This window comes from Amphiura filiformis, chromosome 9 (genome assembly GCF_039555335.1).
Source record: "Amphiura filiformis chromosome 9, Afil_fr2py, whole genome shotgun sequence".
Classification (NCBI taxonomy): domain Eukaryota; kingdom Metazoa; phylum Echinodermata; class Ophiuroidea; order Amphilepidida; family Amphiuridae; genus Amphiura; species Amphiura filiformis.
The window spans coordinates 12,548,649-12,774,245 of NC_092636.1; the positions used below are offsets into that span (position 1 = coordinate 12,548,649).

The window sequence follows — 225,597 nt, forward strand, 5'->3', positions numbered from 1 at the left end:
GTTCATTATAGCTTTAATATGGAGATGGGGCTACTTTTGGAATGAAATAGATTGTCATTGGCTGATAATGATTGTTCTACAGGGAAGAATTGTAATCGGGTAATGGGTACATATGATTAGCTTTCATGTATCAGTCCATTGGCTTTTACCCATCCCCAGCCAAATAATGATTTTGAGGGAAACCAGTGAATACTTTAGCATAAAATAGGCAGGTGGTGGCCGCATTGCATTCTCTAAATTCAGTAAATTTTCATCGTCAACCGTGTAATTGAATGGGATTATTTTGAAATTTTAAAACGCTTGAAATATCACAAACAAATAGGCCTATGTTGATAAATAATATAAATACAAGCTAAAACCGTTGGGGTTGGATAATGAACCCCACAAAACTAACCGACTATATTGGAAAATGCCGGGCGGTTTCACAAGTTGCCGGCTCGATCATGTCATCCGCCGCCTGAAAATAGGGAAGACTAAGAGCTACCAAGTTGGTTCTGTAATTGGGCAACCCAGACAGGGAAGAATTACTGAACAATTAGTGACTATGGCCATACTATGGGTAATACACACAAAGATCAAGGGAGCTGGTTTCTCAGTGATCTTCATATTTTATACAAAATCCATTTTCTTTTTAGTTTGAACATGAGGAAGCATTTGGTATTCTAATGGAAGACATAAACCACCATAAACTTAACAGAAAAATTACCAGGTCTGACAAATACCTACATGTACATTATTCAGTGAGCAAAGGGAGAGAATAAGAAACAATAAGGGAAAGGACATGTACATGTAGATAGCAACCAGCATACAATTTTCCCTTTTGGGTCCATTTCTGTGGGATTCAGGTAGGGAAGAATCTGGGAAAGAATGTGGGCACAGAACAGAAGCTTCTGAATGAATAGACACCCTAAAATAAACTGTTGATATAGTCAAATCATGTTAAATTTGCTATTATTCAGCAGCCTGTATGTCAGTAAGATATTTCAAAAATCTTCCACGGAGGAGTGTGGATTTAAAATGGAATAGGCTATTGTAAACTCCACATAAAATGTAACTAAATGGCAAAATGTTTTATTATCTGTTCAAGTTATATGCATATATTGCCCTGGGTATAACAAGCTTACCAGAGGGCATAGGTTTTAAAGAGAATAAAGGTATTGTCAGGCGGCGGATGACATGATCGAGCCGGCAACTTGTGAAACCGCCCGGCCATATGGCATTTTCCATATACTCGGTTAGTTTTGTGGGGTTCATTATCGAACCCCAACGGTTTTAGCTTGTATTTTTATTATTTATCAACATAGGCCTATTTGTTTGTGATATTTCAAGCGTTTGAAAATTTCAAAATAATCCCATTCAATTACACGGTTGATGATGAAAATTTACTGAATTTAGAGAATGCAATGCGGCCACCACCTGGGTATTGTTTTTAGCCACTATCGTGCATCTATATCGTCTCACTCTCATATAACATGGGCGACATCATTATTTTAAGTATTTACGCCAAATAAAAATATCATAAGTATGCCAAATTTTAATCAAATTAAATCCTACTTACAAGGAATTAACTGGGGTTTCAAATTGATCAGTCCAGGCGGCATAGGACACACAACATGTGACGTTCGAGGCTGGCGAAAATACAAGGCTGACAGCCCCATTCAAATTATACGGTTAGCAGTTATAAATTGAAAAACAACATATTTACAGTGTGGTACATTGTCGTGCTTCCAACGGTTTTAGAGTAAGATAATTTTGCTTTGACACCACATAACAAATTTAGAATTGTTTGTGAAGATTTCATGATTATGTGTTAATCCAATGGCGGCGTCAAAAATGATGATATCGCTTCCACCACCGTCTGGATCAGTCCCGTTGTTGCTATGCGCCTCCTATTGTATAGTATCAATGAACACACTGTGTTATATCGTGTCATATCACACAGGTAAGAACCAGCAAGACCCGGGAGCAAGACTTAATAAATTATGTGCTCAAATTTCTCACCCACAAAATACAACAAATAATTCTTGTTTCACTGGTTTCATATTTATTTCACCTCTACTTTCACATAATTACATCAACTTAAAAGGATTCATACCATATTTTCCTCTTTCACATAATACTCATTTAGGATACATTTTTCAATAAATTAATAATAACAATACATAACAATTATACAACTTATAACAATACTAAATACTAACACATAATTTAATGTCGCACCTGTTCACTCATTTGGCAATTTTAATTGCCAAATATTGAAAATATAAATAGGCCAGTCCTTTCTGTTTAGGAAATGGAAGAATGCATGATAACAGTTTGTTTCACCTTTATAAATTAAAGAAATAAAATGAGAAAACAAGGCATCTTTTTCTTTAAATTAAAAAAACAATTCAGGACAAGTATTTCGCATTTTGAAAAATTATCCTCTTTTTTCATTGACAAAATTGGGAGACTTTTGATTATTTGAACTGCGATTCTGGCTTAAATTTTTTGGCAACCCTCTTGAAAGAATGGATTTGCACTTGAAAAAAAAAATTGGGATGCTTGTTTGTTTGTTTTTAAGCAGGATAGAAAGAATGGTTAAATTAAGAAATCAGTAGTAAAACCTGTTAACATTCACATTTCAATTTTAGGGTGAGAATAACAGCATTTTTCCAATTTCTACTTCAAAGCCTTCAAAACATGTCTGCATGAAAGACAAGTCAGGATTTCAAAGGCTACAAACAATCACAAAATGTGACTGCAATAAATAACATAACAAACACAACAACAACAGTATTAAAATAAATACTAAAAATATTGACTTTGTCAAGTTAATTACAGTATACTGGAGGGATTGTAACACAAAGTAAAATAAATTTGTTATCTAGTTTTGCCAATCTTCATCTGGTATCAATGTTGCTTCTTTCTCCAATATTAATTTCTTTCATCTATGGCAGTGACATGCAGCAATTTGGCATTCAGAATTGGTCAGGCTCGTAACGGGGGGACTGGGGGCAGCCAAAGGCCCCAAAATCCCCTTTTTTGACCAAAAATGTCCCATTTGCGAGCATAGCGAGTGAAAAAATAGGGGTTTTCATGCCTTTTTGGTCAAAAAAGGTCCTAAATTTTGAAAATAAGTCCACTTTATCAAAATCCACCCCAGTTCAAAAGGTCCAAATTTTGAAAAAAGGTTCACATTTTCAAAATCAGCCCCCCAATAAATCCTGGTTACGGGCCTGGATTTGGTCAATAATTTGGCAAAACAAAGATACTAATTAGTTGGTTTAGACATGTGGATAAACAATAGTGACTTGAACAGAAACCAAGGCTGCCATAAACATTCTGGAACTTCTTCTTACTATGCCAGACTCATGTGACATCATGGTCTGATGGTATCTGGCTAGTAACAAGCATCTATAATTAAAGACAGAGATAAAAAGAATTTATCGCGTCTGATGTCACTGTCAATTACGATCCTTGATTGGTTCACACAGGTTAATCAGCGCGTAAAAGGAAGACCGATCTATCTGGTGCTGATCGGAGAAAAGGAATAGCAGCAAATGGCAAAAAAATTACGTACTTTTACAAGGCAAAAAGCAGCTCTAGGCATTGTGGACATGGTGCCTTCGGTTATGAAAGTTTAATATATAAATTTTGACGTTAAAAGGTGAGCTGTTGTAAACTGCTTATCCACAAAAATAGCCTGTTTAAGTAAAATTTCAAAGTTTAGGGGCCTGAGCTTTCGATCCTAGCAGGATCTTTATCAAAGGCAAAGTGACAAGCAAAATTTTGAGATGGTTTGTATGTCGAAAGGTGCAAAATTAACAATAAGGCGCCCGGTTATAAATCCGTGTTCAGCAAGTTATCATCACGACACTTGTAAACAAACCGTGCTCGAGTTTGATTGACAGATGACGTCAGACGCGATAAATTCTCTTTATCTTTGTCTTTCATTATACCACCAGTCCATCAACTGAGTGAACAAGGAATAGTGCTACTTTCTGAAAGCTCTTGGGTGTGTAAAATTCACGTTTTGAGTAACAGTTTAATCTTCTTCACCAAAATAATTAGTTATTTAACAGAAATCTAGAGTGCATTTTAGCCCTTATTCAAACTCCAATTTTAAAATAATTTGTTCCTGTTTTTGAAGCAAAGTGCTAGCTAATTGATGTGTTGACTCAGGGGCGTAGCCAGCTTTCTTGGTCAGGGGGGGCAAAATAAAATTTTGGGGGCACAGACGAAAAAAAATGCAGTTGCATCATACAATACATAGAGACTGAACGTCTCCGCGCTTCCCGAAAAGGGCCTTATGGGGGACGATGTGGCGTAGCTCAAAAAAAGTGGTATTTTACACTATTTTCGCCCATTATCCGGTTAAAAAAGTGCTTTATTGTTACAATGTGCGCGCGTAGCGCGGAAAATTTTTGTATTTTACACTATGTTGGCCCTGAATTTTGCTAGAAAAGGGGCTCCTTGCCCTTTTCTTTTCCTTTGCCCTCCTGATTTTCTCTTTCATTTTTTTGTCAGAGGGGCACTTTTTCTTTCATTTTTTTTTGTCAGGGGGGGCACTCTGCCCCCCCTGCCCCCCCGCTGGCTACGCTACTGTGTTGACTTCTGACAACAATGCCTGGCAGTATGCGCATACATCATCACAATTTCCATTGTTTTTTGCCTGAAAGTATGTGCGCGCATCAAATTTTGTTCAGGGCCCGTGTTTTTAAAACTCACGCCACATCACAATAAGGCTATTGAACAGTGTAGTGGTTTCATGTAGTTCACTCAAGCATATTGATATACCAGTCCCTTGCCTTTGTTGATAAATATTGAGGTCAACTCATCTATAAATAACCAGAAAAGATGAAATAACATGGTGTTATTCCACTTGAAATCCATACACCCTGATAGAAGACCAGAGAAGATGAGTTCCCATCTTCTCTGGGAAGACATGACCCTAATCTTCTACACAAGAGTGTAAATTTTAATTGGAGTTGCCTGAATTGGTGACTCCACTTGAAATCTACACCCCCTGTGTGGGGGATTAAGGTTGTGTCTTCCATAAGGGGTGTAGTATCATAGTATGGATTTTTAACTGGAAAAGCACATTAATCTTCAAAAGGTGTATAACCAAGCAATTAATTATACAATGTTCACAAATATCCATTCCACATATGTGACCATCCAGCACAACTGAGCCCTGAAGTTTACAATCATCATTTTTGAGATATTCAACCAAAATATTCTGCTTGAAATTAGCTTTAAAATGATGTATATCATGTCTATAGTACTTGACATTTAAGTAGTGAAAAATCAATAAAACAGTAAATAAATCCTTTGTTTCCTATTGTTTATTGTTAAGTTCAATGGAGCATATCTCAATAGTGGCACTGGAGACATCCGGGCTCAGTTGTGGTGGATGGTCACATATTGTATTGCTCACATTCCCCTTGATATATCATAACTCTAAGACCATACAATAATTACATAAATGGAACATAAATTAAGCATGTTTCTTATATTCCACAAAATTTCCCATGCAGCATACGTCTATTATCTTTCTAGTGAGCACACAGTTTTACAGGGTAGCCTTTATACAAATTCACTTAGCAATACCTTAATCATAGAAGATGAAAATCAAATATACCATAAATCTCTACTGAATTTTTATATGCTCTTCTAGTTTTCAGTTATATATCTATATCTTTCCTGGTCTTAAAATTGAACAATACAAACCACACCCAAATTAAACAGTACTGTTATAGTCATGAGCTTAATGCACTTGCTTCATCCATCATTTCATTAAAATTATAGTCAGGTGCAAGAAGCAATAAACTACGTTCTACCTCAAATAACCATAGTCCAGTATTTATATATACTATAAGCTTTTGTCTTTTATTGAGAATTTCAAGTGCAATAAAATTTTGAAGGGTTAGTGCCATATAAGGCAATAGCTGCCAAGTGTCAAATTTTTGAACGGATACAATATATCACCTCAAGTTCGGTAGTAACATCAAAATCAATGCTTTTTCGCAATTGTGTTGCAATCAACAAACCGCCCTGTATGCGTGTGTGTACGCATATGGTTCAATACTGCGACTTGCCCCCTATACGTCACTACCAAACTTGAGGCAAACCAAAGAACAGAAAGCAGAAATGGTCAAATCTCTATAGAGCAGCTATAATTGCATATAGGACTTTCCATATTGTTTTCCATAAATATTCCCCCACACATGCCATGCAAAAGAGTAAAATTCATGTTGTGTCTCAAGCCATTTTATTGGGAATTCTAAATTCAAAAGACTTACTTTTTTCTTCAAAATGTCAAGTATTGAAAGCAAATTGCTCTAGTATTGAATTCGTTTGGGCAAAGTGAACAACTTTGACTTCACCTAGAATAAATCCCACCCATTACAGCCTTATGACCCCTTCTTCAGCATTATAAAAAGTAACACAGTGAAAAAAAATATTGCACCAACCCTACGCATCTTGAAGGGAATCTATATAAGGGATTGAAACCCGGGGATTGAAATAAATCAGGCTATTCCATTTAAAATCCACACTACCCTGTGGAATATGTTAGAAAGACCATCAACATGGGGAGTATGAATTTAATTGAGTATCAAATTAACACAGTAGGTAGCTCCGTTTGAATTTCATAAACCATCTAAGAATGAATCAACCAGAATGTTCCACCTGAAAGATCGAGTGAGTTTAAAATAGAGTTGGCTAAAGTGTTAATTATATTTGAAATTCACACTCCCCCTGTAGTAGATATTTCCAAAATCCTCAACAGGGGAATATGGACATAAAATGGATCAGCCTAATGTACTAGCTGTTCTGCAGATCTTAAGTTCTTAAAGACAATAAACACTACTTTGACTTTTGCAATATCTGAAAACATTTTTCTTAACTCGCCAAACGCTATAGCAGCACCTTAACCAACATAAAATAGTAATACTAAGATCTTTCAAAACCATAAGTACGTATTTTTCACATTCACAGTACATTTACCACAAAATCCACACATTTCAACATTAATGTATAAAGTGCCTACATGGAAGTCATATTAACGCCATTACCAATAAAAGGCATTCATAAAGGTACGTTATTAAATAACTTGGTATAAACAGGTAACAAGACATGAACTTGGGTTGAAAATGGTTACAAAAATATCAAGTGTTTATAATTACATGTGATAGAGTATCTCTGTATATTATTATATATATATTTCACACTTAAGGGAACTGGAATGAGCGTTTTGAGCGTTTCGACAGCATTTTTGTGGGACATGAGAGCACATCAGACCTATCGAATTGCATTCTGAATACGAAGAATGTCTTTCTGATATCAAATAATTTTCATTTTATGAAATTCACGAAATAATACAAATTTTATGACAAATTATTAAAATTTGATATTTTTCACATTTTGGAGATATAACAGTCCTCGAAGTTTATAAATTTAATGATATAGTCTTAAAGTGTATGTAGCTGGGAGGAAAAGCTGACATCAATTGAAAATTTGACCTTTCATATTGAAGATATGGATTTTTTTCCCAAAAGACATAATTTTTTTGGGTGTTTTGGGAAAAAAAATCCATATCTTCAATACGAAAGGTCAAAATTTTCAATTGATCGCCGGCTTTTCATCCCACCTACATTATGTACTCATAGTAAACTTTATAAATCTGATGATTTCTACCTAAAGTGTATGTAGGCTACATACACTTTAGGTAGAAATCATCAGATTTATAAAGTTTACTTCGAGTACTGTTAAATATCAAAAATATCAATTTTTAATGATTTGCCATAAAATGTGTATTAAATTGCAAATAAAAAAAAATCAAAATTATTTGATATCAGAAGGCCATTCTTAGCATTCAGAATGCAATTCGACATGTCTGAAGTGCTCTAATGTCCCACAATAAATACTGTCCAAACGTTCATACCCCTTCCCTTAATGGGCTGGTCGAGTTGAAATTCATCACCCCTATGGAACATAATGACCTTAGTCTTCCACACAGGGAGTGAGAATTTCAAATGGGGTCACCTGAATGGGTGACTTCATTTGAAATCTACACCACCTGTGTGAGGGAGGTTAAGGTCATATCTTCCATGGGGGTGGACTTCAACTGGAATAGCCCAAACACTTTGTACAATCACTACATTTGAGACCGACTGACTCTTTTGTAGAATGACAAAAACACAAAATATTTTGACCCAAAAATCTGTCCATCGAATTGCAGCATACGCTATCAAATCCATTGCGACAACATGCCATATTATCTTGGGTGTAGATTATTCATCAAGTAGTTTAATTAAAGATTATTTAAAAAATTAAATCTAATACTGGAACTGACATTTTGCAACTCACTTTGCTACGTTGCGTTCGAAACCATCAAGACTTCAGGCATCTCAAAACTCTGCTGTGCAAGAACACTGAACACTTCTTCACCAGAAGATGCAGTTACCCTTGACAAAGAGGAGAGGTGGTTCCAGAGAGGAGTCAGGGAATCCACATGTGTGAGAGTGGAGGAGCCTGCCATTACCAAAGAAGAGGGATTCTGCTTCTAACTATCACACATATGACACCTTGCATTATAAGACATTCCTCAGATGCCTCATGGAGTCTGATGGTTTCGAACGCAACGTAACAAAGTGAGTTGCAAAATGTCAGTTCCAATATTAGATTTTATTTCAAAAATAACATATGCTGTATTGTAATGACGTTCCAAAATGCCTAGAAATCAACCAAAATAAGTTGTTGCCAGCTTCTAGTAAAGTTACAACATGACTTGCTTTCCAACAATACACTCCATAAATGTAGACCTTTCTCCCTAAATCACACAATGCAACACAAGTATTCCACAAATTATTTTTGCTGGTGACATTCTTATGTCTGTGGCTGTACTTCAAAGGGCTATTCCATTTAAAATCCACACTAACATCTTTGACAGGGGGACTATGAATTTCAATTGGAATTAATACATTAGGCAGCTCCCTTTGAATTCAATACACCCTCTATCAAAGATTCTACCTGAATCTTCCTCAGAAAGATGGTGAGTTTCATAATTACATGTGATCTCTGTATATTATATATATATTTCACACTTAACAGGCTATTCTAGTTGAAATTCATACAACCCCTATGGAACATATGACCTTAATCTTCCACACAGGGAGTGAGAATTTCAAAAGGGGTCACCAGAATCTTCCTCAGAAAGATGGTGAGTTTCAAAATACTTGAACAATGTGTCAATTCCATTTGAAATTCATACTGAAAATTTTGGTACCAAAATTTAATTTTTCGCTAAAATGGAGATAAAACAGTACTGCTCTGAGCCCTCATTATACTCATCCCTTAGTACACAGTTCCTTAACCCTAATATGCTTACACATTCATAGAATGATATTGGAATGTATTGAGTACATATTTGTTTACTTCAAAACTTTGCCACTTTTGCTAATAGATATCATAGTTTCATACATTTTGCTTTGAGAATACAATTATATTGAGAAAAGACAAGTCTGGTGGTTCCTGATGCTAAGTAGCAAAGTTACAAAAAGTAAGTTCCAGTATTAGATTTATTCCCGGGGGGATCACTCATATATGAAAGTTGTATGCATCCACGTGAAAGAAAACACGGATTTAGGGTGTTTTTGAAAAGCAAAACGAGGATCCGCGCGGATCCGCGATTAGGGTCTCAAAACACTCATTTTACTAAAAGAAGGGGTGTTTTTTTAAAGGACGATCCTCACTTAGGGTAGTTTTTTTAAATACCCAATTAACAGACATTAGTGGTGACATATTTATCAAGTTATTCGGCACAAAAGAGTGGTTTCTAAGCAGTTTTACTAACCAGATTTTTTAAAAAATCGGAGCCGACTTCAACAAAGCCAATTTTAAGCTTACTGATATCATCACTGTCACTGTCACTGATATCCGACTGACACACTAATGAATAGGGGCAAATTTCAAACCAATTCCTCACTTATGGTGTTTTTATATTGTCTGTCCTTGTTTACGGGTAAATTTTTAAAAAATCCTCGCTTAGGATGTTTTTATTTGAGTAAAATCCTTGTTTAGGGTTAGTTTGACAAATTTTCGACATCCAAGCTTAGGGTCATTTTTGAAAGTCAATTCACGCGGATGCTTACAACTTTTATACATGAGTGGCCCCCTGGGGATTTATTTTCAAAACTTTGTTTACAACTGGATGACAAAATACACTCACTCACAATTATCCTGTATTACTTGAGAGCACCGAGCGATTACACATGTTGATTTATACCCCAATCACGTTAATGGACTAAACTTTACATGATTGATGATGTCATCAAATTAATGAATACTAAATTGCAGCAAACTGTATGATTGGTTTCATTTTAACAACCAGATGGAATAACAATGGGAAAGCACTCTTCCACCACATTGTTTACAAAAACTAAATAAAAAGATAAATAAAAATACCCCCATATAGTGGATCATTCCTGGAATCCAAGTTGGACAAATATTTTGCAATAAGATCACGGTCATATTGGGCTATTCCAGTCAAAACTCATACAACCCCTATGGAAGACATGACCTTAATCTTCCACACAAGGAGTATATATTTCAAATGGGGCTACCTGAATGGGTGACTCCATTTGAAATCTACACTGTGTGGGAGAATCATGTCTTCCATAGGGGTATGGATTTCAACTGGAATAGCCCAATAAAACCAATCCTTGTCATTTTCAGGGGCAAGAGCTTAATACTTGAAAAGATTGTCCTTGCCAAACTTTGGTCCACGGTAAGTTCAGGACTGATGTAGGTGCGTATTTCTCTGGCTGCAATATCAAATTGCGCACATAAAGTTACTTGCGTTAAGTTTCTGTACACACACGCATACAAGTGCAGTTTGTTGGCTGTGCTACACTGAAAAAGCATTGCCGTCAATACTAATCATAAACTTGAGGTGAAAAGAATATACCGTATTTCGTCGAATAGTCGCCCCCCCTCAAATAAACGCCCCCACCACTTTTTTTCAACCAAGATGTTTCAAAATTCCGATATTTCCATGCTATCTTGTGTAGTAAGCTTACCAAGTTGCTCACATGGTCGTGAGCAGCAGCAATAAATGGTGAAAATCTGCATCCGAACCCGGAAGTGAACCAAAAGTCAGTGTCAAAAGGTCATAGTTCGTCATTTTAGCGTGACTTTTAAGCTTACCTAATGATTTTAACGGGAATTTTCGTGCTAAAAATGACCTCTAATAAACGCCCCCCCTTGGGAAAATGTAACGCCCCCGGGGGCGTTTATTCGACGAAATACGGTAATAAAATAATATGGAAAAAAGATTTGAAGGAAGGGTTAGGAAGTGTAGCCTATGTAGGGACCACAAAAATTATTATGTGAGAATAATACTTAATTTAGTATTATTCTCCTAATTAGTTTAGTGTTTTATCAACATGGGAACACAAGGTAAGCAGTCCAGTATATGAGTCAGAATTAAAACAAATGTCAAAGTTTCAAACAAATTTGACTTCCCGTAGGCAGTCCCCTACACTCACTGCCCAAGATAAAAAGAAAAAGAAGCAGCAGTGGCAAACTGCCAACTCTGTTGTTTACTGTGATGTTCACAGGCTGTCAAAATGATGAATTGGTAGTGAAAAGTGATAAATATTGATCTACAAAAAATGGCTTGTTTAAACCAATAAAGTTCAAAATGTGTAAAATCACAATTATCAAGCATTCATGCATTATATGCCCAAAGACAAATCGGTTGACCTCTAAAGGGTGCATTCACAGATTTTCATTTGGAATTTCATGTTAAATTATCACTGTACCACCTAATGAAATCAACGTAACATTCTTTAAAGGCAAGTTACTGATGTAAAAACTAGAAATTGAAAATTGACATTGGACTTGTTTCCCCTGATCTTGTCACATGTAATATGCGTGTACATCCATATCAAAACGATGCACTTGTCGGCTGTTACATACCAGACTCATCTCAAGTGGAGGTCACTTCAAATCATCCCAAGTCACATGCTTTAGGAATACAGAGGACATTGCTTAACCATGTGACATGGGGATTATTTTATTAAACGTGATATATCCCCTTTTGATGAGTCTGGTTTATATTTTTAGCTATTATGTGAAATGAGACACATGTAGCAACCGGCAAGTGCATCGTTTTGATATGGATGTACACATATGTGCTTTTCCAGATTTATGTGTAAGCAGTAAGCTCACAATTTTTATGCCGATATATAACAGAGAAACAACCAGCTTTAATAGCCTATGCTGCTATATAACCATGCAACCAATTTAATAGCCCAAGGCAAAATGAGGATAATGCACAATGCCTAAATAACACTCAAACAATGTAGCAAATAATATATCAAAACAAATCGAACATGATTTGAGAGGAATACATCTCAATTTAAAAATAAACTTTCTTAATACTGTTATAATTTTCAGGAAAAACATTGTAAGACTACTGGGTCATAGACCTGAGTTGTTTGGATTTAAATAGTTCTGTATGTGTACATCCATGTAACTAGTTAAAGTATATTAGGACTTGTACATCTAATGATGTTTAGAACCCAGGGGCAACTTAACATTGAAGGAGTATCATCAAGGAACATTGAATTTCAAAAAGTACCTTACAGGGTTGTTTGATTTAAATCACACCGATTTAAATCATTGACTTAAAGCGCGATTTAAATCTCTTGATTTTTTTTTTAATCACTGATTTAAATCATTTTGTACCATTTTTGATAAATGTAAGTTAATTTCTTGCTTAAATTGACTGTTTTAGACTTGGAAACACTTTTTTGGAAGTTTCTTAATTTTTGCACAAAAAGTATTCAAGTTCATGTAAATTCTATGATTCATTATTCAGGGCTTAACCTCAAAAAAGTGTGTGCTGTTTTAGATGGTCATAGAATTCTCAAGGATTGGCATACTTAAGAATTGGGCTATACCATTTAAAATCCATACTCCCCCTGTGGAAGATTTTGGAAATATCTTCCACAAGGGGAGTATGAATTTCAAATGGAATGATCACATTCGCAGCTCCATTTGTAATTCGCCCTCCCTCAGTGGAAAATTCAGATTGAATCTTCCTCAGAGGGTGTATGAAATTCAAAAGGAGCTACCTAATGTGTTTATTCCATTTGAAATTCATACTCCCTCTGTGAAAGATATTTCCAAAATCTTCCACAGGGGTAGTGTGGATTTTAAATGGAAAAGCCCATTGTGATTCCTAGGTCAGTAGACTGGAATCCTTGAGTTTTGCCATTGCTGATGACATCACTGAGCTTTGGAATTACAACCAGGGCTTACTGTGACCTTTTTCCGAAATGAACAAAACTTGTTTACCATTTTATTTGCGCTTACTGCAATCTTGTTTGCGTATTATTATAGAACACACTTTGACAAGCGTCTTCTGTGACGTTGCGATTGCTGCCATCTACCATGTAATAGACGGTGTGCAGAAACCAATCAAATTCAGTGCTAACAAGCTAAAACATAGCCACTGACTAAGAATGCCTATAATAGTCAATAGGGATTGCTAAAGTCTTATTCAGATTCCCTTTTACAAATTAAGCGTACTGCTAGCCGTCCAGCGCGTATTATTTGCACAAGGTCCAATGCACACGCTTAACGTCGCACGCGTATACGCGATGGTTAAGCTGTCAAATGAAATCTGAATAAGACTTTATTGTCATCATTTGAAATTAGACATAACTGAAATTGGTCTGCGGTCTTAATTCAATATTTCATCTGCATTAAAATAAGGTCCAATTGTGACTGTTGAAGTTGACTTATATCCGTCAGTTGAACACGTAACAAGAAATTGTAAAAAAGTGTTTCCAAGTCTAAAACTATTATCTATTGATTCTGCACCCACTAGTTCCACTTATGTTATAGCACTAGAATCCCCAACATGATCATCTATTAGTGCACAGTTCTTTAACCCCAATACATTTGCACATTCATTGAATGACCTTCGAACATTTGAGTACAAAAACTCATACCCTGCAACTTGAGGTCAAATTTTGCATTATGGGTTGAGGCTATTGTGGTCCATAGTGTAGGTTTCACAACACACATTGGGCTATTCCAGTTGAAATCCATACACCCCCATGGAACACATCCCTTCTACAGTCTACTCTGTAATCTCCTACATAGGGAGTGTGAATTTCAAATGAGGCTTACCTGAATGGGCGACTCCATTTGAAATCTATACCTCCTGTGTGTGAGATTAAGATCACATCTTCTATACGGGGGTATATGAATTTTAACTGGAAGAGCCCCTCGTGTGTGTTGATGCCTGATCACCACTCTCACTTAAGTGGAACTGGTGGTGGGTGTATCAAGTAAAAAGATACATATAATAGTTGTAAACTGAAAAGCACCCTTAATGGCCAACCTCTAAAGATTCTTACAATTTGAACATGTTAAGGGGGTACTACACCCCTGCCCAATTTTGTGCCTATTTTTGCATTTTTCTCAAAATGTATAGCGCATTAGTGACAAGTAAGATATGTATATTATAGGGGCAAGGACTACAACTACTGCACTGGAAATTTTATTTCAGCACAGACAACAGTTGTGGAGTTACAGTCAAAAATGAGGAAAACCAATATTTGATCAATAAATCAATAACTACTTGCCTTGAGTTGCTGAATTTTCAGTGCAGTAGTTGTAGTCCTTGCCCTATAATATACATATCTTAATTGTCACCAATGTGCTATAATTTTTGAGAAAAATGCAACAAATAGGCACAAAATTGGCCAGGGGTGTAGTACCACCTTAAACAGCTATAAAGACGGGTTTGTCATTCGATATAGGTCATTAAAGGAGTGTGAGCGTGACCCAATCAAAAACCTCATTCCTCACTTTTCCTCATCAAAACTGAGATTTTTGTATCAGTAGAAAGCTCATATTGTTCTCATTACCTCAGTAATTTAGCTCAAAAGTGGGAAACAGACTGTTTGAACTGCAAGTAATACAGAAAACACAATGACATTGCATCTTTAACCAGGTACGGCTTGAATTGCGTGTATACCATATCCTTTCAATAGCAACATTATTTATCAGGGGATCTGTTGCACAAGTTTTGTCAATAGAGCTTGAATTGAAACTGTAGTTTGCAAATTAAATTTCAACTGAATTGAATTGAAAAGAAGTAATTTTGAAACTGTCGTAGTATGATACCCAGTCATCAATGCAACAACAGATTGGACTCTATAGATATAAAGGATACGTCACACTTTATATGAGTTAACCATATTTTCCTATCCGAGTGAATAATGTGCAAATTCAAAATTTACACACACAAACCTATTTATTCCACACAGACTTTGGCCTGTTTGCTCATAACTAGGTGAAATCCATACACCCCCTATGGAAGGCATCACCTTAATCTTCCACACAGGGAGTGCAAATTTCAAATGGGGTTACAGTACCAGCTGAATGGGTGAAACCATTTTGATATCTATGGATTTCAACTGGAGTCACATATTGAGCTGGTTACTGACTTCACTGAGTGGGTATTGGCATGTGCTAGAATCATCCTCTACTCTAGGCCCTATGAATTATATGGGTCTCCATACGTAGAGTAATGACTCTAAAGAGGGTATTTTATGTCCAGTACAACAAATATCATACAAATTACTGACCAATATATATGTGGTGTCTATACTAAAACTATTATAGTACCACATACAGTATAACACACACCTATCATTTTGAAGTTTTAGCCCACATTATATGAGTCCGTTTATGGCTCAATTTTTTGGCTAGTCTCAAAAATTTCAAAAAAGGATGCATTTTATAGGAAATTCCAAATATTCCAACAGGTCTTGCAGTCAAATGCAGTGTTTGAATTAAGATAAAAATTGTGACCCGATCTGATCCACTTAGGCTAAAGTCGGAAATTTTGAAAATTGAGTTTTTACCATTAGGCGATGAAAAGAAGAAAACAAATGAATGCCGACCCAAATTTCGGAAATTTCAGGAACAATTTTTTGTGTGTGTATTTTGTATTATTATTCAAATTGAAAATTATTCACAGATTTTGGTTATTTTTTGGGTCATTAAAAAAAAACCAGGCCGGCCGACCGACCGACCCTACTTGAAAGGTCCGTCCGCCCGTAGAACAGGGTTTCTTTTTTTTCGTCGCCTTACTAACTTACATCACTTACTGATGTTGAATCCCCAGGTCTCTTGAATACTTGGTTGCAAAGTTATGAACCTTTTATATATCCATTTTCTAATGTTTTTTATTGTTTTTTTCTCCTCATTTTTTGCTTATATCTCTGCGGTTTCCTTTATTGCCGACTTAAGCCTGATTGGACCAGATCTGTTCACAATTATAAGTTTTCTGTGTCTTGATCAATAACTCAAGAACCAAAAGACTTTTCAAACTGTAAACACACTTTTCAAGTTGAACTTCTCAGAAAATTTCCTATGCATATATACCACTCTCTTTTGAAATATTTTTTTCCCAAATTTTAACGAAAGTCAAAAATTGGGTCACAGATGGAAAAATAGAATGTGGGTCAAAATCTTTTTTAGTAACACATTTGTTTGCATAGGGATATATATGTGGTTCTGGTTTGAAATGGAACCTTCTAGTACAAAAACTACATTGACTTCTTACATACATCAACACCATATCTATAACATGCTTATGTATGTTTCTGTATACACTGCAATTTTGACAAAAGATTTCATTTTGTGATTTAATTTTGCTGAAATTCAGCGAAGGTTTTTAATTCACAGAATTTATATCAAGTAAATGGTATAATACCTTATGTATATAAAATATATTTTGTGTTGCATTATATTTCATGCCTCCACAGCTACTCGAAAAAAACCCGCAAAATTAAAACTCTTGCAAAAATAACAGTGTACACAGTATATCAATATCTCCACAATGAGTTGATGGGATTGAAAGTGAAGGAATGGGCTATTCCAGTTGATATCCATACACCCCCTGTGGAAGAAATGACCTTAATCTCCCACACAGGGAGTGTGAATTTCAAATGGGGTTGCCTGAATGGGGGACTCCATTTGAAATCTACACCCCCTGTGTGGGAGATCAATGTCACACATCTTCCATAGGGGGATGTATTTTAATTTGAACAGCCCGATGAGATTGGTTACTTGTTATGTACTGGGCAATGACATACAATATGATACAACCGATACTTCATCACCACACTGGATTACATAACATGTAATATTATATCACCATATTTAGTAGGTATATTATAGTCCTACTCTTTCTTTGAGCTGAACTCAGGGGGTGGGAGTCTTATTGGCAAAGTGGGTACAGAAATGTGTGGCATTTTTAGGTTCTTGAATATAAAGGGGTGCACATTTTCTTTGTAAATTCAAAAAAGTGTGGATTTGTCATTTTTGCAGCAACATTTGCAGAAATGTCTTTACTATTTGCAAATCTTGAAGTAGGTGTTTCATTATGACAAAGCTGATGGGTACCAATCATTTTAATACACCCCATACAGGCTAAAATAGGAATAGGAAGTTTAACAGAGTATGGGACTCTACCCAGGGACTCTATCCTGAGACTCTCCTCAGGTGAATATGGTTACTTCCAAAAGTTCTTTTATAGTTGACAAATGCATTATGATCTATTTACTCTAAAACACCCACTAGTTCCACTTGAGTAAGAGATGTGTGTCGAGGTATCAACACCCTGAGATCAACACAAACATGTATTCAAGTGGAACTGGTGGGTGTTTCAAGTAGATATATAATAGTTAAAACCATTTAGTTATTTCATTTCAAAATCTAAATCTTTCTAGGAAAGTAGATAACAATGCTACTTTGTTTAACCCCATGAGAACTACCCGCCTATTGGTCAAAAAGAAGTTTTCATTATCAATTGGACCAATCAGCAATATTGTTAGAATAATTTCACCATGCAAAAAACTTGGGGTAAATTATTTGCAAAGCTCCATTCTGATTGGTGATTTAAGTGAAGATAACACATAATTGACCAATCAGAGGCAATGTTAGATCGGCAGGTAGTGCTCAGAGGGTTAACACATGGGAGGTTGGTATTGTTTGCAACACCCCATGTGGAAATTGTGGTCTCAGATACTATATTAACAGTATTATTTGGGTATGGTCTTCTATGCTAACACTTGGGTAAGGTGCTCTATGTTCACACAGGGCCGTAGCAAGCGGGGCAGCCGGGGATGCCATGGCCGCCCCACTTTTTGAGAAATTTGTTATGTTTTTCTTTATATCTTTATTTCAATTTGGTCATATATTTGTATTTTGGCCGCCCCACATTTGTCATGGCCATCCAACATTTTACAACCTTGCTACAGCCCTGTGTTCACACATGCTGCCGTCACTCAATTTCCATGGGAAATGTGAATTTTGGACTATACCAGTCGAAATCCAAACACCCTATATGGAAGACATGACCGGAAAAGGTTGGTATTGTTTGAACCACCACATGTGGAAATTGTGGTCTCAGATGTTATTACCAGTATTATTTGGAACCAAACACGGGGGTGCAGATTTTAAATGTAGTCACCAAAATTCAGGCAATCCCACTTGAAATTCACACTCCCTGTGTGGAAGATTAAGGTCATGTCTTCCATAGGTGGTGCAAGTATTTCACCTGAAATATCCCATTGTCGTGATTACCGCATGCTGCTGAATCTCAGATAAAAACAGGTAATCTGCAAATCATCCAAAATGTGGAAATTGTTATATACTTGTTCATCTTATTAACAGTTTTTTTCCTATCGAAATTATGATTAAATTCATAAAGTCAAATAAAAAGTGTAGTACATGTAATGTGAAAGGTTACTTGGACGGATGAATTACTACAAATTGATCATCAGGGCAAAACAAAATATGTGTAGAAAAATACTAATTGACCTTTTCGGTAAATCCCATAAGTCTTTGCGTGTAGACCTGTAATGTCGTCATGCCAATGTGTACGTCATTACTGTGCACCATGGCTTTGAAATGCGCAGTAGCGATATTTGCTAAATGATGTGCACATAGCTGTGATGTCAAATGACTACATCTCAGGTCTACCCACAAAGGCTTATAGGATTTAATACCGAAAAGGTCAATTCTCTGAGGACCCAGTTCATCTGTTAATACAACTTTTCAGTTATTCCCACAATCCTTTGCACAGAAACAAGACTATTACATCGACGATTGCAGATCATCACAGAGTACATTGAACTGGTTGAGCATGCGCAGTAACTATGTGTGTGTCAACAATGATGTAATTTTGGATTCATTTGCAAAGACTTCCGGGAAATTACCGAAAGGGTCCAAATTGGTCTACAAAATCAGATTCTCCATACTTCCACCTTCTCAGCAACCACGCACCAATTTGCATGGTCATAGTAAGTCCTTATTATGTGTAAATTGTCCACATGTTTTTCGATCAGTTCGACTAATTCTCCTTCACGAAAAACGTGGTAGTATCGAAGATGTTGTGAAGGATCGTCGCTGGTTTGAGATACACCGCTACTCTTTCTGTCTTGGTTGAGACCAGTTCTATCCTCTAAAGAACTTCTCTTTTCACTTTTATTCCCGCCATCTTGCGTTACGCATGTATCACTACTTGGTAGGTTCTTGTTTGCAGGCTGATCGCTAGAATCTGGCGTCACACACTTATCCGTCAGTGAATTGTTTCTGGATTTAGGCTTACATTTAGCGAAAGCATCATTACATTTGTCAACCGTTTCATCAGGTTTCCTATCACTGCAATCATGCTTTGATTGCGGCTCCACCGGACACCTGATGAAAGACTCTCATTGACGATGACGATGATGAAGGATCCGGATTTCTAGCCAACGGCGACTGTTTATTCAGGTGCGGTTTGCGGTACACTTGTCCCTGAGCGGTCATGGAATTCAGACCAACGATTGGTTGATTGGCCCCAATTAATGGCGAGTGCCTGGCAGCATACACAAGTTGCCCGTTTGCAAGTTGCTCCCTGTTCTGCGTCTTCTGGATCACACACAGCGTTGAATCCCGGTCTAAACTCTGCGTCCGAGTAAAGGCACCTCGCTTTGCTTTTAAACTGGCTAACCTAGACCCCTGTATATTACTACTACCAGTAATGGTAGTATTAGCACCATTTGTAACACACACACCTTGCATTGAGTCTGCATTGCAAACACCGTTGGTTGTATGTTCCACTCCTCCTTTACGTTTGATCTTCGGAGATCCAAATAACATATCCCACAAAGACGACTTGTCCTCTGTCCCTGAATCTTTGTACTCTATTGCACTTGAAATATTCTCTTTTGTCCCCTGAAGTGAATCAAACAGAAAACTAGTCGCCATTGATATTGGATTCTGTAATTTACTGTTTTTGTTACCGTTGCTGCTGTTTTCATTAAAAAACTTAGGCGACCTTTGACCTGTAGGGCTGTTTTCATTAAAAAACTTAGGTGACCTTTGACCTGCGGTGCTGTTTTCATTAAAAAACTTAGGTGATCTTCGACCCGTAGGGCTGTTTTCTTGAAAAAACTTAGGTGACATTTGACCTGTGGAATACATTGGAGGTGGTGTTCTGAGAGGATTTATCTGCAATCCCTTACGATTACGTGGAGCAGGATAATCCATCAAATCTTCAGATGTGATGTCGACGAACACTTCGTCCACGGAATCCGATCGAGTCGGGAGCAGGAGTTGCTTGAAATGGGAACTTTCAACGGATCGACATTTCTTCGCAGCAGCTATCGGATTGGATCCTTGTGACGGTTGCACCGTCTTGGATGTGACCTCTGAACCTAGGACATGCGGATCCGTGGGTAATGTTGTGATCTGTGGTGGGAGGATTGAACGGAAAGAAACCACCTGAGGTAAGCCGACCCTTAGGAGGAGAAGGGTAGCTAGTTGAAGATTTGAAGAGTTTGTCTTGCGCTGGGGACACACAGCTTTTCTTCAGGTCTTCATCGCTGGTGGATCCACTACTTGGAAGATCTTCATCAATTTTGTTTTTGTCTGCAAGTAGGAAAAGAACACATCAAAAAGAATAAATAATAGTAAACTGTTGTCTGATGCAATCTGATACATGCATTTTGCCTATGACTTCTGTAACTTTAATAAGGCCTAAAAAAATAGTTTGATTGGCGTAACATGAGGTCGGGCGGCATTTTTTTTTTTTTTTTAACACACATTTTAAGCTGAAAATCATGAATTTTTCATTTTTTTAAATTTAAATTTTTCTTTATTTTTTTATCCAAAAAATAAGAAAAAAAGTCTAGGGTCAGGCCTATTTTTAGGGTTACGCCAATCAAACAATTTTTTCAGGACTAATTGTAGTTGTTCCTCAGACCAAAGTAGGACTGATTGATTTATTACCATTATTAATTACTTAATTGCTCTGTACCTCAACTCACTAATATTGAAATCCTTAAGTTCCTAGCATACTTGGTATAGTCTGTATACCTTCCTTGAATAAGTAATTTAGATTTTTGTTTTGTATTGTATCTCTTAATGTAATGATGAAAAGTATATAAAAGTATACATTTTCAGAAAGAAAATGATGCCAGGAATCCAAATAGCATATAAACCGATTCCTGTAAAAATTCACAATTTTTGAGAAAATCTCAAAATTTGATTTTACTTTACTGCCTCAAGGAAGGTTTTTTTTATGTTACCCCAATCAAACAATTTTTTAGGCCTTATTGCTAACTTTGGTCTGATTGGATCAGATATTCATAATTTTCAACATGGGAGGGGCTGACAAAACCAAATTCTGTTAATGACTTTTTTCGGGGTGCCTAAGGGAGGTCCCCATTGGAGTCAGAAAATTTGGCAAAAAATACGACAAAACAAAAACAGTCATTTTCCAGTGATCTAAGGGCTGTGCAATAATTATGAGCCCTGGGGAGGGTAAAATTGGGTGGCGGGCAAGAAATTTTTAGCGAGCGAAAGAAGGGGGCAAGCAATTTTGGCAAGCCGAGAGGGGGGGCAAGCAATTTTTGGCACGCATTCATGGGTCACCTATTAAATAAAACGCTCTAAAAAGGCTTAGGAAAACCGTACAGAAACGCATTATATTTAAAAATATGCAAATTTATTTGCTCACTGCGCTTGCAACATGTATATAGATCATTTCCAGTTTGTAAATTAGGATCCCAAAAATTTTTGGCGGGCCAAGAGGGGGGGGGGGGCAAGCGCTTTTTGGCGGGCTGAGAGGGGGGCAAGCGATTTTTGGCGAGCCGTTTATAAATTTTACCCCCCCCCGGGGGGGCTCATAATTATTGCACAGCCCCTAATCACAGTTGTTTTTACTTCACCTGGATTTTTTAGGGGGGCGCGGAGAATGTTGAAAAAATCATCGCAAAAAATTTTTCGCCCCCCCTTTTTTTCAGATCTCAAAAATTTCAGGGCCCCCCCTTTTTGACATGAAAATAACGGGTCCTGGGTAAATTTGTGGTCAATTTTATCAGCCCCCCCTTAGGAGGGTCAACAATTTTAAGGGCCACCCTTTTGGCATCAGCCCCCCAACAAGTGTTTGTGAACGGTCCCTAAAAGATATAGAGATTCATTAGGAACTTGGGTGGGTATGAGTTTCATTTTTCAATAGCAGTTTATTCTGACTTTACAAGATGACTTCTTTTTCTCGTTCTACACATGTGCATCATCAAAAAAAAACGTGCAGCAAAATTGCACTAATAGTTGATGAGAGATGCAACATTTAGCTCTTTACTCCCCAAGCGTTGCCTTACAATTTAAACCCTAAATCACACGGGACAAATCACCAAAAAGTAACCTAATGATCTCTCTCTTTAGCCATTGGTTTCTATGAGATGGGTAACTACTGAAAATATCGGAAATGAGCAAATTAAATCACAATTTTTTTATTAATTATTGATTTCTATGGGACAGGAAATAGTGAAACTTTATAGCATAGAAAATCTTCAAATTTTACCCAATTGGGCTACCAAATCACAGGTCTGGCAACTCTGCATCATATTGACAGATATACTACAATAACAAACACTTGATTAGATCCATGTAGGCCAAGGCCACAAAATAATCCACTCAACAACATGAGGATTTCTTATTGCTCCCATAATCATTTTGTCCATGCACGGACGAATGGCAATATATATTCAATATCGCATCGCATACAATGGGCTATTCCATTTAAAATACACACTACCCCTGTGGAAGATTTTGGAAATATCTACCACAGGGGAGTATGAATTTCAGATGGAATTAGCTCGTTAGGCAGCTCCATTTGAATTCCATACACCCTCTGAGAAAGATTCAACCTGAATCTTCCACAGAGGGAGGGTGAGTTTCAAATGGAGCTGCCTATAAAGCTCATTCCATTTGAAATTCATACTCCCCTGTGGCAGATATTTCCAAAATCTTCCACAGGGGTAGTGTGGATTTTAAATGGAATAGCCCAATTGGCAACAGATCACATTGTGATAAGGTTAAATTAAAATTACATTAACTGCTGAGATGAAAGAAATTGTATTATATTAAGGGATCTGGAATGAGCGTTTTGACAGTATTTTTTGTGGGACATGAGAGCACATCAGATATATCGAATTGCATTTTGAATACGAAGAAAGTCTTTCTGATATCAAATCATTTTCATTTTCTGAAATTCACGATATGATACAAATTTTATGACAAATTATAAAAATTTGATATTTTTCACATTTTTGATAGGCCTATATAACAGTCCTCAAACTAAATTTTATAAATCTAATGATATATTCTTTAAAGGCCCTTTCAGTGATTTCACAGGAACATTAAAAAAAATGGAAATTTGTCAGAGTTGCTTAGAAATAAAGAATAAGTCTACAGAATTTCATTAAACCACTTTTCCCTGAATACATCGACAAATTAGTCAAAAACAGAAGTTTTAGAAAGGTTTTCTACTTCAACTCAGATCGACTCGAGAAAATCGAGATTTTCGTACAGTGCGCCACCAATCGACTGGAAAAACTTCCTAGTCCAGTGTTTCTAACACGGGGGAAGTAGAGTCTAAATTCATGAATTGATTTAAAACAGACGCTTCATTTTTGTAGTAGAAAACAAAATAAGCAGTTAAAGGTCACCGAGGCAAACTAACGGTCAATTCAAATATGAAAAACAGTTAAAATTGTGTATTTTGTTTAAAATAGTAGCTACTGATGTAATAAGTAGTAGAAACAATACGCAACGCGTGTTGGTACGGTGGAGAGTGAGCTTCTTTCGATCTCGTCGGACTTTTTGTACTGTCAGTATCAAAAGTCCAGATTCATGTAAATGCTTTATTTTGTCTAAAATACACGGCTTTCGACCGAACCACTAGCAGGCTATGTTAGCACATCTATGCCAATTACAAAGGTACCAAAATCTGAATTTTGATGATTTTTACGATCGTCCGGATGAGCAAATCACTGAATGGGCCTTTAAGTGTGTGTAGCTGGGAGGAAAAGCCGACGATCAATTGAAAATTTTGACCTTTCATATTGAAGATATGGATTTTTTTCCCAAAAAGACCTAATTTTTGTTGGTGTTTTGGGAAGAAAAATCTATATCTTCAATACGAAATGTCAAAATTTTCAATTGATCGTCGGCTTTTCATCCCACCAACATACACTTTAAGTATAAATCATCAGATTTATAAAGTCTACTTCGAGTACTGTTAAATATCAAAAATATCAATTTTTAATAATTTGTCATAAAATGTGTATTACATTGCAATTTCAAAAATCAAAATTATTTGATATCAGAAGGACATTCTTCAGTATTCAGAATGCAATTCGATATGTCTGATGTGCTCTAATGTCCCACAATAAATACTGTCCAAACGTTCATACCCCATCCCTTAAGGCACTGAATGCACTAACAAACACACTGTTCCTCGGATTTTAATTCACTGTCTCTCTCTCTCTGCCTTATTGAAAGTAGAAGACACCACCGGGGTCACTCCCATTGTGGCCTGTACACCATCCGCGATAATGAAAACGCGTAAAAGGGTCGTTTTTAGGGGTAGGCACGATCTGGCGTGTATCGCGTTAGGGTGTCAAAAACATGAAAAATTGGAAAAAGGGTAGCAAAATTGCAATTGCTAAATACGCGGAAATGAAATTTAGGGTATGAAATGGGAGTGACCCCCCCCCCCGGGAGACACCATCAATAGATGTCAGATTCTCTTTCTTGTCCTCCATATTTTCAAATTCACACATGTATGTTACCATAGAATTATAAGGATTTTGAAGGGGTTTTTTGCGTTAAACTAAACAGCAGTAAAGAACCCTTGAATTGCACAATTACAATTTTATACATAACTAAAATTACATGCAGCTTTTCTGTATTCTCTACCGTTTTGTTAAAATATTTTTACTTGGTGTATTTAGATTTGTTATTCATTAGTTTGTTCATTTCGTTCATTCAATTTGTTCACTTTCAGTTTTGTTTGACCGGCCAATCAATCAATCAATCAATCGGTCAGTCAGTCAGTCAGTCAGTCAGTCAGTCAATCACTCACCACTCACTCGATCAATCAATCAATCAATCAATCAGCCAATCAACCAATCAATCAATCAATCAATCGATCAATCACCCACCCACCCATCCACTGACACTCACTCACTCACACACCCACTCACTCACTCACTCACCCCCCACTCACTCACTCACTCACTCACTCACTCACTCACTCACTCAATCAATCACTCAATCATTCTCTCCCTTTCCCTCACTCACTATGATGATTTATCTTTCAGTAACAGATAGTGTTCTCTTTTATTTTATTGTTTCCCCCATCTTCATATATGCAATAGCCACATCACTAAGTCCACACAGGTTCATATCATGTATTTACCTCTGCTGTCATGTTGTGTAAATAAGAACATATATCACACTGTTTGGAATTTATATCGGGTGTAAGCCACGCAGGTATGGTATGGTTAATAACAAATGAGCAAATTGTCATACTATGCAATGCTAAAGGCTGCACAAGTCTATTATACTTGGTGCAGGGTGTCTCATAAATTAGTACCGAAATAACCTTTTTAAAGACATGCACATATTAATAGTACATTGAATTTCAATACTTAATTTCGGTAATCTTATATTTTTAATCAAATATGGGATCAAGCGGTAGGTAAAGGATAATATTAATGGCCAAGTGCAACTTGAAAATGCCACTCTGCGTCACCCTATATGACACTGATCACAGGTATATTTCCCATACCATAATGAATTTATTATATCATTAAATTATTCATGTTTGTTTATATTTTTTTACCGTCTCATTCTAATTCCCTGTAAGCATATACATGAAACAGTCACTATATATTTTGTTACATGGTCATCCTGCATTCATAATATATTGGCCTGCTTCAAATACAGCTATAAATGGACACAGGCTTATAAACCCAGGGATGATGGGATGAGGTTGAGTATTATGTACACACTTACTGACCTACATGTAGTGTGAGATATATCATCTACTGAATACAAGATTGTCTTATCATCGACTGTTAAAAGAGTCTATGGGCTTGTGTGCTCTGTCCATAAAATATGCACTTTTAAGTGCAAACAAGTGTCTTTTTTAGGCCTTTAAAAAGGCCTAAAAAAACGTGTTTGCCCTTTCCTGAGTGAAAATATTTTTAAAAAATTGATTGATTCATCCTCTTTTTTAAAGCCTTGAAAGGTCAAACAAACATTTATTTTTCTAGGCCTCATGACAGTCTTGCACTCATCCATCAAATATATGGTTTGGTTAGTATCTTTGCTATTTTATCAAATTAACTTTTAAGGCAACGCTGAAGCTTAATGACAGTCCTTTCAACAGCTCCTCAACATATTCTCAGAATTTGTCAAATGGCAAAGTGCATGTGTCAAGAAATTCAAATATATATATGCACTTATGCATTAAAGACAAAAAAGAGTAGTGAAACTTGAAAGGAGGTGGTTGTTATTTACATATTTTGATACATAACAAAAGACCTGCTCAGCTTAAATGCATTACTGTAATTTTCACGTAGTTATTTTCACGATTTGGAGAGAGAGACATTTTTATGATATTGTTATTTTCGAGATTGCCAAGTCCTGCCCTTACTTGCAATACATTATTACTTATATTCAGCAAGGTGTTAATTTTGCAAATGGAATTCCATTCGCAAAATAAAACCGTCGCGAAAATAACCACTCAGACAGTATTTGAGTTTGTGATTTTAAGAACGAGTCACAACAGAGCTGTATGGTGAGTAAGAGAGAGGATCCCAGGGAAGAAGATCCGGATTTTGACTTGATTTGATTTGATTTGATCAGGTTTGACAACCCTGGATAACCCACAGGAGCTTCTAGTGAAGCTTATTTCCATCAGGTTCCATTTGAACACCGGCATAGGCACCCTACTCTTTTGGAAACTGATTGTGAGATACATATATGGGTATGGTTCTTCTGTACATGGGAACGACACCCTAACATCCCTTCCTATGGACATAGTACATTTACCCAACCCTAAATGTACCATTGGGAGAATAGGAGACTGAATTTAACCAGCTTCTAAAAACACAGACACAAGGATCCACAACATACTCATCTATCAGGGCACAGTTCTATAACCCCAATACATTTGCACATTTATTATGACCTTTGAAAAATTGGGTACAAAAACTCGTACTAGCACTAGAGGTCAAATTTTGCACTATGATTGTTTCATTGAGGTTATTGAACTATGCCATTGGGATGAGGCCATTGTGGTTCATAGTGAGACTCAGATGGACGGACTGACAGACAGACAACCAAGAAACAAAATGCCTTTGGAGGAGGCTAAAAAACACAGTGTTGTAAAATTTTACAAAAAAAAAAGTTAATCCTTTTATCATTTTCAGACATTAGTTGGCATTACCTTAAGGGGGTAATACACCCCTGGCCAATTTTGTGCCTATTTTTGCATGTTTCTCAAAAATTATAGCGCATTGGTGACAGGTAAGATATGTATATTATAGGGGCAAAGACTACAACTAGTGCACTGAAAATTCATCAACTCAAGGCAAGTAGTTATTGATTTATTGATCAAATATTGGTTTTCCCTCATTTTTGACTGTAACTCCACAACTGTTGTCTGTGCTGAAATAAAATTTCCAGTGCAGTAGTTGTAGTCCTTGCCCCTATAATATACATATCTTACTTGTCACCAATGCGCTCTAATTTTTGAGAAAAATGCAAAAATAGGCACAAAATTGGGCAGGTGTAGTACCTCCTTAAAGATATGATAAAATGATATTACCAATTAAAAGGAAATGACCTTATTTGTGCACTAAACAAATTAAACCGTTCCTTGAAATTCTTGGAATATAATTTGTGCACAAATCAGCCTTGTAACGTGAACTTCACCGTCCAAAACCAAATCAGTATCACAGGAACTGAGGTTTGCTGATCACCTGAATTAAATTGACCATAAATATGTGAGCAGATCAGACAAAATGTGCTATTCCATTTAAAATGCACACTACCCCTGTGGAAGATTTTGGAAATATCTTCCACAGAGGGAGTGTGAATTTTAAATGGAATTAGCCCATTAGGCATCTCCATTTGAAACTTGCCCTCCTTCTGTGGAAGATTCAGGTTGAATCTTTCTCAGAGAATGTATGAAATTCAAATGGAGCTGCCTAATGTGCTAATTCCATTTAAAGTTCATACTCCCCCTGTGGAAGATATTTCCAAAATCTTCCACAGGGGTAGTGTGGATTTCAAATGGAATGGCCCACTACTAATGTCAACTATTCATCAGCAATTTATCCTCAGTTTTATTCTCTAACCTTAATCCTCACACTGACCACAAACCTAAACTCTAACCCTAATCCTACACTAACCAAAATCTAATCCTAGCCCTTTGCTAAATGTGACCCCTCAGCACAACTGAGCCCGGATGTCGCCAATCATCATTTTTGAGATATTCAACCAAAATATTCTGCTTGAAATTAGCTTTAAAATTATGTATATCATGTCTATAGTACTTGACATTTAAGTAGTGAAAAATCAATAAAACAGTCAATAAATCCTTTGTTTCCTATTGTTTATTGTTAAGTTCAATGGAGCATATCTCAATAGTGGCACTGGCGACATCCGGGCTCAGTTGTGCTGAGGGGTCACAAATCATAAAAAGATTGCATGCATTTGTATACAGAGTATTAGTAAAATTTAAAAAAAAAATATTTAAAAGATAAAATGAATATAAAATTCACCTTTATTTTTCCGATATCTAGGCTGAAGGTGCCATGGAACTAACACGTCTTGAGCATCAAACTGTACAGGAAAAATAAATTACAAAGACAATTATTATAATGTGAGAAAGGCGAGTGAGAAAAGCATAAATTGTACTCAAATTTGGGTTGATCCTTCATGTAATTATTTCGTATAATCTAATCCTAACTCTAACCTTAATCCTAACCTTAATCCTAATCCTAACCCTAATCCTAACCCTAATCCTAACCCTAAACTAACCCTAACCTTAACCCTGACCCTAATTTCGTGTAAAATTACATGAAGGAATAACCCAAATTTGACATGAAAAGTGCAAGACAAAATGGAAGTGTAGGAACCATCCGTAAGTAGAGAGAGGGAACTATTGGTATATTCTAGTTGAAATCCTTACACCCCATATGGAAGACATGACCCTCGATGTCCCAACACAGGGGTGTATATATCAAATGGAGTCACCCATTCTGGAACCTCATTTGACTTTCAGTCTACGTGTGGGAGATTAAGGTTATAAATAAAATAGCAATAATATAAAAAAGATAAACAATTAATAAATAAATAAAGTGAATTTTTTTTAAATAGCGGTTCGCAAGCCACACGATCCCCCCTGGCTGGGCAGTCAGTAATTGCAACTAATTAGTACCCATACCTACTCCACCTACCCACCACCCAGTTGGACTACAACCACCCACCTACCCTGGACTAACTTTGAACATCTCCCATACAAATTAAAAATTGGCTCTAAATCAGCGATCCGTAAATAGCAGCGAGCGCTCCACCTGCGCTTCCCAAGTGGCGTGTGGCGCCGTTTAGATTTAAAAAAAATATTAAACAAAAAATAGTAAACAAAAAATAAAATAAAAATAAAATAAAACCCCTTGTTCAAACTAATTGAGCAATAGAAGTGACCCAGGAAATCTTGTACGAAACGAGATCTAACGAGACTATGTGCTCTCCAATATGGCGGCCTGGCGCCTCCACAAGTATTAACTTTTCAGCCTGCTATAACGATTGCTTCAAGTGACTTTCTTTTATTTACGATTTAGCTTTTTATTATAGCATTATTTTAATACTACCGCTAGTATAAGGGGTAAGCAAGATATTGTCATAATAAAAATTTGACAATGCGTAGTGGCAGCACTAAAAATTAGTATTTCTTGGGGCAAAAATTTTAGAAATTGCATAGAAAATGGTGAAAAGTGATAATCTCCATTTTTGTTCTGTATAGTAATATGATTTGTACACATTTTAATTAAATTTGCTGTCAAACAGTGTGAATTGTCACATATGATCTGCAGGACTAAGCTGCACTGAAGAAAAATTGTTCGTCGGATGGAAGGATTGACCTGCATCGAACACAATACTATACAATATAATACAGCTCTAGGCTAATAAAAATCATATTTATCAAATGAAGTTTTTCCACAAATTGACTTAAATTTTGTTTGCCCTATATTATATACTGTTTGTTGCCATGTTGGAGTGTGTGAGGACATGTGTATGGGGGTGTACGGTGGGTGGGGCTGTTTATTTCTTTGTGAGGATTCTTCACAGCATCATAGCAACCATCTGATTAGATCCTGCTTTGTCCTTGATACAAGTTTTTTGCACACCAATGTCCTTTTTTCCCTCCATTAATTGGCTCAAATAAACGAGATAAAATCATTGGAAATTTGTGTTCCCCGAAGTAATCAAATAGATAAAATCGCAATGGACGCAGTATAGTTAGTGGGCAAGCACAAGATTTCTTACAACAGCAGATCAAAAGATTTACACAGTGCAGACAGTATCGTAATATGATCTAATTTTTTGCAGAAAGCATTTTTCACATAAAAAAAACTCCAACAAAAACAAAGTAACTAACATACCAGTCCAGTATTTTAGGTGAGTTTAGAGCATGTGACAAACAAGTAGTATACCAAATATTCTTAATAATTATATGACACAATATCTCCTGACTGAATTGAATTTTTTTAAATTAGTATGCTTGAAATTTCTCAGTAACAGCCTAAGGCTTAATAGTTATCCATTCTTTCAACTTTCAAGGTGAAAAATGGCATCATAAATTGATAGTTTTTCCAAACTTTTTGTCTTTCTTGTTAAAATGACCATTTCAAGTTCACTTTCAAGGTCAAAATGGCTTCATTATAATTGGATACCCCATATTCCCCCTTTTATAATCCTTTCTTGTTAATGGCCAACGAAGCATAAAAACCATCATTGTCATTCATCAAGATGCATTATCATTGTGAACGATGCTGAAAGACCTGGACTGGGTCAAGAACCCTTATGCAATGACGGATTACGTCAATTCTTGGAAAAATAATTAAGCTAGATCACGTCTTACACGTGTCTACTTGCTTGGTCTGTTTAGAGTAGCATGATGTAATTCTTAATGGAAAACCAAACTGCCTTCCATAAATACCCATGAAACAAATGGCATTGATCTTCACAAGTAAATAAAATGTAATAAGTCGACGAGAAAAGAAAAACATGTTCTACGGGCTCGACCAACTCAGATTTTGCGTTAAATTTTTTTTCTTTCTATATGCATAAAAATAAACCGTTTATTGGCCAAATGTGGATTGATTTTGATGGAATTACTACATGTATGTAAAATCAGCTGCTATAAAAGTGGTACATTAATTTTTGCATGCAACATAGCTACTGCCAAAATAAAAACAGCCAAATACATGTACGTTCTTTTAATGTACAGGTCTATGTTAGAAAACAAATTTGTGTAATATGTAGTTAGCAAAATTAGCAAAGCTCACATATTACACACGCAAAAATTACCACTTTCGCAGTATTTCTGGTAAAAAATATTAATTTTGACTTGAAAAAAAGCTAGCCAAGTGAAGGATAATATTGCAAAAACATTGCAATTTATTTTCAAATTTGCAAAAAAAACACCCCAAAAAACATGACCAACCGACTTACTTTATGTCATATTTGATCATTTTAGCTCAAAGTGACAAATTTTGTTCAAGGAAAGTTGTTCTGGTAGAATAAGATGACTTTGCTTTGCAGATTTTACACCAACCTCCACCTCCGTAATGTCAAAAAGAAATCTATGCTACTACACAAAAGTCTGAAATTAATATATATATGCAAAGAGTGGGTGAGGTCTGTTGATCTCATACAGAATTGAACACAGGACCTCATTAGATTTATGGACTATGACTTAATGAAACAGTTGATCTATTCACCCTTTCTTCTTCTCATAAGATACTTCCATTTACAAAATAGGAAAGAAGTGTTCAATAGCTTTTACCACACATTTTCCATTTGCACTGTAAATTATTCACATATGGTAATGTAATGTATCAATAAAAAAATTCCAAGAACCAATATGCTATTAGTACTGGTTGGTTGGATAGACAATTGTCATGATGATATTTATTTTATTCAGATTTTTTACAACAAATTTTTGGTCACTTTTATTAACAGTAATTAAAATAGCATAAAAAGTTGGTCTTTAAGGCTTGGTTATATGATGTAGCAAGCATAATATTATTATGCACATTGTAAAATTTATTGACAAAAGTGTGTCTATAGCTTGTCGCAAATGTGCAGATGTTTCAACAACTGCACACAAGTGACTCTTTTTGGCCTATATATAATTTGATGAAAATTTAAACCTTCAAGTTCAAGAAACCTATATGCCACATTTTGGGGCATACTTACCATTCAAACATCCCAGGGAGCCAGTACACTGGTCGTTGACCAAGGGGTATCATCCCTGTCCAAAGATTCACAACTTTCAAATAGGGTTACCTGAATGGGTGACTCCACTTGAATTTTACACACCCTGTGTGGGAGATTTAGGGCATGTCTTCCGTAGGGGGTATATGGATTTCAACTGGAATACCCCAAGAATGCCTGTTGCGAAAGCCTACCATGCTATAAGCAAATTATGATTCAATTATCATTCTTACGGTGCCCTACCTTGCGTTGTTTTTGTTCCATAGCCCAAACATATATCATAACCTGACCCCCAGGTCGACATATTCTCGCAAGCTCTCGTAAGGCGTTCGCCCTCCTCTCCGTGGTAGCAAAATGGTGGATAACAGCGATGGATATGACAGCATCAAAACTGTTGTCACGATATGGAAGACGGATGTTATCGCAGGCCATGACTTCATGTTTACGATTGCGAGCGATGTCAACCAGCTGAACGCAGCAATCACAGCCGATTTTGTAGATCTGATTGTTGATGCCAAGGTATTTGCCATTGCCACAACCTGAACAAAAAGAAAAATTTAAAAAAACATAAATAAGTTCAAATGCTTACTACTGTAATGGATGGGCAAAAATATTGTACAAATTGTTTTCCATGATAAAAGCCTTACAAATTGTATTGCCCTTTTGCCCCCAAATCAGGAGAGTTGATCAGTTGGTAATTTTTTCTAAATGTCTGTGATTTAACGTGCGCTACACCTAAGTACCAGCACACTTCAACAATTATTCCGCTGCCATTAGGGTATATCAGAATCATTTCTGCTTCCACAAGTCCGCAACTGATGCGCAGGTACTCTCAGCGACTTAGATTGTGATTACCCCCAGCAGCTCCCCAATTTACACCTGGGTGGAGTGAAGCAGTTGGGAATTAAGCCGCCTTGCTTAAGGGCGCAACACACTGGCCGTGGTGGGGCTCGAACCCGCAACCTTTCGATTATGAAGCTCGCGCTGTAACCATTAGGCCACCGTGCTTCCCAGTTCCCGTGCTTTCTAGTTTTGTTTGTTTGTTTGTTTGTTTGCTATTATAAAACATTACATTCAGAGTTATGGATATGACAACCAAAAAAAATACTAAAATAATGTTTTGAACTGTAAAGTGTCAATTTGGTGGATTTTTAAGCAATGATTTTTCAAAAAATATGGCCAGCAAATCAAGGCCCTCACTTTTTTATGCAACATGAACATAATCCTTTCCCAGGAACGGTACACACAATTTTCATTTTACCCCTTCAATTTTTAAAATTACCAAAATTGAAGGACCAACTTTTGTGCAGTCACACAATGCCGCTTTAAACCACAGATGAAGATCCACTACAAATACGGTAATTATGTTCACTTGTGCATGTTTACTATTTGCACATCCTGTATACGGTTCAGTTAATTTGATTAGTTTGCTAATGAACCATAGCAGTATATATGTACAAAATGAGATGGTGTGGTTATACAGGGTGAGCGGTGAGTTAACCCACTCCACACATGTGTCAACAGCAGACGGCAAGTTCCACAATTTCTAAAAAAATGCACAAATTTCATAATTGTACATTTTCATGAATCGGCATGAAAAATACTTTTATACGAGTCAAAGCTTAGTATTGGTTAAGTGGTTCTTGAGCTAGCTCTTGATATTTAACTAAAATATCTCAAAACTTTTTAGGTTGAAGCCTATGCCTTGCACGTAAAGCATTTAAAAGGTATTTATTCAGTTTTAAAATATATTGGGTGGTATTTTAGGAATAATGGTCATTGTTTAAAGGGGTAACAGGCATGAGTTTTGCCAAACTGGGAGGAAAAGGTCCAAAAAGGAGGGAAAATAAATGATCTCCTATACTTTTATACAAAGGTGAAAATTTGAAATGGGAGGAATTCCTCCTATCCGAGGAGAAATCTCATCCCTGGGTAATTACTTTTTGGTAGATGGAGATGTTTATATTATGTAGCTGTACTTCTTGCAGTTTTAGGAAAGGCAAATAGACACACCAAAAATGAAGTTGCATATGTAAGGCAACCAAATTTGCATTTGCAAGTTGCTAAAATCATGTAAAATCAGCCATTTTAGGGCCAAAATTGATTGATTTTGTCTAAAAAATTTTGTTAAAAAAAATTCAGAACATTACCAAAATATGTTTCTTTTCTGTTTTCCATAAAATAGAAAAGTTAATAGCCAATATAATTTAAGATATTAGTATATAGATGTCTGAAGAAATCATATTTGTAATTCTATGAAAGCTTGATACAAATCCTTTTCACTCACCCTGTATATATAGGTAATGCTAAGCACCATTAGTCAAAGGACCAATAAACCATTTTAATTGAACTTAATCATGGTTCGTTAAAAAACATTGAGGGGCTCTTCATCCTGTATCGCACTAAATCACAATTCTACAAAACAACGGCACTAAATGTTTTGAATAAAGAAAATAGTCTTCTTTCTTTTTTCCATTTTTTTTTTCAAAATTGATTGCATAAAGAATTCTAATTGAAATAAATTTAAACAATATAGGCTAAATAAAAATAGAAATAGTCAAGCATCCCAAGAGTCAATGATTTTTTTTTCCTGAATTGGCTGAATTTTTCTGTGTCAAAAAATCATTTGTATTATCATTACATTAATTTCAAATATGTATATAAAATATTTCACAATTAATTTATAAGCTTTTTATAAAAATTATTTTGGCTGATTAATTACACAACTATAATATATATTTCCTTGGGAAATACAATTTGGTAGACTCAAGGAGAGGATTCTAGGTATAAATTGATAACATTTCATAAAACGTCATGCACATTTCATGCGGAATATGACAAAATTACAATTATAGACATTTACCCAGTTCTATCAATAGCTCATCATTAGATTGATTTTGAAGGAAACCAATAAAATATGAATACTCTAAAATTAGATGCATTATTAAAGCAGTATGTCCGATTTGCATCAAACAATAGAATAATATTGATCTGTGTGCTTGATTGCCATACATAATGATTTCAAATGTAGTGTCTCTACAGATTTTCAATATTAACTGTAACATGCAGGGTAAAAGATAGGAATTGGTTTTTTTACTATGATGATATGCATGTCAAATATTTTGAGCAGTGGATGCTTGTGCATCTCAATCTTATTCCGATAAGATTCTGGAAAAAAAAAATTTCCAGAAAAAAATGAAGTTAACATGATAAGGACCTACCCAATACCTTATGTGAGGCCATCATGAAATTGTTAACAATTTTTGCTTGTAATGCGTGCCCCCCAATCAATTTGAAAATTGAGAATATCCTGTAGGAAATGTGTTTGCCGGTAAAGAGGAATCCTGTAATGGACCGCAAACTGGGTCATGTTTTTAATGATTTTCTGCACCTACTCAGGGACATTGACCCCCTTTTACACAAATTATACACAATCTGTTTGGATTTTAACCTACCAAGCGGGGACTGATATTCATATCATGAATAGGGGACACACTCTTCAATGCATCATTCGGCTGTTTGCAGACCATTGCACATCTTAGCTAAATGAGGATGGTCCCCAGTTGAAAACGGTTAAAATGTTATGCAGGTTTCATAAAAACATCCACGTTTGACACCAAACACACCCCCACACAAAGAATCGACACATTTAATAATCATGGATGTAAGCAGCTGTTGACAAAAACACTTAATAGGTACAAGAGAAGTGAGGCTTACTTGGGGCCAAAGTCTTAGGTGGGATTTGAAGGTTTGGGTGTGTAAAAACCTGGATGAGTAAATTTAAAGATTTGTGTACAAAGTATAGGCCATGTAGGCCAAAACTGGGTGTGTATTTACAAATTTAGGTGTGTAAAACACTCCCTACACGGCTGGCTGCATAGGCCTTTGCTAGGGGCACAAACTTTTAGCGAATGTGAGGATCCCCCGATCAGGAAATAGGCTGATGAAATAATCATTTTTAAAAATAAAACTATAAAATACGGAATCGGGAAAACAGAAAACTTACTTTCCTGAATAACGATTCATATTTATTTTGCAAATAAGTTTCCTTTATACATTTTTCATAAATGGCTCTATCAACAAAATTAACTTCTAAAGATAACTTGCAATAATGAATTTCCTACTATTGGACCAGCTGTGTGAATGGTGTGATGAAAATGTCCAGGTGATGCCAGATCAGGCATATCAAGTTCGGTTTGGTGCCTCACTGTCTTTATATTGTATTGATAGTCTTTATATAAATAGACAGTATTTATAGATTGGCTGTCGAAGATTGGCTAGTGGTTTTCTTTTTAATACAACTGCTATCTTCAGTAGATAGGAATTCCAAGAATATGAATGTTATCTTCAGTAAATAGCAATTAGTAGAATATGATGCAATCTTCAGTAGATAGGAATTCCAAGAATATGAATGTTATCTTCAGTGGACAGCAATTCCTAGAATATGACTTTTATCTTCGGTAGATAGCAATTAGTAGAATATGATGCTATCTTCAGCAGATAGGAATTCCAAGAATATGAATGTTATCTTCAGTAGATAGCAATTCCTAGAATAAGACTTCTATCTTCGGTAGACAGCAGTAACTTTTAATATGATGTTATATTTGGTAAATAGCAATTCCTAGAGTATGATTGCTATCTTCAGTAGATGGCAATTCCTAGAGTATGATTGCTATCTTCAGTAGACAGCAATTCCTAGAGTATGATTGCTATCTTCAGTAGACAGCAATTCCTAGAGTATGATTGCTATCTTCAGTAGACAGCAATTCCTAGAGTATGATTGCTATCTACAATAGACAGCAATTCCTAGAATACAATTACCTTCAGTAGACAAAACTACAACCTTTAATATGACTGCTAACTTCAGTATCTTCAATACATAGCACTTCCTAGAATACAAACTGCTATCAGCAGTAGACAGTAATTCCTAGAATATGACTACTATCTTCAGTAGACAGCAATACCTTTAATACAACTGCTATCTTCAGTAAATAGCAATTCCTAGAATATGACTACTATCTTCAGTAGATGGCAATTCCTATTTTCAGTAGACAGCATGAGCAATACTTTTTAACACGACTGCTATCTTCAGTAGATAGCAATTCCTATAATATGACTACTATCTTCAGTAGATAGCAATTCCTGGAATATGACTACCATCTTCAGTAGATGGCAATTCCTAGAATATGACTGCTATCTACAATAGACAGCAATACCTAGAATATGATTGCCATCTTCAATAGATAGCAATTAGTAAAATATGATTGCTATCTTGAGTTACTAGTGCTACTTGTTTTTACCTTGTAAAAGGGATGTTTTTATGCTCCCGAAACGTCTGTTGTTTTGTCTTTTTAACCCTAAATTTTGGATGTTGTTGTACATATTAAACAGTTTTTAACATTTATCTTCAGTAGACAGCAATTTCTAGAATATGACTTATCTTCAGTAGACAGCAATACAATTTAATGACTGTTATCTTCAGCAATTCCTAGAATGACTGCTATCTTCATTAGACAGCAATTCTTAGAATACAATTATCTTCAGTAGACAGCAGTACATTCTTTTTAATACGAGTGATATCTCCAGAAGATAGCAATTCCAAGAATAGGATGCTATCTTCAGAAGATTGCAATTCCTAGAACATCAAAGCTTTCTTTAGTAAAAAGCAAATCCCAGAATACAACTATCTTCAGTAGACAGCAATACATTTAAAAACAAATGTAATCTTCAGTAGATTACAATTCATAGAATATGACTGCTGCCATCTTCAGTGGAGAGCAATACCTTCTAATAAATCAATGTTCTTCAGTAGAAAGCAATACTTCTTTCAAAAGATTTGTTTCTGATACTGTTAGCAAATGAAACATCAAACATGCACACAACATTACACTCAAGAAAATCATGCATAAAAAGCCGAAAGTCAAAGACAAGATCCAGTACACTACACATAGCTTAATAAAAAAGTAATATAGCCATTTTTTTTTCAAAATGATCAATTTACCATTCTTCCCATTTTACCTTGTACATTATATTTTAGCTAATTTCAATTTCTACGAAAAGTTGTTAGGATTGACAATTTAAGTGTTACTTCCTATTGCGTTTCTTCTAAATATAGCCCACCCATCGCCGTCAATCAACACTTCAGAATTATGTGTGCCCTTTAGTGTTTCCTTAATAACTTATTAAGCGATTCCACAATGACACTTCGTAATTATTTTTCAAGATGAATTCAAGTCACCTTGTACATCACCTTCTTCTACATACATGCATAATTTAATGCTCTGCGTGCTAGTCATTGACTTCAACATAAAAAGTCAAAATTTCGAGATATTTTCTCAAAATATCAAGAGCTATCTTAAGAACCACTGAACCAACAAGAAGATTGTTTGTACTCATTTTAATGCATTATTCATGCTGATTCCATATATGGCCATAAAAATTTACATTTCTGAAATTTTTTAATTTTTGAAATAAAATTTGAAACTTGTCGTCTGCAATCCATTTAGTTGGTGGAGAGAGTTAATGTACACACTTTTTAAGTAGAGGGATTACTGAAATATATTTGTTCAGGGTTTTACTGCAACACATGAAATGTTTGACTGCGAGTGCAGTTGCTTGGCAAAATTTTCATGCATGCAAATATTTTTTCTTAGAAGGGTTAAGAGCACATCTGGATTTATTCATAAAGTGTTACACAAGCTCAGCATTTTATGGCATAACATATTCCATGATAATAAAATTGTCCAACTCGCCAAGGTCCTGACCATCTAAAAGAACATTGTGATATATGTAAGGACAAGGTTACCTGCCCAAATCCTAGTATAAACATTTAGTAATTGTTGGTATTTATTTTCTGTATAAACCTGCCAGTTGACCAGGCCAACGATGGTGGACCTTTAAGTTAGACCTTTACCATGTTTACAGAAATGCAAATTTGCAAAAATTCCATGTTGCATCAGCATGGGTTAATTCTCTCCAAAACACATAATTCTAATGCAACATAAATTTCATGCTTTACAGTATTAATACTAATTACTATGGCTATGTTTCTTGCACTCACATCATAACACTAGCATAAATCTCTAATCCAATTCTTGTATGTGTATACTGGACTATTCCTAATGAAATCCATATACCCTTTATAGAAGATATGACCTTAAAGGGGCATTTCGTGATCCACAGCCTCATCCCCCACTTTTCCAAAAAAAAAAGTTGAGATTTTTACACCACTGGATACCTCTGGCTACATAATGTTTATGTACCAAATATTTCTTGCAGATTAATTCGCTTAGCAAAAATATATCTAAATTTGAATTTCGTTCTGGTGCACCAGAACGAAATTACATCACATTGTCTATGGAGCAGTGTAATACACATAATCATGCATAACTCGCAAACGCAAAATCGGAATCAACTGAAATTTTGGAAATAAGCTTTTTTCGTGGATATCTACTGAAAAATGTCATAAAAAGAGGATGCTAGGATCACGAAATCCTCCTTTAAATCTTCCACAGAGGGAGTGTGAATTTCAAATGGGATTGCCTGAATTATTGATTTTGAAATCTACACCCCTGTGTGGCAGATTAATGAATTTCTTCCATAGGCATGTATGGATTTCAACTGCAATAGCCCATTACGAGAACCAGCCCGGGGGTACTCAAGTTTGGTTTAGGTTTGGGGTGTACCATTGAGAATTGAAAAGTGGACCCATCAATATACAAATTTTTCAAGTTTGGACCCATCGATAAACCAAAAGTCAAAATGTCCAGCCAATTGTAACCCAAATTGTTTTTGTTTTTACAAATTACCCATCAAATTTTGGCTAGATTGAGGCAAAATTGAGAAAATTTTTGAAAAAAAGGACCCATCCATATACCAAAATTGGTCTAGAAAAAGGGTAAACGATATACCAAAAGGGCGAAAATGCTACCCATATGGTCCCCGTATGGTCATTTGTACTGAGTATCCCCCCCCAAAAAAAACCCCAGCTAGGTCTAAAATACACAGGGGCTATTAGATGACAATATGCCCTAAAATCACAAAATACATACTAGCTCCCATGAATTACTGATCCATTGCAAAAAGTACATGCCATGGTTATTTTTTTGTGAAATCTGTTCAAAGTAATTTTGAAGTCAAGCCATGCGTGCGTCACATCCTTCCAACTCATCACAGAATTAAACAAGTGTTGATTTTTTGGAAAATTGGAATGCTATTTTTACATTGCTAATAAATGCCTCGAGTACTTTTTAAACAATGATGGCCATAAACATGTACAGTCCGTGAGCAGGATTTCCGAACAATTCATTCAAAATAGATTCAAAAGAGTGTACTAGGCTAATCTATTTGAAATCCACACCCCCTATGAAAGATATGGCCTTAGTCTTCCACACAGGGAGTATCATGATGTGAATTTCCAATGTGGTTGCCTGATTAGGTGACTCCATTTGAAATCTACACCTACTGTGTGGAAGATTAATAAGGTCACATCTTCCATAGGGGGCGTATGGATTTCAGATGGAACAGCACATTAGATGGAAAGTGTGGGTGAAGATAGCTGTAAATAAGACCTCCTCAAAGCTTGAAAAAAGATTATGGTTTCCTCTGGTACTCAAAGTGATTATTACGGTTATACCCAAAAAGAACTGGCACGGAATTGCCCAGTGCATAATGCTATGTAGATCCACCATCTTAATTTGGTGGAGTCGGCTCTCTTTGGTCTAATCTCTTTTCTATTACCCTCGCTATTACCATTCATGTGTGTCTACATGTAGCTTTATACACTGTCTGCACTCAAAATAGTTCAGAGTGTAAACACCACATCATGGATAAATCTGCAATATTGTGTTGTCCCTTATGGGGATCTGAATAGCGATGTACGTCTTACCACCAGCATTTTTCAAAGAAAAAAGCCCGAAATTGAGCACTGACTGCCATTTTGAAACTTGAGATTAACTCAAAATAGGCTTAATACTTTGTGAAAAATTGCAATTTTGTACATTGCGTTTTCTTTAAGGGGGTACTACACCCCTGTGGTAAATTTATGACTATTTTTGCATTTTTCTCAAAAATAATAACACACTGGTAATAAAATTATGATATAAAATTGATCGATTGAGCCCATATTTATTGAGTCGAGCTATGAGTTTTAAAATATTGGGCCAGGCGTGAGTCGAGTCCAATATTTTAAAACTCATAGCTCGACCAATAAATATTGGGCGTAAAGCATCCAATTTTATCATTATTATGTTTTGGATCCAATATTTTCACACACTTGGATCCATCAAAACATAATAATGTATATTATTGGGGCAAGGAATCCAATTACTACACTGAAATTTCAGTGACTCAAGACAAGTGGTTCAGTATATTATGATAGGAAACGAGGTACATGCTAGCGGTACCTTATTTCTTATCATAAATAACAAACCGTTTGTCTTGGGTCAATGAAATTCCAGTGTAGAAATTGGAAATTCCAGTGTAGTAATTGGATTCCTTGCCCCTATAATATACACAACTTTTGTTACCACTGTGTTATTAGTTTTTGAGAAAAATGCAAAAATAGACACAAATTTATCGAGGGGTGTAGTACCCCCTTAACCTAATACATTTTTTTTAATAATATGAAAAAATTTGGCTTCGAGCACCCCAAAGTGGAGGACCAATAGTATTTTGTAATAAGACTAACCTAACCTTCAACCGACAGACCCTAATTTTGAAATATATGGTAAAAGGTTTTACTATACAATACAACACTGACTTAAATTTTGGAAATTCCAGAAAAAAAGTGCATGTTTTCTTTTAAAATGTTTGAAATCCTAAGTTTTAAAACAGTTTCTTCACACTTCTAAACTGTTTTAAAACATGAATGATGTGACAGTTCTGAAATATCCCAATTGACACCTATTGAATTAGCCAATTTATTATTTGTAAAAGCTAATTAGACCTATATATTTTGGCTATGATATTTTGCCAAAACACCCATTCCCCCCTGCCGTAAATAACGATCGGTCCCTTACTGACTGCAAGCCAAGTTACACCAAGAAAGTTAATTATTACATTTACATGACAATATCAGGGTTCCTTTAGTAATTTCTTCCATTTTTCACATTTGTAGGATGCCTGTTGCCTAGCAACCACAACACTTGAACATCATTATTAACAAAAATGTCATAAAGAAGGAAAAAATGTTTACACTGTAAGTGGAAATGTTCGCATTATAGTAAAAATTTCAACTGAATGAATACAGCTGCGATCCGAACATGATCGTATGTTGCGATTTCAAAGTATGTACACCGCTGAACGCACAACCAATACGGAAGATACTAACCAATCATGAGTGAGTTGATATAGTTGAATTCACTTCCACGTTATGCACATAGGGTGTTCATTCAATTGAAATTTCTTATATAATCTATTTTTGTGTTTTTCATGTTTTTCATGTTACAAGCAGTTAGTGCTTGACTAAGTACACAAAATTATTTGTGTGAATATGTTCACTTTGACAACAAAGTGAGTTGTGTATTTTTAAATACACATTAAAAGCCATAATGTATATATACAATTTCATCAAAATTTTGTTATTCTTTACTCAACATGCTTTAATAATGTTAGCACATGTAATAACTGTCAGGAACTTGGGGTTCTGTCCATTTTAAGCCAAAATAACAAGGTAAAGTGAAAGAAAACCCACTGGCTACTTTGGCTGTTTTAATATGAAGTTCTATAGGGTCGTTGTTGACCTGACAAACATAACAAATTTGGCTGATTCCATTTAGATGTAAGTTTGGACATTTGTTAACATTAGGCCAAAGAAAAAAAAGGTTTGTCTTAAAGCTTGCCCACATTTGTAAAAATCGCGCGATTTGAAAAAAAAAGAAATGCAGAAGTTTTTGTTATAATTTTCAATTTTTGTTTGTTTTTAAAGTTTAGATTTTTCACCTCAAAATACCACAAAAATACCAAGTCGGGAATAAAAAAAAAAATCACATTTCACTTTTGTTTTCAAACCACTCGTGAGCTTTGAGACAAACCTTTTTTTTCGATGGCCTTATGAGTGGCAGAATGTGACCAAATCAACTCTCATACCAAAAAATCAGGTTAGCGGGAAAAAAATCAGGATAAGATCGCTTTGAGTAGTTGAATAATAATACAATGCAGGAAAACTTCTGTTTACAAAACAAACAGACATTTGAACTCTTACTTGAACTTATTTTATCCTTGAACTGAAGTATGCATGATTTCACAAGACTTTATTATTGAAATGATTTATTTATATATCTGTGACCAAACAAATTATGTATATTTTTGTCTATAAAATGCATTGTTTATGTGTTGATTTTGTATTTTGTTTTTAAAAGTCATGCACGAGAACATACAACACAGCGCACAAAAGACTGCCGGAAATATAACATATAAAGAAATACAGACATTTATTCAAAACAGAAAAATAATGATAAAAATAGATTGTCTTCTTTGCACAGGAAGTCTGCCCCACATCAGCTACAGGTAGTAAACAGTCTGAACCCTTGTAATGGGCAGATTACATGATCACAAACAGTAAGCAAGGCTTATGGTTGCTTCACACTTTTCTTTTATTTGATGTCAGAGACTTTCAACAAGTATCATCTTTATTCAATCCAGGGGGAATAGTTTTTGCTACAAAATATCCCATGGTGGATCATACATATACTTTTTTCTTCGTCAACAAACATTTGTTACAAGGTAAAAATGCCTTGCAACAGATTGGATGACAAGTCCTTGTTGAAAGTATGGAGTAAAAATCATCCTTAGATTGTAAGACATTGGATTGCAGCAATGGGCTATTCCAGATGAAATGCATATACACCCTATGGAAGACACTGACCTTAATATCCAACACAGGGGGTGTAGATTTTAAATGGAGTCACCCATTCAGGTAACCCCATTTGAAATTCAAACTCCCTGTACGGATTTAAGGATTAAGGACAGTCATTGGGGGCATATGGATTTCAACTGAATAGCCCAATAGTTTATGACAGAGGACACAGAGGGGAGGCAACTCATGTATGATCGTAATAATAAATAATAATAATAATAATAATAATAAAGACATTTATAAAGCGCTAGTATGCAAGAAAGCCTCTTAGCGCTGTTATAGAAAGGATAAAAACATTATCAAAACATATAAGTGGAGTACACAAAGTATATAAACTACATTACAGACCTAAAAGCTACCATTACAAACTTAAAAACTACTATTCCCCAAACACAAGTGAATGAAATTTCACAGGTTACAAAGCAATAATCTTGAGCAAAATTATAATTAGATAGTATGGTACACACTTAAAAGTACTATTAACCAAAAAACACAACATTATAAAAGGTGACCGAAATATCCACATGTCACATAGCATTAAAAAAGGCAAGTTACACAGTATCATCAGTAAAATAAAATTCTCATCATAGACAACAGATTAAAAAGGCATACATATGAGCCGTGCAAGTTCAAAAAGGAACATCAGTTGAAGTGCTGGTTAAACAGAAAAGTCTTCAATGATTTTTTTAAATGGTTGATGGATTGGATGCTCCTAATTGCTTCCGGAAGCTCGTTCCATAATGATGGGGCAGTTGAAGCGAAAGATCGCGAGCCATATGTGACAGTCCTTGGAGCAGCTGGTATATCGAATAGTGTGAGATATGAGGAACGTAGGTTACGCTTCGGTTTGTGTCGAGAGATTAGTTCGCTTAAGTAAGTGGGGGTCATGTTGTGAAGACATTTGAAAGTCAGAAGGAGAGTTTTGTATTTGATCCGCTGACGGACAGGGAGCCAGTGTAGCCTGTAAAGAATTGGGGTAATGTGTTCGTTTCGCTTTACAAGACAGACAAGCCTAGCCATGGTATTCTGTAGGCGTTGGAGACGTTGAATCAGTTTCTCGGGCAGTCCCAAGAGAAGGCTGTTGCAGCAGTCAATTCTGGATGTAATGAAGGCATGCGCGAGCTTTTCCGTTGCTGATTCATCCAGAAACTTCCTTGTAATAAAAACATGAATGACAATAAAAAAGATTTCCCATACATATTTATATCAGTGCATATGGAGAAGATTCTGATCGAAACCCTTCTTAGCTGTGTACTCGTCCTCCCTTTTCCTTCCTCAATGATTATTAAAATCTAGTTATGCAGTGGGATGCCAGGCAAATGCATCCCGACCGGAGGGCAGGGGGTTATATATATATATATATAATTTATATAATTTCCCCCAGTTTGAAATACAGAGACAAAATTTACCAGAAGTTGTAATCTTCCTTTGGCTCAGTTTCTGGCCACTATTGTCCTAATTTTGACTTATTTTAGTTTAAAATTGCACATTTGCCCCTGTCAAGTCATCAGTGGGATGATTGAGAAACTTCCTTGGCTTGGTGGTCCTGGCATGCCCATGACGGGGGAGACAGGCTTCAACCAGGTGTCATCGGAGGATGGCAGGGAAAAAAATTAGAGGGGAAGGCTAGCACCCTATAGAAAAAAATATATTATCAGCGTGAAATGTGAATGGCAAAAATGGGGAAAAAAAAGTTAAATCAGTCCTATTGCATTGTCTTTCAAAATGGGACAAAATTCTCAATGAGGAAAGGCCCCTCTAACACTCTTTGAATGACCAGACTTTCATATTCTGCTTGTTTGACTTCAAGTCAACACTTTACTTACTGGGAAATTTATATTAAAGGCCATATTCCCCATTTACCAAGTGATTTAAAATGGAGTAAAAGACTTTATTTAATCTCACTAATGCAATGGAAACATGCAGCATACTGGTTTGTCATGCCTGGGGACTAGCAATACCCAAACTTAAGTGAATTTGGTCTCATTCATTCATGTAGAAAGCATGGGCTTACTCAATACTGTAATAATCATTGCATGTAGTCTGAGAGAAGCATATAAAATGAACTACATGTAGAGAATTGCTACCAACAATCAACTGGAAATTAAGTACTTTCCCTACGTTACAAACACTGTAGGCTATGTGCATACAATTATTACGCATGCATGGGCGTCTCATGCGTCTCCCGAGTCCTGATTTATACTCGGCAAACAAATGTTTTACAGAAAATGTTTAAATGTTAAGTTTATATAAATGTATTATGTATGCATGCAAACATGTGCGTCTCATGCTTCTCCTGAGTCCTGCTTTATACTCGGCAAACAACTGTTTTACAGAAAATGTTTAAATGTTAAGTTTATATAAATGTATTATGTAGGCTATGCATGTAAACATGTGCGTCTCATGCTTCTCCTGAGTCCTGATTTATACTCGGCAAACAAATATTTTGCAGAAAATGTTTAAATGTTAAGTTTATATAAATGTATTATGTATGCATGCAAACATGTGCGTCTCATGCTTCTCCTGTGTCCTGCTTTATACTCCGCAAACAAATGTTTTACAGAAAATGTTTAAAATGTTAAGTTTATATAAATGTATTATGTATGCATGCAAACATGTGCGTCTCATGCTTCTCCTGAGTCCTGCTTTATACTCGGCAAACAAATATTTTGCAGAAAATGTTTAAATGTTAAGTTTATATAAATGTATTATGTATGCATGCAAACATGTGCGTCTCATGCTTCTCCTGTGTCCTGCTTTATACTCCGCAAACAAATGTTTTACAGAAAATGTTTAAATGTTAAGTTTATATAAATGTATTATGTATGCATGCAAACATGTGCCTCTCATGCTTCTCCTGAGTCCTGTTTTATACTCCGCAAACAAATGTTTTACAGAAAATGTTTAAATGTTAAGTTTATATAAATGTATTATGTATGCATGCAAACATGTGCGTCTCATGCTTCTCCTGAGTCCTGTTTTATACTCCGCAAACAAATGTTTTACAGAAAATGTTTAAATGTTAAGTTTATATAAATGTATTATGTATGCATGCAAACATGTGCATCTCATGCTTCTCCTGAGTCCTGCTTTATACTCGGCAAACAAATGTTTTACAGAAAATGTTTAAATGTTAAGTTTATATAAATATATTTACTATTATGTATGCATGCAAACATGAGCGTCTCATGTCTCCTGAGTCTTGATTTATAGTCAGCAAACACAAAATGTATTACATAAAATGTTTAGATGTTAGGTTATATGCAAGGGTATATTAACAATCATGTTTTAATAACATTCAAAAACATTTTTAAAAACTTGATGCAAAACATTCTAACATATAATTTGTTATTTAAGTGTTGACAAAATATTTCGCAAAAATGTATGAATATTATTAAAATGTTTTGAATAAAACCAAACGAGTTTATAATATGTTTATAACGTTTTAAAAACTTTTGTGTTTGCTAGGTATATAGTGATACTTCCATATCTCAATGCAGGTGCAATTATTTTGCAAAAATGTTTGAATATTATTACAATGTTTTGAATAAAACCAAACGAGATTATAACATGTTTATAACGTTTTAAAAACTTTTGTGTCAACTAGTCTCAAAAATCAATGTAGGTGCAATTGGAATATGACTACATAAATGATGGCTGATTTTTCAACACTGCCTGCAAATAGCAATAAGGTATGCTAAATTCTGTAAATATATGTGATGTGATAAAGCAAAATCAGTCAAAAGTCATAAATATTGATAGATATAGCCAAACAAAGGAAGTATTTCCTTTTGTTTCCTATTGTTTTGGAAACTCTAACTTCTCATATCTTTTGAACTGGTTGTCCAAATTCAATTGGTTTTTTTTGCAAAATGTAGCTTTGCAAAATGGTGTTATTTACAATCCTATAAAAACTGAAAATTGAATATGTTCGGGACTGATTTTGCTTCATCACATCAAATATGCAGCTGTTTTGGCAGACCATTTTGAAAGCCCTGCCCTACATTCTTCACCTGGAAGTACCGTATACAGTAATGGGCTAATCCATTTAAAGTCCATCATCCCCCTGTAGAAGATTTTGGGAATATCTTCCACGGGGGTATGAATTTTAAAATGGAAATAGCCCATTAACCAACTCAACTTGAAACTCACCCTCCTCTGTGAAAAATTCAGGTTGAATCTTTCTCAGAGGGTGTACATGTATTCAAATAGAGTTGCCTGATGTGCTCATTACATTTTAAAATCATACTCCCCCTGTATTAGATATTTTCAAAATGTTTCACAGGGGTGTGTGGATTTTAAATAGATTAGTTGAATTACACAGCTATTCCATTTGAAAATCATACTCCCCCTGTATTAGATATTTTCAAAATGTTTCACAGGGGGTGTGTGGATTTTAAATAGATTAGCTGAATTACGCAGCTATTCCATTTGAAAATCATACTCCCCCCTGTATTAGATATTTTCAAAATGTTTCACAGGGGGTGTGTGGATTTCAAATAGATTAGCTGAATTACGCAGCTATTCCATTTGAAAATCATACTCCCCCTGTATTAGATATTTTCAAAATGTTTCACAGGGGGGTGTGTGGATTTCAAATAGATTAGCTGAATTACACAGCTATTCCATTTGAAAATCATACTCCCCCTGTATTAGATATTTTCAAAATGTTTCACAGGGGGTGTGTGGATTTCAAACAGATCAGCTGAATTACACAGCCCCTTAATATCTTACCAACATCTGCAACTATGCTGCCAGGTTCCAACTCGAGTAGAAACTCTTTGACTCTAGGCCAAGCTTTATAGCGTGTATCACTGAAGTGTGGCGCTATCTTATCGTATACGTTGTGTACATGTCGTTTCTCTAGAGCTATCGACTGTGATTCCCTATCCATTGGATAGCTCTAAAAGCCTTCAACACCGTGCAGTAGTGTGTAGGGTCATCTAGATTGGCTTGGTGTCAGAGAAATCATCTGTCAAATTAAAAATAAGAAAAAAACATTGCAAGAATATTATTGTCAGACTAAAAATTTGTGTCTATTGGCGCCAGGGGTGGCAGACCTTCTAAGCAGCTACACTGTGTACCATCAACTGGATAAGTATAGTGATGAAAAAAAAATTCAATAAAAAACAAGAAAAACATAATAAGATGGGTTATTAGATTGTAATTTTGTATCCATCGGAGCTACATGTGATATGTGCAGTATTAAAGTAGCACAGGCTCTATAGAGGTTATGCATATGATGTAGCATACTGAAAATATGGTGGAGTACTCAAATGCATTCAACAAAAGCATGATTGCAATCTACCGCGACAGTTTGTCTCACACACATAACAATTGCACTACGATCAAAAAGGTTGATGACAACATTTGATTGAATGGACTGCACTGCGCCATTATTACGGTGAAGGACACCGGTTCAAATCCTTTGTTTGGAGCCAATCGATAAAAGCATGCAGGGTCTCTATCCCCAAAGTATACAAGAAGTCCCAAAATTTCAGAATTTGCGGCGTAGCAAGCAAAAAAAAAATCCACTTTTTCAAAATCAGCACCCCCAAATGAAATCCTGCGTGCGGGCCTGGTCTCTATACTCTAATGCTGCGACTCTGATACCTGTGTGATGAGCCAAGATATCCCAACAACAGTACAGCTTGCTTTGTTCCTGCTATTCAAGGGGGCATTCAGGGCTATTCCAGTTGAACTCTACACTACCCCTGTGGAAGATTTTGGAAATATCTTCCACAAGGGGAGTATGTTTATCAAATGTAATTGTTCATAGATAATCATTTTGAAACCCATACTCCCCCTGTATTATGGCTTTAGCTATACCTTCCACAACTGGAGTGAGTATTTCAAATGGAAGTTACCCAATTGTCTATTCTATTAAAAATTGATACTCCCTCTGTGGCAGACTTTAGCAAAATCTTCCACAGGGGTATTGTGGATTTTAAATGGAATAGCCCATTGGGGCGGGCATTGGGGTTTGTGAAAAGAGCTGGTTCTCTATCAAGGTCTAGAAAGCCCACAACACCATGTAGTTCTGTGTAGCGTCATCCAGATATATGCTTGGTGTAAAAATTAGAAAATAAATCAAAAGATAATTCGTCGTCCGTATTCCATAGTGGCGTATAGTGGGGCGCCGCGAATAAACAAGTTTTCGAGAAAATCGGGTTTGAAGAAATGCCAATTTATAATCGAGTTGTGTAAATCAGACATTCATTATATTTTGTAAATGATGTGAAATTTCTGTAGTAAACTAAATAGATTTTATTGCTATATATTTTTTTAAGAAATAAATATATACTATTGCTGGCAAACTGAAAATAAAACTATACGTCACTATGGAAAACGAACAAAACGCAATACCCTAACCTAATGTTAACCGTATGCCACCTCGATCGCCGTGTAATCCCTATGGCGTTACTTTTAATCATTCGTATTCCATAGTGGCGTATAGGTCCGATACGTGTTCGCCACTATGACATACGATGTTTTTCATTTTTGCCGATATTTTATAATTATAAAATGTGTATAAAAAGTGGCGTATGGTCGATACGCCACTATGGAATACAAAAAATGTCACTTTGTAACTATACGCCACATTTAATTAATTAATTACTAATTAATTAGCTAATTATGACTGATGAGACTTAGAAAAAATGAAAGAGAACATCATTAAAAACATATGTGCCAATTTTCAAAAAAAATGACCAAAAATCACTATACGCCCACTATGGCATACAGACGACGAATTATGAGGACTCGCTCTCCATTTTACAGTGTCTGGATGGTTCTGACAAACCACCTTTGTAATTGTATATTGTATAATGTACACACTATGTGATTAACTTTTTGTGGTGTGATCAAGCAAAATCTGTCTGAAGTCAGAGGGGGGGCAGAGGAGGGCATGTGCCCTGTGCGCCACTCTTAGAGGAATGCCAAATTGACCCATTCAGCATCGATTCTGTGCCCCCTCCAAGTGATGAAAGTCAATATTTTCACTCAGTTCGAGCGCATTTCAGCACAAATCATTTAAAAGAGCAGAAAGATTAATGAGTGATATGCCCTATTTGTGCAAATCTTTGCATGCTCTGCAAGAACTTGTTTCAAGAATTGGGGGAGGGGGGCACCATATCCTTAGTAAGCCATGGGCACCACAATCCCTAGCTACACCACTATCAAAAGATAACAGTTGAACTGAAAATTTTCACTGAAGCCCAGAACACCAGGGCTACTTACATGTAGCTATGTGCAGTCATTTCGATACATTCATGTGTCGGTGAAATCATCTGTAAAGATGAGAAAACCCATCAGAATATGAAGATAACAAGAGTGGAAGTGTACACAGCTGGTTGGAATGATTTCTGTCATTAAAACCCGCATGATTTTTCTGGTACACTGCAGACACGCCATGTAGCAAACATTTGAAGCTTAAGTGCTTTTCCCAGCTCACATTTGCAATTATAACTATACAATTAAAGGTGCCATCAATGATCTCTGCAAAGGAGTAAAACTACTTCATTTTTCAAGGAATGGTTTAAAAGTGAAGAATATAGGTTTTTGATACATAAAGAAAATGCAACCTTTTACCTAGGACTGCTACGAATACGCATTTTGGAGGCCAAAACCGCACCTTGATTTTCCAAAAGACACAATTTCCCATCAAAAACACAATTTTTTTTTTTTTTTTTGTGGATTTGGAGAGTCTCTGGACCTAACTTCATATGCTGCAATCATTCATGATTGCTTTAAAAAAATTTGGCAAAAAAACACACCAACAAATTACAATTTTGTATCCAAAAGGGGCAGATTTGTAACTTGTGTTCACTGCATATTCTATTGAAGATCTAAAAATGCATTGGTTTTGTATCAAAAACGTATTTGGAGCCAAAATATTAGTCTCCACGGCAGCCAGTTTGGTTCCGCTCCCTCCACACAAACAGTCTGCCTAAGGCCACTTATGAAGCCGTTTCTGATTGGCTACACGTTTTTAGCTGTAGAGCTGTACATACAGGAACTTGATTGACTTCAGTCAGCTGGCGAGATGGCGGGTCAAAATTGCTCATGAATAATTAAGTAGCCGTCTAGCCGATCGACCAATTGAACGCTTTGTTTGACGTCAAGCTGGATGACGTCATCAGAAAACCGTTAGCCAATCAAAAAGGACCAGTTCGTCATCATTGGCAGACTGATTGTGTGGAGAGAGCGTAACCAAACTGGCTGCGAAGGAGACTACCAAAATATGTGAATTGCGTGGCAAGTAACACAATTCAGTATTCCTAGCAGCCCCACCTTTACCCTTATTTTGTCATGTTCAGTATAATCACTATAAATCACTAAAAATCTTGATTTTTGATGATTTTCTAATTTTAGCAAATCATTGAGAGTACCTTTAAATAGCTCCAATCAGACTAATCCCTGGTCATAGAGTCTATTGCACTTTGGTAACTAGTAAACAGTGTGCGGTATGCAGCACACATGTATGCATGCACATGAATTTGAATGCTATTTGACAAGATCTAAAAGACGATAAACCACTTAATCAAACTTTTGAAACATTCAACCACATATGACTTCCTGTTATTTTGTTTTGATATAGGTGTTTTAAAGCTATTCCGATATTTGGCATTTTGACAAACTTTTGCGGAACAACTTGAGCCTATTTGGGGGGAGGGTAGGCATTAGCCCCAATCCGGCTGGAATGTGGGGGGGGGGCGGGGCGAAATTGTCAAAAAGTGGCTGAAAAGAACAAAAAATTGGCCATTTTGCCGAAAGGTGGGGGCACCCCCTCCCCCCCCACGCCCATGGGGGTAGGGAAAGGAAATGCACTATAAACTGTTATTGCTTCCTCACAATAGGCTGGCCCCCTCCTCTTAGTGATTTCTCAAGTTTTTTTTGTTTTCTCCCCTTCTTTCTATGTGGAAAAAGAAAACAAGATAAGTTCCTATTTAAAAAAAAAGATTTCTCTCCCCCAAAATCCCTCATTCAATCTCCCCCGCATAAATAATGATCGGTCCCATTTTCCCTGGGGATTTCAGTGAATATTATGTTCACACAGTGGCGTAGCCAGTGGGGGAGCCAGGGGCCAGTGCCCCCCGCTCGTCATGGGCGTCCGGTTCATGTAAGGCCGTCCGGTGACGGAAGGCGTTGTTAAAAAAAAAAAAAATTTGGTTAACAATAGACTATTTTCCATCCAGGGGGACAGAAAAATGAGGAGAATTGTAACGAAAATGATGAAAAATTGACAATTGCACATAAAAAATATGTGTTTTTATGTTAGTAGCGCCTATTATCCTTTTGTGCCCCCTCGGTTCCAAAATCCTGGCTACGCCACTGTGTTCACACATGGATTCATGAAAGGTATGTACCCAAAAGAAAAAAAGCATGTTCAGTGTGCGAAAAAACACACGCTAAGTATTAAAGCGGTATCATGCTGTTTTTCTATCATTGAAGAGCCTAATAGGACTAATTTATACAACCTGCCCTGGATGTTAATGCCTTTGATTGTAATTTTGATTGTCATTTTTATTTTTCATACCTGAAAATGTTCATTTTGATGAAAAAATATTAAGGGAAGCGGCCTATGAATTCAAACAAATTGCATTACAGCAATCATGTGCCATTTGATCCACAACGACACCCTCAATTTTTCTTGAATTTCTACTTTTTGCACAACAATATACTTAAATACCCTGTGAAATGGTTTTTGGCGCAGGTCACCCACCCTTGCACAGTATTTTGTCATTTCGTATCGAAGATATACATTTTCCCCCCAAAATTTTTAGGTGGTTTTGGGAAAAAAAATGTAGGGCCTATATCTTCAATATGAAAGGTCCAAATTTTAAAATGATGGATAGCTTTTCTTCCCAGCTACATACACTTTTTAAAAAGTACATATCATTAGAATTTGATACAATTTACTTCAAGGACTGTTAAATGTCAAAAATATCATATATTTTTAATACTTTGCCATAAAATTTGTATTATATCAAAATTATTTGATATCACAAGGATATTCCTCATATTCAAAATGCTATGTCTGATGTGCTCTCAGGTCCCACAAAAAAAATGTGAAAACATTGCTATCCGAGCCCTTAATAAATCATTTACACTGAAATCTTACAGTTCTTGAGTTATGTATAAAAGCATAAACTTTTGTAAACTTATTGGATGAGAATGATTTTATGTTCATCTTCCCATTCTGATAATAATTGTAAATGATTTTGAATGTAATCAGTTTTCTTGTAAGTACAGGGCAACAGATATCAGCATTTTATGCATGCAAGCACCTAAGATGATTATTAAATCACACCGTCAGTGTAGCAAGGTTCATAATTTTTAATGTACTTGGTTTTTATTTGTTAATAGCTTTGCCTTGACAGCGGGGAAACGTTTCTACATGTAAATATTATTTGTCCTCTTCAAGCCATGCTTGCTATCGGCAACTTAAAGCTTTAGCGCTCAATAGTATTCTATGGGGAAACTATTTGGAAATACATGTATATACAGTCCTGCAGGAAAACTGGACAGGACCCCGGTGACGGCACCAACATTTTTTATCTGGGAGAAATTGGCGAGGGGGGGGGGGGCCTACGGGGAAGTGAAGGGGTTGGGAACTCAAATTAGGAATTTTTTGCCCAAGTTGAAATTTGGTCAATTTCTTATTTGACAAAGCCCAAGATTGGATTCATTCTTCCATGCCCCCTCCCCCACACATTGGCAACCAGATTATATGATCTTGATCGACTAACTGCCCACAAGTGCAAATATCACAACAAAAAACATAAAGTGTTTAAGATGTATGAAAATATTCATCAATTACTAATACACCCAACACAAATTATTCACATCTGACAATCATATTTTGAACAACTGAATTTCTTCAATAGCAACAAATGTGATTATGTGATATCACAGACACTTATAGATAAGATTGATCAGCTCGTAATCGCCGGGCATTATAACATCGCAGATTAATATCAATATATTTTATTTTGAGAATTGTCTTGAGGCATTAATTCAAGTCCTATACTTTGTCTACTTTCTTTAACACACAAACAAAAGACAAAACCAGATCAACTATAACATGGCTCTACTTTTTGGTGTAGTGGTAAAAACCTAATCATTCCACTCAATTATGAGCTGATCAAAGTATAGAAAGGATACAGTCTGTGTACATGTATGCAGATTAGCTGTCAAAATGGCCAAGTACAAAATGAAAATTGTGTACAGCTATATAGATGTATAGATGTACATGTATGTATGCATACAAACTTTAATATAATTTGCATCAATTCAGTGACTCAGCTCTGTGCCATCTTATTTCAAATATTAACATATAATCAGTTCAGAGTCCAAGTTTCAAGTTGGATTTTGTTAGCTTTTATTCGAAGAAAGCAGAATGCATACATACATGCCCGTATCACCATTTCCCAGTTATTGACAATCCCAGTATCATGTGTGTGTATGGATTCGCATTTCATCCAAAAAATCTTCAGATATAGCCACGTTTAATGAGAAATGAATCCTTACACTTAACTCAATATATAGTCTTCTTGTTTGTCTTTCTAGTATTAGCCTGGTTTTAAATGTGTCGTAGTAGATGACTGAGAGTATGCAGTGTTCTTCAGAGTAACTACTACATGTAGTATAAGAGACAACTTGACTACAATAATAGTTTTTATCACCAAGACAATTCACACCAAACTTTCCATCCAAAATGAAATTCAAGCTAAATTCAAGTTGAAGTAGAGAATAAAAATATTGCTTTAAAAGCCACTGTCGTGCATCTATCGTCTCATATAACCAGGGCAGGATTTACCTTTTTGGGGGCCCTGGGCAGGCCAAAATTTGGAGGTCCCCAAACTCCCCCTAAGGAAGGCATGTTTTTGTTTAGGTATAAGATCGACGGTGGCGGGGAGCATTACAATTTAGAAGGAGACGAGCATAGATTTTACTAGGTGATTTGTGCGCAAAGCACATGAAAAAATTCAATTTTAGACTATTTTAGCCCCAAATAAAGGTGGATTTTGCTATATAAGGGCCTAGTGCCGGCAAAGCACGCACATTTTTGCAATTTTGCCGTATTTGGGCCCAAAACGTGGTGCTCCACAGGCTAAAGAGGAAGATGCACTAGGCAATTTTGGGGGCCCGGGCCCATCTGGCCCAATGGTAAATCCGGCCCTGCATATAACAGGGGCAACATAAAAGTAAAACACCAATGTAAATCTCATTCTTAAACACTTCAATTCAAATAAAAATATTAATCACAAGAAGGCCTACTAAATTTTAATCAAATTAAATCCCACAATTTACAAGGAATTACCTAGGGCTTAAAATTGATCAGTTCCGTTGTTGCTATATGCACCCCAATTGGTTCAAATAGTGCGTACGAGTATCGCGTCGGCTCACACACACTCAACTGTGTTATATCATGTCATATCACACAGCTAAGAACCAATATGATTGCAGGAACTTTGTCAAGTATTTAAGAATTCAAAGTAACTATTCAACAGAATAAATCTCTCAAAAAGTTAATGCAATTCTGCGAAAATTGCAGATCTTTTTAAAACCCCATCCTAAAAAACCACAAAAATCAAAACTTCCCAATTTTCTTTAGAAAGAAAACACATCGTAATTGATATGATTCATCAAGATCGTTCAAAAGTCAATTTCAAATAAATAAGTTCTGGTAAAAGATCCCAAAACATATTTTTTGAATTTTACTTAGAACAAAATAAAGATACAAGTCTCTCCAGTAAAACAAATTTCTATGAAATTTGCATCTTTTTTTTTTTTCCCAACCCCCAAAACCACAAAATCAACTATCTTACCGAATTGACAATTCCACATAAATCATTGATATAAATCCAGCAAATGATATATTCTTTGAATCAATCAATAGTAATACTAATTGCTATCTGCTTATACACAAAAACCGCAGACTACACAACTGAACTTGTGTGATGCTTCCAGGGCAGTAAAAGTGAAATTTTTCAAGGTTTAAAATAGTTCACACTTTGTCAATTTGAAACTGTTTTATACTTCTGAGAAAGGTTTTTAACACAAGTCTCCACATACATAAATGACAGCCAGTGAAAAAAATTCACTGACCATCCAGGATTTGAACCTGGGACCTTCGGATCGCCGGACCGATGCTCTGCCAACTGAGCTAATGAGTCAGATGGAGAAGAGCAGTGATGTTATTATCTATAGGCCTTCAGTTCAATACCCGCCTCTATCATCTTCTCATCCAAGAAGCTTTAAGAAAGAGGTTTGGAAATCATTCCGAATTCATAGTCGAGGTGGAGAAATAAAGTTTAACCATGTGGGAAATTAATTCTGAGAAAGGTTTTTACTTGTTTTATACTTGTTTTCAAATTTGTGGTTCTATTAAAGGTAACCTGATTGACAACCTCATCACCCCACTTTACCCCATCAAAAGAGAGAATTTTGTATCAGGTGAAAGCTCATATTTTTCTCATTAACATATTGAAATTAGGCATTCCAAATTGGTATAGTTCTGAAGAAATCATCAAAAAACTGTTGAATAAGTCTTCTTAAGGGGGTGTAGTTAAGGGGGTACTACACCCCTGGCCAATTTTGTGCCTATTTTTACATTTTTCTCAAAAATTATAGTGCATTGGGGACAGGTAAGATATGTATGTTATAGGGGCAAAGACTACAACTACAACTACTGCACTGAAAATTCAGCAACTCAAGGCAAGTAGTCATTGATTTATTGATTCATTGATTTATTGATCAAATATTGGTTTTCCCTCATTTTTGACTGTAACTCCACAACTGTTGTCTGTGCTAAAATAAAATTTCCAGTGCAGTAGTTGTAGTCATTGCGAAAAATTGAGAAAAATGCAAAAATAGGCTCAAAATTGGGCAGGGGTGTAGTACCCCCTTAACTGTGGTATACCACGTTTGAAACTCCAATAATTATGTTAATGCGAAAAATAGCATCTCTCATTTGATATCAATTTTGTACGTCGATTAATAAAAGCATTGTAGATTATATACCTCATATATAGATTCCTCTCATCTGATTGGTTAAAAGTGGAGTCATTAAAATAGCTGTGCCCCCTTTTTCTATCAAGATGACGCCATAAACCAACTGTGCCCCGGGCACATTTGATTCTATGCCCGGAAAATAATTGGATATTCGCAACCCGAATACACAGATCGCTCAGATACATTGCGCACCCACTATACGGCGGCGTTGATTACGAGTGTTGAGACTATCGCGGTCACAGTTCGCAATGAATTTGACCTCTCCTTGACGACGATCTTTCACCGGCCGCCGTGAGTGCAGTGATTGTTTACAATCTGTTAGGCCTACATGTCAAGGATTTATACCTGCCAAATGTCACTTTTTAGACAAATTACTACGACCTGGAGACTCGGCAGTGTGTGATGTTAGCACAGAAACGGTAGGGTTGTTTTAGATATGAAATCGGTAGATATCGGTCCAAATTCTGCACCCTTGCTCTTGCATGCACTGTGTGCATTTAAGCCTACTTAGGCCTATGCAGTTAAAAGCTTGTAGGCCTTGTCAGTCAGGAAATCTTTTAACCAATCAAATGAGAAGAATCTATATTATTCGGTATATAAAACAAATATTGACTGCTTAATATTGGGCACAGTTTAAAATTATAGGCCCTCGGTGATGTCAAAACCATGACTATGCCCTCAGCTTCGCTTCGGGCATAGTCATGGTTTTGACATCACCTCGGGCCTATAATTTTAACTGTGCCCCTCATAGCAGTCAATATTTGTATACTATATTACCATGATTATCACCCTATATCAGTAATTCCATAAGGAATTAGTCCCAATTACAAGAAATTACATGTTCTTTTTGCATGAATGCTTGAAAGGGACGACATTTTAGGTTATACATCAATTTTAAAGAATTCCATTTTGCAAATATATCAGGTCACCTTCCGGGGTCACCTTCCTTAAAGCTTCCTTACAAAAGGCTATTCCATTTAAAAGCCACACCCTCCTGTGGAAGATTTTCGAAATATCTTCCACAGGGAGAGTATGTTTTTCAACTGTTATTGGTCAGGGTTAACCCATACTCCCCTTGTATTACAATTTTACCTACATGTACCGTATATATGTACATGTACCGTGCCCCAATAAGCGCCCACCCAGGAAATTTCCAATTTGCTAAAGGGTACCATCAATGTTGAAGTGACACGACAGACGTTGATACGGTGAAATAGCTGGAGGACTACAAGTCCTGTGTAAACTTTCAATACATTTTCTACATCAGAAATTCTACTAGAACGCCTCAGAACCCTTTTATAACATAATGTAAATTTGTGTCTAAATCAACACCCCTTACGAAAAATTAGGTAAACCAGGTAAAAAATAAGCGCCCACCCAAAATGACTTTGTTAAGCGCCCTGGGCGCTTATCGGAATGAATACTGTATATCTTCCACAACTGGAGTAAGTATTACAAATAGAAGTAGATTCTACAAAAAAAACTTATATTCCCTCTGTCTGTGAATCCCGGGGGGGGGGGGGGCACTTCAATTTGAAATGGGTATGGGGGTGGGGCGGGCACTTTCGCACTAAGGGGCATTCGGTGAGAGCAAAATGTAAAAAATAAGGGGTCATTGGGTGAGAGCATGATTTTTGGCATTCGGTGAGAGCAAAATGTAAAAAATATGGGGTCATTGGGTGAGAACATGATCTTTTTTTGAAATGGAATCTTTGGGTGAGAACCGAAAAAGTGCCACAGAAACCTTGAAAATCGAATTTTTAGTTCTAAATGGCTTCAAATTTCTTTGTTTGTTCAAAATAAGTAACAAAATCAGTGATAAATGAAAGTTGCTGTTCAAATTGAACTTGTAAGGGTCTTTGGGTGACAGATCAAATGGAAAAATAGGGGTCTTCGGGTGACAGAGCCGGGACAGAGCATGTGTTCGTAAAAAAATGGGGTCTTTGGGTGACAGCGATGCTGAAAAAGGGGGTCTTAACAGCCCTACATACGCGTCACCTCCAAAGTTGAAGTGCCCCCCCGGGCTGTGAATGATATTTCCAAAATCTTCCACAGGGGAGTGTGGATTTTAAATGGAATAGCCCAATGGCCTATACACTAAATGAATAAATTTGTGTGTTGTTATTTTCAGGGCTGTTGTAAACAGGATGACTGGAAAGCCATGGCCGCCCCGCTTTTTTGAAAAAGTGTTATGTTTTTCTTTATATCTTTATTTCAATTTGGCCACATTTGTGATGGCCGCCCCACATTTGTCAACCTTGCTACGGCCTTGGTTATTTTAGCAATAGCTGCTTGAAATCAGTGTCGGCACCAGGAACATTTTTTTCAGGGGGGGAGGCAAAGTAAATTTCAGTAGGGGCAAAAATTAAAATAAACAAATTTGCACAAAATTGCCGCAAAAATGGAAATTTTATAAGTTTAGGTTTTTAGTCTTAAAAGTGTGTGTGTGTGGGGGGAGCAAACTGGTGGGCAAGAAAAATATTTGAGAAGAGAAAATGCCCCCCCCCCCCCAGTGCCGCCACTGCTTGGAACGTGAAAAGTGTAAAAATATATAGAGTGAAAATTTCCACTTTTATGTACATGTATAATAGAGGATTCCTAGTACCCACATGACAGTTGTGGCTAGAAAATAATGCTTCTTTACACAGCGCTACTTATTTATTTATAAATTAAAGCTTCAAGATGTGCAGCTTTTCTAATATTGATTCTTTGAAATGCAGGTTTCAGACATGAAGATTATCGCACCAAACTACTATGATTTAAACTACCATGATTTAGTGCTTTTATAGCCATGTTGTAACATTTTCATGAGAAATAGATTTGTATTTCTTTTCCACAAAATATGTTAGTTTTCACTCTTAGAAATGTCCTCTTTTAATTTTAAGCCAAAAAATGAGGTAAAACAAGAGAAATTTCTATTTAACTCTAGCTCAAATGCGTACCACTCCATCAATTGTCAAATCAAAATGTCCTCTTTTAATTTTAAGCCAAAAAATGAGGTAAAACAAGAGAAATTTCTATTTAACTCTAGCTCAAATGCGTACCACTCCGTCAATTGTCAAATCAAAATCAAATCAAATCAAATTTATTTGTGACTGAGGTCGTCCCGTTGACGTGTTATGACCATCCCATACACCCTGTATGTCCAGTGTTATAAACATTGCATATGCATTCAACTAATATTTTGATTGTGTGAATAAAACAAAGGGACACATCGTTTTATTAAAATATCTTTGATTGCGTCACAAATACAGAACATAAAGCCTTGACTTTTGCAAGGTATAATGTTACATTACAATTGTGTAAAAATCTGAATGTTGAATAAAACATTGAGGGCGTCCTCCTCAGCAAATTTTACAATGTATGGCTTTAAATGAAAAATGTTCAAGCATTGTAATGGAGTTGAAGCTTTTCACCTGATACCAAAATCTGGGGTAAAGTGATGTGGGGCCAAGCCGCCTTGAATCGGGTCACTCACCTTTAAAGGCGCATTTCGGCGATTTTTCACCAAATGAGATGGTCTGATGCATTTTTACATTGTTCGCAATGTACAGACCTAGTTGCTGGATGTCCTCACAGTTTTTTCACACATATTTTCTGGTGCGTGTCACTGTTTACAAGTCTTTATAAGCATTACATACAACCACCCACCCTTGCACTGTAAACACTGTGTGCCAATTGGCAGGAAAAATACAGTTCAAGGTGGTTTTTTTTTGCCCAATCAGGGACTTCCCAGTCTTTAAGAAATTTAGGTCCCCAGTTGTAATTGCGTATTTACTCTATTAAACACCCCCCGGGGCTCTGCAAATTTAGAAAAGGGTTGTTTATTAGAAGTGCATTTTAATGGGGAAAAAAACTTCCAAAATATGACGTCCAGATGACTTCCGGCTTGAAATTCAACATGGCGGCAATCATCATGATACATGAACCATTGTATTATCTGAGAATACTAACACATCTGTAAGTGCATTTTTTTGCAAGAATGTGATTTATTTAGTTAAATATTGAACAATCTACTATAACGTGGCGATGAATTGGATGGAAATATAAGGGCAGGCCCATACGCAGGATTTTTTGGGGGTGCTGATTTTGAAAAAGTGGACTTTTTTCCAAAGGGGAGGCGATTTTGTGAAAAGTGGACTTTTCCCCCAAATTTGGACCTTTTTGACCAAAAACCGTAAAAAACTGATTTTTTGCTCGCTAAGCTTGCAAATTCTTAAATTTTTTGTATACTTTTGACAATTTGGGGAGGTGCGGTCGCACCCCCCCCCCCTGCGTACGGGCCTGTGTAAGGGCTCATATTGAAATTCCCTTACACAGGAAGGTGTGCGCCATCCTGCAGCTTTCCTGTGCTAGCCTTCTTTTGTTAAAATCCTGGGCAGGGTGTATCACTGATGCATATAATCCATCCGTTTTATGACCGAGCTTTCCTGAGGCGCCGCTTAGCGAGGGAATCCTGCCTTCTTTCTGTGTGAAAACATGATAGGGTATTTCAAAATGAGCCCTAAGTTAATTAGAATAGGATTCATCCATGCAATTTTGCGATCATGACATACCAGTTTTAAGTTTACTTACGATGCTTACATGCTATGGCATAGAAATTTTCTCCATTTCGGTCACTTTTTCTTTGAAAAAAGATGTGGGCTGATAGAAGTGGAGAGTTTAACAGAGTAAATACATTATAATAAATTAAGCAAGATCCAGACAAATATGCTGAAACACACAAAAGACTATCTTATACACGTTTACACAAAAACATGTACCGGCCAAAAATAGCTGTAAGGCAAAGTAAAAAATAAAACATGTTTCTCGTCCAGGTTTTGGAAAAATAGGAGGAAGAGGGGCTTTTTATTTTTTATTTTTTATTGAAAAAATGCCCTAAATTGCCCTATTTAGACGCTTTAATTTTATCCTTTTTATAGCGTAAAGATTAGAAGCTGAAAAACATGATTGAAGAGGCTCTTTTTATTTTGTCGTTTTGAGATGTCATCACAAAACACTTCACAAATGCTTCTAATACTACTGTAAAGGCTTATAAGAAGAAGTTGCAACTTCTTTAGTATCTTTACAAAAAGTTATGACAGAAAGATTGCAAAATAAAAATAAAAATGCAAAATCTTCAAAAAAGGAAGCGGGAGGGGACGAGAAACATGTTTTTTTATTTACTTGGCCTAATGCAAAACAAAATTGTAACTAATTGCCTTTTATATGAACACTTGCTCAGGCCTATGAACGCTAGGATCCCAAACAAACTCATCTGTCAGGGCAAAGTTCTTTGCTCCCAAATACATGTATGATTCAAGTACATTCATTGCATGACCTCTGAATGGTTTGGGTACAAAAACTCATACCCTGATAACCAACAACTTAAGGTCAAATGTTGAGTAATACTTTTTAAAGGAGGGTTATTGAACTGTGGTAACTGGAAATGAGAGTATTTTGGAAGCATAAATCTGACAGGCAATGATGTACATACAGTGTCTAGATGAGTGATACTTGTCTTCACTTGCCAATTCACTGAAAATCAACTTAAGTGCAGGGTTGCCAGAAACATTTCAGCCAGAATCATGGGTCACATAATCGAAAAGTCACCCCTATTTTTCTCTTAACCATCGGTTTCTATGGGGCTGGACACTATAGGAAGTCGCAGGAGCCCATGTTGAAAAGTTGCCCAAATTTATTTATAACCATTGGTTTTTATGGGACAGGAAATTGTCAAAAGTCGCGGGGAAATTCTTCAAAAGTCGCCCAATTGGGCTACCAAATCGCTGATTTGGCAACCCTGCTTAAGTGTCAGCTTAAGTGACTTCACAGCACAATGACGAGCTAAGTCAGTATAAGTGCCCATCCCATTGCTACTAATGCTAGTGTTGCTAACACCACAAATCCAGAGCCCAATCGGGTGACTTTTGGAAATTTTTACAACAATTTAGCAGTTTGTTGACCCATATAGGATCCAATAGGGAAGAGAAAATTGGGTGACATTGGCAACTGGGAATTTCCATTGTTTCTTGTCACATGGTAAGCATCGGATGGGAGATTGGGCAACTTTTCAGTGATTTTAACAAAAATCAGAACTTTAAAATTGAATGGCAACCCTGCCAGCTCCAAGCAACTCTTTATACTGCAACTAGGTCAACTTACTTGAATAACATATTGGATTTTTAAAAGCAAAATTTTTGTATTTTGTGGATACATTGTATCTTACACAAACATCTAGGTTTTTTGAAATCTCTTGAAATATTGTATTTACCATCCGTGATAACAAAATAAAGCCAAATAATTGTAAAATAAAATGATTTATTCTTTTACAAAGTACAGAATTCAGTAACAAAAAAGGTAAATAACTTTAAGACACCGTACATTCGATTATTTCAATATCAAGATTACCGAGTAAAAACAAAAATCACAGCAATAAAATAATTTAACAAATCAAAAATATGAAGAACACCATCAACTAGTTTCTATCACAGCATTTCTTGTGGACTGCGAGTATATATCCTACAAATGGTGAAAACTGGTCAATAAACTAGTTTACAGATCTACCACAAAATATATAATTTAATTTCCTTGTAAGGCACGTAGCATGACCTGGTGGTGTTTGCACTCAAATATTGAGACAGCAAAGCTGATCCACTAAGAGGAAAATGGTTTCTGTAAAGGAGATCCCAAAGCTTAGTACTCATGAATACACATTGTAAGGGGTCTCATTTCCTGCCCATGTGTATGATTCTCAAGTGGGAAAATTCACAATTTTTGTTTGTTTTATATTATCATTAGCCATACTCGCAGTGGGGTTTGACTCCCACCCTTTTATTTTACCCCCACCCTTTTTATTGAGGCACCCTTTATACTGAAAATTCCTGACCCCCACGCTTTTTACTGAGGCACCCTTTATACTGAAAATTCTTGACCCCACCACTTTTTGCTTTTTCCGCTATTTGTAAACATTGACGAAGTCACATGCAAGTTGGTTAAATCAAGTACGCCGAATTCTGCACCTATTTCACATGTGCGAGTCCGATGTTTTTCTCTCCATAAGTTGATACATTACGTGAACAATGCAAATTATATGTGAAAAACTACTACTGTACTGTATAATAAGCATTTTAATGAATAACTGTACTTTTATGGCGTTCAAATGTTGTTCTTCTCATGAAACTTGACGTGCGCTGTGTTGACAGCGACTATATCCCTACTTCTTCCGTGCTGCTTCGCTCAATCAATTATGCATGATTATGACGTCACTCATACGATCAGTGTAAAGAAAAATAACATGTCATGGAAAATCGGACATTTGCATATGACGTATGTGTTTTGGCAGGGCTTCCGGGGAGGATATTGTGTTCATTGCGATGGACACTCGTTCAACAAGCGCTAGCCTGCATCAAATGGAATTTTATCTTGCGACATGGTGTGCGAGTTTTGGCGATTTTTCTTGGAACTATGATTATTTTATCATTCAATAAAAATATACTGTAAGTTGGAAGAAGCCCCACGCTTTTTATTTTAATCCCACGCTTTATATCATTCCACGCTTTTTACCCAAAAAGTTTAAACCCCCACGCTTTCACCAATTTTCAGAATTTCGAACCGGCACGCATTAAAAAAGCGTGGACTGCCGAGTGTGTAGCCTTAACTCAAGAACTGTAAGACCTATAATGTGATTATTGGTTTCCTTGACTCAATTCCTATCAGATTAATCTATCAATATTATTACTGTCGTTTTTTTAGTTAATGTCAAAACTAGAAAATATGGCTCCTGCAATCATACTCAAAAACAATGATTTGGGAAAGAACATATTTTAGGGAATCAAATTAGACTTAAGGGATCTAAAATGAGCGTTTATTATGCGTTTGACAGTATTTTTTGGGACATGAGAGCACCTCAGACCTATCGAATTGCATTCTGAATCTGAAGCATGTCTTTCTGATATCAAATCATTTTCATTTTTGAAAATCACAATATAATACAAATTTTATGACAAATTATAAAAATTTGATATTTTTCAAATTTTTGATATATAACAGTCCTCGAAGTAAATTATATAAATCTAATGATATATTCTTAAAGTGTATGTAGGAGGGAGGAAAAGCCAAAGATATGGATTTTTTCCCAAAAGACCTAATTTTTTTGGTGTTTTGGGAAAAAAATCCATATCTTCAATCTGAAAGGTCAAAATTTTCAATTGATCGTCGGCTTTTCATCCCACCTACATACACTTTAAGTACAAATCATCAGATTTATAAAGTTTGCTTCAAGTACTGTTAAATATTAAAATATCAATTTTTAATGATTTGCCATAAAATGTGTATTAAATTGCGAATTTCAAAAAATCAAAATTATTTGATATCAGAATGACATTCTTCGTATTCAGAATGCAATTCGATATGTCTGATGTGCTCTAATGTCCCACAATAAATACTGTCCAAACGTTCATACCCCAGCCCTTAAAACAAAATAAAATTTTAATTTCAAACTTTAAAACTATCAAAGAACTCTTTTTCCTGGTCAGAATTCAGCTGAATAGATGCTTCTGATAAATCTATGCATTCTGCCTAGAATACTTCTATGAAACTGACCGGATTCGCCCACACTAAGTAGCGTGGAAGGCCAGGATTTATACAAAACCTTTTCCTGGATTTATGACACTTATTATTCAGAGAATTTCAGACTAAAATTAATTCTTGGATCACTTCTGAATCTTATAGCCCACAAGATTCCTGGTCAGTTTTGATTTAAGGAAGGGGTATGAACGTTTGGACAGTATTTATTGTGGGACATTAGAGCACATCGGACATATCAATTGCTTTCTGAATACGAAGAATGTCCTTCTGATATCAAATAATTTTGATTTTTGAAATTCGCAATGTAATACACATTTTATGGCAAATCATTAAAATTGATATTTTGATATTTAACAGTACTTGAAGTAAACTTTATAAATCTGATGATTTATACTTAAAGTGTATGTAGGTGGGGTGAAAAGCCGACGATCAATTGAAAATTTTGACCTTTTCGTATTGAAGATATGGATTTTTTCCCAAAACACCAAAAAAAAAAATATCTTCAATATAAAAGGTCAACATTTTCAATTGATCGTCGGATTTTCCTCCCAGCTACATACACTTTAAGAATATATCATTAGATTTATAAAATTTATTTCGAGGACTGTTATATATCAAAAATTTGAAAAATATCAAATTTTAATAATTTGTCATAAAATTTGTATTGTATCGTGAATTTCAAAAAATGAAAATTATTTGATATCAGAAAGACATGCTTCGTATTCTGAATGCAATTCGATACGTCTGAGGTGCTCTCGTGTCCCACAAAAAATACTGTCGAAACGCCATAAACGCTCATTCTAGATCCCTTAAGTGCTTTGAATTCTGTACAATGTTGCATAAATTTATAACATGATACTTGCATTATTATGCTTGATTTTTGAACTATTCATCAGTTCATATGGATCAAATTTTAACCAAACTTGCCTTAGGGCTCATATTGAAATTCCTTAAACACAGGAAGGTGTGCGCCATCCTGCAGCTTTCCTATGCTAGCCTTCTTTTGTTAAAATCCTGTGTGATTATAACACTGCAATTAGCCACTTAAATTAGGAGCGTGCTTTCCTGGGTTGTGCGATGAGCCATAGTCAGTTTGTTTTCTTCCCATTCGTCATGGACCACTTCAAAAGGCAGGGTGTATCACTGATGCATATAATCCATCTTTATAATCCGTTTTATGACCGAGCTTTCCTGAGGCGCGCGCTTAGTGAGGGGAATCCTGCCTTCTTTCTGTGTGAAAGCGTGGTAGGGTATTTCAATATGAGCCCTTACACACAAAAGTGTATAGTAATGATTGACACATGCAAAAAAAAAAACACATTGAAATTGGCCCTCTTTTGAAGGAAAAATTCACAAAAGGTTCACTTTTTTGCCTCATCCCAGCATCCTCCTCCATATAAACCGGGTCTACAGGCCTGGCCATAAGGTCTCACTTCGGAAAACCTAATAAAACATCACCAACATGTAACGTAACACTAATTTGATAATGTTGAGCATAGATTCCAAATGTATACATGGTATATTACTAGGCATGTCCACTAAAAATTGAAGTACTTTTAAATTGATTCAGACCTAACTTATTGGCTGGGAATTGATAAAAGAAACATTTTGGTGTTTAAATAATCTTAATCGGACGTTTCATTCCAGAGATATGGCCTTTTGAGTGTTACAATTTTATATAGGGCTGCTAGAACATGTTAAAAAGTTAAAGTCCAAAAAGGATTACTAACAGAAAGTGCAATTTTAAGGTACTTTTTCTTAATGTATTTATTAACTAGCGTTATCTGGAACATTATATTTGCTTATAACAACATGAAAATAAGATCATCCTGAAAATTTAATCGATTTTGTTGACATACAACAAAAATATAAGACCTCAAAACCCATGGTTTGTTTGGTGAAACCGCATAAGCATGATCATAGATGGCCGCCATGGAAAATATCTCCATAGAGGAGATGAACAATAAGTGCATTATTTCAAATAAATGGCGGTAGTCTTAAACATTGTTCAATCTTTTACGATCAGCACATTTTATCTTCAAAAATTATTATATTTCATCATGGCATAAGTTTGGTAATATTAATCACTACCAATTTTGAGAAATTTGCTCCAACTCAAAGGTTATCTTTAATACATTGAGCAATACACTGTGTGTGCATGGAAGCCATGATGGATAGCATAGGAAATGGACATGGTAGTGAGAAGTGCATGATTTGAGATGGGCATGTAGGCTTAAACATTCTTAAATTTCTTAACATCCTGTACATTTTGTCTTCAAAAATAGTTACATTTTATGACTATGTAAGTTTGCTTGTCTGATTCACTCCAAATTCGGAAATAATTGCGTTTGAACACCTGATGCACAGAATGGTGTCACTTCAACCTGTTGTAGTTCTCATCTCATTAAATTTTTCATTTAAAAAAGTTGATCTCTGCATGGAGGAAGGTCCTCTCTATTTACTGACCAATCAGGAAAAAGTTTGGTTAATGTTTTCCGTGGAATCAGGAATTTCTTGAAACACCCTGATATAGGCCTACATTTGGATCAAAAACAAGTATGTACACCATTTAACAGGCCTGGGATTTCTTGTATCGATCAGTTTCTCCATAGACAATACGTGTGTGAGTGCACGCACACAGTAAATGAAAAATCGTTCTAGTGGAAACTGTATGGACAGTGGGCATCCCTAATATTACTAGTCTTTTATGCCAAATTTATTTTAAAGCCCTGCATTTCAGTGGAAATCATCCCATGTTGTGCTGTCAAACTATATTGTATTTCAATATACAACTGTCTTCAATAGATAGCAAATTCAGTCACCCTGTATTTCACTTAATTAATGGATAGCTGTCAGCTGTCTTCAGTAGATAGCAAGTTCTGCCATCCTATATTTCACTCAGCGGATAGCTGTTTTCAGCAGATAGCAAGTTCTGCCATCTTTATTTCACTCAGTGGATAGCTGTCTTCAGTAGATAGCAAGTTCTGCCATCATATATGTGACTCCTCGCCACAACTGAGCCCGGATGTCGCCAGTGCCACTATTGAGATATGCTCCATCGAACTTAACAATAAACAATAGGAAAGAAAGGATTTATTGACTGTTTTATTGATTTTTCACTACTTAAATGTCAAGTACTATAGACATGATATACATCATTTTAAAGCTAATTTCAAGCAGAATATTTTGGTTGAATATCTCAAAAATGATGATTGGCGACATCCGGGCTCAGTTGTGGCGAGGAGTCACATATATCACTCAGTGCATAGCTGTCTTCAGCAGATAGCAAGTTCTGCTATCTTGTATTTCACTAAGTGGATAGCTGTCTTCAGTAGATAGCAAGTTCTGCCATCATGTATTTCACTCAGTGGATAGCTGATGTCTTCAGTAGATAGCAAGCTATGCCATCTTTATTTCACTCAGTGGATAGCTGTCTTCAGTAGATAGCAAGTTCTGCCATCTTGTATTTCACTCAGTGGATAGCTGTCTTCAGTAGATAGCAAGTTCTGCCATCATGTATTTCACTCAGTGGAAAGCTGTCTTCAGTAGATAGCAAGTTCTGCCATCTTGTATTTCACTCAGCGGATACCTGTCTTCAGTAGATAGCAAGTTCTGCCATCCTACATTTCACTCAGCGGATAGCTGTCTTCAGTAGATAGCAAGTTCTGCCATCTTGTATTTCACTCAGTGGATAGCTGTCTTCAGTAGATAGTAAGTTCTGCCATCCTGTATTTCACTCAGTGGATAGCTGTCTTCAGTAGATAGCAAGTTCTGCCATCCTGTATTTCACTCAGTGGATAGCTGTCTTCAGTAGATAGCAAGTTCTGCCATCTTGTATTTCACTCAGCGGATACCTGTCTTCAGTAGATAGCAAGTTCTGCCATCCTACATTTCACTCAGCGGATAGCTGTCTTCAGTAGATAGCAAGTTCTGCCATCCTGTATTTCACTCAGTGGATAGATGTCTTCAGTAGATAGCAAGTTCTGCTATCTTGTATTTCACTCAGTGGATAGCTGTCTTCAGTAGATAGCAAGTTCTGCCATCCTGTATTTCACTCAGTGGATAGCTGTCTTCAGTAGATAGCAAGTTCTGCCATCCTGTATTTCACTCAGTGGATAGAGCTGTCTTCAGTAGATAGCAAGTTCTGCCATCCTATATTTCACTCAGTGGATAGAGCTGTCTTCAGTAAATAGCAAGTTCTGCCATCTTGTATTTCACTCAGTGTATAGCTGTCTTCAGTAGATAGCAAGTTCTGCCATCCTATATTTCACTCAGTGGATAGCTGTCTTCAGTAGATAGCAAGTTCTGCCATCTTGTATTTCACACAGTGGATAGCTGTCTTCAGTAGATAGTATACAAATATTGACTGCTATGAGGGGCATGGTTAATATTATAGGCCCAAGGTGATCTCAAAACCATGCTATGACCCGAGGAGCAGCTGGGCCATATGGAAGAACAGGGGAATACTTAAATTTTCCTCTGAATATGGACCCAGTATAAAGAAGAAATAAACAAACAAACAAACAAACCATGTCCCGAATAAAGCAGTCAATATTTGTTTTATATACCGTGCAATTAATATAGATTTTGTCATCTGATTGGTTAAAAGGCCTATTTTATTGTTCATACAATTTACAAAGAAAGTTTTTCGTTATGAACCGATCGCGTCACCGCAGCTGGCAGGCATCGCGTTGGCGCCACGTGCGTAATGCGAACACATCCGCTCGCGTAATGCGAACACGCCATCGCGTGCGCCGATGATGTGAAAATGACTATTCCCGGGGAAAAGTTAAGTTTTTACGTAATTCTTATAAAGGAGGGCATAGCTAATTCAATGACTGCACTTTTAACCAATCAGATGACAGGAATCTATATATGAGGTATATAACAAGTTCTGCAATCCTGTATTTCACTCAGTGGATAGCTGTCTTCAGTAGATAGCAAGTTATGCCATCCTGTATTTCACTCAGTGGATAGCTGTCTTCAGTAAATAGCAAGTTCTGCCATCTTGAATTTCACTCAGTGGATAGCTATCTTCAGTAGATAGCAAGTTCTGCCATCTTGTATTTCACTCAGTGGATAGCTGTCTTCAGTAGATAGCAAGTTCTGCGATCCAGTATTTCACTCAGTGGATAGCTGTCTTCAGTAGATAGCAAGTCTGCCATCCTATATTTCACTCAGTGGATAGCTGTCTTCAGTAGATAACAAGTTCTGTCATCTTGTATTTCACTCAGTGGATAGCTATCTTCAGTAGATAGCAAGTTCTGCCATCTGTATTTCACTCAGTGGATAGCTGTCTTCAGTAGATAGCAAGTTCTGCCATCTGTATTTCACTCAGCGGATAGCTGTCTTCAGTAGATAACAAGTTCTGTCATCCTATATTTCACTCAGTGGATAGCTATCTTCAGTAGATAGCAAGTTCTGCCATCTGTATTTCACTCAGTGGATAGCTGTTTTCAGCAGATAGCAAGTTCTGCCATCTTGTATTTCACTCAGTGGATAGCTGTCTTCAGTAGATAGCAAGTTCTGCCATCCTGTATTTCACTCAGTGAATAGCTGTCTTCAGTAGATAGCAAGTTCTGCCATCTTGTATTTCACTCAGTGGATAGCTGTCTTCAGTAGATAGCATGTTATGCCATCCTGTATTTCACTCAGTGGATAGCTGTCTTCAGTAAATAGCAAGTTCTGCCATCTTGAATTTCACTCAGCAGATAGCTGTCTTCAGTAGATAACAAGTTCTGTCATCCTATATTTCACTCAGTGGATAGCTATCTTCAGTAGATAGCAAGTTCTGCCATCTGTATTTCACCCAGTGGATAGCTGTCTTCAGTAGATAGCAAGTTCTGCCATCTTGTATTTCACTCAGTGGATAGCTGTCTTCAGTAGATAACAAGTTCTGCCATCTTGTATTTCACTCAGTGGATAGCTGTCTTCAGTAAATAGCAAGTTCTGCCATCTTGTATTTCACTCAGTGGATAGATGTCTTCAGTAGATAGCAAGTTCTGCTATCTTGTATTTCACTCAGTGGATAGCTGTCTTCAGTAGATAGCAAGTTCTGCCATCCTGTATTTCACTCAGTGGATAGCTGTCTTCAGTAGATAGCAAGTTCTGCCATCCTGTATTTCACTCAGTGGATAGAGCTGTCTTCAGTAGATAGCAAGTTCTGCCATCCTATATTTCACTCAGTGGATAGAGCTGTCTTCAGTAAATAGCAAGTTCTGCCATCTTGTATTTCACTCAGTGTATAGCTGTCTTCAGTAGATAGCAAGTTCTGCCATCCTATATTTCACTCAGTGGATAGCTGTCTTCAGTAGATAGCAAGTTCTGCCATCTTGTATTTCACACAGTGGATAGCTGTCTTCAGTAGATAGTATACAAATATTGACTGCTATGAGGGGCATGGTTAATATTATAGGCCCAAGGTGATCTCAAAACCATGCTATGACCCGAGGCGCAGCTGGGCCATATGGAAGAACAGGGGAATACTTAAATTTTCCTCTGAATATGGACCCAGTATAAAGAAGAAATAAACAAACAAACAAACAAACCATGTCCCGAATAAAGCAGTCAATATTTGTTTTATATACCGGTACGAATTAATATAGATTTTTGTCATCTGATTGGTTAAAAGGCCTATTTTATTGTTCATACAATTTACAAAGAAAGTTTTTCGTTATGAACCGATCGCGTCACCGCAGCTGGCAGGCATCGCGTTGGCGCCACGTGCGTAATGCGAGCACGCCATCGCGCGCATAGAATTTGATCGGGATGCACACCGATGATGTGAAAATGACTATTCCCGGGAAAAGTTAAGTTTTTACGTAATTCTTATAAAGGAGGGCATAGCTAATTCAATGACTGCACTTTTAACCAATCAGATGACAGGAATCTATATATGAGGTATATAACAAGTTCTGCAATCCTGTATTTCACTCAGTGGATAGCTGTCTTCAGTAGATAGCAAGTTATGCCATCCTGTATTTCACTCAGTGGATAGCTGTCTTCAGTAAATAGCAAGTTCTGCCATCTTGAATTTCACTCAGTGGATAGCTATCTTCAGTAGATAGCAAGTTCTGCCATCTTGTATTTCACTCAGTGGATAGCTGTCTTCAGTAGATAGCAAGTTCTGCGATCCAGTATTTCACTCAGTGGATAGCTGTCTTCAGTAGATAGCAAGTCTGCCATCCTATATTTCACTCAGTGGATAGCTGTCTTCAGTAGATAACAAGTTCTGTCATCTTGTATTTCACTCAGTGGATAGCTATCTTCAGTAGATAGCAAGTTCTGCCATCTGTATTTCACTCAGTGGATAGCTGTCTTCAGTAGATAGCAAGTTCTGCCATCTGTATTTCACTCAGCGGATAGCTGTCTTCAGTAGATAACAAGTTCTGTCATCCTATATTTCACTCAGTGGATAGCTATCTTCAGTAGATAGCAAGTTCTGCCATCTGTATTTCACTCAGTGGATAGCTGTTTTCAGCAGATAGCAAGTTCTGCCATCTTGTATTTCACTCAGTGGATAGCTGTCTTCAGTAGATAGCAAGTTCTGCCATCCTGTATTTCACTCAGTGAATAGCTGTCTTCAGTAGATAGCAAGTTCTGCCATCTTGTATTTCACTCAGTGGATAGCTGTCTTCAGTAGATAGCATGTTATGCCATCCTGTATTTCACTCAGTGGATAGCTGTCTTCAGTAAATAGCAAGTTCTGCCATCTTGAATTTCACTCAGCAGATAGCTGTCTTCAGTAGATAACAAGTTCTGTCATCCTATATTTCACTCAGTGGATAGCTATCTTCAGTAGATAGCAAGTTCTGCCATCTGTATTTCACTCAGTGGATAGCTGTTTTCAGCAGATAGCAAGTTCTGCCATCTTGTATTTCACTCAGTGGATAGCTGTCTTCAGTAGATAGCAAGTTCTGCCATCCTGTATTTCACTCAGTGGATAGCTATCTTCAGTAGATAGCAAGTTCTGCCATCTGTATTTCACTCAGTGGATAGCTGTTTTCAGCAGATAGCAAGTTCTGCCATCTTGTATTTCACTCAGTGGATAGCTGTCTTCAGTAGATAGCAAGTTCTGCCATCCTGTATTTCACTCAGTGGATAGCTGTCTTCAGTAGATAACAAGTTCTGTCATCCTATATTTCACTCAGTGGATAGCTATCTTCAGTAGATAGCAAGTTCTGCCATCTGTATTTCACTCAGTGGATAGCTGTTTTCAGCAGATAGCAAGTTCTGCCATCTTGAATTTCACTCAGCGGATAGCTGTCTTCAGTAAATAACAAGTTATGCCATCCTACATTTCACTCAGTGGATAGCTGTCTTCAGTAGATAGCAAGTTCTGGCATCCTGTATTTCACTCAGTGTATAGCTGTCTTCAGTAGATAGCAAATTCTGCCATCCTGTATTTCACTCAGTGGATAGCTGTCTTCAGTAGATAGCAAGTTCTGCCATCTTGTATTTCACTCAGCGGATACCTGTCTTCAGTAGATAGCCAGTTCTGCCATCCTGTATTTCACTCAGTGGATAGCTGTCTTCAGTAGATAACAAGTTCTGCCATCCTATATTTCACTCAGTGGATAGCTATCTTCAGTAGATAGCAAGTTCTGCCATCCTGTATTTCACTCAGTGGATAGCTGTCTTCAGTAGATAACTGTATTTCACTCAGTGGATAGCTGTCTTCAGTAGATAGCAAGTTCTGCCATCTTGTATTTCACTCAGCAGATAGCTGTCTTCAGTAGATAGCAAGTTCTGCCATCCTGGATTTCACCCAGTGGATAGCTGTCTTCAGTAGATAGCAAGTTCTGCCATCTTGTATTTCACTCAGTGGATAGCTGTCTTCAGTAGATAACAAGTTCTGCCATCTTGTATTTCACTCAGTGGATAGCTGTCTTCAGTAAATAGCAAGTTCTGCCATCTTGTATTTCACTCAGTGGATAGCTGTCTTCAATAAATAGCAAGTTCTGCCATCTTGTATTTCACTCAGCGGATAGCTGTCTTCAGTAGATAGCATGTTATGCCATCCTGTATTTCACTCAGTGGATAGCTGTCTTCAGTAGATAGCAAGTTCTGCCATCTTGTATTTCACTCAGCGGATACCTGTCTTCAGTAGATAGCAAGTTCTGCCATCCTGTATTTCACTCAGTGGATAGAGCTGTCTTCAGTAGATAGCAAGTTCTGCCATCCTATATTTCACTCAGTGGATAGAGCTGTCTTCAGTAAATAGCAAGTTCTGCCATCTTGTATTTCACTCAGTGTATAGCTGTCTTCAGTAGATAGCAAGTTCTGCCATCCTATATTTCACTCAGTGGATAGCTGTCTTCAGTAGATAGCAAGTTCTGCCATCTTGTATTTCACACAGTGGATAGCTGTCTTCAGTAGATAGTATACAAATATTGACTGACTGCTATGAGGGGCATGGTTAATATTATAGGCCCAAGGTGATCTCAAAACCATGCTATGACCCGAGGCGCAGCTGGGCCATATGGAAGAACAGGGGAATACTTAAATTTTCCCCTGAATATGGACCCAGTATAAAGAAGAAATAAACAAACAAACAAACAAACCATGTCCCGAATAAAGCAGTCAATATTTGTTTTATATACCGGTACGAATTAATATAGATTTTTGTCATCTGATTGGTTAAAAGGCCTATTTTATTGTTCATACAATTTACAAAGAAAGTTTTTCGTTATGAACCGATCGCGTCACCGCAGCTGGCAGGCATCGCGTTGGCGCCACGTGCGTAATGCGAACACATCCGCTCGCGTAATGCGAACACGCCATCGCGTGCGCCGATGATGTGAAAATGACTATTCCCGGGGAAAAGTTAAGTTTTTACGTAATTCTTATAAAGGAGGGCATAGCTAATTCAATGACTGCACTTTTAACCAATCAGATGACAGGAATCTATATATGAGGTATATAACAAGTTCTGCAATCCTGTATTTCACTCAGTGGATAGCTGTCTTCAGTAAATAGCAAGTTCTGCCATCTTGAATTTCACTCAGTGGATAGCTATCTTCAGTAGATAGCAAGTTCTGCCATCTTGTATTTCACTCAGTGGATAGCTGTCTTCAGTAGATAGCAAGTTCTGCGATCCAGTATTTCACTCAGTGGATAGCTGTCTTCAGTAGATAGCAAGTCTGCCATCCTATATTTCACTCAGTGGATAGCTGTCTTCAGTAGATAACAAGTTCTGTCATCTTGTATTTCACTCAGTGGATAGCTATCTTCAGTAGATAGCAAGTTCTGCCATCTGTATTTCACTCAGTGGATAGCTGTCTTCAGTAGATAGCAAGTTCTGCCATCTGTATTTCACTCAGCGGATAGCTGTCTTCAGTAGATAACAAGTTCTGTCATCCTATATTTCACTCAGTGGATAGCTATCTTCAGTAGATAGCAAGTTCTGCCATCTGTATTTCACTCAGTGGATAGCTGTTTTCAGCAGATAGCAAGTTCTGCCATCTTGTATTTCACTCAGTGGATAGCTGTCTTCAGTAGATAGCAAGTTCTGCCATCCTGTATTTCACTCAGTGAATAGCTGTCTTCAGTAGATAGCAAGTTCTGCCATCTTGTATTTCACTCAGTGGATAGCTGTCTTCAGTAGATAGCATGTTATGCCATCCTGTATTTCACTCAGTGGATAGCTGTCTTCAGTAAATAGCAAGTTCTGCCATCTTGAATTTCACTCAGCAGATAGCTGTCTTCAGTAGATAACAAGTTCTGTCATCCTATATTTCACTCAGTGGATAGCTATCTTCAGTAGATAGCAAGTTCTGCCATCTGTATTTCACTCAGTGGATAGCTGTTTTCAGCAGATAGCAAGTTCTGCCATCTTGTATTTCACTCAGTGGATAGCTGTCTTCAGTAGATAGCAAGTTCTGCCATCCTGTATTTCACTCAGTGGATAGCTATCTTCAGTAGATAGCAAGTTCTGCCATCTGTATTTCACTCAGTGGATAGCTGTTTTCAGCAGATAGCAAGTTCTGCCATCTTGTATTTCACTCAGTGGATAGCTGTCTTCAGTAGATAGCAAGTTCTGCCATCCTGTATTTCACTCAGTGGATAGCTGTCTTCAGTAGATAACAAGTTCTGTCATCCTATATTTCACTCAGTGGATAGCTATCTTCAGTAGATAGCAAGTTCTGCCATCTGTATTTCACTCAGTGGATAGCTGTTTTCAGCAGATAGCAAGTTCTGCCATCTTGAATTTCACTCAGCGGATAGCTGTCTTCAGTAAATAGCAAGTTATGCCATCCTACATTTCACTCAGTGGATAGCTGTCTTCAGTAGATAGCAAGTTCTGGCATCCTGTATTTCACTCAGTGTATAGCTGTCTTCAGTAGATAGCAAATTCTGCCATCCTGTATTTCACTCAGTGGATAGCTGTCTTCAGTAGATAGCAAGTTCTGCCATCTTGTATTTCACTCAGCGGATACCTGTCTTCAGTAGATAGCCAGTTCTGCCATCCTGTATTTCACTCAGTGGATAGCTGTCTTCAGTAGATAACAAGTTCTGCCATCCTATATTTCACTCAGTGGATAGCTATCTTCAGTAGATAGCAAGTTCTGCCATCCTGTATTTCACTCAGTGGATAGCTGTCTTCAGTAGATAACTGTATTTCACTCAGTGGATAGCTGTCTTCAGTAGATAGCAAGTTCTGCCATCTTGTATTTCACTCAGCAGATAGCTGTCTTCAGTAGATAGCAAGTTCTGCCATCCTGGATTTCACCCAGTGGATAGCTGTCTTCAGTAGATAGCAAGTTCTGCCATCTTGTATTTCACTCAGTGGATAGCTGTCTTCAGTAGATAACAAGTTCTGCCATCTTGTATTTCACTCAGTGGATAGCTGTCTTCAGTAAATAGCAAGTTCTGCCATCTTGTATTTCACTCAGTGGATAGCTGTCTTCAATAAATAGCAAGTTCTGCCATCTTGTATTTCACTCAGCGGATAGCTGTCTTCAGTAGATAGCATGTTATGCCATCCTGTATTTCACTCAGTGGATAGCTGTCTTCAGTAGATAGCAAGTTCTGCCATCTTGTATTTCACTCAGCGGATACCTGTCTTCAGTAAATAGCAAGTTCTGCCATCCTGTATTTCACTCGTGTCGTGTATAGCTGTCTTCAGTAGATTCTGACCCTGCTTATGCGACAAATTTCCTTTCGCCTCATTTTAAAAAGCCACCCCTAGTTTTCGCAAGGTTCTTCAGCAATTTTCGTATTGTTTACATACAGCGTAAACTTGGAAGTGGGGTTCTTATTGGCTAACTGAATCAAGTCATCATCCCATTGGCACCTCATTCGCCGATCAAGCTGCGTAGCATCGCGTGACCATGACCTAGATCTTTTTTCATGATAATCTGGAAGGGCAGTCAGGCATTTATATACTGAAGAACTTTGCCGAATACTACACTTGGATCCACACAGCTACCCCGGTACGCAGTACTTGGTTCAGTTACAAATGTAGTTGTACAGTGTTATTGTAACAAGGCCCAACACCTGAGTTGTTGCGATTAGGCTCACTTGGCGCCCTCTTCACTATCCAAAAGGGGACAATTTTACACACCAAACACAGCCCCCTAAATCAGGGTCTTAGCTAGAAATTGAGGGTTGCCCGTCATTTGAATAAAATTGCCTGTCCTAATTTGACCTTTAAAACATTTACCAGACATCTATAGCCCATTGGGGGTTCAAAGAGTTCAAATATGTGCTGACATGGCCTTGTTCTACAAATTGGGTCAACTAAAAAGGTCAATTAGCATCTCAAAACATACAATTTATAATAGGCCTATAGCATCTGTCAAAGGCGTTAATTTTGCCCATCCCAGGAGCAAACTGAGCAGACGGGTGGCTAGCTAAGACCCTGCCCTAAATATAGTCCACACTTTGGAAAAACTCAACATTTAGTGATACCCGGTAGGCGGTAGTTAAAAGTGCAATATATCGGGAATGCTTTGGTTACCATTGACCTTGTTGTACAAATTTGTAGAAATTATAATCTTTGTGACAGAAAATTTCTGGTACTGACGTACCGGTACTGTACAAATATAAAGACGGCCGCATTAATGAATCAGTCCCGTTAATCACGTATAACCTGAGACTGATTTAAAAAGACTACGGTACTTTGCACAATCTGACTTCACTCAGGGCAAAAGTGAGGTGTGATTAATAATTGATGATGCCTGTGCCTGCCAGCTGCAGAGTACAGCATTTTCTTTAACGTTAGACGGAAACCAACAAGTCTTCGGTCTCAGATTATAAATGCATAAATGCAAGTACATTAACGATACTACATGTAGGGTAGGAGACTTGGGCTATGTATATATACATTGAATTTACAAGTGTCGTACTTCATCATTGGTCTATAATATATTGCACTAAACCTTTGACGAGAGCTGAGACGAAGGTATATTCGTCTCAGGACGAGAGTGTTAAAACATACTTGTCTCTTAATTGGCTGCTGAGGCGATCTCGCCGATCTGCTGTTGCTGAGTGGAAATTTGTTAATAATGAACTTTGCGCCGTACACGTTGTTAGCACCGACTTTGGTCCATCGGTCCTTTGGACACGGTAGCACGTGCTCATCAAATTCAAAGGTTTTGCAAAATATTCATAGTATATAGACAGTAATTTAAAGGGGCATTTCGTGATCCACAGCCTCATCCCCCACTTTTTTCAAAAAAAGTTGAGATTTTTATACCACTGGAAACCTCTGGCTACATAATGTTTGTACCAAAAATTTCTTGCAGATTAATTTGTTTAGCAAAAATATCATCAAATTTGAATTTCGTTCTGGTGCACCAGAACGAAATTACACACAGTGGCCTATGGAGCAGAGTAAAACACATAATCATGCATAACTCGCAAACGTAAAATCGGAATCAACTGAAATTTTGGAAATAAGCTTTTTTCGTGAATATCTACTGAAAAATGTCATAAAAAGAGGATGCTAGGATCACGAAATCCTCCTTTAAGATGTATAAATTGATACAAAGAAATACTCACCATGCTTTCTGCAGCGTGTGTGTGTTATAGACAAACAAATTCACACACATACCACCACCAATTAATTATAAGCGTACTTCTCAGCAGAATATTAATAGAGTTCATTTACTGAGTGAATGGGAAACCTTGCGTCCACTTGCATCAGGAGAGGTAGTCAGTGTAGTGGCACTGGCAGCACTGCTGCACACACGAAACTCCATTCAGTCGAAGCAGCACAATCAATTAATTGACCGGTGTAAACAATAGCTATCCAGCTGATCGTTGTGTTCATCTGGTAATGCTTTGTTGCATACGGAACAATGAATAGCACTGTGCTCTGCACCACTGGTTTCAATGAACGGAGAAGAAATCATAATAGAGAATTTTACGTTCACACAGCACACACATACACACTTCTCTCAGCAGTTCCAGGTAAGCAGTGATTCTATATTTCCAGAAATGGTGTTGCTACTGAATAATTAATTAGATGATGTCACAGCTGCATAGTACCAAGAAATCAAAGACTCCCACTCTGCAGGCTCACAGAAAAACCCTGGGAGAAAATCAAGCTAGCTATCCAGAAGCTACCTCATAAAGAAAAAAGCAACAAAATAAAGGAAGAAAGAAATAGAATATAAAATAAAATTGCTTTTGCCTTGTCCCCAGCAGCCTTCATTTTGGTGATATGGCGAGCCGGGATGGCGAGTTCATCATCGCAGTTTGTATCTATCTATCCATCGTTCGTTCCGGATTTCAATCATTCATTGGATTTTTAACGTGCCTCCTGCAGTGGTGGCTCCAGAAATATTTTTCCAGGCGGGGGGCATTGAAGGGCAAAATGAATTTCGGGGGGCAAAGAGTCAACAAATTTTACACAAAATTACCGCAAAAAGGTGAAATTGTCGTAATTTTGGGTTTTACTGGGGAAACAGGGTGGGGGCAAGAGTTCTAACTGGGGAGGGGGGGGGGGGTATTTCCCCCTCATGCCCCCCGTGGTGCCCCACTGGCCTCCTGGCATGTTTGTGCAGTGAGATTAAAAATCCATGCAATGCGAATGAAAAATATAAAATATGCCCTATATGCCATTCACGTTTCAACCCAACAAAATAATGATCAGGACCAGACTCTGACCGAACAAAGTTCCTCCGCGAATTCCTTCCTTCAACCATTCCTTCCTTCCTTACTTCCTTCCTTCATTCATTCATCACTCATTCGTTCATCAAAGTTAATCAATTAATCAATTTGTTCATTCATTTGACGGACTGGATTCCCGTGCAGCTCTTTTTGGCTCTTTTATGGAATTTTAACTTTACTCCCAATTTATCCCGGCAATTTATAGGTTGAAATAAGATTAGGCATCTGGAAAAACAAAATTTAGTTTCAAATTAAATATTTTTTATATAAATGGTTTCCCCCTGAAGCAAGGCTCATGAGAATGTGACAAAGTTGATGACATCACCTCATAAATTATTTATAAAGGTCATTATAGTTGGCATATAGGGCAATCCAGCACCCTGCATCAGACTGGCACCACAATCTGAACCATTGTAGCGCCCTCAAATTTTTCAATCAGGAGGATGAGAATGAGGGCGTATGACCACTGTAAATAATCTGCAGAAACGGCCTGTAATCTTCTATGTAATTTTGGGGTATGAATTTGGTTGCACCTTATCCCAGCCTTCAGGCTGATTGAAGCCGAGGTGGTGGGGGTGGGGAGCACTCAACACAAATGCAGACCATACAGGTATGCTACCCCGGAAGACCTGTTTTTGGACCACGCAACTCCAAAAGACCCTTGAATTTTACCAAGAGCTGGAAGACCCTTGATTTTGATAATCGGCTAAAAAGACCCCCAATGCCTTGATTCTTCACATTTCTTGGTTTTTTCAGGTGATTTTCTGCCAGAAAGCCAATAAACGCCCTTGATTTGGACTGTTCACAGCTTCAAAAGACCCCCTTTTACGTTTGCAGCTCCCAAAGACCCACCCCCTCAAAATTCAGGGGGGAGGGGCACATCATGCTGCGGGGACTGATGGTCCAGAGGTCATTGATTTTTGGCTGAAGGGAGGCACAGTGGAAGGGAGGTATATAAAACAATTAGAGAAAGTGCCCAATTTGCATAATGAACCATTGTGACCAAATGCAATGTGTGACACTATAAATTGGTCCAGATGCGTAAAACAAATTATAAGGCTATGCATACCTTTGTTTAAATTTTACATTTCGTAAAAATAATTTTTTCCATTTATTTCGGAAAGTATTAGTTGTGGATCCTATACAAGAGAGTGGCAGTATCAGAAGAATGCACTTGTTGGTTGCGCTATATATGTCTCTTTTTTACATATTAGGCCAAAGAAGAAAAAAGGTTTGTCTCAGTTTTTTTTTCTTCAGATTTTTGCCGAATTTTTCCTGAAAAAAACCCTTTCTTTTTTTTAAATAAAAAAAATTTCTGCATTTCTTTTTTTTTTTCAAATCTCACGATTTTACAAATGGGCGGGCAAGCTTTGAGAAGAACCTTTTTTTTCTTTGGCCTAAAGTAATACTAGTAAGCTAAGAATAAATACCAGACTCATCACAAGTGGGAGGTTACTACAAATCATCCCCAAGTCACATGGTTTAGGAATGTTCTTTGTATTCCTATGGTGACTTGGGATGATTTGAAGTGGTCTCCACTAACAGAGAGATACCCCCCACCCAGAACCCAACCAAGACTGAAAAACATACCCAAAAACCCAGTCACAACTCACAAGTGAAGACGAAATAAACAAATCTAAACAGAGAATTATATGTTCAAAGTTTTCATACATATTTATTCCAATTCTTCCATCTTTACACAATCATAACATATCATTTTAGCATCTCCACAATATCTTAAATATTTTATACTTTTTCAATATTTTTCTTACAATACAAGTTATTATTACATTATGTACAACATTCACACTTTAATGTATAATATTTGGTCCCAATTTATTTGACTGGACTTGTCATATGATATGAAAAATAATATTATATATTCAATAATTTGCATGTTCACAATATATTATTTCATCTTGCAGGTTTGCAATTTCAAAAATCAAAATGAAAATACAGACTTATCAGAATTATTGGTACCCATCAGTTTTGATAGGTATTGAACCAAGACCTGCTTCTTCCATATCGTCAGCCTGCTGTGATAATTGCCTAAGTCGTTTTTTGCAGTTTTGAGAACAAAGTACCAAATATAGTTCAAGCATACAGTTAAGCATTTTATTCACCAATCTTTGCACAAGAACAAATGATAATGAGACAAATTAAAGGGAATATCAGCAGGAATATCAGCAGTAATATGTGTAGATCAGGCGGGCGCCGGATCATTAAAAAAAAAAGGTTTTGGTAGGGACGTGCTGCTGAGAATTTGAAAGTGGACCCATAAATATACCAATTTTTCAAGGAATTTGGACCCATTGATATACCAAAAGTCAAAATTTTCGGCCGAATTTAACCCAAATTGTCTTAGTTTTTACAAATTTTCCCAAAATTTTGGGAAATTTTTATTAGCTAGATTAGGGAAAATTGGGCTATTTTCAAAAAAATTGAGAAAATTTTGAAAAAGGACCCATTCATATGTGTACATCCATATCAAAAGGATGCACTTGTCGGCTGCTACATGTGTCTCATTTCACATAATAACTGGGAATAACTACCAGACTCATTTCAAGTGGGGTCACTTTATATCATCCCCAAGTCACATGACTTATTATTAATAATACAGAAACATTCCATAACCATGTCACTTGGGGATGACTTGAAGTGACTTCCACTTGAGATGAGTCTGGTATTTACTCCTAGCTATTATGTGAAATGAGGCACATGTAGCAGCCGACAAGTGCATCGTTTTGATATGGATGTACACATATACCAAAATAGGCTTTGAAAAAGGGGTCATTGATATACCAAAAGGCTGAAAATGCTACCCATATTTGCGGCACGTCCCCGTATGGTCATTTGTACTGAGAACCCCCCGGGAGATCAGCATACCTACAGGTTTGAGTAGTGTGCCAGAGCTGATGCTCACAAAATGGGCTGCTCTGGCAAACAAACATATTGTTGCAAATTTCACTTGATTCTTTGTGTACCAAATCATGAAATCAAAATAAGAACATTGTAAAAATATCAGTTAACAACCTCACAAAATCTGTGAATGTGCCTTTAACTTTCTTGACTGCAGATGACAAGTTTCATTTTTTTTTAATTCAAAAATTTCAGAATTGTAAATTTTGATGACAATATATAGAATCAACATGAAAAATGCATTAAAATGAGTATAAACAAGTTCAGTGGTTCTTGAGTTAATCTTGATATTTTGAGAAAATATGTCAAAATTTGGGACTTTTATGTCATGTCAAAGCCTATGGCCGATCATTAATCTACCAATTCGATGGATGTTATGTTGCATCTTGATCATAATAACTGCAAACTGATGGGTACCAATCATTTTGATGCACCCTGTAATTAAAATTATCTATAAATCGAAAATGTGATGACAATTTGATATCAACTGAATTCAAGTGCTAGCCACACATAGCTTAATATTTTTACATTACTGTTTTTCTTCTTTATATTTTGTACTTTTTCATTTTCTATATACATTTCATATTCTTATATTCTGTGTAGAATAGATAATGCTTTTGTAAAACTTTTAAACAAAACAAAATGCAAAGAAAAAGAAATGTTTAACAAACTAAAATGCAAAGAAACAGAAAAACAAAATGTGCAGAAAAATGAGATAAAGTAAAGTGATCATAGTGGGTATAAAGTTGAACTCTCTTCATGCTGGTTTCAACTGCAGACAAGTTTCAATTTTTCTTTATATCGTAAATTTTATGACCATGTTTTACGACTTTTTATGTTGAAGCCTATGGCCAGCATGCAGAACATTAAACATATCACCAAATCAGTCCGATTTGGACAATAGGTGTGTTTAGACGGTAGCCTACTTTTGAATGTAACTTATAAGCGAGCCAGCAATTAAATTATGCTACAAGCGAGTGTGTGTCCACACGGGACTTACTTGCAAGCCAACTCACTTGTAAGAGTGACCTTCACTGGTAAATTATGCCATGATTATGCACAATCAGAATAAGATTGGGTCATCAAGGTCATGCTTACAAGCGAGTTAACATGCAAGTCTTGTTCACACTGGCCTTACATTCGAATGTTGCTCGCTACATGTAAGATATCTTACATGTAAAATCGTCACTTGTAACTTGCATGTAGCTACATGCGAGTGTGTTTAGACAGGCACTACATACAAGTTTACATTTGAATGTAGTTACAAGCGACTGTACAAGCGATCATCTGAACAAGCCTAATGTTGTTAAGTACAACCTGTTGTACTTAACAGAAGAAGGATGAACAGATTATAAAATCCTTACATATTTCAAATTTGATAGATTGAGATATAAACTTATATTCATCATTCCCTTCATGTGATAAAAATATACTTTTGGCATTTGGATATTAGGTATGGTTGGTATTATCAAAAGTACAAAAGATAATAACTTTGTAAATCAAGGTTATCACACACATGGGAATGTATACCAAAAATAATGGAAATAATATTTCTGAATAAATGTTCAAACATGTTGGTATTTAAACCCGTGGGCACTACCAGCTGAATCAGCCTATGAGGCCTATTTTGATTGGTTGTAAAGAGGGCTATATCATGTATTGAGCCAATCAGAGATAGTGGTAAGAATAGTCATGCTGAGCTTAAAATTGGTAAGAGATCTAAATGATTTTGATTGGTTACTTAGTTGATTATATAATGTAATTAACCAATCAGAGGTACTGTAAGAAAGGCAGTAGTGCCCATGACATTAAACTGTATGTGACATGATCAAGGGGAATGAGTCGGATGTTGCTAATATCGTTTTTGAGACATTCGCAAAACCAGTGTTCAAATTCTTTTGTTTTATATTGTTTTTAGCCATTGATAAATTGCTCATATTCAGTAACCATATGTCCGATTTTGATGGGGTATGCAATGCATCAAGATGTAGCATTCGTAAACTGCCAGAAAATGATGTAAAAAAAACTACTTTTAATTGAAAATTGCAGATATGCGACTCATTCCTCTTGATCATGTCACATATTTAGTTTAAACATTCATTCAACACAGTCATTATACTCATCAGTCCTGATGAAGTCAGAGCCACATCTGATGAAAGCTTGACCATTTTCACACTGGCTACACCAGTACTTTAGTTTTCACACATTGACCGGCTGCACCGATAATGTGATATCCCACAGCGCGCCCGAATAAAAATCAGTTATTACACTCTTTATTCACTCAAAGGCCACCTCTGGTTAATCGTAAGGTCACAATAATCCCTGGAGTTCTCCTGATGAGGATGTGTGTCATTTCATCAAAATATTGAGGTAAGATCTCAATTTTATTTTGAGTTGAAAGAATGTTCAAACTAAATCTATGGGTATACATATCAAAAGTTTGTTCCGTTTATATAAGGCGGAATTAAAATTAAGTTGGGCGCAATGCTTACGCTAGTTGTGCATTGCGTAATGCGTGACTGGCGCACGCTTATGTGAATTTACGCGAGCGTGAGTTGGGACTTTATTGACTCGCGCAGTAACAAAAGCCGAATAATTTCCGCCTTATATAAGCTGAACAAACTTTATAATAGTGTTGAATTGAATACAGTCATCCTATCATAACCTTTACATACTCGACATCAAAGCAATGAATTACACAGGAGAGCTTGGATCCTCCATGTTTGCATCCATTGTGTATCTATGGATTGTTTCACCACATGCCCATCAAAGTTTTAAAAATAAAGGTAAAATTCTTGGATTTCTGGATTGCCCTAAGCTGTGATCCAACCTCAGAGTGATGGTCTTTATAATGCGCTGTCCATCCAAGCATACACTAACTATACCTTGCGTCACTATGAGTTTGATAGCGACGTCAAAATGCGTCACTGTTACATCAGAAAACACTCTGATTGTGGCGCCTTTACAAAGTGTATTGTTCCATGATTCCGAGAATGTCACACACATTTCAAGGTTAGGCAGCCTAAAATATGCAGTGACATCACTACCAAACTGGAAGCAACGTGAGGTATAGATTGTATGTTATGGGCTTTTTAAAAGCTAATTTTCAAATACTTTGTTGTTGCTTTGTCTTTTGCTCTAAATTTTTGTATTTCTCTTAATTTCACAATTGACCTTTTCGGTAAATCCCATAATTCCTTGCGGTTAAACCGGATAAGTCGTCATTTGACGTCAAATGACGACATCTCTGGTCTAACGCAAGGAATTATGGGATTTACTGAAAAGGTCAATTACCACCATTGGCCTGGCTGGATCGGATCACCTTACACATTATTTTGAAGCCTGAGTACAATTATGCGACAATTTCCTGCCATACAGTAGCTACAATAATGTTCAGCTTTCCATCTCACCAAGATCCAACATGCTCATCTGTCAGGTCAAAGTTCTTTAACTCCAATAGGTTTATACATTCGTAATAACGACCTTTGAATGCACTGGGTACAAAAACTCACACTTCACAACTTGAGGTCAAATTTTGATATATGATTGTTCAATGGAGGCTATGAACTGCACCATTGAAAATGAGGCTACTCTTGTTGACAATCACACACTGCTGACTACATTAGCTGCGCTGGCTAGATCCGATATATGACAGTCTACCGTCACTACCCCAGCACCGGCACGACACTGCCCCATGTCTCGCACTGTATGCCATCTGAAAAGAAGGTACAAGATCAAGATAAAATGTTAACAAAATTAAGGTTTACCAGGACGGGAATGGTAACAGGTTGAGTCTTTAATGGGGATTCATAACCTCATTAATAAACGCGATGTTTGCGATGCGTGCAATCCTATCATATTTAGTTATTTGTGAAAACATGAACGCAAATCGAGGTCATTAATATCTCACAATTGACCGCAAAATGCGTAAATGTTCGAAAGTAAATATTAGTAACTTCCGCGAGCGCCGTATTGTGCGTTGAACAATCTGCGCGCTCGCTGGCTGCTGTATTTGGATCGCGGCTACCATATTTGCACAGATTGTGATACGCACTTTTGTTACTGGTCATCCTGTTTTAGCCTAATCGATTTTGGAAAGGAAAGATGTAAAAATCATCTATTTTTTCAAACTTTTGAGCAAAATTTTGTGTCATTTTGTAAAGTGAAGAGATCAAAGTGACGGTTATGAATGAGCTTAAGAACTTTGCATCGCTAATATGTCGGGCATTGTGAAAAATCTAAAAATTTCCTTTGGACCACGGAATATCCCTCGGGTCGGGATATTCCTCGGTTACAAAGGCAAAATGTTTAGATTTTTCACAATGCCCTCCAAATAACCGATGCACAGTTATTAACCTCTAAGTGTTGCTTCTGTTGAATGCTGCAGAAACTCCTCAAGGCATGTATAATGCAGGCGCAACTGAGCAGTAAAAGATTCAATGGTGATGAGTCCCCTTGATGATATCATCCATATTAAGCATCTGCCATTCCTTCCTAATGATGGTGCCTCCCGAACTTCAGCAGATAATCGATTCCATTTTGCAAATGTTCTTGGAAATAATGAGTATTTATAGCAGTCTTTAAGTGCACATATCTTAACAAAGGCAGCAGCTTGTTTTTTGTTGTGACCCCTCCCCATGAATTTTGTTTTGAAAATGGCAGCTACAGTTTCTGCCAAGAACGGCACTTGTTTACATTTTGAGAGTGTGCACAGTGTAAACACGGAAGTGGGGTTCTGATTGGCTGATACAATCGTCTGACAATCATAACAACAGATGCAGTAATCTGATTGGCCAATTATGCATCAAAATGTTGGTCAGCGCAAACAACGCTCTGCGTATGTCGCTCATTAGCAGGGCGCTCGCGTCAATCTGAGCAAGGGACTGAAACCGAGTGTAACTGGTTGCCAGACTTGTCAAGGAATGATACACTGATACATTTGGTGCAATAATTTATATAAATCAAACTTCATAACATGAAGGAGATGCAAGGCACTGATCGAATTAAAAAAAAATCAAATGCCGGTGGGGGTTAGAAAGTGGCTGAAATATGCTGATTTAGCAGAATTAGGGGAACCCCTAGCCCCCCTACCCCTACACATGACCATAATACACACCTGTTATTGTCAACATCATAGCACTCAGCTGACGTCAGATAATGTGACCCATCGTGTCCCCCTACGGCAAATATCTTGCCACATAGCACCGATACTCCGACACCTCCGCGACACGTAATCATGGGTTCCATAAAGCACCATGTGTCCGTTGCTGGGTTGTATCTTTCTACTGTGCTTAATGGAGAGCTGTCATCAAAACCACCTATAGGAAAGGAATAAACAATGTATAAGAGATTGAAATTCACTTCCACTTTCAGACTACTAGTTTCAAATTACAAAATCTATCACACCATTTCCAGTACTGTAAAACATTTTAGTTTTTAGAGCAATTTAATTTCGCGAGGAGCTCAGATCTAAAAATTAAATTCCGGCACAACTATATTATAGGTAACAGAATTTGACGTCCGCAGCTTCAGTAAGTCACCGATTGTAACGGTGTACCATACAGATTACCAATGTTTGAGCACCGATGTAAATCATATTTGAAATCCTATTATTTAGGAAGGAAGGCATGACTGACTTTTCTTGATCAGTTTTGCTGCATATATCAGATCGATTTACGCATTGTTTTTGTCATTGTTGATATGAATATTGCGTGTGTATTCCATTTTTTGCATCAGCACTGTGCAGATTACTAATTTATTAATAGCTTATGATTCAGACAACTAACTTTAAAATAGTGGGGAAGACAGAAAGTAAAATGCTGAAATTTTGTAGTTAAATTTATCAACTTTATAGTTAAATTATGATATCATTACAGGATGGTGGCAACTTTCAGTTTTGACAATTTGGTTATATTACTTGGAAAGGTGATTCATGATCTAAAAATTGTTTTTTCTTATTCACAAAATTAAATTGCCACAAAAATAATTTAACTGGCTGCAAATTTAAGCATTTGACAGAATTTTTTGATGAAGATTGTTGTATCTCGAATCTCATTCTGCTAACTCAGTGTTTTATTGCGCCTGTCCCTTCTCTAGGTGAGTTTTTGCATTATCTACTCTTATGCTTTGTCCTTGCAGTGTACCTATTTGTCTTGTTCTTTGTTGTAGGAAGTATTCTTGATATAACTTCTTGCTCTCTCTCTTTCTCTTAAAGTTGGTAATACTTGTTAATTCACCCATTGCATGGTTCCGCCATGTGCGAGGAGAGCCTTGATCTGGCAGCATGCATGAATGGTAATTGAACCAGTCATACATGCATAACATTACGTAAAGTTATGTAATTCTTCCTTTCATGTCATGCCAGATCGAGGCTCTCCTTGCATCATGGAGGAACCGTGAAATAGGCGAATATAAAGGAGTCACATATTTGTTAGGCTTCACCATTTGAGTTTCATCTATGCTCCTATAATGTGTCTCGTATCAAGTTGAGAGTAACACCATGTTGGATTTTGCAGTGGCAGATTTGAATCAGTGCATTTACGCGGTTGACTCGGCAACATACGGACAAATCGCCCTTCTATGTGTGTCTAGGCATTATGTTAGCATGCACAATTCGTTTCTGTTGTTGTAAAGTCCAACATGGCATTACTCAAACATTGAGACAAGACAAACTGTCTTTGCCCTCTCTGCAAGTTTTTGATATGATCATGCTAAAAATTGTACCACTTGTATATCTGGTATTTGGTCACTTACCTACTACATAGAGATATCCATTGATTGCTGCCAGACCTAATCCTGCTCTTCTCGTCTTCATAGGACTAATCACAGTCCATCTATTCAGATGGGGATCATATCTCTCACAGCTATTCAATGTTGTTGAACCATCGTTACCACCAACTGAAAAAAAACCCCAAGAAATTGTAGATATCATTGAGAGGTTTATTTCTGTTTTATCTTTATATTATTTATTTTAGCCATTGCCAGTGACTTCCAAGTTAGTTAGTTACCAGCAAGGTCTTAGCTAGGATTTGACAAGGGAGCATAATTTTCACCAAAACTCCCTGTCCAAAATTTGACCCTGAAACATAAGCCAGACCTCTGCAACTTCTGGGGGTTCAGGCAGTTCAAATAGCTATTGATTTATTAGACTGGTCTTGTTTTGAGTTCACAGAACTTATTCCAGCATTATTTTTAGAATTCAGCTTCTGCAAGAGGTATTAATGTTACATGTCCCAGGAGCAAATTGCCCACCCCAAAATGACAGGCGGAGGTGGTTACCAGCCTGCCAAAAGGCCTCTAAAAACATTGAGGTCTACACAGAGAGCCACAAAAGGATGACAGACATTCTTGGTCAATTTGGAGGTGCTCATTCCAAATCTTTTAATGTGTACTTTGATAAAAGTGGTCAAAAGTACTCAAATTTGACACATGGTCAAAATGTTGCCTTTTTGTATATGGCAAACAAGTTAAGACCAGTTTTGTTGACATCAGAGCACTTTTTAGTTTTTGACCCCCCCTGTAGACCCTAAAATTTGACTTTTGACCTGTTTGTTTATAACTTGAGAACAACTTCACAAGTAGGTCAAACTACATTTAGGATTCTGAATCAGCACCTCCAAATTGACCAAAAACCACTCTTAGTACCACACACTCTCCTGAGAGGTGGATTTGTTTTAGGCCTACCTGCATATATTTGACCATCCAGACATGCGACAGCTACTCCACCCCTGGGTGTGTTCAATGGTGCAGCCGTGCTCCAACTATCCGACACAGGATCATATCTCTCAACATCTTGAAAGCACATACTGTCATCCAGACCACCGCAGGCATACAGGGGACCACCGAGATATGCTACTGCTACGCCACGTCTGTATGAACAAGCATAGGACAAGGCATGGTTAAGTATGAAACAGTATTATTTTTAGATGAAGAAGGGGCACAATGAAAATATGGCTGGGAGCAGGATTCAAACCGGTGACCTCTGGTTGGTGTGACCAGTGCTCTTCCATCTGAGCTATCCAGCCCTATGATGGATGGCACTCCGAATTACCAATATCATTGCTTGGGCAATGTTCAGAGCCATGAAACCGCACTGTCGTGTACCTGAGGATCATACCCACATTAAGATCTTTTAACCCGGAGTATTCTTTTTACAGGTTCTTTTTTCTAGGATTCAATTTACAAGGATTCACTCACCATCAGCATTTGCCAACTGGGAGGGACTTGATACAGTTACCAACTATCAGCAGATTGCGTAATAATAATGATAAATAAATAATCCTCAAACCTTTGTTATACTTTTAAGCATAAAGATGCCAATTTGAAGCCTTTAAAATTCAAGGACTTTCAAGGTCCAAAAGTATGATTTTCAAGGACTTACCACAACACAAAAATCATGATGCGACTCTCCATGCGGCACATATTAATGAAAATGACAGCTCCTCTCCACTCCCCAAATTTGGTCAAAATTCCAATTTTCAAGGACTTTCAAGGATCGTGTGCAAATTTCCAGGACTTTCAAGGCCTTGAAAAGGTGTTTTCAAATTCAAGGACTCTCAAGGACTGCAGGAACCCTGTACCAATTATCATTTGATTTTGTAAACTATTCTGGTTTCCATGTTTACATCCAAGACAGCCTATTTACCATAGCATTAAACACATTCTGAATCTACAACAAGAGGCACATGTCCAAATAAATTGTACTCCTTTGCTCTTTTTTTCTTCAAATTTTGGTGGGTACATTGGATGTGATTTTTCCTCTTTAGGTCCTTGTTTGTTTGTTTGTTTGTTTGTTTGTTTATTTACTTCTTCCTTACCTTTTATTTTTCATGGCGGCTAGTGTTGTCCATGTGTTCTTCTTGGAATCGAATACTTCCATTGTATTGAGATGTTCTTTGCCATCATGGCCACCGATAGCATACACTTTGTCTAAAACAATAAGCATGAATTAATTCGCTGTTAGGTGTGTAGTTTTTCACATTATAAACATTGGTAGATGAACAAATGAATAAAATGAAACCAGAATCAGAAGGACTAGAGATGAGCATGTAGCCAGGTACTTCTGTTTTCCACCAAATCCAACTGTTACCGACCCACCCACAGATTGTAAGGGTCAGTAAATGCTTCGCTGCGGTTATTATATAACTTATATAAAGATTCTACATCCCTGTCCAGCCAGTATCCACTTTTAACGATGAGTCCCGACAGACCGGACAAAGTATGAGGCGCTGTATATGAGATTGTGCTATAGTGATTTTATGACATAAAATTATCATAGGGGCCAACTGATGCAGGTTGATACAAAGTTTCCAAAATGTGTACATTTTCCATGTTTCCATTACTGATGAAATAAAAGTAAACCTGGTTGCCTGAACCAACTGATAGGAAGCTGCTTCCAGCCCATCCTGACCTGACAAGCACAGCTTCCTCAGGTTAGGTATGAGTTGGTTTGAGTTGATCCGAGAAATATCTCTTTACAAATTGTCAATCATCTAACTCATAATCTGAGAGCTTGCTTGACGTGCGTGGGTTCGAGTCCCATGCAGTCCCATCACCGTGTTGCGCTCTTGGGTAAGGCGCTTTGCCTTGCTTGCCTCACCCCACCCAGGTGCAAATGTGGTTCCGACATATTCTAATGACGACGGAATAAATGTACAGCGCTTTGAGGCTGTTTACAGCATAAAGCGCTATATAAATATCAACATTTATTTATTTTTTTATTTAACACTTTTCTTTCTTAGGATTAACCTTTTTCTTACTTTTTGATTGCCATAACGCCAACATGTCGCCTTTTTGTGCTCATCTCCAGGATTCTCAGCCATTTATCACTGCGTAGATCATAACACTCTATGCTCTTGAACGGATCACCTGATGAACTACGACCTCCGACTACAAAAAGCACACCTGCGGCAAAAACAAAAATATATACTCTACAATTAGTAACACCGTCAGTATAAATTTGACTCCTTCCGTTCCTTCTTGGGCAACATCTTTGGGATGGGATAGGGTACTTTGCTAGTATTGTAACAAGTCAATTCACTGACTCAGACTTGAGTCGACTCAAGTCGCAATTTTTCATCTTTGGAATGTTTAAAGTGGGTAATTTTGCTGACTTTAAGTGTGCGTGCCTGCAATTTCCATTCGGAGGTTTAGAGCTTCATCGGCAGGTAATTTTGCACATCATTGAGAATCCTATCGGCTGATATAGCAAAGTCTAAGCCTCTTGCTAACAATTTCTGTTGAGGATCGGTAAGTTCTTTTTTGATAAATTTCTCACCCATTTCCATTGTCATTTTTAAGCTGTGTATCACTTAGGACAAGGTCCTTGTTGTTTTCTGCTACGATTTTTTCTTCCTTTTTGGTTTTGAGCTTGGGATTCGGTTTTTTATAATGTGCCGATTTAATTCACATCATACTTCCGGGTCTGTAATTTGCAGTGTTTGTAGATCATTATATCTTGACTTTTATTTGACTTATTTCTCTCTTCTTCCAAACATTTGACTTTTGATTTGTCTATCAAAAATCAAATAATGCTTGCACTGATGTGTTGGATTTCATTTTGTATTTGAACCACAGAATTAAAGCAGAGAATCGGGACTCGACCGCCATCTTGATACAGGCATGGAGCAACAATTGGGGGTATTCGGTTTCCCCCGGAATGCACTCGAGGCATTCGTTGTCATGCAAGCGACATAGATGAAGGCGCATTTGAGAGAGCGACTTGATGCGACCTGCCTTGATACCAAGGCGCTTCAGGTGAGAATTGTTTTGTTTGTCTCCGCACAAGACCGTCGGCAAGGACTTGAATACCCCCAATTTTCTCTCCATAGCTGACGGCGCGATTGTACGTTGCGGTATAGGGAGTCCTGGTTCTCCTTCTCTAATTCTGTGATTTGAACACATTATTAGACTGATGATTGGATCAGACTGGGATGAACTTTCAGAATGCAAGCCATGATTGGAATGTTCTGTAATAATTCACCGTCATTCTGAACCGCTTTACCGTGACACATTCTTCATGTATACCCAATGTCCCAACATTTTGTGGTTAAATTTAACACAACTATCAATGATCAATCCAACTATAACAATACATCTAAATAGCAAACCAATGTACAAACTGATGTATCAGGACCACAACTTGAATGTCAGACCAAATTTATATCTTCAACACCCTCAAAAACATGGTAGAGAATTAGCCAAAAAACCAGCATTATGTGATCGTAATTAAACTGAACTTTATCTGATATAGAATGTCTCCTGTAATTTGTATTAGGTGTCTTTTATATATGTGCAAGCTTGATTGACCATGTGTAGCTGCAACACAGCAAATCCTGACAGTGCACAAAACATGCATTGACAGAGATCTGCACAGGATCTGAAGGTTCAAATACAGGCTACACTATTGTCATTGGGAGTCTGAATAGTATAATTCTGTACTATTCAAGTCAAGGCTAGCCCATTACAATAGTGTTCTTGACAGGACTATCCATCATGCTGCAATCAGAGACCTTAAAAGAAAGCTTGAATCCACTCATTTCAAGCTAGTACTTGTACTGTGCTTTTTACATTGCGAAAAATACACTGCATGTATTCAGAATGGTCTTCCCTTCTCAGCCAATTCATCTACTGCTTTATATGATAGGCATGCTGGAGGTTTTGCAACAAATCTAATAGTCTTAACTGATCATAACTGATCAATTGTTGGTCTAAATGTGGGTAAAAAGTCTTTGCCATTCTAAATATGTATACTTTTATATACTTTAGACTTACAATTTGGCAGTTATGAGGCTGCCCAAAAATGTCCATAATTCTATGGTTAAGACTATCCTTAATGACAATAATTGCTCTCATCACAACCAGCGGCATCTATCCGTCATGAAAAATGGGAGGTGGGGTAGAATTGCCCTCCCCTCCTAGGATTGATGCCCATGATCAGAACACCACTAACATACCAAGACTGAGTGTTCTTCTTCTCTCATTTCCCCTTTACTGTTCTATTTATGCCTCAAAACATAATGAGGCATTTGCTTGAATGTAGTTCATATGCATTCCATGAATATCCTAATGGTCAATCTACACAGTGCGATTCTGCCGCATGCGAATTTTAACATCTGGTTTTCTTTGATTGATGACTGGTGCGAGCGCTCAATATACACAGTGCAATCATTTTGGTGCGATGCAAACTTTCAAAAGTTCAGTGTCCCCACTTTTTCCACATCTAGGTAAGGGATAGTCTAAGTTTGGTCAATTTTTGTTCCAAACTACCCGAAATTGTACATTTGCCATAGACAAGCTGTTATATAAGCCTTGACCTTTTTGAAAATCATCACTGAGGTCTGGGGTAAGTAGGCTATAGAGACAAAAATCAGACTAAATTCATTTAAATTGGTTCTGTTCTCACATCTATTTCATAACTATCATATTACCTGAGACCCATGGAATGCTGTTCATGTAAAACTGGGACACTTTTAAATACTTTTCTATATTATCATAGGCCTATTTTTTCATTTATCTGTAGTAAAAAAGCATTAGCGAGGCTGTGATAATTTTTCATCCGACATCTTCAATAGTTTGCTCTCTTTCCTTCCTGTCATAAAATTCAAAATAACACAGATTTTGAATATCCAAGAAGGTTATTTGCAAGAAATCAAGTGAACAAATTTAGAGAATGGAAAATCCAAATTATGAATGAGTTGATGATCCCTTAACTGTAGTACTGTGACTCGTTTTCCAGGTGTTTATTCGGCCACAATTGATTCTGTCCCATTTGGGGAATTGGAATACTGCACGAAAAATAGAACAAGTCCTATTTTGCTGCGGCATGATGCGATGGACCTATTTACACAGTGCATTTTTCCTTGCAGTACTCTCTGGAGCTTTCCGCATGCAGTCGATCGCACCAAAATCGCACTGTGTAGATTGGGCATTAGAAATCAAGAAAAACATAAACTTTTCTTGTTCTTCAAACTTGATGACACTTTGTTCAACTTTCTCTCTCCTCCTTTCCAAATAAAACAAAACAAGCACAGTTAAAGAAACAGGTCAAATGAGCCAGAAATGAGACAAGAATTTGACACAGGGTTGACTGGTATTAAGCATCCCAGACATGAAAACAGAAAGCCTGTGTCAACACTGACACCCAAAAGGAACTTCTCCTGTCACAATTTCAACTTCAAAAACTTTGACACTCCACCCTGACATGTTTCTAAATATTTAGCTAGTACAATGAGGCGTAGTAACATGGCAGGACTCCTGGGAGTCTACCATGTTAACACAGGTTGAGATGGAGATCAATGAGGGTTATGCAGGGTTTGCAGATGACAATCAACTGGAATTGTACATTATTTACATTTGTCATGAAGTTCATGATCATGTTTTAATGGAAGAGAGTAAAGCCTATCAAATCCTCCTTTAGTACAAAAATGTAGAAAAAGTTTGCCATTACAATTATTTGCCTGCTAAAATGTCCAAATTACCAAATCAAAAGTCATGCTTCACCAAAAGAGCAAGTAGATCTTCTAGGTAAAAATGTCAGCTTTAAAGAGGAAGCCCTGTCAGATCAGTTCTACTGGGGGTGAGCCAAACCTGCCTGGTTATCAAATTAATCAGTAACAAGTGAATTTGGCCGGTGCTAATTGATGTTTTAATGTTATTTTATCAATTAGCACCTGTCAAATTCAGAGATAACATTGTCACTGATTAATCTGATAACGAGGCAGGCTTGTTTCACCCCAGAACTGCTCCGGCAGGACTTCCTCTTTAAAGAAGCTTATGGTTTTAAATCCCAAAGCCTCCCAATATTCATTTTATTTTTTGTTAATTTACATCTTTACCTCTGTCCAGATCATTAGGTACCTATATTATACAGGTATGTCAATTTGGCATGAACTAATCAGATCAACAGATACATTACAACTAATTCAGTGAACCATTTCCCCCAATAATTACTATACACCTTTCCCAACCAAATACCAGGTACTACCTTTCAACACCGACAGACATAAAGAGTTCATGGGATGATTGCCTTTCATTTTGACAGTTCATTTACAAAGTCAAATAGTTCCATTATGCACTGATTAGGTTCTACATGAAATGAAATGGACTATTGCAGTTCAATTCCATACCCCCCTAGTGAATGAAGACATGGTCTTCCACAAAGGGGGTGTTGATGGAATAGCCCAAAATGTAAAGTAAAAGTAACAATCTTTGCATTACAATTCATACTTTTTTGTGATTTTACATTAAGCTTTGGTAAAATTGAAATTGAAGTGGTGCCCCTCCCCCATTTGCAAAAGTATAAAAAGAGTGTAGCGACAAAAAAACATCAGATTTTTTATGTTTGGGAAGGTTCCCTTCCCCCCCCTGAAAAAATGTCCACTTTTTCAAAATCCACCCCAACAAAAAATCCTATGTACGGGCCTTGTGTAAGTCAGATAAGGCCAAAAAAAAAAGTTGTTTGTTTGTCCTCCACCGCCCGCTCCTCAGATGAAGGCCTGGCCAATATTTTTTTTTCAATTTTTTTTTTTAAATAAAAATAAGTAAAATTCATTTTTTTCCAGATTTGGAGTATCTCTGGACCTAGCTAGAGCTAAGTGCTAAGATCTTTCATGGTTGAAAATAAAAAAAAAAGCCCACCAAATCATTAAAAGACTATGACATGAACACAAATTATAACTTTAACTGCATAAAAAGAAACAAAATGTTGGTTTTTTTAAAGTCACCATGAATGATTGTAGCATTTAGCTCTAGCAAGGTCCAGAAATATGCCAAATCAAAAAAAAAAAAAAAAAAAAAATCCGCCCGCCCGCACGTCCTCTTTCAAAGCTGTGGAGGACAAACAAACAATTATTTTTTTTTGGCCTAACTTGAAATTGGTGAAACAACAAACAAGCAAAAAAAACAACATAAAATGTCCTCAATATTTGCCACACCAAAAATTAATTGGACAAAAATGACAGCTTTAGAGTATGTAACATAATGCAGAAATTCATGCAGAACTAATAAATATTTTGGATATGGGTTCAATTGAGGGTGAACCAAACTATTATGAAGTTACCTGTCTACATTGTCAAGTACAAATAGTACATAAAATTATACACCCAGTCATGTTTTGGCAATTACTATGTGTGTAGTTCAGATAAACCGAAACTACCAGACAAAAAGTTTACAATAGTTTGAAAACTAAGTCACTCTTGAAACAGAAACAATTGAAGAAGATATATGCAACCATTCTTAAAGCCTGTTGTTTGAGAAGGGCACCCCATGAAGACAGGCACGTCCACTTATTTGCATTTTGTAAACTTTTTGCACTTTTTTGCACCGTTTGGCAGCTTTTTTGCAGCTTCACATAACTTTGGGTGCCCCACTTTTTGTCACCTTGCTACGTACGTGCCTGCATGAAGATCAAGTGTAGTTGCTGACTATAATCTTGTGGAAACTCAGAGAGGATTCACTATTAATTTGTAACACATATGTTTACCCAACATAAAAGCTCTAATTTCCAGCTCTAAGAGAACAGTATAAGATGCCATTGTCACACACACCCAATCCTGATCACAATGTAAGTCATATAATCCCCCTAGCTAAACACAGGATTACACATTGAATCACTGAGACAGACTGCTCATTGCGGTTCAGATCAATGGATCAACCAAGGAGAGCCACCATAGATCCAGCAGTCACATGGCTAATCAACTCATATCACAGACCCTTGCAGTAAATATCCTCCAACACAACTGGCCCACTGTATGGGCACTTGGTACTGTTATACATGTAAGTACTTTTCTTTGACCTGTCCCTGATGGAAGATGATACTTGCTTCATCTGCAAGATTTCTTCTGATCAGAGTGCCTTCTCTCACCACATCCATCCCCTGTTGTACTTAGAGGCCAGTCGAGTGCAGATCCGTCAGAACACGCTTTTCAATACGGAATAAATGCTAACCTCATCGTGACATCATCCAAGCAGTAAAGTTCATTTCCCATTGAAAAAGCATTATCTGACGGATCTGCAGTCGACCATTCTGACTTATGACTACATACCTGAAGTACTCTTCCTTGGTCTAGCCCTGATGGAAGATGTTACATTTTTGATACAACTACTATGAAGACTGTGAGACATCACTATGAAATGATGAGCTTCTGATTAACATAACACACCCTTTCGCACTACCCCATCCCCTGTGTTTACCTGAAGTACTTTTCCTTGGTTAGCTCTGATGGAATCTATATTACATATTCTTGATGCAAGTGTGAAGAGATAAGTGGCACGTTTTTGCTTCATCATTAAGATTTCTTCTGGCATGTCTGGTCAGAGTGCCTCACTACCCCCTCCCCCTGTTGTACTTATATGACTACATACCTGAAGTACTCTTCCTCTGTCTAGCCCTGGTGGAAGATGTTTCATTCTTGATATAATTATGGGATATCACTGACTTCATCTACAAGATTTCCTCAGGTCAGAGTGCCTTCTCTCACTACCCCTATCCCCTGTTGTACTTATATGACTACATACCTGAAGTCTTCTTCCTCTGTCTAGCCCTGGTGGAAGACGTTACATTCTTGACATAATTATGGGATATCAGTATATGAAGAGACAAGTGGTAGTTGTTGGCTTCATCTACAAGATTTCCTCTGGTCAGAGTGCCTTCTCTCACTACCCCCACCCCTGTTGTACTTATATGGCTACATACCTGAAGTACTCTTCCTTGGTCTAGCCCTGATGGAAGATGTTACATTCTTGATACAATTATGGGATATCACTTTATGAAGAGACAAGTGGTAGTTGTTGGCTTCATCTACAAGATTTCCTCTGGTCAGAGTGCCTTCTCTCACTACCCTATCCCCCTGTTGTACTTAATATATGACTACATACCTGAAGTACTCTTCCTTGGTCTAGCCCTGATGGAAGATGTTACATTCTTGATACAATTATGGGATATCACTTTATAAAGAGACAAATGGTAGTTGCTGGCTTCATCTACAAGATTTCCTCTGGTCAGAGTGCCTTCTCTCACTACCCCCACCCCTGTTGTACTTATATGGCTACATACCTGAAGTACTCTTCCTCTGTCCAGCCCTGATGGAAGATGTTACATTCTTGATACAATTATGGGATATCACTTTATGAAGAGACAAGTGGTAGTTGTTGGCTTCATCTACAAGATTTCCTCTGGTCAGAGTGCCTTCTCTCACTACCCTATCCCCCTGTTGTACTTAATATATGACTACATACCTGAAGTACTCTTCCTTGGTCCAGCCCTGATGGAAGATGTTACATTCTTGATACAATTATGGGATATCACTTTATAAAGAGACAAATGGTAGTTGCTGGCTTCATCTACAAGATTTCCTCTGGTCAGAGTGCCTTCTCTCACTACCCCTACCCCTGTTGTACTTATATGGCTACATACCTGAAGTACTCTTCCTCTGTCCAGCCCTGATGGAAGATGTTACATTCTTGATACAATTATGGGATATCACTTTATAAAGAGACAAATGGTAGTTGCTGGCTTCATCTACAAGATTTCCTCTGGTCAGAGTGCCTTCTCTCACTACCCCCACCCCTGTTGTACTTATATGGCTACATACCTGAAGTACTCTTCCTCTGTCCAGCCCTGATGGAAGATGTTACATTCTTGATACAATTATGAGATATCACTTTATGAAGAGACAAATGGTAGTTGCTGGCTTCATCTACAAGATTTCCTCTGGTCAGAGTGCCTTCTCTCACTACCCCCACCCCCTGTTGTACTTATATGACTACATACCTGAAGTACTCTTCCTTGGTCTAGCCCTGATGGAAGATGTTACATTCTTGATACAATTATGAGATATCACTTTATGAAGAGACAAATGGTAGTTGCTGGCTTCATCTACAAGATTTCCTCTGGTCAGAGTGCCTTCTCTCACAACCCCCCCCTCCCCTGTTGTACTTATATGGCTACATACCTGAAGTACTCTTCCTTGGTCTAGCCCTGATGGAAGATGTTACATTCTTGATACAATTATGAGATATCACTTTATGAAGAGACAAATGGTAATTGCTGGCTTCATCTACAAGATTTCCTCTGGTCAGAGTGCCTCACTACCCCCACCCCTGTTGTACTTATATGACTACATACCTGAAGTACTCTTCCTTGGTCTAGCCCTGACGGAAGATGTTACATTCTTGATACAATTATGAGATATCACTTTATAAAGAGACAAATGGTAGTTGCTGGCTTCATCTACAAGATTTCCTCTGGTTAGAGTGCCTTCTCTCACTACCCCCACCCCTGTTGTACTTATATGGCTACATACCTGAAGTACTCTTCCTTGGTCTAGCCCTGATGGAAGATGTTACATTCTTGATACAATTATGGGATATCACTTTATAAAGAGACAAATGGTAGTTGCTGGCTTCATCTACAAGATTTCCTCTGGTCAGAGTGCCTTCTCTCACTACCCCCACCCCTGTTGTACTTATATGGCTACATACCTGAAGTACTCTTCCTTGGTCTAGCCCTGATGGAAGATGTTACATTCTTGATACAATTATGGGATATCACTTTATAAAGAGACAAATGGTAGTTGCTGGCTTCATCTACAAGATTTCCTCTGGTCAGAGTGCCTTCTCTCACTACCCTATCCCCCTGTTGTACTTAATATATGACTACATACCTGAAGTACTCTTCCTTGGTCTAGCCCTGATGGAAGATGTTACATTCTTGATACAATTATGGGTTATCACTTTATGAAGAGACAAATGGTAGTTGTTGGCTTCGTCTACAAGATTTCCTCTGGTCAGAGTGCCTTCTCTCACTACCCTATCCCCCTGTTGTACTTAATATATGACTACATACCTGAAGTACTCTTCCTTGGTCTAGCCCTGATGGAAGATGTTACATTCTTGATACAATTATGGGTTATCACTTTATGAAGAGACAAGTGGTAGTTTTTGGCTTCGTCTACAAGATCTCGGCAAGTAAGGCTTCTTCTGATTAAGTCTTCAGTCTCTACGACCTCTGTGAGATAATTGGCTGCCACCATTGGTAGACGAACCTGGAGAGTGAGTGTTGGGGGTAAAAAGCAAAAGACATGTAAGCAAGTTTGATAACACATTTGGCATTAATTGCTTTAACCAAATTTAATACATGTAGGCCTACAGAAAAAAAAATCAACTTCTTCCAAGTAGTCTCACTATGGACCGCAATGGCCTCATCCCAGTGGCATAGTTCAATAACCTCAATTAAACAATCGTAGTGCAAAATTTGATATCAAGTTGCAGAGTATGAGTTTTTGTACCCTTATTTCCTAAGGTCATTCAATAAATGTACAAATGTATTGGGGTTAAAGAACTGTGCCCTGATAGATGAACATGTTGTGGATCCTAGTGTCTACAGAGTCTTTTGCCTGCAATATGATCTCAGGCCTGCAGAGGGCGTACCAAATTTAAACACACTTGAATGACTGAATGCGTATACAAACACATCACAAAACAGTTTATAAGTATCTGTTCTGGTTTGAAAAAATATGTCCATCTCTTGACAAAATATTCTTTGAACAATTTCATTACAGCGTAGGAGTATAAAATTGTCAAGATAGACATATATTTTCCAAACCAGAGCAGATTCGTCTAAAATTACCTAATAGTTGTTTCTCTGGTGATGAAAGAGTTGCTAGATTATCGACTGCTTTAGATACAATTTTTCCCCATTTTTCTATTCACGTTTCAGGACAATCTCAAATTTCATTCAAATATACAGTTGAATTTTCTACCTTAACCCTAATGCCCTATAGCTGGTTTTTGATGAGGGGAAGGAAAGAAGGAAGGAAGAAAGAAAAAAGAACAGAATTTTTTTTCCTCGGGGACGGTTTTGAACCACCGACCCTCGAGCTCCCCCCCACCACCACCAGACATGTGCATATGCTTAGTGAAGTGTGGTTTTGTGATGTTTAGTACGGCTAGGGTTAAAGCAGCCTAGACATTCAAGTATGCCAAAAACTTATTAGGCATCTTAAAAAGTTGATTTGATTAAAAAGTTAATTTCCATGCTTAATAAAAGGTTACTTAAACTTTACTAGCATAAATAAAAAATTCAAAATTCAATGTATTATATCAAGATCCAAACAAGTACATTGTACTATGAAAGTTGACATTGGGTTCAACTTTTAAAACTCCTGCAAAATGTTCACCTAGCAACCACTGTCCTGGGTACAATGTCACAGTCTGCTGAATTTGAACACTCTTTAGTAACAAAAAAACACAAACATCTCAATTATTTTCTACTGCACAATAAGCAAAAATTCCTCGTGGTATGAATTAGCCAAAACTTTCTTATCTAAAGAGCCCTTAAAGCGATATGGTTTTGACTTTCTAAAAGGGCAATCAACTTTAAGAGGATTAATTTTTGGCAACACTTTCAATCATTTTTTTTTAATAACACACAATTTTGGCACAGTGACCTGCCCCAAATATAATCTGCTGATGATATTCAAGATAACATGCTTAAAACTTACTTTTAAGCTCTCATTTTTAAACTGAATGGGTTTGTTCTAGAATCTTTGACATATTTCTTAAAATAAATTGTAGTATCTCACTTGGTTTTCCTTTGCATACAGTTTTATAAGCTGACTTTGGATCATTCAAAATCATTCCAACCCTTAGTTACCCAAATTGAAATTTATTGTATAGGCTATTTTAAAGTCATGATATACCTAGTATAACTGTTGCAGCATTGCACAAATCCGCAGTGCACAAATATAACACCACACACTAGGATCCACAACATGCTCATCTAAGGGCACAGTTTTTTAACCCCAATACATTTGTACATATTAATGACTTTTGACAATTTGGGTACAAAACTCATAGTGTGCAAGTTGAGGTCAAATTTTGTACTTTGATTATGTAATTGAGGTTATTGAACTATGCTATTGGGATGAGGCTATGGTCCATAGTGATACCATGTGAAGTGAGTCATTTGTCAGCCACAATTAACTCTTGTTTAATCGTCACACCTTGTTAAAGAATCGCCTATTTGAGGAAATCAAAATTGAAGTTGGACCTTGTTTTGTTGCTTTCCATAGAGTTGATACAACAAAACACAAGGGCAGCAGTACACGATAATATAAAATTCATTTTACCAAAAATGAAAGCTTTCAAAATACCTCATTTTGTTCGGTCACCAGCAAATTCATCCTGTTCTAAAATTTGTTCAGCTTCTGATTGGCGAAAATCATTCGAAATTTGTTACTGCGTAAGTTAATCTAGTTCCATCTTTAAATAATACTTGTGTGATTCATGAAAATTACGCATTACGCAACCCCGGGTTCACTTGGGATATTATTTGGAAATTGGTATGCATACTCATCACAAAAAACATCGAAAAAGCGTTGAATTTTGACTTGCTGGCATCAACAACGTCTCTTTAGGAAAAGGGAATTTTTAAGGGTAAATCTTGCTACCCCTGAATATGCCATTTAGGGTAGAATTTTGAGATGCTCTGAGAAACATGGGTACCACTTTAATATGCAAGTGACCCCCATTACACAGCATGCCCTGTTGTAAGTGTTGTGCCCAACTGCATGTTCGCAATGGTATATCAATACAAAATGTTATGAGTCTAATTTTTTTCGCCAATTACAAGCCGAACAAACTATACCTTGAAGCAGAATTCAAAATTTCAAAGCTGTTCTGGGAGGACTTATAAACACACATTTGCTTGTGACACACAAGCATATGACAACAAGACTTTTCATTCACAATAATTTTTCAACACATCGAGCCAAGAATTTGGTTAACTCAGTGGCTATGACTAGACTCCTGTACAAGTTGAGAATGACTCAATTTGGTATTATCAATTTGGTATTCTAAGCCAAGTGGAAAACACAGTTTAATATAATTATAAACACATCAAATACAAGAAAAAAAGAAAAAAAAATAGGTACCTCCTGTGATGAATTTGATTGGTATGGTAGAAAAAATATTTTATTGGCAACATAATGTTTAATCTAACCACCAATAAATTATACTCTTGACTTGCACAATATCATGTAACTCATGTTGCATGTATAAATTGCTATCCTCAGCATCGACCGCCTCACTCGCATGATATAAATAAAAGTACATGTGTATCTTCATTTTTTGTCTTATCAGATTGATTTTCCATCAGCCATTTGCAGTTTTAATATTAGCACACATGCTTATTCAAAAAAATAATAATGCAAAATTCTGATTATGGATGAATCTTATTTTATATATACCGTACTGACGCGAGTATAGTCCCACCCCGTTTTTGGGTGAACATTTTTCAAAATTGGGGGGGGTGGGACTATACTCGAATTTCAACAAAAAAAAAAAAAAGAAGAAATTAATAGAGTATGACATGAATACAAAGTATCAATTTTTATATTAAAAATACAAAACATCTTGAGTTTTTTTTTTAAATTTTTTTTTTTAGGTCAACCATGAATGATCCTAGCATTTAGGTCTAGGTCCTGGGACACTCCAAAGCCGAAAAAATAAATAACTTAAACAAAATCATATATCAAATCACACACAGCACCTTAAATTCCTTTGTCCCTGAATTATGGCAATGCACTCATAAATTCATCAGAATAATTTGGAATTCCAAATATAGGTGTAAATTTGATTGCCACTTAGCTCAGGTCAAACTTGACAATCTTGCAACATGGTAATTTTTCTTCATTAGCACAAAAAATAATTTAATTTACTGAACACCAGGGTTGAACACACACGGTTTGACTGATTGATTGTTGGAGTACATCATGTAAATTTATATGCACCAATGTACACTGTGTATATGAAATGCTTTTATCTGAAATGTTTTACTATTTTCTACATGTATTTCATGAATAATTCTCTCTTACATCGCTTCTTTCTCTCTTTCTGACACACCTTTTTCTTTCGTGAATCTTCTCCCCTTTTCATATTTTTCACTTCATCAAGATCATTCATTCTAATCCAAGTGGTTAAGGCACAGGTCTCGTAAATCTGAGGTCCTGGGTTCGATTCCCATAAATCACTTTTTCTATTTGTCTCCAGGGCCGTCGCTAGAGGGGGGGGTATGGGGTGTGACACCCCCAATACACATTTTTGTCGGCAAAATTTGACTGCTGTCGGCAAAACAATGTGACTGTCGGCAAATGTAGTCAAAGGTATGTGTGATTGTCGGCAAATTGTGAGAGCCATATAACAGATTAATCATGTGTTACGTAATTGTGTTGTTGTAACGTAATAGACATACTGTGAATGGTATAGTAGTAACTAGTTACAAAAATGGTTTCGAAATTTTTTTGACTCCCCCCCCCCCCACTTTTTAGATTTCTGAGCGCCGTCCTGGCTAAAAAAAAATTTGGGTCAACAAATTACTAAAAATTTCCGTCGGCAAACCATACTGTACACCCCCGAATCATATTGGTCTAGCGACGCCCCTGTTTGTCTCCTTCATTATTTACAAAGGTGAACCTGGTGAAAAATTATGTTTATTATAATTAACTAGGCGGTACCCGTATTTCGCGGTTCTCGGCTGTCATGGTTAAATTGGCTTTTGCAGATCTTAAAATTAGGGTATGTCCTTTGGCTGGGATCACTGTCCTCACAGATGAGCTCAATTGCAGCTTTTTGCAATTTGACCTGACTTTTGCTCTCAAATCTGAGCTTCCTTGGCCAAAGTTACACCCACCCACCAAGTTTCATGAGCAATTTGAAATTTTTATGTTTTTTGACCTATGACCTCTGAACTGTAGGTCTGACAAAAAGGTCGCCGTGGAAACTTTTGTTTGTTAGTCCAAGGTCCACCCACCCACCAAGTTTGAGCTCTATAGGGGCAATTTGAAGTTTTTACCTATCTTGACCTATGACCTCTTAACCGTAGGTCTGTCGAAAAGGTCACCGTGAAACTTTTGTTTGTTAGTCCAAGGTCCACCTACCCACCACATTTGAGCTCCATAGGGGCAATTTGAAATTTTTACCTTTTGACCTATGACCTCTTCACCGTGGGTCTAAAGAAAAGGTCACCGTGGAAACTTTTGCTCGTTAGTCCAAGGTCCACCCACCCACCAAGTTTGAGCTCTATAGGGGCAATTTGAAGTTTTACCTATCTTGACCTATGACCTCTTAACCGTGGGTCTGTCGAAAAGGTCACTGTGGAAACTTTTATTTGTTAGTGCAAGGTCCACCCACCCACCAAGTTTGAGCTTCATAGGAGCAATTTGAAATTTTTACATTTTTTGACCTATGACCTCTTAACTGTACGTCTGACAAAAAGGTCACTGGAAACTTTTATTTGTTTGTCCAAGGTCCACCCACCCACCAAGTTTGAGCTCTATAGGGGCAATTTGAAGTTTTTGCCTTTCTTGACCTTTGACCTCTTAACCGTAGGTCTGAGGAAAAGGTCACCGTGGAAACTTTTGTTTGAGAGTCCAAGGTCAACACATTGGCATGGCTAGATTTGCCATTTAAAGTGTTTGAAATTAGACTTCAATTGAACTTGACCCCGGCCTTGACCTTTGACCTTAAAAAATATAAACTTGTTCTTCCTCATACCAAGCTGCACCCACCCACCAAGTTTGAGGAACGTGCGACCCCAGGCTCCGAGAAAATAGGCGGACAGACAGACAGACACACAGAAACACAGACGATGCGTATTATTATATAGACTAGGCGGTTACCCGTATTTGGCGGTTCTCGGCTGTCGCGATTACCTGGCTGATGTTGACTGTACCCACCACATTTCATGCCCATATGACAGTTTTTAGTAATTTGACCTTGGATGACCCCAAAATGCCCTTCCAAAAAGTTGATTCTAAAAGTTGACTGTACCCACCAAGTTTCATGCGCATACGACATTTTTTACTAATTTGACCTCAGATGACCCCTGGGTGACCCCGGATGACCCCAAAATGACCTTCCAAAAATTTGACTACAAAAGTTGACTGTACCTACCGAGTTTCATGCCCATACGATAGTTTTTACTAATTTGACCTCAGATGACCCCTGGATGACCTCGGGTGATCTTGGCCCACTAACTGAAACAAACTTGTTCTGTCTGAGGTCCAGATGCACCCACCCACCAAGTTTGAGGAACGTCGACCCCTAGTCTCCGAGAAAATAGGCGGAAAACAGTTTTTACTAATTTGACCTCAGATGACCCCGGGTGACCTTGACCCACTAATCAATACAAACTTGTTCTGTCCTAGGTCAAGATGCACCTACCCACCAAGTTTCATGCCCATATGACAGTTTTTACTAATTTGACCCCTAGATGACCTCTGGTGACCTTGACCCACTAACCAATACAAACTTGTTCTGTCCCGGGTCAAGACGCACCCACCCGTCAAGTTTGAGGAACGTGCGACCCCCAGGCTCCGAGAAAATAGGCGGACAGACAGACAGACACACAGAAACACAGACGATGCGTATTATTATATAGACTAGGCGGTTACCCGTATTTGGCGGTTCTCGGCTGTCGCGATTACCTGGCTGATGTTGACTGTACCCACCACATTTCATGCCCATATGACAGTTTTTAGTAATTTGACCTTGGATGACCCCAAAATGACCTTCCAAAAATTTGATTCTAAAAGTTGACTGTACCCACCAAGTTTCATGCGCATACGACATTTTTTACTAATTTGACCTCAGATGACCCCTGGGTGACCCCGGATGACCCCAAAATGACCTTCCAAAAATTTGACTACAAAAGTTGACTGTACCTACCGAGTTTCATGCCCATACGATAGTTTTTACTAATTTGACCTCAGATGACCCCTGGATGACCTCGGGTGATCTTGGCCCACTAACTGAAACAAACTTGTTCTGTCTGAGGTCCAGATGCACCCACCCACCAAGTTTGAGGAACGTGCGACCCCTAGTCTCCGAGAAAATAGGCGGAAAACAGTTTTTACTAATTTGACCTCAGATGACCCCGGGTGACCTTGACCCACTAATCAATACAAACTTGTTCTGTCCTAGGTCAAGATGCACCTACCCACCAAGTTTCATGCCCATATGACAGTTATTACTAAATAGACCCCTAGATGACCTCTGGTGACGTTGACCCACTAACAAATACAAACTTGTTCTGTCCCGGGTCAAGACGCACCCACCCGCCAAGTTTGAGGAACGTGCGACCCCCAGTCTCAGAGAAAAACAGTTTTTACTAATTTGACCCCTGGATGACCTTGAGTGACCTTGACCCACTAACCAATATAAACTCGTTCTTCCTCATACCAAGCTGCACCCACCCACCAAGTTTGAGGAACGTACGACCCCTAGTCTCCGAGAAAAGAGGCGGACAGATGTACAGATGTACAGACAAACAGATGTACAGACAAACAGATGTACAGATTCTGGTGAAATTATAGTAAGATTCCTGTCGATCATGCCGCTGTTTTTCCATTTTAATCCAGTATAAAGTTACCCTGAAAACAGACTATGCTTTTGATATTTTCTTTGTGTAAAAAGTTTATACAGTACCCACCAAACCCCTTTAGAACTAAAACCTTATCAGTATTATCTCTATTTTCTGAAATGGCCCTATATTAGTTACCATGGTTACCTACAAGTTTTCCAACCCTTTAAGGTTGTTACCCTTCCTTCTCCCCAGGCTGTAATTGGTCATCATAATCATGATAATCATCATCCTATCAAATGAACACAGCTAGCTAGCCATGTGATCATGATAAGTGTATTGACAATAACTCTGAATGCTAACAGAAACAGTTCAAAAGCAAATGCCGCCAGATTGTTTCAAGAAGTCAGAACTTGGTGGTTCCGATCCTAAAGGTACATGGCTTTTATTTCATTATTCTGTCTTCTATTTCTACGATACAAGGAAACCATTCAAATCAAACTATCCATGTGCGTCAGATTTGGGCCACATTTTGTCTTTACTACAGAGAGCACATTGTGTAGTACAATAGTGGGATGGCTTTTATTGTCATATTTTCAACATCTTATGCTACATGAAATCTAATCAACCCTAACGCCCAGGCCTATTTTAGCAAGGGGGAAGGAAAGAAGGGAGAAAGAAAGAAAAAAGAAGAGAAAATTTTGCTTCTTGGGTGCGAATTTGAACCAGGGACGAAACTAGTTTCTTTTAAAGGGCATCATAGATCTAAACCCAGCAACTATGTGTATGGTCAAGTCCAATTTTATATCTTAAAATGAAGATAGCCCTTCAATTCCCTGTAGGATTGGAGCATAAGGCAACTAGTTCTTGATCAATATTTTAATTTTCTTTAGGATCCTTTGGGGTCTTTACTTTCCCCCAGTGCCACAGTATAGCAAAGGGGAAATTTTCACGAAATATTTTATTTTTGCACTTTCGTGATTCAGGGCCGGCGCAACCTATGCGACAGGTCAGGCGATCGCCGCACCAGTTTTGAGCAAAGCAAAAAAAAAAAAAAAAAAGAGAGAGAGAGAGAGAAAAGGAAGAAATAAAGAAAGAGAGAAAGAAAAGAAAAAGTATGCAACAAATCAGGCGGATTGAGTTCAGAAATGCAAAATTTCCCTAGGCAAGGGAGGCTGCCCTTCCAACACACTGGACCCCAGATTGGTCATAACTTTACATGCAGGCGCGGTTTAGGGGCGGGCCCTCCTCCCACAAAAAAGAGGAAATGAGAGAAGAGAAAGGAAAAAATGCTAAAAAAAAGGAGAAAAAGAGAAAGGAGTTGAGAAAAAGTTAAATTGCACGTAATTGAGTAGGTCCATGCCTGAAACAACGCACAGTCGGGTCGATCGGAAGTAGGCTAGGCCTGCAATTATTTTAGGCATTGCTTTAAGGCGGGTCCTCGTATACCAAAAGCATGTGCAAATTACTGCAGGCCCGCCGATATGCCCGAAATAGGCCCATTTTGTCACCAAAGTCACTAGACGACAATACGGTAATAGGGAAAACCTGTTCAGGAAAGGCTTCATGGACGGGCCGTCATTCACAAATATTTTCGGCTTTTTCAACATGTTCTAACTAAAATGTTACACACTAATAGTTCCAAAATGGTCCACCAAATCGCTTCAGTTAGGTCTTCATTTTGCAAAATTTTCCAACTTCTCAGGGGGGAATATCCCCCGGAATATCCCCTTCAGACACCCCCTTGCGCAGTGGATAAACAAGTGTCCATTTTCGCTTCTGCTTTCAACATTTGCCAATTTATATTTAAAACAATTTATAGGCCTACAACAATAGGGAAACGAAAGGCTTCATGGCCCGTCATTTCACAAATTTTAAGCTTTTTCAAACTAAAATTGTACACAATTATAGTGCCAATATGGTCCATCAAATCGCTTCAAGTAGGTCTTCATTTTGCAAAATTTCCTCAGACACCCCCTGCGTAGTGCATAAACAAGTGGCCATTTTCGCTTCTGCTTTCAACATTTGCCCATTTATGTTTAAACATAGGCCTACAACAATAGGGAAAATGTGTCCACGAAGGCGTCATGCCATGACATTTCACAAATTTTCGGCTTTATCAAAATTGTCCATCAAATCGCTTCAATTAGGTCTTCATTTTGCAAAAGTTTCTTACTTCGGAGGGGGGCACATCCCGCCTCAGGCACCCCCATGCGTCGCGCAATCGCGACGTGATTTTTTTACATTTACGATATTTTATTTTAACGCACTGCGGGGGAGCAGTCCTGGATCCGCCCTTGACACCTTGTATATATTGATGGGTCTACTTTCAAATTCTCAGCGGCACCCCCCTTTCCCGGGTTTATAATTTGAAGTTCTTAATATGCATATTTACCATTGCAAATTGGGGGGAAATTATAATAGAGCGAATTTTTGTGTGTGTGTGATTCTCGCGCAACCGGGACCTTATTTTGGTGTTAACTTAAGCCTAGAATATCCGCAATTTTGTTTAAAAAACAACAGGAAATGGCCTCTAAGCGCATCCAGAAACAAAAATTTTCCAGGGGCCCTAGAGCGGGCCCCTGCACCCCACGTCGTTAGGCGCTCGCCAGATCGCTTCGCTACGCTTCGAATGGGATAGTATATTTCTAGCGCCGCACCACTTATAAATCCCTTGCGCCGGGCCTGTGATTCATTTCAGAGCTGCAACGCTTTTTTTTTTTTGGGGGGCTGCACAAATATTTTGACCCATAGGCTTTAATATGTAGCTGTTAAAACCATGAATAAACGAAACTGCGAATAAAAATGCAAAACTGTTCAGAATCGTTAAACTTACGAAAAATTAATACCGCTAAAATATACTGCCATCACAATATCATGAAGGATGCATTGTGTCAATTTTTAGTAGTTACCAGGACATCAGCATAAAATTCAGACCAAGTTCACATATATTCCACTTTTTATATGGCCAGTTTCCTAACTTATTTCACAGATGGGGCTTCATTAGAGACATCTTGCTCCAAGGCAAATTACTAATTCTGAATGGTCATTGTCTTTTTCCTCCCTTTTTGTCTATTAAAAGTATGCAAGGCCAACACCCCATCTGGAACCTGTGATATTAATAGGCCTACTAAACCAGGGATGCAATGCCACTTGCAACAACATCTTCCTGTGAAAACCTATGCATCTCTATCAATGATAATTCCATTCCTAAAAGTATTTTTAAAGTGACTTACATGTAGACCTATAATGCTTCTGCTCATAACATTCAATTGGAAAGACCAAATCTGAGGTGATTGACCCAAAACCTTTGGTACACACCTGAAAACTATAGTTCATTGCAGTAATTAGAGTATAGTTTTGCAAACATGTTTTTGGGAAACAAATAGGCCTAACTTTCCAATTTACCAGAATATATTCCATTGTCTATCTTACAATTAAAACACAATGTGTCATGAAAATATCACCAAACCTTGTCAGGCATCACTGGCGTGTCCAGAATCTTTTCCTGCGGGGGCGGGGGCTCAGAGGGGCTTTCAGATTTATGCGGGGGGCCTTAATGGCTAAAATCGCCAAAAACAGCTGATTTTACATGTTTTTAATAAAGTGCGGGGGGCTACAGCACCCAAAGCCCCCCCCCCCCTGGACACGTCACTGGGCATAAATTGTGTGATATTTTCATGCTAGAACATCCCTTGGTTTACACATCATGCTAGGCTGAAAAATTGCCTGTCCAATCCATTATGTTGACCTGCTAAGGACAAGTCCCCAGAGTGACCCTCTGATTGAGCCATGGTCAATAAACTGACCATTGCCTCTAGGCCTATGCCCTAGCAAAGTCCAGATCAGGGAATCCCAGATGGACATCATCTAGGCCAGTCAGTCTGCTACTTGTCATCACACAATTGACAACTTCCCCAATTAGTACATTCCCTCCATACATGTATGTCCCTGGCCCTCTGATGTATTTACATCATGTTCACTACCATACCACCTGTCCCTGTTTTGATGCCTGCACTTGGACTAGGATCATAAACATGACCATCCATTACAACACAGTTCATTGACCTCTTCTTGACCCCAACATGCTTCTGTACTCACAGAATGAACTTTGCATATGTTGGGAATGACAACTCATACTTTACACCTTGATGTCAACTTTTGAGCTATGCATTGTCAATTGGAAGGTTTGGACTATGCCATCTGGAAATGAGACTGTTATGCTTCATCTTGTCAGGTCAGGTCTTCATCACTTGAGTTAATTGCAATACAGACCCTGGAAAACAGGTCTGATGATAGCAAGTTGTATACATCTTGCCATGCCAACCAGATGAATGCAACAAGTTTGAGAAATGGTGTGGTAAACATGGTATAAAATGGTCTATCCAGAAAGTTGTTTTGTACAATAATTTTGTGCGGCAAAGTTTAAAAGAGTAAAAAAAATACCTTACATGGTTCCTTGTAACAACAATGATTACAATCTAGCTCATTAACAACTTATTTGATATTCTAAAAAACCATACCAAAACTTCAAAGCAAGTCAAACTTCCAACAATCAAGTGTAATCCCAATAAATGTATGACCACAACAGTGTAAAGTTCTTTGATAAAATCAAATGTAGGCCCACATTCCTTGTAATATGCTTAGCATTCTTTGAGGAGCATGGGCTAAAATATCTTCAAGTTGGCAACCGAAGATTTTGATTTCAGACATCATATATTTAGATTCTCATGCATTATGATGTCACTCAGTTGGTCTAGCACTGGATTTGTCCAGTTAGACCTCCTTTTACTATATAGCCTCCTTCCAAAAACAAGTATCCCCGGTGAACTGCGCCACAGCGACCAACACTGAGTCAATTGGCAGATTTGCATGGGCTTTGTACCGGTACTCGCTATTTGTGGACACAGTGATCCCACGGAAATGAGCACTTTCCAAGTTTGTCTATAGCGACCCACAGGTCTCAGGTTCAAATCCCTGTCAATACTACTGTTTATTCCTAGGTGAACTCCAAGGAAAGGATTTGTGAGAATAGTGATAGCTTTGTTACTGTGTCATAATGTCAAGTACAATCTAAAGCTTTACAAACTGTGTGGAAAGTGCCAATAGAGTGACCTTCACCTTACCCCTCACAGGTAATTTGAGATAAATCCCTTTAGAACATTAGGCCAAATAAAAAAATAAACATGTTTCGCGTCCCCTCCCGCTTCCTTTTTTGAGGTTTCTTCAATTATTTTTTTATTTTTAGAAATTCAGTTATAACTTTTCAAAAAATTTGTCTAGGATGTAGAGATGCTTTCTATAGCTTTGCTAATATACAATAAACACTTTTGGGAGGTTTTGTGATAATTATAGAGGGGGGCTACCTCTCAGAACAACAAATAAAAAGAGGCCTCCTCCTTTTTCCAGGTATTATTGTATACGCTAAAACAGCTCTAATTATTGGTATTTACACCGATTTTGCAAAAAAAAAAAAAAAAAAAAAAGCCCCCTCTTCCTCCTTTTTTTCACACTCCCGGATGTGAAACATGTTTTTTATTTTACTTGGCCTTATCTGATCATTTCAGACAAGGATACAATCAATCTACTTGTAACATAGATAATGTTCACCTAATTGAGTACTTCTTTGAACATAATAAACCACGCCTATGATCATAATGGATGCCACATTGTTATCTTAAATAGGCCTATAATGAAACAGAATTGATACTTTTAAGTATTAAAATACATTTTGTACATGTAGGTCTACATCCTGTGATCAAATTACACTGGGGCTATTCCAGTTGAAATCCATACACCCCATATGGAAGATATGATCCTCCATATGGGGGTGTTTGGATTTCAACTGGAATAGCCCAATTTTAGTATAGATCTAAATAGTTAGGAGGGTTTTATGTATATATAGTGCGTCCATCCGGCCCTGTTGTAATTAGCTCATGTTCCTGAGTCACAAGACCACATATTCCATACCTGACAATGACTATTAAAGGAAACCCAACTGCAATGTTCACTATTATGCCATATAAAATTAATGTTTTGGTTCTTGTCCAGAGGATTTTCATGAATTGATGAGAAAGGGTTTTTATTTTCTTCTTCTTCAATGTGAGCCTATAAAATTAGCATTATTAGTAGTGTTCGGTCTTTTCTAACAGAGCGTGTTGAAGGAGAGGCTCCTTTTCCCTGTTTTTTCTTTGTTTTCAAATGTTAGATTCTGAACTCTAATAAACTTATTTAGAAGTATGAAAGAATTCCATAATATTTTGAAAAATCTATAAAAAAAATCTGACAAATTTCAAAAATTGAGACGGTAGGGAACGAGAAGCAAAACATTAATTTTTTGCTGGCCTTATCTATATTTCCGGACAGAAACAACAGAGATTGAACAAACAATTGATCCAATTCACATTGAAATGAATAAATGAAAACCTTGGTATTTAATATATTTTGTTTAAAATATTAAATCTGCGAAATCATGAAACATAAAAATTGTAACAGCTGACAATTCCTATTTTCAACTTTCACCAAAACATAATTTATAACAGCACAAAATTATAGCCAATTATTAACAATATAACAATCAATTACCATAATTACGATGATAAATTGATTATTTGTGTATCCATTTACCTTGTCTTTTTGACAAGATGAATATCATTAATTTATTAGTCACAAAATTATTCAAATTATGACAAGTGTTCTTGCTTAAGGACGTATGGCGCACAATTGGCCCAGGATTTGCCAGAATTAGCACAAAACCTGTTACAGCACAGATCATGGAGAGAAAGAAAAATATGTTTTCTATCCAATGTTACCATTTAAATCTCAACAAATGGCCACATTTGCTCAAAACAAAATCTTAGAGGTCTGTACAAAATTGATGTTTTGAGTTCAAAAGTTTGATTCTTTCTAAAAAATCAGAAATTTAAGAAAAAGATGAAGTCTTTAAAAGTGATATAATTTTTATAGCACATAGACACATCTGGCACAGTCTACCATATTCAAGTCCACACTAAATAGGTGGATCAAATCCAAATACCTTAACACTGATGATAAGTGGAGATAACCATTTCTAAATTTCAGAAATTTAGCAAAAAGTTGAAGTTTTCAAATCCCCTTGATATAATTTTAAAACATAAGACATAGATGCCTCTGACACAGTAACCATGTTCAAGTCCAAGCTAAATAGGTGGATTAAATACCTTAACACTGATAGTGGACATTTCTAAATTCCTATAAGCCTTGGAAATCTGCACCTGATAGCTTAGTAAAACATGTGCCAAGGAAGTGATATTGCATCAAATAATGTAATATAATAAGTACATTGCTAATAGAAAATGTCACACTAAAGCCCCATTATTAACCACACCCAGACCTTAACTTTTAAGACTGCAAGTTGTTGGTGCAAGCCCATTAGAAACAGATCCTGGAAAAATTAAGGAGATCAGTGAGTCCACGAGAATGTGTGACCACTTTGCCCTATCCATTATCCTCCAACAAAATTATAGAAAGGTCAACTTTTCTAAAGACATACTTTTCTTGCTGCCAAATTTATGCATCTGCAAATCTGTATGTTGCATTTTAAAATCAAAATATTGCAATATACTGTTTGTTTGTTAACATAGTTTTTCAGTTTTTTAAATCTTAACTCTCTTCACACGGGTGTCGACTGCAGACGACAAGTTTCAATTTTTTTTTAATTCAAAAATTTCAAAAATGTAAATTTTCATGACCATATTTGGAGTAAGCATGAAAAATGCATTAAAATGAGTACAAACAAGCCTAGTATTAGTTCAGTAGTTCTTAAGATAGCTCTTGAAATATTTCAACACTTAAACTTTTTCCGTTGAAGCACATGGCTAGCACGCAGAGTATTAAAAACCACTTTAGTTGGCATTGTCCTCAAATGTACCCACATTCATTCAATACATTTTGTTTCAGTTAAAATCTTACCTTTGCAATCAGTTTTGACAAGTACATCTCCCTGTTGTCAACATCTTGCTTGACCCATCTGATAACCGCCTCATAGACCTGAGTTTCTTGCTTCACCAAGATATCTGACGACTCAATGATAGGCGCAAAATGTGAAAAACTTATGGCTGCAAACTCCTCATGTTCAATCACTTCTAAGAAGTGGTCATGTGTATACCGATCCGCCACCTTCATCAGTTCAAATCGTCCGTGGAGCTCAGCGAAGGCACGTACACCGAGGCAGTTGGTTGGATGAAGGTGATTCTTCATGAAATCGCAGCAGGCGTTTGCAACGACTTCGATTTGTAGTACTGACGATGCATAGAGTAATTTCTGAACAGTGTCGATAGTTAGCAATATTTTGGACGTATACATGAATCCGATTAAGGCTTCCAAAGCTTGCTTTCGTCAATGTCTTGTATTCGAATACACTGCTGTCGACTCTCCTTCATATTCGAGGTCAGCATGGCTTTGAAGTACGGACTGCAGCAAGCCAGGACGAGACGATGACAGAGAATGTTCTTGTTGCCCACTGCAACGGTGATGTCGCAAAGTGCTTCATCTAAGTAGTAATCGTGTAAATTGTAGAAGGAATCTTTCCAGTGTGTGTGGCATTCAAAGGTAGTCGATGGACTGCTGTCTTCAATCATCGGCATGTTGTCACCCATAATGCTGCTGTTGCTGTAGCTGCTGCTGTTGCTGCTACAGACACTATTCTGACGACTCTTACCGGAAATTTCAATGATGATCACATTGGTTCTGCAAAATTTAACCAAAAAAAAGAAAGAAAACATAAAATTTATGAAATATGTTTGACAAAATATTTTAAATTGTCTCACATCAAGAAACCTTATCTGACAGTCAGTGACCAACAGGGAATTGACATTTGTGACAATTACTATTTTAATTTCATGCTTTGGAATCAAAAGGTATGTCGCAAACAGACTTATTGAGGGCAATTTGCATGGAAGAGTAAGCCTTCTGCTTTCACTAAAGCGCACCTGTGAGGTCCCCTGCTATATGGGCAACAGAAATAAGAATGGAGAAGGTAATATCAGGGGAACTTCCAAAGGGTGCACATTGCAATGTCATCTCTCTTGAGTTGATCCTAAAAATACTCTGTTTGGACAATAATATTTGACATATTAATGATAACACAAGGTGAGAATCTGTATGATCATGATGGTGCAAGATGCACCCCCCCACACACACACACCCCGCTCCACCTTTACAAACATCACACAAAATCCTCAGAAGAACAGGATGGTGGGATCTGGGTATGTATTCTACAAGCCCATATATATATATGTGATGCAGTTCAATATAGGTTATTCAGAGGACCTCGAAATGAGGACATACGCCTAGGTCCTCTGAAAACCTGTGTACTTCAAGTTTAGGTCCTCGAACGTTTAGTAAAACCAATCCAGACAAACCAACCCAAACTTCTAACTCCTGACGCTCAGCTCTGAAGCTAGGTCCATCAGGTAAAAGTCGTCTGCTTTTCTCTTACCTGATCCTTCGATTTGGTAATGCATTAAACCTATTAATTATATCCACTAGATTAGAAGACATCTTCTACAAATTACATAACATCACATCACTGAAACAAATGATCTCGATCGCAAAAGATACAATTCCATGTACTGATACAAGTTCTTCTATTAGCAAACTTCTACTCAACAGTGCAGAGCTTGCGCTGTACTTCAAGTTGCAGTTCCCTGCTTCAATTTCCAAGCAATTTTCACCATGACTGGTATCAAATACTCAAACTAAATCACAACTAACTGCATTAACACCTAAATCCGACATCACAAAACAAACCCATAGTGAAAATATGTTTAGTTTCAGACAACTTACAATTGGTTATCATTTCTCGTTTAGCTGGAACCCTGAACCATGAGGGATAAATGACTGGGGTCAAAACCATTAACTTTTACTTGCTACAAACACAATGAAATCAAGATTATGGCACACAGTCTGTGCCATAAGGCTATTCAGTATCAATAGTGCTTTCAAGGTTCATTATATTATTTGAATGGATAAATTGAAACTAGTAATTATCCTAATCTACCACACCTGAAAGTTGAGTTACACTTTCAGGGTTTTTGCATGAAAGTCCCATCTGCAATAGCTGCCCTACGCCATTTCACAATTTCTGCATTCTATATTGTGCATATAAAAATAAAGATATGACACCTGGCAGCTATTGCAGATTGGGTTTTCTGGCATCAACCCCTTGAATTGATAATTACACCTTTTGCAACTTGATTTTATGAATTAGTCATTTTCAATTTGATACATAGGCAACCTTTGTAATTAAGGTTATTGTTAATTAATTGAGGCTGTTAATTACACTGTCTCTTCAACTAGTCTGGAATGTCTAAAAAGTCAAGTACAAAGTTAATTAATTTTATTAACATGTTGGTCCCTTAATAATTAAGATTACGATCTTATAATGACTGCGAAATATGTGTGTGGGGTGGGTTGGGGTGTGTTTGTATACACCATTAAATGACGACACACAACTGTATACACGCCCGTAAAATGGACACACACCAGGGCCGTAGCAAGCGGGGCGGCCGGGGATGCCATGGCCGCCCCACTTTTTGAGCAATTTGTTATGTTTTTCTTCATATCTTTATTTCAATTTGGGCATATATTTGTAATTTGGCCGCCCCACATTTTTCAACCTTGCTACGGCCCTGACACACACTAACCACAGATGTCCACAGTTCCTTCGCTCAACCATTGCAAACAAACTATATAATATGTTTTATTAAATTAATATGTGTAAATTGCAGACAAGAGCATGAACAGTAAGACCATGTCTCAAACGTGTGTCCACTGTTGGATTTCAAAAAAAAAAAAAAAAAAAAAAGCGCAGTGACAACGCCTAGACCTTGATCCACAAGTCTCAGCACACTTTACAGGTTGTCGCTGACCACTACGGCCCCACATCATTCCATAAACCATTTAACAACTGCTTCAAGAGCGCACACCTAGACATTCCACAAATAACCATCGCAACCAGGATCAGCTCCCGAGTTTAAATGCACGGGTTACTGAAAAGGCATGAGAAGACTGCTTTTGCAGGATTTCTTGCTTTTTTGTGGTCCAAATTTCTGCACTTTCTTTTAATTTCAGCCCGTTTTTGGACTTTTTAGCCTCATTTCATAGCTTTTTCAGGCTTTTTCAAACTTTTCAGGTTTTTCATGCATGATCATTCTCATGCCTGCTAGGCCTGGCATTTTCGGGTAATTTTGTACCCCGGGTACCCGCCGCAATTTTCGGGCGGGTAACTTGGTACCAATACAAAAAAAAAAAAAAAAAAAAGTTTTTTATTTTTTCGGTTTTGTAGTGTCTCTGGACCTAGACCTAAATGCCAGGATCATTCATGGTTGACCTAAAAATAAAAATAAATAAATAAAAAATTGCAAGATATTTTGTTATTTTTTATATGAAAATTGATAATTTGTATTCATGTCATAGTCTATTAATGATTTCAAAATGTATTGAATTTGAATGCATTATGAAATCATTAATAGACTATGACATGAATACAAATTATCAATTTTCATATTAAAAATAACAAAATATCTTGAAATTTTTTTTTTTTTTTTTTTAAACCATGAATGATCCTAGCATTTAGGTCTTTTTTTTTTTTTTTTTGATTTTCGGTACCGGGAGGTATTTCCTACCGGGTAATGTAATCTCGTCATGGGTACCCGTTTACCCGACCGAAAATGCCAGCCTTAATGCCTGCTAATATGTTCTGCACATCTCGTTTGCGGTGATTACACATTCGGGACTTGGGTGCAAAAGCATGCATGCACAGATATTGGAAAACAACTATCTGTAATGCATGTGATCAAAAGGTGTGTGCATGTTTGGGGTATGTTTCATCAGTGGCAGAGGTGGTACCAAGAAATTTTTTTTTTTTGGGGGAGGAGTGAATTCAGGGGGTGCAAAATTTGTTGATTTTGCACCCCCCCTGGAATTCACTTTCCCTCAACCCCCCCCCCAAAAAAAAAAAAAAAAAAAATCCTGGTACCAACTCTGCCACTGATGAAACAAAATTACTGCAAAAAGTGAATATTTTCATAATTTTTGGTTTTAACAGGGGAGGGGTGGGGGGGTTTGGTGAGGGGAAATCCATTTATGAATATATGCATGTGGATGATATATAACAGCTTTCCGCACACACACATGGCCCATTCTTTGCTACCATATGTCATTTCATTGCCCCTGTACTGAATCACACAAGCAGCGCAGTATTCAAGTCAGTAGCAAAAGGTGAAGCTAATTTCACACACAATTTAACATGGACAACTCACTTCAGTATTTTTTATAAACATTTGAAAACAGATTTATTCCATGTTGTTACAACCAATCATATCCTACAGCCATGAAATAACACATGGCTACAATACAAGTTATTTTAGGCTTTTATTGAAAAAGCATGTCCAAAAGCATGTACTTACAAATGCGTGTACTCTTTTAACTCTCTTCATGCAGGTTCGACTGCAGACGACATGTTTCAAATTTTTTGTTTAATTCAAAAATTTCAGAAATATAAATTTTCATGACCATATTTGGAATCAGCATGAAAAATGCATTAAAATGAGTACAATCAAGCCTAGTATTGGTTCAGTAGTTCTTAAGATAGCTCTTGATATTTTGAGAAAATATTTCAAAAATTCAATTTTTTCTGTTGAAGCGCATGGCTAGCACGCAGAACATTAACATCACAAGCGGAAGTAAAATTGTTAGAAAGTATTGATTTACACAGTATAATAGTTTACAGATCCATTCATGATGTTTAGATGCCTTTTGAAAAGTCAAAGAATTTTATTTTAGCTGACTTTCAAAAAACATTTTATTTCAGAGGTAATAAAGCAACAAACTATTGAAAAAAGTACAAATCACAAGACTTTGTGGTGGCTCTAAGCACTTTCTTTGAGGATACACCTGTATTTCAGATCAAAATGAACATGATGAATAAGATTTAATTCAATGCACTTTTTCTATTTCCAGCATGGACCTGTTCTTGGTGTACTAGCAATTCCCTGCTTGAAAGTAAGTGCAAGTGGTACTGTCATTTACTGTATTCAACTTAATTAGTGCCCCTGACTTTTAATTGATGTGCCTGCCTGCCCATTCTACTCGGTTCTTATACAAGTTCAACGTGACAATGCCTCCTTTCAAATTTGGTAAATGAACCATGAAAGAGCTCCATCCTTTGGTGGGGATTTAGTCCCACCCTTACACAGAGCTCGAAGTCTGTTATAAAAGATTTTGCTATCAAACACACTTGATTCTTGATTTAGACTGATGCATATTTAGAACTATTATTTTAGCCTTTGCCAAAACTATCTGGAATACCACAAGATATTTAATAGGCATACACCATCAAGTATTGAAACTTGTGAAACTTTTCCAAGACATACCTCAGAGATCTTCTTACAGTCCTGGCTCTCAGAAACTCTGCACACTCATCCATCTCATTTCTAGCATCCTTCTCACTCTACCAGCTTCTATAAATTCCATCCAGTTAATGTCTATCAAACTTGAGATGATTTCAAAATACTGACTGAAGCAATCAACTCTCAATACTACCCACCGACACATATGGTCATATTGCACTCAACAATAGGCACCTTGTCCATCAGTGATGACCCATGCTACCATACCATGTTCCCTCATTGTTGGCATATTTCAAACACACTTCTCGCTGACTTTTCCCCCTTGCAATTTCTCCAATTTATTTCCACTTTAAATATCACCGCCACTGAGTTGTTGCAAGGAATACTCCCAAGAGCTCATACATTGTAGTTCAGCACAAGTGCACAATGCAAAATTGTAGGCTAAACATGAATCATGAGTACTGTTTTAAGCTACTCTTGTGAGAGAGCACTTTTTGATTAATTATACTGATTAGTACATCCCTGTTTAATATGATAAAGTGCCACAATGGCTATCAGCATTTAATTTAGCTTTAATGGTATTAAATTATGATCATATGTGTTACCGAGTAAAATATGATTATAATTTCAACAGATTTATCATGTAGCAGACATGAATAGAGGTCTTTTATGCCAATCAATGCCAGGAAATTTTCTATTCCGAGATTCACGGAGGGTGTAAACAATTCAGAATTATTATCAGTGGCGGCGCTAGGGGGCATTTGCCTCCTCCTCCCAATATTTTTCTTGCCCGCCCCCCCCCCCCCAGTTTCCTCTCCCCACTTTTGAGGTGAGCCCCCAAAATCACGTAAATTTCCACTTTTTGCAGCAATTTTGCACAAAATTTGCCAATTTTGCCCCCCTTGAAATTCTCTTTTCCCCTCAATGCCCCCCCCCCCAAAAAAAATTCCTGGCTCCGCCACTGATTATTATAATAGCTATTCTGAAATAAGTAGACCCTACACTGCACATAAAATACATCAGGTTATACAATGAAGATCAAATTAAACAGAACTTTTATGAAATACAATTTTCAGTAATGCCATACAAAATAAATTTTTCAGTTCACAGATCCTGCCTCAATATCTGAGATTAGTTAAGATTTTTTTTTTAGATTTGTCAACAAATTTAAAGACTTTGGAATGCATTTGGACAACTTTATACAGATAAATGTTCTGAACATTGCATACATGCAGTGGCTCCGGAACCGGGGGGCTGGGCCCCCTCAATAATTTGAGGTAAAATTCACAATTTTAGGGTAAAATACATAATTTCAGGGTAAAATTCATCATTTTAAGGCAAAATTCATAATTTTAAGGTAATATTCATAATTTTAGGTATAATTCAAAATGTAAGGTAGAATTCATGAAAAAATGTATGCAGTTCAAAAGCTTCCCGCACCCACCCCCTTAAGCATTTCACGCCTCCAGAGCAGGCCTAAAATTGTGGGCCCCCCATAATAAAAAATCTTCCGGAGCCTATGACATGTTTTACTAAATGTCCTACTCTGTTGTTTTATTCAAAACCTTAGATTTTGCCACAAATACAGCACTTAAACAAAATCCAGTGTAAAAATCCGAGTTTTGAAAAATATTGAGGGCGTCACCCTCCTCAGAAAATGTTATTGCTTCCAAGATGACATTCATTGCACTAGGTGTCAACATGGTCAAAGCTACTACAAAATTGTGAGAACAAATTGATATGTATCAACACATCAAATTGACTGCAGAAAAGTTTTAAATTAAATTACGAAAACACTTTAGAACCAACTGATATCCCCAATAAAATGAACACCTCCACAAATACTATCCTGGGTATTGTTTTTATTTGGGTCCACCTACATCTTACAATGTGCACATAAGCAACTGTCCCATAATTGAATAATGGTGTGTTTTTGACTAATTTTCTTTGGCCTATGTTTTCAACTTGTTCAAGCTTTATGGGTGTTTATTAGAGAATAAGCGATAGGAATTTTTATTTTGCCTATCCTCTACCGTGTGATAGAGCGACAGGCAGGTCCAATATTTTGAGTAGTGGATGCCGGCGCAGCGTATCCACTACGATAAAAATTTTGGACCTGCCTGTCGCTCATCATAGGTAGATAGGCAAACAAAAAATTCCTATCGTTATTCTCATTCTTAGTCAGTTAAATATTATTTTAATAACTGTAAACAATTTTTTTAAGCAAAAAATAAGTTACTGTCATAAAAACTCCCCTCATTATAAAATGAACGAAACTTGTTTACAACTTTCACGTATTCTGTTGCGCGTACTGCTAGCGCGTCACGTATTCCGCACTAGTCTCGCGCATACAGCGCGATACATCGCGCACCTCTACAAGCGTGTAAAGCATTATCAAGGCGCATGATGGCGTGGGTTAGTCTACGGCCTGATAAACGGCACCCGAAATCTTGCGAGTGTCCAATCAAAAATGTGTCTACGAACTAGACCACTCCCACTGACTAAGAATGTCTGATTTCTCCCGGACAAATGGGATTTCCAGTCGAAAGTACAAATAGAAATAAATTAACAAACAAAATAAATTAGGTATAATGAATGAAGGAATTGTAGAAAGGAAGGAATGGTAGGTAGGAAGGAAGAAAGGAAGGAAGGAATGTTGGATGGAGGGAGTGAGGGAGGAAGGGAGGGAGGGAGGGAGGGAGGAAGCAAGCAAGCAAGCAAGCAAGCAAGCAAGCAAGCAAGCAAGCAAGGGAGGAAGGAGGGAATGATGGAGGAAGGGAGGGAATGATGGAGGAAGGGAGGGAGGGAGGAAGGACGCAAGCAAGCAAGGAAGGGAGGAAGGAGTGATGGAGGAAGGGAGGGAATGGTGGAGGAAGGGAGGGAGGGAGGAAGGGAGGGAGGAAGGGAGGGAGGGAGGAAGGGATGGAGGGATGGAGGGAGGGAGGGAGTTTGTAATTTTATGACAAAAACAGAACAAAAGTCCCAAACATGGATGCATCAATGATACAACTTAACTTTACACACTGCAATCTGATGATGGCTATCCCTAGTACATGGCAATAAGACTTTATAATATTAAATGTGAAATGTTTTGACATTCTTCTGTTCCGAAAAATAAAGTAATAAGTACTGGTTAAACGAGCAGTCTATCAAACCGGTATAAAATATTACTTGCTCGCAGCTATTTTTGTTCCATGCTGGGACTATTTGACTTATAGACCCTTCAATGGGACATAATAATATGAAAGTGTTCCCAAATTGCCTTTATACCAGCAATGATATGGGTGATTATATTTTGGGTGGAACCTAAAAATATGTTGACATAAATTGATACAATGGTGTGATAGCAATCGCAGCAAATTATTTGAAATTGACTAAAAGAATTCACCTTAATTTAAACTTCATCCCCAAGAGAAATAAAAGGTTGAGTCCAATAATGCATAAAAATGTACTCAATGTGAAATTTTGTATATTTTGATGTTAAATATGTACAAAGTTTGATATGAATATACTGCAAGTAGTTTTAAATACATGTTATTAAAGTTGTTTGTCTTGCTACAAAGTTCTGCTTACAGTATGTCAACATAAAATAAAAAGTATGAAAGGGGCCTTGGTAAGCCATATCATGAGGTTTCTACAGCCTGATTTAATATCATTCTATCCTCATAAAAGTCAAATTAAACACTGTCCATGCCAAGCAATTTTGTCATTTTTGTGTACATTTATGAAAATCAAACAAATGTCAGAGTCATATAACAACATGGAATGTCCAGATGATTTTCCTGAGGTATTCAACTGCCATTATGCTAAAAATAATGATCTTGGTCTTTAAGTTAGAATAGCTCATATAGAGTCATAGGGATGATGAGAAAAAACTTTCCTAAAATCCTACATTTTTTCTGTGCAGACATATGACTATGTCCTTTGAATATCACTGTTGAAAATGTATTGCAGGGATGTTTTGTTCTCTTTTCATGCGAAAGCTAGTACCCATAATCCTGCTACATAAGACCCTAATACCATGGTAACCAGGTATTACTGTTAACAATGTGCAGAGATGATTGTTTCAATCCTACCAGACTACTATAATGCAAGGGTATTGACCAAATTTTACCTTAAGAAAACCCCAGTCTGACCTCTTATACCAGGAGTGAAAGAAGTTAGTTGAAATCAAGCAAATACCATCAACAAGATCAAAGGCTTCGGTATTACCGACAAATGGCAGGATCTATTGCTGTATGGATAGATACATGTACATACATGTATATAAATATTCATGGTGGTCTGATGACGAAAATTTGAATAAATATTGTGCAATTTCTGCTAGAATACCGTAAAACCCCGTCTACAAGCATATATGTTTTTTTTATGAAAGCTTAACTAATACTAATTAGGCGTATATATACCAATAAAATAGATTGCTCTTACAATAATACTTGTTTTTATATGCTTGAATCTGTAATTTATTTGTTCAAACTCCATAATGGCGCCTGGAATAATTTAGTTTTCATCAGAAGCACTTTATATGCTTGTAGACGGGGTTTTACGGTATTACTGCTTATTAAATTAAGATTTGACCATTTTTTGTTAATAAAAATTGTTGTTTTATTCCCAGAAAGTCTTGATAAGCCATTTTAGTCATGTTGCAGACGCTTCTTTGTGTTTCAACTTTTGTACTTGCAGGGGTGGAATTTCGTTCAGTGCCACGGGAATCCAATTGGATTCTCGCAGGAGATTTTTGCGAGAGTCCATGGATTCCCGCAAACGGATTCTCGTAGAACAGTCTTGCGGGAGTCCAAAATAAATTGGCAAATTTGTGCTTGCTTATACAATGTAGATCATTTTGGGCAGGCAAGGTACATGCATTATGTAAAATGCATTCAGTTTGTATTACTATAAGGGTGTAGAGAATGCAATTAAATGATTGTCAAATAACACTAACAAAGTTGGTTTTTAAAATGTATGTTGTCCCTTCACTACCATAAGTCATCGTGTCCCTTGCAACTTTACATTTATATTTTGATGCTATTTTCTGGCAATGCGATTTTCACACCTTGCAATAAAAGTAATAAATAAGCTTTAATTGCATTCGAGCCATCTTCGTCATGTTCGTTGTACTCAAATAAATAGTTTTCTCTTAAATCGTCCTCCCACTTCATTAGTTGCTTTACCGGTACCTGTCCTGCTAGCCATTGTCACTCGCTCAAATGATCAAAAATCAGGCCCAAAATCGTTTAATTTAACACATTCCAACGTGCGGTAACCTTCCAAACACGTGTGATTGGCCGTGAGAGCGCAGAGTGCAATTTTGACAGTCGTAAAGACGTAAACATTTACCACAAGATCCGATATACCCGGAAGTGAGCGCACGATTTTGGCTTTTTATTTCTTATAAAAAGAATTATGGGTAAAATGGGCGAGGGGCTGGCTTTGCAGACTCGGGTCACAGTGCCGTCGTGTATAGAAACCAGTTATGATTGGCTGATTATCCTGTTGTTGATGGCTAGATATCCAATCACTACATTGGTTAGAAACTTTTATTGATTAATCGGTAGTATTGATTACTAATTGGCTTTGTTGTTAAAAATCAGCGTTGTGTTTTCGCGATGGCGAGTCAGTGTTGAATGAAAATTTGCCGAGTGAATGAGCCGATCAAGCATGCATGTTGACTGAAGGGATTTCCAGCGCGAGTCCACATGGACTCGCGCAATAGGACTTTTACGGGAGTCTCGGCGCGAGTCGACTCGCGTCGAAATTCCACCCCTGTACTTGTCATTTGAAAATTTACTTAATTCCTTTTAAAACAAATTTATCTATATTTTCATAATCCACAAAAACTAAATTTCAACAAAAAATGGCACATATATGACCTTCTTGTACTCACCCAACGAAATATACATTATCCATGCTATCAAAAATATGCTGAAAAGTCCTTCAAAAGATTTTAGTAAATTCCATCACCACCAAACACCACCAGAAGTTTATCACATGTTCTATGAGACAAGTTTATTTGACTATTTTTTGCTTTGTCCCACCCTGATGTTGAAATCTCCTAAACTGCAACCCACCCCTGAAATGCTCACTTCCATTCAAATATGGGCAAAAGCAGCATTTGAAACCAACAAGACTGTGACTTGATTTTTTTTCAAAGCAGCATTTTCCACTCTATTTCAACTTCTACTGATCAATTATTTCTTATTATTTCAAGAATGAAAAGAAAAACAAACTTTTAAATAAACACAAAAGTAGGTCGCCTTGACTTGTCCACCGAAATCTTAATCCCCCTATTGAAACGTACACTCACCTCATACGAGACCGCATTGTGTCAGCTGCTTCCCTGGTCAGTCTAGAATACACAATTTCTTCCAGTTCAGAAAATCTTAATCTGTGCTAAAGTTTTGATCCTTTATAAATAACAGATTGCACAAGTTCAAGAGTACCACATCTTTTCACAGATTTCTCAAACTATTAAAGCAAGTGAAAGTATAGCACAGACAATGCAGTGACTGACTGAGATTAGTAAGTTCACAGGTTGAAAAGTTTTATCCACTCTTAGTTTCTTCAAACCATTAAAGCTTGTGAAAGTATCATACAGAAGCTTACAGACAATGCAATGACTGAGGTTGATAAGTTCTGAGGTTGAAGTTCCGGGGTTGTTAAGTTCCATCTACAACAGTTTTAAAATGTTATGCAAGTGAAAGCATCCTGGTTTATATATTCCATAAAATATACCAGAGCGGTTTATAAATGATAAGTTCCATCCACAACACTAAGGTACTTTTAAGCTTAAAAGCTCTGAACTTCAGATGTATGGAATACCAGGTGACATCAGAGTCACACCTTGTACCTGTTCACTGGTAACTCACAAAGGCCTGTGCAGACGTATGGTCTATTTCAAAGCATTCCAAGTCAAGTGTCCTGATTTTGTAAGTTGAATGGTAGCAATCCACTGATAATAAATACAGCAAAGGGTTACGTCACTAGTATTGTCCACACACAGACTTGTGTAAAACTTCCTAAAAGTTGTGGATTAATAACTTACACACTGTATGACAGTCAAAATTGCAATTTCAGTTCCTGATCTTCAAAAGTAGGCCATGATCAATTAAATGGCATGTTAATTTATTTAGAGTCTACTTCAACAACAATAACACAGTACAATGTTGCCAGTAATATCCTGCACTTGTATGAACTCCAGGTTAACGTGTCATCAATATCTTCCAAATCTCTAGAATGGTGCAACTGAGCATCGGTCTCTATAGTAGTATGGATACGAGGTGGAAGTGATCTGAGCTGTGTCCTATCTGAAGGGGAAATGTGTTGTGTGAGGATAGCACTCTATTAACCAGGATATAATGAGTTATGATATTGCACACACAAAAAAAGCTGAGATTCTGAGCCAAGATTAGCCACTTCCACCCACAACAAAACGTTCCACATGAAGAATTTAAAATGTTCTATTCAGTGCGGGCAATCATGAATGACTCTTATATGTGGGTTTTAAAGACACATCAGGGAATGCCACAAAAACTTATTTATGCTATCAAAGCCATAAATTAATGACATATATATTAAATGGTTTTAGTTCCACAACATTCTTCTTTTTGTTGAATCAATTGTGCAATTATTGTAACCAATGCTTTGTTCAGCGTGAGAAAGGCATTTCAACATTAATGGTACCAAAAATGACTTGCAGGTAGATTCAGTTGTTTCACCCTCACCCCTCCTTGAGCTGTTGGGAACTTGCCCAAGAAAGCATTGACTTATAAGCTATTGAACTTTAATGTAACCCAACATTTTGTTCTACAAATTGTTGCAAAAATGGCACAATTAAAATCCTTCCAAGATTAGGATATTTTGAGCACATATAATTATCCCAGTTTGATTGAAGATGGGTTTTGGAAATTCTATACCAGAGGACCACACCTGCTGTTTAATCTGAGATGCTCTGGATGAAATCCTCTTAAATTCAAATGTCCTTCCAATTGTATCTTTGTTATCAACGATGACACACATGCAGTCAGTTGATCACAATTCACATCAAGATGATAAAGCTTCACAGATTGTGCATTACAGGAAATATCATCACCAATATCATAAAATCATCCACTACTAGTAGATTGGTAAATGGTAGAATAAATTAGGTCATAATACTAAAACAGACCTTGTTTGATTCTACAGCATATATATCATAATCAATATCATGAAATCATTCCATAGTTTTGATGCACAGAGAACATAGAGAATACAAAAGTAGAATCCACTGATCCTGATGATATCCACAGCTATACTTTGTACACAGAATTGTACTGCTGGGTAGTAGTTGTCTTGGCAACTGTACGCTAATAATTGTATCCAGTGATTGTTGCTGTACTTAGTAATTCTGCATAAAACTTTATAAAATAGATGGAATTTCAACTTAATTCCAAATCCGAAGAAAAAATGAAAGTGCTCTCGAACTACTGTCCCAGTTCAAAATGAATTATCCTTGCTGATGCAAATATGCACACTTCATTGATGTCAAATCAGAAAGTAAGCTTAAATTTCCAAGAGTCACTTGATATCATTGAAAATTACTCTGCCACAGTCATGACAATATGCATTTATCATTTGCTTGATTAAACCCATACTGGAGCAGCAAAAAGGCTGCACTGTGCCTTCTCAAGTGTTTATTGTTAATGCTATATCCTCAAATCACTACAAGTTAATTTCTGAAGAGAAAAGGCTTTTAGCAACAGCTGACTTCATCTGGTATAAAGAACAATCCCATTCCTAAAGTCTAAGTTCACTACTCTGTATACATTTACCGTAATCCCATCTGACCTGTATCATTAGTGGGTATCATCCGATACACAATACCATTTAGCCCTTGTGATTGCATGAATGGAGATAAGGACAGTTGCCTCTTGTGATGAGATCAAATAAGTAAGTTCCTGTTAATTGTGTGCCCCGGGCAAGGGCAGGTCTTCGCTAACAAACCGTAAGCCCATCTTCATACAAACATTCTTCACGGCTAGTTTCTCCTAACATCCTGTACTTGTTACCACCGACTTTATCCAAACAACAGAAACTCTTAACATTTTGGCCTTTAAAATCATCCACTGTGCCATCCAGGACAACACACGAAGCCGACAGATCTTTGTCCAAACACCACTGACATGGAAACAATTATTAGCAAAAATGTAGCAAAATTACATTTCCACACCATCACCATTGCAAATTCATTAAATCTAATTCCTCTTCTGAATGGTGTTACACTTCTATGATGCTGGTAGGCTCAATATGCCGAAAGGGAGGGTTAAAATTCCAAAGCAGGCCAACCAACTAGTGAGTGAGCCAGGAGGCAAGGCAAGTTCAAGTGTAACATGCTTTAATAGTCAATGGCATTACTATTGATAGAGTAGTCAGCTGACGGAGGTTAAGCCTGCAGGCAGTCAGACTCAAGGCATGTTCACACTTGATACTCAAGTTATATTTTATTATCGACTGTAGAAATAACAGTCCATTTTTATTTTGAAGAGATTCATCAGGAATACAATATTCAGATTTCCAAGTTTTTCATAGTATAATTCCAAGAAAAAACTCACATTTTCCATACAGTTTCGAAAATCCAGTGGTTGGTTCATACACGCCACCAAAGAAAATCATGTCATATTAACTGGGACAATCCTAAAATTCTAGCGATGGACGACACTAGAAACACATCCGGAGAAAGTCACAACCAAGTATGAAAGAGAGCCTAATGAACAGCGACAAGGGGGCCTACCAACCGAGTCACGTCTACAAGCAATTGAGGGCGTCATCATCTTCCGATGACATCATACCATCCAACAAAGGATCGATTGGCAGACACCATTGAGAAAGGCAACAGACTGGATTGCTGAAACTGTATGGAAAACATGAGTTTTTTCTTGGAATTTAATATGCTATGAAAAACTTTGAAAAAAAAAATAACAGTCCATGATTTTATTTTATCACAGGCCAACTTCCAGGTTGTTTTGATGGATTTCAAGTAAAGCACCAAATTATTCCAAGCATGAAATAGAAAGAAATGTGATGTTAACTCGACTGCGCATCCACATGGGCAGCTATCTCGACTCGACCGGTGGAGTTAGTGATTTACCTGCCAAGTTTTTTCAGAGGTAAATCAAGTCAAGTGAAGTTTGTGATAATCTAACAGTACTGTTGTCCACATGGGCACTAACGTGACCTTTATCACAACCTCATTACGACTAGTAGACACTATCTCAAACTTATCATGATCTTCACTCAAGTTAAATACCTCACGTCTGAACATGGCTAGACTAGAGTAGCATGGTCCTACTAGTACTACCTCCATGGTCCAGGGTTGCCAGTATTGCAAACACCATGTTGAAGTGATGGTGGGTGGAAACTCGTGTTAAAAATAGGGAGGGGGCACCCCAACCTTGGATTTGGGTTTTGGGCCAGGGCCTCCTCCCATAGGCAAAACAAAAGATCAATGAAAGTTTCACTGTTTTGGGCAAAATTCCCTGATTTTAGACACATTTTCAGATATTTCGCCCGGGGTCACTCCCATTGTGGCCTGTACACCATCCGCGATAATGAAAACGCGTAAAAGGGTAGTTTTTCGAGGGTAAGCATGATACGCGCGTAACGCGTTTAGGGTGTCAAAAACATGAAATATTGGGAAAAAGGGCAGCAAAACTGCAATTGCTAATACGCGGAAATGAAATTTAGGGTATGAAATTTGATGTTAGGAATGAAATCCCTGATTAGGGTGTCGTTTTAGCCAAGGGTTAAATCCTTGTTTAGGGTGTTTTTCAAAAGTTGATTATCGCGGATGGTGTACAGGCCACAATTGGGTGACCCCCCCCCCCCCCTCCGGGATTTCCAGACATTCACTTTTTCTGGTGTTACCAAGTGCTGTATTTTGTATTTTTTACCAGCAGATTAATAGATCAATAGGAAACATGCTAATAAATATTAAGCATTCAAAAATATAATTACCAAAATGTCTATTTTCTTATATTATTTTCCATTGTTTTTTGTCGCTCCCTTTCTTTTGCCTATTTCAAATTCAACATTTTCCAGCATTGTCCTCAGAGGATCAGATCATATCCATTTCATGAATAAACCTTCATAGTATTTTTATCTTAGAAAATTAATGTGTTCTATTAAAGTAACCTAAATTATGATATCATACCCACCCTACTCATTAAACCTTAATTGCATATTTGCATAATTAAACCCTAATTAAACTAAGAAGGGTAAATTTGGATGTTCACTCTGTCCTGTAAACATGTACACTTGGGATCAAACTTGCATATTTACATTTTGATATGGAATATATGCACATTGCACAAAGTGATAAACATTGAGGGCAGGATCATAATATCATAGACCTTCTGTGATCATACATGACTTTTTTTAGCCTTGAAAGGGCAAACAAACGTTTCCGCTTTCCAAATGAAAAAGAAGACAGAAATGAAAACACTAATTTATGAAAAAATTTAATTTTGTAACTTCCTCATAAAATGTTATGTACTTTCTGAATGTTTTTTTTTTTTTTTTTTCTTGATTGAAAAGTATACAGATGTAGTTATAATCAGCTGCGTTGGTCTTTAATATTTCCTGTTTTACATAATTATACTGAAGATTGTTGCAAACTGCGCAAACCTGAAATCATAGGCTTGAATGGGGGGGGCTTTGGGGTCTCAGCCCTCAATAATTTTGGTGCGATGAATGCACTTTTCGCCAGTGTGTGATTGGTTGTGGTGTTTTTGTTTACCGCATGTGACATATCTTTCTGAACTATTTTCTAATCAGCTGCTGATGAAAAGGTCTATTCAGCTAGTAAAATCCACACTACCCCTGTGGAAGATTTTGGAAATATCTTCCACAGGGGTGATGTGGATTTCAACTGGAATGAATGCTTTAGGCTGCACCATTTGAAACTCGCCCTCCTTCTGTTGAAGATTCAGGTTGAATCTTTCTCAGAGGGTGTATGCAATTGAAATGGAGCTGCCTAATGGGCGCATTCCATTTGAAATTCATGCTCCCTGTGAAAAATATTTCCCAAATCTTCCACAGGTGGAGTGTGGATTTTAAATGGAATAGCCCAAATGGAGCAACAAGTACTGAGTGCCGTATCACCAAAGGCTTTAAAATGTAAATACATTTACAATTATAGTTTACATGTTGTTGTTTACAAAATATGAAATTACTAGTGAAAAACTATACAATAACATAACACTAACCTCATTGGAAAGTGGAAGTGTGGATCCCAATACAGACCGATGAAACCAACAACACTACCTGCACCACCAACTGCTCAAATCTTCAAAAATATGTCCACAATAAAGCAGATTAAATACCTCAAATCTAATAGGTAAAGAAGTCCCAACTTTGAATGGCATGCAACCACTAGTAGCTATCATTACTATATCACTCCTCGTTTCCTTGTTGTTAACACGTTATGACAACAAATGAGTCTACATGGACGGACTGACTGACTGACAGACACACTGACCCATACAGCATTGGTTTACCTATACACACAGCCACTTAATTTGATTATTTAATTTTTGATAATATCAATACACCGAAAAGCCCTTCTTAAACATTTCAATGACTTGGCGACTGTTATCGGTGCATTGGGCCAAACTGGTACAGGAAGTGGGTATCCCGACCAAGCGATGGACCGGCAATTCCTTTACTTGATGACAAAGGGTAGGAAGTCCCCCCAAATTTATATGCCTTGTTGAATATTTCTTGGACACGGTTCAAGTCTAGACCAAGTTCTCAATTCAATGAATAGAAAAAGTGTGAAACCTGGCATGAAATAGTGGGTATAATAGTGAAGTAGCATGGGACAAAGATATCCTTAAGTTAATGCCAATATTTTGCGAGCATAAAAATTTCACAAAATATTGTATGTAAGACTTTGTTAAACATAATGTTCTACTTTTTCTAACTTTCCTAAGAGTTCTGCCAAACAGGTAGCACGTACTTGCAGTAGTCCTAGTCTAACCAATTACAGGGGTAAATGATGATGTCACATATTTTATGTCAACTCCCCTTGGTCAACTCTTATTTTCAATTGTTGGCTTTCACAACACTCTGTATAATTAAAATTCTATAGGCCCTATTTTACAATAAAAACTGTATACCGGTAATTAAATTTTCTTCTGATAGTTTTAATGCAACATAAAAGGAAAACTTCTGATATAAATATTAGGCCTTTGACTCCTACTTTAAAAATATTTTTGTCATCAAAATCATCTTCCTGGGAACATCTTTACATTGATATCATTCTTGATTACAAAGTGAATCTTACCAAGATGTGAACATTTTTGATGCAAAATATAGCGCTTCACCCAAATTTCTGACGAAAAAAAGTTGTCATGAATGAATTCTATGGATACACGTTCAACTGAAGTATTATGTACAGTACAATCCATGGTGAGGCGAGGTGTGAATACGACAAAGAGCTTAGTTCAACAATTGCCCCATTCATCATGTTCTTGTCATTTTGCCCGCAGTTTTCAGCAGATTAGTTTTCTAACATTAGACAAAGCTCTCGTCAGGTGATTGAGACAGGAAATTATGAAGAAAAAAAATTTTTCTCAATTTGGGAGAAAATTTCACAAATATTACAAAAGAGAAAATAACTGATTGACATGGAGAAGTGGTAAGAATGAAAATCAGTTTTGAGTTTAGATTTATCTTTTTTCCTTCAAAATCAGTTCAACTTCCCTTCTCCAGACCTCTTTTATACGGATCTCTGTTATCCGGCTCTGTGATCTTCATAGTTTCAAATCGGCATGTTTTTAATACTCTGACACTGTATAATTTCATGTCTTGAAGCATTTAGAAGACCAAAATCTATGTTGCATTCATCATTCAAGTACTTGCATGATTGGGAATGATTTGTTCTTCCAATTTAACTTTATTTAAGCACTTTGGACATTCGATGCAAAAGTACACATAAGTCATGTATCTGGATTTTTCACTTATCCAGACTAGTGGCATTCGATGACAATCGCTGAATTGATTTTCGTATTGATTCTCATAACATTTGTTGCGAAAATCAATATCTTTCATTGAATCATGCGGTAAGTGAAGCAACTCAGGTGGTTTTTGATTCCCGCAAACTGGCACAAAATATAGGCCCGTCATTGTCAGAGGGGGTGGGGAAAGGGGAGGCAAGGCAACTTTCAAGGGAGGACAAAACTTGATGTAAATGGTTAAAAACTATGAAAGAGGCATAAAATCTTCAATTTCAAGATGGCCAGCATCCCACAGGGGGAATGCTGTAAGAAGATAATAACAACATGGGCAGGTGGAGATAAATTCCCCACAGTCATTTCAGAAAACAAGTCCACCCCCTTGTTTTCTTCCCCCACTCAAAATACTACATCAACTCTTGAAAATCATAAAAATACAAATTTCAAATCATAGTGCAGCCTTTTTTGTAATCATTCAACACTATTTGTAAAATAAATCAGTCACAATGAAAACCCATTGATTCTTATTATCTAATCCAACATCAATTTCAAATTGGGCTATTCCAGTTGAAATCTACAACCCCTGTGTGAGAGATTACGGTCATATCTTGCATAGGGGGTGTATGAATTTTAACTGGAATAGTCCAATTCACAAACCAATCCTAACCTGTCATACCCTATCCATAATACTACTGCCATACACCAATTTATAACTGTAAACTTCATGATTGACTGGTAATTTTTCATAATCATGCTTCTATGGTGGGCTAGGAATTCAATAGACTGTCCAAGTTCAAGTTCATATGTGAGGGCGGTTGCTTGAAATCTCTTGATAATTAGAAATGTGTTTGGTAAATTAATCATTGGGAGGAATATGCAACCAGCTATTTCATAAAAGGCACAAAATACAAGTTTGAGAGGGATACCATTTGCACTTCACATCACTTACCAATATCCATTCTCAATTAGATTTTGTGATCAAAATAAAAAGTGAACATAACAATCTACAGGGTGGGGTCAGTCTCTCCCACCAATGCATCATTCATGACCCACCCATCAATACATCATGCCACATGAAAGAAGTCTTTGATGATGGGAAGTAGTTTTGATATAAACAGGGGGTTGTGCGTCAAAATTTGTAGAAAAGAGAGGCCGCATGGCTGATATAATCCCAAAACATACTGAATTTTCATGATTAGCTATCAAAAGAGGGGGGCCAGGGGCATGATCGGCCCCCTCTGGATCCATTCCTGATAAAAACATAATCACATGAATGAAGACTCTTGATGTAAATGTGCCTAAAAATCAAATTGCAAAATCTATAAAAATGTCTGAACAGTAATAAGAGGTTTCTGAAATTTTTTCCCTTTTTCTTTAATAAGTTTATGCAACTGTTTGAATAATGGTTTGGTGTCAAAATTTTTGAGCTGTCGGTTCATTTGCAATTTTGCGTAAATTTTAAATTTTGTGCCCCCACATGTCGCTGGTCCAGAGTACTGGTGGGGTACATTGTGGAAGCAGTCTGTGGGGGTCCAGGGGGCAGAGCAACCCGGAACAAAGAAGCACAATATGGTTCTAAATTGTCCATATAGGGTTTCTCCTCTTGACATGCAACTCCAAAATCTAATGAGAGAACTAGAAGCAAAAGATTTCCTCTTTTGTCCAATACATGAATAGATAAGGCTATGTGCGACACTTCAGGACCCAATTCATGCCACAATGCTGGTTCTGTGTTATCTGTCTTACATAAAACACATAGGACTCTAAATCAAGTAACCATTCAAAATATAATCCAAGAGTTAAAGTTACAGAAATTATCAGTAACCATGGTAACATACTCACCTACCCATTGGTGAAATGAATATCTTCTTTCTTATGAGTAATGAAGGACTGGAGTTCTGCATGCTGGTAATACACCTTGCTCTAAATAATTATTTTGTTCCCAACCAAAGCCCACCAAGTATAGATTTTCTTTGCCATCCAAGTAAACATCTAAATTACACAAACCTTTTAATTTCATGACTTTTAAAGGATCTTTCTGCTCACAAATTTGTTCTTTATGCAGGATGAGGTATGAAGATGTTCAAGGCTGAACAAGAATTGTCTTTAAAAAAGACAATGCCATGGATAAAGATCATGTTTCATAATTTTGCATTGACAAGTACTTGGAATGCTAGTAATTTGTTGTGTGTCTTTGAAAAATGTTGAAAATCAGCCCTTTTTAAGGTAAAAAATCACAAAGATCCATTTTTGGGAGGTTCACTTTTAAGGCCCCTACAAACCAGAAATAAACCCTATTTATGGGCCTGAGCACTTGAATCTTGTTTGTAAAAGATCTTTCTTAAATTGTTATAAAAGAATGCTGTGAAATTAATACAGCCATTATAAATTATTTTCATTAAATATTATGAAGGTCAAGGCTAGCAAAATAAAATCTCAGTCCTGTAATTCAAAGGTTTGTGTTCGGTAATGAGATCAAGTTTTAAATGCTAACGCAATCAAGCAAAAGAAGAAACTGGCTGGCCAGCCGCCCGGCTTGATGGTCAAAATCAAATTACGCTTTTAATTTTGTTGGATTTACATGTACTTCTTGTACCATTTGTACTGTCACTTATTTATCTCTACAGGGATGTAAAATCTGCCAACATTGTAGGGGAGAGCGGGGAGTGTTCGCCCTATTTTTTTCTGACCAGTCTAGCGATGTCAATTTTAAGGTTATGAATGGCCTGATTAGCCCATGTGAAAGCCCTATGTCTTAGCTATATACAGCCACAATCCCAGAACTATAGGCCTTACAATAGCAACAGGATAGAGCAAGCAAAAAAGTTGTGCAAAGTGGCGAACTTGCCCCATATTGGGGCAGGTTCGCCCATATGGTGGGGTAAGTTCACCCTAATCACAAAAAAAGGTTTAAACATTGTATAACAATAACATATTCAATGCAAACATTTAGCAAGAGTATACAGGGCATTCATTCTCTTCTGTGGAGTCACTAAATTTGTTGCAGGGGTCGGGTCAGGGTAAAATGTAGGGGTCCAAAGTGAGCTTAAACGCATCATGTTTACAACTTCGGGGAGATTATGGATTAGGACATAAACGGTGGTATGAGTAATACTGATACCAAATAAAAAAAAAAAACATGCTTTTCAGTAGTTTTACCTTGTGTAATGTTATAATTATCAATATTTTGCATAATACGCTGATGGGGCAGGTCCGCCCTCCAGATTGGGGTAAGTCCGCCCGGGGAAGATATAGGGCGAACATGCCCCATCCTCAAAAGGGCGAACGTGCCCCTTGTGCTTTTCTTCAGGGTATGCAAAATACAAATCGAATAAGGAGTTTATAACTGCATTAACTCTTTGACAAATCCCATATGTTCCCAATACAGATTTCCATTAAACCATCTGTATTTATGTATCAATGATAATACAACATTATGAATGCAAGAAAAAATTACGTTTTGGTGTAATTTTTTTGTTTTTGCTGCAGTTCGATGGACACGTCCCTATATGTCGCGTAGATAATATGAGAAGTTTATAATGACCTATGTCACCTAATTTTGCCATCACCAAATTCCCAGATAGCCACATTGCTGAGAAACAAGGGGTGGGCGAACCTGCCCCTAGGGCGAACACTCCCCGCTCTCCCCTACATAAGGTACTTGAACATTAAATAAAAGTTCCTCAGTGGCACTTTAATAAAAAATCTGACATACTTATAGCAATTTTATTTCATCTTTTAAATCACATTTTCTTGAAGGAAGAAAAAAACCAAAGATGAACAGAAACTTGAATCAGTGGGGTTTTGAACCACCAACCTCTCAGGCACTACCGATCGACTAGTCTTTGTCAAAGACTACTTGTGATCGAGGGGGAGTGAACGGCTAAGCCGTGAAGCGGTGGTTTCAAAAGTAAGTGGTTCCCAGTAGGGTCTATTGCCATTTGATCTAATACCATTTGGTCTAATTCCCGTTTCGTCTACATTCAATTGGTCTATTACCAGAAAGGCTAATTGCTGTTTAGTCTAATAATCATATAGTCTAATGTCCATTTAGTCTAATATTGTTTGGTCTAATATCCAGTATGACTACTAACCATATAGTCTAATAACCATTTGGTCTAATATTTTTTCAATGACCATTTAGTCTAATTACCGTTTGGTCCAATAACCACTACGTCCAATACTCCTACGGTCTAATAACCAGTTAGTCTAATACCATTTCGTCTATTTGCCAATTCGTCTAAAAGAATTGCCATTTCGTCTACTACTGAATACGGGCTGAAAATACAATGTATAATGAGGCGAGCATGTGTAATGAGATGAGCACATGTAAACAAACATACTACGTGTATCAAATCTTATGCATTCTTAATAGAATTATTATTGTTTATTGATATATCCAAAAAAAGAGGAAAACTAATACATGTAGCCTGCTGGTATTGTATAATATGCCTACTCGAGTGAAGTGACATTGTGTCGGACTATTTGTCCTTCTTTCCTCGGTCTTTTAAAGGTTAATATGATAATCACGCATCACTGGGGTGCCACGGGTGCAGGGAATTTGCCGGTATTGCCATTCCAACATTAAAACAAATCATGTTTTCATGTTTTTGTCATTTGCATATGGAATTATGTGTAGATAATACATGTAGGTCTATAGACCTGCTACACTGTTTATGAAACACGCTCCTTTAAGACCACGGTGACCCTGTACTATGATATCACACTCACAGTATGTGTAATAGCGTTATTGCGCCTATGCAGCCTCACACGTGATTAGACCAATCGGTTAGAGACCAATTGGTGAGTAGACTAAATGGCTTGTTAGACCAAATGGTTTGTAGACCAAATGGGTATTAGACCAAATGACTATTAGACGTATTGGTTATAGACCAAATGGGTATTAGACTAAATGGTTGTTAGCCCAAATGGTTTTAGACTTATTGGTTATTAGACCAAATGATTATCGGACTAAATGATAACCGGACCAAATGGTTATAGGGCCAAATGATTATTGGACGTACTGGATATAGACCTAATGGGTTTAGATTAAATGGATATAGACAAAATGGATATTAGACGAAATGGTATTAGACCAAACGGCAAATCCCCCCCAGTAGTTCATCTCCCTATGGGTATTATGTACACAGTCTGTAGGTCAGACTACTGATCAACAAGACCAGCGATAGCAAGCCATGAGGGCTGACATGGCCTGACCCCCGGGGCCCGCCCGGGCCTGACCAGGCTTTCAGTGTGTATATGAGTGCTCGGATTTTTGCCTAATTGAATCACATGGGATGGTTGCGCTTACAGTTGCTTTTTGTTACAAGATTGCATTTTGTAAAATGAAATAAAACTGAACTGAACTGCATTGGAAGTGAACTGAATTGGAACTGAACTGAATATATTTTGATGTTAGGGTTAATGGTGTAAAAAAGGTCTACATTATGGTGACGCTTGACTATTTTTATAACTAATTTTTGCTATTAGATTTTGTTGATCATTGTTGCTGTTGTTGTTGTTATGTATTGTTGTTATTACATTGTTGTTGATGATAATGTTTTCGTCGTTGGTACTACTGTTGTTATTGTTATTGGTGCTATTATTTGTTGTTGTTGATATTTTTGATTACTGATGTGACGCCAGTTGCAAGATTGTTGTCCGTGTAGCTGAATGATTATGCATAATGAGTCTAGATAGATAAAACTTGGCTAAAATCCAAACTATTATTTTCCATCGCTTTCCAAGGTCAAGCATGTGTACTTCGTGCAGATCCATCCATCCAGTCTGATAAAGATTGACAATATTGCATTTCTCTGACCAATTTCCGCAGGTGTCATTAAAAAATAAATTGACTACAATGCACCTATGTTTTTTTACATGTTTCAGACACCACAACAGGGGCGGATTTAGGGGGGGGGGCGCAGCCAGCGTGCGCCCCCTCTATTTTTTTCTAGCAAAGGGCGCTGGCCTAACTTAAAAATACAAAAAATGAAAGAAATTTAAACAAAATGAACACATTCGGCCATGAACAGCAAACAATGGGCCAAACCCGTTGAATTTTCGAGGGGTAACCCCCCTTAACACAATTTTTTCGTCGTCGACCAAAAGGCGCCCCCTCTATCAAAAATTCCTGGATCCGACCCTGCACAACAAACTGTGGATTTGTCAATCAGAAATTATGACACATAAGACTAATAGATCCATCATCATGTATATTATAGAACCACGCCCTAATTGTCAAATCCCACTTCCTGAAAAGGCTATGGATATGATTGAATTCTGTGAATAATTTGATAATTTTACTTAAAAGACAATAATATTATAACCACTATATGTAATTATTATGTCATGTAGGTAAAGCATGCATTTCCTATGCTCAGTATGATGAGGACATATCACCTGTGAACTCAAGTGTATTTGTTGTCAATGTTGAAGAACACACAAATCAGTGTTGCAGAAACTTTTATTTTAAATTTGAAACTGTCAGTGGTGTGTTTTTGGTCCAACTGGAAGTCTGACATGTCATCATAATACTATTTACAGAGTGTCCGTCCGTCCACAGCTATCGCGTCGCTGGATCGCTTTCGCTGAGTCCAGCGCTCTATTATGTCGCATGAGCGCTTTCGCTGAGTACCAACGGGCGCAGTGTGTGCAACTGAAAGCATTAGGCCTAACAGTGTAACTACCAGGTGCATCTCATCGGACCAATAGGCCTATTTTAAACACATATTTCAATACGGAACGCTTGCATAGGCCTATTTCAGTAGAACATGACTATTTCCGGGGTCATCCAGAATGGTTAACATTAAAATAATCAGTTATGGTAAGGCATTATAACCCGTTATATAGGCGTTATTGCGTTTACTAATTTCAGGGTATTTTCGGGATCCTCCTTGGAAGACGTAGGCCTAGGCGCTAGGCCTATATCACAGTAGTCATGGTAGTTAAAAGATCAGGGCAGGTATATTGGTAACGGGTGTTGGGCAATTAGAGATAGGCCTATTACAAGAACTGCCCGACCCGAGAACCGCGAAATCTAGTAACCTTATAATGATAACTTAAACTCTAATTCTAATACCCATAACCCTAACTGTATGTCTAGAATGCGTGTACATACACCCGGGACATACAAACAAATTTGTACCACTTTAAAATGGAGGGGTGGGCTTCCCACTCCTTTGTGAAACCACCCAAACTTTTTTTTCCCAGTGTGCATTTCATTGCAAGGCTGATTTATATCCATTCCACTGCTATAGCCCTCCTCATTAATTTGTTAATTTGAACGTGTTCTATATTTCCATGGTTATATGATATGACATGTATTTAGTTATTCATATTCTTATAATGTTATCATTGTATGAATGTTATATGTTATCAGGGCTTCCAGAGAGACCAGTACTTTAGTATTGATGGAATTTTCATGAATAAATAACAAACAAACAAACAAACAAACAACAAACAAACAAATAAATAAATAAACAAATAAACAAATAAATAATAAGTAAATATGCATGACCATCCTTTTTCAATCAAGGTGGGGGGTGATGTAACAACACCATGCCACAGGGGAAAATTGGGATATTTATCACTGACATCTGTAAACATTGACAGCTCATTTGGGGTGGTATCAGGGTGGGGTTCGGGGAAAGGGTCCTTTTTGGGATCATTCCCTCTGCCCAATCATGTAACTGAATCAGGAAAGGCACCATGGCTTGATTGCCACTGGACACACCCTTCAGGCTTCAGTGTTCCCAGATGCCCCCATATAAGTGACATTTCAAAGATGCCCATATCGAAGGTTGATTTACCCAACTTTAGTGCTATATTTACTCTCTCTCTCTCTCCTATGCCCCTCCCTCAATTACCAAAAATGGGTTACCATGGTTATTGGTTTCTACACCATCGAATCACGCCATCTGAAAACCAAAGTACAAGTACCTTAAAATCACACAAAATCAGTCCATTCTACAAATTTTTCTACAGAATTTATTTAGCCCTAAGACATGTCTCAGGCAAGTCAAGTGTGCTTGATTCAGGAAATATCAAAGCACTTTTATATTCTTCCAATGTTGACATTTAGCCTCTGTAGTATCCCATCAATTGATGACATCATAATGTTTTTGTGTTTCTTTAATCACCAAATATAACACGGGAGGATCTGGTGAAATCACACTAAAAATGAAGCTGGGTTATATCGGCTGAGAGGCCACTTGAATTCAGTCATACATTTTTAAGGCAAGTTGGATGGCAAAAGCCATATTTTTCCAATTTTCGGCCATTAAACCTGCAATGTACTTCATTGGGTTTATAGGAAATTAAACAAAGAATCCAATACGCTCATTTATATTTCCATTGGCCTTGTGGTTCTTGAGTTAAGGCAAATAATAGATCAAAAAGAAAGTTTTTGTCATTTCCCCCTCCCAAGAAAAATCATGCACATGGGGTGCATGGAAATGACACCCCTTATATCAGATATCAAGCCAGGGATCTCCTTTAATATAGAGCCCATACCATTCCTCTTGTATGTCAGCTTTATTTGTCTCAATATTTGAGTGCAAACACTGTTAGGTTATGTTCCCCTCTGACTTGCCTTCATGTAGACAAATGCATATATTTAATATAAGATGTAATACATAACTATGTACGTTACTGAATCAACATACGCAGACATTTTATGGTGGCCAACTAATCAATACTCAAGACATCAGAGATGATAGCAAGTACAAGATATTGGAATATGTAGGCATGTAAAGAGCTGTACATTAATCCTGATTTGCAGCATGTTTGTTAAATTGCTTGTTTGTTTGTCAAATTGGTTGCCTGTTATTTCAGCTACATGGATGGAGGCTACATTGATGGAGGCCCTCTAACAGGAATGATTTAATTATAGAAGTAACTTCAAAAATCTTTCCCATTCTACACAGGAAAAACCCACAAGTATTTTTTTCTTTCCTGCTTCAGTCTTGCTATGTACATTTTTAGCAACAAATGTCGTGATTAAAAATGCTTGACAAGCAGAGCTTGATAATTAAAAAGTAAGATCTAATGATCAATTGGATTGATCATGACATTCATCCAAAACGGTCGTGTCATACACCTTCCCCAATCAAACACATTTCTCTTGCATTTGATCATCTTCTACTCTTCCCTAGAAAAAATCATTATAATACCAAATCTAAACACCATGGAATTCACCATATCACGTCCAAGCTCAAATTGGGCGCCCCATTCCTTTTTTAAAGGAATTTTTATTAACAATTCTGATTGTATTCTGCGTGACTGCTTCCATTTACTCCACATAATAGCAATCAAAATTTATTTATCCTCCAGGCTCTTGGTCTTTCACAGAAGTCACAGTAAATATATTCTACTTGAGGGGATCTAAATTGCAACTAGGGTCTTATCCACACCACCAGACAATCACATTCCTTCAGGCTCAGATTGGGCAATGGGTATTATCGCTAACTATTTCAAAGGAATTTGGGGAAACCACCTCCTTTTCGCTTGATTTTATAAATGAGAAGGCTACACCATAAGTCAGAATTGAAAATAATTATGTCTGGGAAGTGATTCACAGTGGTTGTTTTATGAAACTTGAATGGCCAATTTTTAAATCCATGATCCCGGTCCATGGTAGCTCTTGTTTAAAGTAAGAGCCACCCATGGTACTACTACCTAGTACCAGTATCAACTTCAAGAGGTGGATTTAAGGAAAAGGTGGCCCTGTCACCTGAAACAGGTCCAGGATTTAAAATACAGGGGTGTGAGAGGCCTCGGACAGAAAAAGAGGAAAAATACTAAAAAAGCTGAAAAACAGCGTAAAGTCAGGGTAAAAATGCATGAACTCTCACACCCTTGAAAATAAGAGGGGCAAATTGGCATAAGGTGATGTTCTAGTCTTTCCTTGGATGGGTCCAAAAACAAAGGGAAGGAAGATTTACCCCCCCCTCTCTTGTGGGATGCTGGCCACCCTGACCATATTTCAGGCCCTTTTGAACTGCTTTTTAGTCCATTTTTGACAATTTTTGTCAAATTTTGCTGACTTTGAAAGTTATCTTGTCCCCTTTGACCCCTCCCTCTGAAAAAGTCCTGGCTATCCCACTAACTGCTAGCATCCACTGATGTAAGCAAGCTCAGGTGGTGCAGGCCTCACTGACGCATGACCTCAGATTGGAAAGTCCCACAAATTGTGAGTGGGCAGTGTGTGTGGACAAATGCAGCAGCAGGATAGGACCCAGTTCTACTATAATCCATAGCTATCCACGAATGAAAGTAATGATTTATTTTAAGACAAGCCCATGGCAGAATCCATGTATATCCCACAAAGTTTCAAGATGTCTCCCAGGGGTAAGCTGTCCTTGGTTATGCCACTGAAGTGGAGGGGCAGGGGAAGGAATGGCAGCGGGGCACTCGAAAAATGTACTAGTAAAAAAAGTAAGAAAAGAAAAGTAATAAAAATGTCCATTTATTTTATTTATTTATTTGAGTAAGTTTACACATTTCCTTTCCATAAAAACTAAAATAGTAATGATCAGGATACTTCTGAAATACTTGCCTGATTCCTTTGCCTTTAATTAAAGCATGGAATTTCTAATAAGTAGCAATTAAAGCAGGTGGCAAGGGGCATGATGGGCGGAGAGAGACTAGTCTTTGTCAAAGATCCTAGGGGGGCATGAGCTGAGCGCCAAGGCGCGACAGCTGCTGCTTCAGTGGAATAATATAGGTGGCGCCCCACTCACGGTGCTCCAGGCAGAGCCTTGTTGAAAGGCTAGAGAGACGGCCAAAACTGCTCAGCTGGATGGCATTTTCCATACACGTGGTTAATTTTGTGGGGTTCATTATCGAACCCCAACGGTTTTAGCTTACCGGTATATTATTTATCAACATAGGCCTACTTGTTTGTGATATTTTAAGCGTTTTAAAATTTCAAAATAATCCCATTCAATTACACAGTTGACAACGGAAATGTAGTGAATTTACAGAATTTGTGGTGCTCACCACCTGAATGAAAGTTTCCTAAGTTGGAAAGGGAGCCCTCATTGGAGCTAGAAATCTCACAAGTGAATGATTATCAGAAACTCAAGGCATGCAAAAGAGGGCCTGTGTGTAGACCCAAGTTTCCAGAGTTGCAATAGAGCCCTCATTCATTGTAAAACTCACACTGATGGGAGGGAGCCCTCATTCATTACAAAACTCACACTATTGGGAGGGAGCCAGAGTAGAGCTGGGAGGGAACATCGAACCAAGTTTGAATGGAGCCCTCTGTCAATCACACAAGCAAAACCCCAAACTTGCAAACCACCTAAAGACTCCCTAGCTTGACAGAAAATAGTGCATAAGCATTCAGCTGTTGAGTTTTCACTAGGATCCACAACATGCTCATCTATCAGGGGAACTTGAGGTCAAATTTTGTACTATGATTATGTAATTGAGGTTATTGGACTATGCCATTAGGATGATGCTCTTGTGGTCCATAGTGTTTAAGATTGGTGATAAATGACTCTCTTGGCAGCCTATTTATAAATATTTGCCAGACATAGTACCCAATTAAACTTTTACACACTTTTTGCCTCTGAAAAGAAAGTAGTATGTTGATCATAACAAGTCAAATGGAGGGTAAATATTGAAGAAATAATGTGGTTTATTTGATTTGTTTTGTCACACCTACAGAATATTATTTTATAATTTTTGCAACTTGTTCAATAATAATATTATACTTAGCAATGTGACACATACCTCAGATGTTTTTAAAAATATTTTCTTTGAAAAAACTTTGAAACCTTAAAAAAAAAACACATCCAAACTATTTTCTATATAAAAGGAATAACAACCATTCACTCCCAAGTCAACATGTCTTGCAGTTCTTGGAATATACGGTCCTACATTTATCAAAATATGGTGGCAAGCAGGGGCGTAACCAGACCTGACCTTCCGGGGGGGCAAGATTGTAAAATTTCCCAATTTCTGAAGAAAAAAAAATCGTAGTATTTATAGCGAGCGGCTTGCCGCTAAGCATTAAACTAGTGGGGTCCAGGGGCAAAGCCCTGGCGGGGGTCAAGGGGCAGAGCCCCCTGAAGCTCCTGGTTTTTGGCATATTAGAAGCTAAAAAATCAGTGTTTCAGAGAACAAATTTCACAATGAAAGTAGTAGGACCCTATAGATCTTCTTCCCTCTTTCTTTCCCTTTTCTCTTCCCCCTTCCCTTTTCTCTTCTCCCTTCCCTTTTTTTTTTTTTTTTTTTTTCTTTTCTTCTTTCTTTTTTCTTCTTTCCCTTTCTCTTCCCTCTTTTCTCTCCTTCTCCCTTTTCCCCTTCCCAATTTTTTTGCTCTTCTTCCCAGTTTTTTGTGCTGGGGGGGCAGCTGCCTCCGGTTACACCACTGGTTACGCCACTGGTGGCAAGCAAAAAGAGGAGAGCTTTGCTCCAGCAACCCAATTGAGCACATCTTAAGGTTTTGCATCATTTTCTATCAAATTGGCATGTAGTTTGTATGGTGGGAGAAGTGTAGTCAGTGTACAGAAAATTAGACCTTGCTCCCCCCCACACACACAACACCTTGTGACATCCTGTACACGATCTGCTAACAGACCACCTTCGGAACCTTTGGCACTTGTTATATACCCTGTGCAACCCTGTGTACAAGAGGTCTGTTACACTGATACAGCAGTGGTGTACTAACTGGAGGGGGCACAGAGCAAGATTCCCCCTCCCTCCCCGCGGGTGTGGCTCGAAATACCAGGATAAAATTGACCAAAACATGTGATTTGCATCTTACTGTTCACCTCAATTTGACCCATTTTGGCATTACAAAATTCCAAATTTTTGCATGTTTTAGCCTAGGAGCAGTTCAGTGGGATGCCTTTGCAATTTTGCCCCCTTGGAAATTTTGCCCGGTACAGCTACCGCAATAAAATACATGTAGCACAACAATAACATCAAACAATACCCCAAAAATACTATTATTGTTTTGTAACCATAATCCTCACATTTTGGTAGAATATCTGAACTGTGTCTCAACTTTTATGTGTGTGGTGTGAACTAGATGTTCTGTAGGGCAAAAACACAGTGAGGCAAACCGCAGATTAAGTCATTGGCCTAATTATTTCACAAAAGAATTCCACTAAATCAGGCTGGGGGAGTGGGGACATCACTGAAATAATTGCACACTACTATGATCCCAGCCCAAGTGTAAATCCCATACATGCCTATCTGACTACAAGTTTCACTTTCCCAGGTTTCAGCAAAACCGTAGGGTTTTACCACTGCTCCATTTCACATCATCATCCCAGATCCTTGCTCCTCATATTACAATCTGGTTTGGCCTAAATTTGGCTCATTTCCCTCATTTAAATACTTTCCTCAGATAGTAGTAGGCCAAAGAAGAAATCTTACACTTCCCACAATGCATGTCTGTCATTTCAATTTTCTGTACTGATTAATTTGCTATCTATAGTTTTCAGCAGAGAACTTCAGCGGTCTGTCAATTTGGTGCAGTTTATGGTTTATACAGAAGTGTGATTCTGATTGGCCAATTGAATCACGTCATCATCACATCGGCACCTCATTCGATGGTCAAGCTGCGTACTAGCAATACGCAGGGTCTTAGCTAGAAATTGAGGGTTGCCCGTCATTTGAATAAATTTGCCTGTCCTAATTTGACCTTTATAGCCCATTGGGGGTTCAAAGAGTTCAAATATGTGCTGATATGGCCTTGTTCTACAATTTGGGTCTACTAAAAAGGGCAATTAGCTTTTCAAAACATACAATTTATGCTATAGCATCTGTCAAAGGCATTAATTTTGCCCGTCCCAGGAGCAAACTGACCGTCTAAAATGACGGCCAGACGGGTGGCTAGCTAAGACCCGGCAACACGTGACCTTGTTCTTATTATGTGATAATCAGACAGGGCAGACGGACACCACTGAAGTAATTGGCTTTATGGTATAGTGCAACATGTGTAGTGACAAAAAGTACCTTGATGAACAGAGCACATCCAAATCTTGCAAAATGTGTTTTTTTTCTTGGCTATCAACCTATGTTTAGCTAGTTTATTTCTCAAAATGAAAACAAAGAGAATCTGTAAAAAGTAAGAGGGTGTACAATACAATGTCACTCATGAATGTGAATACGAGTGATTTGTGCTTTAAATACATTTATATGGGCACTGAATTCATTGTTTCAGTAGTCTAAGACTTATGCAAAATAACCAACAACTAAATCAAACTTCACTAGCAAAATAATATAAATAAATTATGAAAAACATGAAGTTTTTGCCTGAAAATGGAGCGATTCAAAACGTAAAATTTCTTAACAAAATCAAAATCTGTGACCCATGCAATTGTTTTTTATTTCTTGTCCACCAGGTTAAAAAGGTTGCTCACCTCTAAAAAAAGGTTAGATTTAAATTCCTGTTGCTGGTATTATTGTTATTGTTGGGAAAACAATGCCAAGATATCTGAGACTCTTCATGCCCTGAGCTGAAATAACTGATACCAAAATACATTGTTTTACACTTGACACAAGATTACCCTTCAGGTTTTACTATTTGGTTACCAATGAGTGATCAAGTTTTAAAGATACATTTTACCATATTTAACTTGTGAACGTTTGAAGTTTCCCATTGAAATCAATTGTTTAAGTTGTAAACAGGTATTGAGTTTCATGAGTGCCGATGTATGGAGCTGTGTATTACTCTCTTGAAGATGTTTAGGACTTAGGAGAGCCATCAGGGGAGTGCTTTTTGCTTTAAATTCTGCATCATGGAGATAACGATTTAAAATTGCAGGTGGGCTACACAATGCTCTCCTGAGAACGTTTTGGAGACCTATGAGAAGAGTGATTTTTAGTAAACATGGGGGAGGGGGGTGGGGGTGGTGAGGTCAACTTTGGTTTGGGCAAATCTTTTTACAGTCTATGGTTCGGGTGGGGCTGGGATTCCAAAAAAACTACCCATCTTCAAACCAATTGACAATATAAAGAGACTTGAAATTTTTGTAAAATTTTCACAAAATTTGCTAAAAACCATGAAAAATTTGTATTGCTTATTGTGGGAGAGCCGCAACTTAAGGATAGGGATCATTCTTGCTTCATATAAAGTAAAGGACTTTGCTAACAGAAAAAAAAATGCCATTTTACCTAGCTTACTGTAAATTTTGAATGCATCTCCTTTCCCTATAGAAGCCATAGAGAAAAGTAACTTTGACCCAATGCAGAACTTTTTTGGCAATCCTGAATAAATTTATAGCCACATCCAGCGAACCATGCATTCTATCACATGTAAAGCCACGTTCTTGCCATGATGATAATCCATATGAACTCTTCATTCAATTGATTTTACTACATGTAGGCGGGCCTATCAGATTTTGGTCGAAAAGAGACCTTGCTTTAAATAGAAACGTTGTGTTGAAACATTCCAAAGTGTCTATTCGCCTGTCAGGTAAAAAAGAAATCGCAATAACTTTTACCAACTTCAAATCCATTATTTTAGTTCAAAATTCACTGAAGTTGAACCAGGGAAATTGTACTGGGACAGGTAGCAGTTTTGCTTTGGGACATGGTACCAGACAACCTGACCGGGAAATCAACTTTGGTTTGAGATGAATGGATGGATATCAAGTAAATCTAGGCCAGCATTTAATGTTTATAATCTAAAATAGCATGTTTTGCTTGAATGACTAAAGCATGTTGCTGGTCTGTATTGTTGAATGCCTAGCATTACATTTAGGCCTACTTTTAAAGTAAAATAAACTAAAGTACTGGAAATTTTTTGACAAATTAACTGCTTCAGGGATCAGTGATTTGCCTTTCAACCACAACACCCAGATATTTGCATTTCAGAAACAAGCAAAGTATTAAACTGTGGAAAATAAACACTTACAAAATAAATGACAAAATCTAACATTATTCAAAAATAAACCAAAGGTACCTGTAACCTCATCAGGCAATTGTTTTAGGTCCTCCAGTAGCGTAGCCAATGGGTGGGGGAAAAGGGGGAGCTGCCACCAGTGAGAAGTCTTACAAGCTATGCCACTGGGTTCCCCACACTGTCGATGTCGTAACACAAAATAATGTGCAACATTTTGAACATATTCATAAAACAAACTTTTTACCCAAATTTTTTTTCCTGGTTCAAGTATAAGTAATGATGTTAATGTTTTGGAAATCATGGTTAACATATAGCCAGGGCTCAAAATAAGGCAGGCCCAAGGGCCTGACCCTCACAAATATGTGAGGGCAAAAACCAAAGAGTATGAGCCTGAATGGCCCTCAGATATTCTGACTTATTTCGAGTACACCCTTCTATAGCGTGATGTGGATTATACAATTTGAGCCTCATATTCATAAAAAATTGCGAGGGCCTAAAAAATTTAAGATAAAGGGCCCACATGACCTTTGGAAATTCTGGCTTTATTTTGAGGCCTGCATGTAGCCATAAAACACCACTTACATGTTCAGTTGTTACATTGATTCATTTTATGAAATAAGCATGATAAAAGCTAGGACTACTGGACCTAAATTGTTTGTTATCATTTTGTGGAACAGAAAAGCAAAATATTATGTGTAGAAAATCTTTGAATGTCCATTAAGGAGTGTTTATTTTGTTACACCCTGCCAATCGAGATCTACCTTGTCAAAATATTTATAAAACTGAGAAGGTAACCCAAGTTCATTTTATGCAAAAAACTGGTGTTTGCACAAACGAGACTGAGGTTAATAAATGGGGTTATACTACTATACTTGGGCCATCTAGTACATTACTATGCCCCAATTATATTAGAGGATTCAATGTTGTGAAAGTTACCTCTATGGGAGCATCTGAGAGCCTCCCACCTAATTTCCACCTCCCCTGATACAAACAGCTCAAAACCCAGACCAGGGTTCTACACAGGATTGATTTTTCTTGGGGGGGGGGGGGTGCTTGACTGCCAACAAGTGGACGTTTTGTGAATAAAAAGTGTATGGTGCAGAATTTTTGAAAACAGTGGACCTAAACCAACCAAATATTGCCTTTTTTAAAACTTTTGAAAATTGCCTTTTTGTGAATGCCTTATCAATTTTTCTGCCAAATTTTGGACCTTTCTAATGAAAAAAAAAATAGCGGAAAGTGGACCTTTCTGGATTGATGGTGTGCTGCCTCTCAACCCCACTGAGCTGCATTGAAGCTACCTCCTGCTATACAAATACACCAAAAGACCCAACCAAACATTGACTTGACCTGCTAGAATACAGATAGACACCCCAACAAACAGACCGACATGTCCACATAAATACAAATTGTACATCACCACCCTTGCAGACACGCCCCTACACTGATTAGACTGCATGCAAAAAAATAGACCAATCCTTCCATGCACCCACCCACAACATGAACCCCACTTGCGACTATGCTAAATCACACAAAACAGAAAGCAAAAGCAAAGTTACGGCAAATAAGTCACTTAGGGACGCACCATTAGATATTATCGGGGGGGGGGGCTAGGGAGTTTGGGTCAGGCAGAATTTTTTTTTTTCGCTGCTTTTGAAGCAATTTTGCCGCGGCGGCGAAGTTGTCTTTTTTCAATTTTAATGTATACCTTTACACAGAGCTGGGTAGGGGAAATTTTTTTTTTTTTGCTCATCAGTGAGGCAAAATTTTTTTTTTTTTACTCATCAGTGAGGCAAAAATTTTTTTTTTACTCATCAGTGAGGCAAAACTTTTTTTTTCAAAAAACTCCCTAGCCCCCCCGATGATATCTAATGGTGCGTCCCTTAGAAGCCCGGCTTAAAAGGGTGTGCTGACAGAAACTAGAAGATACGTGCCAAGAAATTGTCTCATCATATGCATTGATGATGCCAGGTGTTCTCATTATTACAAAGAATTAAGTCTACAATAACATGAAATACCAGGGATGGGTACCTTTGGCCAACATTTTTACTATCATGGATTCCGAATATGAATAGCTGGAATGCTTTCTTCTTCTTCTTCTTCTTGGATACTATGCAACATCCCTCGTAGGAACAAGACGCAATACAATAGGGACATGGAATTGACTCAATGCCAAATCTCTCGTACCTCCTTTAAACACTGTTTAGATACAAGATGTGCGTTACTGATTCCGTATGATGCATGCAACTTCGGATGGTGTTAGACAGGCGTGGTGTTCTAAAATTGCGCCATTTATGGCCGACTCTTAAACTTGAGAACCACAAAATCAAAATGCAACAAGACCACAAAAAATATTAGTTTGATCTCACAAACTAGCATAAAAAAGCGCAATGATTTATAATGTGATACGCACAGGCACAACGCCTAGACATTGATCCACAAGCCTCAGCACACTTTACTGGTTGTCGCTAACCACTACGGCCCCACATCATTCCATAAACCATTAAGCAACAACTCAGTGACTTTGCTGCTTAGAAGCGTATACCCTAGATCCCCATTAACAAAGTTCTTGGTATCGGATCAGATACCAAGAACTTTGTTTATGAGTTTACTCTACCGATCCTGATGAATCGGTTCAATCTCGCATACCCTAGATATTCCACAATTGACCTTTGCAGCCAGGATCAGCTCACAGAGTTTTGTAAAAACGTGATGTAATTCATAATGAGTGAAATGATCTAGTTTATGTCACATTATTTGGATCAAATTTTCTTTCTTGGTCCGATTCCTTGAAGATTTCCTCTTAAATTATCTGTTGGTAGATATCCGTCCTTTTCTAAGAATTTATCAAAAACATTGCCAAGAAGGGTTGATTGTACATATATACTAATCCCCATGAGCTCAAGTAAAAAGAATCTCTTCTCTGAACCATTTTCCTGATATTTGTGACCTACATGTACAAAACCTACATACTCAGGGACTGCAATTTGAGGAGAGCGAGCGCAATCACTCTCTACTGCTCTCCTTAAATCTGATATATAGGAGAGTGCTTTTAGCTCTCCTTGTGACTATCCTTTCCTTACATTCTATTGTAAATGCTCTAAACAGCTAATTTTGTGCCTATTTTTGCATTTTTCTCAAAAATTATAGCACATTGGGGACAAGTAAGATATGTATATTATAGGGGCAAGGACTACAATTGCTGCACTAGACATTTTATTTCAGGACAGACAACAGTTGTGGAGTTACAGTCAAAAATGAGGGAAAACCAATATTTGATCAATAAATCAATAACTACTTGCTTTGAGTTGCTGAATTTTCAGTACAGTAGTTGTACTCCTTGCCCCTATAATATACATCTTACCTGTCACCAATGTGCTATAATTTTTGAGAAAAATGCAAAAATAGGCACAAAATTGGCCAGGGGTGTAGTACCCCCTTAAAGACCCCAGAAGAACTATTTTTGCTCTCTTTGAAATTCTAAAAGACAGTCACTGCATACTAAGCCTGAATAAGATGATGCCAGAATCTGCCAAGACCCAACTGTTCACAAATAAGAATACCCCCTTTACATCAGTACGACAAGGGTATAAGCCCATGATGTAGATGCATATAGCTTTTTATACTCCATTTTATTATAAATACATACAATGGGCCATCACAAAATATAATATGGCAACATTTCCGCTAGAATTAAATAGCGATATTCTTTGTTTCGCCCATCTGGTCGGGTGCAAAATTAAAAGGGAACATATCTGACAGTGAAACTAACATTTTGAGGAAAAGAAATGCAAATCTGTTTTTAATGAAAATGTTATAATATGGCTTTAAAATAAATGGAAAAGTACATGTATGTGATTGTAAAAAGGTTGTAAGGCCCATATAAAGTACACAGGACCATCAAGATAACTGCAGACTACATCTGGCACAAATACCTCGTCTAGACAACATCAAGTCATGTGACTTCCTAAATGTACATTCTTGAGTGGGTTTTCAAACTTTTTCAACTCCAAATTTGCCATAATTGGCACTATATTTTCCAATCCCTAGGCCCACCCCAAATGTGCAGCATGGTACATTAACTTTTAACTGCCTGTGATGTGATTGAAGAAAACGAGATGTCTAGAATAATTTGATTCCAGGTATGGTCACATTGTCGTTCATCCGTCCATCCATCAGAAGTAGTTTTATATTTCTTTTGATTTAAAACAAGGATTCAGCAGGTGCAAACCTATTGAAACTATCTTGCTTGTGAAAGCCCTGGTGAAAGCCTCTCTTCTTAGGCCAAGTAAAAGAAATTATTAGTTTCTCGTCCGGAAAAAAAATCGATGAGGGGGGTCCTTATTATTGGGGGCAAAGAGAATTTCAGGGAGGCAAAATCCGGGGGGAAAATCAACAAAGTTTGTGCAAAATTGCCACAAAAAGTGGAACTTTTCATAATTTTGTGGTTTTACTAGTGGGCCAACTGAAGGGAAAGAGTTCTGACTGGGGGGACAGAACAGAATTGTTCGTCCAAATTGGGGGACAGGGAGGTTAGTGGTGGATGGGGTGGATTTGTATTATGAGCTAATATAATGCTCATGCATAATTTAAAAAATGCATAAAAAGGTAAGTTTTCCAAAGGCAAGCCATATTCACTCAGAGTCATACATTATTTTGGGTGTCAAAAACATCAAAAATCAGAAAAAAGGGCATGACCCCAAACATGAAGCATCAGCAAATTATAAAAATAATAATTGTTTTCTGTTTAGTAAAACACAACCAAAATACTTTTAGGTTATTATTATCGAAGCCCTGGGGAAAATCCTTGGTTAGTGTCTGATCTTAAAGTCCATTAAAATCCATAATTTTTGGTTGTTCTGTTCAGGTAAAAAAAACATTTTTTTTCTTACATGACAGATTTTGCATGATGATATATCTAGTTGCTCTATTGGCATTTGGGAGATTTTAAAACATTGAACTGAAGACAAAACAAAAAAAATCAGATATTTAGACTTCCATGAATTTATCATGATATTTGATCATTCTTCTATCCCCACAGGGATAAAATAGAATGAGAAAAAGTCAAATTGCAATCCACCATGAAATGAAATCGTGGTAGACCTGTCATGCTTATCCTACATGCAAATCGTAATCCTGGGGGGTTTACTTTTATGTATAGGCCTACATAACATAATCATATTAATAATGTATACAAGAGGGTGAGACCAGCTTTTTACGATATTGGGCTATTCCATTTGAAATCCACAATACCCCTGTGGAAGATTTAGCTGAAGTCTTCTGCAGAGGGAGTAGTAGATCCATTTGAAATACTCACTCGGTTGTGGAAGATAAGTATAGCCATATAATACAGGATGAGTATGGGTTTCAAAATGATTAACCCTGACCAATTACATTTGAAAAACATACTCCCCATGTGAAAAATATTTCCAAAATCTTCCACAGGGGTAGTGTGGATTTCAACTGGAATAGCCCATTACATCCTAAAAAGGTGTAGAAACATGTTAGGAATATGCTTGAATATGTACAGAAATTCCTGCTCGCTGTGCTTGTATCACATGATAGATTTTAGATTTTAAGTTGGGGTAACCAAAAATCTAGCAAAGATTTTTTGGCATAGAGCCATAGCCTATATCAAAAGAAGGGGGAAAGATTTTTTGACACTGCCAAGGGGGTGGGGCAAGCAAATTTTGGCAGACCATTCGAAAAATTCACCACTAAAACTCAACAATACGTAATATTGCACAGCCTGATGGTAGAACATACTTTACTGTTTAGTGAGAGAAAGATAAAACATGACTTTGCTGTCCAAAGTTAATGGATGGCGTTATGTTTCACCTCATGGACAGACTATTATCGGGGGGGGGGGGGGGGCACTCCCATTGTAGCCCACTGTATACATCCATGTTTACATCCCCAATCTGAACATAGTGTCCTCCCTAGTTAGACTGATGAATTGTTGTTAATGTTGTGTTGATAGCATACCAAATCGGTAGTCATAAAAATTGCACTTTAAATGCCCTGATGCGCTAGTGGTGGTAATGAGGCCCCCAGGAATCACAGCTATGCCTGAAGAGTGCCAATCTCCGTAATTCCAAGAACTCATATACTACTAAATTACTACTCCACCTACTATCAGTACATGATAACAATGACAACTAGAGGCAAATGGTGGTCATAGACCACAAACCTAGCTGGGGCATGTTGGTGTTGTGGAGGTATCTGACCCCTGCAAAATGTTCCAAAAATGTTCCCCTGTCATGAGGTTTGTTGTCACCGAGTTTTGAGTCCTGTACTCCTCACAGATGTCCAGAAAATGCAATTTTAAGATTTGACCCAGATGACCTTTGACCAGACCCCTGCAAGATGTTCCATAATTCACTCCTGGTCATGAGTTGTCACCGAGTTTGAGCCCTGTACCTCTTACTTAAATACTTGTATTTCCCACATTGCCTCTGTCACATATTTCCTTCATATTATTGCCAGCAAGTCCTAATTTTGACTTTGCAAATTGCAAAATGTCATTTCATATCAAATTAGTAGACTTTCTTTGAAAAAACATATCACTGGTGCCTGATGGGAATACCCGTCCGCCATTTCATTAAACTGGATCGTTTTACCTGGTTTGTGCCCAGATGTATTGGGGGGCGCTATACTCTCATTGAACAGGCAAAGTTCGCAAAACTAACAACGTTGTTATTTGCGAAACTCAATTAACATGATCCAAGGGGTCGAACATGAATTATTCATAACGAGCTATAACGGATTGATAACTGGCCTCACTTTCTAGCTAATAAACCAGCTGAATTTTTCATAGATTTTTGCGTTGCTAATAGAACAACCGTGAATTTAGTGTCACCCCCTTGATTTGCATTTTGTCGGCGAATTTGGCTGACTAGCACATGTGTTAACTAAGGTTTGCCTGGGATGAGTACATCATCAGGTTGTAGTAAGCTACAAAATTTCAAATGTTTGAGGACTTGTTCTCATTGCTTACCTGTGTTTTCACATCATATTTTGTGGTCAAAATGATTACAAATGTGTAATTTGCCCGGGTAATTTGCAATCATTTCCGACGGCTAAGTAAGATGGCCTTGAACAGGGATCTCTGATTTGAATGCACACTAACCAGGGCCGTGACACTCGTATTCAATCCCTGTATATCAGTAAGCTTAAAGACGAAATACCTAGGGGAAACTGGGGAAAAGTGGAAAAATTTTTTTGTCCAGCCCAAACAGGATTACGAAGCAAGGCAAGGCAAAACTTATTAAGGTTTACAAGATACATATTTGGTGCATACGCACCGATAAGAACTCTCGCGCCAATCAGGCCGTCTTCACGTATTAGAGGTAAAGTTTGACATATCAGATATCGCATTTACTCTGTGGTATATTTGGTTAACAAGATAGAGGGTTAAATGCACAAAGTGCTATATCTCATTAACCAATGATCCTACAGAGATGTGAGCACTGACTTTTTTGTTCTTTATGACCAGAGGAAAAGTTTGACATATCGCACGACTCTGTGGGATATTTGGTTAAAAAGATAGATTGTTAAGTACACAAAGTAAAAAAAAGTGACTATATCTCATTTACCAATGATCCTACAGAGATGTGACCACTAACTTTTTGTTCTTTATGACCAGAGGAAAAGTTTGACATATCGCATCGACTCTGTGGGATATTTGGTTAAAAAGATAGAGGGTTTGGTGCATAAAGTACAAAAAAGTGACTATATCTCATTAACCAATGATCCTACAGAGATGTGACCACTGACTTTTTTGTTCCTTATGACCAGAGGAAAAGTTTGACATATCGCACAACTCTGTGGGATATTTGGTTAAAAAGACAGAGGGTTAAGTACACAAAGTACAAAAAGTGACTATATCTCATTAACCAATGATCCTACAGAGATGTGACCACTGACTTTTTCGCTCTTTATGACCAGAGGAAAAGTTTGACATATCGCACGACTCTGTGGGATATTTGGATAAAAAGATAGAGGGTTTGGTGCATAAAGTACAAAAAGTGACTATATCTCATTAACCAATGATCCTACAGAGATGTGACCACTAACTTTTTTGTTCCTTATGACCAGAGGAAAAGTTTGACATATCGCACAACTCTGTGGGATATTTGGTTAAAAAGATAGAGGGTTAAGTACACAAAGTACAAAAAAGTCACTATATCTCATTAACCAATGATCCTACAGAGATGTGACCACTGACTTTTTCGTTCTTTATGACCAGAGGAAAAGTTTGACATATCGCACGCGACTCTGTGGGATATTTGGTTAAAAAGATAGAGGGTAAGTACACAAAGTACAAAAAGTGACTATATCTCATTAACCAATGATCCTACAGAGATGTGACCACTGACTTTTTGTTCCTTATGACCAGAGGAAAAGTTTGACATATCGCACAACTCTGTGGGATATTTGGTTAAAAAGATACAGGGTTAAGTACACAAAGTACAAAAAAGTGACTATATCTCATTAACCAATGATCCTACAGCGATGTGACCACTGACTTTTTCGCTCTTTATGACCAGAGGAAAAGTTTGACATATCGCACGACTCTGTGGGATATTTGGTTAAAAAGATAGAGGGTTTGGTGCATAAAGTACAAAAAAGTGACTATATCTCATTAACCAATGATCCTACAGAGATGTGACCACTGACTTTTTGTTCCTTATGACCAGAGGAAAAGTTTGACATATCGCACAACTCTGTGGGATATCTATCTACTATACTAAAATAACCAGCGAAGTCTGTGTGTGTGGTTGTCTGTGTGTCTGTGTGTCCGGCTATGCGTTTAGCCGCGCTGGGACGATCGATCCGATATTCCGTTATGGATAGGTGGCGAGAAAAGCATGTTGACCGGGTGGTTTTGAAGGTCATCGGAGGTCAAGGTCAAAGGTCAAAATTTCAAACTTTGTCCAATCGGGCCCAAACTTGGTGGGTGGAATCCTTGATACGAGGGTAATGTATGCCCGAAATAAAATCGCGGTCAGCCGAGGTCAAAGGTCATTACGGAGGGGTCAAATTTCAAACTTTGCCCGATCGGGCTCAAACTTGGTGGGTGGCATCCTTGATATGAGGGGAATATATGCGCGAAATAAGATCGCGGTCAACCGAGGTCAAAGGTCATCACGTAGGGTTCAAATTTCAAAAACTTGGTGGGTTGAATCCTCGATATGAGGGGAACACGTAAAAATATAATCGAGGTCATCCGAGGTCAAAGGTCATCCAGGGGCTACATTTTAATATCACGGGAGCATGAACAAAATCAAACCGAGGTCACTCGAGGGCGAAGGTCAAATGGGGTCAGTAGGCATATGCCCAATTGGGCTTAAAAGTAGTAAAAAGAATGACGGGAACATGTCAAAAAGTCAAAAGAAGTCATCAGGGGTCAAATAGCATCGCTATCAGTAACTCTCACAGCAACGGGTGAACTAGTACTAATAAAATAATGAGCTCTGTGTGTCTGTCCGGCAATGCGTTTCACCGCATCGTTCCAATATTTCGCAGATAGATGGGTACCGGGCAGGCGCTGTTTATCGGGTAGTTTTGAAGGTCATCAGAGGTCAAGGTCAAAGGTCATGGATTTCAAACTTTGTCCGATCGGGCCCAAACTTGGTGGGTAGAATCCTTGATAGGAGGGAATATCTGCAAAAAACAATCGAGGTCAACAGAGGTCAAAGGTCATTACGCAGAGGTCAAATTTCAAACTTTGTCTGATCGGGCTCAAACTTGGTGGGTGGAATCCTTCGTATGAGGGGAGCATGAAAAACATTATATGGAGGTCATCCAAGGTCAAAGGTCATGGATTTCAAACTTTGTCCGATCGGGCTCAAACTTGGTGGGTGGAATCCTTGATATGAGGGGAATATATGTGCAAAACAAAATTGAGATCAACCCAGGTCAAAGGTCATTTGGGGTCAAAATTTCAAACTTCCCCAATCTGGCTAAAAGTATTCTCCATATCACGGGAGCATGAACAAAATCAAACCAAGGTCACTTGAGGTCAAAGGTCGTATGGGGTCAAATGTTAGAGTATGTCCATTGGGCTTAAACATGGTAAAAGAATGTCATGAAGCTGTCATAAAGTCAAAAAGGGTCATCAGAGGTCAAGCAGTATCGCTATCATGCAGCTGATGCCCTAATAGCTACAGGGCCATTACAGCTACAGGTGCACTAGTTTGGTTAAAAAGATAGAGGGTTTGGTGCATAAAGTACAAAAACATGTGCAATTTCACTTAGTTGCCAGCGGAAGAAAACGGGAAGATTACAGTGGTTTGTTGCCAGCGGAAGAACCCGAACGATTACAATACCTAGCTGGGGGGTGTAAACCCCCCAGCTAGGTAATAACAATAATATTATTATATTTATATGGTACTTCTTGAGGTTTTTAGAATTAAAAATATAAGGGCCCTAATTCTTTTTTTTTTCAATGATTACAAAATATATAGGCCTACATGTACCGTATTGATCAGCATACTACATACAGTATAAGCTTCCAGATTTTATGAAAGAACTGAATAATCCTATTGATGTGAGACTCATGGCTGTGGGGCACTGCGAATAAACAACTTTTCGAGAAAATCAGGTTTGAAGAAATCCCAATACAAAATCGAGTTGAGTAAATCGGACATTCATTATATTTTGTAATTGATGTGAAATTTCTGTAGCTAGTTTGCTGAAAATCCTGTCCTGTCATAATTTGACTTACAGTTCCAGAGATATGACCATTTTAGTGTTGCTGAGAACAATAAAATACAAAGGAAGTTGAATACCATATTATTATTGGCTATATCTCAAAATCAATATTCCCGACATCTGACTCATTTTGCTTGATCCCATTACATTAAACTTTCAAAAGAAATAAAGACACATTATTACTGGGAAATTTAAAACAAAAAGTAGAAAAACGCAATACCCTAACCTAATGCCTACCTTACACCACCTCGGTCAGCGTGTTGTGTAATCCCTATGGCGTGTAACACTTTTCGTCAGCTTCATTCCATAGTGGCGTATAGGTCCGACACGTCACTACTCACTATGGAATGTAGCGAGGGGAGATTGGGGTTAGTTGAGGGTTAGTTGGAACGCAGGGTAAGTTGAAACATTGTATTTTTTCTGACACAAAAAATTAATTTGGTAAAATACTGGCACCTAGTAATAGGTATTAGTAAGGGTCATCCACCAAATTAGCAACAGCACTGATGCCCCACCAGTGTTGGCTTGGGAAAGGAATATCTGTTTTTTGACTTACTGACTAATTTTTATACCCCTCATGTTGTTTGAAGATTCAGGGATTATTTTTTGAGTATCATAAGCACTAGTAGTAAGTCCCAGAATAATGTTAAATAAAAGTTTTATTGTATTTCATATTTTGTGTAATGAACTTTGAAATGTAAAAATAGGCATCGGGGTTAGTTGAAACTTTTGAGGTGGGGTTAGTTGACACGTGAAAATCGCATAGAAAAATATGGTTAAAAATTTGACTTTTAAAATTTGTAACATGTTTACCATTTCTTCAATATTGCTTTAATATGGTTAAAAGCAATAATACAAGCAAAAAGTGCACACAGAAAGTACATTTTATAATATTTTAGGCTTCTCATATTTTGGTCCATGGTGACTCTCGTCACCTTGTGTCCAAAGTACTGACCCGCACTCCCACATATTTATTTATTCATTTTATCACACTGATTGTATGTTAAAGGGCTCCTTCAAGGGAAGTATAACCCTAACAACACAATAATAATTATTTTGAAATTTTTACAAGCCGTGTTTCAACTAACCCCACCCTATGTTTCAACTTACCCCAGGGGTGGGGTTAGTTGAAACACTTTTTTTTCAAATTTTCAAATTGGATATATGAATAATCATAAGCAGGTCCAATAAAGTTTAAGGCTATATTTGTAGCATGTATGTATTTATGTTTATACTGATATGGTTAGTGTTTCTTGAAAGTAATCGGTTTGCGTTAAAAAGACGATTTTGTGAAAAATGTTTCAACTAACCCCAATCTCCCCTACGGCATGCCACTATGACATGCAATGTTTTTCATTTTTGCCGATATTTCTTAGTTTGTTTACTAAATTATGAAATGTGTACAAAAAGTGGCGTACGTATGGTACTATGGAAAACACAAAATTTCACTTTTTAACAATAAGCCACATTTAATTATAAATTGATTATTAATTAATTAGCTATTTTTAACTGCTGAGACTTACATAGCAAAATGAAAGAGAACATCATTTAAAACATATGTACCAAGTTTTAAAAAAAATTCCAAAAATCACTATTAAAATACATGTACGGGTAACGCCAAGTGCTGCGTTATATTTAAAACCGATGATTTACGCTGAAAATGTTCTTGTTTTCTTGTCTTGTCTTGTTAATACTGCACCAACAGCCGCTGCTGGGCTATAAACGTGCAGTCCCTCATGCATGCAGTTGCTAAATGAAATTTGTTGGTTGAAGCAGCGACTTGAAGGCCTTGGGTCAGTGGCAGATTTGATGTGTGGCGGCAGGGAGTTCCAAGTCGGTATTGTCCGAGGGTATAGTGAGTAGCGGTCGTAGCAGTCCTTGTTGGTCGGGATGGTGTTGTAGTTTAAGGGGTGGTTTTGACGGGTTGCTCTGATTGCAGGAAAGATGTCAATGTTGGATGGAGTAAATGAGCGAGTTTCCTTGTAAACTGTACTTTTCTTAGATTCACTTGCCAGTCTCAGTATCGCCGCTTGTACACAGAGACTGGTTATTTTGTGTGTAAATGGGATTTACACACTTAACGTTTTGTGCAGCTCAAACATTTCAACAATTTTTTTTGCACGAGATGATCAACCTCATTTACAGCCGGTTTCTGTCGTCAAGTCATGTTCACGATACAGCCACGTTGCACTCTGGGGTCGAGACTAATCAGTTACTTCTGGGTAACCTCGATAACACCGGGTAAACAAAATGGCTGGGAAAACTGAGAAAATTGTGTCCTTAAAAAGTGTTTCATCGTGACGATCAGAAACCTCAAAACACTTTTTTTGACCGCGCTGGATATGTTAAAGATATGTAGTTGCTAGTTGTAGTTACATTGAAGGATATAAATTGGATGGTAAATAAGCCAAATATTGCAAGAAATCTACTTGCTAGAATCGTGGCAAGCCCGCAAAAATTACCGTCCATGCGAATGTAATATTCATACACTATACAGTATGCATATTGAAAACGTATTTATAATCCCTACTAGTTTTTCTCACATAAAAGCATGTAAAGGGGGCGATATTTGACATTGTATGCAAGTTTGAAGATAATCCATATCTTAAACCGATAGGGTTACCCTTTAACACTGGTTAACATGTTAACGGGCGGGGGATACAGTACAAATTACAATGCATTGCAAAATGACCCGGGTTTCCGAATTCCTCTACCCATCGACAAATCCACGACTATCATGCTAAATACAATTCTGATTTTGAATACCCTAGAGCCCAAATAACACTTGACAATGCAACCATACAAATCTTAATAGTTATTACTCACCCATCGTCTATATCTGGTAGTGGTACATATTGCAATTGAGCTAATTCATCGTCCTTTTCGTCCCGTCCTCCAACACATTGAAAAAGACCATCGCCGTATTGTTGTTGTTGACAATCAGGCGCTTCCGGATCCGGTAGCCGGTCGGCGATGGGCAGACCAGCAACTTGCACCTGTTGCTGAAATGCGTAACTTGGTTCCGAACATCCTGTGCGGCAGTTTTTGCCAATTTTCTTCAAAAATCCTTTCATTTTGGAAGATGTCGACATGGTATTTTAATAAAATATTATATTTAATCTTGCAAGGGAAAAAATTCAAACTTGAATCTAAAGTTTGCAAACTGAGTTTTCCTTCCCTGGCGCGACAACTGGTGATAAACTTGACAGTGGCCTTGACTGAGAAGTGACTATCTCCAAGCCAATGAATAATAATAATATGAACTTCACAGTCGACCAACTTTTCATAATATAACTGAGACAGGTTGGATTTATCCCTTTTTTTTATTAAATATCTTCAAATTCATTCAGCTAGTTCATGTTTTAGTAGGCCTAGGCCTATACCTACCGTTGAATAAGTTATTTTCCTGCAACCTAGTGGGCACGGTAGGGGCGTGTCAACATGGGTGCCAAGTTTAGGACTGTTCAGCACGCAATTGCACATGCATGATCACCGATGCGCAGGTCTACTGTATTATAAGGCCCCCCAAAACAAAACAAAACCAAAAAACAATAACAACGGCAACAAAGTCCTGAACAAACTTTTTAAAAAAAAGTGTGGGGCGGGTGGGTGGGTGAAGAGGAGAGGAAGGGAGAGAGGAAGAGTGAGGAGAACAGTTCTGAAACCCCATTGTCTAAACTCCAATTATATATAGTCCAGGCCTTTCAATAAAATTAAGGCGAATTTTTCAAATTCTCTTATTTTAGTATATAGGCCTAGGTCTTTGTAGGCCATTTGGATAGGCTAAAAATAAAATGTTCCTCCATTTTTCAACGAGGCGAGGCGGATCGCCCTCCGGGACTGGCACTGGCGTGTCCAGGAGCTTCAACTGCGGGGGGCTCGGCTTTTTTGTGTGGCTAAAATCACCAAAAAACGGCTGGTTTTACATGTTTTTAATAAAGTGTGGGGGCCAGCACCCAAAGCCCCTCCCCCCCCCCTGGACACGTCACTGGACTGCCCTCCGGGCTCGGGCCGCCCGCTTTCATGCATGATACGTGTACGAAAGAGATGCTCCGTTCAAAAAACATGATAGAATATGCAGATGACAAATTCTTCCCAAGTGTTCACAAATTAACGGTGGCTTTTCATATAATTTGTTACAAATTTTTCGTTTACGTTCAACAAAATTACATTTATAAGGGACCATTCACAAACACTTGTAAGGGGGGGCCTGATGCAAAAGGGGGGGGAGCCTGAAAATATTTGACCCTCCTAAGGGGGCCCTGAAAAAAAATGACCACAAATTTTCCTGGAAAAATTGAGTTTATATGCTTTATGGGGTTGACCCATAATTTTCATGTCAAAAAGGGGGGCTGAAATTTTCGAGGGCTGTAAAGGGGGGCCCGAAAAATTTTCGCGATAAAATTTTTTTGCATCAGGCCCCCCCTTACAAGTGTTTGTGAACGGTCCCTAACCTGCTAACAGTGGTCTATGGAGTGTAACAGGTCCGCAAAATCGGAATCAATTTTGGGAATAAACTTTTTTTTCGTGGATATCTACTGAAAAATGTCACATAAAAGAGGAAGCTAGCTGACTCCTTTAATACCAGTCACTTGGTAAGCATTGGTAAAAGCCACTTGTTTACATTTACAACCCCCGGGTTACAACCAGGCCTGGTATACTCCGTTCAAAAAACACCATAGAAAGTATATGCAGAATATAAATTCTTCACAAGCGTTCATAAAATCAAATTATTGATACAATTTTGATATCTATTTGATACAAAATGATTTTTGAAGGACGACATCCGTGTTATGACGTCCTCATATTAAAAAAAAAAAGAATGTCTCAGCTTCCTTTCCGGAAAGGGGGGTGTGGGTAGTGGGCCGGGGGGGGCACTCCCATGTATTGACATAAACGTCATGTGCCAAAGACCACGGTACTTTTGACAAATCCTACACCTAATGACCCCGTTTTTTCAACAGCCTTCACTGAATGATCCCCTTTTTTGAACAATTAGTCCTCAAAATTGAAATTTCAACGCGCTACGCGCGCATTTTCAGCAAAATAAACAAGTTATAGTTTTGTCTATTTTGTACTGTAAAATTGGGTAAAAAGCTACGGTATTTCTGATTGTCAATGATGTGAAATTTTGGGCGCTCACATACAAAATCACCCCATTTTTGACGTTGCAAACACCGAATTATCCCCTTTTTTCTGAAAATTTGTACACGGTATTACCGATAGACCCCTAGTTTCATGTGGTGAGCACAGGTAGGCCCCTACGTCACTTTCATAATTATTTTCACATTTGGTACATGCGTCTATAATTTTCGAGAGGGTGGCTATACAATTTTTTTTTAATGTAGGCCTATTGTATGATGTCACTGATGTGTATTGATAATAAAATGTCCATCTTGAACTCCAGGGGTAGCATTAAGGCCCGAAAGTCAGGGGTTGTTTTCCCGTGTTTATCACTCCCGAGCTTGCAGAAAATCCAAATACATGGGGTGAAATTCAAATCTCGGGGGTGAAAAATATTTTGCCGTGTAGTCAGGGGTAGGAGTAAGGTCCAAAAGTAGAGGGGCAGAGTTCACCCCCGACAAAATGCCCGAGCTTGAACATATTCCCAATATAGAGGGTGAAAAATTAATATAAGGTACGGACGTGGGATCGGCAAGTTACCGCTTAGGTCTGTTTCCACAGAAAATCTACCCGCTTCGTCAACGGGCAAAAACCTACTCCAACGAGGTTTCCGTTGGCGATGAAAAGGCGTTGCAAAAAGGCGTTGGAGGCTGTTTCCACAGGAGTGATTAACGGTTCCATACCGTTTCCAAAACGGTATTTGGCTCTGTAGAAACCCCGGGGGGCACTCCAACTTTGGAGGTGACGCGTATGTAGGGCTGTTAAGACCCCCTTTTTCATCATCGCTGTCACCCAAAGACCCCATATTTTTTTCCGAACACATGCTCTGTCACCCAAAGACCCCCTATTTTTCCATTTGATCTGTCACCCAAAGACCCTTACAAGTTCAATTTGAACAGCAACTTTCATTTATCACTGATTTTGTTACTTATTTGGAAAAAACAATGAAATTTGAAGCCATTTAGAACAAAATTCGATTTTCGAGGTTTTTGTGGCGCTGTTTCGGCTCTCACCCAAAGATTCCATTTCAAAAAAAGGTCATGTTCTCACCCAATGACCCCATATTTTTTACATTTTGCTCCCAAAAATCATGCTCTCACCCAATGACCCCATATTTTTTACATTTTGCTCTCACCGAATGCCCCTTAGTGCGAAAGTGCCAGCCCTACACCTATATCCATTTCATATTGAAGTGCCCCCCCCCCCCGGGTAGAAACACGCTCTAAGTTTCACTATCGCAAATATACCGGTACCGTAAAATGGGTAACTTTGGGCTGACTTTTCAGAGTTTTTAAACCACTGCTTCCAAACAAAACCAATTAGGCCTATATATCTAATTCACTCTTTTTCGAGACATTAGGGTTCCCTTCTACACCTTGAAATTGAAAAAGATTTTAAAATAATTTTGCAAGGGTGCCCTAGGGGTTAAAAATAGCCTGACCAAAGTTACCCGGGGAAACATTGGTCAGAGTATTATACATTCCATGAAGAAAAAAATATATAAAAAATTGATCTTCGCTGTATATGGGCAAGTTTTTTTGACATTTGACCCCTTGCAAAATTAATCAAGCACACATCCTTGCTCACAAATATCGATTTTTATTTTTTCTGAAAAAAATGTAAAAAAATGCTCATTTTTGGTCAAAAATCCTGATTTTTTCGTAAATTTCGAGGAAATTGGACATGAGCGACTATTATTTCTTCCAGTCTTAACAAATTGCCACCAAATATGACTAAAAACAATATTGCTGTACGAATGACCATTAAACAAGAAATGTCTTTAAAAAGACAACGCCATGGATGAAGATCATGTTTCATAATTTTGCATTGCAAGTACTTGGAAAGCTAGTAAATTTGAATGTTTGGCACAACTAACCGGGTGCGAAATATTGGCATTTATTGGTAAATACCACCAATGACATACTAGGAAATACTCAAAATTTTCATGTCGAAAGCTGAATTGGAAAATGTGTGCTAAATTGGTCTACATTTAATTCATACTTGTAACAAACGGCTCAATTGAAATCACATCCTCTGAGGTTTACAACAATCCAACAATCTATATTCAGATAACCTTAAGAATGTTTGCTGCTTAATTAAGGGATTTCATATCAACCACATTTCATGACAATCCAATTATCTATTTTCAGTAACTGTTAACCTTGATATTGAAGCATGGTAATTAATTTTAGATATATTTATTCGCAATGTATAGTTTACTGGTAGTTACAATCACATCATAAGGCCACTATAACAGTCAATTTTGAGTTTCCCGTCACATAATTTCTGAAAACAAGTGAGGTAACTTTTTCATTATTCATTATTTTTCTGCCTTTCGTTATATGACTAACACGAATGTAAAATGTGTTGTTATTTGCCACTCACTCACTTGAAGATGGATGTTTAGCCCTAATGAGATTCAAAAGTATATTAAAAATAGTCACAATAGGCCTAATGAATTCAAATGAGGGTCAGAAAATGAAGTGAGGGCGGTGACGGGAAACTCAAAATCGACTTTCATTGGCCTAATCAAAAAGACTGATTACTCAATCCCAGGGATTCCCGGTTGCTCTACACGTACCAAAAATGTATAAAACCAAAGCCACTATCTTGGTGTTGGTAGTAGTGCACTATTTATACCCAGCTCTGGTCAGATCAGGGAATGGTCAGATAATGCTCATTATTATTGTTTAATTAGTGGTCACACTTTACTTGTCACTGCTTGTTGACAGCTTATCAGTAGTCAGATCAGCAGGGGTGCAATTGTATCCTTTTTCATAGAGCAAAATTGTTCAAAATGTTCTAAAAACCTTATTTGTGAACGGATTTTAAACGTTAACAAAGCAAAATGTATGTTTAATATATTAATTATTTCATTAATAGCAATTTCCTAAGTTTCCATCCATAAATAACCACAGAGCATTATCTGTTTACAAAATAAGTGTTTATTTTCAATTAGCCATCTTATCAGTAAAACTGATAGGAGGCCAAATTATAGTCAAATCAATTAGCCATCTTATCAGTAAAACTGATAGGAGGCCAAATTATAGTAAAACAAGAAATGTCTTTAAAAAGACAACGCCATGGATGAAGATCATGTTTCATAATTTTGCATTGCAAGTACTTGGAAAGCTAGTAAATTTGAATGTTTGGCACAACTAACTGGGTGCGAAATATTGGCATTTATTGGTAAATACCACCAATGACATACTAGGAAATACTCAAAATTTTCATGTCGAAAGCTGAATTGGAAAATGTGTGCTAAATTGGTCTACATTAAATTCATACTTGTAACAAACGGCTCAATTGAAATCACATCCTCTGAGTTTTACAACAATCCAACAATCTATATTCAGATAACCTTAAGAATGTTTGCTGCTTAATTAAGGGATTTCATATCAACCACATTTCATGACAATCCAATTATCTATTATCAGTAACTGTTAACCTTGATATTGAAGCATGGTAATTAATTTTAGATATATTTATTCGCAATGTATAGTTTACTGGTAGTTACAATCACATCATAAGGCCACTAACAGTCAATTTTGAGTTTCCCGTCACATAATTTCTGAAAACAAGTGAGGTAACTTTTTCATTATTCATTATTTTTCTGCCTTTCGTTATATGACTAACACGAATGTAAAATGTGTTGTTATTTGACACTCATTCACTTGAAGATGGATGTTTAGCCCTAATGAGATTCAAAAGTATATTAAAAATAGTCACAATAATGAATTCAAGTGAGGGTCAGAAAATGAAGTGAGGGCGGTGACGGGAAACTCAAAATCGACTTTCATTGGCCTAATCAAAAAGACTGATTATCTTTGTCTGGTAGTCCCGGCAACCCAGTCTATATGTGGCTCAGTTGTAAACATACATAACACAAACCGACTGTGAAGGAGCCTATATGCACGTAAACAACTTTCTAGTACATGTATAATAAAATCCGTTTTTGAGTATAATAAAGAAAGTCATGCATTGGCAACATGAAGGACATACCTATTGCTAACTTGGTAAAATGCATACGCCTAGCCCAATCTTGTACATCATAGCACCCAGTTTGGGTTTGTAGTTTCGAAATGTTGCAATTAAACATTAGTTCTTTCAAATATGAAACGCTAAAACACAAATCTAGAACAAACAATCATTATATTTAAGATATAGCAAACTTTCCATGATAGAGATTGGACCCAAGACAAAGTACACCCAAATTAGGTGACAATTCGGAATTAAGCCATGGCTGGAAAAAAATATATTTGACCCGACCAAAGTTACCCCGCTAGCCTGACCGAAGTTACCCCATTTACAACAAATGGTATATTTCCATTAATGCTTCATTGTATTGTAGACCATAGCGCACAGTGACATCGCCCCGATATCTTCATAGTAGAAATCGCCATGGTAGGTTGAATCCACAGCCACACATGGCTATTTTATTCGGACCTTATGAGATGCATATTATTAGCGAAGTGACCTGACTAAGGCTATGACAATAGACGAGGTAATTGATTTCTCGCTGTGTGAGCAAGCTTGTATACGACATTGCGGTCAATGGTTAATATAGGCTACTGTCTCCACTTGAGTGAGTGCCGCTATAGCCTGCTGCGCGCTGTAGTCCATAGGCCTACAGGACCAACGCAATATAAAATTGAGAGTTTTGGTCAAATTTTGAGTTCAAAGCGCACGGCCAATTTTCAAAGCGCACGCTAACGACTATAATATCTGTTCAACACGTATTTTCAAGTCAATGAGACCACATCTGGTTTCTTGAGAAAAATTCATTTACGGGAGATATTCATCATTTTCTAACTCAGTATCCACAGCAGCTGAAGGGAGTATCCCATCATGCATCTGCTTACTCCATAGCAAATAGGCCTACATACAAAACATAAGTAAGAGCGGCTTAGATATTGAGAGCTATGGATAGTTTCACAATACTTTGGAGATCATATTTTTTCAAACAAAAGTCTTAACTCCCCTGATATAAGCGAATAATTGAAAGTTGAAGTGAGGGATTTTGTGTACACTTTCTATGGCATGTGCAGTTCTATTGTGGTACTGCAGAGCATGATGGGATACACCTATCTGCTGCTGTGCTCAGTATCCGAAGATTTTCGTCTGATATCAAAATCGTGCATAGCAATTCACGTGTATCGATCCCGTGTATTCATTTTAATGTCTCTGCTGCACCAAATAATTATTAGCCAGGCGATGTCGGTGTGTAGCGTTCAGGAAAGTAATGCTAACTCAACCAGAAAATATTTGTTTTAATTTTTATAACGCAAACAATAATTTATCTTGTTGAATTAGTTTATTTTTGAAAATGAAGTTTATCGGTCAGTTTCTGTATTTTGTTTATCAATGAGTATGATTTAATTTGCATATTCTATAAAGAAAGAGTGGGATCATCATCATCATCATGTTTTCTGGAATAGGCCTATACACCTAACGCTTTATATTATCATACTTAGGCCTAGGCCCGTAAAATTAAGGTGAAGAAACCACTGCAAAGCAGAACTGGCCGCAGGGGCTGGGCCGTAGGTAGGGGGGGTAGTGTGTCCTCAAAGGATTATGGGTAAATTGGGAATTTCATCGCTAAAATTTGCCCTAATGATGACGTCACCCATTGGTTTTGTGTGTGAAAATTGGTCAACTTTAGCATGCAATGACAAGAATGCTAGGGTGTGGCATCCAGATATTATTTCAGAAATAGTTAAATACATCTTTATTCTATCTACCATTTTCTTAAAGTATGGATGCAACACCCGGGAAAGAGGTTTAATTTTGCAAATTGCAAGGCGATATCTTGGCATTGTTCGCCATGACAGCCCGATGAAATGCGGCGATCGATTGGGATTCCCCTGGTCTGTTGCCATATTAAGTTTTACTGACTCCTAGAAACGGGTTACCGAAATCAATGTTACTGCAATAAAAGATTTTTAAAGTTATTCAAATTTTGAATTACCTTAGTTCCGGATCAAACATGTTTTTTTATTCGCCAAACTCTTTATCACATTGAAAAGTGTTCAAATCATGTACTTGCTATGCATTTTTAAGGGATTTTGGTGAGGGGGGTGATAGAGTTACGCAATCTAATGTTCAGATATCGGTAGGCCTATATTTTTTTAAGCGAATAGATAGGTATAGCTATGTATTTTACCTTCGTGCAAATTCATTGCTAAGTTTTAGGTAAAAAGAAACTATGTTTTTGCTATGCAAAAAATGCGTATAGAGGTTGTAATATGGGTGGTTGTGAAGAAATTCCAACCAAATGGCCATTAATTCCGTATAGGAAAATAGACACTTGAGTTTCTCTATTTTTGAGAAACTTATAGAAAGCTATCGTAGGACGCGTTTCGATTAATGGTGATCAAGGCTTAGTTGATCTTTTTATTAATCTCATCAGCTACATTTTGCTCAGCTTAATTTTAAGATCACCTAGTATTTTGGTATATTTGTTCACAGTAGAAACATGGATCTGCATACCTAATTAACTTACGGTCTAAAGTGCCTAACTTTTTGACATTTGCAGTTTGGTCCATTTTTAGTGACAGAGTTTTTCTCTAAAAAATGGCAAATGCAATGTCTATTATGACATTGTGTAGGCCTATGCTAATATTTAGTGGCAGAAATCATGTTCTACTATGAAAATTAAGCATGAGTGGTTTTGATTTCATTAAAATTGATGTCTTTTCTTTATTAGAAAAGAGTAGACCTATTACTAGGCCTACATAATGATCATGATAATGAAAATCTAGTTGGTACAATAGGTATAAAGTTTGTATTTGGTATAAACTGAGGAGTAGGCTCTATAATTTAAGTGCCTTCATAGTGAATCAATAAGTAGGCCTTTATGATTATGCTACTTTTAGTCCATTTAATTAAATCCATTATGTTGCGTTGCTTAAGCGCATTTTATATAATGGAGTAATTACTGGTCTCAGTAAAAAGCATAATGTTTGAAAAGGTCACAATAATGAAATCACGGACAGTTTAACCAAAAACTAGTGTCACGAAATGTCATAAACCCGTGCTATAAGAAAGAAAGAAAGAAAGAAAGAAAGATTAAGAAAGAAAGGAAGAAAAAGAAAAAAGAAAGAAAGAAAGAAAAAAGGAAAGAAAGAAAGGCTGAGAAGAAGAAGGAAAGAAAGAAAGGCTGAGAGAAAGAAAGAAAGAAATAAGAAAGAGAGAAATAAGAAAAAGAAAGAAAAAACGAAAGAAAGAAGCAAAGAAAGAAAGAGAGAAAGATTGTAGTATCCCTGTCAAGCAAAATTGCTTTGATTTTTGGGATATCTACCAATTTCAAATGTCTCCCTAATACAGAATATTCTGCATCAGAAAATGTTTTTCATTTGCTAAGTTTATGACGAATTTTTGTTTATATTGGCCAAGTCCTGTGGTGTTTTGGACTTCTTGGATTTTAAGAGTATTTTGGAATTTAAGTGACAGTTTCTGGACTTAATTTTGTCCTTATTTTGTCTCTTAACACCCTTGTTTTGAAACTTTCTTTTATTTGCCATTTTACACTATCAAGTATCAAACTGTTGATATTTTGTTTGACTCAAGTAGCATTATGGTATTTTCTCGCATATTTGACACATAGATCTCTCTAAAAAGAGCCAACTTTAGATTTTAAGTTGGCGAGCTGCATGCCTTTGGTTTCTCTTCTAGTCCTTCTTGGTCTTGAAACTTCTTCATGATTGGCTTGGTGATTGGTTTGGTGATTGGCTTGGTGCTGCATGCCTTTGGTTTCTTCTTCTTGTCCTTCTTGGTCTTGGAAGACTTCTTCAGGATTGGTTTATTCGGCTTGGTGATTTTGCCGTTCTTCACAGGAACTTCTGCCTCTTTTCTTTTTGGTTTGGTGGTCGAGTCGCTGTCGTAACTACTACTGGTATAGCTGATGCTGAAGTCATGTTGACGGTCAGACGGCCAGTGATGTGATAAATTTATTATTGAGAGAGGAATGTGTCAATTCTCTAAGGTCGCGCTGTCTAAAATGTTGGCGTGAACGTGCGTGTACGCTGCGTAGTAGCAGTTGCGTATACGCGTTCGCGAGTAGCCAAGTTTAATTAGACAGTTGCGGGCTGCTGAAATGACTGCATGGAGCCAAGACAGCAAGTTTAAGAGAGGCAAAATTCAATTGAAAGAGACGATCAAAACTGAGTACCGATCACCACCATAAGAGCATATACGCATGAGTATTTTAGAAGACATAATCTGATTCCATGCTTCCTATTTTTGGAGTATGGCAATCAGAATATAGATATAAGTAACCATGATTTAGGTGACTTTGCTAGGCTAATTATTAGTCCTCAGTCCTGTCTATTTGAGTTAATATGCCTTAATGTTTTAGGCGTATTTGAGAATAAACAGGAAAGATGGATTTAGCCTATAAAGAAATGTTCATGATATTATGGTTTGTATGAACATAATCTATTCTCTAACCTGAAATAGGTTAGGCCTAAAGACGGGTTTGTGATATCGAACGTATAGAGATTCCTTCGCTAATGATAGAATCATCAGGAGAGAATGCCAGCGCACTTTCTATCGGATGTCCTATGTCCAAAACGAAGGAGCATAAAACGGAGAAAAATGGTGAGGGGGGTGATAGAGTTACGCAATCTAATGTTCAGATATCGGTAGGCCTATATTTTTTAAGCGAATAGATAGGTATAGCTATGTATTTTACCTTCGTGCAAATTCATTGCTAAGTTTTAGGTAAAAAGAAACTATGTTTTTGCTATGCAAAAAATGCGTATAGAGGTTGTAATATGGGTGGTTGTGAAGAAATTCCAACCAAATGGCCATTAATTCCGTATAGGAAAATAGACACTTGAGTTTCTCTATTTTTGAGAAACTTATAGAAAGCTATCGTAGGACGCGTTTCGATTAATGGTGATCAAGGCTTAGTTGATCTTTTTATTAATCTCATCAGCTACATTTTGCTCAGCTTAATTTTAAGATCACCTAGTATTTTGGTATATTTGTTCACAGTAGAAACATGGATCTGCATACCTAATTAACTTACGGTCTAAAGTGCCTAACTTTTTGACATTTGCAGTTTGGTCCATTTTTAGTGACAGAGTTTTTCTCTAAAAATGGCAAATGCAATGTCTATTATGACATTGTGGCCTATGCTAATATTTAGTGGCAGAAATCATGTTCTACTATGAAAATTAAGCATGAGTGGTTTTGATTTCATTAAAATTGATGTCTTTTCTTTATTAGAAAAGAGTAGACCTATTACTAGGCCTACATAATGATCATGATAATGAAAATCTAGTTGGTACAATAGGTATAAAGTTTGTATTTGGTATAAACTGAGGAGTAGGCTCTATAATTTAAGTGCCTTCATAGTGAATCAATAAGTAGGCCTTTATGATTATGCTACTTTTAGTCCATTTAATTAAATCCATTATGTTGCGTTGCTTAAGCGCATTTTATATAATGGAGTAATTACTGGTCTCAGTAAAAAGCATAATGTTTGAAAAGGTCACAATAATGAAATCACGGACAGTTTAACCAAAAACTAGTGTCACGAAATGTCATAAACCCGTGCTATAAGAAAGAAAGAAAGAAAGAAAGAAAGATTAAGAAAGAAAGGAAGAAAAGAAAAAAAAAAAGAAAGAAAGAAAAAAGGAAAGAAAGAAAGGCTGAGAAGAAGAAGGAAAGAAAGAAAGGCTGAGAGAAAGAAAGAAAGAAATAAGAAAGAGAGAAATAAGAAAAAGAAAGAAAGAAAAAAAAAACGAAAGAAAGAAGCAAAGAAAGAAAGAGAGAAAGATTGTAGTATCCCTGTCAAGCAAAATTGCTTTGATTTTTGGGATATCTACCAATTTCAAATGTCTCCCTAATACAGAATATTCTGCATCAGAAAATGTTTTTCATTTGCTAAGTTTATGACGAATTTTTTGTTTATATTGGCCAAGTCCTGTGGTGTTTTGGACTTCTTGGATTTTAAGAGTATTTTGGAATTTAAGTGACAGTTTCTGGACTTAATTTTGTCCTTATTTTGTCTCTTAACACCCTTGTTTTGAAACTTTCTTTTATTTGCCATTTTACACTATCAAGTATCAAACTGTTGATATTTTGTTTGACTCAAGTAGCATTATGGTATTTTCTCGCATATTTGACACATAGATCTCTCTAAAAAAGAGCCAACTTTAGATTTTAAGTTGGCGAGCTGCATGCCGTAGGGCTGGCCGCAAAGCGAACTGCAATAGCGCCCTCAATTAACGCTTTTTGCATTTGGTAATTGAGCAAATAATAGCGCGCTGTGCTCTATAAAAGGAATAATTTCATTGGTCAATGGAACTAAATCGAGCCCGTGTAATTGATCCTAGAAAACGCATAATAAAAAAAACGGGCTACACACACCAATTAATTTCAGACTTAAAGTATTCTTTACATTGAATAATTATCAGTCTTATATAGAATTGACATGAATTACAGTATTGTTGTCAGAATTATGATTCATATTGCACGCGAATAAGTTCCCTTTCTACCAATGAAAATTGTGCTCTCATCCACAACTGGTTTTGATGTGTTTTTATCACCAAGTTTTGCAGAATTTGTTAATGTAAAACATGATCATTAGTATTAAACTAAAACTTCCAAACTATTACGTGAGATTTCTTTTGATGCATATTCTATAATTTAACAAGTAATTTTGCAAGATATTTTTGGAATCAAAGTTGATTCAAATTAAAATAAAGATGATTTGAGAAGGAAAACATGTCTTTTAAAAAATAGAAACACTACTGGCGGATCGACGGGATCGTTTCGAAGCAAAACAGTGGACCGAGCAACGGAGATTTTCATTTATTTGTATTGTAACAATTGCAGCTATTACTAAACCAAAATGGTAATCTAATATTCGTATTGGTAGAAGTTGATATGCTTAACTGCTCCGGTATTTTGTTTTGTTTATTTCAGAAGTCGTTAAACCCTTTTACAACAAGCTGCTGCCCTGCGCTGCGGACGTGTGCCTGCATTCACAATCACAATTCACATTTCAATGTCATGATTGTAATGTAATCATAATCATGTTGACATGATCATGATGATTGTACAATGACGGATTTTTGTAATTGTTGACTTAGGGATTCTATCATGTTTCACCCCACTGGTTTCACCGTTGATTAACAACTCGCATCCGGCGTATCTGTGTGGTTTATTTCGATCGCTTTAGCTGCCCATTTACATGTTCATTCATTCATATTTCATGATTTATAGGCACGCACACATCGATGACTTCGGTCGTATCACTCACCCGGAAATACTGGCTATTGGCGACCTGTGATGACGGTCGGCCATTTTGAATCGCCGAATCACCATCGCGAAAACAGGGTTACGAAAGCGGATTGATTTCTCTTGTTTTTGTCACATGACATATTAGGTCAGGTAATTTTTATTCGGCAAAAATACAAATCGACAAGAACACTAAATATAATCATAATCAATCGCACAGATTTAGCATACATGAAATACATGGATACAAGCAAAGTTTTAAGACACCAAAAAGCCAAAATGCCAGGATAACCCATAAAGTCTAGCTGCAAATGTGTAAACTTATTTCCAATGGGGCCCGAGCGAAGTAAACCATGCAGATCGTCATGCCTCCATTCGGGACGATCCTGACTTTTAGACCACCCGAGCTATATAGGGCTTAAATATTACTATTTCATCAAGGTTTAATATTCGAACAAGCTTAAACTAAAAGTTTCATCTAAGGACTTTTTTTAGGAGTCAAGCTTTAAACTATTAAGCAAAAATATCCAACAAGCTAAAAACGATTTTTTACCCGTTTTTTAACAAGCTAAAACCAATTTTTGATAAGAGTCTTAAACATCAATTTTTTCATCGTAAAAATCATCTAAAAAATCTTTAAAAATAGTGACTTACCTAATATTACTAATCTATGTTTCCGATGATATCCAAGAAGCTAAAATATTGTGAAAGAGGGCAGGGCTTTGAGTAATGAGGGAAATTACAGGGTAAAATACATTACGTTTTTCGAGAAATTCGCCATCTTGAATAAATGCAGAATTGTGTCATGCAGTAAAACGATGTCAAACGCGCTTGAAAATGCATGATACGCTAGCGTAAATTACCGTCAAAACGAGCGTACATGTACATCAAGCGCTTGTGCTACGCGAAAACTTCGGAGCTGGCATCGCCGGTTTTGTTACCAGCTCTTTTACGTCAAAAATAGCCATAAAAACATGAATTTTGGAACAAAATAAAGCTTGTTCGATGGAATAAAAGGTATGTTTGCACAGTTGAAAACATGTTTAACCTTGTTGCGAAAGTTTAATATGATAAATTTGCAATTTGTACCTTATATAGCTCGGGTGGTCTAAAAGTCAGGATCGCCGGAATATCTGTTTGTTTATTTTACATGTTTTAAAGTAATTGCCACTCAACCATAACAATTAACATCAGTGATTTCTATGTTGATGATAGCCTAGTATCAGCAAAAAACAAAAGAATGAAGCTATGACATCATCATTCAGATAAGATTCATCCGCGGGGTAGTTCCAGTAACTGTAACCACTCTAGGTCCGTAGATGTCATTATGTTTATGATAAAGACTGAAGTCTTGCTGGCAAGACTATCCGCGGGGTGGCTCAAAGAATTCAGCCGCATCCCAAAATTTTGTTGATCTTGCTTTATAATATAAAATCCATTTGGCTTATTCCATGAAGTTGGGACACATTACAAATTGGGAGAATTTTATAGTATAAATGCAGTTTAATATTTCTTATATGAACCTTTTCTCCTCAGTTGATATTTTCTAAATAGATATGAAGTTTAACTTTCATGTAAAAGTTACTTGAAAATTGTACCTATTATATTTTTATTTTTACGGGCCATTAAGTGGTTGGTGTCCAGCACTTTTTAGGGCAAAAAAGCGTGACATAGAAAAAGCAAGTATCGGAATACAAATAATTTCAATTGTAACATCAAACAGTCACAGTTTTACATAATATTACATGAATTAATGTTGGTAGTAACTAAAAAGTACATTTAAACAAAACAGAAACCAGTCAATTAAAATTTATGGGATGTCAAAAATGAGCTTCCCGATGCTACACGCGCTGTCCAGAAAAATAAGTGTAGCATCGGTATAACAGCTCACCCACAGCACATACATGTATCATTCAAATCAATTTGTTTTGTGTTTTTATTGATGTAAACGTGTTTATAGGAAATTTGACCAGCATTTGTGCCTAAGCTCTCAGTCGTTTTAAAATTTCATGAGAAAATGTCACCGTGGTGTCCACGTGTAGCATCGGGAGATTTCAAACCATTATACTTGCTTACAGCAAGGTCAGTACACATACTGACATGAATGGACTTATTTTAAGATGTGACTGGGTAGGGGTTTTCAAGGGAACTTGATTTGAGGAGCTGCCATTTTACCAAAGAGTAAATATTTTGAAAAAATGGTGCGGTGTCCATGTAGCATCGGGATGTAGCATCGTGATCAAAGTATAGCATTGGGAAACAAACAGTTAAAATTTATGTAATTTCTTCTTATATTTTGAAACTAGATGACAAACAACTAAACATATTAACTTTTGAGGGCAGGCAAACATTGTAAAATATTTATGTGTTCAATACAAATTTTTATGCACTATCAGACACGGTGTCCATGTAGCATCGGGACACAGTTTTGTCAGTTTTATGTATTCACCAGTTTTTAGGTATCCTTGTTTTATTTTTTCTACAACTTTTAATGTCCGTAGGCCCAAATATAATTTTTAAATAACTTTACCACAAAGTATGATTACTTCTTGTGCAAAACTCACAATCCTACCGATTCTACAGGACACGGTGTCCAAGTAGCATCGGTAGAATTATGTCGAATTTTTGCAACAAAGGCAAGTTTTTTTTTACTTCTAGTTTTAAAATAAACTACCAGCTGTGAATCTAATACTTTCTGAACCATCCTAGGTAGCTGCAAATATATTCCTTGTGAATTTTAGATAAAAAAGAAATCAAACATAATTTTGAATAGATTTACCTGTCATCCTTCATTTTTGATGCCTCATAACTTTTGTTTCTGATTTAAGATAGTGTAATTGGTAATATTATGCGAATTTGCCATGGTAGGACATCATAAAAGTATTTTATTAAGACATGTTATGGACAGTATGTTTAAAATAGAGAGAGCTAGTATAAAATGGTGTCCATGTAGCATCGTGATATTTGCCTCGACTACTGAACAACAAAGCACTTCCACAGAAATTCTGTACTTTCCAATGTAAAAAGATCACTTTTTTGTTGAAGTATGATAGTTGAAGTAACTAAAACACACATTACATTTAGAATTAAGTCATTTTGAAATTTTGACCCTTATGTCACACTTTGTGCCCCAACTTCATGGAGTTAGCCATTTGCATTTGAGTTAACAACATACTGCACTGGACATACGCGCAGAGTTGCACCGCATGACACGTTTCGAATCGCTCACGTGATCACAATTTTTTGTATTCGTGCATCTTGACTCATTTTTTCCCGCCAATTTGCTAAGATGTCTTGAGACATGTGACTTTTTAGAGTTGAAAAGAGTGCAATACGAGGAAATATTAATTAACAAGTTGTATTTTATCAATTTCAATTAAAGAATACATCTTAGTGATAAACAGAGATTTTAAACAGTTCTCTCAACAAATATTTGACTTACTTGATTTTTCATCCCACATGGGATTTCATCAGAAAGTGAGGTAGAGCGGTAAACACCTAGTCATGTGACCCACGGGGTAACCCGGGGTCACATGACATGATGGTCGGCTTGTAGACGCTGGGTAGCACATGTCTCCCTTTGTCCTGGTTGAAATCGGGGTCCAAGGCAGCTATAAAGTAGGCTTCCTTAATGCCTCTTTGAAGCCATCGTGAGTCTGAGTCCAATACTTTGACATTATCCGAACTGAAATCATGCCCTTCTGAGTTCAAGTGCGCCCCACAGGGGAAGACGGCCTTTATGTTCTGCGAAGTCGCTTTACTAAGGGTCTTTCGGTTTCACCCACATACTGGGAAGAACAATTGTTACACGAGATGCCGTAGATGACACAAGATCACAGAATTAGAGAAGGAGAACCGGGACTCCCTATACCGCCACGTACAATCGAGTCGTCAGCTATGGGGAGAAAATTGGGGGTATTCGGGTCCTTGCCGACGGTGCTCGGAGACGAACGAAAACAATTCTGCGTCTCATCTGAAGCGTCTTGGTACTCGCGTGCAGGTCGCATCAAGTGCGTCTCTCAAATGCGCCCATCATCCATGTCGCGCGTGTATGACAACGAATGCCTCGAGCGCATTCCGAGGGAAACCGAATACCCCCAATTTTTGCTCTATGCCTGTATCAAGATGGCGGACGAGTCCTGGTTCTCTGATTTTAATTCTGTGCACAAGATACATATCTTAGTGTTCATAAGTAAATCTCAAATTCGGGTGTGGACGAATGTGTCTCCCCTTAGGCCCCGTATCCATAGGCTGTTCCCTTGTGGCGTGTGCCCTTGTTCCGTGTTCACTTGTTCCCATGTGACCTGCCACACAGACAACGAACCTTTGTTTTGCTTAGTGGCCGTATCCATAGGTTGTCTGTGTGGCAGGTCACATGGGAACAAGTGAACACGGAACAAGGGCACACGCCACTAAGGGAACAGCCTATGGATACGGGGCTTTACAGCTTTAAAGCTTCCAATGACAAGCAGTTGATTCAATTTTGTGCACTGCCTAGTTAGCACGCATTTGCAATGTCCGTTCACTGATAGTAATAAACATACTCGGCAGTGGAGTTTGACTCTCACCCTTTTTGTTTTACCCCCACCCTTTTTATTGAGGCACCCTTTATACTGAAAATTCCTGACCCCCATGCTTTTTACTGAGGCACCCTTTATACTGAAAATTCTTGACCCACCACTTATTGCTTTTTCCACTATTTGTAAACATTGACGGCCACACGTTATTTGGTTCAAGTAAATCAAGTCGCGCCAATTCTGCACCTATTTCACATGTGTGAGTCCGATGTTGTTCTCCCCATTAAGTTGATACATTACGTGAACAATGCAAATTATATGTAAAAAACTACTACTGTACTGTATAATAAGCATTTTAATGAATACCGTAACTGTACTTTTATGGCGTTCAAATGTTGTTCTTGTCATGAAACTTGACATGCGCTGTGTTCAGCGACTACCGTAAAATTCCGTCTACAAGCATAATATGCCTCTAAACGAGGTTTTTTTGACACAAGAGACAAGAGGCAGACACTCTCAACAAAAACGTTATTTGGAGTTTGAACAACTATATTACTGATAAAGGCGGCTGTACAAACATGTATATTTGTAAGACCAAGCTATTGCAATGTTTTTGAGAATGGTATTGGCCTTTCATATCTTTCGTTTAAAAAAACCTCGTTTAGAAGCATATATGCTTCTAGACGGAATTCTACGGTATATCCTACTTCTTCCGAGTTCTTCGCTCAATCAATTATGCATGATAATGACGTCACTCATATACGATCAATGTAAAGAAAAATAACACGTCATGGAAAATCGGACATTTGCATATATCACTTCCGGGGAGGATATTGTGTACATTGCGCTGGACACTCGTAAACAAGCGCTAGCCTGCATCAAATGGAATTTTATCTTGCGACATGGTGTGCGAGTTTTGGCGACTTTTCTTGGAACTATGATTATTTTATCATTCAATAAAAATATACTGTAAGTTGGAAGAAGCCACACGCTATTTATTTTAATCCCACGCTTTATATCATTCCACGCTTTTCACCCAAATTGTTTAAACCCCCATGCTTTCACCAATTTTCAGAATTTCGAACCAGCAGCCGCAGGCATTAAAAAGCGTGGACTGCCGAGTATGATAAACTGCAATTTATGCCATGTGTAGTGCATTGTAATCTCGCAGATTTTCATTATGTTCATAATTCCAAAATGGCAATATTTGTCAAAAAGTGGTTTATTTTTTGTTAGAATCCCTTCATTTCTATATATATTTTCAACTTTTGGGCCAACTGAACAATTTATTTTTGTGCAGTGGAAATGACCCTGGTATCACCCAGGTATGTTCCATGCTTTTCCAGAATTTCCAGTAATGTTGTTCTCAGTTGATATTGATAACCTCCCACTTGACCCAAACTGTTGTTGCTAAAACAAAAGTAGTTTACAACTAATTTACCAATTTACAAACTGAACATTGTGTAGTATTCTGATGCAGTCTACTGAATTGTCAGAATTGTACTTATCATTTTACATTCGTTTGTTTATTTGTTTGTTTGTTATTGTTCAATGGTAGACTACCAGATATACCAAGTCATCACTGGGAGGTGTACAAAGGAAAAAGACAGGACCTAAACCGGAACTAACAGAAGAACAAAAGCAGGAAATCCGAGAAGCTTTTGATTTATTTGACACGGATGGAACCGGTACAATAGATGCCAAAGAACTCAAGGTAAATTTAGTAACAAGAATCAGGAATGATAAATTATAATACCAAGATGGTAAACAGGGCTGTCAACTTTTTGTTTTTTTTTTGCGTGAGACAGAGGCGTACCGGGATTTGCCGAATCCAATGTTCATTTTGTACCATGATTATTCGGCGCCGAGAATGTGAAAAGGGGGGGGTAGGAGCAGCAAATTATTCATGACGATGCGTGAGATTTTACTAATTTTCCAGCTTTTTGCGTGAGGTTTACTACCTAGGCGTGAGATTATACTACCTTGGCGTGAGACCGTGAGAAAGTGACCCAATGCGTGAGACTCACGGTCAATGCGTGAGAGTTGACAGCCCTGATGGTAAACATTAAATAGAATAAAAAATGTTGAGTGTTGTACACTAGTCTAATGTTGCCCAACAGACAAGTTTGCAAGTTGGCAAATTGTATTCTGAGTTACAGTATAAAATGTGTGTGAAGGTCGTATTCATAGGTACCTCAATATTGTCCGATGTACGACATGTTTCTCATTTGATAGCGGGAGTCAGACACCATTTAACCTATAGTCTTTTACCTATTTCTATAGAATCCTTAAATAGCTCATAGTCTTTGTTGATGGGTTACAAAGTATTGTATTTTGTCTAGGTATGTATATCCAACAAATCAGTATGCAGACGAATTACGCTCTCCGAGTAGTACAAAAGAACGATGATTCCAAGTTCTTGCACAAGGTACAGGTAAAACAATCCCAAGTATCATTACTTTCACACAGTGTACTACAAGTTCTACTTTTTAATTCATTGTTGATCGCTTTATATTTGCATTCCTCTCTAAAATGTTTGTTACCAGGTTGCAATGAGGGCATTGGGATTTGAACCAAAGAAAGAAGAGATCAAGAAGATGATTCAAGACATAGACAAGGACGGCTCAGGGACGATAGATTTTAACGAATTCCTCACAATGATGACGTCAAAAATGGTAAGACAGACAAAATGTAACTTTGTGTGGTTAGTTGATGGAAAAAAACACTTGTTCTACGGGCCCGAACGACCCAGATTTTATTTAAGAAATTGGAGAAAATGTTTTCCTGTATAAATGATTGAATGTCAGTCTATAGCTAGGAAGTATAACTATAAAGTATAGCATAGGATTGGCTGCTTGCAGCCTGTTAGATTTACACTATTGCAATACTACATGTGAATTATTACTTAGTCAGATTGCCTGATCATTACACACGCGATCAAAGGCGGTGTATCTATAGGAAGCAGTCACTTCGCGCCGCAGCGTGAGCCACAGATGCACTGTCTTTGATCTTGCGTGTATGATGGGCAGACACTACTGTCGCAGGGGGGCTTAATGGACTATTACACTAAGGCCCCCCCCAAAAAAGATTGTTTGCTTGTCCTCCACCGACCGACGTCTAGAAATTCAGTTTTTTTGTTAATTTACAAATGAATACCGACCCTAATTTTGGAAATTCCAGAAAAAGTTTTTTTTCTTTCAGCATTTTTGACATCCTGAAAAGTTTTTTATGGTTTCTACACACTTCTAAGTGGTAATGGTATACAGTAGGGAAATATCCCAATTCACAACTATTTGGGCTATTTATTAAGCTAATTAAAGGCATACAGTCATGTTTTGGCTATGACCTTTAAAAAAAATCCTGACCGGCCGACCCAATTTTAAAAGATTTGTGGAGGACAAGCAAACTCTCTTTTTTTTGGGGCCTAATAGAGCGGTATACTAATTATTTTGTAGTCCTGAGATTCAAGTGTGTCATCTCTATTTAGGGATGATTGTTTAAATATTTTGTTTAAATTGTCATTGCCCGGAAGAGCAAACTGCATCAAATGAGCATTTCATCATGCAGCTAAATCCAAGACATCTCCATTACACAGTACTAAGGATTATTTCTTTTTCAACTACAGAGTGAAAAGGATTCCAAAGAAGAAATCCTCAAGGCCTTCAGATTATTTGACGATGATGAGACGGGGAAGATATCATTTAAGAATCTCAAAAGAGTTGCCAAGGAGCTGGGAGAGAATCTTACAGATGAAGAATTACAGGTAAAATGAGGGTATAATTTTATCAACAAAAATAAAATGTACTGTTTACCTACCCTTGTTGCCAGGTTGTTGCAGCTATGAATTGCATGGCTCGGTCCATCAACGCAAATGTGGAACAAATTGTGAAATCAACATTAGAGGGAGTGAATTTGTAATATTGAAAAGCTAGCTTACAAAAGTTCTGTTTTTTTAATTTCCAAAATGTGCTGTGGGCTGTTTTTTAAACTGAGCCATTCAATTGGAATAGTGATATCGGGCAGTGGCGTAGCCAGGATTTTGGAACCGAGGGGGCACAACTTGTAAATGTACCGACAGAAATATTTTTTGTGATTTGTTGACCCAATTTTTTTTTTTTGCATGGTGTGAAAAAGTGAAGCAAAAAAAAAAAAAGAAGGATTATAGGCGGTACCAACATAAAACACAAAATTTTTATGTAAAATTCAATTTCATTCACAATTTTTCATCATTTTTTTTTTATAATTTTCCCCTTTTGGGTAAAAAATAGTCTATTGTTAACCCAATTTTTTTCACCAAACGCCTTCCGTCTACGGGGGGGCACCGGCCCCCCTGGCCCACCCACTGGCTACGCCACTGATATCGGGCTTTGAAAATGATAAGGAACAGAAAAAAATGGGAAAGAGAAACAAAAAAAAAGTTGATTTTCATTGAAACATTGTTCAAGTCAAATTCAAATATGAATCATGAAAATAATATTATTTTTTTATGAACCTTGTGTTTTACATTATGTTTGCAACCAAAGTTGTGCCAGATATGGGAACTATCATGTAATGGTGGTGTTCAAGGTCACACACAGCGGTGTGAAGATGTATGAAAAAATTTAAGATTTTGATGGAATTTTCTGCATCTTGTTGCCAATTAAATGGGCATGAATATTAATGAAATTAATTATGCACAAGAAATTTTCCCTGATTATATCAGGACTGTACATTTATGATGCATATTTTACAATTACTGTTCTTATTCCATACTCGTTTCTTTTGTTTTGTTCCTAGGAAATGATTGATGAGGCAGACAGAGACGGTGATGGTGAAATCAACGAAGGAGAGTTCCTAAGAATAATGAAGAAGACAAGTCTATACTGATAGAACTGTAATTATTATTTGCATTCCACATGATTGTCACATGTATGTGTTTAAACCCAATGCCCTTCAGTTCATGCTGCTACTGATCTGATCCTGTCCATCTCTAGAATTTCAGTTGGGCTCGTACATTCCAGTACTGTTGGTCAGTTTGTAAATGTAATATATAGTGTATTGACCATTAAGGACTATTGTCGGTTGGTCGTTTGAAATGTGTTGGAGCTTCAAAAGGGGCCAAGAACATAGGAAAATCCAAGTCGAGTTATACTACATTTTGAAAAATCCTGGGCATTACAAGCTAAAGGATACATGTAGTACAATTCAATGCTGTACATGAACAGGGTGATAACTGCTAAAACAAAAATGGGAATGACAAGAGTGCTGCAATGTTTGGTAACAGCCTGATATTAGTAATAGGTACCAAAGACTCTGTAGTTGATAATATTTTATGTTTACGGAGCACGATGGACCTATACTTGGAAATCCAATTGAATGAACACAGCATAGGGAATGCCAGCATTCTTGTCACTCAACCATGACATGCGGAGCACCCACAAGGAGGTTGTGGGACACAGCAGACACATGGAATCAAGTATGCATCTAAAATGGCACATTGCGTTCATTCAATTGAATTTCTACCTCAGTTCAGGAAACCCCTAGATTATGCAATTTGTTTCGATTTTAAGAAAATGAGGAGAAATATTAGAAGTTTCAAAATGGCCTTAGTATTAAACTATTGCCTATTCAGATTAACGTTAACGTAAAGTAACAACCAATTAACCTTTAATTTAGTATCAAAAAGTTCCCAGAAATGAGAATAATGTAGAATTTTGTAAACAAATACTTTACAGGGTTTTGTTCAATGTGTATTACTTGTATGTAACTTTGTTAAAATATATATCAAACTAACTTACACTCTGCAGCATTATGTTTTCAAGCTTTTCAAAATGTTGAATCTGTGTTGAAACTTAAAAGGCCAATGTCAGTGCTGTGCTCAAAGCAACAGGGCTCAAAATATATGGGAACTAATGGCAATTCTGCACCACCCTAAAACATAATACAGGGATGTAAGTTTTCAGGATTTTACAGAATTCAGGTTTCTTTTATTTTAAACCCGTTTTGGGGCTTTTTAGCCCGAATTTACAGCATTTTCCCCCAATTTTCAGGGTTTTTTCTTCAGGCTTACTTACATCCCTGATAATAACAAAACAACTCTGTGAAAAGATTTGTCAATGGGGAAAATTACACACAAGGGCTATTTTTCATGCAATCTGTTCAATATAGCCCTCGTAATAAAAAACAAATATTTTGAGCCCTGATAACCAGTGTCAAAGGTCACCGGTCAAAGATTGCCACCTGTCATTTAGACAGGTAGTTAATTGTTTGTGCTTTTTAGGACAGGCAAAATGTGCTATTCCAGTTGAAATCCATACACCCACTAGACATGACCTTAATCTTCCACACAGGGGGTGTAGATTTCAAATTAAGTCACCCATTCAGAGAACTCCCATTTGAAACGCCCTGTGTGGAAGATTAACGTCATATCGTCCACGGGGGTGTATGGATTTCAACTGGAATACTTAGTAGGCCAATAAATACCTTTGAAAGATCTTAAATTATAATTGCAGGTGCTAAAAGAAGGATTGAACTTTTTAGTAAATCAAATTGGTAAATGATGGTCTTAGCATTACAAACTTTAACTCAATGTATTCCAAATGAGATGCTGATTGCATTGTTTTTGAGGTCAAATTACTGAGAGCCATTGGGCAAATCTCAATTTCTAGCTTGGTTACTGGCTATATGTGATGAAGATGCAGACCACAACGACGATGAGCAGTAGTTTTCTAACTTTTGTTTCTCGGTTTTACTTTCTGATACCCCAACAAAGAGCAGCAGTGAACCTGTCAGTTACAGCAAGGTGCTATGGTTAGAGCTCTTTATTAAAATACCAATACACAGAATGGTGATTAATTTACAGGCCTGATGAACCTCTTCCATCGCAATCCAATCCATTGTTAACACACATGGGCAAGGAATCACTGTACTTTCCACTGGTGTAGACGAATTGAGAGGATTTCTTGCTCCGTCTTGTCACTGTCATGTGTAAGGAATATCAGTAAAAACCTTTGTACTTCTTTTGAAAGCTTCCTGATGTTATAACAAACATTTGTTTTGAAGGGGTTACAAGTAGAGCTCAAACAAGTAGATGGCAATAAAAATATAAAGAAGGAAAGTGACAAGATATTTCGTCGGCAGAGTGCAACACTATCGTAAGTGCAGTGGAATGTAATAGCTGCCTTTTGTAAAATACCTATTGTTTGCAGCATAATCCCCTCATCATGTTCATTGGAAATTGTTGATGTTCTGTATACTTTCCTGATGACCACTAAACTAACCCCAAGATATCACCTTTACATGTAGTTGGGTGTTTTTTTCTACTGTTATTGGTTAAAAGTAAGTACATTTATTGAAATGTTGCAAATGGCAGCTATTGCATTCTACTGCACTTACGATAGTGTTGCACTCTGTCAACGATTTCACTCTCAGCATTCCTCCTTTCACCGACTCCCATTTTTTTGATGCACAGTTCAGTAATTGTACCAACCTCTCTCCCATTCTGTGACCCATGTATGTCCATAAACCAAAAAAAAAGTGAAAATAATTATATGTGTAGAATAGCAAGATGTTATGTATATATTGACTTGTAAATTATCAGCTTTGTATTGTTGTTTTCACAGCTGATGTATATTTAGAAAAGGAGTGATTGCCGAATAGGGTGCAACTCTACTAGTCTAAGTCTTATCACAAGACTGCCCTACCCCAACCCTAAACTCTGTACACGAGGACTGGACTCAAGTCTAGCAAATTGCATCCTATTTGGTAATTGTACCTTAGAAAACATGATGTCAATTAAAAGACAAGTACAATGTCGGCAGTAGTGGGAATTCACAGATTTCTTATTTTGACTGGGAGGGGATTAAAGATTGGGGAAAATGGACCTAACTGCACTGTGGTACTACCGCTGTGTATGTAGGAATGTACTGTAACAGATTCATCTGTGATTACCTAGGGATCAACTATGTACTTTCACTGTGCCCTCTAGGTACCAGAAGACTTCCAATATTGCCTAGAGGCTGCATTTGGGAGTATAATGAACTAAAAAACTAAGAAATAATTATTGTACTTGGATTGAATTTCATAGCCAAATTATACATGTAACTATCAGTCCAGATGAAGCTTTTTGAGCCTGTACAATTATCTGTTCATGTACATTGTATCATTGTCATGTATATAATAAATAACAATGATGATAATGCTAACTTATAATGTTTGTGTGTTTGTTTACCTATAGTTTGATCAGCTCGTAATAGGCGGGAAATGTTAGGCTTTTACCACTACGCCGAAAAGTAGACCCACATTAAGAGTGCTATTAGTTGACCTGTCTCTGGTCTATATTTTGTGTGTTAAAGAAAGTAGACAAAGTTTAGGACTTGAATTCTGGTGAGATGTCACAAGAACATTCTCAAAATAAAATATTTTGATATTAATCTGTGATGTTATAAGGCCCGCTGATTAGTGATTACGAGCTGATCAAAGTATAGATCAATTTAAAATTGCCCGACCTGTTAATGCAATTTTGCAATGTTACGCAAAGTTGTGTAAACTTTTCATGAAGTTGCATAAAAATTACTTGAGGTTAATGCAAAGTTGCACATAATTGCAAAAAAAATGGCAAAGTCAAATGGCAACTTTGCGCAATTTAGCACAATTTTGCGAAATTTTTGTCACTTTTAACAACCTTGGGCAATTTCTCCCGTGACACGGGCCCGCGTACCAGGGGACATGGGGCCTCTGTCCCATTAAAAACGTGGATGGGATTCGGTGAAAAAGCTTTTGAATTGATATTTATTTATTTATTTATTTATTTATTACACTTTATCACTGGCACAGAATTACAAGAAATATATAATATTGCACATAAGTTACATCAAAAATTACACAATATTATGAAAGGAACATTTGTTTTAAAAGTCCAGTGAATGGCTGGAGCGAACAGGTGCCAGGCACCTCTAAGACCGCCCACCAAAACCAAAAAAGAAGGGAAGGAAAAATAAATTAGAGGGGGGAAATGCAGGTAAGTTACATTTGCCTGCAATTTGGACAATTACAAAAAGAGGTCCATTTATAAATCTAATGATGCTTACCTATAATGAAAATTATTTGACATACACCGCCAAGCACACCCCTTAGTAGCTAGTACTCTCCCCCCATCAGGTAGAGGTAGCAGTGGTGGTCCCAGGGGGGTTTCCCAGTTGGAACTCTTCCCCGTAAACAGTAACACCAAAAATTACTGAAATGTTTCAATTGTAGCAGCAGTTCTCTTTGTTGCCCCCGCCTCCCCCATTCCTGGCGCCACAACTCGGGAGTGGTAGTCGTGTTTTTCTTCTTAGTTATGTTCAAGCAGGAGTACAGATGGGCGTTGCTGTTTATCCTATCAATATCATAAGGGAGCTATCATTTTTTCTTGGAAGGGGTCCCAAATATAGGCCAACGGGGGGGGGTATTTTTCTTTCCAAAATGTATGACCCCAAAATGTAGGGAGTCACAAGATGACCACAGATAGTGTGTTTATTTTATTCAAAAGACTGATTTCAATACAATTTTAGCCTGTTCAAGGGTAAGCCCAGGGTTAAGGTCCCGGATAAGGGGATGTGCAACAATTATGAGCCCGGGGGAGGGGTAAAATTGGGTGGGGGAGAAATTTTTGGTGAGCCGAAAGGGGGGGGGGGAACTATTTTTGGTAAGCCGAGGGGGGGGGGGGGCGATTTTTGGCACACATTCATTTTAATTAAACGCTCTAAAAGGCTTAGGAAAACAGTACAGAAACGCTCTAATATGTAAATTTTCCTACTCACTGTGCTTGCAACATAGACCATTTAAGGTTTGCAAATTGGGATCCCAAAAATTTGGCATGTTCAGGGGGATAAAGGTTTTTAAGCGGCCTGAGGGGGGGGCAATTTTGGCAGGCCGAGAGGGGGTAGTTATTGCACAGCCCCTAAGGTGAAGGCCTATCGGTAGTGGGGGGTCTTAAAATTTTTGTTGCTGAAACAGGGGTCACAATTTTATTGACGCCGACTTTGTATATTTGGGACCCCCCTTCCGAAGAAAATTATAGTGCCCTAACTACACCTTTAGGGACCGTTCACAAACACTTGTTAGAGAGAAGAATAATGCAAAAACATTTCATTACAAAAAAGTTTTTTTGGGCCCCCCTTTTCATATCTCAAGAATTTCAGGCCCCTCCTTTTACCCCGGGCCTTTTACATGAAAATTATGGGTCAACCCCAAGTTGATATAGCATATGAATGCAATTTTCCTGGGAAAATTTGTGGTCAATTTTTCAGGGCCCCCCTAGGAGGGTCAAAACTTTTAAGGATCCCATTTTGCATCAGCCCCCCCAACAAGTGTTTGTGAACGGTTGCTTGATATCTTGACAGTTCGTCATTTGCTCGCCCTATTCCTTTTAAAGGAATTTTTATTTTATGCAGCGATCAGACGAAAATGTAAACAAAATAAATAAGTTCATTGCCCTATGCAGATTCAGTGCAGGCGCCCAGATTTCTATGTATTCCGACAAGTATTTTTTCCGAGAGAAATCGGAATTTACACCTGATGAAACAAAGGTTGGTAAGTTGCATTTATGCTCGAAATGTTTAAAAAGCTTGCAAACCATGTTGTATAATTTTAGCAGTTTGAATGACAATCATGACATGCCATAATTTAAGCTTATCAATATCATGTTCATAGGGTATATTGCTGATCCATTAATTATCCTTTTCTGGTGCATTGTGGGATAGAAAAGGGAGCAAATTAGCGATCGATTTGCCCCTTTTCAATCCCACAATGCACCAGAAAAGGATAATTAATGGATCAGCAATATACCCTATGATGTTAGGCCCTTTACAATTAATTCTTAGTTTCCTGTTTCCCACCCGCGTCCAAAGTAGAGAATTGCAAAATATTTAATTATTTTATTTTTATTTTGGATTTTCTCTTTTAAAATAACATGACTTCCTTTGCTCTTTCTAAATTCTGACTTTGCTCATATCAACTATAATGATGAATAAACAAAGAACAATTAATTAACTCTATATACCATTACTTATTATAAAATCAAACATAGTTGTAAAATAATTCAATGCATGGTCCTAGTCAAAACGGTTGATGTAGGTTGCGACTGCTTGTTTTGAAATAAAGAAAATAATAGATAATTAATAATTAATAATTAAAAGTCGCCTCATCCCTTGTTTTCAACCATGAAACAGGAAGCTAAGAATTAAATGTGAAGGGCCTTATCAGCAATTGTCATCATTGCCTGTCATGCATCATTTATATGAAAGGCAAACCTTAGTTAACAGAACTTTTTATAATTTGCTAAAGTTAATTCTTTATTACTTCCGTGGTCCGAGCTGTGCGCCAAGCGTAGACTCAGAAGAAATAAACAATCACACGCGCTGATGGCTGATCAACGGACTTGACAAAACGCCGGTTGACCCATTGGTCGTCGCACGGCTCGTAGTAGGCGACCTTGTCACTTCTACGCGATCGCAATTCACCAATGCGTACCCGGACCACGGAAGTAATAAAAAATTAACTTAAGTCAGCCAAATTGGCCTAACACAATACATATTTACATAGAAATTTAAAAGTTAAAGATTTGTCAAGGAAACACATGACAAATGGTTTTCAGTTTTGGCTTTCTTTACTCCAGAACTTGTCCAGACTTTAATTTGATATATAAAATGATGCGGTTTGATGGCAAATTTGAATTCACCTTTCATACTGACATCATTGCATGATAATGTATGTATGTTATACATGTAATTGTTTACAGTAAACCTTTGACGAGAGCGTATTTTAAGCATATATTGCGTATTTACTGTGTTGAAAGGACAAGCGGCTACAGGGCGCCAGGCAACCTCAGTGATTTTCTTGTCAACCTAAACCCTAACCCCCCCAATTAGATGTTGATGTCGATTGATAGGATAGCGGTCAACGGATTACTGTGTGACTCGGCTAAGGTTACCTGGTGCCCTGATGTAGCCACTTCTTTGAAACACACTTGTCTCTGATATTGGCTGCTGAGGCGATCTGCTGTAGCAGAGTGGAAATTTATGAATGAACTTTGTGCCGTATATGCATTGGTTAACATGTAGGTCCGACTTTGCAACGTCACCGTAACATGCGCTCATCAAAGGTTTACTGCTTGTGCAAAATATTATAGCTGTACATGTACTCACACCTTTCCATCACTACGATTTCCACTGACCTCTCTACTTCGAGGTGGTCATGTGTCTAAAGTTGGGACCCCTGGACATGGGAAATTTTGAAAATTACAATGGCTTTCATCTTGCAGCTAAGTACTTTCCTAACATCTTACTTGATGAGGCTTGTTTTCCTGAGCATTTTGACACCTTTTTAATGAAAATTGGCTAAGAAATGAGCTGGTGCTGGCCAAAATTACCATTTTCAGGAAAGGGGGGGGGGGGGATCTCAAAAATATATAATATTTGTAATAAAATGATGTTGATTTCTTATTTTAAAGCTTTTTATTTCATTTTGGTGTCTTTTTATATGTATTTGGGGTCTGTTAATCCAAAAATTGTATTTTCATGAGACATGGACCTTCCCATTTCTTTAGAATAAACTTTTAAAAGTGTGAAAATGGCTCCCTAGCCTCCGGCTCCCTAGCCGCCACCACAATCACCAATTTATTATTAATCCTAATTAAAACTGAAACAATGTAAACCAATTTTATTTATTGCTATGGAAAGAGTATAGATTACTCTTTAAAAATGACACCAAATTTATTATTGTATGACAATTAAGTATTATGGAAAATATGACATCGTAAACATCACCTAAGGCCCTTTAAGGTTAGCCGAGAGTTTTTCATGCGCTTGATTTCAGAGGGCGTAAGTTCATAACAGAAACAGCCATGCAGAAAATGAACAAGCGTGCATCGGGACGTGAGGGCCTACTTACAATAGAATATCGATCCACGGTCAAGACATGAAAAGGCTATGAAACTTGGCTTAGCTCGTGCCCGGAGCTCGGATGCCGGGGGGGGGGGGGGGGCCACAAGCCGTTTTCGGCAATTTTCACAAGGATGTTATAAATTTTAAAATTGATTGGGGGCACTTCGTCAAGCTACGCCCTGGAAAATGTGTTGATTTTGAATTTATAGCCTTGATATCTTTGATGAAATCAATGCTGCTATTCCCCTGATTACAATTATTTGTAAATCGAATTTGGGATGAAAATCAACAAGACAGACTTAGCAGGCCTACAAATTTCTGAATTATATAAAGTGAAAAACAATCAATCACGATTCACTGCACTCAGCGAATCAATCAAATAAAACTAAAAAGAAAGGAGCAAGAAAGAATAAAGAAATAGGGAAAAAGAGAAAGAAAGAGAGAGAAAGAAAATGAACGAAAAAGAAAGAAAGAAATGAAAAAAAAAAAAGAAAAGAAAAAAGAAAGGGAGAAAGAAAAGAGGAAAGAAAGGAAGTAAAAATGAGAAAAGAGAAAAAAAAGAAAATTCAGCCGCCACACGGAGACTCGAACCCACAAAAATAGTTCATACTAGATTCCCAGTCCAACGCTCTATCCACTCGGCCATCGATCAGCTTACACAATTGATTGTTCTCAAAGCGGATGATAACTATAATTGGATGCAATAATTTACATGATTACAATCGCGTCCGCATTATATGGCTCTTAGAATAAACACGCATGTCGGCGCTGAAATTTTGAACGAACTGATGGAGGAAAACCTCGTTTTTGCAAAACTAGCTTCAATTTGGAGTGAAAATCAAATGGAATAGCAATTGGCAGAATGTTGAGAAATAATGTAGGTATTCAGATGTCTAAATTAACGTCTCGTAATCAAGATATCGATAATTTCACAAACCAGCTTTTTCTCAAGCAAATTCTCCAAAATTTTCCCCCAAAGCGGGCTTTTAAAATTTAATCGGTACTGTATTTGGTTCTTCCCCATGGCAACATTATTTCTTTGATCGATTTGTAATATAATACGAAAAAGAAGAAAACAATCGCCGGTGTGGATTTATACGGAGCGCACATTTGAAAAAAAAACCTCATGGAACGTGTTTTTGATCTTGTGAACATGGTGGGTAAAAATGCTTTAAACGAAGGATTTTCAAATTTATTCTAATAATTTGTATATAACACACACCAAAATGTTAAGCTACATCCAATGCACCAACATTTCACTCGCTGCGATATTTGATTACTAAGAAAAAACTGTTTTAGAGAACAACTTTATACGTCTTTTATACGTTTTTTATACGTCTCTTTGTGTAACCTTAATACAATTAATTCTTAGTTTCCTGTTTCCGCCAGCGTCCAAAGTAGAGAAATTGCAAAATATTTAATTATTTTATTTTTATTTTGGATTTTCTCTTTTAAAATAACATTTAATGACTTCCTTTGCTCTTTCTGACTTTGCTCATATCAACTATAATGATGAATAAACAAAGAACAATTAAATCTACCATTACTTTAATAAAATCAAACATAGTTGTAAAATAATTAAATGCATGGTCCTAGTCAAAACGGGTTGATGTAGGTTGCGACCGCTTGTTTTAAAATAAAGAAAATAATAGATAATTAATAATTAATAATTAAAAGTCGCCTCATCCCTTGTTTTCAACCATGAAACAGGAAACTAAGAATCAAATGTGAAGGGCCTAAAGTGGAAAAGTGTTACTCCACCGCCGCCAAATTTGGTATCCCAACTCATGGCGCAGGACCAGGTCTGTGATGAGGCTTCTATACTAAGGGAATTTCAATGGAATGAACACAGCTTTCAACAGCCTACATGATCCGACTGTGATCGTGTATCACATATTTCGAACTAAAGTCTGCACAAAAAGTAACTCAGCTGTTATAAATACGCCTATAGATTCAGAACTAATAATTATTTTCACAATATTTCAACATAGAGAGAAGGATGATTTATTTACACGCATTTTGATACCCCATTCATCAAATGTCGTTCAATATTAACAACACAGTAGTGCTTTTACAGAAAAATACCCGAATTTAAAAGTTGCAGTTTACAGCGATCAATGGTTATAATACCACCACTGTAAACACGTAAAGCCTGCCATTATCTTCGCGCTTACTTCAAATCAATACAAATAACTGCAACTTTTAAATTGGGCTATTTTTCTTTCAAAACACTGCTGTATTGTCAATATTGAACAAAATTGGACAAATGGGGTATCAGAATGCGCGTAAATAAACCATCCTTCTTTTTATGTTGAAATATTGTGAAAATAATTATTAGTTCTGAATCTATAGGCGCATATATAACAGCTGAGTTACTTTTTGTGCAGACTTTATAATGCGAACACACGACCTTGGATACAGTATTTCCAATCACAAGTGTGTTGGCATGCTTGGTATCACTTCCGCATTATGCACGCACAGTCGCATGCGCTGGCGTACATCGCACAGTGTAAGCAAAAAATGTCACGCTATGTCAGGCTGTGTTCATTCAATTGGAATTTCTACTTCAGGTAGTATCATGATGTCGTGATTGACGTAATGAATGGCTTATCAAGCATATACGCGCACAGCGTCAAGCGTGTACATAGGACCTTGTGGAAAATAATTGTGCTGGACGGTTTACTAGCAGTACAAAAAATTTTCAATTTGTAAAAGGAATTAAGCAAAAATTATACTGTTCCTCACATGAAGATGAGACTTAAACAAAACATATTTGGTGCATGCATGTAAATTTTGAGCACATTTGAAGGTGTAAAATAAACCAGATTTGCATTTTGTGACCATATCAATTGTTACTCGAGAACTTCTAATTTGCACAGAGTAAAAAAACAATAAAATACATTTATGAGAAAATAGACATCAAAAAACTTCATAACTTTAGAACCAAGTATGCTAGACCTTTAGTGTTTTCAGTAAATGTTAGCCTATTGCATGTATAATATAATAATTAAAGTAGGTTCTAGTAAAAGTACATGTGTATGCGTATTAATACCAAAATAAGTACCTAACTTCCCCATCTTTTTTACAACACAACACACAAACATTTTCATCAGATAATGCTTTCACCTTGGTTTAAAATGGGCCCTAGCCATTCTCCCTAATGGAGTTTTATGCCAATGCTTCCTTTGGCCCCCATGGACCAGATCGTGTCACAAATTGAGAATATAACAATGACTGATGTGTACATGTATCCCTTTCTTCTTGCTAGGTAGGTTTCTGGTTGCAGAGCCTCAACGTTAACCTGTAATGCTATTCAAATTGATGCGAGGAGATGGAGTTTGCCGATATAAATGGAACCAGTCTTGGATCAGCTGTAGATAAAGTTGCTGATCACCTTAAAGATGTTTGGACGGCTTCAGGGACATTCTGGAATAGAAACTGGGGTGTGATTCATGATGGTTGTCATGGTGATGATTTCATTCTGGGAACCTTAGGTGAGTGCAGGACTTAGACAATCAGTCACAGGGCCGGATTCCGGGGGTGGGGGGTGGGGGTGGGTGTGGGTGGGGGGGGGGGGGGGCACACCCGGCGCGCACCTACTTATTTTTGCAGAGCAGCGCCTAACTTTGTGTATCTATGCTGAGTCAAAGGGCAACAGAATTTGGGTGTGTGTGTCAGATTCCTTTAGTAGGGTGACTGTGTACAGGTCTAGTAGGAAGTGAGGTGGTAGGAGATGCCTTAACCACCATACTTTATTAGTATTTTATTATTAATATTTTATGTTGTACCAGTAAATTATACAATCTTGTTTTATTAATAATGTTTTACCAAACTTCACACACAACAATGTGGAATTAACATGGAAAAACAGTGGCATGATCAACGGGAATTATATATAAACATAATTTTTCACCAGGTTCGCCGTCGCAAATAATCCGGCCTGGGAATCGAACCAAGGACCTCAGGTTTACGAGACCTGTGCCTTAACCACTGGGCCACAGGATCTTCATGATTATGCTGGTTGAAATTCTAAAACATAAGCGGTCACTTAAACTTATCTCCTCCCCGGAAATAGCCCATAGTAGCTAGGGCCGTAAATGTTTTGGCAGTATGATTGCAATGTCCAAACCCGTAATTTATCTTGTATCTCTGTCCATTAATTTAATTTCAGGTTTCCTTGTACCATTCGTCATGTTCTGGATTGTTTCTTTACTGTTTATGAGTGTTGATGCATTTGGATTTCCTGCTTGGGTGCTCAAACACAAAGTACAGCCAAATGAAAAGGTAAGTTAGATCAAATGTGACATTTTACCATAAAACAAGGAACACTGTTCACAGTAGCTGGCAGAGAAAAATGGCACACTCTTACACTGATCGATGAACATTTACTTTGGAAGATTTTATATCCCTGTGAAGAAACATCAGGGCTGAGAGATTTTAGGTTAGATTTTGTAAGGTAAAACAAGAATTTGCGGTTATGAACCACTGTATTTATTCACACAATATAGCATTTAAAATTGAAACATTGGCATAAAACTCCATTAGGGAGAATGCCTAGGGGCCCAGGGTCAATTCATTTTAAACCAAGGTGAAAGCATATCTGATGAAAATGTTTGTGTGTTGTGTTGTAAAAAAGATGGGGAAGTTAGGTACTTACTTTTGGTAATACACATACACATGTACTTTTACTAGAACCTTTTTCTCAATCACCAAAATATTAAAATAGATCTGGAAAAATTGAGATAACTGAGAAGTGGTAGGGGTAAAGATTGGGGTTCTCATTATGCTCAGAGAAGCAACATTAACCATGGTAAGGCATCCTTTCAAGATTTAAAAAAAATGTTGGTAGAAAAGGGTGGAACAAAATGGTGGGTCTATTTTTTACCGACATCAAATCTCTTCCTGCCAATGTGGTACTACCATACTGTAATTATTATTAAGGATAGGGTTGCTGGGGTCTTGATTTGGGTTTAGGCAGGGATACTGTAAACTGGCCTAAAAATAACTGAAATTTAAGGACAAAGACCCAAAAACATGTTACGTACTAATGGTCTGGACTTCAAAATGAAGCTAAAGTTGTAATTTATCTCCTTTAAATACTGTCCTTCTCAATTTCTCAGAAGATAGCAGCACATTCCTACCGACCTTTCCACTATGAAAACCACAGCTTTACCATCATATTTCATTATTTTTGTTCTTTTTACTCCAGGTGACCATTCCTCGGATCTTACATGCAGCCCGTGTAGCCTTCACCAATCAGATGTCATCCATCCCATTCCTGTTAATCTGGCATCAATTAGAGCTTCTACGCCCTCTTGATTATGGTAGAACATTACCCACAATGCAGCGTGCCTTGGTGGACTTAGTGGCATGTGTGCTGATTGAAGAAATTGGCTTTTATTATACTCACAGGTTTGTGGTATTAGCAAGAAATTTGCCAGCATAGTGTACATCAAAATCAATCATTGTCAAGGGGGCGCAGCACTAATTCAGCGCCCCATAGGATAACGTGTGATTTCGGCCTACTTCAAGCGCCATTTCTGGCGTCCCTGCAATACTTGGCAAAATAAATTTGGTATCAAATTAAAGCTCTGTTTCTCTAGATTCCAAAACTTTTGTCGGCATATATCGATGACCATTGACTTTTTTCGCTAATTTGCGGTGCAAAAAAAAAGAGCTAAAAATATGCTAAACTCACCACTCACATTTCAAAATCGGGTTTTCTCTTAATCCGCCACAGAGAATTGCTTTTGAGATCAATTGTTCAGTTTTTATCTGCATGTTATCATTAAAGACACTTGTCGAATTCATATGAGCCGATATTGAGTGATTTAAAGTGAACATGTCGGTAGATATGGTCGCTGCAATCTCATATTCACTATGGACTATATTAGCGAATTTCGTTGTTACATAAAATGCGGAGTGATTTAGTGTTGCGCCTCTTATAAGGTGTTAAAAGTTTTCAAAATCCACATTTATTACTCATTAAGTAAACTAGAGAAAATTTGAAGCTCAACACCGAAGATTTCATGTCTATGCGACATTCCGTTCAAGAGAAATGATGTTTTAAAGATCAGTGCCGAAATGCCGAAAATCGAATATTTCGACTTTTCCTCCAATATCTGAAAGTTTATACAAAACTCACAAAATTAGTGACAGACGACAATTTGAGCACGCTCTTTGAACCAAGATTAATTTCTTTTCTAGATTATCAGTGTTGCCATTTTCTTTTGGAAATCATTTATTACTGAGTCTCAAGTATAAATACCCCCCGCTCCAGTAGTAACAATTGCGATCTTTTTGAGTAGGCCTACTGAATATTCAGCAAAACGGCTTCATGCAGATTAACAATGTCTATTAACCTTAAAATCCATTTATGAACCTTTTTGAGGATTTTTGGACGCATTTCTTGACTTTGAAGGCGCCTACTCGGCCAATAAAGTGTTTTTTCCAATAATTTTTCATGAGGATGACTTTTTGTAATATTTGTTTATCATCATGATGGAAATAGAACACATTTTGTGAAGCGCGTCTCTTATTTTGCGCGAAGAATGTATAAGGAACGCGTTCATAATGACGGTCGTTACAAGGGGGCGAGCACTAATTCAGCGCCCCATAGGATAACGTGTGATTTCGCCTACTTCAAGCGCCATTTCTGGCGTCCCTGCAATACTTGGCAAAATAAATTTGGTATCAAATTAAAGCTCTGTTTCTCTAGATTCCAAAACTTTTGTCGGCATATATCGATGACCATTGACTTTTTTTCGCTAATTTGCGTGCAAAAAAAAGAGCTAAAATATGCTAAACTCACCACTCACATTTCAAAATCGGGTTTTCTCTTAATCCGCCACAGAGAATTGCTTTTGAGATCAATTGTTCAGTTTTTATCTGCATGTTATCATTAAAGACACTTGTCGAATTCATATGAGCCGATATTGAGTGATTTAAAGTGAACATGTCGGTAGATATGGTCGCTGCAATCTCATATTCACTATGGACTATATTAGCCGAATTTCGTTGTTACATAAAATGCGGAGTGATTTAGTGTTGCGCCCTCTTATAAGGTGTTAAAAGTTTTCAAAATCCACATTTATTACTCATTAAGTAAACTAGAGAAAATTTGAAGCTCAACACCGAAGATTTCATGGCTCTCATGACATTCCGTTCAAGAGAAATGATGTTTTAAAGATCAGTGCCGAAATGCCGAAAATCGAATATTTCGACTTTTCCTCCAATATGCTGAAAGTTTATACAAAACTCACAAAATTAGTGACAGACGACAATTTGAGCACGTCTTTGAACCAAGATTAATTTCTTTTCTAGATTATCAGTGTTGCCATTTTCTTTTGGAAATCATTTATTACTGAGTCTCAAGTATAAATACCCCACCCCCGTTCCAGTAGTAACAATTGCGATCTTTTTGAGTAGGCCTACTGAATATTCAGCAAAACGGCTTCATGCAGATTAACAATGTCTATTAACCTTAAAATCCATTTATGAACCTTTTTGAGGATTTTTGGACGCATTTCTTGACTTTGAAGGCGCCTTCTCGGCCAATAAAGTGTTTTTTCCAATAATTTTTCATGAGGATGACTTTTTGTAATATTTGTTTATCATCATGATGGAAATAGAACACATTTTGTGAAGCGCGTCTCTTATTTTGCGTGAAGAATGTAAAAGGAACGCGTTCATAATGACGGCCGTTACAAGGTGTTAAAAGTTTTCAAAATCCACATTTATTACTCATTAAGTAAACTAGAGAAAATTTGAAGCTCAACACCGTAGATTTCATTTCTTTGCGACATTCCTTTCAAGAGAAATGATGTTTTAAAGATCAGTGCCGAAATGCCGAAAATCGAATATTTCGACTTTTCCTCCAATATGCGAAAGTTTATACAAAACTCACAAAATTAGTGACAGACGACAATTTGAGCACGTCTTTGAACCAAGATTAATTTCTTTTCTAGATTATCAGTGTTGCCATTTTCTTTTGGAAATCATTTATTACTGAGTCTCAAGTATAAATACCCCCCTGCTCCAGTAGTAACAATTGCGATCTTTTGAGTAGGCCTACTGAATATTCAGCAAAACGGCTTCATGCAGATTAACAATGTCTATTAACCTTAAAATCCATTTATGAACCTTTTTGAGGATTTTGGGACGCATTTCTTGACTTTGAAGGCGCCTTACTCGGCCAATAAAGTGTTTTTTCCAATAAGTTTTCATGAGGATGACTTTTTGTAATCTTTGTTTATCATCATGATGGTAATAGAACACATTTTGTGAAGCGCGTCTCTTATTTTATTGCGAAGAATGTAAAAGGAACGCGAGAATAATGACGGCCGTTACAAAGGGGCGCAGCACTAATTCAGCGCCCCATAGGATAACGTGTGATTTCGCCTACTTCAAGCGCCATTTCTGGCGTCCCTGCAATACTTGGCAAAATAAATTTGGTATCAAATTAAAGCTCTGTTTCTCTAGATTCCAAAACTTTTGTCGGCATATATCGATGACCATTGACTTTTTTCGCTAATTTGCGGTGCAAAAAAAAAGAGCTAAAAATATGCTAAACTCACCACTCACATTTCAAAATCGGGTTTTCTCTTAATCCGCCACAGAGAATTGCTTTTGAGATCAATTGTTCAGTTTTTATCTGCATGTTATCATTAAAGACACTTGTCGAATTCATATGAGCCGATATTGAGTGATTTAAAGTGAACATGTCGGTAGATATGGTCGCTGCAATCTCATATTCACTATGGACTATATTAGCAATTTCGTTGTTACATAAAATGCGGAGTGATTTAGTGTTGCGCCCTCTTATAAGGTGTTAAAAGTTTTCAAAATCCACATTTATTACTCATTAAGTAAACTAGAGAAAATTTGAAGCTCAACACCAAGATTTCATGGCTCTCGACATTCCGCTCAAGAGAAATGATGTTTTAAAGATCAGTGCCGAAATGCCGAAAATCGAATATTTCGACTTTTCCTCCAATATGCGAAAGTTTATACAAAACTCACAAAATTAGTGACAGACGACAATTTGAGCACGCCTTTGAACCAAGATTAATTTCTTTTCTAGATTATCAGTGTTGCCATTTTCTTTTGGAAATCATTTATTACTGAGTCTCAAGTATAAATACCCCCCGCTCCAGTAGTAACAATTACGGTCACTTTCCGTCGGCCCACTGAATATTCAGCAAAACGGCTTCATGCAGATTAACAATGTCTATTAACCTTAAAATCCATTTATGAACCTTTTGAGGATTTTGGACGCATTTCTTGACTTTGAAGGCGCCTACTCGGCCAATAAAGTGTTTTTTCCAATAATTTTCATGAGGATGACTTTTTGGAATCTTTGTTTATCACCATTATGGAAATAGAACACATTGTGTGAAGCGCGTCTCTTATTTTGCGCGATGAATGGAAAAGGAACGCGTTCATAATGACGGCCGTTACAAGGTGTTAAAAGTTTTCAAAATCCACATTTATTACTCATTAAGTAAACTAGAGAAAATTTGAAGCTCAACACCGAAGATTTCATGGCTCTGCGACATTCCGTTCAAGAGAAATGATGTTTTAAAGATCAGTGCCGAAATGCCGAAAATCAAATATTTCGACTTTTCCTCCAATATGCGAAAGTTTATACAAAACTCACAAAATTAGTGACAGACGACAATTTGAGCACGTCTTTGAACCAAGATTAATTTCTTTTCTAGATTATCAGTGTTGCCATTTTCTTTTGGAAATCATTTATTACTGAGTCTCAAGTATAAATACCCCCCCGCTCCAGTAGTAACAATTACGGTTTTTTTGGGTAGGCCTACTGAATATTCAGCAAAACGGCTTCATGCAGATTAACAATGTCTATTAACCTTAAAATCCATTTATGAACCTTTTGAGGATTTTTGGACGCATTTCTTGACTTTGAAGGCGCCTACTCGGCCAATAAAGTGTTTTTTCCAATAATTTTTCATGAGGATGACTTTTTGTAATATTTGTTTATCATCATGATGGAAATAGAACACATTTTGTGAAGCGCGTCTCTTATTTTTGCGAAGAATGTAAAAGGAACGCGTTCATAATGACGGCCGTTACAAGGGGGCGCAGCACTAATTCAGCGCCCCATAGGATAACGTGTGATTTCGCCTACTTCAAGCGCCATTTCTGGCGTCCCTGCAATACTTGGCAAAATAAATTTGGTATCAAATTAAAGCTCTGTTTCTCTAGATTCCAAAACTTTTGTCGGCATATATCGATGACCATTGACTTTTTTCGCTAATTTGCGGTGCAAAAAAAAAGAGCTAAAAATATGCTAAACTCACCACTCACATTTCAAAATCGGGTTTTCTCTTAATCCGCCACAGAGAATTGCTTTTGAGATCAATTGTTCAGTTTTTATCTGCATGTTATCATTAAAGACACTTGTCGAATTCATATGAGCCGATATTGAGTGATTTAAAGTGAACATGTCGGTAGATATGGTCGCTGCAATCTCATATTCACTATGGACTATATTAGCGAATTTCGTTGTTACATAAAATGCGGAGTGATTTAGTGTTGCGCCTCTTATAAGGTGTTAAAAGTTTTCAAAATCCACATTTATTACTCATTAAGTAAACTAGAGAAAATTTGAAGCTCAACACCGAAGATTTCATGGCTCTGCGACATTCCGTTCAAGAGAAATGATGTTTTAAAGATCAGTGCCGAAATGCCGAAAATCGAATATTTCGACTTTTCCTCCAATATGCGAAAGTTTATACAAAACTCACAAAATTAGTGACAGACGACAATTTGAGCACGCTCTTTGAACCAAGATTAATTTCTTTTCTAGATTATCAGTGTTGCCATTTTCTTTTGGAAATCATTTATTACTGAGTCTCAAGTATAAATACCCCCCCCGCTCCAGTAGTAACAATTGCGATCTTTTTGAGTAGGCCTACTGAATATTCAGCAAAACGGCTTCATGCAGATTAACAATGTCTATTAACCTTAAAATCCATTTATGAACCTTTTGAGGATTTTTGGACGCATTTCTTGACATTGAAGGCGCCTACTCGGCCAATAAAGTGTTTTTTCCAATAATTTTTCATGAGGATGACTTTTTGTAATATTTGTTTATCATCATGATTGAAATAGAACACATTTTGTGAAGCGCGTCTCTTATTTTTGCGCCAAGAATGTAAAAGGAACGCGTTCATAATGACGGCCGTTACAAGGGGGGCGCAGCACTAATTCAGCGCCCATAGGATAACGTGTGATTTCGGCCTACTTCAAGCGCCATTTCTGGCGTCCCTGCAATACTTGGCAAAATAAATTTGGTATCAAATTAAAGCTCTGTTTCTCTAGATTCCAAAACTTTTGTCGGCATATATCGATGACCATTGACTTTTTTTCACTAATTCTGCGGTGCAAAAAAAAAAGAGCTAAAAATATACTAAACTCACCACTCACATTTCAAAATCAGGTTTTCTCTTAATCCGCCACAGAGAATTGCTTTTGAGATCAATTGTTCAGTTTTTATCTGCATGTTATCATTAAAGACACTTGTCGAATTCATATGAGCCGATATTGAGTGATTTAAAGTGAACATGTCGGTAGATATGGTCGCTGCAATCTCATATTCACTATGGACTATATTAGCCGAATTTCGTTGTTACATAAAATGCGGAGTGATTTAGTGTTGCGCCCTCTTATAAGGTGTTAAAAGTTTTCAAAATCCACATTTATTACTCATTAAGTAAACTAGAGAAAATTTGAAGCTCAACACCGAAGATTTCATGTATCTGCGACATTCCGTTCAAGAGAAATGATGTTTTAAAGATCAGTGCCGAAATGCCGAAAATCGAATATTTCGACTTTTCCTCCAATATGCGAAGTTTATACAAAACTCACAAAATTAGTGACAGACGACAATTTGAGCACGTCTTTGAACCAAGATTAATTTCTTTTCTAGATTATCAGTGTTGCCATTTTCTTTTGGAAATCATTTATTACTGAGTCTCAAGTATAAATACCCCCGCTCCAGTAGTAACAATTATGATCTTTTGAGTAGGCCTACTGAATATTCAGCAAAACGGCTTCATGCAGATTAACAATGTCTATTAACCTTAAAATCCATTTATGAACCTTTTTGAGGATTTTTGGACGCATTTCTTGACTTTGAAGGCGCCTACTCGGCCAATAAAGTGTTTTTTCCAATAATTTTTCATGAGGATGACTTTTTGTAATATTTGTTTATCATCATGATGGAAATAGAACACATTTTGTGAAGCGCGTCTCTTATTTTTTATGCGCTGTGAAGAATGTTAAAGGAACGCTTCATAATGACGGTTGTTACAAGGGGGCGCAGCACTAATTCAGCGCCCCATAGGATAACGTGTGATTTCGGCCTACTTCAAGCGCCATTTCTGGCGTCCCTGCAATACTTGGCAAAATAAATTTGGTATCAAATTAAAGCTCTGTTTCTCTAGATTCCAAAACTTTTGTCGGCATATATCGATGACCATTGACTTTTTTCTCTAATTTGCGGTGCAAAAAAAAAGAGCTAAAAATATGCTAAACTCACCACTCACATTTCAAAATCGGGTTTTCTCTTAATCCGCCACAGAGAATTGCTTTTGAGATCAATTGTTCAGTTTTTATCTGCATGTTATCATTAAAGACACTTGTCGAATTCATATGAGCCGATATTGAGTGATTTAAAGTGAACATGTCGGTAGATATGGTCGCTGCAATCTCATATTCACTATGGACTATATTAGCCGAATTTCGTTGTTACATAAAATGCGGAGTGATTTAGTGTTGCGCCCTCTCAAGTCAACTGGTTCTCTGTGTTTGGAACCACAATCAAAATGATCACAACACAAAGTGAATGGGATGCTAACAGTTGTGCAAACTAAGCATGAACCAGTAATTAAGGTATGATGTATTCACTACGATGGAAAATTGCTGTGTGTACAATTTACTTCTCATCTCTCTAGTCATTTTTGTCTCTGGTCTTTTCTGTTTTTTGTTTTGATGTCAGACTAATTAGTATCCCTTTTTACTGCCCTGTTTATATTGGGACTTGCACCAAATGCTATAGAGAATTTATCGAGCAGCGAGTCATTTGTTGGCAAATTAATTGGTGGATTTTGTCAATTATTATTTAAAAAAAATGAAATATGTAAAAATTGTTGCTAAAAATAAAAATGCACAACATGCTCTTCAGGAAACAAACTTGTTTTCTTTTTTATTTGTTTGCTTCGACATAAGGGGACAATGGAGGCAATTTTTTCTTCAACCAAATATAATTTTTTTAACATTGCTGTCTTTTTCTTTTTACACCCCCAGATTACTTCATCACCCTCTCCTATACAAGCATATCCACAAAAAGCACCATGAGTGGACTGCACCAATCAGTTTGATAGCCCTCTACTCTCATCCGTTTGAGAACATTTTGTCCAATTTATTTCCGGTGATAGTAGGCCCACTAATCATGGGCTCCCATATTGCTGTAGCGGCACTGTGGTATGGAATTGGGATTAGTACTACATGCATTGTGCATAGTGGCTATCATCTGCCGTTGCTGCCTCCGCCAGAGATGCATGATTTTCACCACTTGAAGTAAGTATGGGGTTTTGAGACATGGTAGTATGGGACCAGTTAGATCAGTACCAAAGATGATGGGGATGCCCAAGGGCTACTTGGGCCTACTAAAAATAAAATTTTGTTTCTGGTAACATACTCTGAAAATAGAACTATTTTTTGGGACGCGGAATTGTGCAGGACCGCGTGCGGTACTGCACACTTCCGTTTACAGTCCCCATGCGGTACTGCACATCCCGACCTGCATTCCCGCATGCGGAATGCAGGTCGGATGTGCAGTACCGCATGGGGATGTGCAATATTTTCGTGTATTTCAGCGTGGGAACTGCAATATTTTGGTGCATTTCCGCTTAGGGATGTGCAATTTTTTGGTGTTTTTCGCATGGGGATGTGCAATATTTTTGGTGTTTTTCCGCCAGGGGATGTGCAATAATATTTTGGTGTATTTCCGCCAGGGGATGTGCAATATTTTTGGTGCATTTCCGTTAGGGGATTTGCAATATTTTTGGTGTTTTTCCGCATGGGGATGTGCAATATTTTTGGTGTATTTATGCGGCGTGGGGAACTGCAATATTTTTGGTGCAAGTTCCGCTAGGGGATTTGCAATATTTTTGGTGTTTTTCCGCATGGGGATGTGCAATATTTAAATTATATTAAATTACTATCCTCCGTAAATTGATTGATGATCGATCCCCTTGAGGAAATTCTCCGTTGGAACTTTAATAGAAAGTGGTCACAATGTCAAGTTGAATATATAATAGTCATCATTAAAGAGGCGTGTGAAATTGATTTTAATAAAATTAATTTTATACAATAACTATTAGCTAGGTTTCTATACTATGCCAACCTTTCGGACAAGACTTTCCAAGACTCTCTTTTAAATACAAAAATGCGACATTAATTACATGCGACGATCATTGATTGTCTAAAACTAATTACTAAAAAAAGTAAAAACACCTAAGAGCCTGACGTATTTTTCACCACGAATGAAGGCCTACTAAATTTTTGTCATACCTATTTTGTTGCATGTCCGCATGCGAACTGCAAAATATTTGGTGCAGTTCAATGCGGTAATGAACATATCTTTTCGCATGCCAGCGTCATGGAACTGCCAAATATTTGGTGTAGTTCCGCATGCATTTAATGTGAATGTCCGCGGGCGGGAATGTTATATATTTGGTTCATGTCCGCATGCGGGATGTACATGTTTTTTTCGCATGTCCGCATGATGAGGGAATGCAAGACGAGATGCACAGTTCGGATACGTAGGTGATTTTTGGCATTCGTGAGAGCAAAATGTAAAAAAAATATGGGGTCATTGGGTGAGAACATGACCTTTTATAGAATGGAATCTTTGGGTGAGAGCCAAAACAGCGCCTCAAAAACCTCGAAATTGAATTTCTAGTTCTAAATGCCGGGTCTAAATGGCTTCAAATTTCATTGTTTTTTTTTTTTTCAAAATAAGTAACAAAATCAGTAATAAATGAAAGTTGCTGTTCAAATTGAACTTGTAAGGGTCTTTGGGTGACAGATCAAATGGGAAAAATAGGGGGTCTTCGGGTGACAGAGCATGTGTTCGTTCAAAAAAAAATGGGGTCTTTGGGTGACAGCGACGCTGAAAAAGCGGGTCTTAACAGCCCTACATACGCGTCACCTCCAAAGTGGGAGTGCCCCCCCCCGGGAGGTCTGTCTGGTCTACCTGAAGAATTTTAAGATTAAAAAAAAACTTTTAATTTTTTTGTGTGTGCATAAAATGTATACAATATACGAGCGGTCATATTATTATAATCAAGACAATATGGAGGCACGCGGAATATTTGGTACAGTTACGCATTGGTTATACTAGTGAAAAATTATTTTCGCATGCTCGCATGCGGAACTACAAAATATTTGGTGCAGTTCCGCATGCGGTAACAGTCGCTTTTAATACCTGGTAAATATATACATTTCATCATGCTAAATACAATTATTAGTTGATTATATAATAGTATATAGGCCTACATTTCATCATGCTAAATTAAATTATTATCCTCCGTAAATTGATAATCGATCCACTTGAGAAATTCCCCGTTGGAACTTTAATAGAAAGTGGTCACAACGTCAAGTTGAATATATAATAGTTAATCATTAAAGAGGCGTGTGAAATTGATTCTAATAAAATTAATTTAATACAATAACTATCTAGGTTTCTATACTATGCCGACCTTCGGACAAGACTTTTTCAAGACTCTCTTTTAAATATAAATAATGAAAGCGGACATGAGAGCACCTCGGACGTATCAATTGCATTCTGAATACTGAAGCATGTCTTTCTGATATCAAATAATTTCCATTTTTGAAATTCACGATATAATTCAAATTTTATGACAAATTATTAAGATTTGATATGTTTCAAATTTTTGATATATAACAGTCCTCGAAATAAATTTTATAAATCTAATGATATATTCTTAAAGTGTATGTAGCTGGGAGGAAAAGTCGACGATCAGTTGAAAATTTTGACCTTTTATATTGAAGATATGGATTTTTTCCCAAAAAGACCTATTTTTTTTTGGTGTTTTGGGGAAAAAAATCCATATCTTCAATAATGAAAGGTCAAAATTTTCAATTGATCGTCGGTTTTCATCCCACCTACATACACTTTAAGTATAAATCATCAGATTTATAAAGTTTACTTCAAGTACTGTTAAATATCAAAATATCAATTTTAATGATTTGCCATAAAATGTGTATTACATTGCGAATTTAAAAAAATCAAAATTATTTGATATCAGAAGGGCATTCTTCGTATTCAGAATGCAATTCGATATGTCTGATGTGCTCTCATCTAATGTCCCACAATAAATACTGTCCAAACGTTCATACCCCTTCCTTTAATAATAACTTTTATGTTAAATCATTGACCATTTATAATATAAAGCTACCAAGTAATCTACATTTTAACTGAGATTTTAAGGTCTGAAAGGCCATCCCGGCAAACACAAAACGCGTTTTAAACAGGTTAGGCCTATATTTTTGGGTTTTGGTGTTGGTAAAAACGTTTTAATAACATAAATGTCGGGTTAAATAAAGGTCATGAAAACATTTAAAACGTTTTGTATGTTTTCAAAATGTTATTGAAAATATTTTCTGCAAACATTTTTTGCCAAATATTTTGTCACCCTATGTTTGAGAATATTTGCAGTAAGTTATCAAAAATTGTTTAGCCCTAAGTTTGAGAATATTTGCAGTAATATCAAAAATGTTTTTGAATATTCACCTCGTAAAGTATTAAAGCGCGCCGCCACAGCTTAATTCCATGATCTTGATCCTATTTTTATCGATATACATCGATCACTTATCGGATTAAGTATTGGACACAATAGATGAAGTATTTGATTGACAAGGTTACCCCTGCGTCCCCTAGCCGCTTGTCTATTACAACTTGTCTATTAATGTGTGCATATTATAATTTATACCATTAGGCCTATATGATTATGAGAGCTTTAATGAGGGGTTATAGTTTTTAGTCTGGTATGTCTGCCTATGCATGTTATGTTTCCATTTGTAAATGTGCTAGTGTGCGATGCATAATTCTTCTTTGCCCTGTATATTACATAAAGAATAACGATTTAAAGCATCATTTAATAATTTGAAATGTTTGTAATGTTTCCATGTTCCGGTGCATGATTTGTTTAATATAGCTTTTACTATATCATGATATCGCATGTAAAGCTGCACCAAATATATTGCAGTTCGGCCCCATGCGGACATGCGAACAAAAACAGCTTTTGCCATAAGCGTAGATCCCGGGGATGAGGGGCTAAGGCTAAACCCCTAATATTTTGCCAGGGTTCCATACAACCCCCCCCCCCCCAATGTTGACGCCTGTACGACCCCTGTTAGGTTTATCTTAATTTAGCTATTTTAGATCCAAGACGAAAATACCTATTTCGTCTCAGTTTTAGATAGCTTTAGATGTCCTTTTCGTAAACATCAAAAAACCCTTCTCTGATCTCGCCGCTACTATTCATGGGCATCGTTTGATATCTGCGTAAATTGATCCACTTGAGAAATGTCCCGCTTGGACAGCTTCTAACATGAATAAAATGCACACAATGTCAAGTTTATTACAATGGCCACTAAATAGATTCATCACAATAGCCACTTATCATTAAGCGACGTGCGATAATATTTTTAATATAATAAAATACTATAGACTTTAAAGTTTATAACACTTTCTTTTAATTACAGCAAATGAAGCAAAACTCACAATAGTCAAAGTGAAACGATAGTAATATTAAAGAAATTTATATATGCATGTGATAATATTTTCTACGCCGCAGGGCCTACAAATAAAAAACAAAACAAATAAAACCAAAAACAAACAACAACAACTACAACAACAAAAACCTTTTCGCCCGCAAGACACGCTGAACTGTAGGGCATACAACTCGCCTTGCATTCCCTCCCGGATTCTCTCATGAGGACATGCGAAAAAACATGTTCACCCCACATGCAGGGCTGCACGAAATATATTGCATTTCCGCACGCGGACATTCGAACAAAAACCGTTCATTATGCGGAACTACACCAAAAATGTTGCAGTACCCCATGCGGAAATACACCAAAAATATTGCAGTTCCCCATGCGGATAATACACCAAAAATATTGCACATCCCCTAACGGAAAAAACACCAAAAATATTGCAGATGCGGAAAAACACCAAAAATATTGCACATCCCCTAACGGAAATGCACCAAAAATATTGCAGTTCCCCATGCAAGTTGGGATATGTAGTTCCACATGAGGAAATACACCAAAAATATTGCAGTTCCCCATGCGGGACTGCACATCCCGACCTGATCATCAAGATGCGGTACTGCACATCCCGACCTGCATCACCGCATGCGGGAATGCACGCCGGGATGTGCAGTCCCGCAGGCGGAAGTGCGTGACGGAAGGTGCAGTTCCGCATGCGGGACTGTGAGAAGCGAAGTGTGCAGTACGCGCACGCGTACTGCACAGATAGCAGTCGCTTTCAATACCTGGAAAATATTACGACAGAAGGAAGGAAAAATTTTTATAGGCACATACTGAAATTTCAACCCAATTTTACACTAGAATCTAGCAAAAAACAGTATATGACTCTGGTCTCACAAAAGCACTTCTCATACATACTTCCCGAGTACTGACCAATTAGCATATAGCCTTGTATTATTATCCCTTATGTGACACGCATCATATACATGTTACATGAACATATATAGTTGGCTTTTGCTACGAAAAAGGGGATTAATCCAGGCCCAATTACTGATAATTACCCCCTTTGGTCAATTACACTTCCAGCTGGACAAGCCCATAAACCACAGCAGACAATCCAAAAGATAGAAAATTGTTATGTAATAATGTTATTATGAAACCTGTTGGCACACTTTTTGATAGTTCTATAATGGGAAATCAGCAGCAGCTAATTGGAGGGATTATAGTGGTTTTGATTTTTATACCTTTTTCGTAGAGCAACCAGAGTATACACGTATTAGACAGCTTGCGATTTCCAAACGTACAAAAGTATTTATTGTCATCAGCTTATCCAAACCACAGTAGCTGGCAGCGCATGCTACCCTGTTTATTGTATAAAAGAACTGGGTCAAGGCAGGTTCACATGATGCTATATATGCGCATTGATTAGGGATTTTTAGCGAATGAGGAGGGGATGTTTCATAGCTTTCCATGATGTGATTCAATCAATCAAAACCCCACTTCTGTAACCAAGGCCTGTTCATCTCTGCAAACAAGTGTAAGTATCAAACTATGGAACTTACTAGAAATTGTCAGATATTGTGAGTAGAAACTTACTTTGTTTCCCATTTTGGCCAAAAAAAATTGTTTGATTGGCGCAACCTGACTGACCCTAAAAATAGGCCCGAGCCTAGACCGTTGGCAGAGTGCTACACTATCGTATTAAAGTGCAGTAGAATGTAATAGCTGCCTTTTGTAAAACACGTATTGTTTGCAGTACAATCCATTCATCATGCTCATTGTAAAGTGTTGATGTTCTGTTTACTTTCCTGATGGCCACTAAGCTAACCCCAAGATATCACCTTTACATGTAGTTGGGTGTTTTTCTAGTGTTATTGGTAAGTACATTTATTGAAATGTTGCAAATGGCAGCTATTGCATTCTACTGCACTTACGATAGTGTTGCACTCTGCCGACAAGACATCTTTTCTTATTTTTTTACAAAATAAATAATTATAATTAAAAAAATTAAAATTAAAAAAAAAATTTAAAAAAAGTTCCAAGGCCTTTATCATACGCAATTTACAGCTTAAAATGTGTGTGTAAAAAAAGTAATAATAATAATTTTTAAAAAAAATTGCCGACCGACCTACCCTAATTATTTTTAATATTACGCCAATCAAACAATTTTTTTAGGCCTTGTATACACTTACATTCATTGTTTCACTTTCCTTGATAGGTTCATCAACAATTTTGGAGTGCTTGGCATCTTGGATTATCTGCATGGAACTAATAAGCTGTTTGTACAGAGCAAGTATTATCAGCGATTTCGAGTTACTTTCAGTTTGACACCCGTGTTAACCATGTACCCTGATGACGAGTTGCTGGAAGAAATCAAGAAATCAAAATAATCTACAGCTGTGTAGCAAGGAACAGGTGACCAAAATAATGAAATCAAGAAATCTTGAATTGTGTATCAGTTTTCTTTTTTGCCAAATGATGAAGAGACACCTTTTTGTGACTTAATCAGCTAAATTGCTTATATTGAATTTACATACTGAACAATTAAAGGCTTAATGTACGATTTCCTTCAAATGTTAAATTTGTCATATATACTCAAAATGCTGAAATAATACTAGTAATAATGATCGGGAATGATTTCTGTCCATTTTGAGCTGAAATAACGAGGTTACGTACGAAAAAGAAACACTGCTTGTTATTTTGGCAGTTTAACACGCAGTTCTATGGGCGGACATAAAGTCATAATTTCTTGAATTATGACTTTATGTCGAACTTTGCTCTGTTTACCTACAAACACAACAAATTTGGCTGATTCCATTTAGGTGCAAGTTGTGACATGTGTAAACATTACAAATATGCCAAAAAATCAGGTTTGAAAAAAATTAACCAAATTCATATTATAAGATCGTACATTATGACTTTAAGCTATTGATTTATAGATACAATGCAAGTAAGGGATAGCTTAAAAATCCAAATACCAGTCAACCACAGCATCCTGGTAGAACCAGCGATTGGACCTGATTTTTATTGTTCAGAACAATGAAACAGGACTAAATTGCTGGTATTGCCAGGGTAAGGTAAGCCAAAAGATTGACGTAGTCCTATGTAATCAGTTTGTTTTATAGCTGACCCCACCCCAGAAGTGGATCAAAATAACATTGATGTTTTCTAAGAGCATAGGAGAAAGGTAATCAACATTTTTAACCCGCACAGAAAAACATAATCTACAGCTGTGTCAAAATAATATTTATGTTCATAATATTTTTAACCCCTCCCGCCTTCATAAAACAGTCTTCCTGTTCCTGACTGTGTTTTATGTGTGTGTGTGTTTATCGCTGAGCTACGAGCATACTGAGTGTTCCAGCTTGGCAAAGAATTACCTAGGCTAATATGCCTGATTTATCATGTAAATAGGACTTCATCATTATTTTGAATTGTCCCTTAATTTACCCAAATGTTATTAAAGGTACACAAGCTTGCAGTGCTAGTTATGTTATCAACAGAGCAGGGGCAGGGCCTCTATATCTTGACTTCAAACATATGTGACGTGTCATGTCAAAAGGAGACACTTTTGGGCGGGACGGTAAATGGAGAAATAGCTAAAAATCTGCCCGGGTGATTTTTTCCACAATTTGAGTTTGTTGCGAATTTGTGATATGTTATTAATGTTAAAAATATTGTTTGATAGTTTCAGACCAGAATATTACTGGCATCTTGTATTGTTTGAGACACTTTTCAAGGCAATTCCTACTCTCAACATTGTCAATAATATTTTTAAAGGCCGATATCTCAATTTCCAATTTTATAATACCATAACTTACGAACTCAATATCTTCGCTTAGGAATGTCCGATTTCATTGGGGAAAACGGCGTTGTGGAGCAAAAAATATCTATATATTTAAGATATATAAAAACCTCAAAATTGATAACCTGCCCAAAAGTGTCTCCTTTTGACATGACACGTCACATATATACTGTCAATCTACGAGGGCCGATTGAAAAGTTTGTGGCCTAAGGTAGGAGGAGTCAGTTTTCAAAAATCAAAAACATTTATTTTTCAACATAATACTCTCCTACATTACTTACTATAGGCCACAAACTTGTTAATCACTACTCGTACAATTAGCGAAAAAAATAGTTCACTTGCTCAAAACGATTCAAATGTACATGTATGTCATACAATAGTATGAACAGGATGTTCATATTCACATTATGTTACCCACTACCAGGAAATGAGTGTAAAGTCGCAAGTTGGTAGTTTCGAGACATCATGGTTGACTAAGTTGATGTTATCTGTGTGCCGTGCACCTGTACAAGCCAGTAGTATGTCCTTCGAGAATGGCCCATCCCATTGTGAGGTGCCCCATTCACGAAGGACATACTACGGGCTTGAACAAGTGGGCGGTAAACAAATAGCACCAATGCAGTAGCCAGGGCATCTTGAAACTACCAACTTGCAACTTTACGCTCATTCTGTGGTAGCAGGTCACATACAGAGATTTACTTTGTTTTACCCCATTTGTTCATTTCAAAATTAATAGGGGGCACATCTGACAATGAAAACTAACAATTTGTGGGGAAAAAAATCTATTTTTTATGGAAATGTTACAATATTGCTTTAATGTTTATCAACGCAAGTGTAGCAGAGTCTCTATAATTACCATTGATTAATATAAACAGTGCAAATATAAATTGATTATTCATTTTTATACCAAAGAAGCTTGGTATTGTGTACCAACCTCATCACAGCTGAAATATTATTTAGTTTAATATATTGTATTGAAATTCTCAACTTCTGTTGTAGAATTAAACTAGAAAGAATTTAAGTGTATTGTATATTTTTGGATGAAATATTGAGAGACCATCTAATTAAAAAAAATTCTAGTGATGGCCAAGTCCTCATTATGTACCACATTCAACCTAATGAGCATCCTTAGTCTCCCCTACTTTGTATTCCCTGTGGACTTTCCTGACTTTCATTTCATTTGTAAGTGCTTTTACCATATGCATGCAATAAGTAATTAAAAAAACAGTAACTTACAGGAAAAAATATCTGGCCACTAGGTTGAATACGGTATATGTAAATAATTTGTATATTATGCTACAATGTACTTTTAATGCAAATTTTTAATGCAATAGCAATGCAAATATAGCTGTGTTAAATCCAATTGAATGTATGTAGGTGCAATTGTTTTTAAGTGTGTATTTTTTTTTTAATTAAAAAAGAAGTGACACCATAGAACTTTATTAAAACTGGGACTGGAACTCAAACTCTGTACTTTGTCAATATATACTGTGTACCTTGTTTTGATAACATGAAATATTGTTATGGTTCAAGGGTTGCAGATATATGTACACCACAAGATTCCTATTGTGGCCACCTGCACAGGTACATCATTGCCAAGGTACTTGACTGGTACACACAGAGTAGAGATAAGTGTACAGGACCCACCAGCAGTAGCACTGCACTGGTACTACTGATACTCCCCTGGTACTCCTGAACAGTAGCAGCAAAGTACATTGACGATGGTGTACCTGTCCATGTGGCTGCAATAGGAGTCTGGTAGTGTACCATATCATAGATAAGCTGATGTAGAAATGTCGAGTATCAGATCATTATCAATACATACAAATGTAATGTGTATTATAAAAGTTTATTGAACTAATATTATTGGTCACCCCTTACAAACACTCTAGTATACAAGCGCGATCTGATGCCAGATCAGCGCCTGTTTACGCATGGCCACAAAAATGAGATGATATTTGCTAAAAACCTGTTTTTGGCATTGACCTTGGTAATACTTTGTACATCACGTACACATGTTTTGTGAATTTGAGTGGTGTATGGGTGGCAACACTAAAATCACTTGTTTAGTGGTGGGTGGCAATAGTCATGCAGTGCCAGGTAATACCACTCGCTATGCCCAACCCTTATTAATTCCATTGTTTTTTTTATTTTATTTTTTCTGAATCATTGCTCTCTTGTTTCCCCATCTGTTAAAATGAGCTTTTCAAGTTAGCCAAAAAATTTGTAACAATGCAGAGGGACTTTGTTTGATTATGTGGTACATTCAAAGGGGGACTTGGCAGGTGAATTAAAGTCATAATGTACGATCTTTTTCAGAATTTACCTTTATTTTTTCAAAACCGATTTTTGGCATATTTGTAATACTTACACATGTTCTAACTTAAATCTATGAGCAAACTGTCAAATTCGTCCTATTTGTAGTAAAACGGACAATTTTCTGTTGGTCCGACATAAAGTCATAATTTTTTAGATTATGACTTTATGTCGGCCACTTTATCATAAACCGTAGTCTCCTACAAAACTAGCTTAGTTACGCCCCTCCACATGTGGAGGGAGCGTAACTAAACTGGCCGCCAGAGGAGACTAACTCTGAGGCCGCACTCGCTGTCCTAATCCAAATAGTGCGAGATGTTTCGAGTCGGATAGAGGTGAAGTTTATGATGTTGTTTCTTTGCAAATTCCCAATGTTTTTTGCTTTATTATGTATTGGTAACTTTCATAATGATTGCATATTATCATTTTAGAAGAAAAAAAGAAAAATCTAAAAATTTAAAAAGATCGTACATTAAGACTTTAAGTCAATTTTGAGTTCAATATTTCTGCTTTGAAAGCATTTTGCAAGCTTTGACACCTCTTTTTCTAAAATTGATCGAGGCATTCATATTTTACAAGTGAAAAAGCATCCCAAATTCTTAATATTTTCCTTCTTTTTCTGTCTATTTTAATCTATATCTTGAAAAGCACTTCATGCAAAGTCCCCCCTTTTGATGTGCTGTATTATATTATGAGCCTGCATCACATCAAAAGTCGCCCAATTGGGCTACCAAATCATGGGTTTGGCAACTCTGTTCCAGTCTAGGATTGCATTGTGAGGTTTGATGTCATTGCATTATTTAGTCATTGTATTGTTATTGGTTTCTATGTCAACTAATATTTATATAAACTAACAAATTCTTTTATGCAAAACTCACTGATCCATAGTTGAATAACTTCTTTTCTATTATTTAAGCCTACCATGGTGACTAGTCAAATAGGACAAGCACATCATTAAGAAAACAGTAAAAGGTCAATAATGTCCTACAAATGGAAGTCTTTAGATAGAGGGGAGAGGGGACTATCTGTGTAGCACTTTGTACGGTTACATTAATGACTTTCACCACCCCTGGGGATATGTTGAGGGACCCACACACACGTCACATACACAACCCACCCGAATATGTGACTTGACCTGGACCGTGGTGACTTTTGAAAAATGGCTTCAAAATCAAAATTTTTACATCCATTTATTTCCTCCCTCCCCCTCACGATGTGGGTGATGGCGCCTGGCGGATATTTGTAATGAGTAAATTTTGTCTGCAGCTTAGTGACCAAGTGATGTAATGAAAGATCAAGCACAATTATCAATAATAATATCATCATATCCAATGTTTTCAAAAATGCTAATTCTATTCAACTGATCCTTCAATTCTTTTGAGGAGTGTATTTATGTATGTTGTTTCGTCTGTGGGTATACAAAGTAGAATGGTGAAAAAAAAATCAGAAAAAATGGGCATAAATCAAATATTTTGTGGCTTCTTAAGGAGGCTGTGTACTCTCAGACATGCATGTAGTAAAAGTGCAATAACTTTGTAATTATTCAAGCATAAGACATATAAAAGTATACATTTTTATGAAGGCAAGACATCAATAAATCTTAATATAAATACAGATTTGGGGTAAAAACAACAATTATGAAGAAAATCACCAAAAAGTGAGTTTTTGGCAATATTTGTTAGGTACATCATAACAAAAAAATGCTCTTTCCAAAATATTTTATTTTGTTTTTAGGTCAATCTTGAGGCTGCATTCCAGTTTTTTATTTTTTTGATATTGGCCTTATTTTTGAGATATTGACCATATAAAGCATCAAATTGAACTTTTTAAAATTCACAAACGCCTATTTGCACAAAATGATGCCTAAAATCGGTAATAGACCAAAATATAAAAAAATGAGAAAACCGTTTCTTGAGTCGATCATGCTTTTTACAATGATCATATTTGCTTACCTATAGATGCTGTATTTATTCAGTTATCGTGTACCTAAATCGTCATTTTACCGAGAAAATGACCATTGAAATAATGGCCGTTGAAGTTTAAAGTGGTCACATTTTGCACTTTCATCGAATCTCGCAGGAGAATGCGGCAGTTTTTATTTTTCTACCTTACATTACATAAACATCG

The 225,597-nt window shown here is 37.2% G+C and overlaps 4 protein-coding genes, 1 long non-coding RNA gene and 1 other non-coding gene across 9 annotated transcripts; 3 read left to right on the top strand and 3 right to left on the bottom strand.

The window, feature by feature from the left end:
• Window positions 1-18,545: 18,545 nt before the first annotated feature.
• LOC140160640 (uncharacterized) lies at window positions 18,546-81,472 on the bottom strand. Its single transcript, XM_072183898.1, is given in 7 exon segments — window positions 18,546-19,785; window positions 19,787-20,767; window positions 20,769-20,991; window positions 29,205-29,265; window positions 33,169-33,464; window positions 49,517-49,754; window positions 81,374-81,472. Coding segments are annotated over 6 exon segments (2,184 nt in total). The 5' UTR covers window positions 49,677-49,754; window positions 81,374-81,472; the 3' UTR covers window positions 18,546-19,322.
• Trnaa-ggc (transfer RNA alanine (anticodon GGC)) lies at window positions 57,891-57,964 on the bottom strand. Its single transcript has one exon. It is a non-coding gene; the product is annotated as a tRNA-Ala (tRNA).
• Window positions 81,473-84,559: 3,087 nt separating the features above from the next.
• Window positions 84,560-85,477, top strand: LOC140160641 (uncharacterized). Its single transcript, XR_011859999.1, has 2 exons — window positions 84,560-84,693; window positions 85,368-85,477. It is a non-coding gene; the product is annotated as an uncharacterized lncRNA (long non-coding RNA).
• A 114-nt stretch (window positions 85,478-85,591) lies between these two features.
• Window positions 85,592-168,997, bottom strand: LOC140160639 (uncharacterized). The gene is given in 10 exon segments (XM_072183897.1): window positions 85,592-89,120; window positions 90,522-90,723; window positions 92,159-92,302; window positions 93,089-93,273; window positions 94,222-94,332; window positions 95,164-95,308; window positions 104,250-104,448; window positions 119,715-120,131; window positions 120,134-120,491; window positions 168,551-168,997. Coding segments are annotated over 10 exon segments (2,139 nt in total). The 5' UTR covers window positions 168,817-168,997; the 3' UTR covers window positions 85,592-89,008.
• Window positions 168,998-181,576: 12,579 nt separating this feature from the next.
• LOC140160642 (uncharacterized) lies at window positions 181,577-191,880 on the top strand. The gene is made up of 5 exons (XM_072183899.1): window positions 181,577-181,712; window positions 188,174-188,329; window positions 189,162-189,290; window positions 190,241-190,378; window positions 191,392-191,880. Exons 1-5 carry the CDS (start codon window positions 181,710-181,712, stop codon window positions 191,479-191,481), a joined length of 516 nt encoding a protein of 171 aa, XP_072040000.1. The 5' UTR covers window positions 181,577-181,709; the 3' UTR covers window positions 191,482-191,880.
• A 5,174-nt stretch (window positions 191,881-197,054) lies between these two features.
• On the top strand, window positions 197,055-220,962 carry LOC140160643 (fatty acid hydroxylase domain-containing protein 2-like). 4 transcript variants are annotated; one of them, XM_072183901.1, is made up of 6 exons: window positions 197,055-197,162; window positions 202,786-203,011; window positions 203,689-203,801; window positions 204,727-204,929; window positions 212,853-213,125; window positions 219,568-220,962. In XM_072183901.1, the coding sequence occupies exons 2-6, from the start codon at window positions 202,849-202,851 to the stop codon at window positions 219,737-219,739; spliced, it is 924 nt and encodes a 307-aa protein (XP_072040002.1). In that variant the 5' UTR covers window positions 197,055-197,162; window positions 202,786-202,848; the 3' UTR covers window positions 219,740-220,962. The 4 variants fall into 4 exon arrangements, with proteins under 4 accessions (XP_072040002.1, XP_072040003.1, XP_072040004.1 ...); XM_072183902.1 differs by having other exon boundaries at window positions 202,790-203,011; XM_072183903.1 differs by having other exon boundaries at window positions 197,061-197,166.
• The last annotated feature ends 4,635 nt before the right edge of the window (window positions 220,963-225,597 follow it).

Bases quoted from the DNA above. Each gene is read 5' to 3' on its own strand.
- LOC140160642 (XM_072183899.1), top strand. The intron at 188,330-189,161 runs GTAAATTTAGTA...GTTTGTTACCAG, and splicing joins TAGATGCCAAAGAACTCAAG to GTTGCAATGAGGGCATTGGG. The intron at 190,379-191,391 runs GTAAAATGAGGG...TTTTGTTCCTAG, and splicing joins TTACAGATGAAGAATTACAG to GAAATGATTGATGAGGCAGA.
- LOC140160643 (XM_072183901.1), top strand. From the start codon at position 202,849: ATGGAGTTTGCCGATATAAATGGAACCAGTCTTGGATCAGCTGTAGAT. The intron at 203,012-203,688 runs GTGAGTGCAGGA...ATTTAATTTCAG, and splicing joins TTTCATTCTGGGAACCTTAG to GTTTCCTTGTACCATTCGTC. The intron at 213,126-219,567 runs GTAAGTATGGGG...TTTCCTTGATAG, and splicing joins CATGATTTTCACCACTTGAA to GTTCATCAACAATTTTGGAG.